Consider the following 231949-nt stretch of genomic DNA (forward strand, 5'->3'; position numbering starts at 1 on the left):
TGCAAGGGATGGTGGGCTGTGCCCCCTGCAACTAAAAAACGGCAACTGGACCTGGAGCTGAGCTGCGCCCTCCACAAGACTGAAAGGACAACGATTTGACTTGGAAAAAAAAATCCTGGAAGTACACACTGTTCCCCAATAAAGTCCTGTTCCCCTTCCCCAATAAAAATCTTTTTTAAAAAATCAACAAATTTAGGAAAGAAAAACATCAACCTGGAACTAGAAATATTTACCTAGCTCTCAGAGACAAATGGATCAAGCAGACAAACAATAAGAGATATAGAAAATCTGAATAATATAATTGACAAGTTCAATATATTCTATATGGAGAATTCTACGGCTAACAAACGATAACGTACTTTTTCTAGTACATGTGAAACATTTCCAAAAAATGACTGTGCTAAGTTACAAAGGAAGCCTTAATGCTACATTTTTAAGGAATTAATATTACAGCCTATGTTCTATGACTGTACTGCAATAACATGAGAAATTTACTAATTAAAGGATAGCTTTTTAAATCCCCAAATATCTGGAAACTAAAAACATACTATTAGTAAACCTTGGGTTAAAAAGTAAGGGAACTTATGGGGGGATCACTTCGTAAATTATATAAATGCCTAACCACTAGACTGTACACCTGAAACTAATATAAAATAATTCTGAATGTCAACTATAATTTAAAAAATATATAGTCATGGAATTTAAAGTACAGTATAAGGAATATAGTCAATGGTATTGTAATAGCTATGTATGGTATCAGATGGGTAGTAGACTTGTTGGGGTTTTCACTTTGTGAGGGCTGTAAATGTCTAATCACTATGTTATTTTGTCCACATGAAACTAGTTTTAAAAAGTAAGGGAAATTATGAAATACCTTAAATAAAAGTTTGTCAAATTTTCTAGGATATAACTAAAGAGATGTAGAATATGAAATACATTCAAAAGAAACAAAAAAGTTTGGAAACTAATGAACAAAGCATTCAACTCAAGAATGAATCAATGATTAGAACTGGAGATCTTAACATACCCTTCAGACCCTGATGCATCATGCAGACAAACCATAAGCTGCAACAGAGAAGATCTGAAGGATATAATTAACAGGCTAAATCTATTAGATATGTGGAGAAGAAATAAGAATAAAAGGAATGATATAATCAATGAACCAGACAAGAAATCAAGAAAGCTCTAACTAGAATGATAGACAAAAAAAAAAAAAAGATGCAAATAGGTAAAATACAGAATGAAAATGGGAAACAGACACAACAGATTAAAAAATAACAACAGTATTTATTATTAATAACCATACAATAATGAATTTATAAACCTAGATGAAATAGATAAATTTCTGGGAAAGTATAAACAGCAGAATGGATCAAGAAGAAATTCAAAACTTGGTGGTAGCTGGTTAGCTCAGTTTGTGAGAGCAGGGTGCTCTTAACACCAAGGTTGCCAGTTCGATCCCCACATGGGCCGCTGTGAGTTGTGCCCTCCACAATTAGATTGAAAGAACTACTTGACTTGGAGCTGATGGGTCCTGAAAAAACACAAATAAATAAAAGAAGTTAAAAACAAAAAGAAATTCAAAACTTGAAAATACATTAAAGAAATTAAAATGTTAATCAGAGACTTCTCTACCCAAAAGTCTCAACCCAGATGATTTTACAGATGTGTTCTACTGACTTTAGTCAAGTTCAAGAATAGCTTCTGTTGAGAAATGGTTTCTTACTACTTCACACAAGTTTTTCAGAAACTAGAGTGTGCAGATAATTATTTTGTAATACACAGTTTGATTAAGTTAACTAGTATTCTACTTAGAATATTGTATATACATATATAAGTGAGATGGATCAATAACTTATTTCATGCATCTTCATTATTCAGCTTTAGAATCAAGATAACTGCTATTGATTGGGTTGTATTGTTATACTCAGAAACATTTTTTAATGTTCTTATTAGTTCTAATTGTGTATATGGTTTTTTTTTGTTTTTTTTATTTTTTTTTTGCATTAATCACTCTTGCAGGGGCAATATGTTATATGAAACTTACTTGGTATATACCTTTTACTTTGTCTAAGTATTTACTTGACAAGTCCCTGAAAACTTCTCCCCTAAAAATGCCTAAACACAAATACCCATTTTTACTATGTAGTACTAGTATATTTTATTATTAAAATCTACTATCAACAAGTGATGCTCAAACAACTGAATATATACATGCTGGGGTGGGGCTGCGGGAGATTATGGGAACTAGGAAAATGATTACCAAAGGGCAAGAGAAGGTTTTCCTGGGTGATGGATATGTTCATTGTCTTGATTGGATTATATACCTATGCCAAAACTCATCAAATTGTGACTTAAGATGTACAATTTATTGTATATCAATTATACCTCAATAAATGTGCTGCAAGTGTGGGGAAGAAAGTCTTTAAAAATATCAAGATCACAAACCATAAGTAAAATTGACTAATCAGATTATACCACAGGACTTTTGTTCAGTAAACAATTTATTGACAGAGTTAATGAAGAAAGTTGAGAAGAGATATTTGCAATGTCTAAAACCAACAAAAGGAAGAGCATTTGAGATTTTGCTCCCTGGCATATGTTATCAGTTTGGCTCAAATAAACTCATAAGAATTCTAAAATAAATAAATAAGTAAATAAGTAAATAAAATTAAACCAATAAAGGACTAATATCTGAAATATATAACAAACTGCTGCAAATCGATATAAAACATGAGAATCCCTATAGGAAAATGAATAGGCAATTCATAAAAGAGAAACAAAATAAAAAATTTTAGAAGACGCTCAAACATATTAGTAATTATAGAAATTCAATGTGATATTTATTTATTTAAACAATCACCGTATTTTTTTTTTAACTTTTATTTATTTAGGTGTTTTTTTCCAGGACCCATCAGCTCCAAGTCAAGTAGTTGTTTCAATCTAGTTGTGGAGGGCGCAGCTCACACTGGCCCAAGTGGGGATCGAACCGGCAACCCTGGTGTTACCAGCATCATGCTCTAACAACTGAGCTAACTGGCAGTCCCTGCTATGTGCTATTTTAAATTCATGGCAAATTTAAAAAAATGGAAACCTGAATGTCAAGTATTGGTGAGGAAGTTGGGATACAGAAATCCCACTACCTTCGAATATATGGTGATGGAAGAACTGACTCTGGGTGATGAACATACAATGGGATTTATAGATGATGTAATACAGAATTGTACACCTGAAATCTATGTAATTTTACTAACAATTGTCACCCCAATAAATTTAATTAAAAAAAAAAAAAAAAAAAAAAAAAAAAAGAAATCCCACTACTTATGGTATAATATTCCAGAGAGTGTGGTTTATTATGCATAAGAACCAAAGGAGACATATACAAGGGTATTTATTTCTATTGCAACATCGCTGTGGTAGCCGGAAACAAGAGGCAATCATTGGAGTGATGAACAAATAAAGCATAGGAATCCACATGATAGAATACCTTGCAGCAGTTAGGAGCAAAGGCCATGGGGTCAAAGAAAGTTTATCTGTTTTGTTGTATTTTTTTAAAAGACGGCAGGTGTTACAGCACATTTGTATGTTAATGGGAATGATCTAGTAGAAAGGAAATTTGATAATATAGGAGGAAGGGGATAACATAAGAGAAAGGCAGGAAGGAATGATCTGAGATGTAGAACTGGAGGGTGAATTGGGGGTACGGGATGGGAATGGGGGAGTGACAGTCGGCTTAAATAGCAGCAAGGACAATTCATTATAACAAGATGGAAGTCAGAGTATATAAGTGAAGATGGAGGAAAATTGGCCAGATTGGTGGTAGAAAGATAAGGATGTTTTCTTTTGATTACTTTTATTTTCACAGTAAAATAAGAACCAAAGTCATCAGATAAGAGTAAGGAAAGATAAAGGGATGCTGGATAACTGTAGCTTTTCTAAATACCGCCTCCTTTCCTTTATTTATTCAGTTAGGGTAGCACCCAATAGAGATGGCCCCTCACTTGTCAGCTTTATCCAGTGTTTATATCCCTATGTTTCTCTAATTATTGAAGAATGGATACCAGCAAACACACCTTGGGATCTAGCTGGGAAAGGGAGAGGTGGGGTTGGTGATAGCTGGAATAAATACAGCTAGTATTCATTGAATTCTTCTTTAAAGGTCCAGCACAACACACTAATTAAGAGCTCTACCTGCCTTTTCTCATTAAATTCAAACAACAACCTTTATAAATAGACAAAACTGTTTTACAAACAGAAACTAAGGAGGGTTTCCTCCTTCAGAAACAGGGTATTTGAACACTAAATTGAGATGGGTAATAAAACGAAAGGCGCCTTAAGATGGTATTTGTTCAGTTATCTGATGGGAATTTGATCAGAAGCAGATGAAGCTCCAGTATCAGTGTGACATAAGAAATCCTCAGCAAAAACCTGAGCGCCTCTTCCTAATCACCTGATCCACTGTCACCAAGCACATAACCTTGGAGAAGTTACAGATTTTCCAGTACCATAAAATGTAGACTGAGGTCCCTTAGCATACATTTTTATGTTAAGTAAAACATTCTGTAAGTTTGAGGAAACACTTGCAAATGAAGTGGTATATGTGTGTATATGCTAAGGTTTCGCTCATGTGATTACTACTGTATTATGATTGTTATGCAAGTGGTCAGGGCAAGGCCAACGCCCTCCGGCAAAGGTAAGCCTCCAGCACAGAGTGGACCCTCGAGGGTGTATATCAATACCGAGCAAGTTTAAAGAATTGTAGCCGGTAGTCTAGGGTCGGAGTGAGAGGCGAAATTTTTCTTCATCAACTGTTCTCGACGTCTTCAGGCTAAAAACTGTGGAGAAAATAATTAGGCTCTCTGGCTAAAATCCGGAATGCCAATTGTGGAGCCTCACTGCCGCGGGTTCCGCACCAGGGGGCGCCCGGCGGATCCGTCCCGAGGCTAGCCGGATTTGGGGCTGCCACTCGCAGAGCACCCGACCGCCTCTGGCCAGGATCCGGGAGCTGGTGGTGGAGATGCCAGGGATTCAGGCCATTCGTGGACTTAGTCTCTAGTGCCCTCTCCATGTCCTCCTTCACCACCCCCTCCTCCTTCCCAGCTCCAGCCCGGGCTTGGAAGGCGCCTGGGAAGGTGTGTGCGCCTGTGGTGGGGATAGTGTGCCCATCTAGGTCCCCAGAAGAGCTTCAGGAATTCCCGCCGCCCCGACGGCGCGGTCAGACTCCTGTGGAAGGGGAGGCAGCTGTTCTCCCAGGCGGCCGTGGGGGGCAGCAGAGGGGACGGCGACAGGTGCGGGAGCCCCTCCCGGGGTGGAAGTGGAAAGGCGGGCTACGGGTCTGTTCCCAGGCTGGAAACCACCCCCGCCCCCCAACCAAATCCCCCGGAGAGACCCGGCCGGCGCCGGGTCTGGAGGAGGAAGCGGCGGGAGACAGTACAATTTCACGCGGCCTTGGGGCTCGGGTTCCTCGGCAGGGTAGATGAGTTATGGGGTTTCGATGGGTTTCCGGGGAAACTGAGGTGAACTGAGCGTGAGGCAAAAATATCCTCCCCCTCAAAAGCAAAGAGAAACGTTCACATTCGGAGAGAAAAATCCCCCAAGTGACCCAACCGGCTAGGGTAGTTGAGTGATTTGGTTAATGGGCGAGGCCAACTTTCAGGGGGCCGGGCTTTGGCGCTCTCTCCCCACCCCCATTACCTTACCCCTTTGGAGTCATTTGGGGGCGTTTGGAATCTTGACCTCCCCTTAGTCCAGCTCCCAAAGAAAAATTCGGGTGAGACCCATCTTGGATCCGCTTGGCCCAGCTGCGGGGCACTGGGCGTGGGGCGTGCTGGCGGCGGGTGGAAGCTCCACCAGTCCCCACGCCAGCCTCGCGCCCGCGGGGGCGCGGCCGTGACTCACCCCCTCCCTCTGCGCTCCCTCAGACACACACCCCTCCCCTGCCATCCCGCCCCGGACTCTGGCTCCAGCTCCGGTTGCAGTTTGCAACCTCGTCCGCCGCAGCTACCAGTTCGCGGGAGGTTCAGGTGGCTCCGCTTCGATGTCTTAGTCCAGGGGCCCCCGGGGCCGGATTCGGCTGGGCTCCGCTCACCCTCCGCTGGAGTCATGAGGGCGAACGGGGCTCTGCAGGTGCTGGGCTTCCTTCTCAGCCTGGCCCGGGGCTCCGAGGTGGGCAACTCACAGGCAGGTAAGCGGCGCGTGAACACAGGCAGGCTCGGAACCTGGGATTCCGAACTGAGTGCGCCGAATCCTGGGGCAGCCGCAGAAGATCGGGTGGCGTGAGCCTGGGGATGCTGACCCCGGATCTGCTGGGATCACCTGGGCAGGGACCGTCTGGCTCGGGTTCTCGGCGTGGGCCCGGGGGGGACGGGATTCCTGGACCACCCCCTCCACCACCACCTCCGCCTAGTGCATCGCCGACCCTCTAATTTGCTCTTTGCGATAGGACTGATGCCGAAAGAGTTCACACTTCTGGGGGGGGCCCTGCAGGGAGGGGAGCTGGGACTTCCATTCTGTAAACGTAAGATGATTGGAGGTGGAGATCTTGGAGAAAGGGGGGTGTCTCAGTTTGCTCCCCAATCCCTTGCCCACCCTCACTCCCCTCCCATCCCCGGGTTTCAGCAACCTCCAATTTTGTTGTTTTGCCGACAGGGTGGAGCTATGGAAGGGTTGGAGGGGGTTGTTGTTCTTTAGTGTTGGAAAAACAAGAGAGGCACCTCCTCTTCCGTGAGTGAGCCTGCCCTGGGGAGGGCTGAGATTAACCAGTGAGCCAAGTCCAGGTGATACCAGGGTGAGAGGCCATGCAGAGTCTGATTGTCCTCTTTCCCTAAAAATCATAAAGCTGGCTGGTCCCAACATGACCAACCTTTCTTTGTCAAGATCCAGAGCAAATCAACTAAAATTTACTGAGCATCTACTATACACAAAGCCCTGGACCTGGAGCTGAGCTGTAGCCTCAAGGATTTCCCGCCCGTGTTTCTCACTGTTTGTCTTTTCTCTCCCCAACGTGAGGGCTAACAGGGCTCCTCTCCCACCCTCTGAACTTCCTGTCCTTCCTGGGGAGTTCTTCCTAGACCCAGCTTCTCTCCTACCACCATTCTGTTTATTGTCTGACTCTGTCTCTAGGAGTCTAGAGGAGTCAGATTGCTTTTCTATTCCTCCTCCCACTCCCATGCCATCTGAGTCCACTCCTTTGGGGTGTCTCTGGACACCTGAGGGGTGTTGATGTTGCTGGCATTGAAGGAATCCTGTTGATCTTCTCCCCTCCCCCTAGATCTCAGCTCTGGGGTTTGGCACAGCCAGGGCCCCTTCCCCAGAGTGGGAGTGGGAGAAACACCTGTGCTTCCCCCACAGTTGCTGGGCCTAAATTTAGACCCTGGGATCTTGAGATGTGAACACTCCCAGCTGGTGGAGTTGGGGGGGGTAGGGAGGGCTGGGGACTAGAGTGGGAGGGACCTAGTAGTGGGACTCTATCATTGTCCCTTTCAGACCCCTGGAATCTTCTACCAGGAACCCTGGCTACCTTCCCTGAGGGAGCCAGGGGGCAGGCTTGGTTGGGTCTCTTTACCCTTTATCTGGATCATGCAGCCTCTGGGCATCCGGCCCTGTCTCAGTCCTTCTATAGCCCCTTTGTCCTGACTGATGGGGGTGGGGGACGTTGGAGTGGAGGCCCGTGCTTGTGGAGGGGCTGCAGATTCTTGCTGTGACCCACCCCAGTACCCTGCCCTAGGAGGGCCTGTGACTCTGCCCCTCCCTGTGCCCCTGCTCCCTGAGTACAACAGGGATTGTTATAATTCCCCTCCCCCTGTCTTCTCCCAAGGTGCCTCTTCAGAGGTGTTCATGCTCTCTTCCCGCTCAGGCCCTTTGCTCCCTGTTTATGTAGTATGGACTTTACCCTCTGGGTGGCAGGGAACTGGGACCTCTAACACTGTCACCTTCCAAGCACAGATTCAAAGTCTGCACAATGGACAGGTGGGATGGATGGGGCCACCTGAAATTCTTCCTAATAAAGAAACCCAGGAACAGAACTAGTATAGATTTCTGGGCCAGCAGCGGAGCTATCTGTGTTTCACGAGTGTATGCACGTCCACACACACAGCCCACTTCCCTGTGCAGAAATCTTGGCTCCTCCCTTATCTGGAGAGAAGGGTTGGCGCCTTGACTTGGAAGAGGGGGTGTCCTGCCAGGAAGGGGGTTGGGGTGGGGCTGTTCCAGAAATGACTAACCTTCCTAGTCTCTTCCATTTCAGCCCAAGGACCCTGGAGTCCCCAGGCTCCCCCGAGAGTTGCCTGCCTACTTACCCTTCTTTGTCTGCCCCCTTCCCTTTGTGGGGAATGATAGGGAATGGAAGCCCTCAAAGTGGTCAGACCAGGGGTGTATTTAGGAGGAGGGGTTGGGACCTCATCAGTCTTCCTTCATTCCCACTCCTGCCTCCCACTAAGCTGCCACCGCCTCAGGGAAGGGTGGTTGGAACAGGTGGTATCTTCCCCACACCCTCCCCACCCTCAGTCTTTCTCTGAGCCAGAGGAAAGAGATAGGGATAGGGCTTCAGGGTCAAGATTTCCCGTAGCCCCTACATCCTCTGTACTTACAAGGTGAAGCAAACCCCCGAGACTGACATTCCTCATGGACCTCAATTCTAGTCTCTACCTAATGTGAGTGAGGATTGCCATGTTGGAAGGCTTTTTAATGACTCTTCAGACAGTGAAACTGAATGGAAAGTTTAGAATGGGGGGAGTTTGCTGCTCTTTTGCTCCAGGCCTCTCTATATTTGCTGCAGAATACTCTAAGCTAGAAAGTGTGTTGGGATAGGGGAAGGGAGTGAGAAGGGAAGCCGGAGTGGGGTAGGCAACCAGCTCCTTATCTTCCAGCTTTAAAGACAAAGCTCACATTGACCCCACCACCACTACCAGAGCTCCCCCCTCTAGTGAGGTCACTTGTCTGTGCCCAAGGCTTGAGGGTGGAGGGGGGTGCTGCTGAGGACTGGGTGTCTGGGGACAGGGTGGGGCAGCCCCCTCCTCCTAGATAGAATCGCCTCATTGTGGGCTGGACTGTGGCCCCAGGCACTGCCCCCTTCCCACCCTCAGTAGACACAATAGGGGCTGTGTGCTAGCCCCAAAGAGATATTTATTCCAGGACCTAGAGAGAGGCTGGCCGGGGGTAGAGAAGTAAGTGCCCTGGTTGGAGGGGGGAGGGGAAGAAGAGAGTAACCAAGCTGTGTCCTTTTCTAACTTCTTTCTAGGGAGGGGTAAAAACCTTACATCTTCCTTAATTAACCCCCTAGTATCTGAAAAAGGCACAGGAGGTCCTGGTGGAAAAAGGAAACCTTTTCACCTTCCTGTTTAGGGGGATTCTAAGAAGAAAAAATTCAGGTTCTCATGCCAGTAAGCCTTCGCGTCTATTTCTAGGATTGAGGGTTGGAGGCAGCTGCCTTCTGATCCTGTTGAATGTTGTTGGAAAGGGGCAACCAAGGGGGTGGTCTTGGGGGACGGGGCTAAAAACTTGTGTTCAACCCTCTACCACTCTTACCTCCACTTTGAACAGTGTGCTCTGGGACTCTGAATGGGCTGAGTGTGACGGGCGATTCTGAGAACCAATATCAGACGCTGTACAAGCTCTACGAGAGGTGTGAGGTGGTAATGGGGAACCTGGAGATCGTGCTCACAGGACACAATGCTGACCTCTCCTTCCTTCAGGTTAGAGTGCCCGACCTTCCTCAACCTGTTCCCCTTTATACTCCCCAGAGACGCCTCCTTCCCTTCCTCAGGACTACACTCTGTGGAAGTCAGCCTTCCTAAGACTCCATAGTCCCTCAGACCCAAACCTGTGTGTTTGTGGGGACAGTGACTGGAATCTGGGACCTACGGTCTGGTCACTATAACCTGGAATACACAGGCTGGCTGTGAGAAGGGGGAAGAGGCATGGTGGTGTTTCGCACCAGGGACTAACATAGACACATGAGGGCTGAGAAGCACTTGGGGAAATGGGTAAGGAACTAAGCAGGGACCTTTCTGGTATGAGGAGTTCTGAGAGGGAAAAGTTAAGAGACTAGAATTCTTTCATCATTCCAGCTGCCTATCTTGCAGAAGGGACAGAGTAGTGTGACACCAGCTCTCCCTACTCCAAAATAGGAATTAGAAAGAATTAGAGAAGTTAGGGATTCCTTAATGCTTTAGGGAGGGAGAGGGGATTGAGACTTTTTGCCCTGTCATCCCTCTCACTGACACCATCTGCTCCATCACAGTGGATCCGAGAAGTGACTGGCTATGTCCTCATTGCCATGAATGAGTTCTCTACACTGCCACTGCCCAACCTCCGAGTGGTGCGGGGGACCCAGGTCTACGATGGGAAGTTTGCCATCTTTGTCATGTTGAATTATAACACCAACTCCAGCCGTGCTCTGCGCCAGCTCCGCTTCACTCAGCTCACTGGTCAGTTCCTGATGACTTCTGGTCTTGCCTGGCAGCCAACGGGCTGGCAGATGCCTCCTTGATGATGACTGCTCACTCTTAAGTGCCCCTTTCAAGGTGCCCACCACTTTGACTCCTGTGATCGAAAGGTTCACTAGTCAAACAATAGAGGGCTTCAGTGGAGAGCTGGTGACCTCTGCTCAAGGGAGAGGGTCCTTTATCCTGATGGCGCTAGAGTTGGAGCTGGATCTGTTACCCATTCCTCTAACTTCAAAATACAGTGTATCTTGATGTGCCTCCTTCCATGGGAATGAGAATCCCACTTCCTCCCCCTCACAACTGCCCGTAAGCTGAAACAATATAGGGGTTAAATACCACCTGGCCACCTACTTCTTGTCCCAGTCAGTTGAAAAACACACAGGTAGGGCGGGGTTAGGGGGGTGTTGAGTCAGGAATCTTCTCTCCTCCTTTCCTTTCCCCTCCCCCACTGGCTAAACCGGATCTGGACAGGTGTCTGAGGAGGAGGCAGGAATTTCTTACTACCTGGCTCCTCCTCTGTCTTTCAAGGCGAGCCTTCGCTGCAGTTTGGATTTAATTGGACATCCGTCTGCCCCATTTCCCCTACTTCTGAGTCTGGTGGGGGGCCTTTGGACTGGTGGGGAGGTTATGGGAAAGGAGGCCTGCTGTCTAGCCCTTAACCTTGTCACTTCTCTTCCCCACCTCAGAGATTCTATCAGGGGGCGTTTATATTGAGAAGAACGATAAACTTTGTCATATGGAAACAATTGACTGGAGGGACATCGTGAGGGACCGAGTTGCCGAGATAGTGGTGAAGGACAATGGCAGGAGCTGTGAGTGGCCACTATCAAGACTGTTCCCCCGCCCCCACCAAACCAGAGTGACTTTCCCTTCATCATTATATCCCTAATCTGAACCCATCTCTCCACTGAACAAATACCTCAGGCCCTAGACCCCAGGAGCCTGCCAGGAGGGAGCAGGTCAATACCCTGGAAGCCAAACCACAGAAGCAGTATGTCAAGAAAAGGGGCCAAAGACTGTGTACTAAGTGGGGAAGCCAGGTCTTTGGACTCCACTTCCATTTCTCTTTCCACTACAACAACCTCCCTTCTTCTTAGAACCTACCTACCCCTGACCGCAATCTGCTGCCTGTCCACTCACACACACATAATCCTACTGGGTTCAGCTTGCCAAGGAGGAACCAAGTTCCTGGGTTGGGCCTGGCGCTGAGCTTGGCATTTGCCCCATACCCTCCCCTTTAGCTGCCCTGTGGGTGGTGTGGAGGTGTGGCTCCACCCTTTGTTGACAGGTTCACTTGAGCCCAGCCCTGCTCTGCAAAGGCAAAGAGGGGCACTGCCCTGGCTCTTTGCTTCCCGGGACTTGGGTGGCTGTGGTGACATCATACCCTGTTGATTCAAGCAAGCCTTTCTTAGCCCTGATGGCCTCTTGTGTTGCTTTCCTTCCTAACCAGGTCCTCCCTGTCACGAGGTCTGCAAGGGGCGATGCTGGGGTCCTGGACCAGAAGACTGCCAGACATGTGAGTTTACGTCCCTCTAAAAACTTCAAACTCGTACACATTTATATCCCTGCCTACCCCAGCCTGTGTCACCACTGGGGGTAGGGATGAGCCTGGAGGACCAGAGGGTGAGCAGTGGCCTCAGAATTCAGTCTTGAGAACTCTGACAGCTGTGCTTTCTCTCCTTCCACAGTGACCAAGACTATCTGTGCCCCTCAGTGTAATGGTCACTGCTTTGGGCCCAATCCCAACCAGTGCTGCCATGATGAGTGTGCAGGGGGCTGCTCAGGCCCGCAGAACACAGACTGCTTTGTACGTACTGTTAGCACCATTTGCCTGGGTTCTGCAAGGAGGACGTGGGCTTTGGGGAGGAAGTAGTTTTATGAGTCTCTTATGTTCCTAGGCCTGCCGACTCTTCAATGACAGTGGAGCCTGTGTACGCCAGTGTCCACAGCCTCTTGTCTACAACAAGCTAACTTTCCAGCTGGAACCCAATCCTCACACCAAGTATCAGTATGGAGGAGTTTGTGTAGCCAGCTGTCCCCGTAAGTGTCTGAAAGGAAGAAACAATGGTAGTGGAACCAGGATTTTAGACAAAATTTTAGATAGAAAGGGATCAAGTTGGGTGGTAAGTAGGAGCCGTAGAGAACAAATGGTCAACCACCCCCAGTGAGTGACTCCTATGCCCTGTCCCCCCATGTACTTCCCTATGACTTCCAATATTACTCTAGTTCTGCTTCTTAGAACAACAAAGAGCAAAGGGCCTCCTAACCCATGGGACAGTACTTAAGGAACCTCAGGTGCAGAGGACAGAGCAAGGTTCACATGGTAGTTGGCAGTGTTTATCCCTCATCTCTAAGGATACCTGCTCTCCTCTATTCCTAGATAACTTTGTGGTGGATCAAACGTCTTGTGTCAGGGCCTGTCCTCCTGACAAGATGGAAGTAGATAAAAATGGACTCAAGATGTGTGAACCTTGTGGGGGGCTATGCCCCAAAGGTACGTAGGAGATGGTAAGGAGTTGAAGAGAAGAGAGATCCTTTCTCTCAGATGACTCAACCCCTCCCAAGCCCCACTGAGCCTTTTTTTTGTTTGCAGCCTGTGAGGGAACAGGCTCTGGGAGCCGCTTCCAGACTGTGGACTCGAGCAACATTGATGGTTTTGTGAACTGCACCAAGATCCTGGGCAACCTGGATTTTCTCATCACTGGCCTCAATGGGTTAGAGATTCTGCTTTGCCTCCCTGATTCCCCAGCCCACCCATCTCCTCACAGTTCATTGTATTCATTCAACCCTTCATATGTGAAGCTGATTAAGAACCCAAATCATACAATCTTAGAGGTCCCAGAGGACTTGGCAGTGCTTCACTCCACCTCCCACCCAGGGCTAGAGTCCTCTCATAGACAGCCCAAAGCAATAGCGTATCATCTAGCTGAATGACAAAGTACAGGAACACTGTGGCCTCCTCCTTCAGGTTTTCTAAAAGTTCTTCCTTAAATTCAGATAAAAATCTGCCAGTTATTTCCCTGAGTTCTGTTCCTTAGAGCGGAGCCACAAAGAAAGAGCAAAGGGACTTTCTAATCTATTGAACAGCGCTTAAAATGTGTGTGTGTATGTGTGTGTGTGTGTGTAATATTAGGGCCACCTGTTTTCTTTTGACAGAATTTTAGATCTACGCTAAAGTTGCAAAAGTGGTATAAAGATTTCCCATACACTTTTTAAAAAAATTTTTTTATTGCGGAACAGGGTGTTTCTTCAGGGCCCATCAGCTCCAAGTCGTTGTCCTTCAATCTAGTTGTGGAGGGCACAGCTCAGTTCTAAGTCCAGTCACCGTTTTCAATCTTTAGTTGCAGGGGGTGCAGCCCACTATCCCATGCGGGAATTGAACCGACAACCTTGTTGTTGAGAGCTCTTGCTCTAACTAACTGAGCCATCCAGCCGGCCCTCTGGAAGCGCAACGGCAGCTCGTTGTCTTCAATCTAGTTGTGGAGGGCACAGCTCACTGGCCCATGCCATGTGGGAATCGAACTGGCAACCCTGTTATTCAGAGCTCTTGCTCTAACCAACTGAGCCATCCGGCCGCCCCTCCCATACACTCTTTCCTTAGATCCCCCAAATGTTACCATTATTCTATATGCTTTATATTTCTCTCTTTTTCTCTCTCTATACACACACAGAAACACACACACACACACACACACATATAATAAGACGCTCTTGTTTTTCTGAACCACTTGAGGGTAAACTTCCAAACATGGTATTCCCTTACCCCTGTTATATTTCAGTGTGTTTTCCTTTAAAACAAGAACATTTAAAAAATATAACCACATTATAATTGTTTGAATCAGGAAATTAGCATTGATACATAATGTTATGTAATCTACAGACCTTATTCAGATTTCACTAATAGTCTTATTGTCCTGAATCACACATTGTATTCAGTTATGTATATTCAGGCTCCTTTAATCTGTAATAGTTCATGACGTTGGCATTATTGATGGGTACAGGTCAGGTAATTGTTAGAATGTTCCTCAGTTTGGGTATGCATGATGTTTCCTGATAGTACTTAGATTCAAGTTACGCATTTTTGTTAGGACTGCTACACATGTGTTCTCAGTGCATCATATCAAGGAGTCATGTGATGATTTGTCCTATCACTGGTGATGATATCTCTGGTCACTTGGTTAAGGTGGTGTCTTGCCAGGTTTTTCTACTGTAAAATTAATATTTCCTCCTTTGGAATTAATTAATTAATTAGCATTAATTAATTAATTGTGGGGAGATTTTTGCCGGAATTAATTTTTATAATGAGAGTTGCCAGGTGATGATTTTCTAATTCCTTTATCCCTTCTGCATTTATTTATTGGTATTCTAGTGTTAGGAAGAGTCTTCCCTTCCTATCTATCAATTTAATCTGTGTGGATACTTGTTTTATTCAATGATTTATGCTATTTTACAATCATTATTTTGGTGTTCAGTTGTCCCTGATCTGATGTGGCGCCTGTGTTCTTTGGGCTTATACACGTCATTCTTTGAGCACTTCCTTACTTTTTTACACAAGATGCTGTAGGCTTATGTTATATTTTTCCTGCCCCAGCCATTTCTCTAAGGAGCTCTTTTTCCTTTTAGTAGAGAATGGTATTTAGAAACTAAGTTCTGAGTCTAGGCATGCTCATTGCTCCTGGGTTATACCCCTGCCTTGTTGACTCGTTTCTACTGTTCTCTCCAGAGACCCCTGGCACAAGATCCCTGCCCTGGACCCTGAGAAGCTCAATGTCTTCCGGACAGTACGGGAGATCACAGGTGAGTGGGAGGAGAAGCTGCCCTTTATGAAAAGACTAGGTCAACCACTGACACAAATTGCGATATAACCACTTGAGAAAATCAGGTCTCAAGCAACAGAAGAGGGAGCAGGAGAACCTGAGAAAGAGGAAGGGGAGAAGGAAGGCTCCCTGTTCATATACCTCTTCAACTCCTCAGGTTACCTGAACATCCAGTCCTGGCCTCCCCACATGCACAACTTCAGTGTCTTTTCCAACCTGACAACCATCGGGGGCAGAAGCCTTTATAAGTGAGTAAGAGGTGTAGAGGTGATAGCATCTCTGGGTAATGAACCCTGTTTCTTAGGCATCCTTGAGCAAAATACAAAGCATTCTCATACAGTAGGCGCAAAGGGCCTGAGAGTTTGATGGGGAAAAGGCAAAGGGAGGGGGAGTCCCTTTCAGTGCGTCTGAGTAACCCAGAACACATTGTTGAATGAAAATGAATCCACTGCATAATTTTCCCTTCATGGTCTCCCCTCTCATCCCATCTCCTTGTCCTCAGCCGGGGCTTCTCATTGTTGATCATGAAGAACTTGAATATAACATCTTTGGGCCTCCGATCCTTGAAGGAAATCAGTGCCGGGCGTATTTACATAAGTGCCAATCGGCAGCTCTGCTACCATCATTCTCTGAACTGGACCAGGCTGCTCCGAGGGCCTTCGGAAGAGAGACTAGACATCAAGCATAACCGGCCCCGCAGAGACTGCGGTGAGGGAAAGGGCCCGCTGGGTGGAGGGAAGAGGGGGAAGAGGGAATCAGAGAGGAAAGGGGTGTAAGGGCTGTTCTGCCCTGGAAGTGGGAGAAGGGATGGGGGATGAAGCCAAGGAGAGGGGTGTTAGGCTGGAAACACTAACAAGGAAGTGTTCAGGAGAGGGCTTGTTGGAGACCCCAGACTCCTCCTGACTCACTTTTTCCTTTCCAGTGGCAGAGGGCAAAGTGTGTGACCCGCTGTGCTCCTCCGGGGGATGCTGGGGCCCAGGTCCTGGTCAGTGCCTGTCCTGTCGAAACTACAGCCGAGGAGGCGTCTGTGTGACCCACTGCAACTTTCTGAATGGGTACAGTGAGGAGAGATGGAGTCAAGAAGGGGTGGAAGGGTAGGGTCCTGGGATGGAACTGTTCAGGTGGCACCTGAAAGCCTTCAGACAACTTTCTGCATATGCTTTGATGGGAATGAGAGAGGAGACCCTGTGGTTGGGGGATCAGGGCATAAAGGTCAGGACTTGGAAATGACTGTCCCTCTTTAATCCCCACTGCAGGGAGCCTCGTGAGTTTGCCCATGAGGCTGAATGCTTCTCCTGCCACCCGGAATGCCAACCCATGGAGGGCACTGCCACATGCAATGGCTCGGTACAGTAGCAGCACCAGGGTCTCTAAGGGAGAGAGGGCAGAGGTGACACTGGAGGATCTAGGGAATGATGTGGCCACATCTTAAGGCCAGCACAGGGAGGCCAGACAATGCTAGGGTTTGTGGATGGAGGATCCTGAATGGCTGGGTTGGTCCTTGCTGGAAGGTATGGAATTAACCTTGGGATTCCATTCTTCCTGACCTTTTCTTTCCCACCCAGGGCTCTGATGCTTGTGCCCAGTGTGCCCATTTTCGAGATGGGCCCCACTGTGTGAGCAGCTGCCCCTACGGAGTCCTCGGTGCCAAAGGCCCCATCTACAAGTTCCCAGACGTTCAGAATGAATGTCGGCCCTGCCATGAGAACTGCACCCAGGGGTCAGTGACGGGATGTTAAGAAGAGCTGATGGGACCAGGGGAAGGGGGAGGAGCATAGAACTAGGGGGAAAGAAGAGGGTGAGGGGAGCAGAAAGAAGAAAGAACTGTGATTTAAGACTCACTCCTGGCTGTGTAGTGAAGGATTGGAGAAAGGGATACTCAGTAACAGCACAAAATTACACCACAATTCTGGGAACCTGGAATAAGGTCAACTTAGGGGAGTTTCATTCAAGGGAGGTGGGGTGGCCGGTTAGCTCGTTGGTTAGAGCGCGGTGCTAATAACACCAAGGTTGCCAGTTCGATCCCTGCATGGGCCTCTGTGAGTTGCGCCCTCCTTAAAAAAAAACAAAAAACAAAACAAAAAAAAACTCATTCAAGGGAGGGACTCAGGAAGAGTTGGTGAGCTAGAGATGGAGGCCATATATTGGGAAATGCTTGGGCTCCAGGATGGGACACCATGGAGGGATCTGAAACAATGTTATAGCTGTTGGAATTGAGTCTCCCATGGGAGCCTGCCAAGCTCCCATTTAAGGAGGTGACTTTCTTCTCTAGGTGTAAGGGACCAGACCTGCAAGACTGCTTAGGCCAAACACGGGCCCTGATCAGGTATGATGGGCTTGGAGACTTAGGAAGCTGGGCATGTTTGGGAGAGGAGCTAAGGAAAGGGCGGTTATCTGCTGAGAAGAGTGGAGTACTGCTTCTGGCCTTCCATGGTACAGTTCAGTATCACTGGACTCAGGGCACAAGAATCCAGACTTCTGGCCTTCCTAAAATTAACTTGCAGTAGCCTCAGGAGCCAGATTTAGGTTAACCCCTTCAGTGCTCAAAGATATATGTATATGTGAATGTTAACTTCTTGCCCCAGATCTGCACCATACCTTGCGTGCAGGTATAGATGACATTTGTAAGAGAGGTGTGGACCCACGATAATGCTGGGCTTCTCTATCCTACAGCAACATCCATCTGGCTATGGCTTTAGCAGTGGTAGTGGGATTGGTAGTGATTTTCATGATCCTGGGCAGCACTATTCTCTATTGGCGTGGGCGTCGGATTCAGAATAAGAGGGCTATGAGGCGCTACTTGGAACGGGGTGAGGTGAGTGTCTAGCTTACTCTTGAAAGGTACCCTATACCATCACTCTTTAAGATCCTCCTTCTTCCCCAGAGATCTGACCCCTTTCTTCAAGGAGAGGTAGTATGATCCACTAGAAAAGACTCTTGCCAGAGGAATGGGAGATGTGCATTCTCCATTAATTTGACACATGACTTTGAAGAAGTTACTTTCCTTCTCTGTGCCTCAGTTTATGCATTCATACAAGATGGCTGTGAGGGGGAAAGGGCTGATGAGTGTGGAAAGTACTTTGAGAAATACAGAGAATTGTATGAAAGTACTCATGGTGATAATATTACCACTTCTCCATCCTTTCCCCCATCAAAGGAAAAACTCAACCCTCTTGATTTCTGATCTCATGAGCACAAACAAACAACTTCCTCCATCCTTGGGGTCTTTTATTCCCCAATATAACTACAATGCTTTATAAGACTAAAGCTAATTCCTCTTCCTGCTCTTGGTATCCACCTATGGGAGGGGAGTTGGAGGGGGACATGGGAGTGGGCTTTCCTGAGCATCTCCTTCCCATCTGTTCCTCAGAGCTTAGAGCCTCTGGATCCCAGTGAGAAGGCTAACAAAGTCTTGGCCAGAATCTTCAAGGAGACAGAGCTGAGGAGGCTTAAAGTGCTTGGCTCAGGCGTCTTTGGAACTGTGCACAAAGTGAGTGGCCCACAGGAAGTCTGGGGAGGTAGAGAAAGGATCTAGGGCAGTGGGGAGAAAGATTTAGAGAAAGGACTATCCTCAGATGAATGACCTCAGGCTGACTGTTGCTTAAAACTTTTCAGGGAGTGTGGATTCCTGAGGGTGAATCAATAAAGATCCCAGTCTGTATTAAAGTCATTGAGGACAAGAGTGGACGGCAAAGTTTTCAAGCTGTGACGGATGTAAGTGAAGGAAGGGTATTCTGTATGCCACTAAGAGAGAGGTCAGTGTTACATACGATTATGCAGAAGCATGGTCCTGTGTTAGCAGATACTATGTTAGCTATGTTGGTGTACTTGAATATTGGGCGATCTGGTTATATGTGAACCTGTTTGTTCCTTGGATAACTTCTCTTGTGTCTCTTAGCATATGCTGGCCATTGGCAGCCTAGACCATGCCCACATTGTACGGCTGCTAGGACTGTGTCCAGGGTCATCTCTGCAGCTCGTCACTCAATACTTGCCTCTGGGTTCCCTGCTGGATCATGTGAGACAACACCGGGGGGCACTGGGGCCACAGCTGCTGCTCAACTGGGGAGTACAAATTGCCAAGGTGAGAGGAGCCTGGAGGAGTCTATGATGGAACTGCCTGGCTGGGGGCCAGCAGGGGGGGGTCGGAAGGTTGAAGTTCTGAGTGGTACCTTTAGGGTTTGGAGTGATTTCAAGGACTGATTCCCCCAACCTTGAGAATACTTCTTTCCCCGATAGGGTATGTACTACCTTGAGGAGCATGGTATGGTGCATAGGAACCTCGCTGCCCGAAATGTGCTGCTCAAGTCACCCAGTCAGGTTCAGGTGGCAGATTTTGGGGTGGCTGACCTGCTGCCCCCTGATGATAAACAGTTACTACACAGTGAGGCCAAGGTAAGGTGATACAAAGGGCTGGTAGGGAGGTGGGGGTGGAGTGAAGCATGGGGATGGGAGCAGTCAGTGGTCTCTTTCAGAGGCAAGCAAATGCAGCATGGTAAGTTCAAGGAGATGCCAGAAATAAAAGTTCAGAGAGCAACAAATAAGAACTTGGGGTTTAGAAATGCTACGAAAACTTGTGGAAATAACTGGTGACACCTTTGTCTTTAATTCTCCAGACTCCAATTAAGTGGATGGCCCTCGAGAGCATTCACTTTGGGAAATACACACACCAGAGTGACGTCTGGAGCTATGGTCAGTCCATCTGAATGCCCTTTATACCATCACTGGCCTTTGGAGTTGCTTTTGGAGACCCCTTTTTTTAGAACCTCCAAGGCCTTCAGATCCTTGTGTCAGAACAAGTTCTGCCTTCCCTTCATCTTCATGCCCATTTCTACTATTTTGCCATCAACTAGTCATATCTTCCTGTACCAGGTGTGACAGTTTGGGAGCTGATGACATTTGGGGCAGAGCCCTATGCAGGGCTGCGATTGGCTGAAGTACCAGACCTGCTGGAGAAGGGGGAGCGGTTGGCACAGCCCCAGATCTGTACTATTGATGTCTACATGGTCATGGTCAAGTGTGAGTTACCTGCTGATGCCAGCCATATTGTGACTTCCCTCCCTACGCCACTGCCCTCTTAATGGTTCTACTTTCTACATCTTACCTCCAGGTTGGATGATTGATGAGAACATTCGCCCAACTTTTAAAGAACTAGCCAATGAGTTCACCAGGATGGCCCGAGACCCCCCACGGTATCTGGTCATAAAGGTGAGTGGGGACTAGGCGGTGTCAAGGATATTTAGAGCAAAGGGGACTTGGCGGGAACCAGGATCTATCTTAACAATCATCTGTCCCTACAGAGAGAGAGTGGACCTGGAATTCCTCTTGGGGCAGAGCCACCTGCTCTGACAAACAAGGAACTGGAAGAAGTAGAGCTGGAGCCAGAACTAGACCTTGACCTGGACTTGGAGGCAGAGGAGGACAACCTGGTGACAACACTAGGCTCCGTCCTCAGCTTGCCAGTTGGAACACTTAATCGGCCACGTGGGGTAAGATACTTTCAAGTTACCCAAGACTTTGTGCACCCTGAGCGTTCTGCACACCTGCACTCTCGTGAACCCCGAAGATGCCCAGATTAACTACTCAAAGGCCCCGTGATAAGATTTCTCCCTTTGTCTAAACCTCTTTCTTACGTTTTTCATCCTAGAGCCAGAACCTTTTAAGTCCATCATCTGGATATATGCCTATGAACCAGAGTAATCTTGGGGAGGCTTGTCAGGTAAGGCCTTTTTAAGGAGCTGCTGAGAGGCTGGGTGACAGAATGTTTTAGGATCGACGGGTAGTGTAGGAGATTTTAGAAACCTTTGAGGTTTAATCAGTGTCCTACAAAAAAGGAGGCATTGAGGGCGGCCGGATGGCTCAGTTGGTTAGAGCGTGAGCTCTGAACAAGGTTGCCGGTTCAATTCCCGCATGGGATGGTGGGCTGCTCCCCCTGCAACTAAGATTGAAAACAGCGACTGGACTTGGAGCTGAGCTGCTAGATTGAAGGACAACGACTTGGAGCTTGATGGATGGGCCCTAGAGAAACACACTGTTCCCCAGTATTCCCCCCCCCCCAAAAAAAAAGGCTTAAAAAAAAAAGGCATTGAACAACCTAATCTCTTTTCTTAGTCTCTGTGTAAATCTCCGTTTATTATTTTCCTTCTTAGGAATCTGCAGGTTGTGCAGGTAGTGAACGGTCCTCCCGTCCAGCCTCTCTGCACCCAATGCCACGGGGACGCCTGGTATCAGAGTCATCGGAGGGCCATGTGACAGGCTCTGAGACCGAGCTCCAGGAGAAGGTGTCAATGTGTAGAAGCCGGAGCCGCAGCCCACGGCCACGCGGAGACAGTGCCTACCATTCCCAGCGCCACAGCTTGCTTCCTCCTGTCACCTCACTCTCCCCACCAGGGTTAGAGGAAGAGGATGTCAATGGTTATGTCATGCCAGATGCACACCTCAAAGGTACCTGACTCCCCCTACTCCCCACTGCCTATTATCGTGGAGTTTTCCGCATAGCTAGCCTCTCTTCTCAACCCCTAGGTACTCCTTCTTCCCGGGAAGGCACCCTTTCTTCTGTGGGTCTCAATTCTGTCCTGGGTACTGAAGAAGAAGATGAAGATGAGGAGTATGAATACATGAACCGGAGGAGAAGGCACAGTCCACCGCGTCCCCCCAGGCCAAGTTCCCTCGAAGAGCTTGGTTATGAGTACATGGATGTGGGGTCAGATCTCAGTGCTTCCTTGGGCAGCACACAGAGTTGCCCGCTCCACCCTGTGCCCATCATGCCCTCTGCTGGCACAACTCCAGACGAGGACTATGAATATATGAATAGGCGACGTGGTGGAGGAGGTCCTGGGGGAGATTATGCAGCCATGGGTGCATGCCCAGCAGCTGAGCAAGGTTATGAAGAGATGAGAGCTTTCCAGGGGTCTGGACACCATGCCCCCCATGTCCATTATGCCCGCCTCAAAACTCTACGTAGTTTAGAAGCCACAGACTCTGCCTTTGACAACCCTGATTATTGGCATAGCAGGCTTTTCCCCAAGGCTAATGCCCAGAGAACATAACCCTTGCTTCCCGAGGTACTCAGGGAACATTTGATGGCAGCTCACGCCTCTAGAGGGTACCCCTCTTCTCCCTAGTCCCTGTCCCTCACAGGTCTCAGTCCCATTTCCTCCCTAGTCCTAGACAATTCCATTCAATTTCTGGAGGCTTTTAAATACTGACACAAAATTTCTTGTGGTATGTAGCCAACTGTGCACTTTCTTCTCTTTGCCATTCCCTGGAAAGGAGAAGGTTTTCCCTATTTTGTGTTCTTTCCCAATCCCTTTCCTCTGCTTTCTCAGGGGAACTCCCTGGAGATATGAAGGATTATTCCCTTATCATATCCCATACCCATACAATTACTCCCATATCATGTTCCGTTCTCTCAGACTCTTAACTTGTGGAGACTGGGCTTCAGAGTGTGCCTTTGTTTCTCATCAGACTCCTAAGGAAAAGGCAAAACCTGGCAGGGGGAAAGTAAAATTTTGGTATAAGACTCTTAACCCCCTAGAAAGAATGGGAAGGTAAAAATCTTGTGAAGAAAAAGCAGATTTCAATGATTACTATTAATTGAGCCTTTACTTTGTGCCAGGCATCTTGCTAAACTTTACCTACATTATCTCACTTAATCCTTACACCCATTCTGTGAGCTAGATATTATCCCATTTTACAAATAAGGAAACTGAGCCTTAAAGAGATAAAGTAAATTAAGTGGCAGGTCCAGGATTCAAAATCTTGCAATCCATGTGCTCTTACTGTAAGGTGTCAAGGAAAACTGATACAAGTCAGAGCCCTTGTAAGGGGCATTGTCTTCTTATTTTTGCACTGAATCAAGTCTAACTCCAACAACCACGGCCTCCTAAACCCAGATTTCTCATCTCAGGAAATGGGGGTGGGCTGGTCAGAAGGAACAATAAGCAGACAGCTTTGTAAACCATAACCTATGTGTGCTGTAAATGATCTCTTACCCAAGAGACAGATCCACAAGGGTCCCAGGAGCCACTTTTAGGAGCTATTCTCACCCAGTAATGGGAAGCTTCCAGTTGGAATAGAAAGAGGACCTCTCTTCAGACTTCTGTCCCATTGGATGGGAAACTGGGGGTATCTGTTATATCACTGAAGTTTTTTGTTTTGTTTTTATACGTGTCTAAATAAATATGCCAAAGTTTTTAAGCTTTCTGTCTGTTAAATGAAGAAAACCTTTAGTGTTAGACCACCCTTTTTCTCTACTCCTCAGCAAACAATAGCTACTTCCCCCCTCCCCCCCTCGCTTTCTCTATTTTCCCATGCAGCTTTCTCCAGCCCTCCACTTTCCTTAAGAGAAGCATAGCGCAGTTCTTTTCATTTAAAGGTTTTACTAGGAATCTACAAGGCGACCAACTGGGAATAACAAAAAAAGTTCGGGAAAGTTTGAAAAAGCCCTATAGATGTGCTCCTTCAAGAAGTGGAATATTGAAACTCCCAGGTTTCAGAACTCTTATTCTCTTAAAAAAGTCGCCGTGAACACTTCGCTTAGGTGCCATCAAAGCTTATTTGTTGGAACAATAGTGCCATCTTCTGTGGGAGTCCGGTCTCTAGATTGAGAGGCTGTAAATAGATAATCCCTTCGGAGTCCGCGGGCCCAGTTAAGTCCCAGCTCCTAGGTTTCTTTCCAAACCCGTTTGGCCCCTCCCGGTTCTCCTAGTATCGGAGGACGACTGGACCGGCAGGGCCGGTCCTGCCAGCCGCTCCAGGGATCCGGGGAAGGGCGCACCCAGCATCCCCGCCCTGAGCGTAGTCACCCCCAATCGCCTGGGCTCCACCCTGCCCCACCGCCTCCAAACCCAATTCCCCGCCGTAGCTCCGCCTCTTCTCCCTCAGCCCGCCCCCCGCCCCTCCTCCATTAAAGGTTCCAGTTCAAGGCTCCTGGTGGACAAGGTTTTTCCGGCAGAGACCACGCTTCTTAAACTCCCAACGGCTCCGCCTTCCTGCTGGAGCCTGACCCTTCCCAGCGTGCCCGGCGATTCCAGCGTGCGAGGCCCTCGGAGGGCAAGGCCCCAGGGCCTGGTTTAGGGGCGCGAAAAGCAGGCTGGGAATTGTAGTTCACGAGTCCACGAGGGCGGCTAGAGGCTGGCTGTGGAAAGGACTCATTGTCCCAGCGTGCCCTGCGCCTCAGCCCGCGCGCTCGCACCTTCTCGCTTTCGCCCTCCCGCCCGCTCCCTTGCTTGCTCGCGCTTTTGCTCGCGCTCTCCTCCTCGCGAATCGAAGGGGCTCTGGCCACAGCCTGTGGCTAGCGAGGGAGACAGAGGCGGCAGCTCGGGGGGACGAGGCTGCAGTGGTGGTGGCGGCGGGAAGATGTCGGGCGAGGACGAGCAGCAGGAGCAAACTATCGCCGAGGACCTGGTCGTGACCAAGTATAAGATGGGGGGCGACATCGCCAACCGTGAGTGCGGCCTCAGGGGTCCGGGGATCTAGGCTGAGAGGGAGAGGCAAGGAGGATGGTACTGGGCGGGCTCTGGAGGGGCTGGAGCGGTGGGGTCAAGCGGAGTGAGCTACTGAGGGCCCCGCGCCGGTCCGCTGAGGGTGGCGTGGTGGGAAGACTCCTGTGTCGCGTCTGGGACCTGAGCGTCCAGGCCTGGGCTGGAGTCTGGAGGTGCGGGCCGGCGACGGGGAAGACCTCAGAGCAGGGTCCCTGGCCGTCGCGGACCCTAGGACGTTAGTAAGGAGGCAAGGCTCGTCCCCTGCCCCTCACCCTTTGGTCCGGATCCCTGCCGCCTCTAATTCTGGCAGCGACGAGGCCACCTCGAAAAGGAAGCACCCAGATGTTGGCGACGGGAGCGCCCCTCTATTTTGTCGCGGCTCTCGGGGCGTCAGGAGTCGAGCCGGCACGTGTTGCCGGGTTCCTCCTGTGCTGATCGCCGGCTGCCTTCTTCCTCCGCTTACCGTCCCTGACACCAGCTTCGCTACCACGTGCTTTACTGAAGTGTTTCGTTCTTAACTTCAACTCTTTCCCTGGTCGGCGCCCCATTCTACGCTTGGGCCAGCTTTGGGACCGTTGGAAGGCACCCGTGGAGCTCCTCACACCCTCTTTGAGATGTATCTGGCTTTTCTTGAAGATACTCGTTACTACCGTCAATCTGTGCAGATAGCCTTTCTTAGCCTTCGTATTCGATCTCGAGTTTGACAACTCTAGAAATGTTTTTGAGGCCCTCACCCCAACTAGACAAACTTGTGAATAGTACCGGAAAGGGGAGGGGGGACCGATTTTAGGATCTCAGAAGTCATCCTTATTAGGACTGCTCTAACTTTCTCAGCAGCTGCCTGCCACTCTAGGCAGATGTCTCACTTTCTATTTTCTCTATTTCCAATTCACCTTTCCAATTTAAAACCCAGTTGAGAGGACAGAAACTGCTTGTCTTTGGGCTTTTAAATGCTTTTGACAGTAAAGCTAGGTATTTAGAATGCCTCTGGTCCAATGGCTGAAAACTTGAGGTTCAGGCTTCCAAAGATTCACCAAAACTTAGATCACAAAAATCAAACCTAAAGTTCAGGATGGGCCATGGAGATGCTTTATAACATAATGGACATTTAGCATGGTACCCCCATTTTTGGCACGTTTTTATATTTGATATTAGTGGTTTGAATCAGAAGAAAACTTTTTTTGCAATTTAGAACTTCTGAGGTACTTGCGATTGCAGATAACAGTTTAGAATTTTGGGGTCACATACCTTTTTATGATCTAAAAGTTGTAAGCCATGAGCCTGCTGAAGCCCAGGGACCTTAGATTAAGTCCCCTTGGCTTATACACTTGTTTGTGAGGAAATAAGTCTACATAAATTGAGTTGCTAACACCTAATTGGGGTGTCTGAGAAGGAAGAAGGTAGCATTTCATAATGCATCAGCTTGGAGTCAGCAATTCTGTGCCTACCTTCCTGTTGTCCCTGACGCCTATAAATTTCTTTTGGTCTGCTTTGCATGTATGTCGGATACCTTGATGAGGACCCCCTTGAAGTTCATAATTCTGTCCTATCACACCGTAGGTATCATGTGTGGAAGGTCTCCCTTGCCCAGGGAGACAGATTGTGTACACCCAGTTATCACATATAAGGAAGGGAAGGGAGTGTTGACTTCTTTATTTTAGGAAAGGAAGGTACAAATTTAGAGATTAAAGGTAGGTACATTCCAAGAGGCAAAACTTGTTTCCTCTTTCAGCCTTAGGGCAGTGGCACTAGAGAATATTAGAAATTCTGGGTCCAACTCTTAGGTATTGCTTGGATTGTAACTTTAGACAGCACATGCAGGACTGACATGGTGGGGTTCTGTCCTTAGGGGTACTTCGGTCTTTGGTGGAAGCATCCTGCTCAGGTGTGTCGGTACTGAGCTTGTGTGAGAAAGGTGATGCCATGATTATGGAAGAGACGGGGAAAATTTTCAAGAAAGAAAAAGAAATGAAGAAAGGTAAAAAATCAGCCCCCCACTAATTTCCCAAGTTTGACTCTTATTTGTTCCTGTTTGTCATAATGATGCAACTCTCACCCCAGCTCTAGTTGAGATATTTGGAAGTTGGGAATGGCAAGTGGGTTACAAGCAGTTTGCTACCCAATCCAAACTTATTAAACTTAGGCAAGACCCTGAAGAAAATCCTTCCATTCTTCTGAGGGGCAACAGGGCTCCGAGAGAGAGCAAGGCAGTAAGGCTGATGATTCTGTCTTTACAGGTATTGCCTTTCCCACCAGCATTTCAGTAAATAACTGTGTATGTCACTTCTCCCCTTTGAAGAGCGACCAGGACTATATTCTCAAGGAAGGTGACTTGGTAAAAATGTAAGCTTAAACTGTTTTAGAGCACTTGTCTTTTTCCTAAGCATTTATATCGTCCCAGTTGCTAATGCTGTACTCTGTTCCTGCTTTGCAGTGACCTTGGGGTCCACGTGGATGGCTTCATCGCTAATGTGGCTCACACTTTTGTGGTTGATGTCGCTCAGGTAGGTAGCCTCCTTTGAACTGTGTTCAACCTGTGAGGGTGCACTGCTGCTTGCTTCTTATCCCCACGCCCTACCACCAAGTGAGTTTTGAGAGAGTCTCTGGAGAAATACAAGGAAAAAGGGTGATTTCTCCTGTTCATTGGCTGACCTTACATAGTGGGCACAGAGATATTAACTGAATAACCAGCTGAGTTAAAGAGCTTTCCAGGAAGACACTGACTGCATTTCTTTATCTACAGGGGACCCAAGTAACAGGGAGGAAAGCAGATGTCATTAAGGCAGCTCACCTTTGTGCTGAAGCTGCCCTACGCCTGGTCAAACCTGGAAATCAGGTAAGCTGTTTAGTCTAGCTCCAAAGTTTGATAGAGCCAAAGCTATACTAGGCATCTACAGCGATTCTATATTGAACTGCCAACTTTGCCCACAGCCCTCTCGTAAAAAATTTTTTTTTAAATCAGCTACCACTTCAGATGGGATTTCTGTAAGAGAAGAGGCAGGAACTAAAGATCTTAATACTAAACAGCAGTTAACCCTGATGTCTGCCATAGACAGTTCCATGCTACGTGTATGAGGATATGTGGACCCTACAGAGATCCTTCCTTTTTCATGTTTTGGTTGTGCGTTTTCCCCCAAAATTTGAGGTAGATAGCTTAAAATAAAACAGATATATTTTAAAATTCAACTTTAAAAGGTTATAAAATAAAAAATAATAGTAAACTGGTAGCAAAGAGGCTCAAAATTAGTTCTGTACCTTGCAAAACAATATTAGGAAGCCCAGGGATCGTAAACTTTTCCTGATTTAATACAATTTAGTGTATTAGACTATCAGTGGAGACATTTCTCTAACACTTAAATTTCCAAAGACTTGTTCAATACTTAAAGTATTGTCTTTTCTTGCTCCTCTGCTGTGCTTTCTTGTTCTTCACACTTTTAGTCAGTTTGTAGTTCATCCCCATTGTCAATTAATTGTATTATTTTCACTTAATCCTCTTACAGTGATACCACTTCATAGAGCTGTTATGTTTGAACAGTGCTGGGCATATAGTGAACACTTGTGTTAACTATTACTATTTTGCATATGGATTATTTTTATTTATAGCTTACTATTGTGTATCTTCACTAAAAGGTAATGTTGTCTAGTGGTTATTACATAGCTATAACATCAGACTTTCTGGGGTCTCACCCTGTTGCCACCTCTTACTATTTAAAAATAACTTCGAGTTCAAATTTCTTCATCTGTAAAATGGAAAAAATAAAATTGTGCCTTATTCTCACAGGGTTGTTGGGATGACTGAGATGATCCACGTAAAGTGATTGTCACTGTACCTAGCACATAGTTTAATAATATTAGCTGTTATTAGTTATTCACTTTTCTTTTTGTCCAAGAACTTTTACCTATAGCTTAGGTAAGGATCAGATTATGTTTACAAGAGGTAAGGAGGGGAAAATAAGAATTTGCTGTCCCTTCTCAACAGGTTAGAATGCCGAGTATAATGGAATAGACACTGAACTTACCATCATTAAAACCTGGATTTATAGCAGGTTCTTTTGGTTAACTGGTTTAACCCTGGGCAAATCATTTAACCTTTCTGAGCCTCAGTTTCTTCATCTTCCAGAATTGTCTAATTAGACCATCTTTGTGAAAGCACTTTGTAAAAGGCTATGCAAATGTAAGGTATGTTTCGGTTGTAGGAATGATAGGCCTATGACATGAAAAAAACAATGAGAATCATTGTACTTGACGGAGGATGTTAGAACGCACCGGTTTTTTATACTTCTTAGTCTCATGGTAGAGAACTTATTAGCTCCTGGATCTCACCTTTTATTTGATCTTATACTTCTAGAACACACAAGTGACAGAAGCCTGGAACAAAGTTGCCCACTCATTTAATTGCACGCCAATAGAAGGTGAGACCTCAGATAACAGGGTTGAGGGTATAAGTATGAGTGACTTAGCAGAATTAAGGTTTTTCCTCCTTTGAGGATCCATCCTGGCTCTAGCATATTTTAAGCCAAAAACCTGTGTCCTGGGTTTCCATAGCCAGGCACCTTTTCTTTCGTTGCCTGCCCTATCAAACTACTTAGGTGAGTGGGTTTGGAAACCTTTTGGAATTCTAGCTGGCTGGTATCATCGGCTCTGCCCTATCTACAGGTATGCTATCACACCAATTGAAGCAGCATGTCATTGATGGAGAGAAGACCATTATCCAGAATCCCACAGACCAGCAGAAGTAGGTGTCAATCGCACCCTTCACCTTGTACCATACCAGACTAGTCATGAGTTTTTTCTTCCGTACTCCCAGCTTAATCTCGTCCACCTTTTGCTCCAAACTCCAGGAACTACTTATTGCTCTTTATGGTTCCCTTTCTATTCTTTTTAGGAAGGACCATGAGAAAGCTGAATTTGAGGTACATGAAGTATATGCTGTGGATGTTCTTGTCAGCTCAGGAGAGGGCAAGGTGAGAAGAGTTTACCAGCGCTGGCAAAGAGGAGTGACTGAGGGTGTGTTCCAAAGCACCAGAACATATGTGACCTAACTTACTCTTTTAGGCCAAGGATGCAGGACAGAGAACCACCATTTACAAACGAGATCCTTCTAAACAGTATGGCCTGAAAATGAAAACTTCACGTGCCTTCTTCAGTGAGGTCGAAAGGCGTTTTGATGCCATGCCATTTACTTTAAGGTATATTGCACTTAACAGAGACAGGACTTGGAACCAGTCTGATTCATAGACCACACACCCAGGAATACTCTTCCCTCCTCCATCCCTCCCTCCTTCTCCTCTCCTGCCTAGACTTGTAGCTCCAGCCTGCATGCACACGTTCTCTTATTCTCCCCATCTCCCTCTCATTGAAAGGAAGGTAAAAGCAGTCCTATGCATGATTTCTGTCTGAGGGTAGGAGCTGTTTAAAAACATGAGCAGTCATTGAAAAATAAAAAAAGGAGAAAGAAAAACGTGACCAAAATGGTGAGACTTGAGAGGAAGTTAAGGACATGTTAATTTGTCCTCGCCTACCCAGAGCATTTGAAGATGAGAAGAAGGCCCGGATGGGTGTGGTGGAGTGCGCCAAACATGAACTGCTGCAACCATTTAATGTTCTCTATGAGAAGGAGGGTGAGTTGTAAAGAGCTTCACTTTGGAGTCCCTGGTTATATGTTCTCCTCCTTCCCTATAACTTACAGAAAAAGAGTATGACCCTGGAACATTTTATCAAAACACTTCTCTCTCCCATAGGTGAATTTGTTGCCCAGTTTAAATTTACAGTTCTGCTTATGCCCAATGGCCCCATGCGGATAACCAGTGGTCCCTTTGAGCCTGACCTTTACAAGTCTGAGATGGAGGTCCAGGATGCAGAACTAAAGGTAAGTGTGGGATGGAACATCGTGAGCACGTGGTACCTGTCCTGGGAGTGAGCACTAAATGTCAGCAAAGTTCTAAAAAGAGCTACAATATTGAGAGTAAGATTGTTTCCTCTACATTCCTCAAAATTTGTTTTCCTTCTTCCTCCTATATTCCAGGCCCTTCTCCAGAGTTCTGCAAGTCGGAAAACCCAGAAAAAGAAAAAAAAGAAGGTATGTTATGATCATCCCTCTTTGGCAGGGTGAACCGGATCCCTCTTTCTTCTACTTTCCTGGGTTGTGGTGGGGTGTAGATTTCTGTATATCCTTATTTATCCTTATTTTCCCCCTTCTCAGCCCTGACCTAGAGAATTAGGATTTTTGTCCTTGGTCCCCCAGACACTACCCCAAGGTGTTGGAAACTGACAAGTCTTCTTTACATGAATATAGGCTTCCAAGACTGCAGAGAATGCTACCAGTGGGGAAACATTAGAAGAGAATGAAGCTGGGGACTGAGGTGGGTCCCGTCTCCCCAGCTTGCTGCTCCTGCCTCATCCCCTTCCCACCACACCCCAGGCTCTGTGAAGTGCAGTTGTCTTCTCCACCCAGGACCACCAGCAGAGCAGGGGTCTCCCTGCACCCCTCCCGGCCCCTCAACCCAACCCCCTTTCAACAACAACCAGCTCCAACTGACTCTGGTCTTGGGAGGCCAGGCTTCCCAGCCACCGAAGACTACTTTAAATTGAAAAGAGAAATTGAATAATAAAATCAGGAGTCAAAATTCATCGTCTTCAAGCCCCTCTTTCTAGCCTTTTTCTACCACTCTCTGCTTGGTCAAGGTTTATGGCCCTACAATAGAACAGGGAGGAGGCTAAAGTAGCCACTACCACTAAAAATTCAGCTGAAATTTTTTTATACACTCCGATGTCAGCATTTTTCCATCTGTTGGGGCTTGTTCCTCTCTTTTACTGCTCTCCCCAAGTATGTTACCTGGCCTCAAAATAGAAACTGTTCTTCAGATTGTTTTTATTCACATGTGGCAGATTCCTTTTCTGATCCAGGCTATCTGGTCAGGCCCCTCCCATTTTTAGGAGCTGGAGCCTGCACTTATCAAGGGATTCTCATCTATGAAATGGATCCTCATTTGTATATCTTTTTAGTCATTTTTGTTCTGCAGGACTCTTCCCCTTTCCCCCCACAAAGCTGTAAAGGAGGAGTCCATTTCAACCTGTCCAATTCTCTGGAGTCAGTGGGGTCTTCCCTTGCTCCATCTTACAAACCTGAGCTGGAACCTCAACTGTGGTTTTGTTCCTGTTTGAAATATTTTGACCTCCTTCCCTTGAAAGAAAGACCAGGAACCAGAGGAGCAGACTGAAGAGAGAACTCCTGGCTTTCTGAAGCTATGGACTTGAATTGGATGAATCGCTAGGGGATTGGAGAGAAAGGTGACGAATTTCAGTACCTCTGGCATGCGGTCCCAGGGAACTAGAGCTCCCACTAACTTATGAGGTTTTTAAACACGTTGAAAATGACATGGTGTTAAAATAAATTTGGATTTGCTCATACTCATGTGCCTTTGCTACTCTTATTTGATGGAGGTGCTGGGGAGTGTCTGTTGAAGTGATGATCACTTGGAGTGTTTTTCTGTTGGTATAGTCTACCTTTAAAACAAGGAATACTTCCCAACCCAAAAAACGTAAATCCTGGATTCTCTGGATTAGAATAGTAAATTTTCTATGTGAGTATGATTTAATTTTCTAAAGTAAAAACATCAACCTTGCTTCTGATAATTTGTTCAGGATTAGCACATTTATGTATACTGCAAAAAAATACTATACAAGTGTTTATCTTGACTTAGAAAGCCAGGAATTCCTTGAGTGTTATGCAATTTTTCAGGGCCAGCCTGAGATGAATAATTTATTGGACTTGAGATTTATTCGATCTTACACGTGAGGCATGCCGATCTGGAGATACTACAGTGAACAAAACACAGGACTCTTCATAAGAGCTTATAGACGAGTGGACAATCAACAGGTGGAATTCTGGGGTACTTGATATAAAATAATTGTGCTAGGGTTTTTATTTTTGTCTTCAAAAACTTGTTATATTCTGATGGTGAAAATACTAGAACTTCTTAAGCACTTGGAACAAGGGCCCAAAATTTTTAAAAACCTTACTTTAATAGTTAAATGGTGACATGTTATTGAATAAATTATAAAGGGAAACCACCACACAGGAGGGATTATAAAAACTATAAAGTATCAAAGTGAATAAGGTGAAGTCAGTGGTTAAGGATTCTTTTCCATTCTTCAGAACTCGTTCATTGTAGCCAAATCTTTGGGTATCTTATTTACCAAGGGCTTCTGACCTATCTGTACCCTGAGACTTTGAAGTTATCTTAACACCAAATACCACCCTTGTCCTAGAGAAGAGCTGATCTTCCCCTCTCCATTGGTTTGATCCTTACCACCAGGTAGGGAGAATCACTGAAGTACCTTTTGAACAAGATGCATTGTGACCAAGATGCATTGTGACACTCTGCCTCAGGTATTGTGGGGAAAGACCATAGTTGGAAAGTTTACAATACTGACAGTTTTGGGTTTTTTTTGTAGTGTGACAGCTTAACTCTCCAACTACATTCTTCCGTGTTCTGGAACCTTAGGACATTCGGAGGTTCCGCGATCGACTCTCCCTGCAGCAATTTAGTTTGGAACATAAGGCAAACCAGTAAAACATTTTTGTGCAGTCTGCACCCATCCATAATAAAATGGAGGGTGTCGCCAAGGAAACTGCAACTCCCATGAAGCAATGAGAGGGAAGACGGAAGTCGCTATGTTTTGCTCGTCTGCCCCTCTAGGTCCCATATTGGAACTAGGTGCTCACGTTTAAATAATACAATGTCCTCATAATAAAACGGGAGGGGGAATTTTGTAACTCAAAAATACTACTTTCAAAGGGAACTAAATCACTTACGCACCTGAGAAGGGCCGGAAGCCATTGCTATTCCCCTTGGGCAGCCCCGCCCCTGGGGTGGGTAGGGCGAGGCAAAGGAAGTGACGACACTGAGTGCTCCCTTAAATGGCGGTAGGCGGGCGCTTAGCGCTCTCTCGGCCTTAGCGTCATCTTCTTGGGTGAGTGTGCGGCTTGTGTGCGGACTTCGGATACAATCCATTAACATCTCGTCTCTGCCCTTGCCATCGTTACGTCAAACTAACTGTAGCCTTTTTCTCTTTACCCGTAGATACCTCCGCGCCATGAGAGCCAAGGTAAGCAGTTCCTGGCAGGGAGCTGAAACTGCAGAAATTGATGGCTGGGGGTGGAGACCCAGGCAAGGGAAGTCCGCCATGATTCCCTGAACCGATGGGTTCTCAAGGGTGCCCAAGACCTAGTGGGAGATGAAGGGTAGTTTGGGGAGAAGCGGAGGTGGTTGGGTACGTGTTGTGTGGAGAGTGGGGAGTGGAAGAGCGCACGCGGGATTCGGTGTTTACTTCGGGGTGTTGGGTTGGGAGGCCAAATTGTTGATGTAATTACTGAGACTGAGCCCTCATGTTTGGTCAAGAACTTGCCTGGTTCTAAATAACGCTCTTCACATTCCCTACCTAATCCTGGTTCTGAAACTAATGACCGTTTGCTTTATTCCTTGCCTCTGGTTATGATCGGTTGCCAGTGGAGGAAGAAGCGAATGCGCAGGTATGTTGAGACTGCTGGCACGGGAGGAGGGAAGTGGAGCGTGCCTTGGGTCAAAACTTGGGAGGAACATTTGGTGAATTAGGTGGAAAATGTTTTGAGCATTGACTTGTCAGAGCCAGGGATTGGACACAAGACAGTAGAAAGTAGTGCATGATCGTTTTATCACCCTGCGTATCGTATGTACGTTTAAGATGGGAGGGAAAGACTGAACCTCGGGATTATGGGCAGGAAGTGTATTCCCGTGTCTGCTTTTCAGGCTGAAGCGCAAAAGAAGAAAGATGAGGCAGAGGTCCAAGTAAACCGCTAGCTTGTACACCGGTGGAAGCCACAGGAGCAGAAATGAGGAAAGCCAGAGTCCAGGGATACTGTAACAAATTGTTGACTGCATGCCTAATATCTAGGACTTCTCAATGGATCTGGAACATACATTGCCGTCTGTTCCCCGCTACCACCTTTTGAGAAACCCACTTTGCTCGTACAAAAACAGTCCTTTGCTCTGGACATGTGACATTCTGGACAAGTTCTGCTCTCAGTTGTGGCTGAATGTAATGTGTACAATAAATCATCTGCTGTTTTAGCTGAAGAAAAAAAGTTGTGTTTTGTGGTTTTTATGGTTCCATTGGCTGGTGGACTTGTATCAGTACAGTCGGCCCTTGTGTTAGGCTACATTGGGGGCGGGAAGGGGGGTTGATTACACCCCTAGCCAACATCCGGTCCCTGTCCCTCGGGAGTTAAAAAGTATGGGTAGCTCATCCTGAAAAGGGTGTAATGGACGTCTGGGGACAGATGTCAGGGCGGTTAGGGGCAAACCATGGTTCCGCTCCTACTCCCCTGTGTTTAGGCCTACGTTAAATTTCACTTTTTGGGTTCTTTACTGTGCTGTTGGGTTGGGTTGCCATGGTGACACGCAAAGCTTGCTGGGACTTCCTGCGACTTGTCGCGCCAGTATTTCGTACACCATAGAGTATAGTTCCGGGTCTGGTGGCTAGAGCGTCGTTTCTTCCGCAGGAAGCGGAAGGGCGATAGAGTGGGCAGCTCTTTGTCGAAGCTAGAGGACCGGCAGGCGGCAGCAGCAACTACGGCGGCGGCGGCAGGTGAGGGAGGCGGGAGACTTAGGTGGAGGCCGCGCCCGGAGGGGAGGAGTCGGGGCCGGCCCAGCGGCTGGGCTCTGCCGGGCTACACAAGGCCCCCCAGGACCGAGCTGGTTGTTCCTCATGCCCCAGGGCTGAGCCCTTTTTCTGACTGACCCCGCTTCCCGAGCAAACGCCTGCTCCGTGACGTCACAGCCCTGCCCATCCCCTCAGCTTGATGTCATCTGGAGTCCCTCTCCCTGTTTCACTTCGTACTCCCTTAGTGTCCTATTCACCTGTCCCATGGTTGAGCTCTGTGGCACTGTACAGAACCTGCCAAGCTAGATTTGCTGTGGGAAACTCCTAGGACTTTTTTCACAAACTCTGGGGTGTTGCGAAGCTTCATAATCACCGCCTCCAAGTCTAATCTGTCATCTCACTGCACTGTCAGTCGCTGTCCTTGCATTGCTCCCTGTTCAGAGTTCCTAACTCCAGCCCGAGGCCGAGCTCTGACCCCCCACATCCTCCTTCAACTTGAGGCAGGGCTCCCCTCACTTTTGTTCGCTCAGAGCTGGTTTTCCAACCCATCCTCCTAGGCTCTCCAAATTCGTTCTGACAACTTCTCCCTTTGACCGGTGAAGTTCAGTTGGAACCCTGAGGAAATGTTGATGTGCCCAGAGCTCTTGCCATTTTGTCAGTCTTTATTGTAGCAACACCCTATAGTTCTCCATTCTTACCCTTTCTCCCGTCCAAATCTCTTTTTTTTTTCCTGTTCAGAACCCAGCAGTGATGTGGAGGTGGAGACCCACAGGAGCCCCGGACTTCACCTGAGCTACCTCAGGTATCGAACAATCCTGGGCGAGTTGGGTGGGGATGAGTATCATATCTGATAATCTGCGTCTGGTGGGACATGCTACTTGGGTTAGGCTTGGATAGTGGGGTTTATTTTTTACCAGGTCATTTCCCTTTTCGTAAAACTTTGTATCATTTACCACTCTTTTCCTGGATTGTTTCTGTTATTCTGGGACTACCTCCCTTTAGAGGAAGAGGACCCCTCTTTTACAGATTCTCTTGTAACTCTGCCCTCTGGATCATTTTAGAGCGATATCTGGAGGCAAAGTCTAGGCAATGGGGTCGATGGTTGGGGGGAGACGAAGGCCAGAGAAATTGGAAAGATTCCCTTATAGTCAAGGGGAAACAATATGAAGTTTTCCTATTTGAACAGCAGGGGGAGCCTGAATACAGCCTGGGAAAGGCTCAGGAGGTCAGACACGTGGTAGCAGGGACTCACGTCCTGTGGGGGGTGGGGTGAGGGGAGGGCTAGAACCAGGGCAGTGGACTGACATTCCAGAGCTCTCTTGGGAAAGATGAGACTTAAAAGCTTTTATAGAGTCTATAAATAAAGAGGATCTTTATAGGGTGAGGAGTGGTGTGGTTAGATGTCAGTGGTATCTTCCCATGGAGGGTTAGGAGGGGATAGAATGGGCGAAGTAAGGTCACTTGTTCCAATGAAATTAACTCCTTCCTCCTGCCTTGACCTTGTCATAAATGGTTTTGTTCTTGGGAGTCTATAAGTGGAGATGTTGTCACCGTAGAACTCTTCCCCTGAAATGGAGGGGAGGGGGCTGACCACACTGGAGTTGATAGTGGTGGTGAGCTGGGAGAGAATACTAAAAAAGTGAGAAGTTTAGGGACTGACCTCAAGCCGGTGACACAAGTCTCTTCACTCAGGATTTCCTGGGTCTAGAGATATGATACGTTACAGAGCCCTCATCTGAAATCCCATGGAAAAGGGGTTAAGGGAAGTTTTGTCACCAGTATCTCATTATCCACAGCCCTAGTAGCTCACCAGCCCACCTTGGCCACGATTCCCAATCTTCTAACCTATTCAGACGCCGACAGCAGTTTTAATTTCACTTCCGCAACTTTAATAAGGTCAGTTCAAAGGGGAAATAAAATCCAATACTATCTCTCCCTGCCCCCTCCTTGGCCTGTCATCATTAGAGAAATGAAGTGGCTTCACCCCAGCTCCCTCCCTTCTCCATCAGCCTGGCAAGTGTGAATCATTCCCACCCAGACCAGGTGCACAAAGGCCTGGGCGGGACTTCTGACAAGTCAGCCAGTCCAGGCAGAATTCTCATCCCTTAGATTCTCCATCGCCAAAGCCATTGCCTCTCTGTCTTGCCTCTCGTCAGACGGCCTACTCTATAGTTAGGAAGAGTGGCCTCTGGAGGACTCCTGTTTGATACAGTTCTCCTCTTTCCTAGTGGTCACCAAGGGTGGCAAGAAAAGGAAGAAAGCCCTGAATTGGGGGGGACCAGGATGCCTGATCGGGACAGCTATGCCAACGGCACTGGGAACAGCGGTGGAGGCCCTGGAAGCGGTGGCAGCGAGGAGGCCAGTGGGACAGGGGCAGGCAGTGGCGGGGCCAGCTCAGATGCCATCTGTAGAGACTTCCTGAGGAATGTATGCAAGCGAGGCAAGCGTTGCCGCTATCGCCATCCAGACATGAGTGAGGTGTCCAACTTGGGGGTAAGCAAAAATGAGTTCATCTTCTGCCATGACTTCCAGAACAAGGAGTGTAGTCGCCCAAACTGCCGATTCATCCATGGCTCCAAGGAGGATGAGGACGGCTATAAGAAGACAGGAGAGCTTCCCCCTCGGCTGAGGCAGAAAGTGGCAGCAGGCCTGGGCCTTTCTCCAGCTGACCTACCAAATGGCAAGGAGGAGGTCCCTATCTGCCGGGACTTTCTCAAGGGTGACTGCCAAAGAGGAGCCAAGTGCAAGTTCCGTCACCTGCAACGAGATTTTGAGTTTGATGCTCGGGGTGGAGGAAGCACTGGTGGTGGGGGCTCAACAGGCCCAGTCCCCCCAGGACGACGTCATGATCTCTATGATATCTACGACCTCCCTGACAGGGGCTTTGAGGACCATGAGCCAGGCCCCAAGCGCCGGCGAGGTGGATGCTGCCCCCCCGATGGTCCCCATTTTGAATCGTATGACTATAGCCTCGCCCCACCCCGAGGGGTGGAGTGCAGACTGCTAGAGGAGGAGAATGCCATGCTCAGGAAGCGGGTAGAGGAGCTAAAGAAGCAGGTCAGCAACCTTCTGGCTACCAATGAGGTACTCCTGGAACAAAATGCCCAGTTCCGGAATCAGGCCAAGGTCATGACCCTGAGCTCCACTGCACCAGCGACTGAGCAGACTCTGGCCCCTACCGTGGGCACTGTTGCCACTTTTAACCATGGCATTGCCCAGACTCACACTACGCTCAGCAGCCAGGCTTTACAGCCTCGCCCCGTGTCTCAGCAAGAACTGGTGGCCCCCGCTGGAGCTCCAGCTGCTCCCCCAACTAATGCTGCACCTCCTGCTGCTCCACCACCCCCACCCCCACACTTGAACCCAGAGATCACGCCACTGTCAGCTGCTCTGGCTCAAACAATTGCCCAGGGAATGGCACCCCCACCTGTCTCCATGGCTCCTGTGGCTGTGTCTGTGGCCCCTGTGGCCCCTGTGGCTGTATCGATGGCCCAACCCCTGGCAGGAATCACAATGAGCCACACCACCACTCCCATGGTGACTTATCCTATCGCTTCCCAGAGCATGCGTATCACAGCCATGCCACACTGATGGGGCGAATGGACACTCCCCTGGTATAGCCTCCCAGGGCTGGGGTCGAGGGGCCCTTACCCATCCCCTCGCCTAGCTCTCCCAGGCCCTGTCTGAAGGGCTCATTCAAGAACTAGGACAAGAGACTCAAGGAGTTTGCCTCCGAGAAGGGTTTGAGCTGGTGGGTTTTCTCTCACCTCCCTTTTATGAGGGTCCTCTTGTCCATCTTCCTTCAAGCCTCACAGAGGGGGCTTGCATAGGAGTGCAGACTGAAGCCAGCAGAGAGGAAGGACTGATTGAGGGGCTGTATGTCCCCTGATGGGAAGTTGGGGACATACCTGGTCTTGTCCTCTTTTCTGCACAGTACAGTTTCAGCACTGGCTTTGGAAGAAAAAAATACCCCACCCAGAGGGAAAGCCAGGAAAGATTGGGAAGTGGGTGACCAGGAAAGAAGGCCTGATAGGAGCCTTCAGACAATTTGGGACCCAGTTGAGTTGGACAATACAGGAACTGCTCCCGGGCCCGTGGGAAGGTGGGGACCACAGTATTCCAGCCCAAAGACTAGGGGAGCATTCGTTACCTTGGCTTGGCCTGGAAATCCATGAGGCAGGGCCCACCACTTTCCAAAGAAATAAAAAAACAATTATTTTTAACAAATGGAGGCAGTGAAAACTTGCTTAGATATCCTGTGTGGAGGATGGGAGCAGTAAATAGATGTCATGCCAAAGTGGGATAAAGACTCCATACTCACGGAGCTTGAATAAGGTTGGACGGAGGCCAGTGAAGAAGGGTAGGGACCCAGAACAAGACCAGATGGGACTTTGGGGAAGGCACTTTGTGGGGTAAAAGCATTGGAGCCACCTAGTCTAGTTTAAAAATAGTCCCATCTGTTCTGGTTTCTATCTGCATGTACTATTCCCAGGTTGCCTTAGTAACCAGGGCTCCTAGGGTCATTTAGGGAGGCAGGTACTAAGGAGGGTGGATGTGGTGGGAAATGGGAATGGGATATGTATTGACAGATCTTTCCCTTATTCAAACAGCAGGGCGGGTGGCGGTTACTCTCTGTTATTGATGGCAGTTAATATCCTTCCTACCCCATCCTTTCCTCAGTTACCAATGCCTTAAGTCCAAGGCTTGGGAGGTGCTGAGAAAGGGACAGTTCTGGGGACATGATTCTCAGGGTTCATCCCTTTTTATTCCCTCTGCTTCCACGTAGGACCACAGAGGTTTTAAACCCAATTAAGAATCAATAAGTCGGAGGGTACCAATAGCCAAGCCTTAGTACCGCCTCAGCTCATGGCTGATATAGGGGAAACAATTGAGGTGTCTAGTCTAAAGGGACAGTGGCTTTGGGGGTAGAGAAAGTGACCCTGGGTTGTTCTCCCCCCAATATATCTCATGCTACCTCCTGTTCTCATGTCCGGTTGATCACTCAGGTTATACCTGGGGTTGGAAGATGGTGGGCTAGATCAAGTCCAGTTGAAAAAAAAGGGTCTAAAGACTAAAAATGGGCAAATAGTGAAATATTGTTTGTGCATTTTTTAGAAACCACACCTTGATAAGCTAACTGTGGATTTTCTGGCACAATTCTGGATTATTAAAAGAGAGAATTTATGAAGATTTAGAGACAAGTGTGATCCTAGATGCCAACATGAATTTGTCCCAGCCAAATGCTGACACACTAACTTTATTTTCTTTTTGCCAAGTATCTCTAACGAGGTAGATTAAGGAGACTGTACAAATTGTATGTCCGTTATTAATCTCCTCTAGCTAAAGACTACCAGAAACACACCTGGATGGGTTCAGTGCTCATTGCAGTGATGGAGAGAGCATGCGGTGGGGGGGACCATGACTATAGTGTCTCAGCAAGAGGGTGTTAGGAGTTACAGGACTTGGACTTGGATTAATTGATTTGGGCGAAGGTTTAAGGAAATGGGGCTTCACTCTGGATTGGGTGCTGTCAGGAAAGCAGGGATAATGTCATGACTGGGTATCTTATCTATAAAAAGGGCAGACTAGAGTGAAGCAAAGCTCTAATTGGTAATGAAGCACCAGTCACTCTTTAGATGGGAGAGGGGGTTTGCTATTTTGTGGTTTGCACACTCACCTTGTTTTGTGCTTAAACCAACTTGTGAAGTGATCTTGTTTTTTACCTCACTTCACCACATTCACTGAGTGCCCTTGTCCTGTGTTGGTGTTTTGTTAGACTGTGTTCAACAGGAGGGCACCATTTCCTACCTGTGAGCCCCGGTCAGCCCCTTAGAACTCCGAAGCCTAGCTCTGTCAGGCCAGTTCCCAGGTGTCAGGAGCTGTTTTCCTCTTTCTCACCTGCTAAGTCATTACAGATAAAAGAATAATTATGGCTCAATTAAGCAGTGGAGTTTGGTGAAATCCAAACTAAACATTTGTGCCTAGTAAATGTTGATTAGCGCACTCATGATAGAGAAATCTCTAGTGATATACCCAAGGGTTATGTTTTATTTAAAACAAAAACCTTTGTATGAAAACATGAACAGCTCTGTTATCAACAGTAACACAAGTACTAAGTAATGTTGAAAGTGTATGTAACTTGGATTGACTAAATTAATCCAAGGGGTCAATATGGATCCATTTGGATTGACCCTCCCCCTAAAAAATTGCTTGAGCCTGTCTAAGGAACAAATGCAGAGATCTACATTAGCAATAATTCACATGAGAACAACATGGGACTCCCAACTGGCTACAACAAATTAAAATCTTAGTCCTTATGCCAATTGATAAATACCGAGAGCCTGCTATGTTCTAGGCACCTTTCTAGGAGCTCCATAAGGGTAGCAGAATCAGAGTCATGCATTGTAAATATAGCAGTTCCTCCATGTCTGTCTGAATGGAACCATTCCTAAAGTATTGTGTGTTCTTCTAAATGTAATTTTTAAAGAGGACCATTGACAAACTAGGAGGTCAGCTGAAAGAAAAATTGACAAGAGAAGACTGAGGAGAGAACCAATAGATGTCTTCAAATATCTGAAGGTCGGCCCAATGGGGAAAAGGCCCTGTCTTGCTGCATAGGAAATAAACAGGGAATTCTAGAATAATAGCTAACATTTACTGAGTACTTAATAGGAGGCAAGGAAGGCACTGTGTGAGGCACTTTACATGCAATAGCTCATTGACATGATGAGTATTATTACTGTACCCATTTTGCAGAGGAGAAAGCAGCTTTAAAGAGAGAAATCAGCTATGGGTCCCACAACTAGTAAGGAATGGAGCCAGGCATCTATTCAGGCAGTCTGACTCCAGACCTGGCATAACAAAGTTCTAATGATAGAGCCATCCAACAATGGGACCACTATTTTGCTGTAACTTGCTAGGAATAATACAAAGGAAATCTCCAGTCCTGTTGCCCTTTCCATCTTGGAGAGTGGGCTGGGACCAGATTACTGCATCAAGCCCTTAGGAGGCAATCGTAGTTTACATATAAAAGCAGATTGCAAATCCAGGGAGTCTCAGTACTCTTGCTCATTTAGACATTTCTTCTAACAAATGGTCATCCTTTTTCCTGTTACCCATTTTACCACCAGGGGGCACCTGGGCAGCAGAATTGTCAGTGGGCAGGGACGCACCCTGTTTACAGGTTCTGGTGCATTGCAGCTGCTGATTGTGTGGCTCCTGGGACCCAGCGGGGAAGAGACATTCCTGAGGATGAGCTTTTTGTGCCCCATGTACTGTCTTCAGTAGGAGGGTCTGATTATCTAGATGGGGTGAAAAGGGGGAGAAGTGTGGAAAGGAACCCCATAGGTCACCCTCTCTATCTCCCAGCCTAAGTACTTGGCAAATTTTAGTGTACAGAGAGGTTACCTTCTAAGGAGGTTCATCCATTTTTCTGCTATAGTTCTGCTTCATCAGTTGGCGAGCAGATCACTCTTACCTCCTCCAAATTCCTTGAGCTCCTTTTCTATCTGCTCACCTCAGAATATGAAGGACTTAGGCAGATAGAAAATTGTTCCTTATACTGTTCTACAAACTGAATGAAGCAGTCTAAATACTGTTAGCCTCAGGAAAGTAGAAAAAGGGAAGTGAGAAAAATTGAAGGTTAAGGGAAAAAGGCTGGGCAGGGATAGATTCTAAGCAGCTTTGATGAAGCACAGCCTGATGAAATCTATGCGCTGCAGAGCCAGATAAAATTTATGAGCTGCAGATGTAGTGTCTTCCCCAACGATCAACCCTAGTTCCCCTGCTGCATCAAACACAGTAATACAATAAGCCCCACAAATACTGCATTAAGAGGTAATCATCTATGACCAAGCTTTCCCTCCTGGGCTTCCAGTTAGTCTAGTTTCTAAGACCTGGGACTACACCTCTAAGTCCCGTTAACTAGTAACAATGGTCATGATCAATGTACCCTGCACTTTTCCCTACACAGTACAACGTATAACTGCATTAGTTCTACATCTGACTGTATCCAAATCTTCCTTCTAATAAGGGCAAATGAGAAACGGAGTTGTCTCATTACTCTTGGTTTCTCATTTTAGTGCCCTAGTAGTTGTCAGGATCAGAAAATTCTTGGAAAATATAATTATTTCTGCTGCAACTGAGCCCCCCTTTCCCCTTTTGGAACCGATTTAGTTTTAATCTGCCCTCTATGATAGAATGGACTAGCTCTTGGAGATTTCTAAATAGAAATAAAGCCTCACTTCCTAGTCACTCTGCTTTTCCCCCCTCTTCCCTGAAGGTTGGGTTATCTCAACTCTAATTATTGTATTCTCCAGTTTTCTCAAGCGTCTGTAGTTACACTGCACAGACAAGATACAGGACTGGGGACAGGACAGGCAGGGTTGGTCATGGAGCACATTCATTCCAAATAGGGTAATTTCCTTTCCTGTTTTAAGGACAGCCAGGAAATTAAAAAATTGAAGGAATGTGCTTAGAATATGAAAACTCGGGAAAACAGACAAATGAACATGTAGGAATCTCAGACCAAATCCTGCCAAACCGAATGGAGTGGAAGGGAATCCTGACCCTCCACAATCCCTTAACTTTGCAATTCTAGCTCCCTCTAAAACCGAGTAATTAGCGATGCAGCTCTGCGTGACGTCATACCACAAGCACTCCAATCCCACGTGGGGGAGTTCCTGGTCCCGCCTCTCCTCTTTAAATGGTACACCTTGCCGTCTTCTCTTTCTGGCCAATCCAATGCTGCTCTTTAGCCTCTTTCCTCCTTTTCCCGCCATCCCAGGCCTCCCTTTTTGGCACTCTGGACCAATCAGGTCCTACCTCTCCGGAGCCCTCTCCCTTCCCGGCGGAAGAGGGGCGGGGTTTCCATCTTTTGACTCCGCCTTGATCTATGCGGCGCGGACCAACCCAAACCGTCAGAAAGAAAGGGCGTGGCTTGAAGTCCCCTCCCCCATTTGGGGGTTTACGGTTTGTGCTGGGGCAGCGGGTCTTAATACTAGGCAACCTGCAGAGCGGGTCTCTGCATCAGACGGGTCCTCCCAGAGGTGGCACCATGGAGCGTTCTCCTGAAGACGGCTCTAGCCCCAGCACCGTGGACCAGCCTTCTGCTCCCTCCGACCCCTCTGACCAGCCCCCCACTGTTCACACAAAGCCGGACCTGAGTTCGGAGAACCAACCTACCGGCCCAGGCGCGGCGGGTGAGGCCCTGGCGGTGCTGACTTCGTTTGGGCGGCGGTTGTTGGTGCTGGTGCCGGTGTACCTGGCTGGGGCAATGGGACTCAGCGTGGGTTTCGTGCTCTTCGGCCTCGCCCTCTACCTGGGCTGGCGCCGGGTCCGCGACGAGAAAGAACGGAGCCTTCGAGTAGCGCGGCTGCTGCTGGACGACGAGGAGCGGCTCACGGCGAAAACACTCTACATGAGCCATCGAGAGCTACCTGCCTGGGTGAGCGACCACTCTCAATCCTCAGTGCAGCACAGCCAACTTCTAGCCCCTCAGTTCTAGGGCTCCTTCATCCCTCTACCTCAAGTCAGCGCCCCACCTTGGTACAATGGGCCACGCCCAGACTTTCCGCTCTCGCCCGGCTAGCCGTTTGTCTTGGGACCGACTCTCCCCTCTCCCCACCTTCCCTCCCCCTGCCTTTCCGCACGCCCAGATCCGGATCCTTCCACAGAATCAGGACTCCTTTCTGTGGGCAAGAGCAGTACTAACTCAGCCCTGGCTCTCCCTCCCAGCCAAGCTCCTCCTCGCTTCTAGTGCCACTTGCGCCTTTGCTGCTCTTGGGAATCCCCGTTCCCGCAGCCGCTCAGAGGGTTCCCTCGTCTCTCCTGCCCTCCTCAAGACTTTTCCCCGCCTTAGTCAAGATCGTTAGGTTCTTGTCCCTTTTCCCGCACTTATCCCTGGGGACCTGCTGGGACCCAGCCCTAGGAGCATTACCCAGCCAAGCCCCCGCACCTGGACCGGCCCTCCGGCCGTCGCCTCCTGCGGCCAGGCAGCCGGGCCGCAGCGCAGCGCTGCTGGAAGAAGGGCGGGGGGGGGGGCGGGGGGGAGGGAAGTGCGACTGCTGCAGTGCCCGCTGCCCACACTCCACCACCCCTGGCCGGCCCCACCCTTTTCCGGACTGTGGGCTGTGCTTGCTTGGTTGGGGCCGGGATCCTTATCTCTATACCTCTCTCCTTTGGTGGGGGGCCGGAAGCCTTCTTTAAGGCCTTGCAGAGCCCGTTACCCGGTCCCTCCCTGCTCCTCCCAGCAGAGGTGCCAGTCTAGCGGGACAATGGCAGGAGAGAGGAACCAAAGTTGGCACTAGGCAGACAGCCATGCTTCGCAGGGCTGGATCTGGAGAGGGGAAAGGGGGAGAAATGGTCCCGGGGGACTTGTAGTCCAGGTAGCAACTGTCTTTGTTCCTCCTACTCCTCAACATGGAAACTAATCCCCCAGAAGCAACTACCAGTCCTCTTGCCTAGTACAAGGGACAGGTGTCCTTTCCCATAAAAAGACTCACACTAATAAAAAGAAAGAAAAAAGAAGGTCAGGGCCTAAATAGTTCTCCTTGCCCCTCCCTGACTCAGGGAGCTGCTTTCCTGTTCATTTTACTGGTATAGAAGCCCCAGCAGAGGAGAGGAGGGAAGGCTACAAAAAGGAACCAGGCCTTCTCCAATCCCAGAATTTCCTCCTCAAACTGTTTTGGCAGGACCTCCCCCTCCAGAAAGAATGTGCCCTTCTCCTCCCTCCTCCTCTCTGCCTCAGCAGCTGTCATTTCACATCCCTGAGCTATCCACAAACCAACTTTGTGTGGCCTACACCCACCAGCTCCCCTAGTCAGAGAGACCTCAGTGCCCCCAAACCTTGTGGAGGAATGAAATCTCAGGACATCTCAGCACCCTCCCCCCTCCCCCGCCCCTGGTTGTGAGGAGGTCCTGTCACATTTATGTTTCCTTCCCTCTGTGGGTACCCCAACCCTCGACTGCAGCATCTTAGTGGGAAACCACAGGTGGCGGGTGGGTGTGCTCATCACTGTTTCTGCCGTCCCCACCTCTAGGTCAGCTTCCCAGATGTGGAAAAGGCTGAATGGCTAAATAAGGTGAGGGTTGTCTTGATTTTTTTCATGAGGGGGATAGGGGGTTCAGTCCTCTTGTGTGACCCTGCCACACTTCAATTCTAGCCCCAGCCTAGTCCCCAGTGCTCTCTTTGGGGAGGAACTTGACTTTCGAGGGAAGATTGGGCTCTCCTATGACTGGCTCTCCTTCCTCCCAGATTGTGGCCCAGGTCTGGCCCTTCCTGGGCCAGTATATGGAGAAGCTGTTGGCTGAAACTGTGGCCCCGGCTGTTCGAGGATCTAACCCCCATCTGCAAACATTTACATTTACACGAGTGGAACTGGGTGAAAAGGTATGTGTGTAAGAGGGAAAGTAATGGAAAGGAGATGGGACAGGGAAGGTGGTGACTGGGGGTGGGGGGCTGAGGTACTCTACCCTTTCCTTTCCCTCTCTCTCAAAAATTCATCTCTCTCCAGCCATTGCGCATCCTAGGAGTCAAAGTTCACCCTGGTCAGAAGAAAGAACAGATCCTGCTGGACCTGAACATCAGGTAACACCACTCACCACTCCCTGCTTCCCCTTCAGCAGGACCCTGGTCACTCTGATTACTGCACTCCTCTGACCCCCAGTGCAGCCTCGTGCTAACCTTTGTTCTCTTCGCCACCAGCTATGTAGGTGATGTACAGATTGATGTGGAAGTGAAGAAATATTTCTGCAAAGCGGGAGTCAAGGGCATGCAGGTGGGCCCCATAATAGGGAGACTTTGCCCTCAGTTTCCTGGGATATGAGGAAGTGGGAGGTTGGAAAAACCAAGGCTGGGGAAGTCTGGGGACATAAAGAGTGCCTTTTCTGAGGAAAGGTTTTGATCTTCTCTTCTTGTCCCAGCTACATGGTGTCTTGAGGGTGATTCTTGAGCCACTCATTGGAAACCTTCCTATCGTGGGGGCTGTGTCAATGTTCTTTATTCGACGCCCGGTAAGGGAAAGTGTTGGGGGGGGGGGATGGGAAAGCAGGGGAAACAGGATAGGGAGGGTGAGTGTAGCCAGTTATGGGGAATGGAGGAGGGAATTGACAAGAAGGCTGAATTCTGGCAACTGTTGGCTGGATGTGACGACGTCACCATATGCTCTGTCCTGATCCCCTGCTCTTTCCTTCCAGACCCTGGATATCAACTGGACAGGGATGACCAACCTGCTGGATATCCCAGGACTCAGGTATCAAGGGTTTACTGAGCACCTGCTAAGTGTTCCAGCCTGGCTTGGGAGTTTAAGGGTTACGAAGCAGTAAAAGATGCAGTGATGCCCTTCAGGAGCCTTGACACTAGCTGGGGAGATAAGACAAATACCCCTGAAAAATACCATGCTGTGATTTGTCTTCTGTGGCGGGAGCGGGCATTTTGGTAGAGAATGAAGAGGGCTAAAGTCTGCTCAGCAGAAGCAAAAAGAGAAGAGCTGGGATGGCAGTGAAGGGGCAGGGCAGTAGGTGGGAAATTAGGGTAGAAGAGTAGCATAAAAAGATTTTTAAGAAAGGACTTCCTTCTCTTGGTTGTGGGAATCCTAGTTGGGGTTGGGGGGATATTGGAAGTTGGGGCCACCGTCACCTCCTTTTCTCCTCTCCCATTCAGCTCACTCTCTGACACCATGATCATGGACTCCATCGCTGCCATCCTGGTGTTGCCCAACCGATTACTGGTGCCCCTTGTGCCTGACCTTCATGATGTGGCCCAGTTACGGTCCCCTCTTCCCAGGGTATGGCCTCGCCCCCGTTAGATGGCTCCTTTTTTCAGAAATCCTGTGCTGAGCCCTTAGTTTCTCACTATCTGATTCCTCTCCTCAGGGCATTATTAGGATTCACCTGCTGGCTGCTCGAGGGCTAAGCTCCAAGGACAAATATGTGAAGGGCCTGATTGAGGGCAAATCAGATCCCTATGCCCTTGTGCGAGTGGGCACCCAGACATTCTGCAGTCGTGTCATCGATGAGGAACTAAACCCCCAGTGGGGAGAGACTTATGAGGTAGGAGAGCTGAGGAGTGGGGCTGTGTGACATGGGGAGGCCTCGGGAGGTTGAGAGAAGGTGCTGCCTAGACAATCCTCACAGCCACAGCCCGTGAAGCTCTTGTCCCCTGTGCCCCTCAGGTGATCGTACACGAGGTGCCAGGTCAGGAGATCGAGGTGGAAGTGTTTGACAAGGACCCAGACAAAGATGACTTTCTGGGCAGGTGAGACTTCGCCTGTTAGGGTTCTAAAGCCCCAGTGCTACCAAGGTCACAAACGTAATTATCATCCTTTTCTGGGCCTGGGAATTGTGTATCGTTTTCCTTCCCAAGTCCCCCACCATGCGCACACACACCCCTCCTTCCACCTCCTGCGTGTAAGGAGAAGGGAATCTGAGATCTGACAGTTACTTCTGGGAGGGTGAATGATGGCCAATGACATGCTACTAATTACAACATTTCCCCTCCCCCCTCTCACTGCCCCCCCCCAGAATGAAGCTGGATGTAGGGAAAGTATTGCAGGCTGGAGTATTGGATGATGTAAGTTGAGAGAAGATGGTGGGGGGTGGTCTCACCCATTCAGCAGACAATAGCTGCTGCATTGTCAGGGATGAGGTTGGGTGGGTGTCTGATCTCTACTACACCTCACTGTCTTCTACTTCTCCCTTCAGTGGTTCCCTCTACAGGGCGGGCAAGGCCAAGTTCACTTAAGGCTAGAATGGCTGTCACTTTTGCCAGATGCAGAAAAACTGGAGCAGGTAACCAACATGAGCAGCAGAAAGCTGGCAGGGGAGATACAGGTTATGTGGAAGTCTAGGGGGCTGCGGGGAGCAAGGTCTGACTGCTGCCACCCCTGCAGGTTCTACAGTGGAATCGAGGCATCTCCTCCCGCCCAGAGCCCCCATCAGCTGCCATTTTAGTTGTCTATCTGGATCGGGCCCAGGATCTTCCTGTGAGTGTGGCTTCTGAGGGCGGGTGAACAGGGAGCCTTGGGTGCAGCATTCCCACACCCTCCCTTGCCCCTACTTGCTTTGCTCTAGAAGCAGCAACATGTAACTCAGGGTTCCAAGGAGGGTATCAGAGCCACCTCAGGGAAAAGATTCTGCTAACAGCCCACCTTCCTTCACTGAAACAAAAACACCCACAATAGTGACTTCTGAATTCTACCCCCCACAGCTGAAGAAGGGGAACAAGGAACCCAACCCCATGGTACAACTGTCAATTCAGGATGTGACCCGAGAGAGCAAGGTGAGGACCAGAATGGGTTGAGAGGTATCATGTGTTTGAGGCGTGGAGGACGGGGGACTGTTCCTGGGAAAAGAAGAGTCCCCAGCAGTCTTCCCTTTGGAAAGCCTATGAAGGCAAGCGCTTTCAGAGGAACAGGAATGGTACTGAGGCATGCCCCTGAATCCTGCACGTCCCTAGGCTGTGTACAGCACCAACAGCCCGGTGTGGGAGGAGGCCTTCCGGTTCTTCCTGCAAGACCCTCAAAGCCAAGAGCTTGATGTACAGGTGAGACCATCACCTGTTCCCCCTCCTGAATACCCTAGCCTGTCTTCCCAGATGTGCACCATTTCTTCTCTCCATGTTCTCCTTTGATCTCTATTTTCGATCCACCTACCTAGACTCTTCCTCCCCCCCCCTACTGTTCACCACGTATCTAGAATCATTTTTTAAAAAAAAACACAAATTTTATTGGAGAATATTGGGGAACAGTGTGTTTCTCCAGGGCCCGTCAGCTCCAAGTCGTTGTCCTTCAATCTAGTTGTGGAGGGCGCAGCTCAGCTCCAAGTCCTGTCACCGTTTTCAATCTTCAGTTGCAGGGAGCACAGCCCACCATCCCATGTGGGAATTGAACCGGCAACCTTGTTGTTGAGAGCTCGCGCTCTAACCAACTGAGCCATCCGGCCGCCCCAAGAATCATTTTTTTATAATTGAGAATTGTACACTTAAAATAAGTGATTTTATGATATGTAAATTGCCTCAAAATTATTTTTTTTTTAAAGAACATACTGAGTACCTATTAGGCACCTAGCATTTTAAAGATCATAGAAAAAGCATTAAACGGTATCTGCCTTCATGAAGCTTATTGGCTAGTTTCATAGATAAGACACACATATATAAAACCATCCAAGAACAATTAAATATTAACCAGCAGGAGTAAAATGCCCACAGTATAGTGCTAAGGATGGCCAGAGAAAGGTACAGAGGCTGGAGTAATGAGGGATTTTGTGAAGGAAGTAGGATTTTATTTACATGGTCCTTGAAGGATAAGTAGGATTTAAACAGGCTGAGAGAAGGAGAATGAGAACTTTCTAGGTAATGGGAGCAGAATGAGCACAGGTGGAAGGGACCATGGGGTGGGCAAAGGACTGTAAACAGATGGCCTGGACTGTAGCAAAAGGTCTGTGATTGGCAGAGAATGAGGCTGGAGCCATGTTATAATTTGCCCAGGATGCCCCACTTTTCCCTAATCTCTTCACGGCATCACCTCCTGTGCCACAGGTGAAGGATGACTCCAGGGCCCTGACGTTAGGGGCGCTGACCCTGCCTCTGGCTCGCCTGCTGACCGCCTCTGAACTCACCCTGGACCAGTGGTTCCAGCTAAGCAGCTCTGGCACAAACTCCAGGCTCTACATGAAACTGGTTATGAGGGTAAGGAGACGGAGGAATTGCTGAGGGTGGGGAAAGGCCTTGTGGGCTCCTTGGTATTAAGAATAAGGAAGGGGAAGCCTCTAAGATAAAATGAGCTCGTATATGTGGAAGTACCTAGCAGGCACAACAAAAAAACGTTTGTAGATCTAACTGGGGAAGAAATGGTGTATGAGGAGGATGTATGTGGAGACAACCCCGCAGAGATGAGCCCAGCTGAGGCAGAGACCTGGTTTCCCCAATCACCGCCCCTGCTCTGCGGCCCCCAGCACCCACATACCTGCCTGCTGGTGGCTAGCTGTGCTTCTTTGATTGGACAATCACACTCCCCTTCCCAGATCTTGTACTTGGATTCATCAGAAGTGCACTTCCCCACCGTGCCTGGTACTCCTGGTGCTGGGGACCTGGACCGTGAGAGCCCCGCGACAGGTAGCAGTGTGGACGCACCCCCCCGACCCTGTCACACCACTCCGGACAGTCACTTTGGGACGGAGGTGAGGCTATATCTGGAAAGGACCTATGGTCTGTTTGCCCACCCTACGTGTGCAAAGCCTGTTTCAGGGCTGGTTCCCACCGGTTCCTTTCTCTTTGACTGCCATCTGCTGCCCCTGTCTGCCCCTCTTGCAGAATGTGCTTCGGATCCATGTATTAGAGGCCCAGGACCTGATTGCTAAAGACCGTTTTTTGGGGGGATTGGTGAAGGGCAAGTCAGACCCCTACGTCAAACTAAAGCTGGCAGGACGAAGCTTCCGGAGTCGTGTGGTTCGGGAAGATCTCAATCCGCGCTGGAACGAGGTTTTTGAGGTCGGAATTGAATGGCTAGGATCCTCCCAGTCCTGCGCCGTCTTCCCCTTAGTTCTGAGAGTGGTTCCAAAAAGCTCTGGAGTTCGGGTGATTGAATGGGGATTCTAGTCATTTAGAGAAGAGACGGAGAGAATCTGCTTTGTCCGCACTATTTTTTCCCACTAGGTGATCGTCACCTCGATTCCAGGCCAAGAGCTGATGATTGAGGTGTTTGACAAGGACCTGGACAAGGACGACTTTCTGGGCAGGTGAGGGGGTTGGGGTCCCGCGGGGGTAACAGGCTGGGTCTCCACAGACCCTGAAAGTCTGGTTCCGGGGGACAGAGACATGGCTCTGATCGTGCACCTCATCTTAATCCTTCTCCCCACAGATGTAAAGTGAGTCTGAGCGCCGTCCTACACAGCGGCTTCCTGGACGAGGTGAGCGTGGAGTCAGAACTCACAAGCCATTCTGATCGTGACCCAAGTCTCATTCTCATAGTCCGTCTGTCCCCACACCCCCAAGTCCTAACCCTGCCCACTACCACAGTGGCTGACCCTGGAGGACGTCCCATCTGGCCGCCTGCACTTGCGTCTGGAGCGTCTGACGCCCCGTCCCAATGCTGCTGAGTTAGAAGAGGTAAGGAAGACGACAGGAGGAAGGAAGGGACCCCAGAGGGGCCAAGATGAGCACTTGTGTCAGCTTGCAAGGTGCACGCCAGGCCTCGGGGTCAGTCCCCACTCCCCAAGCTCCTGCGTGTCCTCCCCCAGGTGCTCCGGGTGAACAGTTTGATCCAGACTCAGAAGAGTGCAGAGCTGGCGGCGGCCCTGCTGTCTGTCTATGTGGAGCGGGCTGAGGGCCTGCCGGTGAGACCTGCTCCCCACGGCCCATAGCTCCCTGGCCCTTCTACCCCCTTGGGTCTGGATGCTCCTGCTGTATTTGGAGCATCCAGATCAAAGTCCTCTCTTTCCCAGGGTGGTGCTGGGGTGGGAAGAATTACCTGTTCAAGGAGGGTGGTGGCTGTTGAGTGATAATGAGGCCATGGCCCCCGGCTGTGGATGTAATTGGTGAGAGGAGGGGGGATCTGCCTACTGTGGTTCAAATTTAAGACAATTTTTGATTAAGTACTAAATAATCAATATTTAACATAATATTCCCTTTCTAGCTCCGAAAAGGTACCAAGCCTCCCAGCCCTTATGCTGTTATCACTGTGGGAGATACTTCTCATAAAACTAAGGTATTAGGAAGTGCTGCAGGGCTGCGCACAGGAGGGGTAAGAGGACTAGAGCAGAGGGTATCACCACTGATCATCACCCCTCTTCTCCACCAGACTGTTTCCCAAACTTCAGCCCCCACCTGGGACGAGAGTGCCTCCTTTCTCATCAGGAAACCAAACACTGAGAGCCTGGAGTTGCAGGTAATGTAAATTCATGCTACAAACATTGTGCAGATTCCCATGACGGGCCAGACACTGAACCCCAGGCACAGGGCATTCGCAGATAAAAGATCTAGTTCTCATCTTTATGGAGCTGACACTCTTTTGGGGAAAAAATAACCAGAGAATACTTCCAAATTGATAACTGCTGAGATAAAAGGCACTGTGGGGGGAAAAAAGAGGGGTTCTATTCTAACTCAGAGTAGGGGGGAAAGTGGCGATATTAAGAAACACATCCTTAGATGATCCCTGAGCTTTAGAGTCAATAGGATCTAACCAAGAAAAAAAAGGGCAGGGAAACGCTTCAGGCTGAGAAAAGAATGGAGGAGAAAGAAGGCAAATTATAGAGAGGAAGGCAGGAACAAGATCATAGGGGCTGTTGAATATTATGCTAAGAATTTGGATTTTATCCTGAAGGCGTAAGGAAACATTTGAAAGAACGAGAGATGACATATCCAGATTTGCACTTTAGGAAGATCATGCTGAGAGCAGGGTAAAGATGGACAACACTGGAGGCAGGCAGACGAGTTAAGAGGCTGTTAGAGTAACTGAAGCGAGCAATGGCAAAGGCCAGATGGTATCTGGTGGGTATTTTGACCTGGAGGGGAAAGAGAAACAAGGAACAGCCTAGATGCTGACTCCTGGGTTTTTAGGATAAGGTGGCTAGACAGATAAAGGTGCCACTGCCACCATAGCAAATGCACAAAACAGAAGTTTTTGAATTTGAGATCTCTGAGGGACATCCAAGGGGAGACAGCCATCCAGGAGGTAGATCTGTGTCCTATTATGGTATTCTTCCCTCTCCCTCTCTTTGAGCATCATGAGTGAGCAACAGGTAGCAACTGTAGTCAAGGGTGTGAACAAGATCTAGTAGGCTGCATGCAGAGCGGAAAGATGGACACGGTGGGCCCCGTAACAATGAAAGGGCCGATGGGGGAAGAAGAGCCTTCGAAGGGCCTGACGTGTAGCCAGGGCAGGGGGACACTCACCATGAAAGAGTGGGTTACGGACACTAGAAGAAAAGTGTTTCAAAAGACAGCAAGTGGCCAAAGGAGAGGTCAAATTAGATGGTTGAAAACTATTCATTAAAAAAAAAGAAAGAAAACTATTCATTGACTTTGAAAACTAGGAGGGCACTGATTTTGCAGCAACTTCAGTGGCATAAATGGACTAGATTTCAGTGGGTTGAAGAGTGAACCAAAAGTGAAGAGTATGGGAGGCAGGGAGGAGAGGTGGTAGGTGACACAGGAGAGCTGACTTCCTCATCTTGTGGGGGAGCGAAGAGATGCCTGCTAAGTTGACAACAGTAAGTAGAAAATTACATTAATAAAAAGCAGTAGAACTTAAAATAATGTAACTGTTAACACTAGCAGAGGTAGAGAGGTAAATGAGCTCAATTCCTCCACTTGCATAGCAGGAATCAGTGGATACTAAAGGTGACAAATCAGGAACTAGAGATACAGGCATATTAGAATTACGTCAGAGCAAAGGAAACATGTGGAGTATGGAAATGGGGGCCAGATGGGCAGAGAACATTTCCTTTAAATTTAATTCCATTTTTACTGCCTTTTCTTCCCCCGTGCAGGTATTACCGGTATAACTTGTGAAAGCTTAGGAAGGAAAGATAGTATAGTCTACTCTGGTTAAGAAAGGAAGGGAAGCGACGGGACCAGCAGCTGTTACCAGGGCTTCCCGGCCCTTCACAAAGGGGAGTCTCTCACCAAAACCCCGAGTCCAGCGTTTGGACCTGGAACACCAGGATGAAATCCTTTGTTGATCACAGTCCTGTTGCTCCACAGGTTCGGGGGGAGGGGACTGGCACATTGGGCTCGCTGTCCCTGCCCGTCTCGGAGCTCCTCGGAGCTGACCGGCTCTGCTTGGATCGCTGGTTTACACTCAACAACGGTCAAGGGCAGTTGCTACTGAGAGCACAGTTGGGGGTGAGTGCCAGGAGGTGTGTGGGGGGTTGGTGGGAACAGACGGCCGTGTCCTCAGCGAGGAAGCGGAGCGGAACCTGCTTGGCTTACAGCTTTCTTGCCTCCTAGATCCTGGTATCCCAGCACTCAGGAGTGGAAGCTCACAGCCACAGCTATAGCTCCTCATCTCTGAGTGAAGAACCAGAGCTCTGGGGGGGCCTCCCTCAGACTACCTCCTCGGCCCCAGAGCTCCGGCAGCGCCTAACACATGGGGACAGGTAAAGGGCTGGGACAGAAAGATGGATACCGGCAGGCAGGAGTACGCGTATAAAGGATGGGCTACAGGTTCCCTAGGCACTACCTCCTCCCAGGCCGATCTCCATCTCTCCACAGTCCCCTTGAGGCTCCGGCTGGGCCTCTGGGCCAGGTGAAACTGACTGTGTGGTATTACAGTGAAGAACGAAAGCTGGTCAGCATCGTTCACAGTTGCCGGTGAGACCCTCTGTCTGATCCTCCAGCTTCTCTCCATCCCTCTCCTTGTTGGCTTATCACCTGCATCTTCCTTCTGTAGGGCCCTTCGCCAGAATGGACGGGACCCTCCTGACCCCTATGTGTCACTGTGGCTACTGCCAGACAAGAACAGGGGCACCAAGAGGAAGACCTCACAGAAGAAGAGGACCCTAAATCCTGAATTCAATGAACGGTCAGTCAGTGGGCAGTCGAGTGGGGAGACGGCAGGCTTGGGAAGGATGCCTGCCCCTAATACCCAGTCCTTCCCCAGGTTTGAGTGGGAATTGCCCCTGGATGAGGCCCTCCGGCGAAAGCTGGATGTCTCTGTGAAGTCTAATTCCTCCTTCATGTCAAGAGAGCGTGAGCTGCTGGGGAAGGTAAGAGGGCGAGGATGCGCAGGCAAAGGTGAGAGTTAGAAGCACTGGTATGAAGGTTGCAATCCCTGTTAGAGAGGTAGCACCCCGGTGACATTACCTTGTAAGTGACCCAATCACCTCTGCACTGGTTTGGGACCAGAAATGCATGATGATGGGACGTGGTCTGTCCACATATCAAAATAACATCTTGCTTCGACTCTCCTCCAACACAGATGCAGTTGGACCTCACTGAGATCGACCTTTCCCAGGGTGCGGCCCAGTGGTGAGTATTGATGGGTCGGGCCTGGGCCTGGATATGAAGTAGGAGAAATCCCAATCATAGGAAGGGAAAAAAAGATGCAAAGTGAGCCGAACCACTGACTGAAGTATAAAAGCCCTTGGATCGTGTCTCATAAGACACAAGCGTGCACTTCCTACCTGAGCGTTCTCCACTTGTTCCCACAGGTATGACCTCACAGATGACAAGGACAAAGGCAGCTCCTAGGAGCTGGGGATGACCAGTCTGCTGTCTCCTTGCCTCTCCTGCTGCTGCATCACCCTGTCAATGGGATGAGCTGAAAGCTAGGGCCTGAGGGCAGAGCCTGCGCCCCTCAGCCCTCTCACCGCCCAGGCCCATGCTGGGGCCTTTGCCTGACCAAAGAGGAGGACCTTATGTTACCCTTTCTTTACTGCACGGCCTTTATCTGGGGTCCTGGGGCAGGGACCACAGCTGGCTATTTCCTGCTCTGCCTGCAAATTCTCTTTCCTCCCAACTCCTCAGGGCCTTCTGTACCTGTGCCTGGCCACTGGCAGTGGCATTAGTTTATGCCAAATACACTTCTGGGAAGATCTTTTTTCTGTAAAGAAAAAAGACAAATAGGGAGGGTAAGCACGTGGGCGGGAAGGTGGACAGGCTAACTACTCAAGCTCTGAGCCTCTTGGACCACTGCATACAGCAAGTATCTGGCAACCCCAGCCCCCATGTCTAGTTCCCACTTTCCTCAAGCCTGTCCTGAAAGTTACACCTGCTATGACTGAGGCCAGCCAGTCTCCTGATTCACTCTGGAAATTGGGAACACTTGGATTCTATCCAAGCCTTCAAGTAGCAGGTTTCAGTCTTGGAGCCTCTAGCTGGTGCTGTGCGGAGGGCCTTGGGCAGTAAGGTCCATTCTCGTCTGGGTGCCTGGCTGTTAACTCACTGACTAGAACTGAATCTGTTTCGCACCAACTCTGCCAATCCACTGTATCTTACATTAAACAGTATAAGCAAACCAGCCATGGCTCTTTTCCTTCAGGACGGGAATCCTGCCTACCCATCAGGTGTTTGTGCCAAGTGTCTAAAGCCTGTATTCAATTCACAAATCATTTCAATTTACTTAGTGGTCAGAACCCACTGTGGCTGCAGCCACAAAGAATGCTGGTTCCACTGAGGATGGTCAAGGGACCTGTGTGAAGTAGCTGCTGCCGAGTTTCTGGTGAGATTCATCCCCAGTCACGGTGATGAAGTCTGTTACCTATGCAACTTGTCTGCTGACCATCATCTCATGGGCTCTCCAGGGAAAGAATTCCCAAACCCAGTGAACCTGGAAGCTCTGTGCCTCAACACAGACTCAGAGTGTCTCAGTGGTATGTTCAGCCATAACCAAAAAGGCTTCGGGCCCACCCAATGGGCAGCTAAATGAGAAGTCTTAGACCCATTCAGATCTGCTCACCTTGAACTCTGCTCCTTTAGGGACCCTTCCTGGAATGCAAGCTGTAGAAGCTGCGTTCCATCTGTTCTACCAACCACACAAAGGAGAGTGAGACAAAGGAAGAGTAAACGACTGAAAATGGTCACTGGAATAGGGGGTGCTTCATCTTCTCTGGAAGAATATAGACTTTAAGATGCTGGCTACTGGGAGGAGAGGAAACGCTCCGGAGAAAGAACTAAACTCAGTTCCACAGGGAGCTGTCGAAATTCACCTTAATAGCAAAAGCTGAATTTAAACACCATACCATCCACTTAACTCAGCTCCTATTTTTTTCTCTCAGTAACTCTGCTGTACTCATTGCTGGTTCTTCTGCCATCTCTACTTCCTTCCCACCAACTTACGAGGATCCCAAGCCTTGTCCATAAGCAAAAGGTTTCAGTTGCCCTCCCCTCTGACCCAGAAATTAAGTGGGGAAAACCCCCAAAACACAGGGCAAAGGAACTATTTCGAGGGACTCTTATTCGGTACTAGGCATGTGGCCCAAGGCTTGCTGTTCTGGTTGGCTTCAGCTAATACAACCAGGGACCTCAGTGTGTGATTTTAAGAAGCACTCTTGACAGAGTTCATCACTTCAACTAATTAACATGTCCAGAAAACTAGAGGACACAGCACAAATTCTCCCATTCCAGAAGGGTCCCTACTCTTTCCCAACCTTTCCAAGTTCAGGATACATAAGGAAGTACTGATCTACATATTAAATACAAGATGAGGTAATTCAATACATTGTTGCATTTATACATATATACAAATATGAAACTAAGGGTTATTAATCACAGGAATTAAACATGTATTTCTGTTATTTCTCAAACAGCTGGCCTTCCACACTGACACATACATGACGCCTAGCTCTTCCAGAGAAAGGTGGATAGAATTGTATATGGGTACACTGTTAAGTGGTGTTTACAAATACTCTCCTCTTGAAACGTGGCTTATTGGCCCAAACAGTGTGCTGTAGTTAACTGGATGTAGCAACAGTTATCTATCCAACAGCCATTTCCCCTCTTCCCTACATACAGAAAACCCCAGAGCATTCCTGGTGGCAGTGTGCCAGCCCCAAGGGATTAATCACGATTCTCTTTGTTGGATACCCACTTTCCCAGCCTCCCCTGCCACTTGGGGTGGCTCTGTGACCCAGCTCTGGTCAACAAGATGTAATCGGAAGTCAGCTGGGGACTGAAGTATCAACTGAAGCAAGTGCTCCTCGCTCCCTTCCTTCTTGCAGCTGTCTTATTTAAGGCCGTGAAGTCACTAGCACAAGGAAAAGCTAACGTGACTACAGGAGTACATATTTTATAAATTAGAATCATGTTAGAACCTGCTTTTTTCACTTAACACATAAGCATTTTTACACTTCATTAAATATTCTTTGGAAATATAATTTATAATCGTGTATAATTCCATAGAATAACTGCACCATTTGACTGATTCTCCCCTGTCCGAAATAGAGGTAGTTCCCAATGTTTTCCCATTCACTGTAGGGACAGAAACAAAAATATTCATACACAGATCAAATGATTTCCTTAGGGTAAGTAGAACTGGTAGGTCAACTTCTATATACTTGAATGACTTTTAATACAGTCCTCCAAACTGCATTCTAAGGAGATTAGATGTATATGAATTTTCTACATTCCTACCAGCATTACACAAAAATGTGTTTTCATATTTTTCTCCTGGATATTTTAATTAAAAAATAATCCTTGCCAACTGATGGGCAAAAGTTTGCCTACTTTTACAGATTTTCCTAAGTTTTCCCTCACTATCAGATTACCATCTGTCATTTCTTGATGCAGTAAGCCCTCTCTCCAGCAGCAATCCCCCCACACACACACACACACAAACACACCTGTCAATTTTTAAATCTTGGGCTGAAATCCAGATAACATTTGTGGAGCATTATACTATGCAGGTACTACTGAAATGTAAAGGTAAGACTGGAACTGGAATTGAAAGGAACTAAAAACCAATCTGACACCAAAAGCAGAGGCAACAAAAGCAAAAATAAACAAGTGGGACTATATCAAACTAAAAAGCTTCTGCACAGCAAAAGAACAAAATGAAAAGGCAACCTACCAACTTGGAGAAAATATTTGCAAATCATACATCTGAGGCTTACTATCCAAAATATATAAAGAACTTACACAACTCAATAGCAAAAACAAACAATCCGATTAAAAAATGGGCAGAAGATCTAAATAGACATTTTTCCAAAGAAGACATACACATGGCCAACAGGTATATGAAAAGATGCCCAACATCACTAATCATGCAAATCAAAACCAAAAGGAGATATCGCCTCACACCTGTGAGAGTGGCTCTTATCAAAAAGACAAGAAATAAATGTTAGCAAGGATGTGGAGAAAAGGGAATCCCTTTTGTGCATTATTAGTGAGAATGTAAATCAGTGCAGCCCCTGTGGACAACAGTAGGGAGATTCCCCAAGAAATTAAAAATAGAACTGCCATATAATCCAGCAATTCCACTTCTGGGTGTTTATCCCAAGAAAATGAAAACACTATAATTTGAAAAGACATCTGCACCCCCATATTCACTGCAGCATTGCTTACAACAGCCAAGACATGGAAGCAACCTAAGTGTTAATCAATGAATGAATAAAGATGTGATATATATACACAAGTACACACACATACAAACACATGTGCGCGCACAAACTGGAATATTATTCAGCCATAAAAAGAAGGAAATCCTGTCATTTGCGACAACACGGGTGGACCTTGAGGGCATTATACTAAATGAAATAAGTCAGATGGGAGAAACACAAAATATCTTATGATCTCACTTACATGTGGAATCTTAAAAAAAAAAAAAAAGGAACTCATGGATACAGAGTACAGATTGGTAGTTGTCAGAGGTGGGAACTGGGGGTGGGCAAAATGGGTGAAAGATGAAAAGGTAAAAACTTCCAGTTATAAAAGAAGTTAAGTCCTGGGGATGTAATGTACAGCATGGTGGCAACACTTAATGATACAGCATTGCGTATTTGAAAAATGCTAAGAGAGTACATCTTAAAAGTTCTCATCTCTCTCTCACACACACACACACAGGTTTTTTGTAACTGCATGCAGCTAAGCCCTATCTGCCTCTAGGATAGGGCAAGGAAGGCGCTAACACATGGAAAACAGTAGCAAGAGAATTAGAGAACAGATCCCTTTTGTTATATCCTGAACTTCTGGATTAAAATAAACCTAAAATCAACACGATCTCTTGACTTCTCAGTTACATAAGCCAATAAATCCTCTTTACTCTTTAGCCAGTTTTAGTCAGATTTTTGCTATTTGCAATTGAAAGATCCCTAAGGGACATTCTCCACAAATCCAATGACCTTCACCTCACTACTCTTTCAACCATTCACTCCCACCACTCATCCTAGTTCCTGTCTTTCTCTATATCCTTATCCTTTGAAATTTTAATCTCAAATGCACTAGTTTCTCCAACTACAACTTTGAGATCTCCCACCATCTCACGTCTTTAATCTCATTAAGACTCTAGACCAGGGGTGTCCAAACTTTTTTCAACGTTTTCCACCAAGGGCCATATGCGGTAAAATACACAAACAGCTGGGCCACTCACTCGAGGTGAAGTACGTATTGCCTCACCTGGTTTATTTAAGTAAACTAAATATATTTTTGGAATTTGCTGCGGGCCAGTTAACAATGGATTGCGGACCGCAGTTGGCCCGCGGGCTGCAGTTTTGACAGCCCTGCTCTAGACTCTTAGTGACTTTCCATATTCTCTCAATCTAATAGGCCACTTCCATACTCACTCCTTCTCTATTTGGCCTGGACCACAAACCCTCTTTTACTCAGATTCTCAACTCTCTCGCTCCCATGTTCATCCATCATCTCTATTCCACAAAACTCCAACCCTTTACCATTCTTCCTGCCTCTTTTCTCTAGTTCAGTCATCCAAGCAGCTGAGGACGGCTGAGGAAGGAAATCACTACCTTGTCTACTGGCACCATCACAAATTCATGAGCTCCCATTGCACCCACCCTCCACATGGCTCAGCAAGCTTGCGGACCACAGAGTCGGCACTCAGTCAATATTAAATGCGTGTTTGTGAAGGGGTCCCCAGTAAGCTGTCTCCTACCTTTCACAGCACCTATTTCAAGCCTTTACTACTTTCTCAAGTCATCTCCTTCAACTTCTTCTCTTAGCAAATCAATCACCTCACTTTCTACTTCAGGGGAAAAATAAGAGTTCACTACATGGGAACTCTCTCAATCTCTTAAACCCCCAACCTACTTTCCTATCGACTTACTAGTATCAGTGTCCATCCTTGACTATTCCCTTTCACCCAGATAGCCATTCATTCTACAGATATTTGAGCGTCTAGTACATGCCAGGCATTGTGCTCTGATGACTGGCTCTGGCAATAGTGTGTTGGGGGGGGGGAGGTGGGCAGAGACATAAAAGACAGAGGCAACAAACTGAGCCAAGAGGACACAGACAACTTTGAAGGCCTGACTGGTACAGAGGTGCGGCTGGTGCAGGCAAGGAGTATTTGAAACTGCTGGCTTTCGTGGGCCAGTGGAAGCATTTAGTCTTTATCCACACACATTGCAGGATTTTAAGTGGGGAGATGACATGCTCAAATGCACATTTTGAAAAGATCACTCCTTTTATTAAAGCTGTGGTTACCTATGTTTGTTAGTTTATGCTGTGTTTTCCAGTGGGCTAAAATATTTTAAATAGATTCCCAGGCCCTAATACAGACCTAGAGTCAGAATCTCTGGGGATAGAGTCTGGAAGTCTGTCTGTTACAAAGTTTGCAGGAGATTCTGAAAAACAGCTACGTCTGAGAACCACTATTTTAGAACATTATAAAATGAATCTAGCATTACTTATCATAACATTTATTTTGTTTATATCCTGCATATTTATATGGGCCTATAAATATGGGACATGGAAAGGGCTTTATAAACTACCTGTGTATCATAAAACATACTCATTACCCTCCCTCTTCTTTTCATTATGGGTCACCACCAGTACCACTTTCTGGTCAAAATGCCAGAGGACTGTAGACATCTTTGCTAACAAATTCTTTCCTATTTGCTTAGGAAATAATGTTCTCTCTACCTAAACTATTATCCATATTAACACATTAGCTAGTGTTTAAAGGGCTAGTGAGGCTATATAGGGTGAACCCACAATTATTCAAGTTATTGAAGATCCATAGTGCTGTGTAATTCCAAAAATTGTTCTCTTAGGTTTTTAATTATCTTTTTCCTAATTGTTTTGAGACTAATAGTAGAATAAATATGCAATTCCTAAGAACATACAAATCACATGCTAGGTGGGGAAGGAAAAGAGAGACAGGCATTGGTCACAGAAAATCCACAAATATGATATATAAATCACCTATGACAGTTAAGACCACATTCTGTCCAGTTTGCATTATTTACAACTAACAGAAGACAAGAATAGTACAGAAAATGAAGGATAGTTCTCCAACCTGTGTTTGCCAAGGGTCCTCATCTTTTCTCCTTGTACTACTTGTCTATAAAGCAGACAACAATACTAGAAAGTCAGATGATGCCACTTCTACTTGGCAAAGTGCCAAATAGAGGGCTACAGCTAGAGGAAAGGGGAAGGAGAAAAAAAAAAATCAGATAAACCACGTTTTCAAAATCAACTTCTGTGGAAGTGATGAAAGACCCAAGAAGGCTAATCTATGATGTGGCCCTTCCCCAAACAGTCTGCTACTCAAACACTTGGGAGAAATACATTCTTTCCTGGTCTCCATTTCTTCATGTCTAGAGACCATTTATGGATGTAAAATGGGGGAAATACCAGCTACCTTGTATGTTGGGAAGATTACAAGGAATCTTAATAACTTACGTACCACTCACTCTGCTCCAGGCCCACTCTGTTTTACAGTACTAACACATCTGGTCCTCCCAACAGCCCTTTGAGGTAGGTACTATTACCCTGATTTTACAGATGGGGGAACTGAGGCACAGAGAGATAACTAAGCTTGCTGGACGTTACCAGCAAATTCCTGACATTACCTGGATTCAAATCTAAGCAGGCTGGTCTGAGCCCACACTCTTTAGCAACCCCTATGCTGCCTCGCAGGGATAATTTAGCCCCTCAGGCAGTACCTGCTTTGTGGAGGCCTCCAGGAACGGTTGCTAACACCTTCCTCACCATGATCCTTGTTTCTTTTATACAACCCACTCCTACTTCACCTATGCCTCACTCTCCTGACCTCGAGCCTGGTTTTCTACTGTTTCATTGCCTGCATGACGAGGTAACCCCAGCCTCCAGTAGGAGATGCACCCCCAGGGCATTTACTGATCCAGCGACTGAAGACGGGCCTGGCCTGGCCTGGCTGGCACAGCGACCTTTGATAAACATCTGGGGGAATGAGCTGTCCAATGATGGGCAGCGCTGTCTCAGAGCAAAGGGCTGGAGATCCTAGCCCTCCTTCCCAAGCAGCTCTGTGAAAACCAGACAGGATGGATGGTGGACGTGCAGTACCAGTACGGAGAAATTCAAATTGAAGAGACTGGGGCAGGTGACCCGGCTTAATTCCAAATCGTAACATTTACTTCAACTATTAGCTCATTTCAAAAAAATGAAAAAACCTTGGAATTACTGTTTCAAGTCACACGGCAACTCAATGAACTCTGTTCGCTACCTAACCGTAAGCGGAAGCTAAAGAGACCGCACCGCTCTCCCGCGGCCAGTAAGTGCCTCCTACTATCTGACCTCCAACTGGCCCGAGGCAACTGCAGCTTCAGCCTTTCTCCTGGTTCTGAGTTCTCTTACCAGGAAAAAGTCCCCCCGGCCACACTAAACGGGGAACTCAGGTCTAAGAAAGGGACATACTCTGGGGGCCCCGCACAGTTTTAGCGTCAGGGGTGGGACTGTAAATTGCTTACTGCCTTTCAGTTCCGGGACAAGAATCGCGCCTGAAAGAGATTGAATCACTAACCGCAGCTACCAGCCGGAAGCCACCGCCCTGGCGTCCTCTTCCTGCCAGAGAAGCGTTTCCCGTGAGCCCGCGGGCGCGCGGGGACTACGACTCCCGGCATGCTCCGAGGCCGCTGGGATTAACCCTTTAGGGCCGGAGGCAGCCCTGTGCCCCGCCTCCGCCCCTTACCTGGATCCTGCAGGGTGAGTTTTGTGGAGCTGAGAACGGGGACTCTCTCCTTTATTTCTTAGGAGTGTGTGTCACTCTGTGTGTGTGTGTGTTGTGTGTGTGTGTGTGTGTGTGTGTGTGTGTGTGTGTATTGTACTCCCAAGAAATGACTAAAATGGGACATTTTGCAGTAATGAGATTCAGACGCGCTTTTTTTCGCCAGTGGGAGACTCAGCATCTACTCTCTGAACCGCAGGGCCTAAATGGAATCACTTCTGTCTTCCTCAAAATGTTACCTAAATCCTCTCCTTTCCCCCAGAACAAAAGTAGCCAGCAACCCCTCCCCTCTCCCTAACGCCCCTCCCCCCCACTTCGACCCTTTCCCTGGCCCCAAACAGGTTTTGTAACCTGGCTCCTGAGACAAGGTTTTTATTATCCCTTTGGTTGGGGTCGAGGGGGTGGGGTGAGTACTCATGGAGCCCATAGGACCCCCACATCCTTTTGGATTGGAGATTTTAGAATGTAGGCCCTTTGTCTCTCAGAGCCTGCCCTTCTCCTCAGGTGCCAGTACCGAGTCCCTGAAGGTTCAGCTGGCACCCTACCTTTGTCTGATTTGAATGACCACGGGCTTGTGGAAAAGGGTTTCTTCTTGCGAGTATGGGTGGTGGGTGTTAAACTGATTGTTGCCCCCCTCCCTCCCGCACCCCTAAAACAACCCCTCACAGGAGACAATGGCTGGGGAGGTGGGGGGTGGTCACATTCCTTATTCTATAACTACATTGTGCACAGTTCCAGTTCCGGGCTGGCAGGGAGGAGGACAGGGGCTGTAAGTATTGGAGATTATTAGGCTGTAGGGACAACTACCCCTGCTCCCCATCCGTGGTCAGAGGGAAGTAGAGGGGCTGCTTGTTTTTGTCACTTTTCACTGCTCCCAGACCCCACTCTAACTATCCCAGTTCACAATGCCCCCCTCCCTGCCTCAACCTTCAAGAGTCTAAAGCTGCTAGAAAAAGGGTCTATTCTGACTCAGAGGGTTGAGGGCCTAGAATGCCTGGATCCCGTTTGCCTCACCCCTATCTCATTGTCACTGGTAAGCATCCTGTCCACCCCACAGGCTAACTCCCCCATTCTGGGCAGTCTCTGGCTTCCTTCCCATGCCCCCAAAGGGGCATTGTTCTGGCCAGCGTTTGGGGCGGCGTAGACAGAAGGGAGAAGACCTTGGGGCAGGAGTCCTGAACCATAGGAGGCTAGGGGAGTGAGGGCAAGCCGGCACATCTCTCCTCTATTTCACCCTCCCCACCGCCAACTGGCTCCCTGCCCCTGCCCCCGCCCCTTGACATCCCAGACTCCCTGGCTATTTAAACAGAGATGGGTGCCCCCATCGGCACACTGTCCTTTGGCCACCGGACATCATGCCTCCCAAGAAGGATGTTCCTGTGAAGAAACCAGCGGGGCCCCCTATCTCCAAGCCTGCTGCCAAGCCAGCCGCAGCAGGGGTCCTTCCAGCCAAGACCAAGGCTGAACCAGTGGCGGCTGTCCCTCCAGCCCCTGAGAAAACCCGGGATCCCCCTATCGATCTCTCCAAAGTGGTGGTGAGTCTCTGGAAAGTAAAGAAATAATTTGCAGGGGGTTACAAGGGTCGGATATAGCCTAGGGGATTAGGAGGCATCTAGTAGGTAGGAATCAGTGGGCACTGGAATGATACTGGAGGTTCCTCTTGGTCTCTTTGGAAATATCCAGGCTTGTGACTCTGCTGTTGTCTTTTTTGTTCTCTTCTCTAACCTATAACACATGTGTGTATGTACACACACACACACACACACACACACACACCCCTGCTGGAGGCAGGGACTAAGATGGGGAACATCTGGGTTCTGAGGACAGTTTCAAGGTGAAGGGAGGGAGCTGCTGCCTGTGCCTGGCTGACTGTTCAACTCTAAAGGCCACATCTCTGAACCCCAGGAGGGGAGGCTGAAGAGGACAGACTTGTTAGACAATCACAGCTGGGGGCCAGGAGTAAATTTAGCCTTTGTTCAGCCCCCAGTTATGTGAGGGATGCAGGGCTCAGGGCAGTAGAGGGAGCGGAACAGGTGGCATGGGATTAACCCTGTTCCCAGGAAACCCTCCCTCCCAACCCCCACTCCTCCTATAATTCCTCCTGTTGGGATTCTCCCAAGGTCCAGAGCTGGGAATGGGCCTGAGGTGGCTGGGCTCCCAGCCTGGTCCTTTGGAGCCCCTCCTCAGAAGTGGCTGGCAGTTGGTTGGGAGGAGTGCTGGAGAGGGATTGAATGAGCCCTGTCATTCCTCCTCACCTGCTCTTTTCTTCCACAGATCGAGTTTAACAAGGACCAGCTGGAGGGTGAGGAGAAGCTGGTCCCCTGAGCCCACTGTCCAGTCCCATCCCCTAGTCAGATCCTCTTTCTATTCCCCTAATTCCAGTCCCGACCTTGAAACCTCCCACACTAGTCCTGTGTGTCCCGTTCTGCCCAGCACTAGCCCCAAGTTTCTGAACCCCCTTTCTGTCTGGGGGTGATGGGAACCCCTGGTCAACTGACCCTTCTTTATACTTCAGAGTTCAAGGAGGCCTTTGAGCTGTTTGACCGAGTAGGGGATGGCAAGATCCTGTACAGCCAGTGTGGGGACGTGATGAGGGCCCTGGGCCAAAACCCCACCAACGCCGAGGTGCTCAAGGTTCTGGGGAACCCCAAGATTGATGGTGAGGGGACCCTTGGAATAATGGGGGGTTTAGTTTGGTGGTGGAATGTTGGTAAGGTGACAAAGGATGCTGGGGTGGGTCTCAGGATTTCAAAAACTGTCAAATCCCGGGGCAGAAAAACATCCTGAATGTTGAACAGGATGAAAGATTTCATGGTAGGGATGAGAGCTGTGTCCTGGGTGACACCACAGTGACCTCCCTCACCTTTCTAACCTCCAGAGCTGAAGTCCCGGCGTGTGGACTTCGAGACTTTCCTGCCCATGCTCCAGGCAGTGGCCAAGAACCGGGACCAAGGCACATATGAGGACTACCTGGAGGGGCTTCGAGTGTTTGACAAAGAGGGGAACGGCAAAGTCATGGGAGCAGAGCTGAGACATGTCCTCACCACCCTGGGTGAGGCAAGGACCAGAACTCCTGTGGAGTGAAGAGGGTGAATCAAAAAGAAGGTTGCCAAATAGGCAGAGCCAGGGAGGGATTACTGGCCTGTAGGTCATGGGCAGGAGACTGAGAAGGTCAGAACCATGGAGGAAGAATCTGAAGGGCTTCCTCCTTCAGAGCCTAAGTGAGGGGGACGAGGATACCTCCCGAAGGGCAGAGGAAAGGGAATGAAGTGGGAGAACTGGATTTGTTTTGGAAGAGATGCGTGTGCTCTGTGTGATATGGTACTTTCTCTTAACCCTCTGGAATTTCATTTCCTTGTCTGTCAAAGGTTTCACCTGGTGCTAATGCAGGTGAGATGGAAAGCAAGTTGCAGGACCACATCCAAGCCATTACAAGGGGAGGATTCCTTTGGGGCTCTGTTGTTATGGACAAATCTCCAGGGTGGGAGAAGAGGAGATGCCACCCTGAAAAGCGTGGCCTGGTTGGTGAGGGAGGGAAGGCAGGGACTAAATTGCTGTGTCTGGGGCTCAGGAGAGAAGATGACCGAAGAGGAGGTGGAGACAGTTCTAGCAGGACATGAGGACAGCAATGGCTGCATCAACTATGAAGGTAAGGGGCCAGAGGAGCAGAAGGGACAGGGGAGAAGGGGAGGCAGGAGACTTGCAGTATGTGGGTGGGGGGCACCCTCGGGCCTGGATTATCTACAGTCAGGTGGATTACCTAAGGGCCTGCTTCTGAAGGCCCTCTTGCCTCCTCTCTCTGCAGCCTTCCTGAAGCACATCCTAAGCGTCTGAGCTTTACAGGTAGGGCCCTCCCACTCTGCCTTGAGAGACAAGTCTCCTTCCCTTCCCTCAGCCAAGGTAGAAAAGCAGGGAAGTGCTTAATCATGTCCTGCTGCGCACGAGCGCCAAAGTTTGGCAACTTTTGTCTTTTTCCACAGATTCAGTGGGGTCGGACACTGGGCCTCCGGCAGGCGGAAGCACGTTCCTACCACTAGGAGGCCACCTATTGTTTCAAAATAAAGAGACGATTCCTTCCTTGGCCTCCGACTGTTGCTTTCTTCAGAGGTCGGGGAGGGAGGGAGGGAAGCTCTCCCCAATCTGGTATCCTCTGATCCTCTCGCTGCTCAGAAGAGCAGATTCCTTGCGCCCCGCCCTACCCCTTGTGCAGTTTCCGTGCCCCAGGTAAGGCTATTCTGGAGGAAAGAACAGCAGTTGGCCCCGCCCACCTTATTACTAATGTAACAATATTATCTGCATAAACCCAGACCAGGAATCCTATTGGCTGGATCCGATGAGGGTGACGTAATTGGGACGTACTAAGACTAGGGTTGGGCCGGGAGTCGGAGCCATTACTGCAGGAAAAGGTCCGGCAGAGCTGAGCAGTCAAGATGGTGGGTTCCAGGGCCTGGGAGGATGAGCGGGGTTTTGGGGCGAAAGGCGGGGAGCCGGGGATAGGGGGTGAGGAGAAGGCAGAGTTGGGGGGAAACGGAACTTGAGGGCCTGGAAGTTGGAGGTGGGATTGGAAAGTCTGGGGTCCTGTCCTGGGAAGCGAGTCGCCGGCATGGAAAAGGAGTGTGAGGTTCAGTTTGTGGGACTGGGATAGACGCTCGGGGAATCTGAGTTCAGATGTTGACTGCTCCCCTCTTCTCTGAGCAGTGTGACTTCACCGAGGACCAGACCGCAGGTAGGTATCAGACCCCTACGGAGGTCACGCTTAGGGAGAGGGGACACCCCCTCTAGCACCTATCCCCTCACCCCAACCTGTCATCTCTTCAGCACCCCCAGGGGAATACTTTCCGGATTCCTTTCTCTCCTGGAGCCTCCATTTTCTTTTCTCACTCTTTCTTCCTCCCTCCCCTTTCACTCTAGATCTGAGCCCCAAGCACTGGGTGAGTTTTAGGTGGTGTGGGTACGTGAAACAGCTTGGTCACCTAATGCTTGCTGTGTGTGGGGTTTGAGGGAGGTGTGTGAAGCTGCTTGTGCACCTCCGTGCCTTAATCAGCCTCTTCTGTCCTCCTGTGACAAGTCCCCTGCCCCCAGCTTGGAACTGTGAATATTGTGAAAAGCAGTGACCTGGTATTTTGTAAAAGTAGGGACAGGGGAGTTTGCTGAGGATGCTCTTTGTAGCTGTTCCCACTGAACCGGAGGGGTGGGAACTGGCAGGCTGGGATGACCCCGGTCCCAGGCTGCTGCTCCCACTTCCTTATAAGGACAGGACCCAGACAGGGCGGTGGCAAATTCCTGCCCTGAGTAGTGTAGTGCGCTGGCTGGGCAGCCTTGCTGCAGGCGGAGGGGGTGTGTAAATGAATGTTACTACTATTCCTCGAGGGGAGGAAGGCGGTCTGTGTGACACCTGAGTTGGGAGGGACGGACACTGGATCCCTCTTAGTGGACTTGAGTTTACAGTGGTCTAAGTATCTGGTTTCCTTAGCACGGTCAAAGTTGAATGGGCAGTGGAAACGTGGAGGGAGGGCCGGGGTTAGCCCCCATGTGCCAAGTGCTGATGTTTATCTGAATCCTCAGAGTTCAAGGAGGCTTTCCAGCTGTTTGACCGAACAGGAGATGGCAAGATCCTGTACAGCCAGTGTGGGGACGTGATGAGGGCCCTGGGCCAGAACCCCACCAACGCCGAGGTGCTCAAAGTCCTGGGGAACCCCAAGAGTGATGGTGAGGGTCCTCAGTGTGGTAGGAGTTGTTTGTTCTTCAGCTACGAGCTTCCCTTTACCTTCTTAGGCCCCAAACTCAAGCAGGTCTTGTCTCAACTAGCAAATCCCATGGATTTCTTCTGCCTGGAGTGGGAGCCTTCTATTCAGTTGTGATCCCTGTCATGCCCTCAATTCTGAGAACTCGGTGTGACTTTCTGTCTGCCTCCTTTATGGCAGAGATGAATGTGAAGGTGTTGGACTTTGAGCACTTCCTGCCCATGCTGCAGACGGTGGCCAAGAACAAGGACCAGGGCACCTATGAGGACTATGTCGAAGGCCTTAGGGTATTTGACAAGGAAGGGAATGGCACTGTCATGGGTGCCGAGATCCGGCATGTTCTCGTCACACTGGGTAAGGCTCTGCCCTTGCTTCTTGAGCTGAGGTGCCACCCTATACCTCACCTGTCACCCAGTTCCCCAAATGCTCTTTCTTTCCTTCTTCAGGTGAGAAGATGACAGAGGAAGAAGTAGAGATGCTGGTGGCAGGGCACGAGGACAGCAATGGTTGTATCAACTACGAAGGTGAGGGACGAATTGGGATGCTGGTGGAGGAAGCAGCCGTACGGGGCAGGTCAAGCACAGCATCTGAGGCTTTTCCTGTCCTTGGACTTGGGCTCCAAAAAGTGCCAGGAGGCAAGGGGCAGGGCCCTGCCTAGCCCAGCCCAGGAGCGGGAGGCTGGGGGGTGTGACAGGAAAGGAAGGGGCAAGGTGGTGTGAAGGGTGGGGAAGGAATGGGACGTCAAATACATGGAATGTCTATGCCCCACCGCCTGACCCCTTCACCCCATGTGTGTGTCTCGTCTTCACCATTAATGTCTCTTCCTTCCTGCAGCGTTTGTGAGGCATATCCTGTCGGGGTGACGGGCCCGTGGGGCGGGTACGGCTCCTCCCAGCCTCCCCTACTCTAGTTGACCTCCCCAGTGTTTTTCTTCCCAACCTTTGCTCTCTGGCCCCTGCCCTTCCCCTACTACCATCTGACTTCCTCCTGGCATGTTTTCTGCATGGAGCTGACTGGGCAGAGGAGGGGTTCCTCAAAGAGGAAGACAGCCTGGGGGTGTGGTACCTCCTCCTAGAATGGGCTCTGAAGTCTTACTTAGAGCCCTGGGTGCTAGTGCCTGGGAACTCGCAGCAGCTCATCCCCATCTTGCTTTAGGGTGATCTTTTGGCCCTGGAGCATTGGTGGTTGGCATGGGGAGTGGGGGGTTGCCTGCCCCATTGTGCTATTGTAGCTGAACAGTCTCTTCCCCTTCCTTCTGCTGGGCAGCTTGGAGGTACCCTAACCCAAAACTCTGTCTTCTCCTGCCAGTGGCTGACAGTAGCTATAGGTGTAGTTGAGAACTTTTCTGCCTCTGCTGTGTTCTTGCTGCTCAGGGTGGGGTGGGGAACTAACAGCTGGTGGGAGGGGAGCTGGGGGCCTAGAGAACTGGTCAGACTCAAGGTGGCTCCTCTGCAAACTGACCCCAAGGTTTGGTTGCTGTGGGCATGTCCCTTTTGCCACCTTCGTGGTCATGAGGTCTCTTGGCCCCTGGTGGACCCTCCCTTGATCCTGCTCCCTAGTTCACCCCTCTGTCCCTTTCACAGAGCTCGTCCGCATGGTGCTGAATGGCTGAAGACATTCCTGGTGTACCCAGCGCCCTGTGCCTTCCCCTGTGTGAGACTGTACGTAGCCCTGAAGGCTTCCTAGCTTCTCTTGTCACAGCACTTTCCCCAGCTTGTCTCTTGATGTTTGCCATTAGCAATCACCAAATAAACTTGCTCTCTGTGCCCTAAATGTGGTTCTGCTTCCTTCCTGATCAGGGTGAACGAGAGAAGGAGAGACAGTCCAGGGTCAGTGGACCTGGGGCTGGGGAAGGGCCTATAGGAGCCACCTTTGCCTCACTGAAATGCTGACCCCATTCATTGGTGCTACAAAGGCCACCCCTGGGGGATGAGGAAAGCCGTAAATCCCTGTAGGACCAAGGCTGGCCACCGTTGTTCCGGCCCACATCAAGCTTCTCCTAGTCCTCTAGCTCCTTAAACACAGCCCGCACCCTCCCAAGCTCTGCAGACCTTTTGTGGGAGAGGCCTGGAGTGTTTATTAGTGCTAAAACCAGGCCATATGAGCACTGCCGCAGCCTATCTCACCCCAGCAGGGCGAGGGGCCAATAATAACAGAAGTAGGTAAGATACTTGCCTTCTCCCTGCCGAATAAGGGAAGAAATGAAGCCACTTCTGAAAAGATTAATATACAAGACCTCCAAGATTGTGAGAGCCTCTGCCCAGCTCCTGCTCCAGTGCAGTCCCGACAGCTGTGCTGCCTTTAGCCCGCCATGGAGAGGACACACCGGTGTCCGTCCGCGGGCACCTCCCCAGCTCAAGTGAATGCCCCTGGGAAGGACTCCAAGAATGCTGCCCCTAGCCCAATCCCCATACCTGCCAGCCCCAGGTCAGAGAACACAAGGCATCCACAAGATAAAACTGAAAGCAAATTAATTTATAAAAAAAAAAAAAAAAAAATTTACAGAAAACTTTTGAACAGAAGAAAGGTGCCAAGACGCAGAGGAAGAGAAACATGGGGACATGAGGAACAAAGGGTCTGGTGGAAAGGACCAGGAATTGGTGGAGAGCCTGGAATCACATCTGCCTGGATAAGAGCTGGTACCAGAGGCACCGGAACTGGGGATCAGCACTGAGCTGCCAGCCCTTGGTTGGGTACTCCTGCCTCCCCTGCCTCCAAATCCCAGGGAATCCCTAGCTACCAGTCAAGGTTTTGATGGTCCTGGTGGGAAAGGAAAGAGGTTAGGGGGGTGATCCACCAAGTCATAAGAAGGAGGTGCTTAAGTGCTTTTTGAAAATTTCAGGTTTTTAAAACTTCCCATCCTCTTCTAGCTGCCCTCTCCATGTCTTCTAGGAGCCCCCTGATAGGACCCAGGGAGGAGAAAGAAGAGCCCCGAATGCCCTGTCCTTTATTACCTCTCACAGGAATCCCAAAAAATGTTTCCCCACCAAATGCACATATGCTGACATCAACTAGGCCGGTGACTTGAAAACCAAATCGACAATCAGAGGGAAAAGGGTCACTGGCTAGCTGGGGTGGCCTAAAACAGCAATACTGAGGAAGCAGAAGGAGATCGGTAGGAATAAACGGGGTGGGGTGGTTGAGGGGGTTCTGAGTTGACTCGCTAACAAGGGGCTAGAGGAACCAGGTTCTGCACCCTATTCTATCCCGAGCTCTTCCCAGAACCTTAATTTCCTTTTCCTAAAATTGTCACCTCCCTCCTCCAAAAAAATGTAAAAGTTGGATTTTTTTAGTGGGTGGAGGGAGCTCCAATGTGGCTTTAAAAAAAAAATGACTTCCTTTAGAAGGGCTTCATTTTTTCATCCATAAAAAATGCAGTAGTTTTGCGGGGGTGTACCCTTAGAAGTGGTTAATTAGAGCCTCGTATAAACACCTTCCCCCAGCCTTTCCTTTGAGGGCAGCTTCCCTGTCCTATCCTCTCCCAGACATGAGCACTTTTAAACAGAAGTCCTCGAATAATCCGATAGAAAAATGCGTGCCCCTGACAGGCACGGTTGGGGCTTTGGAGGGGCATGAGGAGCTTTCCTTACGTAGTGATGAACTCCAGGCTGGGGAAGGGTCCCAGTGGTGGGGGGCAGGGCTGTTCCTGGAACCTTGATCTCCATGGGGGGTGAGGGAGAGATGTCTGGCGGGCTCCTCACTGTGGAGGTGGCACAGGGGTCACTGTGCCTGGGCTCGGGGCTGTGGGGTCTGAAGGCAGAGGGGTGCCTGGGTCTGTGGAGAAAAGGAAGATGAATCAGTGAGGGTGAGCAGGACGGGGCTTCAGACCCAGGCTACCACGGGCAAACAGAACCGGGCACGGCATGCAATGGGTGGGTAGATGAATGAGGTACCCACAATCTACAACCTTCCCCAATACCCTCACCCACCTCACACTGGGAAAACTGATACACACCAGATTACCCTCTTGCCCCCAAGGGAACTCTCTAAATGGGGCATTTGCGTGTGATGGGGACAAGCAAAGGGGAAGGATGCCAATCATCATGCAAACAGGTAGCTGCTTTTCAAGTTTACAGCTGAGATGCTCTGTGCCACAGGACTCCGCCATGACCCACCAGTGAAAGGCCCCGGCATCCCAGAGGTGGCAGCTGCCAGGCTGGGGAATGGTGGGGGACAGCCAAAGAGGCCTTTCCTCCTATATTCTAATTTTGCCAGAGTGCTCAAAAAGGATCATGGGAGCTCTGGTACCCAAGCCCTTCCCCACCTGCCCTCCATCCCTCCATATGGACCCCTCTTCCCTCACCCTTCTCCCCTCCAGGACCCTTCTCACCTGGCAGTGGGCTGGCACTGGGCAGGAGGTTGCCCTGAACAGCTGCCACAATGGCAGGGCTCTGGGCTGCGGCGGATCCGAGCCCCGGCCCGAGAGGCAAGGAAGATGGCATGGTGGTGGTCGCCGGCAGGTTAGGATGTAGAGGGTTCGCCATGGACACAGGCAGGTTAGGTGGGGGGAGAGTGCCCGGGGCGAATGGGAGATGGTGATGATGCCCATGCAGGTTAGGAGGGGGGGGAAGGTTAATACTGATGGAGTCGGCTAGACTACCAAATGGGATGATGGATGGAGCAGGAGGAGGAGGAGGCGGCATGCCAAAAGGCAAACCCAAAGGAGCATTACCCGCCACGCCTGGGTGCCCGCTGCCTGGCACTGCCCCTGGCATCATTGAGGGAGGAGTTTGTTGGTTGGGGAACGGTGAGGGGCCTGGGAACGAAGAGGAAAGATCAAGAAGGTTAGAGGCAGAAAATCTCACTCCAACTCCCTTTCATAGCGAGGATAATCTAGTGACTCCTGGGCACCAGCTTTCCTTTTCCTGGAACTAGAATTAGTGTAAATCCCTGGAACAAAATTCCAAAGATCTGGATTTGGGGAGGGGTCCCTGCTGGCTCAGGGATGTAACAGAGGTGGGCCCATCTGTAGAAACGGAGGCTGATCCTCATCTCTAGGCCTATTGTGTACCCCAGTCAAGGGGGACGGAACATGCACCTGGAGCCCTCTAGGCAGCAAGAGTTCCAGAACCCATCACTTACCATGGGGTCCAGGGGGTGGTACCCCTGGTGGGACTGCCCCAGGCTGCGGGGCTCCGGCTGGTTGCTGCTGCTGTGGCCCTGCGGTTGGCCCTGCCTGCCCAATCTGTTCAGAAGGGCCCAAGCTTCCAGGAGGGGCCCCACTGCCAGCAGGAGCAGGGGCCACAGAGGCTGGAGCCATAGCCAAGCTGTGGACGGTAGGTGGCCCAGCAGCGCCTGTAGGTGGGATAGGCTGGGAGCCTGGGGGCAGGGCTGGCGGTGGCTGCTGCTGCTGCTGGTGCATTTGTTGGAAGTGCTGCTGCCGGGCCCTCATCTCTGCGTACTTCAGCTGCTCCATGTGGAAGGCTTGTCGGTCGGCCAGGAGCTGCTGCCTCTGATACTCCAGCTGCCAGTGCCAATTGAGTACTGTTACCCGTGTTCAGAAGATCCTGACGGCAAATGCCTTGTCCCTGCTTTGTCTCTGACAAACCCAGCCTGTCATTCTGGTGGTTCCCCACATCAAATCCAAATCACGTGCTTGGGCATCTCGTCCTCCCCGCCTTCCCCTCACCCTCTGGTTGCCCACATGGCTTCTCTCTCATTGCAATGGAGTTAATCTGGGGGGTAGCTCTTGCTCATTTCAGCTCCAAAGCTTTGAACTTGTCATTAATTTAAATTGAAAACCCTTCCAGTCCTTGTCATGCTCTTTTCTGCCTTAAACATTGGCTAAAACCTCACCACTCTTAGGAAGCGAACCCAGATCAACTCACTAGCCTCTGAGCTTTTTCCCCTTATTCTATTATCTCCTCAGAACTTATATACTTGATTTGAAATCTCTTACTTTGAATTTGTCATATACTTTAAGCATTAACTGTCTTTGATGTCTCCAATTAAAATATAAGTTCTCTGAGGTCAAGGTCCCCGTCTTCTATTTGTTTTTACACCTTCTCAAAGTGGTCCCCTCTCCTTGTTCATCTCATCCTCTTTCCAAGTTCTCCTCCTAGATCCAAAGCCTCTACCCTCTTATCATCCCTTAAACCCGTTCAATCACTCAACATATATTTATTGACAGTCTACTATGAGCCAACACTGGTCAAGGACCTGGAGATGCAGCAACCAACAACCGACTAGGATCTCTGCCCGATGGAGGAGCTGACATTCTGTGGGACCTTAGTCTCCACGCTTCACCTGTGGGCCACTTGTCTTGAACTGCGTGGGGCCAGCTCCTCCTGCCCTGGCCTGGGCTGCTCCACTCTGCTTTGAAGCCCTGTCCGTCTCACGCTCTCTGCTCTGCTGCTCCCCACTTCCCTGTTGCCCCATCCTCAACTGAGGTACAGCTCAGCATCAAGGTGGGGTCCCTGGACTCCCCTGACCCCCTAGGGGATGTTACTCACTGCTTCTCGCTCCCGGTCCATGATCGTCTCCAGCTCCTCAAAGTGCCGGAGTTTGATCTCCAACTTTTTCATCTGGGTCTCCACCAGCAGGGCCACCAGTGATTTGATCTTCCTCTCCTCAACGGCAGCCAAGTGCTAGGGAAGGAGGGATGGGACAGTGTGTCAGTGGGAGGACCCAGCTGAAGACATTCTGGGGCAGAGAAAGGTAGGGTGGAGGCTGGCAGGTTTTAAGAAAGAACTTGCTGTGGTCACAGCCCAGAGAGTAGCACAGGCTTGATATTTTTAAAAGAACGTGAAGAAAAAGAAAGCATGGCAAAGGGTAAGACAAGGTCAAATAATCAGAGGGTGAAAAACAGGCCCAATGGTAAAAGCTTAGAGCAGCAATGACCAACTCTCCCTCTCAGGATCAAAAGAAAAAAGAAACAGCCAGCATTATTCAAGGGACGAGCAAGGAAGGACTTCCTCCAGGAAGACGAGATCAGAAAGGGGGCGTCTCCTTCCTGGGGTCCTCTGAGTCTCTGGCCCTCACCTTGGCCTTCACGGCAGCAGCAGCCAGGGCCGCGGCGGCAGCAGTGGAGAGGTTGCCCTCACCGATGTCCCGCTCCACCTTGGTCTTCCTTTCCCCCTCTGACTCCACCACTTCCTTCAGCACTTCCTCCTGCCCCTCCTTTGGCTCCTTCTCCTTCTCAGGGTCACCTGGGCCAGGGAACAGGGCTGTTAGTCCTCCAGCCTTCCTTCTCTCCTGGACTTCAACCACCCTGCTGGGAGGCTCACCTATGGGGTCCCCATCGCTCTTCTCTGACTCCTTCTCGCTGTCACCTTCTTTCCCTTTCTCTTCATCCTTTTTGGGAGCCTCACTGGTCTTCTCCTTTGCTTCTTCCTCCAGAGCCCCAACTCCTTCTCGGGGTTCCTGGAGTCCCAAGGAAAGAAAAATAGAGGGTACCAGGGTGGGTGGTTTCTCACACAAAGGGACCAGACTGGGAACTGAATTTACACCTCTTACTTGGGAGGTGATCTGGCTCCAGGAGAAGCCCCCCTCCAAGCCCAGGCCTCTGCCTGAACTGGACGAAGCCAGTTCCCCATTAGCCCGGTGCCACGCCTGCCCCCCACCCTCCCAGCCCAGGTCAATCTCACTGTACCTTGGGCTCCTTCTTCTCCTCTGTGGCCTGGCCCTCCGCTCGCGTCTCGTCAGTCCCACTCTCCTCTGGGCCCATGGGAAGAGGAAATGGGAAACGACTGATACAGAGTCTGTCTCTACAATACTATTCCCATAGCCCCTTCTCCTGGCCGAAATCTTAGTGAGAGGACCAACAGGGAGCCATAGTCCCTAAGGTAAAGTCCTAGGGAAAAAAAGCCACACCCATCTCCCATTCATCTTGTGTTCTGAGGCCAACCTGAGGCAGCGATGGCACAGGGAGGCCTGGTGGCTCTGGTTCTTGGTGGAAGGGGAGAAATCTAGGCACTTGCCAGGCCTTACCAATCCGCTCAGGCTCATCAGAGGTGGTTCCGGCAATGCCACTGCTTTCCAGACCGAAGGCTGGGTCTGCCTTGCCTGTCACTTTGGCTGCTTCTTCCACTTTCCGAACATGGGCCTCCACCAAGGCTGTGGGTACCTCTTCCTTCATTTTGGAGAACTCTTCTGCAAGATCCAGAGGGGATGAGGCTGGGAGTGGGGGGCAGGGAGGCAGTTCTGGCTACCCCAAGTGAAAGCCCATCTCTTCATCTAGACCTGCGCGGAGCTAGACAGGTGCCTGAGCTGATGCCAGCAGAAGACAAGGTCAGTAGGGCAGCCACACTTCAGGGGGTTTCAAGGTCTGAGTAAACTAGCCCTTCAAACACAAAATAAGAAGGCCAGGACCCCTCCACATTACCTAAGGCCGACTTTGCAGCAGCAGAGGCGACTCGAGGATCGACAACAGAAGCCAGGAAGGCAACAGTGCTCATAACAGGGTTGCCTGACTGACTGAAGGGGATGGGCTGGTAGGCCAGGGGGCCCAGAGAGGCCTCTGAGTCCTCCAGGTATGGGTCTTCAATGGGAAGACGAAGGAAATGCAAGATGCACTCGTCCTGCGTGCGGCTTCCCACGTGTTCTGATACTTTGTTCCAGTCATCTTTGTACATTTCCAGTGCCTGGTGGTGGTGGTGGAGACACAACTTTGCTTATTTAGCCACTTTCCTTACAGGTCAACTCCCCCCATTCTACTAAGGGTAGCTGGCTTCAAAGCTCTCTGTGTTGTGGTTATTTGTGCGCTCTGCTGGGTCCAAGGGAACTTCCAAGAAGCACTAACAAAGGGTATGGAGTTAAGGAAATGGCCCAAATCCATGGCCTGGAGCCGTTCCCTGGTGCAGGTGCGACAGGCCCTCTCCACACTGACGAGTGTGTCTGGCACCCTGGCCACTTCTGTTTTCAAAGAACTCTCCTTTCCTTGCCCCAGTTACCTCCAGGAGTAGCAGGGTCTCCTGTTCTGTCCACTCTCGAGTGGCACTGGCCGCAGCTTTGCTCTGCAGGGGAAACACAGGCGGGGTCAGAGAGAGGAGCCTGTGACCCCTGAGAAGTGAAGGCGCTCTAGCCTGAGTCAGCCCACATCGCCATACCTTGGAGGGGACGTTCTTCTTTGTGTACATGTCTGTTCGCAGCCCAAAGTTCTGCATGTCTGTCGGTTTCTCTTTGCCTTTGTCAGGGAAGTTGAGCATTTGTTGTGAAGCAGAGGTCTGCTATTTGTGGAGGGAAAAAAAGAGGTGAGTACAAGTGACCACCAGGAGCCAGGGGCCGACAGAAAGAGAAAACAGACAGAAGGAGCTTCCTTCCCAAAGCCAGGGACACCCCTGGGTGCGACTTCCTCCCTCACTGCTGTAGCTCCTCTGCTCTCATGTCTCTTCTTCCCAGGCAGGGGCCCCCCAATAAAGGGGCAAATAAGAAGCCCAGCGGGGTCTACACCCCACCTACCAGCTCTGGCTTGCCCTTAGCGGTCTCTGGCACCAGGTCATCCAGCTCTTTGCCCTTTCGCCCAGCCTTGGTATCAGCATCAACCTGGCGGCCCTGGGGGACAGAGCTTGGCGTCATGGAGGCTGGGCAGGAAATGACCAGGCCAAGGCCCTAGAGGCCTCGAGACCAAATGCTGGGTGGCCCACAAGCTCTGGGGGACTCATGCCACTGTTCCATGTTCACTTAATGATTCATTAGATCTGTAGTTGGCATGATATCCATTTGTATTCACATATATCTTTACAGATTCTCTTAGGAGCTGGACACTTAGATTCTAATTCTAGATTTAGTACTCAGTGACCTTGGGCAAGCCACATAACTTTTCTCCTCTTAATTTTTGTAATGTATGAAATGGAAGTGGAAAAATGGAAGTGATAATAAATATGAGGCAAAAATGAAAAAATGTTGGAAATATGACAAAGTTAAAAATTTTCATGCAACTTAATTTTAAGCCATTTTTCTCTATCTGTTCCATCCCCTACATTAGCCTGTCTGCTCCTTGAGGACAAGGAGCGTCTCTTCTTCCTCAGCAAGTCCTCGAAGTCTTAGGGACAGAAGCTAAGAGAGGGTGCTAAACACCCGGGGCTGATTCCTGTCGCCCTTTGCATCCCATGGAAAAGGAAAAAGCCTCAAAACACTCCTGAACCATTACCCTAAAAAAACAGAAAAAGAAAAGTCCAAAGAAGCCCAATTTTACCCAACCCCACCCTGTCCCCACAGCCCCTCACCCTACCTGTGGGGTCTTGGGCTGCAGAGGGACCAGCCCTGAGGGCGTGTCCGCCAAGACGTGGAAGTGAGAGGTGGGTGGAGGCCCCATTGGGGTTGGCCGGCTCTCAGCATCCACCTGGTAGTTAATAAGACCCCATTGTTCTAGGAAGGCGTGGACTCTGTGAGGACAGGAGCCGAGACAAGGTCACATGATGGTCAGAAAGGTGCATGAGGAGGAGGGCTGGGGGCAGAGGTGGAGGCCTGAAGCTACCTCTCCCAGGCCCTCTTCTCTCCGCTCATTCTACTCCCTGGGAAATCTCATCTCCTCGCACCACATACATGCCAGTGACGTCCAAGTCTACATCCCCAGCTGGGACCTCTCTCCGCATCCACCCACCTAAATATCTCTTCTTGGACAGTCAGTAAAATCGAACCAGTATCCTTCATCTACAGACGTGCTTTCTCCTTTCTTCCACACTTTAGGAAGTGCCACTGCCATTTCCTCACGTCACTCATACCCTGAACCTGAACTTCACCTTTCTCTAAAGGTGTTTTTCCTGCTCATTCCCCTATGTTCCTTGCTGGCATCTCTACTTCTGCCAAGAGGTACCTGTGGGCAGACATCCCAACATCCCCCCCTCCTCTCAGCTGCCGAGACGCACCTCATGATGGCACAGACATCACCCGCCAGGTTCCTGCGGCAGGCGGTGGAGGTGAGGTACTCTTGGGGGTTCAGCCGGTAAGTGTCAATCATGAAGTTTCGATAAGCCAGGTAGCTTAGAAGAAAGAGATGAACAATGAGGGAGAAAAATACGTTATCTGTTGAGGGCTGAATGGTAGGAAAAACGATAAAGAAAAAAGTGGACCATTCGACTCAATAAACAATATGGGTCTACTATGTACTAGATGCCAGGGGTTCAAACTTTGCTTATTTTCCTTGATGGCATTTTTAGTTAAATGAATTATGTCCTTGGCTGTATTTGGGGATGTTTCATCTAATTTTTAAACAAGGAATCAAAAGGTTAAAAAAGGAGCCCTTATTTCCAAATGTAGATGTTAAAGGGAAGCCCATATCCATGCATCCACTAGTCAGCAGGACATGGTATAAAGGGCATGTTTCAACGGTGGAAAGATCTAAGTTCAAATCCCAGTTCTACCATGATGGCCTTGGGCAAGTTACTTAAATTTTTGAATCTCAGTTCCCTAATCTGTAAAATGGAGTGTCTGTTGAGGATTAAAAAGGGCTGTGAAGATCTAGTGCAATGCCAGGCATGTTGTAGGCACTCAAAAAAGGGTAGTTTTTGTGTGGTGTAGTGTAAAGTTTGAGACCATGAGTCAGACCAATGGATTCAGATCTCGGCTTTACCACTTACTAGCTCTGTGACCTGCAGCAAGCGACTTACCCCCTGTATACCTCCGTTTCCCAGTCAGTAAACTGGAGATGACAATAGGACCTGCCTCTAAAGCTGATGTGAGATTAAACTAGTCAATGTATGTAGGACACGTAGGCTAGCACCTGAGAGATAGTAAACCCTCAAGACAATTATCACCATTTCTTATTTTGTACCAAGAGTGAAAAGTGTAGAACAGGTCTAGTTCCAACCCTGCCAGCAGATCAATCATGTTGAACTCATGTCACCTGGTCACTACATCCTTTTCCCCTGGAGAGAGCAAGGCTTCTTTACACACACTGCTTTGCCCAGGAAAAAGAGGAGGAGAGAAGCATACCAGGCTACAGGGAAAGAAACATGGTGGGAAGGGAACAGGGCTCCAGAGAGGAGCTGAGGAACAGCTGGCAGCAAGCTCGCTGGGTTCTCAGGGGGCCTTGGCTCAGCACTGTCTCACCACCTCATCATGGCACTGATCCTGGGCCATCCCTAACCAGAGAAGATTGCCACGTCTCATCCAAAGCCAAGCAGGTTTGGCCTGAAGCAAAACACTAAAGGAGATGAAGACTGCTGAGCCCCAAGCCCGCACCTTACGTAACACTTCTCGCCACAGAGCCCTCTCTATCCCTTAAGTCATAACCTTGGGTCTTCATTTCTGCTCTCATTTTTCTATCAAAACCTACTCTCAGGGACCAGTCTGGTAAGAGCCACTTACATTTCAGTCAGAGCTATTACTTATGCTAGGGAGATCTGCATTTGGGACACCAGTAATTATGAATTGAAAGGCTTCGTACCCTGTTAAAGGAAATGGAGGGACTAGAGCAGGTACTTGTTTTGTACAGAAGAGCACGCTTACTATCACCGCTGGGTAAATCCTAGAGGGCAAGCCACCGCAGTCACAGTGCTAGGCTGGGCTCACGTCTGGGTAAGCCTCACATGGCGTCTGGCTCATCCAAGGAGCTCAAGAAATGTTTGCTAACCTGGATGTTGCTGGATCAGGAAGACTGAATGGGCACAGGGAGAGAAAGGGACTCATGAACTGAGATGTCCTTACATTTCTGGAGTCTTGGACTTGTTCTTGCCGTTGAAGAACTCGGGGAGAGCCCTCCGCTCGATGGCATGAACACTGCAAGAAAGCCAGACAGGATTCAGAAGGCACTAGTGGAGAGATGGGAGCCCCAAAGAGAGGAAAAGCCTAGAAGGTGGGGAGGGCAAACAGTTGGAGACAGCAGCAAGGAATTAGACACTTGCGGAGAACTTCCTGCCAGGGATCCCCTAAAATTGAAGTGTACCTCGGCCCATCTGGCTGAGGAAGAAATAACTTCTTTGGAGACAGGAGGAGGAACAACACGTGGACCCCAGGAGGCAGGGAGATAAGGACTCAGTGAGAAGTTGGAGCAACGATACCTGTTATAGTCAAACCAGGCCGCGTAGCTGGGAATGATGATGTGGTGGGTCTGTTCAGTCACGTTGTCCTCATGCAGGTCCGGGTTCTTAGTCTGCTCCCCCTTGTTCCCCGTACTGTTCTCATCCTCATCCTACGAGTACGGACGCTGCTGGACACTCAGCATTCTCATTTTGCCCCTAGAAACCCTCTGCTTCTCCCACCCCCCAGGCATGTGGGCACTAAAGATGGGTGTGGGAATGAACAGTTATGGGCCCCAGGACTCAAAAAGGGTCAGTTTGAGCTACAGGTAGAATTATCTAGGGAGCAAAAAGTCTAGGCAGTGCAAAGTTCTGGGAAGAGGGAACTTTATAATCACAAGTCAGAATCACATAGAGAGGGAGGGCCTTTCTAAACTGGCTCCACCTTGCCCGTGGTCTCCATGCTTTCATCCTCCTGTTCATCTGAAAGAGACAGCAAGATAGAAAGCTGGAGCACCCTAAGGGGCCGAGAAGAGCCCTACTTTCTGCAAAGCCTCGGCAGGCTCTGAGAAGGCGGCGGCTGACCTCCCCTCCTTGGGGCTCTGACTGCCTTGCCCGAGGCGCCCCGTCTTACCCAAGTCAGTCATGGTGCCTCCTTTGACTGGGGCTGACTCCGAGTCCTTCTTCGTGTTGACTGCCCGAGGAGAATCATTTTGTCAGACAGGTTTTGCCTAAATTAAGCCCTCACCTCTCCGCTGTTAACAGTTCTAGAGATCTCATTTTCTCCAAAAACTTTCTCCATCTGATCACATAATGTAGTAACTTCCTGCAGTCACAATCATTTTAGGGCTTGAAACTTACTTGCCACTTTTCCCCCTTCCCCAACCAAAAATTGATTTAACTTTTTTCCTATAAAGAAGCATCTTCTACCCTATTTACATTTACACATTTATACATCATCTTGTCTTTGATAGGCCTTTCTCTTCATCTGTGTGTCTGTAAGTTCTTAATGGATTGAGACAGCCTGACCAAATCACTCTGTAGAAGAGTGGTTGGATCTTAAATATTTTCGAAAGCAGAGGACACTCAACTGAACTTATATGAAAGCTCAGGAGAAAACATGGATAGAGAGAAGAGCTGTTCTGACGGATAAGAGGGTGGGAGCCAGAACTCCTCTCTCTCAATGGCCCCCTTTACTCCACTCCTGAAATCCACTCCTGGACATTTGGGGCCACTCTGCAGAATACAGACTGTAAACCAGTACTGGAGAGCAGTGGTCTCCAAAGCAGGCTTCTCACATGCGCAAGATGCTCCACTAGAATACAGGCAGAGAATATCAGAGCTTCTCTTTCTATTTGTTTTCTAATCTTATCCTTTACATTTTCCCATTTTTACGTAATGTTTGCATGTGTTTTTTAATGCTCCTAAAGGAGTGGTATAACAATTCATGTATATAATTTGTGTTCAAATACATTTTACTGACAGGGATGCAAAATCAAAAAGAGTTTAGAGACAACTACTGTCAGGTACAAAGCAGTCCACAACCCAGATATGGATGTGAAGTTAGAGGACTGTCCATGGTGATGACAATAATTTCAATAATCGGCTAAACTGAAGAGAAAGATCTTCTAGACCTGGAGCCGGGCCTGGGAAATCAGCCCACTCAGGGCGTTTGACAGAATAGGGGCAGGACAGGGAGTGGGGAAGAGCCCAGGAGGTAGGCCTGGCCCATACCTGTTTTGGGCAATGTCACCTCTTCTACATTGGGGACCGGTGAGGGCTCATCCATGTCCTTTGTCAGGTCTTCTTGCTCCTCTTCTCTGTGGCCACGCTTGGACTTGGTGTAAGGTGTTGAGGGACTGGAAAGGAACAAGAAAAGAAAACCCAGTCATCCTTGGACAAGGGGTCCCTGGAAGGAGAAGTTCAAGGGAGAGGAAACAAGAGAGAATCCCAAGGGCAGAGCTGAGCAAAACAGAAACCAATCACCTCAGAGTAATGGGAAGTGGCCAAGGCTTTCATCTGGAGATTCAGCTCTCTTTGAGTTTACTAATGGCTGGGACTAGAACTAAGAACTGGACAGCTAAAGAAGACCTCCTCATCCTCCCTCTCAGGACACCAATAGGACAAGGCCAGGTGGTTATGGGAAGGGATTTATTTGCCCTTCCGTCTTTCAGCGTGGAGTGGAGAGAACGGTGAAGCAGTGAAGGTAGGGGCTGGTTAGGGGCTGGCATACCCTTTCTTAGCATTTTTCTTCTTAGCTTCTGGGGTTGGTGAAGGAGATGGGGAGCACTTTCTCTTCTTATAGTTCCCTCCCTTCTTGTCCCGTCGATCTGAATCTGGGCTGTTCACCTGCAGGTTGGAGAATTGGGACAAATGTCAGCCAATAATCTCCAGTGAGACTTGTTCTGAAACTCATGCTAAGGGCTCCAGGAAGAAAGAAGAGGAATTTTCACCTCATCTGTCAATGTCTTGGCTGAAATCTTCTTTCGGCGGGAGACAGGGTTTTTATCATCATTTACTTCGTAGTCTTCCTCATTCATCCATTCATTGAAGGTATCTGTGTCCAGGATCCACTTTGCATGAACCTAAAGGACAAAGGCAGACTATGCTGGAGAGAAGCCTGGAAGCCACAGTTGTGTCTGGGGACCCTTAACAGAAAAGCCCAAGGGCACAGAAACCTCTGTTTCACCTCCAAAGAGTGGTCTGCTTCTGGCATTCTCCTTGGGGCAGGAAGGACAAGAAAAGCTCACCTTCCTAGGTTTCTCAGGAGTTGGAGCATCTTCCACAGATGCTTCAATTTCACTGGCTGGGATCCAGGTGTCATAACTGCCAAGGGAAATTCAGCGGGAAGTAGAATCAGTGAGATGGAGTTGTGGAAAAGGAAAGTGCAAATCTTTTACCTTTTCCATTTACAAAAAGTAAGTGGTTGTTTTTTGGTATGATTATTTTTCTAGTTAACACTGGGATTCTTCTCATTACAAACTAATAAAAATAATTACAAAATATTTCAAAAATAAAAAAAGAATGAAAAGGATCACCCTAACACAACTACATGTGACATTTAGTATATATTTTTTCCCAGTACAATTTTGATTTTACATAACTGCAATAATACTGGGGTTATTTTACATCCTACTTTTTAAATATTAATTTAATATTCATATACAAATTATCCATGTTATTTCTGTAAGTTTAAAGTCAGCACAATAGCCCACTGAGTAGATATACAAATTGGCTGGAATATTTTCCTACTGTTAGACATTTGGATTGTTGCTAATATTTACTTATCAAAAATTATACTGGGATAACCATTTCACACCTCGTCCAGTAAGCCCAAACCTCCCCAAGACAGAGGATTCGCATAATAGGAAGAACAAATTAACAAACCTAAAAATAACCCCAAAAGATAATAAAAAAATTAAATTAAAAACAAAAATAACCCCCAAAATAACTTGCTTTGCTAAATGTTCTAGGGCTTCTCACTCTGGCTCTTGTACTTACACCTGCGCTAGGAGCCCGTCCTCACCTGTCAGGATAGTAGCCCCAGTGCAAAAGAACCTGCTTATCCCTCTTCATGACCGGTCGTACCCATTCCTCTGGGGATAGAGACAGAGCAGGGAGAGATATAAGCTGAAGGGGTACAAAAAAAAATAACCCTGTGTATGATTCCTGTTGCATGCAGCAGGGGACCCGGAAACAGGAATGTAAAGCGGTAGGAGGATTCAGGCTTGAAAGGAGAGGAGCCCAGGCACAGCATGGGAACTGAGCAGCCCTCCACTTCCTAATCCAAGCCATTCACTGCAGTGGCCAGGAAAAGTCAGTTCTCACCTTCTTCCAGGTTCCCTGGGACAGGATACACAACATGGGAGGCGTTGTTCTTATCCTCAGTGACCGTTCCCTGGATGTCATAAGAAGAAGCAGGTAAATATGGTCCCCTCTAAATTACACAGGGGTGTAAATAAACCAAAATAAGATTTAACCACAGACCTGCCTTCCCAATCATATTTTGCCCAGACTGATATTAAAGTTAGTTTGTATTCTCTAAGCATGCACCAGCTGAATAGCAGAGGGAAACAGCTGGGATTGTGCTAATAATGGAGAAAAGGTAAAGAATTAAAAATTGCTACAGATAATCCCTGAATAGATGATCTACACATGGGAAATGTAAAGTTGACCTGTATGTCTCTAGCAATGATCTCTGCTTGTTATTCTAGAGTCCCAAAGAGCAAAGATTTCATTTTTCTGAAATCAGACAATCTCTAGTAGCTCAGTGGAAGTAGATGCCCCCCCCCTCCCATCCTGCCAGGCCAAGGCAGGCTAGGAACAGTGATCCAAACCTGTCAAGACTAGGAAATGGGAGGAGCAGACAGCAAAAGAGTGGCTCAAGGCCTCAAGTCTAGTCATTTTTCAGATAGGTAGAGACACCTCTGCAGTAGAAAATATGGCACCTCAGGTCTGCTTATTGAATGGAAAACATCAGAAAAAGTCATGGAGCTTCCAAAACCTCTCCTGTCTCACCCACTCACCTGGTGTCTCTTGATAATGTCCTTTAATTTTCCTAGCAGTTTGGGTTCAATTTCTGGGCACAGAAAAATGTTTGGTCGAGACAGGCAATTATTCTGTGGGGAGAAGAAACAGAGGGAATGAGATTATGGGAGAGGGTGTTTTGGATTCCTACTGAGGGAAGGAAAATGGATGGCTGAGGTTCATGACTATTACCTGCACCAAGGACTTCTCAATAGTCATGAACATTTCCACGTTGCGGTCCATGCGTGATGGATTCTGGAAGTCGTAACGCCGCCTTGTGAAGAGGTGATAATCTAGTGAGTGGTATAGCTCAGGTCTGGGGATGAGGTTAGGGTATGTGACTTTTTAACACGGGAAATTAGGAGGCAATCCTGCTCACAGCTGGTAACAAAAATCACCAGGGTTTACTGATATCAACTCACTTTGTACTCAGTCCAAAAGACAAAGGAACGCTTGAGATGCTAACCTAAGAATCCCTTTTCCTCTACAACACACACACTGATACACACATTCACACTCACACTCACACTCACTTTGGACACTTATTTTGGCTGTGACTCCAAGCCATTTTTCTGACCCAGCAAGTCAGGCCCACTGATGTAGCAAAGTAAGAGACTCATAAGAATGTCTACCTACGCTCTCCCACCCCAGAACAACCCCAAGGAATGAAAGGGGGAAATTCCCTCTAAACTAAATGTAAGAAGCACAGAGAGAGGGCATCTCACCATCCCTGGTCACTCTTGAATTTGTAGGCAGCTGCAAGTATGTGGCACAGGGCGCCTCCTGCTTTGAAATCTAGGAAACATTTGATCTACAAAATTGAGACAGGGAAGAAGTATATGCCAGTTACATCCAAAATTCTCTTGTTACTTAACAACCCTTTCACAAACCCCGTGCCATTGTATCAGGTGGCCTGGAAGAGGGGAGAGAAAGAAACCAACATTCACAAAGCCCCACCTTGTGCCAAGCACTTACTGGGTTACCTCACTGACCATTACAGAAACCCTACAAGATAGGTATACTAATCCCATCTAAAGATGAAGGAACCGAGACCCAAACAGTTTAACCCAAGATCACAGAGACACTAACTGACAGAGCCAGGATTTGAACACAAGCCTGTGTAAATTCAAATCTCATATCCTTTTAACCATAACACAATAGTTTCATGCACTGACCTGACACTCTGAGATAATCTGTTGTACAAAGTATTACTAAGACACAGGGAGTGGTAAGCTGGGGACTAGACCAAGGCAGTAATGCGCTGACCAAGAATAGAGATGCTAAAAAATTTACCCAAATATCAAAAAATCATGAAATTTACAAAACACTCCCTCCCCAGTTTGGAGGATTCCCCCCTTGCTTTTGCACTCACCGGCAGTTTGGTTAACGGTGCGTTGCTGACATGTTTGCCAAAAACTTCTTCCTGAAATTGTAGCAACTGTACAACCAGGCTAGACAGAGACTTGTTGGTAGGTGGTTCAGCTTGTATATACTGGGGAAAAGAGGGAAAGAAAAGAAAAATAGACCCCAGAAAAACTATCCACCATTTCCCTTATTACTTTCCCAGGAGTTCTGGAAGCATCTGGGGCAGAGAAAATTGTATCTTCTTCCCCCACATGTCAAGTTTCTATAACGAAAATGGTAGAAGGGAGGCCCTCTACGCCCCTCACCAGGAAGTTACAATTCTGCCTCCAGCCCAGGCGACCAGTGTTGGGTGCTGGGGACAAGGGGAGACCTTGGTTGCACCCTGAAATTGGAGTTGCAGGACCCTAACTCTCTAGCCAACAGCACTGAGGGTTGTAAAATCCTGAAGATTCAACAGGCAATGAAAGCAATACCTCTGAGGCGCTAATCAAGACAATAGTATATTTCTTGAGGTAACATTGTGGAAGTCTGAGATTCCCCCTATAATGTGGCCTAATAAGAAAGGTGCACAGAAATGAGGTAGGGAAAACAGACTGAGAGAGTGAGCTTGGGCAAACAGAGAGGGAGCTTGTGCATTCCGCTTCTGCTAGGAACAGGGCACAAATGTCTTTGCAGGTCCTCCTAAGCGGCAAAGACCAGCTACTAGTCAGCCTGGTGGGAAAGAACAAGACAACACCTGTCTTTTGTGAGGAAACCTTAAGTAACCCTGGGCCTTCTTACACATTTCCATATTCTGCTACCCAGCATCCTAGCCTTCTAATTTAAAACTGAGCCAGGACGCTAACTTTCTTTTTGCCTTTTGAACCCTGTTTCCTGAACCTTAATCACAGAGAAGAGTGCTCCTCTCAGTGCAAGGTGTAAAGAGATCCTTGAAGGAAAAGGTAAACGACAAAGCTCAGAGCTTGAAAGATGAACCAGGTCACAGGCTGTCACTCCCCTGAGGGCCAGAGACTAAGCCCCTAGACTGATCTTCCTTCCAAAAGGTCAAAGGTAGAAGCCTGGGAACCAGAGCCTCAAACTGGGGTGTGGACAAGCCACAGACCCAGCAGCTATTTGTCAGGATCCTGACACCCAGAGAGACCTCTGAGAGCTCATAACCAAGATCAGAGGGGCTTTCTCCTAAACCACTCATCACACTTCTGACAGGCTGCAAAGCTGGGCAGGAAGAACTGGGGAGCTGAAGGAAAGCCAGAAAGAGAATCCCTCTCAGGGTAGTGAGAAGGAAGTGAGGCAGACCATCTCCAGAGAAAAACCATATGTTTAGATGTTCCTTTCAACAAGGCCTAACGACAAAGACAACACCAGGAAAAGGTTCGGTAAAAAAGATAGGCAAGGCTTCTTGAACTCTTTGTTCACTACCTGATTATCTCCAGTTAATGGTGTTGGGGGCTAGAGATATAAAGAGTGCCCTACCCTCTGAACCCCAAACCAAGGCAATTCAAGGCCAGGTGGGGGGAGACTGCATTGTGAAACTGAGGAATGGTTTAAGAAGGGGTCGCTGCCAAGGAACTCCTATACCCTGGCTCCCAAAGAGGATTTCTTGTCGCTTGGCTGGAGGTGGGGACGAATGGTAGACAGGTGATCTTAGGGTGGGGGCTTTTTTCAGGCTGATGGAGCAGCCAAGGGCCTGCTCTGTGGCTGTTAACCCTCCTGCTTTCATCATCTCTCTCTGAACGTACACAAAGCACCAGGGAGGCCTCAGCCCTGCTGGTACCTGGCTCCGTGGGGAGCTCTGGCGGGCACCGTGGCGGGCACGCTGACTGGGGGGGATCGACACCGGGTCCACCGCTGGCCATCTCTCCCGGAAAAGCCCGGAAGGCGATAGCTTAGGGAAGGGTGGGCTGCTGGCACCGAGACCGGCCGGGGCAGTGGAGAAAAACAAGGGGCAGAGGGCGCAGCATTTCTCCGGAATCCCAGGCCGGAGGGGGGGCCGGTGAGAGGCTGGAGGAGGGGCGCAGGCCGGAGGGCGCGGTGGGGGCTGCTCCCGAGGCCGCGGAGGAGGGGCTGCGGGCCGCGGACCGCCAGAGGGTGGGCAGGATCCCGGGGCGCTGCGGGGCCGCGGTCCCTTTGTCCCGCCCCCGGTCTCTGCGCAGCCTGCCCGCGTACCTTCTTGTAGTTCTTGCCGAGCCAGAGCCGCACGTTGTCGAACTGGGTCACGGTGTCCGCGGCCTCGTAGTACTTCACGTTGGGGCCGCCGTCCTTCTTCCGCACCGCCATCTTCTCGGGCTCGGGCCCCGCCGCCGCCGCCCGCCCCGCTCAGCTCAGCTCCCGCCTCCTCCACCTCCTCCTCCGCCCGCCTCCCGCCGCCTCCCGCCGCCACGGCAGCCGCCTCCCGCCGCCCTGGCCGGCCCCGGCCCGCGCAGCGCCGCCTGCTGGCCGGCAGGGGGCGGCGGCGGCGGAGCGCCTGGCGCGGGACCGACCCTGGCGGCCTCCCCGGCAGCGGCGGCGGAGGGAGCCTTGGCGAGGTGGCTGCTTCCTGGAGGGGGCGCCCACTCTCCTGAGACCGCTCTTGACCTCACGTGGAATCTTCTTCCTTTTTGCCTCTCTGCCCGGGAAGTGGCAGCTCTATCCTATCCTAATGGGATGCCCATCGCCTGAGGCACCCCCAACTCCAAGTGGTCCTCACCTTGCACATTCCTAACCCCACGGACCTCCTAATCCCAAGGAATCCCCTTTCCCCAAGATGTTTCGTCCTCGTCCTTTCTTCCAACTCCAGGAGTTCCCGGTTTAAACCCTAAGTTTTCCTCACCTTTAATGCCTTGTCCCGGCACTCCTTTTCACTCCTTAACTCGAGGAGTCCCTAGCCGCCACCCTCGGGGCCCAGCCCCTCCCCTCCAAGTGCTTCCTCTGCCGGTCTCGCCATCACCTCCTAAATAGCTTTGCACTCCTCGAGACCCGTCTCTTTTCCTTTGAGTGGCGTAGAGAGAGGTAAGGAGCGGGGGTGGCGGTGGGGGTGTCACAGGATGTTATGTGTGTATTGGTCTGTGGATGTGGGTATGTGGATGAGGCTCGGCTTCCCCGCAATGCCGACTCCTGCTGTAAGTGTGAGAAGAGTGGTTTTGGAAGTCACGGTGGCCGAGTGGTTAAGGCGTTGGACTCGAAATCCAATGGGGTTTCCCCGCACAGGTTCGAATCCTGTTCGTGACGTTAGCTTTTTCCGGGGCCTCCCCGCGCGCCCACCTCAGGAAGCGTGAAGGGAATCCCTGGTTTTCGCACGTGCCTTTCGTGCACTTTCCTTTCTGTCTGGGAAAGAGAAGCCAGAAGATCTCAAGATATCTCACCTTTGGATTTGGGGGGGGGGGGATGAGGGTGATCACGGAAGCTTAATTATGCACAACCTTATGGGCTGCTAGGATGTAAGGTAATTTCAGAATTGTAGCTTTGGCATACATTGTTTCATGCTTTTGGGAGGGAATAGCAAAGGATTTGGTTGAAGAAGAAGGGTTAAGTTTTGTTTGGGAATGTAAATGCCTGTTGTGCTGTAAAAGTCAAAACTGGAGTTTCCAGGAAAAAAGGGCACCTCTGGATTTCATGACCAGAAGTCACGTCTTGTAGGTCTGATTACAAATGAAGACCCAAGAAACAGGGCATTCTCTCATTTGGATTTCCTCGAGGAGATGCACCTCAGGTACAGAGCTAGGGAGAGTAACCTACTGGAACCAACACTGCAGATCGAGCTGGAGCTAGTGTGGGAAGATAATTATCACTTTTTATTGAGTGCTCATTATGTGTCAGGTAGTTAACCAAGCTAGGGAATTAATCCCTTCTCTAACCTGTCACGCTGCTGTACTCACTTCCCCTGGTTCTTCCTACCCACAATTTCTGATTGTGGGGATATCTAGGACACTTGTGGAGGATGTTCTTTTTGTATTTCATTTTTTTGTACAGCAGCATCTCCTCCAAAAAGAATCCCCAAAGGACAGGGGGTTCAAGGGTAATTCATAGCGCTTTCTAAACATTTATACTTTGGAGTTTCCCGCCTTCATACCATTGCTCACGCTGTTCTTTCCAAGATCACCCTCACCACTGTCTCCTGCCCCCCCTCCAGTCCACAGTGTGATCACTTCCCATCTGCACATCCTTGTACCCCTTCTCTTCCAGGCTCCTGGTTACTCCAGCGGGAACCTATCAGGCTACCACCACCGTCCACTAGATCGCATGCAAGTCATCTCCTTTGACACGCCGCTGCAGAAGTTAAAATAAAAACAAATTATATTCTACCTCTTAAGTATGTTCAAGTCTGTCCACTTTCTCAGGAGTGAGTGCAGACTGGACCACTTGCTGGAGCCTTTATGTGGAAAATAGGGGTCATTGTGAGGACTACAGAAGTTAATATGTGCAAAGCTGCACTAAAGCATGCACACTGTGGCCCGAGACCTTAAACTTTTCCATAGCTGCTTTTGCTGTCTCATGACCTGGTCTCTTTTCTCTCACCGCTCTTCCATATTCTCTACATTCCACCCATGGCATTCTTTTAATTCCTAGTATAGTATTTGTTCATGCTGTTCTCTGCCTGCAATAATTTTGCTCATCCTCACCTTCTACTCAGTCTCCACTTAAATGTTGGTTCTTCTGGGAAGCCTTCTCTAACCACCTGTCACTCACCACATCCTACGCCCTAATCTTATTATGTGAAGTCTTTCTTCCCCTGTAGATGTAAATTCTTGGCACATATAACCTCAATAAAAAAAGAATTTTGTTGAGTAAATAGATGTTTTTACAGTATATGTACTTGTTTTAATCTTCACTCAGACTGCACTCTAAGCTTCTTGGGAATTAGGACTGTGTATTTTGTTTGTATGTCCTGTACTAGGTCTTACATATAGATGTGATCAAATATGTACTGTAATAGAATCTTACTAGCTCAGTGCTCAGCTTTCTACCATCCAATTTTGCACATGCTCTCAGATTTAAATATCTGGAGAGCCAAGACCAACAAGGACCAGCAGAGGGCAACCGACAACTATGTTGTGAAGGGAAGAAGGCTCCACAGTTTACAAAATGGAGGATCTGAACTGAGAAGGAGAAAGACAGAGGTTGTTTGGTATTTGGGAGATACTATCTTTTGCTCTCAAATGCTTCCCTTGTAATTTTAGAGGACTAGAGGCCACGGCGTTGAACTTTCATGAACAGTAGATAATTTCCAATTTTCACTATATCCACAGCCCTCCCCAACTCCCCGATTCTTTCATCCTTCCCCTTCCATCCCGACAAATCCTGTCTCTTTCTTTGTGTTGCACCATCAGGCCCACCTCTCTCTCTCACCATTCTTACATATTTATTACGTTCTACCCACTGGTATTCTTCAGTTTCTGATTCAGTATTTGGCCTTGCTCATCTGTCTGCCCTTAAATAACCTTCTCTGTCTAGGCTTGCAATCCCACTCATTTCAACCTCCTAGGGAACCTTCCATAAATAAACCTTCCATAACACATTCAAATTCTACTCCACTGAATCAATCCTTATTTCAGAACAAACAAAACTACACTTTCACTTGACACTTCCAAACCTTTTCTACCTCCTTTCTTGAATAAAATGTATACCCTCTGCCTCCAGCTCCATACTATCTTAATACCCCATGGTAGAAACCTTTGCTGTTTGAAACCATTGATTTCTTAATGGATTTCAGAGACACTGTACTCATTGTTTTTCTCTTAGAACACCTTCTCCATCTCATTTGCTTTCTCCCTCCTCCTGTGGAATTCTACTAAAACTTCATTCTTTTCCCTCTTCCCAAGGAAAAAATCCCAAGCGACTGTTCCAGGCATGGCCTCCCAGCCAAACCATGGTCCTCTATCTCCAACTGTCTATGTCTGCATAGCTGACCTAATGTCACCTAAAACACAAACAAAACTTCTTCCTTTCCCAGAATCGCATTCTCAATCTTTTCCATTTATGCTACTATTCTTAATTCCATCTAGTTTCTAACCTTAAGAAATATCTGACGTTTTTTTCTCCAGTGGCCTTCTAAGTGCCCCAGTTTTGCCAACTTAAATCTCTAAAAACACTGCTTTCTTCATATTATTCCCATGTCCAGGAACTTCAGCGCCCCATCTGATTAAATACATGCTCCAATTATCAATATACCCTGCCTAAATCACCTTTTTTTAAAATCCTTAATTCTTCTCAGTAAGACACCCCAATCTAATCAGGTGATAGCTTAATTCCTTCTTTCATGAAGCTTCTTCTATCTACCTCATAACCAAAGACTAGGTAATCCCACCCTAACCTGATCAAAGCTACAAATTCTCAGATCTTAATCAGAATTGCTTTTATGCAACTAAAAGGCTAATGGGGGAGAAACTAACACACAAGAATTTAATATAATCCCAAATTGTTGACTTGTTCCAAATGTTAAGAGGCTTGGATCTCTGTAGTTTATCTAGTAAAGCAAATCATTAGAGGACTTGAGCTAAAATATCTCAACTGACACTTGTTTCAGGAATGCTGTCATTGTACAAAACATTTTTGGAACTCCTTCACAGCTAGTTTATGAGCCCCATTTAAATGATTCATTACTTCAAAATTACTTTTTTAAAAAGCTGATGCATTAGCCAACTTTATCATTTATCTATTTTCCAGATTTTGTTCTAGATTACTCCTGGAATTCCCCCAGGTCTGATCCTTAGGCTTCTTCCTGTTCTTTCCTTTAATGTTTATATTAATTCCTAGAATTTCTTGATCACCTCTGGGCAGGTAACTCCTAAATCCACATCTTTAACTCTAACTCTTGCTCTTCAGCTCCAGACCCACATTTCCAATTATTGGCTAAGCACCTCTTTATGGAAGTACTTCCAATCCAGTGTTCCCCAAATGAGTTCCTTCACCCCTGAAACCTGCTCATCCTTCCTCCCTATTTAGGCTAATGACATGGTCTTCTCATTCACAGACTAGAAACCTGTCTTTATCTGTGACTCATCTTTGGTTAGTGCCCCTTGTTGAGTGCAGTGGTTAGGAGCTCAGGCTCTGGAATGACTTTCTGGGTTCAAATCCCAGTTCTTTGCTGTATTTTGTCCTTTGTTACTCCACATAGAAAATGGAGATGATAATAGTGCCTTTTTGTAAAGTTGGGAAGACTATTTAATACTTAGAATGGTGTCTGACTCACAGTAAATGCTTAATTTAGCTGTTATCCCCTTTCCTCGCAGCCAGTATCTTGTTCAGAAAGCTCCAGTGATTCCTGAGAAGCCTTCCCTCCTATGTCCCACCAGGTAGGTAGGTGACCCCTTTCCTCCTCGTCCCATTGTACTTAGTCCTTCTCTATTAGTAACATACTGTTTTGTATTCCCCATTATTTGTTCAAGTGCACCTACTAAACTGCAAATTCCTTTAAAGATTTGTTTCTCAATTATTTGTGTATCTCAAATGCCTAGTGCCATTTCTGGTACATGACAGGTAAGCTATAAATGTGGGCTGAGTGAATCTATTCAGTTACTAAGGCCTGTTTTTCTCCCTGGATGTCTCTTGTTCTCTTTCCTGTTCTATTTCAAGCTCTAATCCTCTCTTGCATGAATTACTGCAAAGCTTACTAATGTTGTCACCACTTTTCACTGTCTTCCCACTGCCACTAGAATTATGAGTTGGAAGTCACTCCTCTTCTCAAAAACTTACCTAGAAAATTAAAGTCCAAATTCCCTGCCATGTATTCAAGCTCTTCTAAGAATTGGCCCCAAATTATTTCTAGCTTTATCTTCCATTACTTCCTTCAAAAAAGTGTGCTCCAGATCCCACTAGTCTTTTTATTCATGAACACAGCCTTCATCTCCACTTGTTTTTATTCATGCTGTGATCTTAGCCTAAAACAGAAGTTGCAAACTGGTGGACCTTAGATTTCTTTTTGTAATTGAAACAACATTTAAAAGTTGTGTGATTTAGCATAAATAGGATGTTCAAAGATTCGTGAAAATAAGATTTGGCAATGTTGGGCCCCTGTTCGTATACAGCAGCAACCAACTGGAGCTTTACCACCAACCAGCTGCCCCTTCTCTCAGGGCATGTATTCGTCACCTAGCCAGCTTTAAAAAAACTCTATAAATGCACAATGACCAAGCTAATGGTGGGACAACTGGGCCTATCTCCTGGTGTTACACAACATAAAAAACATCTCTCCGATGATGTCTTCTGTCCCCAGAACTGTTAAACTGGAATCTCTCAGACTCTACATCTAATATCTAGTAAAAATAGGGACTAGAGGAACAAATTAAAGGACACCATGAGAAAGCAGTCAGTCAAATCCAAAAGACCACTCTCCAGGACTACTGGCCCAATCTCTTCAATAAATTAGTGTTACAAAGAAAGGTTGTTCCAGGAATCTGGATTAAAAGAGAAAGAGTTAAGACACATAACCTGGTGTACAATGCATGGTTCCTGGATTGGATCCAGGGTTCAACAAATTAGCTCTGAAAGTACTTTTCTTGGGACAATTGGGGAAGTGAGAATATAGGTTTGTGTTAGATTAAGGATATATTATTAATTTTAAGTGCTAATTTGGGCAATGTATAAGATGTTTTGATTTTTCAAATCTATACACTGAAGTAAGAAATTAAAACCCACCCTCTTCCTTTTCCTGCCCATTTCTCCTGACCCTGGAATGGGTTGGCAAACTTTCTATAAAGGACAAAGTAGCAAATACTTTAGGTTTTGTGGGCCATAGTTCTGTGTCAGTTACTCATCTCTGCTGTTGTAATCTAAAAGCAGCCAGACAACACGTACTTAGCTGTGTTCCAATACAACTTTTTTACAAAAGTAGACAGCACGATGCAAGCTGTAGGTTGCCAACCTCTGACCTAGAATAAATACCACTACTCCTAAAAACGTCTTTCCTGGTGCACATCAGAATCGGTGGCTTTATTTTTCCCCTCTTTACATATTGCTTGTAAATCCACTTGCCATATTTATTATGTCTTCATATACTCATCTCCATTAGGGAGTAAGTCTTTGAAGTTAGGTGCCATTTTGCTACATGAACTCCCCTATCCCCACCCTAGTGAGTTCCTTGCAGAATATTCAATGAATATTGTTTCCAAAAACCAAATCTACCCTAAAAGGAAGATTTGGTACCATTCATGACATTCAAAAGAATGAGCAGCAGGTTCTGAAAGTAATTTTGAAGGAAATTTGGGGGGTGAAGGGGGCAGGAAACACTACTGGTATCACTAGAGTAAATATATTGCCTCTTATGCTGCATATTGTGATGTGCTCATCGTTATTTTACAGTCAGACCTTGTGTGTATGGAAGTAGTAGGCGCAGTTGGCATAGATGCTCTTATGCCCCCTTTTTTAACCCCGCTAGAGTATCTAGAGTACTATTAGATTTACATTAGGTGCATGATAAATGCTCAACAAATTTAAAATATAGTTTTAGGGGAAAAGAGTACGTTCTTTTTCTCAAGACAGGGAGAAGTTGGCAGCAAATAAGGGTTTATCAAGATCTGACCATAGCAGGTAGCCATTCCAGGTTTCCTTCCTCACATTTACTTTGTTGGTTAGGAGGCATTGGAGGGTAGAGGCTTCCCTGCCTGCAGTGGCATCCCAGATTCCAAAGCAAAGATGGGACAAGGGAGAAAGGCGCATGTACATCTTCTGTGGCAAGTGTCCCAGAACCCAGGAGCACGTAGGCAAGATGTGGAATCTGGGGCAAAGGCAGAACACAGTTCCTATCACTGGAAAGTGTTGGCTGCCATAGAACAGGAGGCAGGAGGGAAGGACTTAGGAGGGCACACAGGACAAAGAAGATGTGAGGTGACTACTACTCCCAGGCAGGCATCCTCCTAAAACAGAGGTTAGTTCTAAGACTAGGGTAGGTTACGAAGCAAGGAAAAAGTAAGGGGAATTAAGGTGAGAAAAAGGCCAAAGCAGAGGAGAAACCTTCAGAAGAAGGGGAGTGATACTGAATTAAGAATTTAGAGAACTGAGTGAAAGGTTTATTATTAGTGCAGTCAACACCATGGAACAGCACATGTAACACAACCAGCAACCTGCAGAGACACTAGTGCAAAGGGTGGGGAAGCCGGAACTGAGCTTCCTGGCTCCATCTGAGGGTGATGACAGGGGGTATGGGCCTTGGTAAGGCAGGCAGGGGCAGTGGGGAGTGGAAGAAATGTAGTAACCAGACTAAGTATAGCAGCGTTTTCAAATTCCTGAGTACAATGTCCTGGAGCTAGAACATATGACTGTTCCTTACTCCTTTCAAGCTGTATCCCTCTACTCCAATCCCAGGGGAGCCATGACCCAACTACCCAGACCTATAGCAAGCTGGCCTGGAATAAAACTCCAAAAAGAGAGTTTGGGGCTGTTATATGGCCATCTCTCTTCAACCCCACTCCCACCTGCATATTAAAATAATCACACCCACTATCCCTCCCCTTCTGTTACTCTGCCAGTCACCTTAGGGGTCAAGGAACACCCCAGGTAGCCTGAAATGGAGCTGAAGCCCTTAGGGGGCCTGGGGGAGACAGAGCACAGCCTATACTCACAGACAAAGACACAATTTCTATTCCACCTTGTCTGGTGAAGATAGAATCCAGCTATACATCTCCAAGGAAATGGGGCGAGGGATTTCTTCAAAATTAATACTCGAAATCCAGAATTTTACAATGAGACCCTGGAAGGGCCAGGAGCAAAGTTCGCCAGAGGGCACAGCATCGGTGCTGGACTGTCACATCCATCACTAGAACAGAGGAAGCGCCTCATCTCAGTGGGGTTAAGGACGGTTGGGGCATACCTTATCAGGTCAGCCAAGGACTCCCTCGGCCCTTCCTCTATTAAAGCCAAAGGTTGTGCTGCAAAGGAAAAATATAAAATAGCCCCCATCCCAGTCCCACCCTATCCAGAATCCCCACCATAGGAACAGCAAAAGAAAAGTTTCAAGTTTTGTTAATTTTTTTTCTTTTTCCTTTCTTTAAAAAAAAAAAAAGTAAATAAATTAAATTGCCAACAATGTGTGGCTGGGCTGGAAAAGTGGGGTAGCCATAGCCAGGCCATTCTTTAAAAAAAAAAAAAGTAGGAGGGAGTGAAATATAAACAAGTAACAATGGCCAAAGGAAATTATCAAAATAATGTGTTACAATCACAGGGCTGGAGAGGGGTCTCTGGAACTACTAGGCCTGTGCCACAGAAGCAGTGCCTGCGTGACTTCAGCAAAAACTAGTGAGCTGCTTCTTGCTGAGCATGTTCACCCCAACAGACTAACCGCCTTCCCCCACTCCTGTCATTCCTTAATTACGAGAAAGTGTAGGAAAGAAGAGCTCACTTGGACATTTTCGGCATCCCAACTTGCACGCCTGCAGACCCAGTGGGAGCCCAGGCCTTTAAGGTGGGCTAAACAAGGTCCTGCTTGGCTCAGAGGTCCAGTCTTCCCCTCAGGGCCATCGGTGATGGCCAGTTACTGGCCCTATTGTTTATTTCTAGGGTTTTGGTTCCACCCTTACCATTTCTTCAGGATGTCTGCTCCCCAGAGCTGTCCTCTAAATGATGTTTAGTCAATAGGCCTGCTCAGATTCCCTGGTTTTGGAGGAGGGGAACGACTAGAGATTCCTCACTCCACCCTGATCCTTACAGAAAATGATTATCTTTGTGCTTTCTGAAAATACCTGGAACCAGGAATCCTTGGCAGGAAAACAGATATAGAGGTGGGGACTTTCCCAACCAGAAGGAAAATTTACAGACATCTTAGGGGAAGAAATTAGGCAAAAAGAAGGAATGTAGGTTCCCACCTGAAAGGCTGAGCAAAGTGCCTCAGGGCCCTTCAGTGCCAGAAAAGCAGGGAGATGTGTGGCTCACGTGTAAGCCACAGGGTTAAGGACAGTGGGGAAGACTCAGGGCCCAGCTACTGGAATGATGAGACTTTCCGATTTCCATCTCTTCCTGACAGCCTGCCGAGAGACTATATCTCTTCCACGCCATGTGCGAATATCATGACGAGCCCCGGCTCCTGCACCATATCATCCCCCATATGCTGGTTCTCACAGGCCATCACAACAACAGCCTGCTTGCCGGGGATACGCTTGGCCACGTAGTTCTCATAGTACCGCCGGTTCATCTGTCTTGTCTCTAGTGTGGCCAGACCCTGAGGCCAGCTCCTCTCGTGGGCATTTTCGATCAGCTCGTTGACAATAGAGGCAGGACAGCCACTCTCCACCAGGGAGCGCTTGATTACAGCCTGGAGTACAGCATCTGGGGTGGAGATCATCCCTCCCCAGCGGGTCACTCTTGCTGGCTGCAGGGAATTCACCCACCTGTGTGGAGGGGATTGGAGGTGGTCATTCCAGCTCATCCCCTTTCTCTGCATGGTTTCTTTCCCTAATAGGAACAACCCCCCACTCGGCACTTAGCTTAACCTATCCTCTCCTCCCCCTCCCCTCTCTCCTTCCATCATTGGTTCAGAAACTGCTAATCGTTCTGTAGTTGGTCCCATCTAAGTCACCACGTTACTCACCAGATTAAACCTCACAAGTGTAGGGTCCCTGTTATTTTTCTTAAAAATCCCAATACTTAGCACACACAGTGACTGGCACATACTAAATGCTCAATGAATATTTATTGAATGAAGCAATTATTCCTCTATACTGTGTGCCAGGCACCACTGTTTGTATTGTATATATTGCTTCACCCTTAACAGTTTAGTCTATGAGATGTATAGTGCTCCAGAAGTGAAAGGGTGAAAGGGATCTTAGACTTCACTTGTTTACTTCACTGCATCTTGCTACATTTTTAGTTCACTTTCCTGGATTTGCACATTCTCTTCTCTGGATTGTAAGCTACCTGAAGATAGGGATGACATCTTCTTTTTGGCCCTCCCAGCACTCACAGCCTTTAATACAGGGCTTTGTATATATGGGTACTCACCTAATTCTGGAGAAATTGCATCCTTAGGTAAGCTTTCTCTTCCATCCACCCCAAAGAATAAGAGATCCTATACTGGGGCTGAAGATTATCTTCTCCTCTGCCACTGTCCTTCATCCCAACACCTGAAAAGTGGTGGCCCCAGCCCGGCCCTTTTAATACCCTCCTTTTGCCACTCCCCTGCCCCTCCTCCTTTCGGGGTTCAGTGCCAGGACATGGAGTAACTCCATACCCTGAGTGACACTCACTCTAGGATCTCATTGTATTCAATTGTCTCCTCCAGGTTTTGAAGGTTGGGGTTGACACTGCGGATTGCACGCATATATGCCTTCAGCAGCTGGATGTCTCGCTTCTATTGGAGGGAAAGAGAACCAGGGGTGATGGTTAAGGCAGATGGCAGATGACAGACAAAAGTTATCTGAGAATGAGGGCAATTGAGACATCAGAGGAATAACCAGCCTGTAAGCTTCATGAAGGCAGAGATATGATTGTTTCATTCATAGCTGTAGCTGCAGTGCTTAGTAAACTGCTGTCACAGAGAGGCAATTTGGTAAATGTTCAGTGAATGAATGACATTGAAGAGATAAAGGGAAGGGAGAAGAGCTCCAATCTGATTCCCTACTAGGCCACAGGCAGAATATCCACTCAGCTAGGTGCATAGGCACAGATCTGTATGGTGCTTATCACCCACAGGAAGGCAGTTCATTTGTACATTAGGGACATGTTTTTCCCCACGTTCTTTGGGCCCTACCTGCTCTGCCAGCTGGTGTTTGTGTTCAGCTGAGGTCTTCTCCAGCTCTGCGATGCGTGTCTGCTGCTGCTGTACCACTGAGCGCAGGTGCTTAATGCAGTTGTGGTTTGGCAGCTCATCTTTGGGCATCTCCAGGCTGCCGCCCCGGGTAGGAAAAGAGAACAGAAGCATTCAATGGGACATGTGGACAAAGGCAGAAACTTGCTGAGAGGGCTTTCTCCTACCCCCAATTTCTAATATTAATTAATCTCTAACTTCAGGCCTCCCTCTTATTTATTCTCTTTACTTCCTCCTCCCCAGCTCCCCCCTCACCCCTTTGCTATCTACTTTCTCTGTGCTTCTTTCCCTCTATAAGACAGTGTTTTATCTACCACATGGCTCTCCTTTTCTCCTACAGATTCTGCCTGTGCACTCATTCCTCTGAGAAGCCCTAGATTCACAGCGCTAGCTATCAGCATTGAATCAAATATTTCACACCCCAAAGAAAGAAAAAAATAGGGCAAGAGGAAATATGATAGGGCTGGAAATTAGGGCAGTCAATCTGACAAAGACAAAGTAATACTGGACCGAAAGGGAAGAATAAAGTAAATCAGTCCTTAGTGTTATCACGCAGATTGCTGAATTGCTGTCTCCCTTCTTATATTAAAGCAAGAGCAAAAAAGATCAGAGTTGGAAAAGCAGCATGAATCTGAGATCCTGGGGCAGGAAGCCAGGAAGGCCAAGGACACTCCCTGCCTACATGCACAGGAGACTTGCTCAGCCCGTGAGCAGGGGACCAGAGACAGGGATACAAACGGAGCGGCCCTTAGCCTTGTGGGGCAGAAGAAGGTAAGGATCTTACCCGCAGCCCTGTTCACAGGTCACAGGCCGTTTTGGGTTGTGCTCACAGTCACTGAGGTGAGACATGAGGTTGTCAAGCCGGACAATAGCACTGCAGCCAAATACAGCGTTGTCGCAGGCAATCTGCAGCTTTGACAACATGTTCCGCATGATCCGAGGTACTGGGCGCAGGTGGGCGACCGTCACAACACTACGGTCCACCGGACACGTCTGCTGCTGAGAGAACCACTGGGTGATGCAGGCGTTGCAGAAAGCATGCTCGCAATGCGGTGCCTAGAGGGCGAGCAGGGCAAAAGGGCACAAGGGAATTAGCTGGAGCTAAGAGCCTGGATGTGATAACTGAAAGCCAATCAAATCTTGGAGCAGCTTCCAGGACCAGAGGTCCCCGGGTCACGGCAAAGTATAGCTGCACTATACTTTGGGTAAGGTATTGTGGGGGACAGGTTTCAGATGTGTCCTGTGCTCAAGATTCCAAATGGATTGTGACACAAAACAAACAAGTAAAAAGTTATATAACAATAAGATATAATGTTGCAGGACAATAGGAGAGATGACAGAAGGCAGTCCCTTATCATCTGCCAACTGGATTGCATACACCATAATTACCAAAGAAATCCAGAGGAAGGTGAGAGTCAATCAGGGCAGGTATTTATGGAGAGGACAGAATTAGAAATGGGTCTTAAAGGACAAGGCGGGGGTGGGGGGGACAGAGATTTACTGGCAAAAGGTCAATGTAAGAAAGCAAAACAAAAAAGCCCAGAACTCCTGGTAAAAGGTTAAGAGTTCTCTCTGTGTGAGCCCAAGTTCTTATGAGGGCTGCTTTGCCCTGTGTCCCAAAGGCCAAGCCTACCCCCCAAAACAGGGCTGGTTTTTCATAGAATCACATTCTTTTCAGTTTCATAAAGATCATATTTCAGCCTACTTCCTTGATAACTCAGATAACCTCCAAAGTTAATCCTTCAAAGTGAGAGGATTCCCTGGCCTCTGTGGAGACACGGTCTGGCCTCTGGCACGGGATAAACACAGTAGGCACTCGGAACATGTTGACAAACGAATGGAGTGCCTACTGTATCCCCATCACTTTGCTAGGTTGGACAATAAAAAAAAATACGCCCTCAAGATGCTCTTAAAGCCAAAGACTAAAACATAGACGGCTCTGTAGGAAGTCATTTTCAATATCATTAATCCAACTATCAGTAGATTTTTAGTTTTCACTCAAAGACATTTGATTCTTTCCAAAGTCTTACAAACCCTATCTCCAAAAAAATATTAAATTTGTCTACTTTTCCCCATCTCTACGGCCACTAATCCAGTTCAAGCGATCATCTTTCACCTGTATTACTAAATATGCCTTCTAACTGGTCTCCCTACTTCTATCTTGCCCCTTTAGAATCCATTCTACAGTCAGCAGCCAAAGTGATCATTTAAAAATACCGATCAGATCAGATCACTCCCCTGCTTAAAACTTTACAATGGCTTCCCATTATACTTAAAATAAACCGAAACACGTCCTCAGGACATTCTGCTTGATCTGGCCCTGTGCCTCTGCGCTCTCCTCACCTCACATCACGCTCCCAGCACTGTGCTTAGGCCCTTTTGGCTTCTTTCTGTTCCTTGTCCACAGCCAGCTAATTCCTGCTTCAGGACTTTTGCTTCTGCTGCTTCTCTTTGCCTGAAACGCTCTTCCTCTAAATCTTAGCATGAATGGTCCCTTATCATTCAGATCTCAGGTCAACTGTCACCTCTTTTGTGACCATTCTATCTAAACCTGCCACCCCTGCAGATGTAGACAGAATGTACTACCTTTCATGTAAGAAAGGTAGGTAAACATATATAATATGTATTCATACTTTCTCGTACCTGCCCCTCTACATACTGGAGGATACCAAATAAAGTAATGGGATTCTCTATGGGGGGCTTAGGTGGATTAGGACAAGGATGGACGAGTTCTCACTGTATATCTTTTATACTGTTGATTTCTGAACTATATGAATTTATTACCTATTCAAAAAATAAATATGATGTAGGGAATCAGCATCCCGAGCAGAGGCCTTCTACCCATGGAAACGCGCCTGGTAACCTGGCATCTTGAGGTGTATTCCTCAGAAAGTAAACCCTGGAGGTGGGGGGAGGGGTGGCTTCTAACAGACAATCGCCAACTGCCACTGACCTCTCCACATGTCACTCGCCTCAGATGATAGTGCCAGAAAACAGATAAGGCCCTGCCAGGGTGGAGAGGGAACTGACACACCCCATGACCTCTTGACACTACCAGCATAGCTTGCTCCACACCCAGCCAATCTGCTTCTAATGGCAGCAGGCTGGAAAGGCCTAGACGGGAGAGGTCCAGGGCTAGCTGCTATTGGAATACAGGCTGACTTTCATTCAGCTCAGGCATCTATGCTCCTTTGGATGGTTAAAAACTGGAAAGTGAGAATAAACTCAAAGGATCAAGAGGAGTTAGGATGTAGTCAATTGTATAAGCAGTGAGTGGGAAGGGCCATGAGACTTCATTGACTAGTGTCCTGATTTGGAAAATGGGATTCTCTCTAGTTAGCTGAAGGATGATATTCACAGAGTGCGGGCAATAAGGATCACGCAGGATGATGTCCTAGGAATATAACTGTTAAGAATTCATCTCACTCATTATACTTGCCTGTTAGTCATGAGCTTCTCCTCCTACTTGCCACAGGAACATACAACTGACTGGTCTGGCAAGGCTGACAGAGAAATGACCTACTGAAGGTGGCAGCTTCATATCAAATGCAGAGTACACAGCTGCGTCAAAAATTGGTTTTTCCAATAAATCCCAGGAAGAAAATAGGTCAGTACATACAGTTCCCACTTCCTACTTGTTGGACAGTAGGTAGGCAGGCAGAAGAGAGGCCCATAGGGAGACTGGTTGATTACCCAAAACACTACATCATCAAAACACAGAGAGAACTTAGCAGGAGAGTCCAGAAGTTCAATCATGGGTAGGAAAGCAAAACCTAGTCAGAGCCCCTGCAGAGGAAAGGAAGTTCCCAAGCTACTGTCAAAAGACAGAAACAGACAGATGACCATTTTACAGCAGAAAAATCTCAGAGCAACCTCCGAAGAAAACCTGAAGCAGTGGACTTCTGTGGCATCCACCTCTAGACAGACTCAGGAAGGCCCTATTCCTCCTGTAGTCGCCACCGCTCTTTTGCACCAAACCTCTATAGGGTGTGTATGTGGGCAGGGGGAGCCAGGACACAGTGACTTCCCCTTGATCCCATTATCTGAATATTTTCTATCGCCACTACCACCTACTGCCCCACCAAACCTGCCATCAGACCGACTCACCTGGACTGGCTCCTCCAAGACTCCACTGCAAATAGGACAGATAAGATCTTCGTCAACATCCCCCTGGAAACGGGTTACATCATACCCCATGTCTCATCACTGAAACCCAGATCCTGGAAGGAGTAACAGAGGAAAAGAGGCCAGTTCAGAAGAAGCCTACAAACATGTGCCAACTCAAACTCATTGCCAAGATCTATTCATCTGTCTAACAATTATTTATTGAGAGCCTACTATGTGCCAGTCATTTGGGGGCAAAAAGCTGACTCAAGAAACTTAATTCTAATGGAAGAAGACATTACATAAGCATACATTTAAAATATGACGTGATAAATGCTTTGACAGAGTAAGCATAGGGCATTATGAGGGCAAGAGATATAGATACCTACCCCAGGCTGAAGGGAGAGCGTGATTTTGACAGTTTTCTAGGATTAATTGTCACCAACAAGACAAGCAAGAGTTAGCTAGGTGTTGAAGACGTGGGCAGGACGGGCACTGGGTTTTACGCACATGAAACAGCACAAAGGCCCATAAGTAGGAAAGCATATGACGGCTTCCAGGAACTCTAAGTGGTTTAGAAAAAGGCTGACCTGTAGGGTGCAAGGTAGGAAGTGTCTAGATACAAGGCTGGAGAGGCAAGCAAGGGTCAGGCCCTGAGAAGTCTTGTATAAGGAGTTTGGACTTTTTATCCTGAAGGCTATCGGAAGCCACTGAAAGATTTAAAAGGAATGATTGGATAAAAGGTCCCTTTTAGAATCACTCTGTCAATAAGGATGAGACTGGAGACAGGAAGAGCATGTAGGCCGGAGAGAGATGCTGAGAATCGGAACTTAGGTAGTGGCAATGGGGATGAAGAAGGAGGGAGGTTCAGGAGAGCAAGGACTCAAAGAACAGTGGGGCTGCCATGCCCCTTCTTTGGGCTCCTAGGGGTCAAACCCAAAGAAGAAGTCACTGACGGGTGACTGAACCTCCTGTGTGGGCGGCCAACTGGTGGGCTAATTGGATCAAAGATGGGCACGTGATTCAAGGATAGCCAGTGCACAGACCAGCGGTCAGCTGTGATGTCGTTGGAAAAGATGAGCTGAGTCGATCAAGTTGTTCTAGGGAATTTAGAATCAAGCTGTCCAATGTAAAAAGGTCGGGGAGCGGTGGGATGTAAAGAGGCTTTGATAGGTCAAGTGCAAGCTAAAGTACAGCACTGGATTAAGTCAAAACTGGCTGGATTCTCCCCAGTTCTACTACGCACTAGCTGTGTGACCTTGGGCAGGCTATGTAAACTTCCTAAGCCTAAGTAGTTTTTTTTTTTAATATAAATAGATAAAATGGGTACAAATAATAATAAAAGTGATTTTCATAGAGTCGTCCTCAAAGAAATAATGCATATAAAACATTTAGCAAAGTGCCTGCTGACACACAATAAGTACTCAATACATGATAATAACCATTATTTATGTATACATCTAATTTCTACTACTTGATTAAAAATTCCTTAAGAACAGAAACTCATGTTCTGCATCCAGCGTAGCACCAAGCACAGTTCCCTACAAATCAATAAAATGTTTGATATATTTAAATGTTCCTTTAACTAGGAGCCTCTGGGCAACCAGGATATAGTGGACATCTACTATTTTGCCTACCTTACATCTTATTTTCCTCTGTTTTCCTTTGGAAACCATACCCTGGCTCCTAGTGGACATGTGACCCAACCCAGGACAATGAGAGTGATACCTGGGACTTCTACGGGAGCTCTCAAGAGGAGCTTTTTCCCCTGGGTTGCATAGCTGGTAGGATGTACAACCCACAGTGGCTGGTGACCATTTCTGCCATTAAGGAGGACAGCCTGCTTATAAAATGAAGCCAATAATGAAGAAAGCGGGCTGAGAGATCGAATTCAAATGAGATCATCTGAGGTCCTGGATTCAGTCATGGCTAAAGCCACAATCAGCTTTTGAACATATGTTACATGAGCCAATAAATTCTCTATTATGTTTAGGGTGGTCTGAGCTGGGTTTTTGTCTGTCTCGACTGATAAAAATCCTGATTAATACACAAGCTAATGGATCTAAGAAATCACAAGACTCCCTTTGGAACCACTTATCTTTCTTTACTCATTTTATATAGGAACAATGACACCCTGTGACATTACTACAGTTACCATGACCTCCATCACCATTGCTCTATATACTTGTTTCTCCATCTCTAGGGCCTTTAAAGTTCAGGGCCGTGGGCTTAGTAACAATCCCTCTGAAATTGTCACTGTCAACCACTTTGGCCTAGCTATTGGAAGTGAAAGTAAGAGAGCAGTGGTTCGAAGTGAACAGGAGGTGAAACAGAGACAGGAACTAAAGATAACTCGTCAAAAGCTCGATTTCAAAGGAAGGGAAAGAACTAGCTAGAGAAAGAAAGGAGGTTGAGGAAGTGGGCTGTGTTGGGGGTGTTTTTCTTTTTGATGAGAAAGGCTTGAGCATGTTTATGTACTGAGAGGAAAGCACTAGTGAAGAGGGAAAGATAAAGACAGGAGAGCATCTGGTCACCGAGGTAGCAGTAGGTAGGGAGGTGATCTGGAATTATGTTAAACAGGAAGAGGGACACCTCTAAAGCAGGAAGGAAGGAAGAATGGTGCAAAAAGAAGTCCAGATAGGTTTTTAAAAATCACACCAAGAAAGTTTTAAAAATCAGATAATCAGTTATTAATTTAAATTAACAGTAAAGGTACAGTTAGGTGATTATGGTAATATAAGCCCATTTGATGAATATGTCTTTTAAATGATGTTTACAGGAAATATGCAATAACATGATACAATACGTGTAGATTGAAAAAGTAGGACACTAAATTGAATACAGACCTGTTTACAGATCTGTTTAAAAACATGTGTATTTATAAGTAATCCATACATAAAAAGAGACCAGAAGGAAATATCAAAATGTTAACAGTGGTTTATTTGGGTGTAGGCTAAGGATAATGTTTTTTCCTGCTATTTTTAATTACCAAATATTTTAATGAGTACACATTTTTAAAAAATCATAACTCAAGAAATAGGAAAAAAATTATATTTTTTAATTTAGAAATTACTTGAGGATAAAAAATACAGGAATGCTTTAACTTTTGAAGTACAGGAATAAAAGATGAAAATTTGATCATACCCAGTTTTTCCCATTGACCTGGTGAAGACAGTCTTATTTTTGCTTAACAGTTAGAATGGACCATAAGAGACCATCGGGTTTAATATCCCAGGGTAGGAATCCTCTCAACAGTAACCAACTGTGAGTTACCCTGTGCTGAGACACTCCTGGGAAAGGTCAAGGTAGGGTGCAGCAAGAGCACAGATGAGAAATATCTAGCCCAGCCTCACTTCTCTCATTCCAGAATGCCTATGTCCCTCTAAAACAGGGTACCCAGAGCTCCACATGTGGACTGACCAACATGGACAGAATGAGACGATTACCCCTTTTCTTCTCTACTTCAACTAACGCAACCTAAGACTGGTTAGTGCTGTTCTAGTTGATAGCCACTGCCACTCTCATAGTCCAGAAAAACACACAGGGCTGGGACAAAGGGGAAGGAGAAAGAGAAAAAGTCAAGAAGAGGATATCTGAGATAGCTTCTACATGAGAGCAAAAATATCCCCAAATACCTGTAATTCATCTATTGAACTGTTGACTTTATAAAACCTTCCTCAATTAAATAAACAAATTGTAATTTGGTTTCTCTACAATAGCTGGAAAATTAGTCACAGGAAAAAAAAATCATTGCTGCCTTTAAAATGTACCAGCTATGAAAAGACTGCGAAGATAGACTGTTATGAGAAAAAAACTAAGATACAGAATAGTATATGTAAAGTATGCCACAAGGAGCACAAAATCACTATGTAGTGTCTGTGCTTACGTATGCATGGAACTCTCCAGAAGGATCCAGAGGAAACTGCCAATAGTGGTTGCTGCTGAGGAGGGATAACTAAGGAACAGAGATAGGAGGAAAATTTTAATTTCCTTATTTATCCTTTTGTGCCTTTTAAAAAGATTTTCCGTGTGTGTCTTCACTATTCAAATAAAGAAATAAATCAGCTGCCAGATGGGAGGGGGGTTAGGGGAGTGGGTGAGAAAGGTGAAGGGATTAAGAATTACAAATTGGTAGTTACAAAATAGACTATAGTCCCTGTGCTTTACTTTACATCCCAATAGTCAATGGGATGTAAAGTAAAGCACAGGGACTATAGTCAATAATATGGTAATAACTATGTATAGTGCTAGGTGGGTACTAGACTAGTCAAGGGGATCACTTCTTAAATTATATAAATGTCTAACCACTACGCTGTACACCTGAAATTAATATAAAATAATACTGAATGTCAACTGTAATTGAAAAATTAAAACCGGGGAGAAAAAGGTGAAGGGGAATAAGTGGTCCAAATTTCCAGGTATAAAACAATAAGCCATGAGATGTAATGTACAGAATAGGGAATATAGTCAATAATACAGTGATAGTGTGGTACGATGTCACATGGTTGCTGGACTTATGGTGATCACTTCTTTAGGTATATAAATGTTGAGCTACTACTGTGTATACCTGAAACTAATATAATATTGTGTGTTGGCTATATTTTAATAAAAATCTTTAAAAAAGATAAAGAAATCTGTAATTATTCTAAATTGTGAAAGTATTAAAGTTAAAACAATGAACACGTCCAAAATATTCACTTAATGTGTCATATACTATACATGTCATATATGTCATATAGTATATATGACACATATAACATCATATATTGTAGTAAGGTCTGGAAAAAAATGTACTCTTGCAAGAAAAAGTTGATCAAATTGAATCGCAACAAAAAAAATAGGTACTGTCCCCCAAAACTATATACCCTTTAACCTAGCACTCACACTTCCAGGAACTTAGCCTTAAGAAATAATTACACAAGGGTATAAAAACAATATACTAGATTATTTATCTAAGTATTATTTATAATATAATAGCAAAAATGAAATCAGAAGTACCACAAATATTCAGTAAAATTCTTTTTTTTTTCAGTAAAATTCTTTACATCCATAAAATGGGATAACATATAGCATTAATAGGACTTAGATATATTTCTTATTAATAATTGACTTAAATTACTTAAAGGTATTTATTATTTATATAAGTAAAATAATATATCTATGCATGTTACATATGTTATAGTGCAATTTTTGTTAAAAAGTATATGTATATTTATATTTATGTTTGTACACATTTATATTGGAAAGCATCTAGAAAGATATATACCAAAAATGTGCCAAAAAAATGTACATATTTCAAGAGACGTTATCTATGTATTATTTTTTGAAGTTGAATTGAATTATGGTAGCACTGTGTAGTATGACGTTCGCTCAAAAGATGGCGTTAATCAAATGAATGCTAGTGTCATTCATTGTATTACAATTTCCCCCCCTTTTCCCGTCTCCCCCCCGCCCCCCACACTCCGGTTCAAGACATTGTTTGTCAATCTAGTTGTGTAGGATACAGCTCCCTGGCCCATGCTGGTGTTATGAGCCTTGAGCTCCTCCCGGCTGAGGCAGTTGATCGCCAGTCGTCGGTCGGCCACTCCTAGCTCATGGCAGCTCTCACCAGCTGCCGGCCGCTCACGATGGCTGCTGGCAACTCACACTGGCTGCCGGCCACTCACAGTGGCTGCCAGCCACTCAAGCGGGCCACCGGCCATTCATGGCAGCACACGGTAGCCCATGGTGGCACATGGCAGCACATGGCAGCCCGCTGCAGCTCACCCCGACCTCCAGCTGCTCATGGCAGCCCGGCTCTAGGGAGAGCCGTTGTTCACAATCTTAGCTATAGAGTGTGCAGCTCACTGGCCCATGTGGGAATCAAATCAGTGACCTTGGTGTTAGGAGCATGGAGCTCCAACCACCTGAGCCACCAGGCCGGCCCTGTATTACAATTTTAATACAGTTTTTTCCTGTCTTAAAATGCATATACAGGGGCCTCCACGTGGCTCAGTTGGTTAGAGCGCGCGCTCTGAACAACAAGGTTGCCGGTTCAATTCCCGCATGGGATGGTGGGCTGCGCCCCCTGCAACTAAAGATTGGAAACAGCGACTAGGCTTGGAGCTGAGCTGCGCCCTCCACAACTAGATTGAAGGACAATGACTTGGAGCTGATGAGCCCTGGAGAAACACACTGTTCCCCAATATTCCCCAATAAAATTAAAAAAAACATGCATATGCATTTTTTGACACCCTCTGTATTCAAGAAGCTGTCTCTAAGTACAGACTTTTAATATTTTTAATTTCACTCAGTTTTGCTTTATTGGTTTTTTCCTACTTTTTTAAACAATGATCACATTTTACTTATACAATTAAATAATAATGAAGTCAACATTTATTGAGCATTACTATATGCTAAGCACTATTCTAAACATTTCTTGTATATTAACTCATCTAATTCTCACAAAAACTCTATGAGTTACTCTATGAGATAGGGACTGTCATTATCCGTATTTTACAGATGAGTAACAGATGCACAAAGGTTAAAAAACTTGTCCAATATCATACAGCTAACAAGTGGTTCAGCCAGATTCAAACCCAGGCAGACTGGCTTCAGAGCCCAAGCTTTTTAACCACTGTGCCGAAATGCCTTTCAAACTGAAAAATGCAAGTTACAAAAACATTATGTATCCTATGGTCCCATTTTTATAAAACAATTTAAAAAATGAAAAGTAATATATGTAGTGTACATACATATTTTTAAAAATCGAGTTGATGAGATTATACTTTTGATCTAGGTTATATTATTTCCGCAAGATTGAATTTTTTAAAAATATCGCGCTCTCTCTCTCTCTCCCCCCTTCCCTTCCTCCTTCTCCTTCTCTCTCCCGCTCCCTCCCTCCCTCTCTCTCTTTCCTTCTCCTTCTCTCTCTGCCTCTCACTCTCCCCCCTCTCCCCTCTCTTTAAAAAAAAAAAATATCAGTTATCCTTAGAGCAAGGGGCAAAAATTAAAATAACATTACCATTTTTTCCCTGCTGCTAGGGGGCAATGTAGAAAACTGGCCTAGAGTTTGTACTATGCTTCACAGCACTTTCATTTTAAATCAATGCTAACAATATTGTCATAAGGAGGAATACAGATTCTGAAAACTTATCTTAATGGGGTCTCAGGAGATCCCACATCCCCAAAATAAACAGCAGAGTACTTGCCTCAGTTAGTGCAGAGATGGCCAGAGGATGTGGGAAGCCACCAGGCAGGGTTATAAACTGCAAGGTTCCCACCATAAAGTCAGGGTTTACAAAACTGCAGAGATGCTGGGCGTTGTTCTTTCTAAACTGACCCCACCACCACCACCACCTCCACCACTAATCTTATCTGCTTAGAGAGTCTCCTGTTTTATCTATCCTCCTATAAATGCATCCATTCAGGGGTGCGGCCTCAAAAATTAAGGGGAAATTTAGATTTCTTGTCTGATGGGGGTATTCCCTGTTTGGCACCTATGGGAAACAAATGCTGACATGCCTCTGTACAACCTTGGAAGCCAGCTCCTTGCTCTGTCACCAGGCAGATAGTCAAGCTCACAGGCTAGACTCCTTGACTACTACTACTACTCTCTGGGACTCTCAACACTGCTGTGGGGCTGTCACAGGGACAGGATATCATTCCAAGGGGGATGCCTCACAGGAACTCACTGCTCACTGCCCTGGGGGCAGAAGCCTTAATAAAACTGAAACCACAGAAACCTCAAGAGTCACAGCCAGTGACCACAGCCACTGGAAGCACAGTTTCCTAGATATTCTCCTTGAGTTAGAGAATAGGAAAAGGCCTTGGAAGGTTTCACGCAAGTTGGGGAGTTGAACGAAAGTAGCGCTGAGTTGTTCCTTCAGGCATACAGGCGTCCTGCCAGCCTTCCCGACGTGAACATCCTGAACCCAAACTGAAAAGTGCATCATTCCCCGTCTGCTATTCTGCAGGTCACAACCAAACCAGGTAATTATGTTACTTTCCTTCCTCTCTGTTAACTGGGGTCTCTCTCTCTATTCCTGGTCAGCATTATTATAAAAATGACCCCTTCCTATACCTTTTTAACTTACTGTTGCAGTTGTTTTCTCTGGTCCACACCTAGAGAGCACGAGGAATTTGAAACAGATTGTTTCTAAAAGGACCCTAACATTTATCCCTACTTATTCGGGGTTTCTTGAACCCATGTACAGGTGTGCAAACCATGCACATTCACACATACATCCAAACTCTCACTCGAAGATAAACATTAGAGAAGCCACTCCAACCCATAATTTGTATTTTTAGGGGAATTGGTCATGCTGTCACCAATTCTTGGTAAATGCATAAGGGTAAAACCAGATATCTGTGCTCCCTTCTAATTCTCCTCTCTGCCCAGAATACAACAGATGTGCAAAGGGCTGAGGAGTCTCCAGCCCCAATTACTACAAGTCACCAGTCACACAGGGAGAAGGCCCTGTAACCTGCCCCAGTGTAAGGAAACAGGTGACTCCTAGAACCTCAACCTACTGACTAAATTAGCTGGGGAAGTGTCTCACAAGTGTCCCTAAAACATTTCTTCCTTATCTCCCTGTCTCACAATGAAGGAATAGGTCTGGAAAAAAAGAAAACTGAGTCAAGAATCCAGAAAACTGAGTGCTAGTTCTGCCTCTATTACTGACCAAATGTGTGACCTTGAGCAAGTTACTTAACTTCTCTGGGCCTCAGTTCCTTTACTCCACATGAAATGAGACATCCTGGACTGCATAAGTTCTAAGGTATTCTACAAGTTCCACGATTCTAATATTCAGCATATAAAACAAAAATAGGTATATTAGGGAGTGATTATGTTGTAAAAGGTGTCCTGGCTTTACCACTAACTGACTTTGCTCTCTTTGGGTAACTCTCTTGATTTTTTTAAGTGAAAGGAAGTAGTCTTTTTTTTAAAGATTTTATTGGAGAAGGGAAACAGGACTTTATTGGGGAACAGTGTGTACTTCCGGGACATTTTCCAAGTCAAGTTGTTGTCCTTTCAATCTTAGTTGAGGAGGGCGCAGCTCAGCTCCAGGTCCAGTTGCTGTTGTTAATTGCAGGGGCTCAGCCCACCATCCCTTGTGGGAGTCGAACTGGCAACCTTGTGGTTGAGAGCCCATGCCCCAACCAACTGAGCCATCTGGACACCCGGGAGCTGAGAGGCAGCTCATTGACTTCATTCTAGTTGCAGAGGGTGCAGCTCACTGGCCCATGTGGGAATCAAACCGGCAGCCCCGTTGCCCAGAGCTCGCGCTCTAACCAACTGAACCACCCAACCGCCCCAAAGTAGTCTTTTTTATTTAAGCAGTAGAATCCTTAGAGTGAAGTCACACCCCCTCTTAGAGAATTGAGTTCTTAGGAACTCAGTTTCCTCACCTGTGAGATGAGGGGAAGGGCTACACTGCCTCTGAGGTTCTGTCCAATTCCAGAATGCTGTGATCCATACTGGATTTACTACAGGGGATTTTAAAGTTAGGCTTCTTTAGTACATTTTAATGGATCCACTTTACAAAAGAATCCAGAGGGCACACAGTTCTTCAAGAATTTATCTAACACCTAAAATGAGGCTACCAGGCTTCAAAAGCCAGCAAGGACCTCCTACTTGGTCAGCAGCACCAAGCACTATTTGTGCGATTGTCCCAAATCTCATCTTCACCCTATATACACAGCCCCCTACCAGGAGAGATGTGTAAAAGAAACAGAAAACACAATCCTTGTCCTCCAACTAAAGTGTAGGCGAGGCTTGAGCCCAAGGAGTGAATATACAGCATATCAAATACATAAAAAGACATAAAATTTACTAAGCAATTTACCAACAAGTAAAAGTTAATAGCTAATGTAAGACATAAATATGCAAAGAACAGACTGATGTGGGTTAATCATGGAAAGCTTTTTGCAGCAAAGTATTTTAAGAATCAAGTTTTCAACAGCAGAAGGAACCCAGATTGGCAGAGAAGAGGGTTGAAGCCTGGAATGGGGATTCTGAGTCAAGGCTCTTTACCTTCCAAGTGTTGGGGGGCAGGTTCCCTGTTCACAAGGCTCCAACCCCCTGATGCCTCCACTCAGTGCCACTCAGGAGATGCTCCCAGTAACCCATCTTGTTGGCTATTCTTCAACTGAGTCTTCCTTCCTAGTGACAAACTCCATCGCCAAGGGGATGGATGTGATGTCACAATCAGCACTCTATTAATAGGAACAAGGAAGAAAAAGGTGAGTCAGGGGAGCTACTTCCACTTGGCAGTGAGACTGGACAGACTTGGATCTGGCGGTTGGTTGGGGAAGATGAGACAACTCCATTAAGGTCTACAGGTTTCTGTGCTAGACACACAGGACTCCCATGTAAGGAATGAGATCGTGTGGCTAAGGAATCACACGCATAGTCTAGGAGACTCAAACAGAGCTGAGAGGGGGAGAGAAAGGGACAAGAAGAAAGGTAGACAAGGGGAGCTGTTTGAAGTAGACAAAGATTCTTTTATTCTGTACACACAACTACCAGCAATATCGATGATTCTAAATCTGTGGCTATAAGATGCCTATATCCACGGTACTTCACCTGCACAGTATGATGCTTTCATGTTTCCAAAGTGCTTTCACATTAATTCATGTAAAAAGAATTCTGGTCCTTATCCTCCAATTGGAAAATACTATTTCATAAGGAGAAGATATTCAAGAGGGATCAGGGTTTTTTTAAAAAATGAAAAGGCAGTGAATTGGGAAATTACTCCAGGCTGGACAACTGGGAAGACGAGAGGTAGCAGTAATGATTAGGCTGACTAGACTCTCATTACTAAAAGGATGGAACCATGTAGAGGGAGATAAGCCTTCAGATGAACAGTGCTGAGACATCTATTCAACACTATGCAGGAGAACGGCAACCATTCAAACTCCTTTCCTCACCAACACATGTCTATTGCTAGATTAAGGGCTGTGCTAGGAAGGAATTGGATGATGATTTGTATACATAAAACAGGGACCATTTCATCTTCTGAGTCTGGTACACATACTCATTAGTTTACTATGCTCATCAGCCACATGCTTAGTGTGCTATTTATACACTAATCAGAGAGCAAAGTGCAATGCCTGACACTCTTCCCTGTGGTTGGGGGGCGGGGGTAAATTGATATGTTTCTCCCCCATTCAGAATACAGGGAAAGGTATAATGCTTCTTCCATTTTCACAACACTGTATTTCCCAACAGCCTGGTATATGCCCCCTGTACCTCAATAAATGCTTCCAGGAACCAGTGCTGTTGGCTCTGCTCAGTCTTCTTCTAGTGACAAGTTCCAGACTCAGAAAGCAAATAGTTGCCCATACTGGGAAAAATCAATCCTACTTCGATGCTCCCTTGGCCAGAATAAAACAGTATTTTTCAACCGAGAGGAGGACCAGGAGTCAGGAGACTTGGGTTCTGGTCCCAGCTTTGCCAACTGTATGACTTTTAGCAAGCCATGTAATCCTTCTGTAGTTTTCCATTTCTTCACCTGTCAAATAGGGAAAATGATACCTGCCTTACCTACCTTATATATTGTACCGAAAAATCAAATGACATAATAAATGTGAAAGCACACTGAATACTGTACTGAGGGCCAGAAGGAAATGCTTGAAAGAAGCTTGTTCCTTCTTTTCAATTACTGGGAACCAGGTCCAGCCACAAAGTTAGCTGGACACACAGGGTAGTAACATTATTGCATCACTCAGATTCCCTAACACTAGTCTGTCTACCCCGTTCCTCTATGGGGGAAAACTATCCGCCAAAAACACTATCAGCTTCTTGCCCTATTGTCAGACTCTAAAACCACCTGTATAGGAAGGGATTCGCTACCACTAGCACAGCCCAGTCCCCAAGAACAGTGGTTCAGTGGTCTCATTAACAGCACATTTCCATTAGGTGGAACGAAGTCAGTTTCTGAATGGGGACGATGTCAGTCCCTCAGGCAAAACACCCTCATTCCTCCTCCTTCAGCCCCCTCTCCTCCCATTCCTCAATTTCCCGTGCGTCCTACGTTGCCAAAGGCTTTCCGGTGTGTGAAGCCTGCGAAGAGGGCTTGGCTGCAAACCCAGGGCAGGGATGTAAGGAATGTGAGATTCCTTCATGGAGGGGTGGGAGGGGGAGAGGGGAAAGGAACGGAGGAGCAAGACAAGGCTGCCAAAGACAAGGCATGGGAGACGAGCCAAGCTATGGCGCTTCGAGGGCGGGGGTTCAGGTTCCACCGCCCTTGCCCAGGCTGGCCCCCAGAATGTTCCCTTCTCCTCCCGGCCCATCAATCATTGCCCATTTAAACACCACGTTATTCCCCCAGGTCCCCTCCTCTCTGTCCTCCAGCCAACCCAGGCCCCCTCCCGCACTTAAGGCTCCCCTACTCCAATGAACCTCCCCAACAACCCACCCTCCAGTGACCCCTTCTCACCTTCCAACGCCTCCCTATTGCTGCTCCCTTCCTCCATTTTTCATCTTTACTCCTATCCCTTAATCCTGACCTCCAATATCTCGAACCCCCGCCCCAATCCCCCTGGGACTTCGCCCCCTCCCTTCCCACACCCACTTTTAGGTGGGAACCCGCGCAGGCGCAGTACGCACCGCCTTGGCAGCGGTCTGGACTCTGTACCCCAGCCCGGCTGGAGCTGAGGCCGCAGCGGCCACGGGACAGCCCGGGTGCCGTGTCCCAGCCTTTCCTGGGAGGGGAAGGGTAAGGGAAGGAGAAGGAGGAAGGTTCGGACCACTAGTCGCCGTGTGAGACAGTCCTTTGCCCCGCCCACGGCTGCTACGCAACCCGGCGGAATCTCGTCACCAAACCCCACCTCTTGGTTTTAACTCAAACCTAGACTAGAAGCTACGAGCGGCCAACGAGGAGAGAGGAAGGCTAGCCAGACCTCCGCTCTAGACCGGAAGTCTCTATAGCCATTTGGGAGGGAGAACTCTATGTTCTTCCCAGTGGGAACGTCAGGGGCTGATTCCCGAGGCTGACTCCCCTGGAGGGCGAGACTTCGCTTTGGAGGGGCGCACGTGTGTGGTATCCTAAGGCTGAAGCGGCGTGGTGCGAGATCGTCTCGAGTTGGCTAGCCTGCATTGTGACCCGCCATCTGCCCGGCCTTTCTCATTTCCAGAGCTGTGGTCAGCATCTCGGAGTCTCCCGACCCTATGATTCATAGTCACGAGAGTGGATACTGTCTCAACCTGACGACCACGGGGTGGGGAACGGGGAGTGTCTGATCTGACCGCAAGGCTTTGATCTAGGAAATCCAAGTGTTGCCCTCCTCTCTCCTAGCCGCACTCCTACCGTTATCTACGTTGGTTCTCTGAACACTTGTAGAGTTACCTGAAACACCTAAGGGGAGAAAAGGGAGATAAAATGTTCCTCTCTCTGGGTTGTTGTTTGATTTCCTTAGGATACAACACCGTGGTTGGGGGTGTGGGCGGGAGAGAACCTGAGCTCTGAGGATAGTCAAGGTCCTGGACCCTAAAGCGCTTTAGTAGAAGGTAAGGGATTAATTTAAGCAAGTGAAGGCACTACAATTACATGACCTCTTAGGCTAATCTGAAGCTAATATTTGTTATGGATATTCGCTAAGTAAATGATAATACACATTTATGTGCATTTATTTATATGTAACTGATTTATACACATTACTGAGAAAGCTACCTTTTGTTGACTGACAAGTCTCAAAGGAAACTAAAGGCTCCAGACTCCTTTTCAGTCATGGGGTGGAACCCTGACATCGAGTGAGGTAAGTACATTAGGAACAGATGCCTTTTGAACTGTGAAAGGGACTAAAGTAAATATTGTACTCTGCCCCGTGTCCCATTTCTTCGAAAAGAGTGAGTCTGCCTATTGTCTGTGGTGTGAATGCCACTTTTCCCAGAGACCCTGATCAAGCTAGATAGTGCATTAAAGATGAAGGGCCCCAAATCGGGAATAAAGATGAGGGTTAGAGCAGTGGGAGAAGAGGAAACTCTCCTGTGTGCTAGGCACTGCTTTTTATATAATTTGCTTGTCTGCAAAATGGAATTGAATATTTAAGAACTGTCAGGAAAAGAAGTGAAGCACTAAGGTGGGGTTCAAACTTATGTCCGCCGGATTCCAAAACCCTTGATCCTTTTTCCACTGTGTCACGTCTAGGAGAGAAACAAAATCTTAGATCTTAAGTGCACATTCCATCACGGAAAGGAAAATTGGAACCCGAGGCGCCCCCTGGTGGTGTACCTTTCTCATTGCGGAGCCCATCAACTCCCAGGCTCCTTTAATATCTGAAATACGCCCCCTTCGCGGCTCGCGAAACTCGGGTCCCGATTGGCTGGGCGGGGGCCAGCGGGGCGCGCCAGGGCTGCGTTGATTGGCCGGAAGAGGCCAGAGGGAAACTTCCGGGAATATCGGCACTCCCGCGTTCCATTGAGTGGCATCCGGCGGCAGCGGGGCATGTGGCTCCCCCTGCGGGCGGCTAGTCAGCATACACTGTCCAGCGGTCGGCCTGGGTGGGTGGTGGGCTGCGGGTGGGGGAGGGGATGGACCGAGTCCCGGGTTGTCCGGATGAGGGTTCGAGAAGGTTTGGACAGTAAGATTCCATTCCCTGACTCTGCACCGGGTTCCCTACCCACGTCTCCGTCGGCTCCCCCACCTCGGGGCTTGAGACTAAAAGAGCATCCCGGGAGGGGGCCTTCCAGTCCCGAAGCAGCCTATACAGAGACCCCCAAATTCTGATCTTGAAGTTGGAGGCCCCCGGGGAAGTTCGTTTCTAATCTTTTAGAAGAGTTGGAGGGTTTGAGGCAGCCTGACCCCAGTCAAGTGTCTTAGATAGACCTTGGGAAGTGGAGCTTCGGAAGAAGGCTCCAAGCGTTGAGCGTTCATCCCTTTTTCCCCCTTCTAGGTGGGGTGCTGAGGCTCGGGCAGCATGACGACGGAGACCTTCGTGAAGGATATTAAGCCCGGGCTCAAGAATCTGAACCTTATCTTCATTGTGCTGGAGACAGGTGGCTATGTTGGGGCAGTGGGCCCTCTGCGCGGGTTCTTGAGGTTGGGGGACAGAAGGAGGGAACACCGACTCCGTTTTTAACTTGCTCCGTGGGTGGCAGGGCACACCCCAAGACTTGGCTCACGCGGAATCACTCTCCTAGTAGACCCGAGCCCCTAAAGTTGCAGTGAAGTGTAGGGTAGATGGAACTCTTGGCCAGATTCAAGCCTCCAGTGCCACGCGGGCCTCTTTCTATTCAGGGCCCTCTCCATGGTGCTGGCCCCTCCACTTCCCACTCCCACCCCAAGGTGCCCTAGAGATTTGGCTTTGCCTTCTTTGTACGTCTTGTCCCTCACCCCACGAATATCAAGATCTCATTCTTCTGACCCCCTTCTCCCATTAAAATGTTCCCTCCAGGCCGAGTGACCAAGACAAAGGACGGTCACGAAGTTCGGACCTGCAAAGTGGCAGACAAAACTGGCAGCATCAATATCTCCGTCTGGGATGATGTGGGCAACCTGATCCAGCCAGGGGACATTATCCGGCTGACCAAAGGGTAAGCCAGCTTGTGATGTCTGGCTATCCAAGGGCAGTAATCATCAAGAGAGTGAGATTAACAGTCCCTGTAACTCTTCTGAATCTTGCATTTTGTGCCCCCAAAGGTACGCTTCGGTGTTCAAAGGTTGTCTGACACTGTACACTGGCCGTGGGGGTGACCTTCAGAAGATTGGAGAGTAAGTACTGTCTTGGGGATTGGGATAGAGAAACACCAGGCCAACCGGGGGACGTTTTAAAGTTTGCAAGGAGGCAGCGTAAGGGTGAGCAGTCCATGTGCCTATATCTGGACCTTTCTGAAGCCTCCAGCAGTGGCCCAAAGGATGGGTCTGAGCCTTTAGCCACTTTCTCCCCTTGCAGATTCTGTATGGTTTATTCTGAGGTTCCTAACTTCAGTGAGCCCAACCCAGAGTACAGCGCCCAACAGGCACCCAACAAAACGGTGAGTCCTATGGCCCTGACGTGGGAGAGGGCAGGTCAGGAAAAGAAGCAGGGTAGGGAGCAAGGTCTGAGTGTGTAATCTGTGCCTTCAGGTGCAGAACGACAGCAGCCCCACAGCTCCCCAGCCTACCACCGGACCCCCTGCCGCTTCTCCAGGTAAACCTGTGCCCTTCCATCTGCTGGTCTGCCTAGCTCCTCTCCTCTTCCCAGCCTGGAGCGATGGCACTGCCCTCATCCCTTTTCTAAATCTCTCTTCTCTCAATATATCCCATTCCACCCAATCCCAATTCTTCTCCCAGTTCTTTTACAAGTCCCTGTGGTGAAAAGGTTTGGGGGCCTTTTTCTCACTGCTAGAGCTCTGGGACCCTTTTGCCACTACCACTCAAAGGCAAAAATGAGGACGATTTCTCCACAAAGATAGCACTCCTTCATTCTGGCTGTTTCTCTCTGCTTCTTCTATGGCAGCACGTTTCCCTTTCCACTTGCCCATTTTCACTTATTATATAATTGTAATACATGGTTTTACTTGTATGACCAACATGAAGTCCACACTACAGAGTTTTGGAGCACTAAATAGTTCCTTTTTGGAGTCACCACTCTTCTTGAAATTAAAGGTCCTGCTTCTCGGCCTTGGCCCTCAGGATTACGATTCTTCCATCTCATGTACTTCAAGCCCTTGCTTTTGGTCTCTTGAGGAATTGGGGCCTTACTGCAAATCATCAGGTTTTGATTAGAATCACTCACCAATACCACCTCCTCCGTCCCCTGGCTTCTCCTCAAGAACCTGGTTTTAATGCTCCTTCTTCTTCTGGGTCATCTCCCAACTGACCCTACTGCTCCCTGGGTATTTGGTTCTCTCTGGCCTCGGATTTGTGCTTTAGGTTTCTCCCTGGGACACTAGACTTCAGGCGGCCTCTACTCTTCCTCAGTTTGTGTCTGCATCCCGTTACCATGGTTTTCAGAATTGTTTGTGTCAGAACCACTGGGGATCATGTGTTTTTTGGAGACACCGTGAAATTATATCTAATTCCACCACAAAAATTAGCATCCATGTTTTCAACTGAAAATATGACTATTACATATTTTCAGATCTCCATAACTACATAATTTATAAAAATATTTTAAATAAGGTACATTTAAGCCTGTTTGCTCCTGATATTCATTTGCCAGATGTTTATTCACTCTGTCTTCTTCCAGTTGGTACAACAGGCTTAACAACAAAAAAAAAAACATGTCTGGCATTAAAAACTTAACATTGACTTTCTGTACACTCTCTGAACTTTTTCTGTGAGTTGAGGAAAGGGCATTGTTCTTCAGTTTTGGCTGCAGATATCTTCGTCTGGTGAAGCATCAGGGCTTAACCAGGATATGGTCTGAGAAGCACTAGCCTATGACTCCTACGCCATTTAGGATTCATAGTGCTCTATGTATGTGAGAGGCAGGCCTCTGCCTTCATTTAACAAACTTTTATAGATGAGGAATGCCGAGGAATGCCAAGGAATAAAACACAGCATCTGCCTTTAGGAGCTTGTAGTCTATGAAGGAGAGAGTCACACAGATGATGATTATAAAACACTGTAGTGAGTGCAGTGATAGTGACATGCACAGTTATGGGAGCTCAGGAAGTCATCTCACATACCTGGCTCTATCAAACATTTAAAATATACACACAAATGTTACGTATTATTTTGAGGGTGTGAGAGTATGTATAATATTTTTTTTGCTTATTCTTATTTATATTCTCCAAAATGAACATGTGTCATCGTGATACACACCATACCTTTTTTTTTTTAAAGGTCCTTCTTCTATTATAACACAGAAACTTCAGGCCCTTCTACTTCCCAGGCTTCTCCAGTTTTACAGTCAATTTTGGTAAAGGGGCATTTTGTCAGACGTCCTAGAGCCTAGAACTAAACAGCTAATTCTAGGCCTGACTCCCAATACTACAGAGATGAATAAAAGAGAAAAATACTGTACTAGGGTTCACGTAGCAACTTCGAAAATGACTGTTTGACTTTTCTCTGGGACTCCATTTATACAACCTGCACTCTTTGCACTTGGTTCAGTTGGTATTCACGTTGTGTTTAAAGAAGACTGCACTACTGTCTGGGGCATGGGAGGATGCCTTGGGATGGACCCCTCTCCTACCTTAATTCTCTAATTCTTGTGTTTCTTCCCCTTCTCCCACAACTAGCCTCTGAGAGCCAGAACGGGAATGGACTGAGCACCCCACCAGGTCCTGGTGGTGGCCCGCACCCCCCTCACACTCCCTCCCACCCCCCCAGCACCCGGATTACCCGAAGCCAGCCCAACCATACACCTGCTGGCCCTCCTGGCCCCTCCAACAACCCTGTCAGTAACGGCAAAGAAACCCGAAGGAGCAGCAAGAGATAGCAAGACACTCTTCTCCCTTCCTGCTACCAACCATAACCCAAGTGTCTGCTAGAGAACACAGCCTTCTACTGGGCTGCTGGTTTGGGGGGAACAGGGTAGGTAGCAGTATTTTAGTCACTAAACTTCACTGAAGGGGTGGTGAGCAGTGGCTTTCCCCCCCAAGCCCATCCTCACCCTCCTGTCCAGCTGAAGCTGCCTGTCCCCTGGGATCCTGGGCTCTCTGCCTGCCCTCCTTCCTCTTTAGAAATGGCCATTATGGTCTGTTTCTTGTGCGTGTGTGATGTGGAAGTCTAATTGAATCCCTCCTTCCTAATAAATGTTACCACTTTATCCTGGACTCCTTTGCTTTTGGTGGGAAAATGAAGAGGTTAACAGCTGGGCGTTTGGGAAGGTGGGGTGTTCCTAGAGGGTGGAGGGGACATAGGTTACTGTCTTAGCAAAGCAGGCCTGCCCCTTTAAGGTAGTGTCCCTCCCCTGCCCCCTCCCTGCAGGTGACCCTTGCCCGCTTGTCTGCCTCCCCCCCCAGCCACAGCTGGAACCAAGAAGGCTGTGTCCCCCTTCCTCTCGGCGTCCTTTCTGTCTCCTGCTGTCAGGTAATACCAACCTCTACCCCTGGACCAATCGCCCCAATCAGACTGTGCTCCCCTGATCTTAAACCATGTGGAACATCTGAGGGGAGCCCAGATACTTCTTCTCTCTTCCCACCAGAGCTTCCCCTTTCTTGGTCGTGGATTCTCAGAGTTCTGGCTCTTACACTTCTGGGGTGACGAATTGCTAAAAACAATTTCTCCCCATGCATCTGAGGTGGCCATTTATCTTCCTCTTTACCTTTCTCTCCAGCTTAGGGATACAGCTTAGGGCCCGACTTCCCCAGGGAATGTGGGGATAGGGATGGAGATGAATGAAGCCCAGTGCCAGAAGTAAGGTAGTTGGGGTGAGAGTATATTCAGGGAAAGGTTAAAATGATACCAACTGGGTTAGTATCAAAGAGAAGTGCAGGCTCAGACTCTCCTTAGCTGTGTGGCTTTTCCAGGGGCAGAGGGTGGCCCCTCCCTACTGGGGGCCCCAGCAGAGACTGACCTTTGACCCCCACCCAAGAGACCAGTGAACCATTAACTCCTCTCTCATGTGAGCCTTCCCACACTTGCCCCGCCCCTGACCCCGCCCCAAGGCAGGTGGGCTGGGAAGGGGGGGCTTGTGCATGCCAACCTTCCATCTGACGTGGCCTCCATTCCACCTGGGCACCTGGAGGCTGAGCCTGGCTCCCCTCCCTGACTCAGGAACCTGAGTGTCCACTGCAAGGCCTGACGGGGACGTGAGGTGACGGGGCTTGTAGGCTACCAGTGGGGATGAGGTCCTGGGCATTGAGGGGGGATAGAGAGGTGGGGCAAGGTTGAGGACCGGGGTTTAGAGGACAGGGAAAGGACTGTCAGCTCTAGATCAGATGAAGGGAGCACTGTGGGTGAGGGAAGGTGTTTTAGGAACTGGCAAACGAGGAGACTGCTTCAGCGGGAGGTACTGGGGAGGGAGGATGGGGGCTGCTGCTGGATTTAAGGGGGGAGCTATATGAGTGAGGGATCCCCTCTGGCCCCGGCTGGACAGCAGAGCAGGAGCCCCGACCCTTCCTCCTTGTTCTTCCAGGGCACCATCCTCAGGATGTTCCAGGAGGAATAGAAACTGGAAACAGCCTCTGACCAGTTCCCACCAATAATGGGGCTCCCAATGAGTCATCTGCTGACTGGCCTGTGTATGTGTGTGGCCTTGGGCTGGGGAGGGGGCTCAGCCCCCAACCTGGGCCCCGCTGAGCAGGAGCAGAACCATTACCTGGCTCAGCTGTTCGGCCTGTACGGGGAGAATGGCACGCTGACCGCAGGGGGCCTTGCCAGGCTTCTCCACAGCCTGGGGCTGGGCCGTGTTCAGGGGCTGCGCCTGGGACATCATGGACCTCCGGCTGGTCCGGCTGCATCCCCAGCTGAATACAACTCCACACACAGGTACTAGACCCTTTCCTCCACCCCCAAATCCCACATCCAAGCTGTGTTTAGCTCAGTCTCCAGTTGTCTAAATGACCTGGCTCCAAAAATCAGACTCCTGGGATTACAGATTTTTCAGAACCTGATTCCTTGTATGCCTTCAATCCCATTTGCCTCTATTGCTTTCTAATTCTCTCCTCTTCCAAATCCTGGGCCCTTCATCTCCTTGCTCTTAGTCTCAATGCTCAGTGTCTCCAGCCTGACTTGGTTCCCAGTTTGTAGCATTTTTGGCTGTCCCCCAATTCCTGCTTCCTCTCACCCCCATACCCCCCATACCTATAAACTGATAATTCTCAGATCCTCCCAGGACTAACAGTCCGTGGTTTCTGGGTCCCAGGAACTCCAGCCAGGGACTGACTGGTCTTCCCTTTTCCCCTAAGCTCCCTGGCAGCCTCTCAAGGGGGTTTCTCAGAGAACATGGGCAAGTCTGACTTGCTATCCCATCCATCCGTTCTAGGACACAGGACCCTGAATTGAATGTGGATGTCTGGGCTGAGCTGCCTCTGGGTCCCTCGGGGTGGGGTGACCTGGAGGAGCCAAAGGCCCCAGCACCACCCCATGGGCCAGCCCCCTCGGGCCTGGACCTTTTTCACAGGCTTCTGCTGCTGGACCATTCACTAGCTGACCATCTGAATGAAGATGTGAGTGTGATAAGCGCTTGAGAGGGGGAAGGAGCCATGAGACTTAGATGGCATGAAGTGTTTAGAGTCAGTAATCTGATACAGTTACTTAAAAAAAAGAAAAGTCCAGATATGGTCTTAGGGTACGTTATTCCAATATGAAATGTTCCCTCTAGTCTCAAAGCAGAGAAAACACACCCAGAACTCCAAGACCCACCCAATTTAGGGGTCACACTTGGCAAAGCAGAGAAACCAAAGAAGCAGCCCATGGTAGGCTGTGGGATTGGTTATCTGGAGAGGAGACCTGCAGGGAGCTGATGGCTCTCTTCATCCAGAAAGACAGTGAACTTGTCCCACAACACACCAGCGGGCAGCCAAAGCTAACCAGAAGCAGGCCTGGTGGGAGTGAGTGCCCCATCGCAGGAAGCATTCAAGCCAAGGCTGGATAAACATGTGACAGGGCTGTTGAGAGGAAGGTTGATGGCATTTCAGGTTCTTTTCCCTTCTAAGATTCTGGACTAGAGAGCTCTAGTTGTCTAATCAACTCCATGACCAAATCAATGACATCATCAGGTGCTTGCGAGGGAGGGAGACGGTGGCAACGATCACTAGCGCTCAACCTGCATTGTCTTGAATATTTGCATTGGATTAAATATTCACAATAATTAACACACTGATTATAGATACCTGTCCCTAGTCCCTGATGTACCAGGGACCCTGGGAGAGACCCAGGAGTCTATGCAATGGAAGGGCAGACATTAAAGATCTGAGTCACAGGCCCATGTATGACTCCCAACTCAACTCCCCTAGTGTCTGAATGGCTCCCAGCTGCTGGTCAATTTTGGCCTGAGCCCCGCTGCTCCGCTGACCCCTCGTCAGTTTGCTCTGCTGTGCCCGGCCCTGCTTTATCAGATCGACAGCCGCGTCTGCATCCAGGCCCCGGCCCCAACCCCTGCAGAGGATCTACTATCTGGTCAGTGGGTGAGAGTGGGTGGTGGGGCACCCTGAATCCTGAATAGGGAGTGGGCTCCAAGCCAAGGAAGGGGGTTCGTTGGAGTCCTGCCTCCTTTTGTAGCATATCTGTCTGTGAGCCCCTCCCTCTAGCCCTGGCCTAACTTCAGCCCGATTCTCCCCAGCCCTGGTTCATAGTGCCCTGGCCGTCCTGCTGCTCAGCCTCCCTGCTCCCCTCTCCCTGCTGCTGCTGCGGCTCCTGGGATCTCGGCTATTGCGGCCCCTGCTGGGCTTCCTGGCGGCCCTAGCTGTGGGCACTCTTTGTGGGGACGCACTGCTCCACCTGCTGCCGCATGTACGTGGAGCCCCCTCCTCGTTCCCCTGGCCCCGCTGGTGGACAGCCCCCTCGTACCCGAGGTGGTCCCAGTCACAGGACAACCCCAGGCGCCCCCCCCCCACCCGTCAGCCCGCAAGCTGCCTTCTAGTAGAGTGTATGAGTGAAGGCGTGCCACCTCCCACCCAGGAGGGGGATGTCAGTGGGGTGTTGGGACTCCGGGGTCTGCCCTGACCCCCTCTCTGTCAGGCACAAGAAGGGCAGCACGCCGGACCTAGCTGGCGACCAGAAGAGGATCTGGGTCCAGGGCTGTCAGTGCTTGGCGGCCTCTTCCTGCTCTTCATGCTGGAGAACGTGCTAGGGCTTTTGCGGCGCCGAGGGCTCAGGCCAGTGAGTGACACCTTTTTCTCCTCCTTCTGCCAACACCAGAGTCGTAGCCAAGAACTGGCACATGAGCCAGGAGGTGAGGGGCCGCGCGTGCTCCTGGCACAGCTGTTTGCCTGGCTGCAGGCCCTGACCACTAACAGGGAGTTGGGTCGGGCCCCTCAGCATAAACCCAGGACTTCTGGCTGAACAGCCTCCTCTTCAGAGTTCAAGGCAACAAGAAACAGGGAGGTGCCAACCTGGGAAGAGAGTAGAGGCCAAGAAAACATCCCCTTGTGCCAGAAACAGAACCAGGTGTTGCTTTTCCCAGCTGGTAGCCTGGTCTCTCCTTAGCCTCTGGCACTGCTGCCTCCTCCACCAAGACAGATACCTTCCTATTTCAGAGATGCTGCAGGCAAAAAAGAAAAGATCTCGGAACACCAAACCTGGACCTGGAGGATGGCAGTGGGATGGCACTTCAACCCCTACAGGCAGTGCCAGGTGACCGGAGGGGAAAAGGAAAAGTAGGCTCCCAGCTCCCAGCCTCCCTTGCAGCCACCAACACTGTCCTTGCCCTTCTCTCTGCAGAGGCCGGGGCTCAGGGCTGCACGGAGCAGGACAGCCAGCCTACACCAGCCCCAGTCCCTCCTGGGCACCAAGGCCACAGTCATGGTCACCAGGGTGGTGGTGATGCCGATATAACATGGATGGTCCTCCTGGGAGATGGTCTGCACAACCTCACTGATGGGCTGGCCATAGGTGAGGCGAGGGGACTGAGGGAGGCAGGTCAGAGGCTTCTAGTCATTGGCTGGGGCTAGGAGAGGGCTCCCAGCAAGCGGGGAGATGAGAGCACCAGAGAGAATGTAGACCCTGCCCCGGGAGGAGGAGGGAGAGGGGGAGCTTTTTCTGGACTGCCCACCTCTAATTCTGCCAACCCCAGGTGCTGCCTTTTCTCATGGCTTCTCCAGTGGCCTCAGCACTACCCTAGCGGTCTTCTGTCATGAGCTGCCCCACGAACTGGGTAGGAATGGTGGGAGTGGGGTTGGGGTGGAACTTGGAGGCTGGTGGGGTGACACAGGTGAAGGGCAGCCCTGGCTTACTTCCTCCTACCCTGTCTTCTCTTCCCAACAGGTGACTTTGCAATGCTGCTCCGGGCAGGGCTGTCCTTTCGGCGGCTGCTGCTGCTGAGCCTGGTGTCTGGAGCTCTGGGGCTGGGGGGTGCAGCCCTGGGGGTGGGGCTCAGTTTGGGCCCCGTCCCCCTCACTCCCTGGGTGTTTGGGGTCACTGCTGGGGTCTTCCTCTATGTGGCCCTTGTGGACATGGTGAGAGGTGTGGGGTGCTGCAGAGAAACTGAGGGAAGTGGGGAGGGGGTGTGGAGGAGAGGGAAGCATTAGTCCCTCCACCTCCACCAACGACCATCTGGGAGGGTGCTGTGCTGGCCACAGGCCCGCAGTCTGAGAAACTGGCCTGGAAGCGTTCAGGCGGGGCTGCTGATGCTTCCTGACACTTTTATGGCGTTTAGGGGACAGAGACAATGCCAGGATCCTGACAGTCTTCTTTTCTTTCAGCTACCCGCCCTGTTGCGTCCTCCTGAGCCCCTCTCTATGCTCGAAGTGCTGCTGCAGGGCCTGGGGCTGCTGCTGGGGGGGGGCCTCATGCTCACCATAGCCCTGCTGGAGGAGCAGCTACGGCCCCTGGTCTCTGATGGCTGATGGGGGCCAGTGGAAAGGCGTCCAGCTTGCCCTTCCTTCCCCCCCAACCACAGGAATGGAGGCGGGACACAGGGCCAGTAGGAGCAATAGGATTTTAATAAACAGAACCCATCCCAAAGCCATGACTACGACAGTTGTACTTGCACCAAAACAGCATAGAAAACCAGGATGTGGCAGGAGGGAGGGCTCCAAGCAGGTCGGGGGAGGACAAGAGTCGGGCATGGAGGGTACAGGGTGCATCAATCTTCGGGGAGAGCATTGTGCTTTAGCCCAGGGAGGAGGGGGAGGGGTGGGGCAATGCACCGAGGTCCCCACTTTTTCCTGCTACCCTCAGCACCCTGGGGATACAGGCCTCTGGGCAGATCTGCCCTTTATTGCTGCCCACCAGCATGAAACACCCCCGACCCCAACGCTAGCACCACAGGTGGATCCAAGGCAGGGAGAAGGGAAGGAAAGGGAAAATTGCTTAGAGAAAGATTCAACTAGAATCCAGTGAATTGTGCTCAGTTCTCTTTACTTCCTACAACCGAGTACATGGGTCACAGGGTGGAGGGTGCAACAGGACATGGGACATGCCCCTCAGTGCCCCCAACACACCCCTGCACACAGGATGGTGGTGTCTGCAGCATCACAGGTCATGCAGGGCATGGGGAAGGGGAGGACCACACACACATAGACGCCCACAGCGGGTACCAGACAGAGAACACCCCTGAATATACATAGCTATACACAGGGAACCCCCAGGTCCCCAACCCAACCCTCTCCCCTGTCTTGCCGTCCCCCAGGCAGGAGGAACTGTATTGCTTTGAGAGAGCCACCCTGGGGGCCGCTCTGCCAGGCACCCTCCCCTCCCACCCACCCCCATTTTGGCACATCTGCAAGACACACGGCAGGCAGCGAGAGTAGGTACCCTCCCTCCCAGGCTTCTGTGGCTTGGAGTCGAGGAAGGGGGTAGGAGATTTCATCCTCCATCTTTCCCCTAGCCCTTCCCAAACCCCTACCAAACCCACTCCAGCTGGAACCCACCCCCACCCCCAAACACACACATACAAAGCTGAGCTATCCAGGAATATAGGGAACAAGGAGATTGTCCAGGACGGGAGCAGAGGCAGTGGGACAGAAAGAAAGGACTGGAAGCAGAGACCCCACCCTGGTGTGGGGGTAAGACTGGCACAACAGCTACTTTAGTGCAATTGGAGAGGGTGCCCAGAGTGAGGGATGGAGATGGGAGGGGAAGGCTCTCCCCGACTTCCCTGGGGGCCTAGCAGGAGTGGGGGCGGGCCAAGGGCAGATCCTCTCTGGTCAGCCGCCACCCTCTGCCTCCCACACGCGGTGACAGTGTCCCCCTCACACCTCAGTGGGCGACAGCAGCCTCGGAGTCAGTACCTTCAAGTAATTCATAGAGCAGACCCTCCCCACCCAGCGTCCTCCCGTCTCTGGGATTTGGTCGCTTCTCTAGGGGTTGGGTTGGGAGGTGGGAGTCCTCAAGTCAGACCCTTCCCTCTCTACCTCCCTCTTCCCAGACCACTGGGCTTGGTCCTCAAATATTCCTCACCTCCGCCCTTGCCCAATGTGGGTCAAGGCCATGGAGGCTGGAGCCACCATGACGAGGGGGAAGGGGCTGCTTTGCTCCTTCCCCCTCCTTCTTACAAGGTAGGGTTCAAACTAGGCAGGATGGGGCCCCACACTGGTTTGCCCCAGGAGGAGGGTTTCTGGGCTAGGGTCTGTAAGGCTATTTTCCTTTGCGGTGGGAAGGGGAGGTGGGAATGAACACTGGGTGAGGGAGAGGGTGAAGAATGGCGGAGAGGGATAGAGGAAGGGGCCTCCCTGCTGGAGCACAGTCACGGGAGTCATTCAGACGAAGAAACACGCATGTGCACAAGATCCAGAGTGTGCCTGCTCCCAGCCTTCCAGCCTGGCCCCACCCCACCTCTCAGGGCCCCTTCCAAGACCCCAGAGAAGGTTTTGTGGATACAGCTGTAGAACCGTTCACTCTGGCCCCACGCCCCCTGCATCCCCAGCCTCTTCTCCCCTTCTAGGTCCAGGGAGTAAAAAGGTGCTTGGGTGGGCAGACAGCGGTGGAAACAGTATTGAGTTTTCCTTTGGTTACATATTGAAGGCAAAGGTGAGCTGGACTTACAGTCAAAACGGATAGGGATGAGGAAAGAAGAGGGGCCGTGGCTGGGGCTGGACAGGGAGGCGGGCCCTTCTCAGCCCCTCCACCCCAAGGAACACATGTCTAAGTAGGGTGGCAGTCCCTCAGTCTCATCTCTCCCACCCCCCACAGCACCAAACAAAAGGAGAAGCCCCCTCCCCCAGGGGCCGCTCCCCACCCCAACCTGGGCTGTACATTCAGTGGTTTTCAGCAGTCCTATGGCTCAGGGGGCCCGGGGTGGGGGAGGTGGCCCGTCAGTCTCATCTGAACAGTGGCAGTGACCTGGGTCTGTTGGTCCATCCTGGGACCCACAGTTTGTGCCATTTGTTTTTCTGAAGGATAGTACACAACCCTGCCAAAGCCACCGCCCAATCAGAAACATGTCCCCCAAAAATCAGAAACTAAAAACTGGCTCTTTCCATCTCGCCCTCTGATTCACTAGTCTGTTTCCCTGTCTCCTATGTAGCCCTCGCTGTCTCCTTTGCTGGGACCTGGGGCTGCTCCCAGGTCCTCACTCAAAATAGGCTTTTTCTCAAAAGTGCTTATTACTTGAAGCAAGTGCTTTAGAGCTGCGGTGGGGAGAGGGAGAGGGAAAGAGGGCGGGCGAAGGGAAGGAGAGGTTTCCTCCCCACCCTACCCCCTGAATATTGGGGGGCATTTTGCCTGTTTTACTTCTCCACACCCGTTTAAGTCAAAGAGGTTTTTAAAAAAAATCTTAACATTAAAATAAATATGCAGTGGCCATGAGAATGGTCAAAATGTTTCAAAAAATCCTAGGGGCTGGAGAAGCCGGGGTGGGGTGTGGGAATTCCTTTGGCATAAGGAGAGGAGGCTGCTTGTCCTCCACCCTCCTCACAGCCACATGAGGAGGGACGAAGGAGGCCCCACCACCTGCCCCAGCACTGCTGACGGTGTGCTGAAGAGGCAGCAGGGAGCAGGCAGCCACCAGAAATCTCATCTAGCAAAACACTGGGGCTCCTGACAAATACTCCAATTCTTCCTGTCATCGCCGAACGTGGATAAAGGAGAACACGACTGATACCCCAAGTCTTCTTCTCGGGAGGTCCCAGCTCCCCCGCCCCCCACCACCTAATTCCCAGCACCAAAATGAGAGGGAGGGGTGGAATGGGAAGATTTCAGGAGAGAGAATTGAAGTTAGGGGGCAAGCTCTGCAGAACCAGCAGGGTGAGGGTGGGGGGCTGCAGCCCTTAAGAGAGGTCACATTGATTGTCGTATAGGGGAGGACAGGGTATGGAGGGAGGAGGGCAAGAGGGGCGTTGCAAGGCCCTTTGGCTTTGAAAACAAAAATAAAAACTAAAAAGCTGCACAATCCTTCTCACCAATAATGGTCATTTGGAAGCTTTGAAATGGTTTAGGAACTGAGGGGTGGGGGAAGCAAGACACAGAGAGAGGACAAAAAGGGACCATGATAAAAAGAATGAAGGACTTGGACAAAACCCCCAGGAATCAGGGAACGAGCATGAGGTATGGTTAAGGGTATTTGTGAGGGATGGAGGGGCCCTGGGATGCCTCCCCTCCCCTTAGCCCACCCTTGGCAAGGGTGGCAAGATTTGCAGGGGCCACAACTGAAAAGTGGGCAAGATTGTGAATAAAGCAAGCATGGGTAGGGGCAGAAGACTGAGGGATCCCCCAGGGGAGACCCTCTACTGTGTAAACGAAGCCTGTCCAGTTCTCAGGGGACAATACTGATGGCAGCCAAACTGGGCAAGGATGCACTGTGGGGGTGGAGGGGGCATGACCTCTATTCAAGTTCTGTGTCTTGGCCCCTGGCTGAGGTATTGAGTGTGAGGAAAGGAACACTGGGCTACAGGAGTGGGAGTGGGTCCAACTGTCCAGGAGGCTTAGCTAGGAGATAGATGGACAGGGCATTTGAAGGGACCAGGGCCAAATTCAATGCTACATTTAGAGAAAAAACTGCCCCCTCCTCACTCCGGCCCAGTTTGGCTTTTGGGGTGCCACTTTGAGGAATCTTCTCAGTGCAGCCCCGAGCTCAATCCCATCTCTCCCTGCTGCCGGGAAGGCAGGGACCAAGCCTCAGTATCTGTTGGTTGTTCCTTAGATCAGAGCTTCATCCTCACACTGGAGGGGAAGCCTGGGTCCCTAGTAGTGACGGTGCCTAGTCTGCTCTGCTCCTCCCACCATCTTTGGCTTCAGATCAGGAGTGACTGGGGGCAGTGGGTCCTCTTAGACATAATGGAAGGTGGTGGCAGACGGGGAGCACAAAGGAACTATGGGACTGGGGGGCACAGGAGGAAGAACACAGCTCCTCCCTCCACACACATGCCAACACATGCCTGAAACACATAGGACAGACTAGGGCTGTGGTTTTTGAAATGGGCAGGAAATTAATTTGTTTCTTCCCCTAAAGGATAAAAATGCTTACTTAAAAATTCATGACAAGCCTCAAAGTTAAGGGAGAGGAAAGCCAGGGAGGCAATGGCCAGAGGCTCTGCTCTCCCAAAAGAAGTTAAAAGAAAGAAGCAAGGTTAAAGTGCGTGGTTAGGGGGCCAGGCCAGGAGGGGGAAGGAAGCAGGGAGGGGCAGGCTGTGGGGGCAGAACCAGCCCTTGATTTGCATATGAGGAGCCAGGGGAGAGTGCAGGATTGGGGCCCAGGTACAGTAGTTGCTGCTTCAAGTGTTTTGCATTTGAACTTTAGGGGTGATGGGGTACAGAAGTGGGGGAAAAGCTCCAGGCCCCAGTGCTAAATACCCTCCCCCTTCATCCACTAGCTGCCCCTGAAGGGGGAGGGGAACACCCCCAGAGTGCTCACACAGTACCAGAAATTAAGGCTTCTCACTGCTGCGGGATGGAGGAGCCGGCCGAGCAGGGAGGCAGTGATGGGTATGGAAGAGGGAATCTGCCTGGCAGTAGGGGCAGGGGCAGGGGACACAGAAGGGAGAGTTAGAGGGAAGAGTTGGGGGAGCTGGCAGCAGAAAAAGGGAACTGAGAGATGGGGTAAAAGAGAGGGCGAGCCAGGCATTTAGCAATCATTTTGGGACACTTGGCAGAAGGGGCTGCCCTGGGGGTACCAAGGGCCTGGGGTGCGCCCTGTCAGTCCCAGACCCCTGCCAGGCCAGGATGGTGTGGCAAAGGGGTGAGCAGCTGCTCCCCAGTGCTTTTTTCCCCCTCCGCCCCCCAAACCAGTCGTGTTCTCCTTTAAAGTGCCCTAAATGTATAGACTTTTTCTAAATAAATAGAATAAGATATCAAGCCACCGGCAGGGAGAGGGACACTGAAGGGGGGCTACTCAGAGTAGCAGCCATCTAACCCAATGGCGCCGTGCCGCTCCTGGCTGTAGGGGCAGGAGGCCCCGTGGGGCAGGGCCCCGCAGCCACCCACCGTCTTGGCTGCTGCAATGCCGCAGTTCTTGAGCAGGCTGAAGCTGAAAGGACTGACAGCGTCCTTGGGTGGGAAAGGCTTCATGGTGGAAAGGATCAAGGCCAGGCAGTCTGCCACATCCTTGTTGGGGGCGCAGGCCAGTGCTGGGGTATGACCTGCAGGACAAGGGCGAGAAATGAGGAACGGGATTCGGTATCTCTGGGGCCCCATTCCCTTTCCCACAGGCCCTGAGCTCTCTTATCTGTGGAGGGAACCAAGGCAGGCAAGTACCAAGCATGGCCAGAAGTCAAGGGCCATGAGGACCCAGGGAAGCCAACAGGCAGACTGATGAAGTGTGCGGCAAAGGGCAGAGCATGGGGGACAGAATGCTGAGGGGTACGGAGGGTCTTCCTGATGACCCTGATGGCCCCACCTAGTTCCAGCAGACTCCCCTCAGAGACTCTAGTGTGTTGGTGTTGGGTCCCTGCTCTGAAGAGTCCCCTTGAGAAGAAAATCCAGTTTATAGCAAGTTTAAGAAGTCACCTCCTCAAGCATGTCCCTGACCCCAAACCCTGGAGAGGCGGTGGGCTCCAGGCCCCACCCACCTTCTTCATCCACAGCCAGCACTGTGGCCCCACGACTCAGCAGGGCCTGCACCACAGAAGCTAGACCATTCCGGGCAGCAATGTGGAGTGGCCTTGGAAGAAAGGAAAGAGAGGAAGCAGGAAGTCAATGGGATGCCAAGCTGCCCTTCCACCCCCAGCCAAAGTAACAAGGGCGCTGAACAAAGACTGTGAGCGCCAGAGAGCCCCTGGAACGCAGGTGGCTCTTTCTTCACCCCCCTGCCACCCCCAGCCAGGAGCCCCTGCCCTGGGCACTCACATCTGCAGCGCACTGTTGGTCGCATTGATAAGGCCAAGGTCTTGGGTTTCTGCCAGGATCATGAGGGCACATTTCTCATGGCCCTGAGGGAGAGAAATAGAGAATAGAGACTTGTGAAGTGGAAGCATGACAGGCATAGAGGAGTTGGGCAGGGTGGCAGGGGGACGGGCTAGCTGGTCCTGACTTCTCTTTCAGCCCTCTCTCCCATCAAGGCAGCCCCAGCCTCCTTCATCACGTCCTGCCCTCGCAGCCCTCCTCCACCACTCCAGGCAGTACCTTGCTACAAGCCAAGTGGAGGGCAGTATTCTTGTTCTCATCCAGCACAGTAAGGTCTGCCTTCCCTCGATACAGCAGAAATTCTACAAGACAAAGGGGACAGAGAGGGATTGACGCTTCCTCCCAGAGCAGCAGCCATCTTGGCTCTCCAACCTCCGATGTGCATATATTTTGCATCCCATCTGCTGAAGGTGAAACACCCAAAGACATGCCTCCTGTTTCCAGAACCCCACAGGAAGGGCTGACCCATCTTGCAAAAACCCAAGAGGAGCTCCTCCCTTCCACACACGGCCCCTACACACCCACAGCAGCGGTCTGCCCGTTCTCGGCCGCCGTCATGAGCGCAGTGCGGCCAGTGTGGTCAGTGGCGTTCACCTCGGCCTGATGCTGCAGCAGCATCCGGAGCCCAGAGACATTGTCCGCGAAGGCAGCGGCGTGAAGAGGGGTCCTATGGAGTGGGGTCAGAGCAGTGAGATGGGGAAGGCTCTTCCGCCTGGGCAGAAAGAGGAGGCCAGAGAGGCAACGCAGGCTCCTTCCCACTCACCGTCCTTTGGCATCTCGGCTGTTCACAATCTTGGCACCCAGAGCTCCCAGCAGCATCTCTGTGGTGCTGTCTTGGTTATTAATTCTGGGGGAAGAAGAAGACTCAGCAGGAGGGGCAAGCGCAGTGCACTGCCTGTGCTAGGCACAGGTCACATATCCTTAAGAGGGGCTGAGGCGCAGGAAGGGACTCACACTGCACAGTGCAAAGGAGTGAAGGGGTTTCCTTCCAGGTATGAGAACGGGCTGTGTTCAAGTAACAACTCCAGACAATCTTCATGTCCTGTATGAGCAAGGAAGAGTGGTGATGGGGAGAAATAACAAGGTTCCCTACGTCTGTCCTGTCCACCTCCTGACGCTCCATTCCACTTCCAGATGCGGAGCAAACCAGGTCCCTCCCTCAACCCATTGATCCTTAGTCTGGACACAGTCCCGTGTCCTGGTCTGGAAAGGCCGCAGACACTTACCAGTGTAGGAGGCCCAGTGCATGGGCGAGTATCCGCTGTAATCCACCCCAGTATCCAGGGGGTCTGTAGACAGGGCGGCCTGCAGCAGGGTCCGCAGCACTGCAGTGTGGCCGCAGGCCGAGGCCAGGTGAATGGGTGTGCGGCCCTTGAAGTCCCGGCACAGCACAAATGCGTCGTGGTCCAGCAGGGCAGCCAGGCAGTCCTCACAGCCAGTCACTGCCTGTGGGGGCCACGGGGTGGGGAGGAGGGGTGAAGAGCCACTCCCTTCCCTTTCAATACCCAGTCCCTGGGACTAGCCCAGAAGGCAGAACCACATCGAGGGCTCCACACATAGTCGTTACAGCAATGATTCTAAGTGTTAGGGAACAGCATCTCCTTCCTTCACTCTCTGTGCCAATTAGGAGAGCAAGAGTGACTCCTGGCACTCTGGAGTGGGAGAGGATACAGAGTAAAAAGAAAACTAAGGGATCAATTGGATAGAATCCCGTGGGATGGAGGAGGAGGCAGCTTTAGGACACGCGATGGTGGAAAAAACCAGGGTAATGGCAGCATTATCCAAAGGGACAGGGCTGGCAGGGTATCTTGGGGTCGTCTGGGTAGTGCATATGATTACAAAGCAAGGTAATAAGGGAGATCCTGGAGCAAACACAGTGAAGCCCAGGAAGGCCCTGGGCACAAAATCCTGGCCCACGTGCTAGAGAGTCTGATGTCCTGTGCTCCCATGTCCAGGCCCGGCTGTGAGCAAACCACCCAGCAGCTCACTCACCCCACGGTGGAGGGCGGTGCGGCCCCGGAGGTCAGCAGCATCAGCTGTGGATCCTTTCTCTAGCAGCAGATGTACACAGTCCACGTGGCCATTCATGATGGCCAGCATCAGTGGGGTTCTACAGAGGGGGCAGGACAAAGGGTGAGGGCCGGCAGGGATGGGAAAATGTGCACCCAGCCCGGCCCACACTCACTGTCCGTAGGCATCCATGACATCTGTGATGTCAGCGCGTTCCCCACTGTCAATCAGCAAGTGCAGGGAATCAGTGTGGCCAGAGGCAGCTAGGAGGGAAGGGGGCCTGTGTCAATGCATGGTCGGGGGGAAGAGGCCAGGTCAAGGCCAAATGATTGGAGGGTGGAGATTATGGGAAGACCTGGGGCAGGGGGATTGGGAGCTCCGTATCAGGACAGGAATTTTCCATCCTCCTTATCCCACTTTACTCCCAACTCCAATCCCATTCAGGAGGGATTGGGGACCAGTCTCCAAGGTCTGGTGTGAGAAGGGGAGGAAACAGCCTAAGGGGCGTACGAACCAGCAGCGTGCAGGGGTGTCCACTTGCGCTTGCGCTCCTTGATGAGGGCAGAGGCGCCGTGGGCCGTAAGCACCTCCACACACTCAGTGGAGCCTCGCTCGGTGGCCAGGAAGAGCGCGGTCCGGCCCCTGTGGTCCCTTACATCCAGATTCACCAGCGTCTCAGCCAGTGTCTTCAGGGCTTCACAGTGACCGTTGTAGGCCTGGAGGGGTGCAGGCAACCAACGGATGTAGCTCAGAAGCTCAGAACACTGCCCCACTCTGCTCTTGAGGCCCATGGGGAAACTCTGGGCAGTAGAGTTCCCCACGAGCTCCTCAGGTCCCTCAGGCCCCTAATCTGCACTTTGTCCATCCCTTCTCCAGACCACTGCCCACTTGCCATATCCCCACAAGAAGGCAGAGGCAAGGACAGATTCACAGGTGCGTACACCTTGTGCAGACCTGGGGCAGGTAGCAGCAAGGAAGGCAGGAGGAAAAGGATGGGACTCACAGCTAAGTGCAAAGGGCTGACTGGAATGGTGCTCTCCACATCCTCCAGGCAGTTAAAGGAGATTTCTAAGAGCTGCAATGGACAGGACACCAGGCGCTGAAGTTCTGGAACTCCCGAGATATCATCCCTGCCTCCCACCCCCAGTAATCCCCTGAGCCTCTGATCTAAGAGACCCCATCTGATTCAGTCACCCCTTGGTTCCAGAATCCACAAACATAAAAGTAGACTGTGTACCCTGCCCCTGCCTCCCCCATCCCGGGGCAGATCCCACACGTACCAGTTCGAGGTTCTGTCTGTTGCCATAGGCGGCTGCATAGTGCACAGCTGTGTAGCCCTGCCTGTCCCGCAGGGAGGGGTCTGCACCGTTATCCAGTAAGAACTCCAGACAGCTGGGGGCAGAGGTAGACTGTGAGGTGGGGACAGGCCTAGTCCAGGAGGGCATAGTTCTGGGAGAGGCAAAGGAGAGGGGCAAGAAAGCCCCTCCAGGCCTAGGCGGCCAACACCCAGCCTCTGCTCTAGCGAGGCTAACTCCTGCCCATGAAAGCCCAGCTCCAGAGCCACCCCTCCTCCAGGTCCGCCCTGCACCACTCTGGCTTCAGTGCCCTCCTTTATCCTTTGAACGCTCTCCTCGAGAACCTAGAGCACGAGTACCAGCTATTAACCTGCTGCTGACTGACATTCTCCCCTCATCTCCAGGCACGCGCTCCCCTGCCGCGAAGGCCTTCTCCTCCCAGGCCATCTGTAGAAGTCTACTCATTTCAAACTTGGTCCCAGCATCCTCTCCTCTGTGAGGCCTTCCCCAAGCTTCCCAGTTACTCCCTTGGCACCCTTCGCATAGCTTAGTAGCTGTACTAGTAGTGATAACACCGTGCTTAGCACCACTATGTGTCAAGGACTGTTCTAAGCACTTCATGCGCATTAAATCGTTTCATTCTCATAGTGATTCTATGAGGTAGATACTTATCCCCACTATGGTTGAGGAAATTGGGGCACAGAGAGGTTACGTTACTTGCCAAAAGTCACACACTGATCCTCTTGGATTGTTGAGTACCCTTTTTAAAAAATAAACCTTTTATTTTAGAACAGTCTTAGATTCACAGAAAAATTGTGAAGATTGTACAGAGTTCCCATATACTCCGTGCCCAGTCTCCCGTTATCAACAGCTTACATTAGAACGTATATAAGTGCCCTTTTATTTATCTTTCTCAACAGATTAATGGCTGTCAAAGAGCAGAAATTTGGGGTAATTCATCCTTTATCTTTAGTACCTAGCACAGTGCTTGGTACCTAATAAGTAATCAATTAATGCTTGTGGAATAAATAAATGATTTTGTGTGTTTGGTTTTTCTGATCCTCTCAAGACCATCTGTCCCTTAAAGGGAGGAACTATGTCTCATACTTTTGCCTTTACCCACAATGCTTAGTCCAGGACTAAACTTAAGAGTGTTCCAAACACACTGCTGGCTGACTGACAGCACAGCAGCAGAAGTCTGGTGGTGGGTTTCACAGTGGGTGGGAGAATAAGACGACCAGAGTTAGCACTGCTGGGAAAGCACTTCCCAGGGGTTCTTTTTAGCTACTCACAAGAAGGCCTCCTTCCTGTGGGACTCCTTCAGTGGCTCGTCCTCTTCAGCATCGTGGCTGGAAGATGAGTGGGGTTCCGCTCTGTGGGAGGGAGAGTAAAGAAATCAGGGGGAGGCTCAGGGAGGTGAGTGGGGTTGAGAGGGCCTAAGTGGGAGTCTCACCTCCTGTAGGTGTCGGAGGCGGCGGCGTAGTGGAGGGGAGAGCAGCCTTTACAGTCGGCCTCATTGACACCTGCCCCAGCAGTTACCAGTGTGACAGCACACTGGTAGCTGCCGTTGGCGGCTGCATAGTGCAGGGGGGTCCTGTGGAGAAGTAGAGGGTGGGTAGAAGCATCATGGAAAGATCCAAATGCACCCAGAAGGGCTGCCAAAAGCTGCTTTGTGATATTCTCTTCACTTAATACTCCAACTCCCCAACCCTTGCTCTATCATTTGTCTCTAACCAGACAATTCCCATGTATACGCCTGCACATCAACGCACCTTCCAAATTTGTCTCTTCTCCTCAAGTCAGCTCCACTGCTCAACAGCAAATTAAGACATTCAACATTCCTAAGAGGAAGGAGGACGAGGGTTAAGAGAGTGAGAACCTCAAGGAGAAGCCACAGGTGCAGGGAGGGGCTAAGGAAGGATGGAACTAGACAGTACTTTCTGCTGTGACTGCTCCTATTGTGAGAAGGCGACAGATCTGGGCAGGAAAGGAAGGCCCATCTCTCTTCTGAAGGCCTGGGAGAGAGGGAAGAGAACTCACCCTCCAGAAGCAGCAGCATGAAGACAAGTCCGGCCAAGGTTATCAGGCGTATTGATGTCAAACCCAGCTGAAAGCACATGCTCATTGCTGAGTGAAGATACAATGCTGTACAGCTGACCTGCAGGGCCAGAACAGCCACAGTTCCTATCTGAGGGCACTGAGCAGAGAGGGGAAAGGCCTCTGCTCCCGGGCACACCTGCTCAACCCCCAACCGGCCAGCACATACCTGAGGAAAGAAGCTTACGACAACAGTCAGAGAATCCAAAGAGAACAGCTAAGTGCAGGGGAAACATGTCATGGATGCCGCGCCTGGGGAGAAGTTGGGACTCAGTCCTTGGGTCAAGGAGGGACCAGTTATAGACCTCTTTTTGTGGCCCACCACCAGCCTAAAAGAGCGTGAGCTTCCCTTTGGCAAGCTTCTTTGTGGCTCCATGTTTGATGTGAGCGATGTGTACAGATCTGAGGCAGCCTAGACGTGGGGCTAGGGGCCCTGACTCACCGGGCAGTATCCGCGCCATTGGTCATGAGGGTGCTGATGAGAAGCTCATGTCCATAGCGAGCGGCCACATGCAGTGGAGTGTTCCCAAATTTATCAGCACAATCAATCTCGCTGCCTGAGGGGGATGCACACACACAAACTCAGACAAACCTTAGGCTTCCGACCACTCACGCTAGTTAGCTACCATTTGGGTGCTTACTATGTGCCAGGTGCCAGGCTAAGCATTCTACATGTTATCTTGTTTATAAGCCTTAGGGATGGAGCAGACAGAGCAGGGCCATTTCCACAGGGCCCAGCTCAGGGCTCCAAGTCCCCATCCTGACTGGAAGATGGGATGGGAGGTAGAATAAGGAAGGAAAGGGGTTTCTAGAAATGAGTTCTCTGGGGGAGGAGAAGGGAGCGCAGTCTCCCGAGTCCATACCATTCTGGATGAGAATCTGGGAGCGGGTGAAACGGCCATGGATGGCAGCCATGTGCAGAGGACTTTTCCCTTCTTTGCTCTGTGGAAACATGGCAGGTTTTTTGTTTGTTTTTTGTGAGTGCACAGCACAGAGAATGCCTGGTTCCCCTTACAAAAGACACATCCCTGAGGACAGTGTGGTCATATGGACATCTTCTCAGTCCACTCTCTCCTAGGTCCCTGGCAAGATCAACCCAGGAGGCAAGTGGACAACTCCCCCAGAGAGTTACCCAAAAGGGAAGATATAGTCAGGACCCCCAGGGCCAGGCTCCTCTCCCCACTGGGCTCAGCCTCATCCCCTTCAGGCACCTGGTAGTTGACATCAGCCCCATTATTGACCAACAGCTCCAAGCAGAGCGCGCCATTGGTGGAGACTGCAGCCACATGTAGTGGCGTGAAGCCCTTGTCATTCGGCTGGTTGACATTGGCTCCTGCATTCACCAGCTCAATAGCCACAGCATCCTGGCCCAGGTAGCAGGCGATGTGCAAAGCTGTGTTTCCAAAAGCGTTGGGCTCATCGATCTGGATTTCCAGGGGTGAGGGTAAAGGGGTAAGGGAGGTATCAGTTTAAACAGACAGCCTAAAGAATCCCAGAGATCCAATGACTGCCTCAGCCCCCTCAGGTTCTTGACCCAAAAGACTAAAGGCACTATTACTTAAGGTAAGTATTACTCAGATCCTCATACCACATACTCCATGCCTCCCCAAACCACACCTTCATATCTCCGTAACAGACTCTGACCTCCAACTCCCTGCCCTTCGCTCCCAGCCCCCGTGCTCAGCACCCTGACCTCAGCCCCCATCCGGAGCAGGTACTTCACCACTTCAATCTGGCCACTGGCAGCAGCTGTATGGAGCAGCCCATAGCCCTTGCGGTCCTTGCAGCCAAGGTCTGCTCCCCGTGCCACCAGCAGTTTCAGGACCTCCAAATGCCCTAGGAAGAGACAGGATGCTCTCAAGGAGGGTGAACTCTCAGGCCCTGAGTGCCTCTCTCTGAAGGCTGCAACCCCCTCTCCCTGCCCCCAGGAATCCTAAGTGTCAAATTCCTGCTCTTCCTGTGAATCCTTTCTCACCTAGGAAAGCTGCCCAGTGCAGAGGCTGCCGCTCCTTTTTGTCACAGACATTCAGGCTGGCTCCCTTGTTGAGGAGCAGGTTCACCGTCTGTATCGGGATATGAAAGACACCTGTTCAAAGCCAGGTTCATGCCCTCAATGTACCTAAGAACAGAGAGCCCTCAGCTCTGAAAAGGCCGAGGCAGCCTAATGTCCTTGTTCTTGAGCAGAATAATTTGGAGAACTAGAGGGAACAGAGGAAGCAGGCACTAAGGAGATTCCACACAGATTCGGAAGTTTGAGTCAAAACTCAAGGAGGTCTCTTCACGTGATCTGGTTCTTAAACCCTTTTGAAAAGTCTTTGAAAATGTGTTGAAAGACACGGCTCTCACTTCACAAAAAGGCATATACACTAACATTTCCATACAACTCCAGACAGTTTACCACCCTCTTGAACTCCAAGTCAAGAACTTCAACCCAACCTGCCCATTCATTCCGTGCTCCTACTGAGGCCTGGTGGCCCAGAAGCCAGGGAAGGTGAGTAGGAAGGAGGGGAGGCAAGGCATAGACTGGGCGAGGTCCTCACCTCTAGATGCCCACTATGCACTGCGTGGTGCAGGGCACTGCGCCCGCTCCTGTCAGCCACGTTGAGGCTGCTCAACAGCGGCGCCAGAGCCTCAGCACACTTGGTGGCCCGGTTGGCGGCAGCCACATGCAAAGGTGTCTGCCACAGCTTGTCCCGAGCATTCACATCGGCTGAATGTGCCAGCAGCAGCCCCAGCACCTTCTGTTGAGGGGATAAGAGAGATGACAGAGGGGGAACAGGAGGTAAAACATCAGAAATGGAAGGAAGAACAAGGTCAGCATGGCACATGTGGCCCCATTTCCCCCTCCCCCAACACAGTCTCTTCTCAGTTTTCCAACATATCTAGCCTCTTAATACCTACTTTCCATCTTCTGGATCTTCTTAGAGCTTAAAATCTTCCCACTTTGCTAAGGAAATCATGAATCCCTTCTCTTCCTCAAGGCACCTAGTATCACCCCCCCAACCCAGACCCTGAAAATCTTCACCCCCACACACAGCCACTACCAAACAAATCCATGCACGGAGAGGATCCCAAGCCCTCACTGCTCCTAGGAGAGATACACAATCCTGTGACATTAATGCCCCTAACAGCTTCCTTCAGCCCTTCCATAGGCAACAAGATCATTTCCATTACCTAGGTAAGAACACAGATAATGGCTCCTCTCCAAAAGCCAAGCTAAAATGGCCCCCCTAATCACCACTTACCCCATTTCCACTGGCCTGTCCCACCCCTTCCCTGTTGGCTGGAGCCAGGGAAGTGACCACCTAACCAAGAGGGAGGTCTACCTTCCCCACTCTTCAGGGTTGATGGACTCAACTGATGAGGCATGTTTGACCCCTGTGCTGTCAAATTTCATGCTGTTTGAGGGGCTGGGATGCAACAGATCACTACCCATGTCCCTCCATCACAAGGAAACAAATCTCAGTGCCCAGAGGGGGATCAGACTCCAAGGTAGCCCCCCAAGGGAGGGATGAGTCACTCAGGCCTGGCAGCAGGGCCCCCTGCAGTCTGCCAGCCCACTGTTAAGCTCTCCCCTGACGTCACATTAGCTGGCAACACTCAGCCCCCCCCTTACCAGCCAGTTCTAGGGATAGGAGGGAGGGGCCAAGGGCTGGTGTTCTCCCTAGCCGGAGTAGACCAACTTGCAAGGTAAAGGAATGAGACTCTCCAACCCTTAACCTTCACCTTTAACCACCTCATCATCTTCCGAAGGGTGAAAAGAGGCGGGAGACCTGTACCTCATTTCGGGAGGCAGCAGCACGATGAAGAGGGGTCAGCCACAGTGTGTCCTTAGCGTTGACATTAGCACCTGTGGGGATATAATGTCCTCTTTTGAGGGGAGGTGGAAAGAGGTAGGGAAGGAAGCTGGTAATCAGGCCAGGGAATTGGGATGGAGCTGTATGTAGCCTCGCCTGGACCAAGCACCAGAGAACAATCCTTGGATATGAAAAAAGAGGCTCCTCCCCTCAGGTCCACTCCCTAGGTGCCACACCTTCCAGCTCCCCACTTTCACCTGACATCAGTAGCAACTGGAGGATGGGGACATCGCCTACGTAGGCAGCAGCATGCAGTGGGGTTCGCCTCTCTTGGTCCTGATAGGGTGAAAAAGAGGAGTGGCTGTGGGGGTGAACTACGGAGGACCCCAGCCCAAGTCCTAGAGCCCCAGCCTTCTCCCCACAACCTCTTCCCATTGGTTCTGCAGCCTCCTAAATCCCAATCCTGGGTCACTGCAAGCACCTAGGGAGGGTGGGGTCAGGGGGTCAGGGCCAAGGGGCCTGCGAAGCAGTCTCCTCCTTTCAAGAGGGGAGGGGTCGCTGCAGACACTGTTGATTCAGAAGAGAACACCGTTTCTGGGCATCCTCAGCCTCCCCGATCTGTGCTCCGAGCCTATCTGTTCTCCATCCCTAATGGTAGAGCAGGTGCCCATCCCGGGGTGGAAAGAGCTACGGCCTCATCCAAACGAAGGAGACACGGAGCCGCCCCACTGGTGGAGAGGGGTCCAGAACACCAGGGCCCAGATTACGGGCTCGCCATCCTCCCTGATCTTAACTCACCAGCACATTGATGTTCTCCTTCTGCGAGAGGAGGGAACGCACTTCCTCCACATCTCGGCTAAAGATGGCCTGGACCAAGGGCGGCTGCAGGGAGAACCGGCGATCAGGGAACGAGCCGGAGCGGAACCCAGGAGGGGGGGCGGGGGGACACCAGGTTTGGGGGAGGCATCGCTGGACGGGCTCCGCTCTGGGGTCCTGGCTGCAGGGGGCTCCCGCGGTGTCTCCGCCGGTCGCCAGGACCCCAAGGACACCGGCTCAATTGAGGGGAGCGCGGCATGGGGCGGGGCGGGAGCCGCGGGAGCCCCGGGCTTGGGCCCAGCCTAGGCCGCACATCCCCGGGCTCGCGTGGCGGCGGCGACCGGCCCTGGAGGGAGGAGGCGGGAAAAGGCAGGAGGGCTGACCTGGTCCGTGATGCTGAGGATCCCCATGGCCCGGCCCGGGTTCCGTCCGCATCGAGCTCCCGGCGGCGGCGGCAGCGGCTCCACCGGGGACACCGGGCGGCCCAGGCGGCGGCTGCGGCGGCTGCTGCTGCTGCGGGGAGAGCGCGGCCCCGCCTACCGGGGGGCGGGCGAGCGGGAGCCCGCAGCGCTCCCTGGCGGCCGTCCTGGGCCCGGCCGCAGGGTCCTTGGCGCCGCCCCGGGCCGCGGCGCCCTCCGCCCTGCTCTGGCGGCCGTAGCGGCCCCGGCTCCCGCACCTCGCGCGCTGGTTTCCCGGCTTCCCAGGCCTGCCGCGTTGTGCTCTTCGCTCCTGTCTGACGGCCCCGGGATCTCCCCACAAGTCTCTAGCGGCAACTCGGGCTTTGGCCCTGCCGTGCCTTCCAACCAAATGGCACCAAATGGCTGTCCCGATCTCACCCAGCCCACAATGCCTCCGCAGGAGCTAACTCCTCGGGTCAGCTGTTATACACCCCCAAATCCCCTCAGACTTGGGGAAACGCGCGTGGAGATCTGGGGATTATATATGGCAATAGCCTTAGAGGGAAGGCGCCTATCTCCACTGGCGGTGACATGAGTTGGGTAGGAAGGAAATAGCAAACAGTGCTCAGACTTCATAGAGAAAAACCCAAGGACTTGACTGCTGCAGAAAAATCCCCACAAACAGTCTAAGACAACTGGCAGCTGAAGACCTCCACGGCCAACAGAAGGGGCACTTTTCGACTCCCTAATTACTCTACTGCCAGGTTAAGGTGGTAGGGTGGCGGCTACCTTTTAAAAGGCTCAACGGTTTCTCCCCAGAAAAGGGTGGGGATGCTTCCCCTTCCTCTATTAAGAGCAGCCAATCAGGGAAGATCTGGATGGAGGGCGTCCCAGCCCAGAAAGGGAAAAAGAGGGAAGAAAAGTGGATATTGAAAAATTGGTACCATTTATAAAAGGTGATTCAGAGTCCTGTTCAGAGCTCAGCAACTCAATAAGTGTATTAGGAAGAAGTGTATGTAGCACGTTGGCCCCCTGTCAAGGCATAGCTATAAAAGCCCTCCCTTGCTCTCCAACAATCTATGCCTCCTCGTTGCTTTCAATATCTTGATTCCCTCTGGAAAAACACGCAAGACATTGGTACCAGGGCTATTTCCTGGAGAGAGAAACTGGGAAACAGGGAATGAGGTATGAGAGGGAAATTTACCTATCGCTATATACCTTTAATAATGTTTTGATTTTTTACCGTATTGAAAATAAAATTTGCGATATTACTGAAAATATTACCTCTTCCAGGAAGTCTTCCCTGGTTAACAGGTTCTTTCCCTTTTGTTAGGTCTCCTTGACATACTTAGTTTACACTGTCACAATCACGTTTAAATCGCACCCTTTTGTTCATTTCACCTTATATCTTTGACATATGTACAAGTACCCAGTAGTTCAGAATGGATTTTAAATTCCTTGTCTTTCTTTCAACACAAGACTGCACATTGTTTGTTTTTCTATTTAAAAAGGATTTTGAACTCTGAAAGCCAGGGTATACATGCAATTATTTTTGTAGCTCTAGCAGAGCACTACATGGGAAGAGGCACTTAACAGTTGATGATGAAGAAGAAGAAAGAGAAGGAGGAGAAGCTGAAGAAGTAGAACCCAAAGGTAGTTGGGGATTAGATGGATATGGGTGTTGAGACATGCTGACTTGGCTATTGGGTATGATAGACCGTCCAGGAAGGGCTAAGCTAGGATATGGCCTAGAGGATGGGGAGGAGGGGACTATGTGGCCTCCATTGCCTGAAATAGCTCTTGGTAACCTGAGGAATTGGGAGTCAGGAGTTAAGCTGGAGTCACGTGCCTGGTTCTGGCGTGGGTGTGGAGGTGAACAAGGAAGGTTGCCAGCTGGGTTCTTTGGGCAGCTGGAAGGAGGAGGAAGGGCTAGAAGAGTTATTTTTAATATTATTCAGAGCACAGAAAGAGGATTTCCCAGTAGGGAAAAAAGGGATATGATGTAGGTAACACAGATACTTTCAGGGCTCAGGGAGACGCACAGGGTGGAGGCGAAGGAGGCCAGAGGTGGTGGCAAAGCCCTCTTATGCAGGCAGTCCTTCTGGATTCAGCTACTGAATTCATATTTGGATAAATCTGGGCAGATGCCTACTTGTCCTTAAGACTCAATTTTCATTCTTCTAACAAATGTTGATTAAAAACTCACCGTTGTGTACAGCCTTATACTAATTGGTTTGGAGGTAAATGGTGTCTATTTTCGTGGAGCTTATAACTTAGTAGAACACACACGTACACATGAAACAACTAGAGAATATGGGATATATGCTACTTTACATGGCATTAATGTTAAGGAATGGGTTTAGTCAAGAGGGTCTTCCTGGAGGAGATGTATTTTAAGTTAGTACTTGAAGGAAGTTATTGATGTACAATGATGGGAAAATGGCATGCAATTGGTTGTTTCAAGTACAGGGAATTAACTAGGAAAAATTTAAACGGCAGTAATTAGTTAATCTAATTAGTAGGGGGACAACAAGCAAATTGGCTTGGCAGGCCTATTGTACCTTGGGGATTCTGCAGCAGTTAACTCGGTTAAGGCAGAGTGTTAATGAGGTCACAGTTGAGTCATGTATCCCAGTTAATTTCTGTCTTTTATCTGGCCAGATCCTTCCTCCTCACTCTAAGCAGCTGTCTCACATGTGTAAGCCCTTGGTCAGAGAGAGTGGAGCCAGACAAGAGAGTGAGGTTGGAAAGAATAAATCTGTTCCCCAAGGTCATATGCCCATCCAAGAGAGGCTCCATTTTATCATCTTTGAACTGGAAGGAGGTAGTGTATCTTGGATGGTTGGGGTGGGGGTGCTGAGGGAAAAAGAAGAAATGTTAGGAGAGAAAAAGAAATTAGATCATTCCACCAGTTTGGGGCTTTATACTCCTGTATATGTAAGGATTAAAACACCTTCCTTACAAAATGTTAAATGTAAGCCCGAGTTCAAGGGAGGGCTCCTGCTCCTTGAAATTCAGATAAAATGGGCTCAAACTTTAAATCAATCTATATCCAGTGGAAGGCCCCAAATTAATGCCAATCTCAAGTAGTGGGGGGATTTGGAGGATTTATATCTGTTTCCAGGCCCCTGTTTTGGGCAAGATGTCTCTCTTCCACACCAATTAGACCCAAAAGGCAACACTGTCTTTATTTTATCCCTCCCCCCCTCCTCCCCCCAACACTACTCAGACAAGGCTTCCCTGAATGTGGAAAGCTTGACTGACGATTTAGAAGGAAAGCAGAGGAGGGGCTTGCACTGTAATAGCATAAACATCTTTAAATGTAACAGCAGGCACCAGCATTCTTAAAATGTCCTTCCTCTACTACAACGTGGGAGAATTTTAATGGCTCTTGTACCCACCTAGATCCAGCTCTAATTGCTGATTTCTCTCTCCTCTCTCCATTTTTTCTTTTCTTTTCTTTTTTTGTCCCCACTTTTATCAAGAGCATTCCCTGCCCTCCCCCGCCCCATTATGATGAAAAGCAGTGGGTTCCTGGCCATGGGGTCGCAACCTTCATCAAGCGTACACTTTTCCAGACAATGATGTTTCCGGTTAAAGTAAGTCTGGTTTTTCCCCAACTTTTTTGTATAAATGTTAAAGGAGAAAACTATGTAAAGTCTTAGCCCAGAGCTTGGAACGTTCATTCCTTTTCTCAAAGATGTAAAGCATAGCACTAGGCACTACGGAGTCTACAACGATGAACAGAACTTATAGAACTAATTATATAAACAAGGCAGAATATGATAAAGGCTCTAAGAGAGTTCAGAAGATGAACAGATATCTACTTTTGACACGCCCACAAAGTCGCCTTCGTGTTTCTGTATCCAGTCAGTGATCCCGGAGTAGCCAAACAGTTTAACGCCTGGTGACCTCGCGTCACCGGGCCACGTCTACATCTCAAACACACACTCCATGCCCTTTCTCGCCAGAGGTGTGAAACTACATCTCCCGACAGGCCACGTTGTCCCCTTGCTTCCTCCCTCTCCCAGTCCCGAGCCATGGCAACGGCGTGACGTGGGGATACTGGGAGCTGCCGGAGCAGCGGTCGCAGCTTCAGTTCTAGCTCACCCCGCCGCCCGGTAGGGAGCAGGGCAAGAGGAGCCGTAGCTCCTCGCCACCCCTGCGCTCCGGGGCTCTGAACCGGCCTGTCGGTCGCTTCCTGCCACCCTTCCTCTAGAGTGAGGAGGGCGCAGCGGGTGGCAGAGCCGTGAGGGCCTGGGAGGGTCACGCGCATGGCCTCGGCGGGCGCGCGGCGGCTCCCAGCCGGGACCCGCGCAGCGGCCCAGCGCTGCTGCGGCCTCCGGTTCCACCGGGGCGTGCGCCCGGCCCCGCCCCTGGGCCCTTCGCGACCGACGCGACCAATGAGGTGAGAGGGAGGTGCGGGAGGCCGCGCGGGAGGAAAGGGGGTCGCTCAGGACCCTAAAATTCTGCGGTAGAGGGTTGCAACCCCGGGGTCTAATGTAGAGCTTTGGAAAACACACTTTTAAGTTGTTCGCGAGGGGAAGTCCCCGGGGTGGGTGGCCAACCACTTCTTGCCCCTCGCGGACGTCCTGGCAGCAACGGGCTTGGCGAGGCCCCGGGGACGGTGATGCTTCCTAGCTTTCAGCAGTAGCATAGCCCCCACTCAAAGACAACTGGCGGTTCGCATGCACCCCGCTTTCTCCCGTTTCCTCCCCCGGCACTGTCCTCGGCTGCCCTCGACCTTTCGCACTCGTGACTGCCTGGCCAGGGAGCCTAGCGGGCTGCAGCAGGTGGTAGGGGAAAAGCTTGCCTGGACGACCTTCCTCTGGGATGAGCCCGAGTTCCCCTTCACCTGGGAATAGTTGAACACAAAGAATTGTGACGTTGTCTCTCCTTTCCTTTTGGCCTTAGATTTCTGATTTCCTGCAGCCTCCTCTTGCCCCGGGCTGCCCAAGTCTTGTCGGCTGAGGCTGGCTTACCTCCTAGCCGTTCCTTCATGGGCTTTGCTGCCCCCTTCACCAACAAGAGAAAGGCTTACTCTGAGCGTAGGATCATGGGGTGAGCATCCTCTCCTGGCCAGCATCCCTCCACATTCCCTTCCCCTCATGTCCTGGTTAGAATGTAAGGGTAGCAATAGTGGGCAAGATTCATCCCTCTCCCGGCTATATTACTGATCCTTTATACTGCCCTGCCAGTCTTCCAACCTTAAATTCCCTCTTCTTGGTTGCATGCATGTGCAAAGTGAAACTTGCCTAGAGTTGGACAGTATAGTACCATAAGACAACAGGGTTATTATTTCTCTGCTGACCTGACTTTGTTATGTATTTTGAGTACAATATAAAATAGCTAACACTTATTGAGCACTTGCTGCTGCTAGCAGTTAGGCTACTTAAGTGTTTTACATAGATTTCCTTATTTGATCCTCTCAACAAACCTATGAATCAAGTACTAGTATTACCTCCGATTTGCAGGTGAGAAAATGGAGACACAGGTAATGTACCTAGGACTACACTGTTAGAAAGTTGTAGAGCTGGGATATGAGTCCTTGTATGATTGACAACCTCTGTTCTTCCTAGATAATCCCTCTTGAGATCAAAATAGATAGTAAATTCAAAAGCGTTCTGTAAACTGCAAAACATAAGGTAATATTAACATCATGAAAATGTGCACATTTGTTTTTTGGAAGTCATTCAGTCTAGCTTGTGATAGCTAGTTTCTGAAGGTGCATGGTTAGTGGGCGAAAGTACTAGGGGGAGGGCACCCAGGGCAAGGAGCCTGAACCATGGGGCAGTTCTTTGGCTTCTCTGATTCTTCCCCCCAGGTATTCAATGCAGGAGATGTTCGAGGTGGTGTCTAATGTCCAGGAGTACCGCGAGTTTGTGCCCTGGTGTAAGAAGTCTTTGGTGGTATCCAGCCGCAAAGGTCACCTGAAGGCCCAGTTGGAGGTTGGCTTTCCACCTGTAATGGAACGCTATACCTCTGCTGTTTCCATGGTCAAACCTCACATGGTCAAGGTGAGGCCTGTCTGGAGGGGATGATCAGGAACTTTTTTCTGTGTTCCCTCATTTTTACATTTAAGGGCTATTTTGGCTTTCCTTGTAATGATTTTATCTCCACATGTTAAATACTTCCCTAATATTACAAGGAAAATGGCTTTCAATTCCTTCCTGTAGCCTCCTATGTATAGTAGCCTTCTCTATCTATTTCGTTCCATTGTGTGATGTTTAAATACCTGACTGTCCTATTCTAGGCTGTTTGCACTGATGGCAAGCTCTTCAATCACTTAGAGACCATTTGGCGATTCAGCCCTGGTATTCCTGCCTATCCCCGAACTTGCACTGTGGACTTTTCGGTGAGTTGGAGGCTGTGTGGCACAGGGCTACAACTGGGTGTGAGGCCAGAGCTGAAGTACTGTTGACAGTAATTCTGTATGTATAGCTAGCACTTAGCATTTCCCAAGTCAGTGACAATCCCAGGTCTGACTTTTTTAAAAATCAAACTTGGTACTGGGCTTTTGAGATCTAAGGAATTGGAGGGGCAGGGGAAGAAGACACTGAATAGTATCCCTGCATTTGGCCAGGGACTATCCAACATGGTCTTGAAGAGTTTCTGACTGTCTCTTACCCATTCCCAGATTTCCTTTGAATTTCGTTCTCTGCTGCACTCCAAGCTGGCCACCATGTTTTTTGATGAGGTTGTTAAACAGAATGTCGCTGCCTTTGAACGTCGGGCAGCCACCAAGTTTGGTCCAGAAACAGTCATCCCCCGTGAACTGATGTTCCATGAGGTGCACCAGACTTGAGGCAAAGGATTGTGCCTTAGCTTCTCCTCTACTCTCCCTCCCCACCTAATTCTCTTATTTATTTGGCTCCTGCTCCAATCTGAGAGAAGAGTCTGTGTTCATAATATTTTCTCCCTCTCAATTCTCCAGAAATTAGGCTCTAAGCTGGCTGGAAATGCTGGGGGGAAGTAAAGGCAGGGGGGTATGGAAAGGAAACATGCTTAGGAAATGGGCAGGCTCATCTTGAGAGCCCCATATGCCTGATGCCTACAGCCTCTCACACTGAATTATAATGAAACTGTGTGGTTATCTGAGCCCTGTCAAGGTGCCTTAGTGTCTGACCAGGGGAAGATGACAACTTTTCTCAAGGAATGAATAAATTGAGCTTTTTCCTCTGATAGAGGTATTGATGGTAACTTTTGCTTGCCTGAAATGCCGGAGATGTCGGAGATCTGGCCATAGTTTGAAACCCACGACCATGACTTAGTATTTCCATGCTAGTGGAGCTTGGGGTGAGGAGAAAAAAAGCACTGAACAGAGTTGTACTCTTGGGTTGTACCTTATTCTTCCACTTGGCTTGAGTTTTTATAAAATTTCAATAAATTTTGACAGTGTGAATTTCGCTTTTTTATATTATTTCTTGGGGGAATAATATAGATATAGCAGAGTAGAAGAAAGTCATGGCTTCCTTCCTAGGGGAGTGAAGGTACAAGGAAGCCTCTTGGACATAGTGTCCCTGCTAACTATAGTAGTACATTCTACAAGCCAGGACCTAGTACCCTCTCCCTTGCCTATTAATAGACTTTTTCAGAAGGTCAGTTGCAGCAGGAGTGTCAGGACAGAATAACTGGTCTCCAACCTCCCATATAACCGATGCCCTCAGGACCACCTCTTATTTTAGGGGCCTCCTTAAAGGAAGAATAGGCATTCCATGAAGTACCAGAGCCCTCTAGTGGCTCACACGTTCAGCTGGCAGTCCTACCCGTTTGTCCTTGGTATAGTTTGTTCCTTTTACCCAGTGGGCTGGACCAGTTTCCTTGGATTGGTCACATAAGCAGTTGTGAGATCTCAGCTATAATCCCTGAGTGTTCAATCTTACAACAAAATTAGGAGGGATGGGGACTAAGGGTCAAGGACTTCTAACCTTGAGGGAAGACAGAATTCCCTTTAGAAATCTCACAGGGAGCCTGTCTTCATATTAGGGCAAAGGAATGCTAAGTCTGCCTAAAGATAAAGGGATGCACATGACAACTTATAACCCACTTACATCCAGGATCTTGCCAGCTGGATTTTTTTTTTCCAACTTTTTTTTTTTTTTTCAATTGGGGAAGGGGAACAGTACACACAGGCAGTATACTTCCAGGAGTCTTTTCCAAGTCAAGTTGTTGTCCTTTCAGTCTTAGTTGTGGAGGGTGCCGTTCAGCTTTAAGTTGCTGTCCTTTGTCTTAGTTGTGGAGGGCGCAGCTCAGCTCCAGGTCCAGTTGCCGTTGCTAGTTGAAGGGGGCGCAGCCCACCATCCCTTGCGGGAGTTCGAACCAGCAACCTTTGTGGTTGAGAGGACGCGCTCCAACCAGCTGAGCCATCCGGGAGGCAGCTCAGCTCAAGGTGCCGTGTTCAATCTTGGATGCAGGGGGCGGAGCCCACCATCCCTTGCGGGAGTCAAGGAGTTGAACTGGCAACCTTGTGGTTGAGAGCCCACTGGCCCATGTGGGAATCGAACCAGCAGCCTTTAGAGTTAGGAGCATGGAGCTCCAACCACCTGAGCCACTGGGCCAGCCCCCCATTTTTTTTTTTTTAATTGGGGAACAGTGTTTTCCCAGGACCCATCAGCTCCAAGTCAAGCTGTTGTTTTCAATCTAGTTGTGGAGGGTGCAGCTCACTGGCCCATGTGGGAATCGAACCAGCAACCTTGGTGTTATGTGCACTGTGCTCTAACCACTGAGCCAACTGGCCGCCCCACCAGCCGGATCCTATACCTCATAATACATTCTTCCAGGCCTTATTTAATAGCAGGCTCAAGCATTGTTAATAAAAACATTTATTTTTCATTTTATACAGAACAACCTGAAGTCTGCATCATGACAAGTTACTCAGGGGTTTACAGACAGTGTGTCCATCTCAACAGCGTGGTTCTGGGGATTAGGGATCCACACAAACACAGGCAGGAGTTGTGAGGGAGGAAGGGGGCACAGCAGGAGTGTATTTCAATCCTTTCTTAAAGAAAAGACAACAGAGCATTCTGAGTCACTGGAAACCTGTGCAGATGAGGCTTCTAAAACAAACACTGTACTGTGAGCTCTTAGGGAAGGGGCAGGATAAGGACCTTGATAAATAAAGGGACATTTTCTTTTGGCAGGGGATTAAGGAGGGAGGGTTACTATTTTTAATGCCCCCAGCCCTAGGACCTGTTATCCAAAGGAAACCAGGTCTAATCTTACATCATTTCCCTGCTCAGAAAGAGGTGCTAGTACCCCTGGGACCAGACCATGAAGGTACCATGCTGGTCATTCCCAAGTACCTATTCTATGACCCACAGCACACTAAAACAAAGGGGGGGGGGGGGTCAGAGGGTAGTGGCTTGTATTCTGTGGAAGTGAAAAGTTTAGTTCCTGTTAAGCACTAATAAAGCCAAATGACTAGGAAAGACCACATGTCAGACAGTGGTATATACAACCTGCTGAAAGAGGTCTCTAGTAGGGACCAAGAGGGGATGGGCCAGAGAGTCCTCAGCTTGAGGCGCAGCAGGTGTAGACAATCTCAAAGGAGGTATTAAAGTAGTGGGGAATAGAATACTCCCAGATCTTAATTTTCATGGGGTAATTTTTTAAAAAAAAATAAAAATCAAACACTGGTGCCAGTAACAACAAATGCCATGGCTTTTATGGTCACCTGGTAGCATAAAAAAATGCCAAAGCATGTCCAGCTAACCAACACGTCTTGCTGGGAAGTGTCTGTGCACACTGGAGAGGGCAATGGGGCTTGGTACCGCTGACAATCCAACATGATTCCTATGGAAACAGAAGGGGCAGAGTCCTGGTTTGCTGGCCGACTGAGGACTGGGCAGAGAGGAACCAAAAGCTCCCAAGTGACTGCAGACTTTCTGCAATCAGCTTTGACCCAGGAAAAGAGGAGCCAGATTCACACTCTAGAGATACTGGGGGGGGCCAGATCTAACACACACCACATGCATTAGTCCTGGTCATCCTGCAGTCGATGGGCAACTCATACCAGGCAGGGGAAAAGAAAGGAGCTGGTTAGAGAAGAAGGGGTCACTTTTTATCTTTCAAAGTCTTAATTTATATTTTAACCTCAAACTTATTATCAGTGCCTCGGATACAATTTAATCTTAAGTCTTTAAAAGTCCCCTGAAACAAAACAAAAGTATACTTTTTTTTTTTTTTTTTTAAGCTCCCTCACCTTCTGGTAGTTTCCCCCAGTCTCCATTTTTACCCTGACTTCGAGTCCACAAACTTCATCAGACCGTCTGTGCTCATGGACTTGGGCCTCTCTAGAGGGAAGCCTAGGGCTCGACTCCAGATGAGCTGTGCCAGGACACCCAATGCTCGTGACACCCCAAACAGGACTGTGTAGTAATTCATCTCCGTCATGCCATAGTACTGTAAGCGAAAAGAAAACAACATATTGTTAAAGGCCCAGAGGTCGTGGCACCTACAAATCCAGGGTGACAGAAACCTTAACCCAGTCCATCTTAAATAGAAATGACACTGGGAAAAGTATAGCAATTCGGATTCTGAAAAGAGAGTACTACCCCTTTCCTCCTGTCCCACTCCCCCCACCACAGGCAAAGCAACTTGATCAAAAGGGTAAGGAAAGAGGCAGAAGAGGCCCTGCTCTCACTTGAGAATTGATTTTGTGCATGGCAGAGAGCAGCAGGGTTTGGTTCAAACTAGAGGGAAAACAGGGAAAGGAGGACTCACCTGGAGGAGCACGCCACTGTGTGCATCTACATTGGGCCAAGGATTCTTGGCCTTGCCCTGCTCTAAGAGGACATTGGGCACAATCTTGTACAGCTGAGCAACCAGCTTAAACATGGGGTCATGAGGCAGGTGTTTCAGAGCAAACTCTCGCTGACAGGTATATCGTGGATCAGTCTTCCTTAGCACTGCGTGGCCATAGCCTGGGACAACCTGTAAGGAGTGAGGGGGGAAAAGGCAGTTGTGTTCTCAGGTAGAAACTCTTGTCTTTTCTAAATTCTTCAGGTTAGACAAAAGGAAAACACAAAACTACAAAACTAAAACTCCCCTAATTTAGGGACCTCTTCTCATTCTTTTCTCCTTAATTCTTCCAAATTGCAACTTGGGTCTTGGCTTCTTTCCTAGTTGCTAAGCAGCCCTGCTTACCCGTCCTGAGTTGAGTGTGTTCCAGATGTAGTCTCGTAACTTCTCATCTGACACACCTTTGCCAACTTCCTTCTGTAGTTGTGTCAGCCAAACAAGCACTTCCTATGGGTAAGGTTTGGGGAATAAGAGTGTCAATACATATGCCAGGAGAGAAGACCAAAATCAGAAACAAAAGCATGGCAGTAAGAAAAACATGGAGCAGGGAAAGAAACAGTCTTACCTGATTTGCCAGTCCATGTAGGGGCCCTGCCAGCCCATTCATGGCTGCTGCAAAAGACAGGTAGGGGTCTGAAAGGGCACTGCCCACCAAGTGGCTGGTATGGGCACTTACATTGCCACCTTCATGGTCACTGAGGGGAAATAAGAAAGGAGAATCAATGCCAAGCAAAAGAGGAGAAAAAAGGGGCAGACTATGGAAACACAGATCTTGTTCTCTTATTTGTCACAACTGACCTAGTTATTGGCTCACACCAGCCCATAGCCAGTCCGTTATACATAAGCTCTTGTAAGAGTTGTCCCAATCTCACTACGAGCCTTTATTCACTCATCCACAGAGCTGGAGAGGTTACTGGCTGATGATGCCTGTGTCAAGCTCCCTCACTTCCGATTTAATAAGCAATGGCCAGAAGAGGGAGCTCCTGGAAAGCTAAAGGACAACTTAATGTGAGCAGCTTAGTACCTTTTCCCAGCTAGAAGCACTCTTGTTCTTGGTGTGGTTATGGTAATTTCCCTAGACCTCGTGACCTTCTTTACAAGACCCCTTTCTTGCCCTGTATCATCCCTTATGCTGTGTTTCCATCACCTTGCTGCCTACCACCTGTTCCCAGAAAATGAGGTTGTTAAGGAGCTTTTCTTAAAATTTCTCGCCAATCCAGGCTATGTATGGTTGCTGGGTCTAGCTTACCTGTGGATGGTGAGGTACAAGCGCATGAGCTCAGTAAACTGAGGTTCGGTATAGCCTAACATGTTGGTGAAATTGTGGGACCAGTCCAGCTTAGAGTCAATGGCCCCAATACTGCTGCCCTCACGGTAGAGATTCCGGTAGATCTTTGCTGCAACACAAGGTAGCTTTGCGATCAGATCCATACAGTCTTCATAAATCAACTGAAGGGGATTAGAGGGAAATGGACAAAGAAAAAGATTTTTCAACAAAGAATTAGGCAGGGATACTATTTGTCCTCCATGGATTGGGCTATTTGATGGTTATATACTGGGTGGTTATATATGAACACGACAATAACCATTTAACTGAACAACTATTATGACCTAGGCACTGCACTGAATGATTTACATAATACTATCTCATGTACATTAACACGTTATTCCCAATTTTTTACAATTCTACAAAATATATGACCTCCATTTTACAGATGAAGAAACTGAAGTTCAGAGAATTCAGTTGAAAGTCAAAGTCAGAATTTGAACTCTTGTATGTTTAATCATGATCGTTCCTGCAACATGACTTGGAATTCAAAGTGTTTTAAGACATTAGGTTTTAACAATTAATTCTACTACCATGTTTCCCCGAAAATAAGACCTGGTCTTATATTAATTTTTGCTCCAAAAGATGCATTAGGGTTTATGTTCAGGGGATGTCATCCTAAAAAATCATGCTAGGGCTTATTTTCCAGTTAGGTCTTATTTTCGGGGAAACACGGTATGTTCCTCTTTCAAAGGAAATTCACTATATATGCCAAGGGTCAAACAGCAGCATTCAACTGTTAGTTAATAGCAAAGGCTTCCATTTTTTAAGCACTTACGATAACAGATACTGTGCTAGATTTATGTATTTATTTTCTTACACTAATCCTGTAAGGTAATATATCCGTCATTTTACAAATGTGGATATTAGGGCTTGGCCAGGTTAAGTAACTTACACAAGGTTACCCATTCAGCTAATAAGCATCAATCATCTAGTTTAAACAATTAATGCATGGCCACACTGGTTTCACCTATATTCTTACTTTCCCAAATTATATGGAGCTAATGCCAGACATCATATATTCAACATGTAAATATTTAAGCATGTATCTCTAAACGATCAAGGTCCTTCATAAATAAAATCACAAAACCATTATCCCACTGAAAAAAAAGTAACAAATCCTCAGTATCATTAAATATATACTCAAATTTCCATGATTATACCCCTCCCTCATTTGTTTGATTCAGGACTGAAAATAGCCCACATTGCAATCGTCGGATATGTCTCTGAAGTCTCTTTTAATCAATTTAAGTTCCTTCTTATGCTCTCCTTTTTCAAAATCTGCAATTTATTTGTGGAAAACTGGATCACTTATTCTTTAGAATTTCTCATACATTTTGCAGGGTATGTACCTGTGATGTCATTTAACATGTTCCTCTGTCCACTAATTTCCTATAAACTATAAACTGAGGGTTAGATATAGAAGCTTGACCAATTCAGGTTCTCTCTTTTTTTTTTTTTTAGCAAGACTATCTGATAAATAGTTATGTTAATTTATTAAGAGAAACATATAATATCTAGTTGTCTTTTTGTGATGTTAATAATAGCCTGCTCAACTTTTATGTCTCAGTTTTATCTTCTCAAAGGGATTTTAAGTTGCTTTAGAAAACGGACAGGGTTTCAGTAGATATAAATTTTAAAATAACTTTAAAAAAATCTTCTTTTAACCACAGTTCCACGTACGTAGAAGACATGGAGCAAATACTTGCTGATTGATATTACATAGTGCTATCCTATCAAGCTAACTGGCTAAGTGCTCCTATAAGTAGTCATGAGGTCTCAGTAGTTCTGTTGGAACAAACAGCAAAATTTATAACTAGCCTAAATGAGTTAATCCCTATGAAGTCAAGTATACTCAATTAAACAGTGAATTTTATCAAGGCCACCAGGATTCAGTGAGAATACTGCCAATATTAAAAAGCTACTTGAAGCAAGAAATACTTAGCTAACACTTGCAAATTCTCAGATTACTTAAATGATAATCACCCTACTAACTATACCTCCTTACAGATTTACATACCCCAAGGAAGTAGGTTACAGTGGCACCTCGGTTTTCGAACGTAATCGGTTCCGGAAGACTGTTCGCGTTCTGAAACATTAGGAAACAGCTGACAGCTAGGCCTCAGGATCTTGCACTCAGCAGAAGCTGCGTGACATATTCAACTTCCGAGGCGTGTTCGAAAACCGAAGCATTTACTTCCGGGTTATAGCGTTTGTAAACCGAAATGTTTGTCAACTGAGACGTTAAAAAACCGAGGTACTACTGTACTTCCAGAAGCCTGCATCAAGAACATGCAGTTCTAAGGGACCTGGATTTATTAGCAGAATGCCAAGAACAGGATCGGCAAACTGTGATCTGTGGCAAACTGTTATCTGTGGAGTATATACTAACTTTCAAAATCACTTGCAAATTACAAAAAGGGGATTGTTTCAACTTCTACTGGTGAGAGTGAAGTTTATAAAGCAACAAGTATCAAACTATGTATGACACAGCAGGGGATCCTTAGCCTGCTTTTTGTAGTGGTCAATGCTGTACAGTCAGAAAAACAAACCAAAACAACAACAAAACTGTGGCAGAGAACTCCTGCTTATTCCTTCTTTAATAAGCTAAGACGGAAGTGCTGTTCAGTTACTTGTATCAACTCATTCTTCATCTATAAAGACTTGGAAAAAAGACGTTAAAATATGTCACCATCACAACAGTCAGGAATAAAGGTAACAAAACTGACCATCATCGTCGTGAGCCACCACCTCTATTGTAAGAAAATTCTGACCAAGTAGTCAGCTAACAAGTAATACTAAGAAGACACAGAAAAAAAAGAGAGCTAGTATTAATGGTGAAGGGACCTTAGAGTGAAGCATACTCAAATTTGAATCTTGTCTATACCACTTACTAGCTGCAGGACCTTAGGTAAGCTACTTAATTTCTCTATCCCTCAGTTTTCCCATTCAGTAACAATGGGAATAACAAATAGTATCTATCTCACAGGATTTTCCTGAGGATTAAATAAAAAAATGAACATAAAGCATTTAAGCATAATATTTAGCATGTTTTCAAGAGTTGTTAGGTATTAGGATAAAATGGTCTTATTATAAACAGCTTTAAAACCTACAATGTAACATTTATAGGCCTTATAAAAAGTGACATTATTAGCAAAATTGTCAGCTACCTTGTAAATTTTACTCAGCTCATCAAAGGCTACTCCACAAACAGCTGGTTGCATCACAGTTATCTGATCATGAGTGAAGTTAAGCCAAATAGAAAGAGACCTAACTCTTTCAACTCAAGAGATTACACTATCTAAAGTCATGTGAACTGTTATGGAAGAAACGTTGTCGGCAGATCATCCTCTTGACGTATATGTAAAAAAGGAAAGGTGAACTGGTGATTCTAGTAAAGACTCAGATCACATATAAACTTAACATAAATTTTTAAACAGAAATAACCAGCTGAATGCTGTCATATAATTCTTAAACAGCCCATGGTTAAATTAACCAAGACAGAAAACTGAACTGAAAGAGCATGTCTGACATTTAAGAGAGTCACAAGATATAGAAGCAAAAGAGCACCAAGCTCTACGAAAGCACTAAACTTACTGGTGTTAATTTTTGTGTAGTGTGAATTTATTAGACACATATCCTAAGGCTGACAAATATATCAGTATTGCTTATACTCTCCAAAAGACTGGCAAAGTCCTGAAATACAACATGTTTACCTCAAGACAGCCACCCTCAGATGACATCTCGCAAACTGATGATGGCAGAACAATCAATCAATGGCTGTACATTAAAATGGAGGCAACAGAAAGCAAATGAGAATGAGTTCATTTCAGTGATTTAATACAGGACAGTGTGAAGCAATGCAGCACGTTTAGGTGCCTGAGAAATACAGGGATCTATTGTAAAGTAAAAAGAAGCTGTTTTCTCCCCTCCTCAACAGTCAAGACAACAGCATTGTAAGTAGTAACAGGCACTTTCAGGTGGTCAATTTCTAAAAGATGAATTTTAAAACAGAAGAACTGTAGGTCTTGATTTAACCTTTTGTGTTATGGTGACCCACACAGATAACGATTACTTGAATAGCATTTTAATAAGAAAATGAAAAGCACTATATTCAGCTCATACAAGTTTCTGAACCAGCAGGTGTGTGGCTCTAGAATGTGTATATTCTGCACATTCCAATTCCTTCCTCCTCAGTGCCAACCAGACTAATATCAATTCCAAACTCTCCTTCCCTCCTGCCCCCAACAGCAAACATGGTTCTCTATACACAGTTGGCATCAAATAAATACTGACCAGCCAAATGAAGCAGGATTTGCCAAAATCCCAAGGGGATTTCATCAGCCCAGTAGGCCATGCTATGGCCCACAGACCATTCGGTACCTTGCATCATAGGGAACTCTTTGGGGCCTTCTTGGCGGTTGGCATCGTCTGGTCAAAAATCATTTAGTATTTAGTATACCTGCTTTGCAAAAAGGAACTCTTCTGTTCCTATACTACCTGTCTCTGAATAAGAAATAAAATAAGATATTCTGTAAATCTAACCAGAAAATCTGTACTTCATCCAGTGTTGTATGTCGGGTAGTGGAAAGAGGGTGGAAGAAAATTATACACTATGCATCGGGACGAGGCACAACAGTCTTCTCCTACTACAACCATAGAGTACAAGCTATTACAATCACATTCCATTTTCTGACAATAAAGCTCAGTATCCTGGATCCTACTTTCAGGATACTAACCACCCTTCTGTTCCTGACAGGTCTCTTGAGTGGGCTAGTCCAGCACTGTGGCTGATTAGACTAGTCCTCTTAGACTCTAGAGTTGCCTTGGCTGCCATTCACACCCAACTTGTAAGATTTCCCAAGGTCCTCCTTATTTGAAGAGAAGGTGATGGTGCCCTTTGGGACTAGTGCTGAGATGACTTAGTGAAACCTGCCTCAGGGACCCTGCAGTTAAGTGACATCCTTTTCAATGTTCCAATAGCCCCGTTACAGCAGGGTTATTGAATAATTTCTTTTTTCCATACATCACCCTAACCAAACCAATAACCTTGGTGAGAGAAAGCATGCTCCATTAATCTTTGTGATCCCAATGACTGACAAAAAGCAAGCCTACAATAAAAATTTGTTAAATGACTTTCTGGCATAACTCAGAGAAGCAAATTTTCTCAAGAGTCTACATTCCTTTTTCTTCCTTTGCACTCAAGTCCTTTGAATCCCTATCACACATCGATTGCCACACCAACATTTCCTACCTCCCAGTACTTGGTTCGGTGGACACCTTCTGCATATGCTCGGGCAAAGTTACTTTCACTGTTGAGGGCTGTAATGGCTGCACTGAGCTGAGACATAGGGTGTAGATTGGTGGGAAAGTTGTCCAGCATGGTAACCACATGGGAAGGCAGAGCTGCCCTCTTTGCCCACTCTTTTGAGAGCCAAGATACCTGTGGAAAAGGAGACACTGCTCAAAATAGGAAAGGAAAAAAAGAGAAAGACAGTGACATCTGAGTAGAGAAAAATCCAAGAGAATTCAACCCAATCCACTTATACAGAACTCTGCTCTGATTCCTTCCCCTCACAGCACATCTCTATAAACTACCACCTACAACCAGATCAGGATTAACTGTCTGAGATTAGAGAAAGGTAAAGGACGAGGGGAACGAGAAAGGCTCAAGTCCTTCTGCTTTACCTGTTCTTCTGTTGGGACTTGTCCAGTTACCAGCAGCCAAAATAAGCCCTCCGGCAGCGGCTCTTCTCCACCCTTAGCCTTGGGCAGCAGTTTCTGGCATTCAGGAATACTATAGCCTCGGAAACGGATGCCCTTGAAGGAGAAGAGTAAGAATTACAACTGTGAAATTTATTAGACTGGAAATCACATAACTGATTTCAACATTTCAACAAGTTAGAACTTTTAAAGCTTAAATCTTCACATAACTTACTTCTGCTTTGTATTTTTAGTTTTACTAGTTGATGTATTAAAAAGGTAAATGGATTTTCCAGTTATTCCATACGTACCTATTTTCCACCTTCCAAAATATGAAGGTAGGTGCTTTTTGTTCTCTTTATCCTGGCTGGTCTAAACCACGGTGTTTACAATAGTCAGTAAACACAACAATTATTACTGATTGACATGAAGATCTCTTACCTCCTCAGGATCAAGAACTGATGTTTCATATACCAATCCCTTCATGCCTCTCATGCCACCGTACATCTGAAGAAAAGAATAGGATGTAACTAATAGAATAATTCAGGCTAGAGCCTGTTTGTGCTTTATAGGATCTGGGAGTGATGAAATCTCTGATTTGCAAGACTTCATTTGGGGACGATTTCTGAAGAGTTAACTTACTATAGTATAGAACTTTGCAAGAAGACTGCTAAGGTTGGAAATGAAATTCTTAACTTGATAAATCACTATCTTTATTTGGTGCTTCTGCTACTGTTTCCTTTTCTTACTGAATTTTATTTTTTCTCCTGACCACTCTTACCCCCTCATTCCCACCTACCAAAAGAAACAGAATAGGATCTATTACAGAGGAAGGAGGAAGAGACCAATGGCTAAAAACTGCTGTGGAAATATCATCTGAGCTGCTCAGACTCGCAGGGCTGAAGAAGCAGCCATCCAAAAGCTGTTCTAGAGGGCCCACTAGAGCTGTGGTTTAACTGGACAGTCAGTAAGGCGTCAACTCAAAAACAGACAGCCCTGGTCCCAAAAGTTGAGGGTTTGGGAAAAGGAATAAAAATTTCATTCATCTCTCCCATAGGTGAATTACGTTAGGCTCAACTACTACATTTGTAGAGAAGAATGGTCTGATTTCTAATGAAGACCCTTAAGCATCAACATTTCCTTGTATGGCATGGAATGCTTTTGAATAGTCAGTGAAAAGAACAGTTCTATCGTTAAAGCACATTACAGAGCTGCTGTTTCCAGCCCAAACTCCACAACCCTTACCATGTCCACAGTGATCTGGCCCACCACTGTCTTGCCATGTTGCTGCCTGAAGGTCTTAACTCTGGCCTGCTCTTTAGGTATCAGGTCAGCCAATACATCTTTCAAACTCTAAAAAGAGAAGCAGAGAGGCTAAGTGATGGCCAAGATGTTGATTAGATTTCCTGCAAAGTATGTATATTAATTAAGACTACTTTTTAGAATTTGGCTTTCTCTATCTGCCAGGGAAGACTGGTCAACTTCTCTGTACATATGAGGTTAAAAGAATTAGGCGAAGGAGAGGGGAATAGGGAGTTCTTTTCATGGGTACAGAGTTTCAATTTGGGAAGATGAAAATGTTCTGGAGATGGATGGTGGTGATGGTTGTACAACAATGTGAATATTTTTTTTTTAATTTAAAGATTTTATTGGGGAAGGGGAACAGGACTTTATTGGGGAACAGTGTGTACTTCCAGGACTTTTCCAAGTCAAGTTGTTGTCCTCTCAATCTTAGCTGTGGAGGGTGCCGTTCAGCTTCAGGTCCAGTTCCCTTGTTAGTTGCAGGGGCGCTGGCAGCCCACCATCCCTTGTGAGAGTTGAGGAGTTGAACCGGCAACCTTGTGGTTGAGAGCCCGCGCTCCAACCAACTGAGCCATCTGGCCACCCTGAATATTCTTAATTAATGCCACTGAACTAATACACTTAAAAACGATTAAAATGGTAAATTACATGTGACGTATATTTTACCACAATTAAAAAAAGATTAAGCAAAAATATTTGATATTCCCATCTCACTATACTATTGAGTATTTCTTAAAATAGAAGTAATAATATTTATAACAATAACAATAACAATGGACACCTCCAGGAGATAGGCTAACGAGGCTGGGTGACAGCCAAACTACCCCCCAGCCCCATCTCAGGGTCAAGCTGCCTTAATGATTCTCCCTCCTCTTTGCCCAACCTTACCGTGGAGGAAGCACTGGCATGCCGGGCAGCAAGAACAAGACAGGATGAATTCTGCAAGGAAAACACAGACATTTATGCAGTAGCTACTTCTCCCTCCTATGCATTAGTAAGGACGACAGTGACTCAACCTCTCTCTCTTCATCTTAGCCTGTAAGGACAGTTTGACATAAGAAAACTTTAAAAGGTCCTGAGCAGCTTGGAAGGAGTAACCAAGCTGCAGGCAGCAGGTTTAACTCTGCTTCTTGCATCCAGAACTTCCTTAGCATTCCCTGAAGAGAGACTCCTTCCCACCATCTGGGTTCCAGGGCTGGGCTTTGTTCAGCACAGAGGAAAGGTCAGAAAGGCAGTCGTTACAGAGTACTCAGTCCATCCCAATCTAGCTGTCAATAGTTCTGAGTGGCCCTGAGAAAAGTAAATGAGGAAACTGATCAATTACCGTATTTTGCCGTGTATCATGCACTCTGTGTATAACGCGCACCCATGTTTTTGGCCCAAACTTTCAGGGGGAAAAATCTTTCGTTTTAAATTTTTAATTCAAATTTTTATTGGTTTACATTTAGGTACTTATTTTTTTGTATTATAAAGGAATTTTAGCATTTTTTTTTTTTTTACATATTATGGTACAAGAAATTTTATGTAACAAATATTAATAATTACAAAACACAAGACCAGATACAAGGTACAAGAAATTTTATGTACCGGTAACAAATTTACAATATTTGCATACCATTGAAGGCCGAGAACTCTTCCTCATTGCAAGTTGTCGTAAGTTCGACAAAACCAATTATTGTATTCCAGGGTATTATTTTGCATACAGATAGGGTTATTGATTTCTAGAGTTACACTTTTAACTCATAAATGCAAATAAAAGAATTAAAAACATTTATATAGATATGGAATTAGTACTACCCATGTATAATGCACATCCTTATTTTTCCCTCACAAATTTGGGCAAAAAGGTGCGCATTATACATGGCAAAATACAGTACTTAACCCTGTACTTAATCTCTCCAGCACCTAGTCTTCTGGCAACACTTCAACCTCTCCAGTCAGTCTAGGAGAGCCCACAGGCAGAGGCAGACTTTTACAACACTACTTAAAAAGCTCCTGGTAAAAGCACAGAGAAGACTGAACATCTACAAATAACAACTGACGAAAGACTACTCAACAACAGCAATTGAAACTAGAAAACTGGAACATCTTCAAAAAAGACAACAAGCTAGAGGAGAAAAACTCCTTAAAGGGGGTGAACTAAAGACATTTCAGACAAACAAAAGCTGAGAGTTTATCCCCTATACACCTGCACCCCAAGGAATTTTTAGATACACTTCAGGAAGAAAATTACCCAGAAAGGTCTGGGATTCTACCAAGGTAAGTGTAGCTAGCCCACATTTTGCTATGTTTAGAGATTGTCTTTTCCCCAAAGACAGATTGTTGAGTTGCAACATCAAGTTCAACACCGCTATTGAAAAAGACCAATTATACTACAGTAGCACCCATTTATCCGTGGTTTCACTCATCACAGTTTCAGTTAACCATGGTCCAAAAATATTAAACAGAAAATTCCAGAAATAAACAATGCCTAAGTTTTAAATTGGGTGTTGTTCTTAGCAGCCTGATGAAATGCCCCCGTCCTGCTGCATCCCACTGGGCCATGAATCACCCCTTTCTGCAGTGTATGTATCCACGCTGTACGTGCTCCGACCCATTAGTCACTTAGCAGCCGGCTGTTACTAGACCCACTGTCGAGGTACCAAGGTATCGCAGTGCGTGTTCAAGCCACCGCATTTCACTTAGTAATGGCTCCAGAGCAGAGCATAAGAGTAGTGATACTGGCAATTCAGACATGCCAAACAGAAGCCATAAAGTACATCCTTTAAGTGAAAAGGTGACTACAGTACAATAAAATATTTTGAGACCACAGTCACATAACTTTTATTACAGTACATTGTTATAATGGTTCTATTTTATTATTAGTTATTGTTGTTAATCTCTTACTGTGCCTTATAAATTATACTCATACGAGTAAGTATGTACGTATAGGGGAAAAACATAGTATATATAGGGTTCGGTACTACTGCAGTTTCGGGCATCCACTGGGTGTCTTGAAACACAGCCTCCGCAGATAAGGGGGGACTCCTGTACTATAAAGGGCTTAGACAAGATTAGCTACTCTGCACAAGATTATTTTGATAAAATGAGATAGTGAAAGTTAGCTCGTTTCATCTATGTGTTGCCCACTATGCAACTCACAGGGTTATCTTGTGATAATTAAATTACAATGGATGTGAATGCACTTTGCAAACTAAAAAGATCTCACACACACACCACCCCCACCCACCAGAGAAAGTCTATACCTTTACTCCTTTTGCCAAAAGGCTAGAGATACCTTTTCTAGTAACTATTGCATTGCTGTCTGGTTGCACTGAAAATCATTTTAACCAGTGATACTGTATAAATTCCAAAAACCTACATGCTTAGGGTGAGGGTTCAGTAGGGCCTGAGGATTTTTAGACTTTAAAACCCCTTTCTGTTGGAGCACGCAAAGTTACTTTCACTGTCGAAGGTTGTAATGGTTGCACTGAGCTGAGACATGGGGTGTAGGATTAAAAAGGGAAGAGACCCCTCAGAAGAAGTTTATTTAGAAGAGAATCAATCCAAAGCTAAAGTCAGAGAACATAGGCAAACTCGTACGTCCCTAAAGCAAAGGGAGAACACCTCAACTTATTAACCAGAGCTGTCCTTAACTGCTTTCATTAACTTCCTAATGAGTCTCTAGTTCACTGAGGACCATTTAGGCAAGCAGCAGCACAAAAAGCCCTTTAGCCTCTTCACACTACAACGGACGAATGGGAGCCAGACCCAGCACTAAAGAAATAACTTAGCCTATTCTTACTAGTCACCAAAGAGTGGACAAAGGAAAACACGTAAGTTCAAACTACTGTTCTACAGAGCTAACCGCGTTCAAGCTATTCCATGTGTTGAAAGTAAACTGACATCTTAAGATGCTTAACCATAGAGCTGGGGAGTTCTGTGGGTAGAGCTGGGCCTCCTTGTTGACTCTCTAGTCTGACTTCCTGTTGAACTCTGTGGTGACCTCCCCGGGGGAGGGATGCGAATAAAGGGGAAAGCCATGTGGGGCCCCTTTCTTCTTTCCACATGGGCGGCCAGAGGGCAGTCCGGTGTGTGCTTGCACTCTTTGGTGGTTCCATTTCTTTTCTTTTCCCGAATAAACCATTTTCTTCGGGTGGATTATCTGGAGAATTATTTGGCCAGATGACACATGCTTCATGGTCCCACAGATTCCCTATTATACAGGCCCCATCTCCCAGAGACCGCATCAGCCCTGCAGACCTTTTAACTATGGGTCGCTGTGGTGGTTTGGTTGTCATTTTTAAAGAGGCAATAGGGGAACATATTACCTGAAAGAAGAAAGAAGTTGAAATATCTCCATAATGATAATTTTTCTACCGTTTCCCCGAAAATAAGACCTAGCCAGACAATCAGATCTAATGCGTCTTGTGGAGCAAAAATTAATAGAAGACCCGGTATTATATTATATTATTTATATACTATATTATAGTAAAATAAGACCGAGTCTTATATTAATTTTTGCTCCAAAGGACACATTAGAGCTGATTGTCTGGGTAGGTCTTATTTTCGGGGAAACACGGTACTTATAAACCACCTTTAAGTTTCTATAAGCGGCTGCTTCATTGGCAAAAAGAAGAATTATAAGAATAGTTCAAGGTTAAACCTTTGGGGAAAAAATAAAACACCTATACAAGCTCAACGAACAGAATGACAGTCCAGATCTTAGGATGAAAATCGAAATGAAGGTATCCCTTCCACCAATATGAACATAAAACAAAACAATTCCCTTTGTGAGATAACTGCTAGAATCAATGAGCTGTCCTTTCCTTTTACTTCATTTAAGATTAAAACAGAACAAAATTAAACAAAAATAAAAGAGGAAATCAGAAAGAAAAGGGTGGAAGGTCACTTAACAAGGCTATAAGAATGCAACATCACTTAAGGAATCAGATAGGTCACGACTGTTGATTAGTCATTTCTCAGATCTGTTTATATGAATGCCATTTTAAGTGAATAGTTAGGGAAGAGGAACTTGGAACTAAACTATCACTCCACCTCCACCATCAGCTAAGTCTTAATTTCCTTTGTAGAGAGGGACTTTATCATTTAATGAGAAGCGTCAGGAATAAAGAGAGCTGATCTCACTTGTCTCTAATCTCCATTAGCAACACTTCTTAGCCAGATCTCCAAACTGCAAAGCAAGGGGAATCTGTGGAGAGCTTGGCTATGTAGCTATAAAATACAGCTAGCATATTGTTTGGACTACACTTCTCTGCCCTTTCCTGGCTGTGTGGACCCTAGCCAAGTCATTTAACCTTTCTGTGCCTCAGTTGCTCTGAGGATTAAGTCAGTATTTACAAAGCACTTAAAACCATGTCTGACACATAGCAAGTGCTCTGTATTTGTTATATAAAAAATATATAAAACAAAATAGTATGGCCACTTTCTTACACCCTTCAATGTCAAGTTTAGTCCTATTTTTAGCTAACCCTGCAGCTTAGGAAAAATTTTAAAAATCAGGAAGGTTTTAAAGTCAGCAATTCATTGATATGACCACTCAAAAGGCTAGAACAGGAAAAACTTAAATGAGGACTTTACCTAATGATGTAGAAAACAGCACAGGATTTGGAATTAGGAATGGAAACCTGTGTTCTAGCCCCAGCTCCATTACTAAAGAACAGCAACATTCAAAGCCAAACAACTAACTACTGTTTCCCTTTTCTTCTCTATATTTAGGATAACACTCAAGCTACTCAGCTCAAAGTCTGATTCTAAGGCTCCAATAAGGACACATGTAAAGTACTTGAGAGCCTTGCTATTTAAAATATGACTGCCTAGCCAGCAGCATCAGCATTACTTGGAAACTGTTAGAAATGCACAATCTCGGGTCTCACCTCAGACCTATGGAACCCAAGCCTGCTGTTTAACAAGCTCATTAGGTGATTCATATACCATCAGTCAAGTTTAAGACACACCCATGGTCTAAAGTGTCAAGCAAGGGAGTAGAAGGGTAGAATGGAAAGAGCCTGGGATGAGAGTCTTCAAGGATCAAGTCCTACATGCAGGTCCTGCCACTATCCGGCTGTGTTATTCACCTTAGCTATAAGACCAACTTCTGTGGGGGAGGAAGCAAGTTTCTCCTACTCTCCTAGGTTTTTTCAGCTCATCTAGTAATTACATCTACATGAAACAGATTAACAAGAGAAAATAACCCAATTTAATATATATGTACGCATGGGAACCCCACATACATGAGGTTCAAAGACAGAAAAGGACAATGAGGTACATATGATATTTTGAGCTCAGAGGGGCTTCAGAGGGAAGGAACGATGGTAGTAAAAGGAACAATGTTCAGTAATGAGAAGTTTGCCCTGTCATAAAAAGTCATTTCTGGTAATAATCATTATGGGCAAGGCACCTAATTTAAATTCTTTAAGGAAGAGGTAAAAGTTTCTCATGAGCCTGCAGGGTCTTGATTGTCTCCAGCTCAAAATAATTCACTTGCCAAAGCAGCACATTTTGTGGAGGTCTGTTGCGAACCTCTACACTTTTTTTTTTTTTAAATTGGGGAATACTGGGGAACAGTGTGTTTCTCCAGGACCCATCAGCTCCAAACGGTCCTTCATGCGGGAACTGAACCGGCAACCTTGCTGCTGAGAGCTTGCACTCTAACCAACTGAGCCATCCGGCCGCCGCCCTTCTACACTTTTAAGTCGCACTTTTCACAACTCCAAATTGGCAATAATAAAGCCAATTTCAGGGTAGACAAGTAGACTATATAAAATCATTTGCATGCAAACATCTAGAACGGTGCCTTCTGCACAGCTGAGTTCAGTATTTGTTTCTTAGAACTGTGTTGCCCTATTACCTACCACTTCAAGTGTCACAACTCTTTCCTGGAGTGGGATCCCAGGAGAGAGGCAGTCAAGCCTGAGGAAGGGATGAATAGGTAATTCCTCCCAGCTGTAGAACAGGAAACAAAGCCCCAATTTCCTTTTTAAGGGCCTCCTGACCAAGAGGAAAGGAGTCAAGGACAGGAAACAAATTTAACAGTAATCTCCACCAGCAGAGCAAATGACTTAGACAGGAGATGCTGGAGGACCCAAGGCCACACACCTCATTTCATCTACCCCCTGGCTGTCAAAGCAAGCTGCTGAATAGCTTTGTACAGTACAAACAGGCTACAGGCACTGATGGGACAGGCAGATTACAAACCTCTGAGTCATCCTTTGCACCTCCCAGCTCCTCCCCCAATTTTGGAAGTGTGGCAGCTAACTGGGCTTTTGGCTTCTGGACGCATGCCCTGCGTAGTTTCCCCAACCGGAACAGCAGCTGTCAGGTGAATCAGACACCTCTCTCAATAGGTCAGCGCTTTCTTGGGGAAATGGAGATTGCTGCTCCCAAAGACAGGACCTGACTCACAATGTCTGACAGGCAGGATTCTCTACAGAGTCGGGGTGGGGGTATCATAATCACTAAGAGGTTTTTTCAAACCTGCTGCCATCCTTGCAAGAACTCTCCTAGTGAGTTTGCTGTTACTGACAGAAGTGGGTTGTAGTTCTCAAATGTGCTAGGATGAAAAAAATATAATTAAAAGAATCTCTATCTTAAAGGGCCAAGGGAGGAAAAGAACTAATAGTACATGCAGGAAATTCTGCCAAAGACTTGCGTGTAATACTTAGGGTATTGGCCAAATCACTTACCAAAATTCAATTAAAATGACTCCCTTCTCCCCCAGTTAATGGCAACCATAGAATCCTACTTGGATAAGCACCTATTCTATAATGTGGTTATTTCCTTATTACTCCTTAGCTTATCATCATCATTGATCCACATCAAGGACCCTTGCTCTACAAGGAAAAAGCCAAAATTTTCTTGGATTCTCCACCCCAGGCACATTCAGAACATGTCCTGCCATACATCCAAGTACTCCAAGATTAAAAGCTTGAGCGAGATGCTCCTGATTTTAATAGAGCCCTTGTGCTTCATCAATAAAAGACCAGAGCTTGCCAAGCCAGCAGAACTGGTTCAGTTGATGAAGCAAACATAATACACTAATAACTGCTGGGAAAAATCTTGTGCTACAAAGGCTTCCAATGCAGAAGGAACAACTTGCATTAAGGGAAAAAGAACACACACAGGACAAAGGCTCCTCTCTCCCCAGAACCAGGTCAAAGAACTGAAGCCATTTAATATCTGTTTCACAATGGTAATATTGGAAGTAGGCCTGCACTACTCTGTCAGGCCACTTAATAGCCTGAGCAGAGTAATCAGATTTCATACTTTGACCCCTTTCATACTTACAAGGAATTTCCTTAAAAATTCTACCTGTCATTTCCTAATAGTCTCTTCCCTAAAGGTGTACTGACCATTCAGTGAGGATGACCACAAAAGACACCAATTCAACCTCTGAAAAGAATCAAGAGTCCTAATTTTCCTTAGGAGCCAAGGAAAACCTTACTTTAACAAATATTTGCTGAACACCTACTTATTACGTGCACACTAAGTGTACACTAGTGAATCATGCATATAGGATCTGTCACCTTACTACTTTCTCACAAACTAGAAACTGTTCCCTCACTTCTACAAAAAGTTCTTACGAATTTTAGCTCCTAACACTTTGCTAGAGAGATTTAAAAGAAACTTTTCCTAACATATTTGGAAAAAAGACCTAGAAAGACAAACCCAGAGAAAATATTCTAAGGACTATTGTTTAGAATAGTCACTTCTGAGTTCATTTTTAAAATAATCACTAATTCTGGGAAAAAATGCCCAAACACACCAAGTTTCACATATACATTCAATAAAGTTGCAAACACAAAGGCCTGCATGTGGCTTTACTGGCCCAACAGAAAAGGACCACCAAGCATTGTCAATCAACCATGGTACTTAAAAACAATACAGGTTTCCCCATCCCATCCCACCTTTGCTGAATGAGAATCTGAAGGTAGGATTCACGAATGTGCAGTCTGAACAAACACTCCAGGTGATGATGCCTACTGTGAAAGTAGAAACGTTTTAAAATGATAGCATGTTAAAAGAAATACAGGACCTAGAGAATATGAGCAGTGGAGGGAAGAACTGAAAGTCAGATCCTAAGAAAAGATCTATCGCTAAACTTGCCTCACTACTGTTTTAAATTTCACATCCCACTCCACTCTGTCACATAAAGCAGTGAAACAGCAAAAGGAACTAATGTGTGCCTTTAGAAAGATCCACCAAGGGGTGACCAGTTAGCTCAGTTGGTTAGAGCATGGTGCTAGTAACACCAAGGTTGCTGGTTCGATTCCCGCATGGGCCACAGTGAGCTGTGCCCGCTTTAAAAAACAAAACAAAACAAAACAAAAAACTAACAATATACAATTTCAAGGTTAAAAAAAAAAATCCACCAAGTCTGGTTTCTTGCCTTCTTCCCACTTGGATTCTAAGAGCCAGGAATGTCAGCTTTCCCTTCTCTGATTATCTACTTCACCTTGCTGTCTCCCCACACCCATGCATTCACCTGCTACCAATCTAAAGGCCACCAGGAAGAACAGATGCACTCATCCCACCACTAGCACATGAAGCGTTATTCTCCATTTTTCACCTTTGGCCCATTTAGTAAGCATCAAGGAAGTGCCACTGGGTAGGCTGATAATCAAAGTGAAGGCACAGCGATTTCAGCCCTTGCCTTTAAAAGGCTTTAAGCCTAAGTAACATTTCACAGAACAAAACTGACTTAATTTGGTTGAACCCAATTTCAAACTAGGATTTATATAGTTGTGCAGTGGTAGAGGTCTGCAGTAAAGGAATCATGGGGATTAATTTAAGTGTCTTGAAAAAGTCTAAAAATAATCTAGAAATACTTTTGGATTGATTTACTCAAAGTTACCAAACACCCTACCTAGCTTAGAGGAGCAATTCTCAATGGTAAAGGAATAACTAGGGTTGGTTAAATCACACTGGCGTTAAGAGTCCAGAAGTGAACTGGTGGCCCTACTCCAATTCCCAGCCCAAATCCAAACCCAGATCACCTGTGAAAAGATAGCATTTACATCACAAACCTAAGCCACCAACAGCTAATAATAAAGCCACTGTTTCATATGAAGTCGTTTGGATAAACAAGAAGTCAAATAATCTGAATGCTCTGAATTAGCCTCTCTCTCCATTCAGGTGTTCATTAAATTATCTGATTGTGGGTAGGGTGAAACAATAGAATGACTAACATTTGTGTCTCCTAGCAAGGTTAAAAAAAAAAAAATTCCTTCTCAGAAAAGTGAAACTATATCTGACCTTGAGAATCAAAGTGGTAGAGGTCAGTTCTCCCAGGTCAGAAGACTATTTTTGCCTTCTAAAGCCTACCTTAACAGCAAAAGTAAAATGGAGTACCAATTAAGCTGCAGGCTCTGGAAAGCTCAGGCAGGTACTAACAATGCTGACAAACTAAAAGGTTTCTTGGTCTCCTGGTCATTCTGCTTAGAACTCAGGAAATTTCCAGTCCCGAGTTTGTTGGGCTTGTTAGTTTTAAGGGTCAAAAGCCTTACAATGGTTTCCGATTTACAGGTTTCTGGGATCGTCAGGTCCATCTCTGAGAAGTACACAAAATAAAAATGATACAATTAATCTAGCCTGTTATCCCAAAAACTTTCTGAGCTTCCCCAGAAGTTTAAGAGACAAAATAAATTGTCTTTTTCAAATTCATTGCAGGGTTAGACTATCTGGTCTGGGTTAGCAGCTCTGCAGTGAGCTAATTATGGTGTTCCCTCTTCTGCCAAAACACTATCTAGAACTTGCTTCATTTCCCAAGAGGATTCCTTACCCTGTGGTTCCCTGGCAGCAGGAGAAAAAACAGTCAAGTAAGACAAGTATGTCCCAAATGATCAGCCTCCATCCACCCAGTACAAATCTTACAGGCTTCACCTTATCTGCTAACCATGAAAGCCAAAACTATTCTAAGACTTTTCTTTCCTTCAGGTGCTGGCAGCTTTGATCCATCTGCAGAAAAGTAATAAGTTCTTTGCAAGAGTCAGTACCACTTTTGGGATTGTCCCTGCTTGGATTAGAAGGTTGGTACTCCCTCAGCATAGCAGTTTCTCTTTAAAGGGCCAAGTTATACAGAGACAGAGGTACTAGCAATTTGAAATTCAAAGCACCATTACCTACAACAATACTCCTATGAACCAAAAGGCAACAAAAATCAAGTAAAGGGCCCCCCAAAATGAGCGGAATCTCTCCCGGGTAGATTTAGGAGCAAAAGCAAAACCCGGATGGATCTAGTAGTAGGACTGGTCATGTGACCTTGGGATTACTATCTCCTGCCCAGTATCTTCACTTAATGGCCTGTTTGGAGGCACAATCCTGGTTCTTTCTCCAATGATATGTAACAATCACGCAGGTTTTACAGGGGCGCTCCACACCACCCAAGCCCTCCCATATAAAGAGTAAGTGCAAAAGTCACAAGGACAAAGAGAACCCGACTCCCACTCCTCTAACAGGAACTGCTATAGTTTGGTCACTAAAGGCTTAAATAATTGGGCTGGAGAAATGGAAAACAGGCAGTTCAGAAACTGACAAGACCCTCCCTACAAAACAGAAGGCGAAATGAACCACGGCTCCAGCTCTGGCCCAGGAAGAGTGAACACATCTGTTCATGTTGCCACTCCTCTCACCCCCGACCTTCCTCCAAACAAGCTCTTCTCCTAACTCCAATGGAACACAACACCTGTGTTCTCCACTGGCGGCTCCTTTTTCCAGGGACACGCATCACCCTCCTACACCCTAAACATGCGGGGTGACCGTAGGGTCCGGCCTCCCCACCCGCCCAATACCGCCTGCCGAGGGCAGGCAGCGCTCACTTCTCCCCTAGGGCCGGAAAGCCAGTGCAGCACACAGCCCTAGGAGCTCTATGCAAGACTGGCGGCCAGCCAAGCACAGGGCCCCTTTAAGGCGCGCAGGGGTGCGTACGGGTAGGGGAGGGAGACCCCGGCGCTCGAGGGCCCGCACTCGCCTCAGCCCCACCCTGGGACGGCGCGCTCCCTCCTTCAGTTGCTCACCTTGGCTCCGAAGAGCCGGGCGGCCGCAGTGAGTAAAGCCATGGCGGGCAAACTCAGGGCTCTGAGGGGAGGGAAGGAGGGGAGAAAGCTGCGGCAGGAACGAGAGCCGCCGCCGCTGCACCAGAGGCCGCGCCGACGGGTGGACAAGGTTGAAAGGAGGCGGCCGAGGGAAAGGGTAGACGAACCGGCGGCGGCGCCCAGCCCGAGGTCCTCAGCGAGGCCCCGCCTACTGCCCGGAACCCGCTTTCGCCCCTCTCGGGGGACTCGCCCCGGGCTCGGCCATTGGCCCAGTTTGGAGGGGGGGCGGGACCTGAGCCGTTGACAGCAGTTGTGGCGGGGAAGATTGGACCGCCGGGTTAGGCTAATTCAGGGTGGATCGGGCGGGGGGGTGGGGTGGGAGGAGGCGCGTGTAGGTGGCTAAGTATTTGCCTGAGAACTCAGTTAACTTTCTTAGGCTTTTTCCTTTTCCTTAAGACATTTGGGGTTAGTTTTGAGGTGAATATTTGAAAAAAAAAGCTTCAAGGACTTCAACCTTTGACGGTCCTCGGAAGCCAAACCCTTAATATACTATCAGAGCAACTAATAATTACCCGCTTCTCCTACCCATGTGGCATGCTTTCTTGAATGTCTTTGGTCAATGACTTAATGGCCATAGAGGTGACATCAGACAGGCTATGATGCCAGAGTTAGCCATTTGGTGGAGAGCACTTGAGGTAAGCAGAGGCCATTGCTGTTACAGATTCTAACAGACCGCAATATGTGGAGAAGGAAAGCAAAGGCAGGAGCATGAATATCCACTGCTCTTTGTGGGCTGTCAGTTCTGTGTCTAGTGCCAGGAAATCCAAGTCTTATAAATGCCCTCTTACTATGGAAGTTTCCAGCACAGACCAGAGCCTCTCGGTCCTGGACGTTAGTCTCCCCACTACTCCTGTCACGTAACGCCATATAGCCAGCCCACCCATCTTGCCTTATGGGCAGGAGCTGCAGACCAAACTGTCATCCACAATCAGGCATTAGGCACCCTCCCTTTTTGTCACATCACTCTCTTTACTCCCATAGGGCTTCTGAACCCTTCTCCTACTTGGCTACCTTCTATGCACCCTTATCCTGTGCTCCCCAGAGACCATTAAATGAACCATGGCACTACAGTGATCTGCCACACCACTCTTGACTAACTCCTCTGGGCAGACAAGACCTCGGGACCTTTCCACCTCCCTAAACATCATTGTCATTGACCCAAGGGCAGAGGGGAACTCACTCAAGGACCAGGGTATCTCATCTACAAACCCAAGCCCCAAGTGAACAATCCTCTTGCCTCCTCACATAGCAGTAACAAGTTTCAGAGGTCTCAGTACCATCTAAGTCAGGTTTAGATGGACCTAGTTTATAAAGACCTACTTTATAGCCTGGACTTGGAAAAAGAGGAAGAAAACCACCATTTTCTCTTGTCAAGTTTCCTTGTACCCAGCTTCACACCTACCAACCAATGCTCCTCTGGGTTGGGGATCAGGTAGGTAGGTCTTAGGAAAGAACTTCATAAACAGAAACCAAGCCGTGCCCCAGAGGACCAGTGACCTCAGCTACCTCATCGGTGACTTCAAAGCTCCACTGATCAATATTTGATCCCAATTTAGCAGAGGATTTCCTCTTAACCCTAGAATAGTCTGACCTGGTTTCTTCTCTCTGGTTAATTATCCACAGAGACTAGCCAGCATACCAGAGGACTGAACTCCAGTGCCCCAAGAGACAGGATGCATGCTCAGGGTGAAGATACCAAAGGGACAATTATTGGGTAGCCGTAAGTGTAACCTATTTTGGCGCTCTAGTGATGGAAGAGGGTGGGCAACAGTAGTGCTCTAAGGCCCTTGACACAGTGTCCTGGAGCCTAGAATCAGGACTATATGGATTTGTTTTGAAATTGTTCAGTCCTGACACCCACTGCTGTAAGGCCAGTGGGAAAGCTCAGGGAGAAAAGGGACTTATAAGCTGGCTTAGTCTTTTTTTGAACATGAATGGGACCTGGGGAGGTGGGAAGGAAGTTAAGGGAGAAGGATTGGTATGAATAAAACAGCCACGTGAGCTCTAGGCCTGGATACAACTAAGTGCCTGAGAACTGGAGGGGGCAAAGGAGAGAAGGCTGAGCGCTAAGGTCATCTTGACCTTGAGAGGACCTCTTGAAAATGGATAGAGGCAATGGTGCCCTCTGGTGGCCAAGACTAAGTGGGAGAATGCAACCTAAACTCTTAAAATATCTACATTAGTAAACCAAACTCCTGCGTGTAAGGTGTAATAGGTAACATTTATTGAATACTTACTATTTCTAGATACTGTCTAAATGTGGTACATGCATTATCTTAATTAATCCTAACAACTCTAGGGGATGTAGGTAATATTAATATCTCTACAGAGGAAACCAAGGTTTTAGATAAAGTATCCTGTTCAGGGCAATAGCTTGTAATTGGCATTCCTAAAATTCAGACCTAGGTTGGTTTCACTCCAGAAGCTGTATCTTAACTGTTAAGCCGTATTGTTTATATGGTGATGACAGAATTATCAGCTGCAGCTCAGGAAGGGGACTTTTGGGTCATTGTTAACAATCTCCTGGGCATATCAGCTCAATGTGTTGCTATATTTAATAATATTTTAAAGGATAAGGACCAATAGTCTTACTCATCTGTAAAACCTTTGTACACACATACCTGAAATACATGGTAACTGGTGACTCTTTCAAAATACATAAAGGTAAGGAGACAAACATTAGCACCTAAAATGACCAGGGGGTGTAGAATGGGCTTCTTATACAGAATAATCCGTTTGGAAAAATGGCTGAAAAGAGGATATAGTGCTTTTTCACTATAGATTATTAGAATCAGAGGGCATGCATGCAAACTTGGAGGCAGTTTTCAAACAAATAAAAGTACTACTTTTCACAGCCACTGGGGACTACGTGGAGAATCCACAATAGGGAGCAAGCTATAGCAGACAGACCACTGGCCTAAGGATAAGATGGTCACGAGGGTTGAAGTCTTAGCTCCCCACTGACTAGCAAGGCACAACCGCTTTGAACTTAATTTCTTCATCTGTAAAATGGCAGTAACGTCTATTTCTTAAGAGCTATAAAGATTAAATCAGAGTGTGTATGTGCTTGCTATGTGAGTATTTGACATATGGAGTTGACCCTCAAACAAGAGTTTGAACCACATGGGTCCACTTATATGTGGATTTTTTTCAATTAAATATACAGTCGGCCCCTTGTAGCCCCACACTTCACATCTGCTGATGCAACCAACCACGGATCAAAAACAGTACTTTCTATCTGTGGTTGGGAATCTGTGGATCTGGAGGGCCAACGGTATGCATTGTTCCATGCCATTTTATATACGGGATTGGAGCATCTGCATATTTTGGTATCCACAGGGGGTCTTGGAACCGGTTCCCCACTGATATCAAGGGACAACTGTAGTTAAGTTTTTGGTGAGTCCAGAGTTGTACATGGATTTTCAACACTGTGGGAATTGGTGCCCCTGCCTCCAACATTGTTCAACGGTCAACAGTACTAGTTCCCTTTCCCTTGTTATTCATCCCTGTCCTGTATTTAAAGGAAGCTTGTCCCTGCTCTGAATGCTTTTTAACAGCAAAATAATGCTCTAAAACTTAGTTTTTAAAGGACTAGATTTTCACATAATAAATTTTCCTAATCACACCTGGATCTCACTTAATACCGGCTTTGGGAATGTTTTAAGTTCTAACATTTTACTGATAAATTCATTTAGCAGGCATCTAAAGCTTAAAGTGTAACCAGATATGCAAGATTGAGTACATGCTCTACCAAATACTGGGCTAGAATAATGTTATAATGAGCCTCCAGAAGGGTTTAGATAAATTCATGGATTCCTTGTGGTAACCTGTGATATGAATTAAGAGATATGCAGAGTATATTCTCCTAATTTTCTGAGAATCAAGCCAAAGGCGATAATGTCTGTCCTTCCCTATGTAGGACACATCCCTGTGTACCAATGACAAAGACTTGGGCTGGAGAGTTCTTAGCAGCTGTATTTTCACAAACTAGTGAGGTGCATCACAAGTAATTTGTTACCAACTAACATTAAATTTATTAAAACTTGAGAATAATTTGTTTTGTAAACTAAGTTTCAAGTTCCTTATATGAGTACTCGCACTTAACACTTCTGCTAAGCTTTCTGATGGAAGAGTAAGAAGTGTTTAGACACCAAGCCAGCAATGGACAGAGTCCTGGGTATACTCACGGGTATGAAACACAGGAACATATTAAAATGCATCACAGAAGACAAAGAGGTTAGTAACAGCTGCTCTGGAAAATTGATTTGATAGGATATAGCATTTCTTTTGATTGGTGAGAGAAGAAAATAACATTAGACCCTGAGTGTAGTTGTCAACTAATATCAAGGTACTTGCTCTGAGCTACTTCCTGTGCTGGATTTCATAGAGATTTGTAGTGTAAAAAGGCTTTGTTGAACACATTCTGTGTACAAGGTAATAAGAGGAAAAAAGACTTAAAATAGAAGCTGTATCAGATCAGATTGACTCTGGGGAACGTTAGCTTCTAGATCCAGTTTTGCCACTAAATGCAGAACTTCAGAACCTATGGTTTCTCGGAGCCTCAGTTTCTTCATATGTAAAATGGACAGAGGTGAACTAGATGACCTCCAAGTTCCCTTTAGATTCTAAAATGCTTAATTTAAAGTCTTTGAAATGTTTCTTCAGGTGTTCTCTCCCTGAGGCATTTCTGGGACAGACATGTTCCATTCCAGACTCTGAGACAGCCACATCTCAGGATCAGGGTGTTTAAGATGCTCCTCAAAGGTATGCTTTATGTTTTCATCCCTATGCCCCAGTACAGAATCTCTCCATACAGAAAGTGGGGACAGGCTTATAGTCTAGATTGATAATAGCTAGTGATGGAGATGAAAAAGATATATTTTAGTGTTGCTATTGGCATCAAATCTAAAAGCTTAGGCGATCAAGCAAGGCCTTTCATTAAATAACATTCCTTACCTAATTTCTCCCTATCTGATAAAGCCCTTACTTTTCATTTGAGTTGATCACATCCATTTTTCCCTTTGCTGTATGCTCTTGCTGATCCCTCCATCTGGAAGGGCAGGGAGGGAAGAATAATGCATGTCCATTATTTCCTTCGAGACCAAGCTCCGTCTTACTTTATGTTTCATCAGTATGGATACAAGTTATTTCTAGAATCCTATACTACCATGCACTTACTTATATTCTCTTGCTTATTCATAAAGGGTCGTTCTCTTAATTAAACTTTAAACACATTGTACTGAGTAGGCACTGAATACATGTTTATCTAGTTTGTGAGTGCAGCAGGAATCTCAGATGGCAAGAGAATGAAAGCTGCAGGCTCCTCCTACCTTCATGCCAGACCATCCCCAAAGCTCTTCCTTCCTTTCCCTTTTCTTTCCTGTCTGGAATCCCCTATCTTCAAGCTTAATGTAAGGGCTAATTGTGGGCATGAAAAGACAACACAGTTCATACTTGTAGTTTCATATTTTTTCAGTTCATTTCAGTAAAAACATAATATAAAAGGCATTGCCACCCTCTTCCCCTCCTGGGGGTGATCCATGAAGCCTGTCAGTCTGGGCCGCTCCAATGGTTCATAGCTCATCATGCGATATGTGCAGGGCATGGTCACATAGATCTGCAAACAGCACGTAACAGTTTGAAGGAAAATGCCACTCTCATACTGATATATGCCACTATCAAGAAAATACTCCAAATCAAACTGATACACATACCAACCACCGTTTTTCAGAGCATATGCTTTTAAATGACAAAATATTCCCATTATCCTCTCACCTGTGCCTCAGGTGAGGGAACCACAAATTCTGAAAGCCGACAGAGAATAGAGAGGGACAACCCAACTCCCTAAACCATGGGTAATGGAAGCCAACTCTTGAGCTAATATCAGAGGGCAGAGGGCTGGGGGGGGGGGCACACTAAGGAATGTACCAGTTTCCACAGGACTGTGAGGACAGGAAGTGGGAGCAGCTTACCTGTTCGCTTACTACAAAGTTTGTCTTTAACATTGTCAGCCTCTCGGGAGAAGAATTCAATGAGTTCATCCTCATATTCTTCCACAATGCTCTCACACTGCCAACCCAAGGGAGAAACGAGTGAGAGAGGGCAGCACGAAGCGGCCTCTTGCTTCTGCCTCCGGAGAGGACACAGGTATTCACCCAACTTTCCACTTGAGCTCTCCAATAACTCCCCTAATTTCTAAGAACCAGCTACCCACTTCCATAGCTCACCGCAAACTTGAGGGTGCCGCTGATGTCGGAATCAATTCGGATGCCCTGTAGGTCCAGTTCATTGGATTCTCCATTCCGGCTCACTACACGTACATAGTTCTTGCGGTGGGTGGAAGGATCAATCTGTTCCCCATACTCCTTCATCCGGTCACATACCTCCTCTAGTAGCTCTGTGAGGTGGGCCTCTGAGCGAGCATAAGGCACCTAGAAATGTCCTCAGCCTTGGGTCACACTCTTCTACCTCTGTACATTAATAATTTATATCCTTACTTTTCCTTCCAAATCTAGCTATTCTTAAAAGGTAGATGATAAAAACCCTGCTCTATTTAAAAACAGTATGGTTTATTTGTGTAATTTCAAAGTGCTTTCAAATATATGGTCTTATTTGACCTCAGTATACAAGCCTAAGAAATAAAACAGGTGTCATTAGGCCCAAATTATAAACAGAGACCTCTTTGATTAACCCTAGCCAGCTATGTATTCTTTTCCTTTGAATTCCCTTAATTCTTACGGATGTAAGGTAATGATTTTATTTTTATTTTTTGTATTGAAACTAAAACATGCCCTCAACAAGAGAGGATTAGAAAGGTAGTGTAGGTTTGAGGAAACCAACTATTAAATCATTTCACAAGTATTACAACCTTAACATTTCTTTATTGTTCACCAAGTACAGCTTTGTTATATGTGTGTTCTGTTTTCAATTAAAATAAATTTCCTAAATACAAGGAATAAGACCTTCTGGTTTTTTTTTAATGTTTGTGTATATACTGTATTGCCAGAGTGAAAACCTGAATCACATGGATTAAGGATGTGGAGAAGGGGGTTCCCTGTCTGCGAACAACTTCTACAGCAGAAACAAAATATTAAGGTTTGGAGCCAGGAAGTCAGTGCATAGGGTATAAACCTTCAGCCTTTTCCACATGAGACAGCTCTATCTTTTAGATACCTCTCTGGGTCAGTGTTTTCTTCATTTCTATTAAACCAAGCTCCTTCTTAATTAGTTGAGTTCTCATTCAAAGTCAGAGTGATCTACTTTATTTGGGGGAAACAGTAACAGTTACCTCCACCACTGACTGGCTGCCATCTGGATTGATTCGGAAAGAGCCCATCTGAATGGTCTTCTTGGGATCCACCTGGGCAATTTCCCACTCTAGTTCATCCACCAGAGCCCTGCAAGCTGGTGCAGGGGAAGAGAAGATGGGGGAGGGGAAAGGGGGAGAAAGGAATCAACACAGCGGTTTCCATTCATTCTTATCCAGACTTTGGATCTCATGTCCTCCCAAAGCCCTTTCTTCCCCACCCTCCTTCCTCCCACTTCTCTTTGTGTCTTTACCTCCACAGTGTAGATCCTGGCTCCTCCGAGCCCAGGCAGTTCCCAGCAGGGCCCCCAGAAGCAGGGCCAGCCAACCCCAGCCTTTCATCTTAAACGTAATGGGGTTGCTCCACCTGGGTTTGGATTGGAATAAGGCGTAAGTATGAGGAGCCAGCGCCATTCCCCCAACATATCCCTCATCCCAATGCCTACAGAGGCCTCAATGTGACTCTGGTTTTACTTTCCAGGAAATGGCCGGGACACAAAGGGGCTCCTCTGTTCTGGTGCTTGAGGACCCGGATTGCCCCGGGCGGTGGGTGAGAGCGCGAGCTCAGGATTTAGGACTCAGCCCCCAGACACTACGTCGACAGGTGAGGCCCTAGCTGTTGGTACTTCAGCGTCGGTCGCCCAGAGCTCACGGGGCTATGTGGCAGCTACAGAACGGAGGCTGGCGATTAAGCGAGGACGAAAGGCACAGAGGAGCTACCAGCAAGGAGGCCAGGAGTCAGTGAGGTGGCTGGCCCGCGAAGAGTACGCTCAATAAGTAGGGCCTATGTGGACCCAGCACTGGAGATTACTGCATCCCCACCTCCAGCCTATAACCTATTTCCCGTGCGGACCAGCCCCCTTTCTAAGGACCCCTCCATTGCCTGCGCTCCAGTCCATCCCCGACCCTCAGCGCCACTCGCATCCGTCCCACCTCTGCTCCCAGGGCCGCCGCCTTGGCCCAGGCGCTGGAAGACGGTCGTACTCTCACTTTAGCTCTGGACCTAGCACCTGGCTGGGTGGGGAGCGGGGCTGTCCCGGCTTCTCCAGAGCGCTCCGGAGCTTTTCAGACACGGGGTGCCCCGGCGACCGCCTGACCCAGATCCTCGCACCCTAAGTGGGCGCCTAAACCCGGCTCCGATGCTCTGCGGTGCAAGCCCCACACCAGGGATCGACCCCAAATCCGCTCCTCTAGACTCTCGCGGGAACAGGCAGCATCCGAGCGGCTCCTAGGCAGCGAGGACCCCAATGGCTCGCAGAAGGACCCAGACTTGCGTGGCTTGCAGGTCCACGTGACCATCAGGGGTCAGCCGAAGAATAGGAGTGGCTTGAAGCAAGGACAGATCCTGGCGTGGTGTATGGAGGCGGTCAGGCGAGCGTGTGTGGTCAGTCTAGGTGGGCTAGGTAGAACCTTCAAAAAGAAAGCGCTGCTAGCCAGTAAAAAGCCCTAGTTTCAATACCTAGGAAACTACATCTCCCAAGAAGCACCGCAGCACCACATAGATAATTTGTGAGTAGCTACAGATCTTAAGATATCCTGGGACCTGTAGTTTGTCACCTTCCCCACGCCTCTTTTACAGTTAACGGGGAAACCATACTGTACATCTTAAAAAGAATCTGACTTGGGGGCGGCCGGGTGGCTCAGGTGGTTGGAGCGCTGTGCTAACACCCCAGTTTGCCGGTTGGATTCCCACAGGGGCCAGTGAGCTACGTCCTCCACCAACGGCTTGACTCTGAGTTGGGGAGGGAAGGGGGAAAAAAAACTGCCTGAGGATACTAGGCAGGCACAACAAAGACCTAACATTGTCCAGGAAAGACATAATTATACTCCCCCAATATCCTTAACTTTGGACTCCACAAAGCTTTACCTTCGTTTCTAGGTGGGGATTTGAAAAGCCTTAGGTTTTTCCCAGTTGTGATAGAAAACCAACAAAAAGGAGAGGAAGACTGAAGTCTGAGAACCCCACACTTGCAGGTCTCCAATAAGAGAGATGACAGCCAATATTATTTTTGTTTTATTTTATAAAACATGCAGTTTAAAACAAAATTTTAAAAAACAAGAAAACAAAACTTGGGACAGGCAAGTGGAGTGAATGGAAGACAGATGCTTCTCAGCTGTCAGCAGGAGTGAAGCCAGCAGCCAAGCTTTGTCTAGGACCCAATGGCCCTTTTGGCAATGATGGTGTTGGCAATACTGGTTTGCTAGGGCCACCAAGAATACACACTAGCTCCTCCTGGCATTCCTCAAGCAGTCAGAGACAAGCTAAGTCTTGAGCTACTGCTGTATCCGGTCACAGTCCAGTACTTCAGTCCTTAGCCAACTAGGAACTGGGAGTTTTGGTTGCAGGATCTTCTTTGCCTGGATATTAATCACCCAGGATATTTATTAAGAATACCAATCAATTTTCTATCTGGGTCAATGCTAGACTTTTTCTAGCCCACTGTTTTACAAAGGATGAAAAAAGAATCTGGCTCCTAGACCCTTTGCAACAATTCTGCTGCATTCCAGTTCTATTAATAGCACCATCTATAAACCCTGAGCAGGTCCAATTCTGGAAGTGGACAGGGTATGGCCAACTTGGGAAGCCATCTCCCAATTCTGGGACCACAGAACACTGAAGGGAGAGGCAGTAGTTCTTTGGGAGAGGGTGAGGTCAGAGTGCCAGCACTGAGGAAAAAACGGCTGCATCTGTCAGAAACAAAATTAAGAGCATTGACTCGTAAGATGAGTGGAGAAAAAGCACCTGGGATACTTCTTATGAAGGAAAAATGCAAGAGGAAAGAGCATGGACCTACCCCAAACATTTTAGAATTGGGCAAGAGGAGGTTAGGACTAGCAGTTTCATAACAAAATCTATTTCACTGATTGTTGGGAGGATTAAGTGCTCTGTAAACTGTTGCGTGCTTTACAAATGGAAGGTAAGAGTGGTACTGTTATCATCATCATCATCATCATGGTGGGTATAATCTTCACATATGCAATCAAAACCCACCCAATCCCGTTTCCCTTGTCCCATCCCAAGCCTTACTCTTGGGACTTGTCTGGCCTTCAGGCTCAGGCACCTTCCAGTCCATCTTTCGGCCCTTCTCGTAAAGACCCTTGAGCACTTTGTGGAAGGACTCAGGTTCAGTGCCATTTTTGCTTAGCTCCAGATACTTGCGGTATAGCTGAAGGGCTGTGCGGGCATCTTCAATACTGTCATGGGTCTCCCCTTGAATCTTCAGGTCTGGGGGAAGCAGAGGTGGAATAGTTTGGGACCTAGCAAAGGAAGGTAAAACATGTCCCCTACTCAATCCCCAGCCCTGGATAAACAACAACAAAAACATGACTGCCCTTAAGGAACTAGCCAAACACCATTCCTGGTGCGCAGAAGGGATATTGAAGCTAATTAAATCCATTAGTATCTCTCACCACTACTCCCCTTGGCCCCTGCAACACTTCTGCCTGCTCTTAATGAGCACAAGGGCCTTCAAAGACAGAGCAACTCACCTAGAAAGTACCAAGCAAGGAATCGCAGGGAAATCATTCGTTTTCGGGGCATGTGAAACAGATAGACAGTGTCAAGGACTTGGTCCTTGGGCACCTGGCAGGGATAAAATAATGGGAGGCTGAAGGTAGGAGACCCATAATTTCCCATTCTCCAAAAGCATAATGTATACCCTGAGGGGCCCACACTCAAAAAAAGACTCTTAAAAGAGCCCTGCCCGAACCATGAGGTTGATGACCCGGAAGTCCTTCTGCAAACCATGACCCACAAACTTGACTCCAATGTCTATGAGAAAACGAAGCTTTAAGTAGGTAGACTTGAGAGTTGTGAGGTGCTTAGAGGAAATCTTGGCATCAAGGTCTCCTGGCTTTATCCCTGAGTATTGAGTCAAGTAATCCACCACCTAGGGATAAAGAAAACAAGTCTCCAAGGAAGCAAGGTGCCAAGTCCCCCCAACCACTCTTCCCCGGGTTCTAGAGCACTCTACATAAGCACAGGGTCTGTCTCGCACCTCCCTCTCCTAATACCTGCTCCTGGGTGGAGATGTAGTCATCAATGAACGGAATACCCTCATTCGGTCCCTGGCCCCGAACACAGGTAATCCGCGCTACCGACATCTGGCTTGGTTTGATGGTGGACTTGGTGCCATCACTGCGCAACTCTGCTTCCTCCTACGTGAGAAGAGTTTATAAGGAAGTCAGAGAAATGCTTATGACTCCTAATATCCCCAGAATTCTGTCCCAACATCCACTTTTGGCCTTGGTTACCTCATTAAGGGTGACAAACTCAGCATCCAGGCCTACCAAGTCCCCAACCTGTGGCATCTCATTCAGCATCAGCGGAATAAAGGTAGTATGTGTTTTCCGCTGCTTCCGTGCCAGTGAGGCTTCAGCCAGCAGGACACTTGCCTCAATAGGGTTCTTGACTAGAAGGGAGAATCCGGAAGACAGATGGCTGGGGACAGGGAAGTGACCAGGGGAGAGAAGCCCAGGGTGGCTGACCAGAAACCAGGTCTACACTGTGATCCCTCAATAATCAACACATGTGAATAAAAAGATCATGTTTGATGAACAGAGCAGGTAGATGGAACACGTGAAATCAAGAAATTATCAAGAAATATACTAAGGAAAAAAGTCAACAAAAGGAGAGAATAAGATTTTTACTTTGGACTTTAGCTTAGAAAACCTAGAAAAATGAAGTTACAGAGAAAGTATGGTTTAAAGTCACCAAAATGGGACTTAATAAGGACTTCATCTCCAAAAGAAGAAATCTTGGGGATAAGAATGATGAGACTAAAAATCATAACTTTAGCCATTTTTATCAGACTTTTCCCCCATAACCTCTTTCCCACTATACCCTCCGGATCGCCAGCTTCTAAATTTAAGGCCTTATAAGCAGAAATCTCTGTAATATCCTGGAACTATTAACACTGGTTACAGATCCTAATCTCAACAAGCTATTTCCCAGGTCTCTTTCTGAAGACCAATCTAAACTGCCCACACCATGGGTCCACTCTGTACCACTTACTGTTCAGGTTATATTTGGAATTAAGATTCCTTTTGATGTAATAAAGGATGGCAGGCACTTTCCAATTCATATCAAACTGCACAGCTTCATGCTATAAAAGAAAAAGCACTTAATGGCCCCCTTTTCCTTTTTCCCACGTCAGACAAAAGACAGGACTAGGTGCTGTTTTTATTCTTGAAAACCCATCCCTCCTCCCTCCTGAATCTGCCTGGCATTGTCTAGGGCGCTGAGGATCAGGACGCTAGGAAAAAGGGAGACGAGAGGGGGATGCAACGTGTTATAACCAACCTTATCGACAGGTTCAATGAGAAAGTCATTGAAGAGATACCACTGCTGGTGGGTAACGCCCTATGGAGATACAGAGAAAGGCTGATGCCAAGTGATGGCTGGAATCACTCTGGCTCGGACGTAAGATAAGGACAGACCTGGGATCCCACTGTGGCCACCACCAGGAGTGTCCCAGCCCTGTGTCACCTCACTTACCTCCTTGCGTTGGTGGTAGGTCTCTCCCACTTTGATGTGAGCCACCAGGCTGCCCCCTGTGCGTGAGTCCAGGATGTGCACCACAGTAGCCAGCAGGTCGTACACGTAGACACCATGCTCCTCCTCTGCCCTGGCCGGGCCCCACTGTGAGGGGGGTACCCAGGCTGCTAAGCTAGGTTTAAGGACGGGGAAGGAAGGGGAGTGGGGCTAGAGGACAGGGAGTTTGGGGTATGTGATGGGGGACCAGGGTGGGTTATCTCCACTGTAGCCCATCTGTGACTCCCAATAATGAACTGAGTCACTCTGGAAAAGCCCACGACTGGTAAATATTCAGCCTGATTCCCTTTTCCCTATACAAAGTTCCACCTTCCCCCTGCCCTGCTTCTCCCCTGTCTTCCTCTCCTTTATTCCCCCTCCTCTTCCCAGTTTTCCAACGACCTGCATCTCATCCCCATCAGTCCAATTGCAAACATCCAGTCCTTTGTTCTTGGTCATCTTCATGCGAATGGAGAAAGGAAGCCAGACATTCTTCAACTCCTCAATGGAAGGACACATGAGCATGCCCTCTGGACTCCCTAGTTCCTTCCTATCAGGACGGGAGAATCAGAAATTTGTTCTGAGGAGATCTAGCCAATGATAAAAGAAGCTGCTGGGTAGTTCAATCCTTTGATCACTCCCAAGACAGTACCTACCAATCAGCCAGAGCAAACTCCTTGCTCTTAGAGATTTCCCCACTGTGTTTCTTCATTGCCATCTTGAAGGCAACCTGAACACAACAGAGAAAATACCTGATTCCTCAGGAACATTAATCTTATATGGAGGTCAGAGGAGGGAGAAAACGAAAAAGTACTCCTAAGGCGCTGTTTCCAGCTTGAGTCCTTACCTCAGCCTGCATTCTCCAGAAATCAGCTTCTTTCAAGCTGTTCACTTCACAATTGATGACAAGAATATCTGGCAGATGGCAGATGTTGCGGGTCTGAATCTGAGAGGATAAAACAAGGAATGGCAGGGAGCCGACAGGGAAAGACAACCAGACAGGAACAGTAAACCCTGGCTCTGCATCCTGAAATTGGGGTTCTTCCCACTCTCTATATCCCTGGGTGGCCGTGCTAACCTAGCCAGCTGCAGATGAGAACTATGGCTGAGTCCCCGGCATATCCAGTGCCACAGCCCACTCACCGTGGGCTGGTACTTTTCACAGTTGTCACACCAGGCCTGTGTATTCTGCTCCAGGCAGATGCTTCGCTTTAGCACCTGAGCAAAGTCACAGTTCTTCCCAGTTTTATCTGTGGGTAAACTGGATACTTCACTCCAGGTTCTCCCTCCTACCCACCATTAGCACTTGCCTCCCCCCACCCTGTCCTTGGTGTTACAGGACGTGGGGGAGCCTTCCCAACCCAGCTGCAGGGTATACCACTGTTGCTACCCTCAGGGTAGGAGAGCGTGAAGAGCAGGGTGGATGAGGCTCGCACGGTCTCACTGCCACAGCGGCAGAGGCTGCAGTTCTCCATCTCACAGCTAAACAGCTGCCCAATGACAGAGTCCCCCGATGAGCAAAAGCTGCTAAGAGTGAGGAGGGCGATATATGTGCACAGAGGGAGTTAGGAGACCCTCTAAGTCACAGAGGGGCCTGTTATGGAGGCTTTTACTATTCCTGTCCTGATTCCATACCTGCCTCCAGCACCTCGATAAGCCTGCGGTACTTCCAGCTCCTGCATATCCTGATGCAGTTGAGTGAGAATGAAGCGATTCCACCTCTGAATGAGCCTGGCCAGATTGCCCTTGCCTGAGGCCTCGTCCGAGTCAGCCAGGATCAGACCCAGCGCTGAGGCTTCAGGAATGGTGCGGAATGCCCGAAGAAAATTACTGCCCTGGAATCCAGAAAGCGTGTTGGTGGAAAGGGGTTATTTTCTCTTTTGCGGCTGTTTGCACAGTGATGTCCTGGCCTACTGTCCATCTCCCTTCCCCTTTTATCGTCCCAGGTTTCCAGGCACCGACCTGACAAGGGTCACCTCGGGAGAGGTCCAACATGTGGAAGAGGAAGCCCAGCTCACATGCCAGGCAGAACTCCTTCTGGCAAAGGTGGTTCTGGATTAGGCAGCGAACAGGCTCCAGGAAATAGAGCACCTGGAGGGAAGAGCAGAACTGACGCAGGCAACTGCTACGGGGAGGACGAGAGATGGGAAGGTTAGGCAAGCTGGCGGAGTCCACTGAAGAAGTGGAGCTCGTAGAGAAGACTTGAAGGCTATGGGGCAAGAAAGAATGGAAAAGGAGGCCATGGGAAAGTGGGCTGGGTAGGAGAGAGGGGGAACAAGAGGAGGGAGGAGTTGTGGGGCCAAGAGAAGAAGTCACGGGCACAGCCACCCTTACCTGGATCATGCAGTTACAGTAGGCGTTGGGGATGTGGGGCTCCAGCCCAGCAAACAGGGTCTTATTGTAGTGCTTGAAGTCGAAGTCCTCCAGCCCGAGCTTGGAGTATTTGATGGTCACCTGAGGCAGAAACAGTCTGAGCAAGATGAAGCTATCCTCCGAGCCCTCGAATCTTCACAGTAGCCATAACCTTCCCCAAAACCTCCCTCCTGAGTCCAGGGTGGTAGGTGAAGGCTTCTCGACTGAGTCCTTCAATCCTTTCTCATATAACCCCCTTCCCTGGGAACCTTTCCCCACATCCCACAGGGCTCCTTCCCTGGAATCCCCGAGCACCTTGCGGTATTTCTTAGAGACCATGTGGAGATGTGGCTCCTCTTCTCGCCCTATTGGTGACTCAGTGACCTGGCTGAAGCTGTCAAATTCATTGTCTGACTCCTTGAGTCGGTAAGGAATCTACAATTTTAAAAAAGAGGTAACCTTGTTGGATAGCTTGATTAAGACATCTTTGGTTTTCCCCACCTTTATCCCAACACTGAAACAGTCACCAAGTCCTCAACCTTCTAATTTCATAGGGTTTTCAGCATTCACTGCTTCTTTTTCATTCCCAATACCATCACCCAACCTCATCACAGCTGGACAACTGTGATGGCTTCCACGCTGGGCTCCCGACAGTCACTCTGTCCAGCATACTGCTACCAAACTAACCCTCCCAGAATGTCCCTTTCAGTACATCACTTCTTCCACTGTACACTGGATTGCAACGCTTCCCAATCAGGCCTTTTCCAAGCTTATTCTCTTGCTATTTCCCAATACTATAATAACAGCCAGTCCAGCCAGACTGGTACCGTCATAGTGCCCATCAGGTACCCCTTTTGCAGTTATACCTCTTGAGATCTTTACTAACACTGGTCTCTCACCTTGAATAGGCTCTGCTCTTACTATCTACTTACCCACCTCTCACCTCTCCAGCTCCATATCCACCTCTGTCAGGATGCCTTCCCTGACCACTCTAGCCCAAACAGCTCTGACAATACATGCTTTTAACATTCCTCCAGCATTTAACAACAGAACATAAATAATTTCTGTTATGTGTAGGTCTTATCTTCACCAACCAAATACTCCTTAAGAGCAAGGACCCTATTTTCTATGTCTCTGAATCCTCCCTCATACCTAGCAAAGTACCTTCAATTTAGTAGGCTTTAAAAAAACCTTTATGGACTAAAAACAAAAACTAGTAAAAGAAAAACACAGGAGAAATGCCTGTGGGCTGGTGGGGGGTACTGACCTTCTCCCCTCTGAACGCACCTGATTCCGCAGCCTGGTGCGGGGGTTGGGTGCATAGCCAATGAAGCCCACCTTCTTCATGGTGCGCAGAATCTCTGCATCCACAGGGGGTGCTCTCCTGTAATGCAGTATAGTTCTAGGGCTTGAAGATAGTGGTGACTGCCCATCTAATCCCCAGTCCCCAGGGAGCCAGAAAAAAAGAAAATACTGAAGGCAGACAAAAATCAGGAAAGAAGGAGAATAATGACAGGGCTTGCAGACAATCCTGGTGTCTCAGCCCTTTCCCCCTCTCCCCTTTTGGCCCAGATCTGAGGTACAACCTGGGAGCTGGAGCGGAGTTGGCAGCAGGCCAATCAGAGAGCAGTGTCTCGGTGGTGAGCGGGACAGGGATGAGGGAGAGAGGCAGCAGATCCTGGCTCCAGTCCAGAGGAGGCAGTGAGTCCACCAGACAGGGCAACGCAAACTCAGTCTCCCGGGAGTAGGGGTTGAAGGAAGCCTCAGGGGAATCAGTCCACAGGTGCACACAGCCCTCAGAATCCCCAAAGGCCAGGGCCTGTTTGCTGGCTGATACATCAAACGTCATTAGCAGAGGCCCCACAGGATTCACATGAAAGATGTCTGCTGGGTTGGCCAGGCCTGTGGGCTCACAAAACTGGCATTGCCCTAGGAAGGAGGAGGAAGCCCACTGAGCAATCCCTGGAAGGTGAAAGGGAGCCATCTTTTTATGCCCTTCCTACCCTCTTCCTCTGGTTTCAAAGAAAATGGGCCTAAAATCCATGCCTAGAGATAGAGAGAATATCATCTGATGCCTTCCCATAAGCCACTGGGAGGTCTGCTAATGCAGCAAATGGCAGTTCTAAGGTTGTTTTACCTGCTCCACTTTTATCTTTTTCTGTGTTTTTCATACCGAGGGAGAAAATAAAAGCTTTAATCTCTGACTAAACCTAAGTGAGACCCAGAGACCCCGCTGAAAAGTTACTTTTTCCCCCAACAAAGGAGGTTCCTGGGAGTACAATCCTTCCGGTGCTTAGCTGCCCTTTACTCACTATCCCCTCTTATACCATCTTACATGCCCTTCATACCTGACTGGGAGATGATAGCAAGACGAGAAGTGTATGTAGGGATGAAACGCAAGAAGGCAGGGTCCACGTGTACTTGAAGCGGGGTGATGGCACGCATCATGCGCAGGTCATACACCTTGAGGAAACGGTCACAGGCAAGGCCGGTGAGACGGCTTGAGAAGCCACAGGCGGCCAGCAGGTTGCCATGCACATCAAAGTCCGACAGACTCCCTGAGAAAGCGTCAAACTCATGCTCCAACTTAAAAGTACGAAGGTCTCGCAGGGAAATCTGAAGAAGAGATAACTTGGTTATCTACCAAAGCTGTTATCAGGATGAGAACCTGCCACCTACCTAACTCTGTGAGGCCCCTACAAAAAGAACTACAGCGCTAGGATATGGGCAGTTAAAGCACAGAAAAGGCAAAAAGAGAAGCCAAGAGCTGGAAGGGACCCCACAGAGAACTCCTGTTTACCCTATTTCTTCTAAGGTTCGGAAACATCAGGCTGAAAGATAATCTCACAGTATAACATGGCTGGGTAGGAACTCAATTCAAACCTCTCTTCTCTCCAATTACAGCCCCAGAACGGAGGGAAAGGCTGAGCCCAGTCACACATCTGGTGAAACAGGACCCCGTGGTAGGAGAAAAAATGGTACTTCGCTACCTTGCCAGATGTATGGCCACAGAAGAAGAAGCGGTTTGTCTGTCTCATGATGGTGACTCCAGGTGTCTCAACTGCATACTGGGGAGGAAAGCAGGAGAAACCAGTAAGAATGATTCTTCCCACAAACCAAACGAACAGAAAGGTTGCACATACATCTTTGGCATGTTCCCAGCCCAGGTATTACCCACTGCCGCCGCCACAATAACCACAGACCCTGCTTGGGTCTTTCCTGGCCCAGGCTGGTACCTTCTGAGTCTCCTGGACAGTATTAAGATCAATCTCCAATATGTGGCTGTGCAGCCCACCAACCAGCAGTGTGCTGCCGTCAGTCAGCAGGAGACTGTGCATGTCATCACTCTCGTCCAGCCTGTCGGGGACGGGAAAGGCTAAGGCGCCAGGGTCTCAAAAGCTGCCAATCCTTTAGCCTCCCCAGTCTGCGAGGGACCCTCTTTCCCAGTTCAGAGCTGAGAAGCCACTTACAGGTAATCAAATATAATGAGGCCCCCACGGGCCATATACTTGAGGTTGTTCTTGGTGAGAAAAAGGATACCATTCTCCAGGCTCTGAATCTGCCGAATGTCATCACTGCCATTGACCTGAAAGGATGAGTAGCGCTCCAATGCTGGACCGAAAAATGAAGTGGCGTGACCCTGTAGGGGACAAAAAGATGAGAGACACCCAGAGTGGAGGGGCAGGGCCATCCCAGATACAAGTTAGGGACTAAACGTTGCTCAGCTTTTTTCCATTCTTGCTTCCTGGCCTATCTGGCTAGCAGTGACTAATGCATAAGGCTAGGCACTAATCTTAGTGATAAATACACTGGTAACACCATCTTGTTTGTTAAGTGTTTTACAAGGTACTTTTGTATATTCTACCTCATTTTGTCCTCATAATGACCCTGCTGAATAGGTAATGGCTCAGTTGGTTAGAACAGTGTTCAGAAGGTCAGGGACATGGGTCCAATCCTCCACTAGCCAGCTGGCTTTCTTATACTCCACAGTCAAGTCTTAATCTCTACCAGCACTGTGGAAAACGTGCACTGTGGGGGCACAAGCGGTAATAGAGATAACGTGATGGCTCCTATGACGCCATTCACTCCTGGCTTCTCTCTTACATCATACCCTCTCTTTACGTGCTCCCTTCTGACTACTCTTGAAACATGGCTATTCCCAGCCCACTATCTTCTCACTGTACATGTTTTCCTAGGTAATCTCACCCACTTTCAAGGTTTTAACCATCCATTTTAAAGCTGATGAATCCTAATTTCCTTCCCTAGCCCAGGCCACTGCCTCAAGCTTCAGACTTATTACATCCAAAGACCTGCTAAACATCTCTCCTTAGCTATCCCATGAGAACTTCAAACTCACTACATCCTAAATTAAATCCACCATTTTTACCCCATTTCAATTCTTAACTGTATTCCCGATGGTACCACGATCTACCCAGTGGACCAAGTCACTGGTAGTCAACTTAAATCTTGTTTATTTTACTTCCTAAATATTTTCCAAATCTGTTCTCACGTATACATCTCTGCAGTGCTTTCCTCAGGCCTTCATCATATTTTATGTGAACTACTACAACAGCCTGCACACTGATCTTAAGAGTCCTACCTTGTCCCCCTTAAATCAAACTATCCTGCTATCTCAGTACTCCACCTAAGATGCAAACCAGATCTTGTCATTCTGGATAAAAATGTTTGGTGGCCTGAAGGATCAAGTCCAAGTTCTTTTAACAGAACATATGGCGTTTTCTAGAATGTTCTTCCCCCAGATATCTGCCTGGCTCCCTCCCTCCCTTCTAGATGGATTAGAATGATCATCCTGGCCAGCATCCAGGTTTCTACTCAAATGTGACTTTATCAGAGAGACCCTCCCCGACCAACTATCGAAAATAGCAAACCTCCCACCCTTCATTACCTCAACACCCTTACTCCACTTTTTCTTAAGGATACTAAGCAATACCTAATATATTATAAATGTATTTTTGTTGCCTTTTAAAATGCTTATTCTAAAGCTAGACCCCAGAGCAAAGTCCGGCACCTAGCAGGTGCTCAAAAAACACTGGTTGAATGAAGAAATGTATTCAGCTTCATCTTCCAGTCCAGCAAACCCTAATGATTTGTAGTTCCTGCACTCTGCAAACACTATGCTGTGTAATACACTGGGAAGCTTTGTTTATCTCATTGCTTTTGCCAAGAGAGCATTTTCCTTTTCTTCACCAAACATCTACTCATATCTCAAGACTCAGTTCAGTGTCACTTCCTTCTATAGGTCCTCTGACTCTCCACTATGCTCACCAGCACTCGGTACATATTTTTACACTGGCATTTAGTAGTTTACATCCTAAATTCACAATTATTAAGTCAAGCAACTTCTTTTCTTCTACAGTACAATGAGTTATCTGTTTATATGTCTTTTCCTCATCGTCCTGTAAACTCCTTGAGGCCAAGGATTATGTTTTATTCAGCTTTCTTCCCTGGGCCTAGCATAGCAGTAGGTACTGCCCACTGAAATGAAAGCATTACCAAAAAATTCATTCTTTCTAAAGGAAAAACAAGTCATACCCTATGGAAGGTAAATTAGTAAACCAAAGCTAGCATGTTATTTCTTACAAAATCTTTGGGCTTCCTAATGTATTGGTAGTATGGATACACATTTAAAAAAAAATCAGCATTGATAACTGGTCTCAGAGGGATTAAAATCAGGCAGAGAAGACAGAATGATTCCATGTAAGATATAGAGAAACATGTGTTAAAGATTCTGTAATTATAAAAATGGAAAACAGAGGAGGGGCATTAGAGATTGGATTGAGATGGCTACAGACTAATTGATGGGTACAGTTATCAAGATTAAGCAAGATTAAGCATGGCAAATTGTGGCAGAAGTGGGATGCCTTCTGAAAAAGAACACCTATGTAACTCATCCCTGGATCCCATGACTCCCTCTCTCTCCATTCCCTTCTTCTTGGCTTCACTTAAAGAGACCCAGCTAATTTTCATCACCTCAACTCAGCTCTGGCTCCCTGCAAAGCATCTGGCCTTGGGCTAAAACCAGATAAAACACATCCATCATCTCTTTTCAGCCCTTTACAAAGGGGTACAGTTCTTACCCCATGGCTTCCCACCCACAGCATCTCCTCGTGCAAGTCAAAGTGGGAGACGGAGACAGGCACACCCACTTCAGCCACCACACTGTGCAATTCAGAGTAGACACCTTCCATTATGTGCACTGACTCCTGGACAGGAAGAGCCTCCAAGGCCACTCCCTCTGGGTCCAGCTCCACATTCTGTAGCAGACTTGGGTTCAGGTGCGCATCCAGGACAGGGTCCAGGGCAGAATGCATGGCAGGGGCATACTCTGCCAGTCCAGGGTCCAGACCCTCGAAGTTCATGATGATGATGGCAGCAGATTACACCTGTGCCACAGCCCTTTTAGATGCCTGACCCAACCTTCAGCAGCAGAGCACCAGTGGGCATCCTGGCCTGCAAAGGGAAAGAGGCAGCTGAGTCAGGGGTAGGCCCAGGTACTTGTATTTAGTGCGTTATAGGTTTTAATGGGCAGGAGGAAGATGAGGCAGGCAGTGGATGAAGCAGGAAGGCAGGGGATGGGCCGCTGGGCAGAGACGGGAGAAGGGTTGTCTGTCCTTCCCTTCCTCTTCTCCTCTAGGCCCTCTTTACTCCCCAACACCATACCTAATCCTTGACTTCCCTTTCACTTCCCTTCAGTCCTGTTCACTTGCCTGGTTTACCCCTGAACCATCAGTGGAAGGAGCAGCAACTGAAGGGGTAGGAGTTAGAGAGAGGGGGCTAAACTACTTGTTTCCCAGACTTAGGGATGGGGTTAGGGGGTTGGGAGGTGAGAACAAGAGAAGTCAGTTTCCCAGAATCCTCGGTAATGTTACCCAGGATTCTCTAGGGGAAAATAAGAATGGCCAGTTACCCACAATTGAGGCGGGGGTAGGGGTACGTGATGGAAAGGGCTAGTTACCCAGAATTCCCTGGGGGAGACAGAGACATCAACTACCCAGAATTCTCCCCCGGCGGCGCAGAGGGGAGGGATTAGGGCACGGGTCAGACGTGTTCCTGGGATGCTTACGGGGATTGGGTCATTACCAAGATTTCTCCATGGCGGATATTTTGGAGCGCGTGGAATTACAACGAGTAGGGGGAGAGCAAATGCCGTCAGCTCCGTGGGAAATTCCAGTTTCCCCAATTCTCCCCCGCGCCTCAAGCTCAACCGAACATTACGTTAAAAAGGAGGCGGACTCCTAGTCGCAGCTTCCAATCAGGAAGAGTTTGGGGCTCTCTTAAGCCAATCATGTGGAGCCAAATGCAGACGGCTCCGCGAGAAGACGTATGACGCAGGCCTGGGCAAAAACAAGGGTTACGGCGCGCCGATGGGAACAATCCTAGTCACGTCGTGGTCCTATAAGATGGTGTTAAAAAGTAACCTTTTGACTTTTAAGCCTTCTTTGAACAAAAGTAGAGAACGCCAGTTTGGAAACAGAACTTTCATGCTCCCTATAATTTTAGAAACTAATAGGAGACGCCCAAGGCAAAGCACTGGGAATCGACTGCTGGGTATTCCCAGTATGGTTCAGTCCACCCCCTCTTTTCACGGTGCTCTTGTGAGCTACAACGCCACCTCCGACCCTGTTGCCCCCGAAACTCGCTGGCATTTCCAGAGCTGGGAGAGAAAAAGGGAAGCAGGAGCCAGGCTCCTACCGTGGTCCATCTTCTACGATTCTAAAGGCATCCATCTGAAACTGCCATCTGTGATTGTGACCTTCCCAGAGGCCCCGGTAGCATTCCCAGGGAACAGGACCACTAAAATATCAAATTCCCCTAGCTCTTGGAGCTGGCATTAGTCCTCTTGCCCCGCTGAGGAATTGGGTCATTAAGACATTTGTCTATCCAAATGTCTATCCAGCAAATTAAGACATTTGTCTATCCAAAATGCTTACAAATTTGGTGTCAACAGTTATCTTGAGGGATTTCGGGGGCCGAACTCTGAGCTTTAACTGCTTTGGAATGGATCCAGGTTATGAGATGTCTCCGAGGCACTTCAGCTCAGTTTCTAAAGGCCACATAGAGGGCCTCTTTGGTGGAAGGAATTCCTCACGGAGGATACAGCTTTAAAACATTTCTTTCCCCCAAAGGCTGGTACATAAACCTTCATAAAAGGATCCCAGAATTTAGACTTTCAGGACTCAGCATGGTCCTAGACTCAGTCAGAGGTCACAGACGGAGAAAAAACAACAACTCACAGGACCTCTCAAATTAATCTGACTTCACAGGTCCCTAGATTTAAAATCTCACAAAAAGATGGGTGCTGAAAGACCTAGACAGTTCCTACGCTTTGAGAAATTTCCATATTGAGGTCTCAAATTGAGAACAACTTCATAGACCCATGAGAATTACAGGGCTTGAGATACCCAGAGAATCTGGGCTAAATGAGCTGTTATACTTTATAACGATGCTCTGTGTCTTTTCAGTGTCTCAAATAATGGGACAATTGAGAATGCAGGATTTGAAGCCAGAGTGTCTGCACTGGAATTCTGGCCGCTTAGTAGCACTGTGATTTTGAATAAGTGACTTATCTCCGTGCCTCAGTTTCCTCATCTGTTATAGGGGGATAATAATAGTACCTACCTCATTGGGTTGCTGTGAGAATTAAATTGGTTAATACATGAAAAGTGCTTAGATCAAGTACTTGGCATAAAGTGAGAGTCGGATATATATTAACCATCATTAACTACCTGGGGGAACTTCAACGGGATTTTGAGTCTGGGCATCCAACTGGAAAGGTCTGCTTAGGAGTGTCTTGTGAATGTGATTTGCATAACAGTTGAAGCCCTGCTGACGTCAAGGACTCCCTGCAGCTCCAGGTCAGATCTAGTCCTGGAAGTAGTTCCTGCCATACAATAGTACCACAATTGCCTCACCAACCTTGCTTCCTACCCAACTCCCTAAGCACCAGGAAGTGAAACAAAGCAGTAGAGCCTCAGGCCTCCAGCTCACTCTTGTCCCTCTTATACGGTCTCCCAGGTCTCCACTTCCTCCTCCTTTTCACCTTTCACCTCCTATCCTTTAGGGCTTCCAGCATAGGGACCAGAGGTGGGGAAAGCATAGGACACATTCATTATATAAAAGTGAGGTGAGCTCTCCTACTTCCACCACCACAACCACCACCACCAATTTCCTTATTCTATGTGTATCCGCAGTATGTGGGGAGAGGCAAACCATTTGTCACTCAAACTGAGATAACCTTTCTGATGCTGGAAATGTTTTATCCAAAGGGTGGATTTACCAGAGAGTCATATATGAATCAGAAGTTTCACGGGCAGTTTTGAATAGTTCTAAGGGAAGGGAGGCCTTTGTAAAGGGCTTCTCAGAGGAAAACGTCAACCTCTTGGGGAGGCTTTGGGAGCCATCTGTGTGGTCACCCACGACCTCATTCTGACGTCCAAATTGTCCTGGGACCCTCCACTGGGGTTGGGGCAGTCCCAGATTTGGACCACCCTCCACTCCCACGCCTAATCTCACACTCTCAACTGTTTCACTGGATGTTGCATCAGGGAGGGTGATGAAATCAGTGTCAGTGGATTTTACCCATGGACGCAACAGGCTGAAGAACTGGCCAGGGTCATTGACACTGAGCACCTTCAACTACCAAGGACTCCTGGACTTCTTAGCCATGGTGTAGGAGCTGGAATATCTAAACTGGACTTCTAGCCCTTGCTTACACTGTTGTTCCAAAAGAGCTATCACCTGCAGCCCACAGAGCCCATGAAACTCTGAGCCACTAAATTTGAAGAATCAGAAGGGTCTTAGCAACAGCGTCCTCCTCCAACAGGCCTCCTACTCTCCACAGTGAGGCCTGAAGTAGGGGAACAGTAACACTCGGAATGGCACTTACATGGCTGCCCAGTTCTCAAAATGCCTTCATGTCCATTCTCTTCTGGTGAAAATAACACTGTTCACAATGTTGAAAAAGAATCCCCCTTATTTTTAGATAGAAGGCATCTGGTGGGAACCAAACTTCATTCCAAACTGAGCTTGACATCTTATTGGGAGACAAATGAATGTTTCTGTTTTGGTTTTTCCTCAGGCAGGAAGAGGTGAGGAAATTAGGTTTTGGGCTGGGAGTGGGGGTGTTATAGCTTCAAGAGGCAAAAGATGAGGAAAAGGTTAAACAGGAAGGAACTTGAGACTAGATTCATTTAAATATTTGTTATTCCCGCCCCCACCTCCAACTACAGCCATTTCAATTCCTGGAGAGCATTACACATATGTCCCATCCCAGGCCTCCAGCCACAGCAACCACACAAGTCATTTCCCCTGGGACTGAGGCTACATACCTGGGCTCCCCACGGAGGGGGATGATGCAGGGAGGGGAATCCCACCTGCTGTGAGTCACCTGCTAGTATAAAGGGCGGGTGTTACAATGCAGGGACCTTAAAAAGAGACTCGGAGACAAGGGTAGAAAAACAGGGGAAGCAGCTCAGAACCTCAGCGAACTGAAGGAACCAAACCAGAGACACACAGAACAGAGACAATCAAGCTCAGAGCAAGGGGAAGTGGGCAGAGATTCCACAGGGACTGGTGCAAGGCACAGAGCCAGCCAGATTTGAGAAGCAGGCACCGAGATGCTGGGGAGCAGAGCTGTGCTGCTGCTGCTGCTGCTGCTGCTGCTGCTGTCTGGGACCGCTCAGGGCCGTGCTGTGCCTGAAAGCAGCGACCCTGCCTGGGCTCGGTGCCAGCAGCTCTCACAGAAGCTCTGCACACTGGCCTGGAGTGCACATCCACCAATGGGACATGTGGTGAGTGACAGCCTCTGGGACCAACGAGGAACCTCTCCCAGTTCTCCAAGGCTACAGTGGAAGACTCTGGCCTTGCGTAGAAGCTAGAGGGTTGGGGTTCCTGGGAGAGTCTTAGGCCTGAGGACCCAGGTGGGTTTGAAAATACTTACTTCTTCTGTCTTCCCCACCCCTCCTCCACTCCAGGATCTACCAAGAGAAGGAGATGACGAGACTACAAATGATGTCCCCCATATCCAGTGTGAGGATGGCTGTGATCCCCAAGGACTCAGGGACAATAGTGAGGTACTAAAATGAGGCTGAGCCACAAGAAAGAGGGGAATGGGGACATATCTGGGCACGATGGTGATTTAGTAAAGATTGTATTTGTCCTCGTCAGCTCAGGTGGCTACAATAACACACCATAGACTGGGTAGTTTATAAACAGAAATCTCTCCTAGTTCTGGAGGCTGTAAGAAATAAATTTCTCCAGGTCCACGCCCAAGGAGCTCAGGGTGCTATCATGGTTGGTGAGGGCCCCTGTGCAGGTTGCAGACGTCTCATCATATCCTCACGTGGCAGAAGGGGCTAAAGAGCTCCATGGGTGTCTTGTAAGAGCACTCATCCCATTCATGAGGCTCCACCCTCATGACCTCATCACCTCTCAAAGGCCTCACCTCCTAATACCATCGCACTGGGGGTTAGGATCTCAACAGATACATTTTGTGGGGACACAAATATTCGGACCATAGCCGCGTCTAAGGATCCCAAGAACTGGGTGGGTCTTTGGTGAATGGAGTAGGAAGAGGGTATGTTTTCTTCAACTGCTTTCTTTTCTCCTCAGTCCTGCTTGCAAAGGATCCACCAGGGCCTGGTTTTTTATGAGAAGCTGCTGGACTCAGACATTTTCACAGGGGAGTCCTCTTTACTCCCCGGTGGCCCTGTGAACCAGCTTCACTCCTCCCTACTGGGTCTCAGGCAACTCTTACAGGTATGAACTAGGGGCCTGGGGGATGGCGGCTTGCAGTCTCTCAACAGACTGGGGGGTGAAGGAGCTAGAGCCCTCTCTAATTGTGTCCCGTGTCCTTTCAGCCTGAGGGGCACCCCTGGGAGACCGAGCAGACTCTAAGCCTCAGTCCCAGCCACCCATGGCAGCGCCCCCTTCTCCGCCTCAAGATTCTTCGCAGCCTCAAGGCCTTTGTGGCTGTAGCTGCCCGGGTCTTTGCCCATGGAGCAGCAACCCTGAGCCCCTAAAGCCAACAGCTTAAGGATGCCACCCAGATCTCCATGGCTCAGCAATGCAAAGATGAACCTGTCAGCCAGCTGAGGCACCTGTGAGCCAAGTCAAATCAGTCATTTCATTCTAATGGGACTTGCATTGTTGAAAAATTACCGAAACTGACTGATTTATGATGCTGACCTAGGACATGTTGAGTATTTATTAGATGGAAAAGGAAAATTTGGGATTATTTATCCTCAGCAGCAGTTTGGGGAGGATGATTATTTATTATATTTATACTGAATTATGTACTTTTTTCAATAAACCTATTTATGTGGATATCTGAGTCTAATTTCTAGATTTGGTTTGGAAAAAGAAACAGAATGGAAAAACAGGGACAAGGCATTACAAAATGCATCCTTCTACTTTCTACTCCGCAGGGCTACTGTGGACAGGCTATTTCCTTATGATCCCCTGCTGTAGAGAGTAACTGGCATCTTTTTGGTCTTAATCCCTGTATGGCTAAGCAAGATGAATGGGATTAAAAAGGGCTGAGATGAGGACGCAGGGCCTCTCGCTTGCTCCCAGTGCCTCCTTCCCTGCTTTCTTCACCAAGAGTGTATTTGGCCAAAGACAGAAATCCCGATCACTGAAGGATCAAAAGTCAGAGCCATGTGAGCAGGACGGGCATTCCGGGAAGAAAAAGGTAAATCCCCCAAACTAACACGATTCTCCCTTAAAGCACATCTCCCTTCTGTGGGCCCCTTAAGAAGGGAGTTTGATTACCCAAAGGGATCTAAACTACCTTTGAAAGAAAGAGAAGGGGAAAGGGCTAGTGATGATTTCCCTTCCTTTTCACCATCATCACAAAATCAAAAAGGCATGGGCTTTGGAATCAGACAGATTCAGGTTTATTTCTTTGTTTTGCCACCAACCAGCTACGTGACAATGGGCTAGTTATATAACTACTAGTCCTTCCCAACTCATATATAGCTTACAGCTTCCCTGGAAGAATGTAAGGGTCAGAAAAAGTTGCGCTAAATAGGGAGGTAAGAAGGAGAAACATCACAGGAGGGACATACGGGGGAGGGTGGAAGACAGGCCATGATTTGCTCACCTTGATCCTCCATTGCCTGCTGGTTTCTCCAAGGATATTAGTCTTGTGAGCAAAGAAGTAAAGAAGTTCAGGGAGCAAATGCTTCCAGGTCAGCACAAAGTTTATTAGCCACTTATAATCAGAAGGGTCTCTTTCTGAATAGGATTCTTCCTTAACATACCAGGTAGAAAACATCTACATGTATAGGGCCTCACTTTCATTTACATCTCAAGTTGTACTAGAAGCACATCTTAGGGCAACAGCAGTTGTCCTGGGGTTCCCTGGAAATGGCTAAGGTGTGAGGTTGTTCACTGCCCCATGATAAACCTTCAAGATTCCAAGGTTCCAGGAACTTGATCTTTGCCCAGGTCTATGCCCAAGGAATGGGATACCTCTTTTCAGGTAAACAGTATATTGCACAAAAGCAAAGGAATGATACCTTAATAGAGAAATATCTTAAGAACCAAGGAGTCCTTTCCTCTGTAACAATAGCAAATTTTATCTAATACTATAAGAAGCAATTCCTAAATTCCCAGTAACACCATCCCTGGCTTCTAGGAGTGATTTGTCTCCTAAGCTTTGGGAAAGTGAGACTAGGCAGAATAAGTTATTGTGCAAAGCTTCACAGGCACATGAGGACTATTTCTGGGGGGGAAGGAATGGATTGTGGCCAACTTGGGAGGTGGGGAGGAGACTGGTAAGAGATGTACCTCCTACTCCCTTCCTCAGAGGGGAGCTTCACGTGGTGGCTGAGGCAGAAAGCTCTCAGTCCTTGCAGGAAAAGAGGAAATTCAGGACTTGAGTCAGGAGTGAGGGGAAGAAAGGAAAAGGCTATCCTAGACATGAGGAAACCAGAAGAAAGAAATGGATTCTATCGTGTGTCTATTCCCCAGTGAGGAACAAACCTACTGGGCACCACGTTAGTCTTAACCAGCCATTAAAATGTTGAAATCCTTCCATACTGGAAAGAAGCAACTTCCCTGAATCCTTTACCCCTAAAGGTCCTGGCCTGCTCCCATAAGTTCTACACCTCCCAGCATAACAGGCAGCCTCCAGGATCGTAGTGAGAGCTAAGAACAACATCTATTCTGATTCATTGGTCCCCCTTCCTTACCCATATAATGCTTTTACCTCTCACTCCAAATCACACGGTTAACCCAGCTTAGATGGGCCACATGCCTGATTTCTCATCCTTGGAGAGCAACATCACGATGTGAGGGGTAGGTAAAAGATACAGAAAAAACAGAGGAAACGTAGTTCCTAGTAGTCAGAAGGAATCAAGGGCCCATCTATGTAGAAATGGCTGGGGTAGAAGACGTGAGCCTCATCCACAGTGTTCTGGTCGGCCAACAGTGGGTCTCCATTTGGCATGATTTCTTCAATCTCCGTACTATTTCGGAAGACTGGGAAGTCCAGAGAAAGAAGTCAGTCCCTGATCTTAGGCAAGGAGTTCCCAACCCAGCAAGGAAAGTGAGGAAGGATGGATGGCAGCAGGAGGCCTAGACAGAGCCTGAAGAGGCACTCAGGCGGGGCTGCGGGAGGTGTGTACATTTCCTAATGAAAGGAATCACAAGGAAATGAGCCTCCTCTCCAATGAGGAACTTAGACCTGGGCCCTTTCTGTAATGGGTGAGGGAGGGGAATTGGGAAGGGGACCGTATCCCCCTTTCCCCAGCTCCATCTCATCACTTACTTTCCATTTCCTCAGTGTTCAAGTGTCTCAGATCATGGGGCAGCTCTGGCTCTGGTTCTGGCAACAGCTGTGAAATAGGCTCTAGAATAGGATCCAGTGTCAGTTCTGGTCCCAGGTTTGGCTTTGGCAAGCTTTGTGTGGGCTCCAGCGGTGGCCCCAAATCCAGCCCTGCCTCCATCAGTGGCTCTAACCCCAGCTCTGGCCCTGGTGCCAGCTCCGGGTACAGCCCTGATGACTCCACTTCTGGCTCCAGATTAGGCTCCAGTGGTTGTTGCAGATTAGGCTCCAGTGGTTGTTGAAGCTCATCCACCTGTCTGGAAACCCCAATACAGACAAAGGGGCAGTTGTTTAGGTAAAGTGGGGAATGGTCGAGCAAACAGAGGCTACCTCTCTGGTCTAAGAAGGCAACAGAGCAGAGGGCTTAAGAGCACAGGCTTTGGATTCAGGCTTGCCAGAGTTTGAATCCCATTGTTTACTAGCTGGGTGACCTTAGGCAAGTTACCTAACCTTTCTGAGCCTCAGATTTATCATCTGTAAAATGGGAACAACAACACCTAATAATACTCGAGAGGCAGTAGGATGGTTTAAAGCAGGGTTTTCGAATCTGACAGACTTGGATTATTTAGTAGCCATGTACGTTAGGCACGCCACTTCATTAAACCTGTCTCCTCAGTTGAAAATAGTTAATAACAGTGTCTGCTTCACAGGACTATTATAGATTCAATAACTGACAAAATGAACACAAAGGTTTAGCCCGGTGCCTGGTACATAATAAACTTTCATTAAATGTGGCTGTTAGCATTACCTGCTCAGATGGATTCTCATGAGGATTAAATTTCTAAAAAGTTCTAAAAATATCTAGTACCATGTTTGGCATCAAGATGCCCATTAACATCAGTGATTATGACTGTTATTATCAGGGAACCACAGTGGAGATAACCTGAGGATGGCAGCGGGAAAATAGAGAGGAGAGAGACTAGAAAATAGAGAGGGCTGGAGAGTGTGGGTCAGTAGGAGAAAAGCCAGAGAGACTGGAATTGGGCAGGCTCGGGTCACTATGTCACTATGTCAGCCAACAAGGATTAGAGAGGATGGCCAAAGAGTCCATATCTCACCTGTTAGAGACCACAATGAGCTTATGTTTCAGGTATTTCCTTCGTTCCTGGAGATTATCTGTGGGGGACGTACACAGGAGGTGGGAGGTCAGGGGATTGGACACAGTATAGGTGGTCCTGACAATCATATCTCCTTATTAACTAGCAGTGTCCCATGGACAAATCCCTTACCTTCTCTGGATATTGATTTTCCCGTGTTTGGCAGGAAGGAATTGGATTTGTGGATGCCTGAGAATCTCTGCAATCTCCCAGTAAAGTATGTAAAAGACTCACCTTTGTCCTCATAGTAGCACCCGAAAGCCTCATCCCGGGGGATTCGGGGGTAGAGGAAGCGCAGTGGGTTCTCGGGTATGTTCTCCTCAGTGAGCAGCTGGTAGTGGCGGATGATTTTGGTCAGCGGGAGAGACTGCAGCACCTCCTTGGTGAAGGGCTGCACAGAGCAGATGAGCACCTTATCTGGAAAGTGGACGTAGGAAAAGGCAGGCTCGAGGGAAGAGGCTGAGCCTGGGCACTCCCCACCCTGGCTGCCCAACCCCTGACCTGCCGAGGGATACAGAATAGAGACAGGGAAGTAAGTGAAGGGCAAGCAGAGGGACAGAAAGGAGAGGCTGTAGGAACAGCAGGGCAGAGCAGCTGACCATCATCTTGGTGTTCCACCCAGGAGCAGGTAATGCCCCCTTCCGATGTTTCACTGAAGCGCAGTAGAAAGGTGCCAGAGATGGTCTTCTTCAGCAACCGGCGCTCCTGGCTCCGGCTCACAAAGCCCATGATGCGTCTGGAGGGGAGAAAGCGGCTGTCAGGCGCTCCTGCCCTCCTGGCCCCCTGATCCCTTAGGTAGGGAGACAGTGCCAAGGTTTGGCGCTGGTTCTGCCACTTACAAACTGTCCCGCTATGGTCAAGTTACTTCACTTTACTGACAATATGTACCCCCAAGGTTGGAAGAGGTGTGTGTGTGTGTGAAGATTCTGTGAGCTCACATAGATGAAAAGCATATGGTGAAAGGCAAAGTGCACTATAAATGGGCAGAGTGTGGCAGAAAGAGCATAGGGTTGGGATCAGACAGGCCCTGGTTCAAATCCCAACTCGGCCCCTTGGGTAAGTTCTTTGATTTCCCTGAGCCTTAGTTTCCTCACTTGAAACGAGGGTGGCAACATCCATTGGAGCATGGTTATAAGGATTACATGGCAGAATTCATGAAAGCACCCAGCAGGCTCTGGAACACAGTAGATGCTTAACAAATAATGGCTCCAACTACTGTGTTTCCCCGAAAACAAGACCTAGCCGGACCATCAGCTCTAATGCATCTTTTGGAGCAAAAATTAATATTATATTATATTAAGTATATTATATTATATTATAAAGACCCGGTCTGATATTATAGTAAAATAAGATTGGGTCTTACATTAATTTTTGCTCCAAAAGATCCATTAAAGCTGATTGTCTGGCTAGGTCTTATTTTCGGGGAAAGTCGGTGTTATTGCAAATGTGAGGGGGTGTGACCTTGTACCAGTTTTTGCTCTCTCTCCTTATTTACCACATGAGGGCGCACAGAGTCCACTTTCAAGCCGAGAAGGTGGCTGGGCTGGAGTGGGGTGGGGTGGGAGAGAGAGGCTGACCAAGGCCTTACCCATCCTTCCAGAGATCCTTTAGGTGATCATGTACCAGGTCTAGGATTTTGTCCAGCCATGTCCAGAATGGTAGTTTTCCAGGGGGGCTCTCTCGCTGAAGGAGGAATGGAAAGGCAGAAAGGGATGTGGAGCAGGAACCCCTAATGTACGGAAGAAGTGTTGGGGGAGGGGAGAGTTTTGGACTAGGGGCTGGGATCTAGGTGCCCGGGATGCAGGCAGTTACCTTAGTGAAGTCAGCCCAGGACAACGATGCACTCTCATTCCTACAGTTCTTCCCTGTGGGCAGACAGGTAGCTCAGATGATGGAAGGAGACAAGGCTAGGGGTGCTGGGATGGAAAGGACAGAGGGCTGGGCTGAGAGAAAAGAAGGTCTATACCAAACAGTTTGTCCTTCAGCATGCTCAGCTGGTCCCGGTCGAGGCCTCGGCCAACGTAGGAGAAGAACTGCCAACTGAGAGCAGGGCCCAGCAAGCTCCAGGGGGCTTTGGGGGGGCTGGAGAAGAACTGCTGATTCTGCCAGGGTGAGAGGAGGGCAGGATGGCTCAGAAGCAGCGCCTACACATCAAGCTTCCACACCCCTCCTCACCATCCTTCACCTGTTGGTCCCACCTCTACCTGGGGGTTTGTGCTGAGCAGATTGAACCAGAGAACCGAGGCCCAGGCAATTGAGAGTTGATTCATATTAGAAATAATCACCACAGGAAGGGTGTCCGTCTGGGAAGATAGGAATCACAGAGGAGACGGGGCTGATTTTAGCTTTAGACATCTGGTAGGGGCAAGAGGTAATATCTCACCCTGAGAGAATTCCATTTCATCCCTCCTACGCCTTCTCCCAAATCTGCTTCGTCTCTCCCTGCCCTCCATTTTCACTCACTGTCAGCTCCTGCTTCAGACCCTGGTAGGTGTATTTGACTGTGATGCTGATAATGTGCAGTTCCTCCGTTACGCCCAGCAGTCCCTGGAACAGCCGGAGACAGTGGTGAGAGGGTCGTTTGGTACATTCCTCTTGCTCCCCCAATCCTCTATCCAGGCCTCACCTTATTATTGCCTTTTCCTGAACCACCAGAACGTTGCTCCACCAGAGTCTGTGAATTGGGGGAAAGAGAGAATGCCAGAGGAGGGACCCCAGCGTCCCTGGAACCCATTTTGCCCTCAGGACTTCCCAAGGCCTGGGAACTTCCCCCAGCCTGTTCCAATGGATTAGTAAGCTTAAGCTATTAACCCTTCTTACCAGGTAACCGAAATCCCAAATTAAGCCCTGACTTTGCCCTTTCTCAGGGGTCAAGGTTTTCTGGTTTGAGGTACAAATGTTGAACTTCCGGAAGCTGTTTCAGGAGGAAGAAGATATATGAAGAACAGAAGTAGAGTTATTCTAAAAACTCAGCAGGAAAACGAAAGTTCCACTTCATTTCAGACCTCCCTTCTCCTGCTGCCTGTTCTCCACTAAAATCAACCTCCCCCTCGTTTGTGCCCCCATCAGGGCTGCTACATGTGGTTGCACCAGTCACACAGTACACACGTTTGCAGTGTCCTGGTCAGGTACGTACCCTTGTGATTGAGGAGGATTCCTGAAAATACAAAAAAAAAAAAAGAAAAAAGAAAAAAAATCACTGGGAAGCAAACAGTGGAGAAGTTAGGAATTTGGTCTTTGGGATCAGACAGACCTGGGTTCAAACCCCAATGTGCAGCTCACTAGCTTATGTGGCCTTGCACAAGAGACGTTATCTCTCCAAGCTTGTTTGAATGGTGCATTGATAATATCTAACTTATAAGATTCCTAGACAATTAAATGAGTATTTGGCAAGCTGTATGTCACATAGTAAGTCCTCAACAAAAGGCATGAGTTACCATTTCTATGAGGTAGGAACGGAAGGGGGCAGAGCACAGCCACAGGGCCTTGTTGTGAAGAAGAGGTGTCTATTCTGCCCACCAGCCCATGTCCTGGCCATCCTTTGGTCCCATCCTTCACCTGCCCCAATTTACCTGTCAATGGAGACTTCTGCGGTCAGTGACTCACTGCGTTCCTGGAGTCTCACCAGCAGCCTGGGGAGAAGAGAGGTAGATGAGGGGAAGTGGTCAACCTCAACCTCCTGGATAAGACCAGATGTTTGAAAAAGATAAGGGAAGGGATTAGAAGGTAGGTGGATTGAGGGGAAAAGAGAAGAAATAGCCAAGAGTGGGAAGATCTGTAAAGCCAGGAAATGAATGGTTATCAGGCCTGGAATAAGGAAGCAAGAATGAGTTCTGAAATGCCAACCTTGTTTGGACACTGAACTTGCTCCCAGTCCTCAGGATGAGGGGTCGATGGGGAGTTTGAGGCATACAGGGTTGGGTTTCTACCACAAAGGCTCTGGGAAGAGAGATGTGGAGAGAATATACAGCTCAGCATCTGTAAGAACGGCTCCTCTTGTTCCTTCCCTTTGCCCTCCCTACAAGTCCCTCCCTGGCCTCTAGACCTGTGGAGGAGACGCTGTAGCAACTCTGTAACCTGGGCCTCCCGCAGGTCCACCCCTTTGGTCAGAGGGTCATCCTGATAGCTAACCATGCGACTCAATTCCTTCAGCTCCTTCAAAAGCTGCCGCAGATGAAACAATAGCTTTGCTCCATTTGTGAACCTGAATGATAGAATCCAAGGGAGAGAGAATCCGTGAGTTTCCTGGAACCCCTAAACAGGCTCTAAGAGCTCCCCTTTAACTATGTGGAAGTTAGAAACTGGGACAAAAAAAGAATTCAGGAAGCACTGATTACTCAACCTGACTCATAATCCAAGAAATGAAAATCAAAGCTATTGTCACATATAAAACTGGTAAAAGATTAACATAATAAAGCTAACTTTCATATGAAGCCTGCTATGTACTATTTATTCTAAGTGCTTTACATATATTAATCCATTTAATCCTTTCAACAACCCTATGAGGTAGGTACTGTTATTGTCCCCATTCTACAGATGATAAAACTGAGGCACAGAAAAGTGACTTGCTCAAGGTCATAAAACTAGTAAGGAATGAAGTTGTATGTAATCCCAGGCAGTCTGGCTGCACAATTCACACTTTTGACTTCTCTACTTTACTGTGTCTATAAAAAAATTATAATAATAGGTAATGTGGTGACAGGAAAACAATCATATAATACATTTAAGCAAAGAGATTGGGATAGCAGTTTGAAACTATTTTTCAAAAAGCCTCAAAAAATATGCATAGATTTTTGCAGTATTCCATTTCTAAGATATATCCTAAGGAAATAATCAGACAAACAGACAAAGACAAATATATGAGGAAGTTCAGAGCTTTGTTATTTATAATAGAAAAATTAGAAAAAAATGGTATTAGGTATATAAATTATGGCATATTTACATCATGAAATACTATGCAACCATTAAAAATAATGATATAGGCTCAAATACTTAACATGAAAAATGTACCCAAAAAAGTACAAAAATATTAAGTTTTTAAAAATTACAAGATAGTACAGATATATGATTTGACTTCTGTTTAAAATAGATGTATACTGGGGCAGCCGGATGGTTCAGTTGGTTAGAGCATGAGCTCTGAACAACAGGGATGCTGGTTCAATTCCCACATGGGATGGTGGGCTGTGCCCCTCTGCAACTAAAGCTTGAACACAGCAACTGGACTTGGAGCTGAGCTGTGCCCTCCACAGCTAGATTGAAGGACAACGACTTGGAGCTGATGGGCCCTGGAGAAACACGCTGTTCCCCAATATTCCCCCTCACCAAAAAAATTAAATAAATAAATAAAATTAAATAGATGTATATTTGTGTACACGCACAGGGAAAATCTGGAAAAAGTATGTAAAAGCATCAACAGTGGATACCTCTGCATGATCAGATTATGCAGATCGGTGATTTTTACTTTCTTTTCTCTTTAAAGTTGTCTGAAATTTTTTCAACTGGTACACATTATATTATTAATAATAATTACAAAAAGCAATAAAGCTCTATTAAAAACAATGAAACAAAGAACCAACACAATAACACACCATCACTATGAACAAGGAAAGGTATATACTTCAACCCAGGAATACTACTTCTAGCAACTTACATTACAGAAATAATTAGGAATGTAAATAAAGATGTAGTTATGAGGTTATTTAAATAATTTAAATACTGATCCTGTACCAAAAGCCCTACACACCTGTTTTCAATATACCTGAACAGCTGTGGTATATTTTCAATAGTTCAAATGACAATGAATTTCCTCATGAGAAAAAATTTAAAACAGTAGGTACTTTTCAAGTACGTTGAAGGACACATTCCTTTTTGTTCTACATCACAATAAAATTAACATAAAATAAAAAGTTTACTGGAAAAAATAATAAGAAATTAAAAACTAAATGTCCAAAAATAAGAGTTAATTAAATATGTTATCTCCCTATAGGGAACCATGATGCAGCCATTAAAAGTAACATGGGTAAATATTACAACATACATCTAAGTTTAAGAAAAACAAGCCCACATGTCTCAAAATATGAACAGTGTGATTCAATTTTTGTTTAACAGTATTACAGTAGCTAAATAAGTCTTTTCTCTCTCTCTTTTTCTTTCTTTTTTGCTTTATCTTCATTCCCCCTCAAAACAACTAGAAAATATATTTCTCTGGTGATTAAAAAGGAAGGGTTCTGGGCTTCCTTGGTAGTGAGAATGAAGAGCAGTGTAGCTGCAGTCAGATAAGGGAGCTGGGATCATTCTGGGGAGCAGAGGTTCAGGAGAGCAATTCCTTTAACAGGGCACTGCAACTTACAAAGCACAGGGGGATGGTTAGGACTAGGGCTGAGTGAGCATGAGGGCGGGAAGATGTCTCTCACCACTTTTCTAGCTGGATAAGTTCTAACCCTCCATCCAGGGGGGCTCCAATGCAGGCTTTCTGCTGCTGGACTTTCCACTCTTCCAATTGGGGCAGCAGTAGATCGATTAGGGTGGTTAATCGGCCTAGCAGTGCTTTGGAGGTATCAAGCACCTCCTAGAAAAGACATGAAGTGAGTGCTGAGCCTCTCTCACCACCACTCTCCACAATCCAACTGGGGAAGAAGGGACAAAGAAGCCAAAGCTCAGAGGCCAGGGCTCCCAGACCCCTCATTTTCCCCAGGTCCCTGCTTACACACTCCCTCTGTCCTCTGTCTCCCACCTTTCTCCTTTTGTCCAGTTCATTGAGAGTTTCCTGCAGAAGCTGCTGCTGTCTGGTCTGATGGGGGTCCAAAGAGGGTGTCCTCACTAGATGGCAGGAGCAGAAGTGAGACAAGTGCTCAGATCTAGGGTTCCTTCCCCTTACCTTCCTGACCTGGACCTCAGTCAGAGTCAGGAGGGGGGAATCCTGAAGAGAGAAGAAGGGGAACCAAGCAAAGCACAGACAGCTCCGGGCCATCGAAACCCACTCAATCGGCTAAGGTGGTTTCCCATGCATCTCCTTCAACATTCACTAGCTGTCCCTCAGCCATACCCCCAGCCCAACCTCCACAACACCCTGGCGTTTCTAGTTTTGCATGGCAGCAGGACTGTACTATAGCTAGTGAGGGGTAGCCAAAGGTGATTACTGTTTACTGGGGCTTTTCCCTTCTGCTTTCTTCCACCCTTGGCCTTCCAGTGGGCACCTGTCTTCCTCCTACCCTCAGTGTGCTTCCTACCTGACTTGTGGATATTGTATCGGAAGCAGAAGACATCCTGCTGGTCTTTCAGTTGGCTGATGGATTTCACCAGCTTCTGTAGTGGGGATGAGACGCAGGTGAGGCTGCTTCTGTGGAAGGAAGCAGGCTGAGTTCTGCCCACCCTGACTTGCCACATCTACCAACCTCCATCATAGCCCTTAATTCCAGAATCCGGGATTCAATCTCATGCTGCTGCTGGCTCTCCACAGGTGCTTCAAGAGCTGGCTCGCCTTGCTCCTGAAATAAGAGGCTCTGAGTACATTCAACTCTGACCTTGCATCCCTGAAATCCAGGCCTGAAATTAAACCACAGGCTATGGGGGATCTTATTCTGAGATAAATTTCCTGAGTCCTTTCCATGGTCCGTCTCTACTCCACGAACTTTCAATATCACCACTAAATTGTTCTCACCAACTGAGCCCTCTGAGCCTGGATCAGAATTCTTTTTTCTTCCAGAAGGAGGTTAAAGATCATTGCAGCCAATTGGGTGGGGCCCTGGGGAAAGGCCTGCAGTAGGAACAGAGAAAGAATTGATTGAACTCACCTGCCTTCAATGAACCTTCCCACCAGTGACCCCAGTACTTTCCCCTCTTTCAGGGTCCCTAGCTCTTCCGCTTTTCACCACAGGTCCCCAGACTCTAGCCTCTTCCCAACAGGATCATCTAAACACTGCCCTTCTCTCTGCCAGCGATCCTTTAAGTCCAAACTCTGTCCCCCTTCCCCCTGATCTGCCACTGTCCCTTTGCACCTCTAGGCCCTATTTCATACCCTAAACTGTATTCCACTGCACTCAGCTCCCATTCCTACTTTGTTATACCCAGCTCCTCCAAGTACCTGAATGTCCCGATAGAATTTTCGCAAGTTGTGCTGTAGCAACAAGCACTCAGGGTCCTGGCTGCAGCGGCCACACTCATAGCTCAGTTGATCCAAGAAGTGGAAGAAGAGCATGTTAGCCTTGGAATCATCGTTGCCCATTGCAGCTTCCTGCCTGGGGAACAGGAATGACAAAGATTAGTATCTCTGCAGGGTTGCTACTGTCTTGAGGCCTCCCAACCCCTTCCGGCCCTTGGTGTCTCCAGGATCCCAGGGGCTCTGAAGAATGAAACCACTTTCCTCACCTCCCTCACCCCACTGCCAACTTTCTGAGGGCCTCACCAGTTCTGGTCTTCAATCCATACAGCCAAGTACTGTCGAATATCCACTGGCAGGAGGCTATTTGTATAGAGCTGGTGCAGAAGATCTTGAAATGGGCTGTCGAGATTCTGCAGCTTCTCCCACTGTGCCATTTGGGTTCTGAGTCTGAAGGATTCAGGTTCCCAATTGGAAATTTGACTGGACTAAATCATCCACAGTCTTATGATTGTTTATTACTAAAATTGAACATTTTAAAATTATACAGGTAAGAAAAGATACACACAAAAAAGGGGGGTATCTAGATTGACCCCACTCCCAATCTTGGTCTCTTCCCCTCTTCTCCAGAAGTAACCAAAATTATTAGTTTGGTATATATTCGTCCAGGGTGTACTATTTAAGAGCTCCAATATGTGGGCCTTTTTGTTTTAATTGTAATTTCTAAACATACGCCAAAGTAGAGTGAATAGTACAAGAATCATCCATGTACCCATTATTAATCTTCAACAAACATTAATGATATTGCTATCATTTTTATTTCATCTATCTCTCCCAATAAATTTGCTTGTGTTTGTATCCCTTTATGTTGGAGCATGTAAAAGCCAGTGTGGGTCATAAGTATTTATTTCAGCATCATCCTTGCTGGCCCCAAAGCTTTATTGGGGACTTAGGTACACCCTATAAACTGCTCTCCATGTAGGAAGGAGGAGCTGTATTCTAGAAGATGTTTAAATGCTGTGCAAGGAGTCACTCAATCCCTAAGGTTGTGACACTGTTATGACCTCTGTTGACCTCTGATTCTGCTCATGGATTATCAACTTTGCAAGAGACCCAGAAATTTCACTCAAAACTGTTTCTTGGCTGTCACCAAGTAGGCTGGGCAAAGAATCCTTCTCCCTACCTTGCCCCGCCCACTGCCATCTATCTATTTAGGAAATGAAAACTTATTCTTGTTGCAGCCTGGGCCTAACGGAAAAGAATAAACAGTACATCCGTGGTCTAAAAACAGTCACATGATTTTATTAGAAATCAAAGAAAAATGTCTGGGGTGAGAGAGGTTCTTTTCCACAAGTATGAATAATTATGAGGTGCCTTTCTACCCCTGGTAAGTAGGAACAGGGGAAGGAAAGGATTGGGCAGGGGCTCTTATTTTTCAATTTAACCCTTTTAGTAGGGCTTGATTTTTATAACTATGTACCTGTATTGCTTTTTCTGAAAAATGACGAGGCCCCAGTTCTTAAGGAACTAGTGGGCTGGTATTAAAAGAGTAAGGCAGCAAGTAAATCCTGAGGTTTAAATGTAACAACAAACAAAACCAACATCGAAAGAAACAAATCTGGTCTTCTCAAATGGACTGCAAACACTTGAGGTTAAGGGCTGTAACACGTTCCTCTCCAGTTATCCTCACTCTCTTAGGCACATACTATTTTGTGTTCAAAAAGCTGTTCTGAAATAAACTTCATTTTGTATGTGACCTTAAGCAAATAGTTTCACCTTTCTGTGTCTTATGCTTTTTAACATAACAAAGATAATAAACTGTATCTACCCTTAGACATTGATTTTTTTGTGTTTATGAAGATCAAAAATTACACAGACTAGAGGGTAAATGGCTAAGACACTGAATCAATGTAACAATGCCAAGTTCCGAGTCAGGGGAGTTCTGGGAGGAGGGCATTAGGATTGGGGAGCTAGGCTGGAGTGGAGGGGGGGGTTGATCCAGGATGCAGCAGGCGACGGCTATTTCCTTCGGGGACACAGGTTGACCACTACGGGGCGTAGCTACCCCCGGGGTCTGCCACCCTTCCCAGGGAGGAACTCGCGCCTCCATCCCCAATCCCCGCGCGCCCGCTCAGGGCCACTACCTGGTTAGGGTCTCAGTCCTCGCTCCCTCCAGTGGCTCCGCTCTAGGCTTCGGTTCCCCAGAGGGAGCTACCGCAACAGCGTCTCCCGCCCCGCCCTGGGCTTCGTCCCGCCCCTCGGGCCCGCCCCCTTGTAGCGGGCTTGAGTGGGCTGCTGTTGCCCTTGCCAGCCCCGCACCCCTACGCTGGCCAAGCTCTTCAGGCTGTGAGCTCATTGGTGCCGCCACAACGCCGCCTCTCCGCGGGGCGGGACAAGCAGAGCGGAAGCCACAGCTCCAGCTCCAGCGATTGGTGGGAGCCCTCCTGCGAGCTAACTGCGGAGGGAGGAGTCCAATTCATGGAATAGCTCCGAACTCGAACAGCTGATTTCCGAGAATCCGCCCTACAACCCCAGAACCGAGACTGGCTCAGGACCGTGGAAGCCCTTAAGGCTCCTTCAGAAGAGGTGGGACCGGAATTTCGAAACTTTGAGATAGGAAGGGGAAGGCTGAAGTAATACCAAAATAAAAACTGTTTATTGATGGTACTGTGCTAAGTAAGCCCGTTAGGTTCATTGCATCGTTTATGATTTCCACAAACCACACTGAGGTGACACTCATTATCCCCACTTTAGCATTTTAAAAAACTGAGCCTGGAGAAAGAAGTTACTAGTCAGTGATCACTGAGGCTCTAACAAGTGGAGCCTGGATTCAAACCAAACCCTCTTGACTCCAAACCCCAAACTTCAAAATTCCTGCATTTTACAGCGCTGCCTTCTACAACAAATCAGATATTTAGATTCTGAACACACACATATAGCTTGTCAGAATATTTGATTTATTCATTTAGTGTTTACCACCTTTTATATCCCAAAACTCCCATTCCAGGAATCTATGTTATAGTTCTTGAAGAAGGGCAACACCCAGTAAGGAGTTGAATTTACTTCTTCTGACACCAAAGGGGCAATGGCAGTTGTTTCTGCCATGTCACTCATATTTGAGGTGCTGCCCAAGCCTTCCTCGCTGGTCTCTGGAGGGATGTTTGCTTCTTTCTCATAGTAATAGTGGATCAACTGTTGAACCCCAGCCTTCACTGCAGGTTTAAGGGCATTGCTGACCACTACTCCCACGGGCCCCCCTGACATTCCAGCCATGGTCATCAGAAGGTCATAACCTATATCTATGGCCCCATCTTGGCCTCGTCGCTTGGCCTCTTCCAAGCAGTTCTGAGCAGCATAATACAAAGCTGTGCCCAGGTTGTAGAAGGTCCCCACTCCTGGTAACCACTGGACTATATTGTGCACACTCTGCTCCTGCTCATTTTTGCAGTCCTCCATGGGGAGGGAGCGTCGGGCCCTCTCTGGGCCTTGCTGCTCCTTGGCCAACAGCTGCAAAGCAGAGGCCAGGGCATCCACTGACACTCCCCTCCCTATGCTGCTGCCTTTCTCCAGCCCTTGCAGATGTCGGAGGAGGATCTGTGTAGCATTTACACCCCCCAGGCGGTAAAGCTGAAGCTGTAGGGCCTGTACATCAGCATGGCAGCCAGCTTCCTTCAGTGCAATCATCAGTGGCAGGCCTATCAGGAACTTGGGTAGACGGGCCATGTGGGTATAGCCAGGCAGGGATTTTGGGACTAGGGTCTGGCAGGAAAAGGGGTCTGAGGAAGGTGGCCAGGATTCCAAGGATGAAGGAAGGTGCATCAGGATATTTGTCTGGTTTCCATATGAAATGGCATCCACAGTGTGCAGCAGGAGGTAGCAAAGAAGCAGCTCAATTGGTATCATGATGTGTCTGAGGGCACCCATGTCTGGACCAGAGTACCCTGCAGAGGGGGAAAACCAGAAACATCCATTAGGGATGTAGTCTGACAGGAGCCCAAGACTCAGGGCACACCTCATCCATCACCTTTAGGCTTCTGCTCTTTTTAGGTAAAGGCCTAAGAGACAGGAAATGCAACCCAGTTGTTCCCATTGGCCTTCTCCATCTTCAGGTTACCTGGGACTTCCCCTGCTTTATTTCCACCCATTTATAGGGGGTCCCAAATTGCTACACAGTCCAGTCATTGAGAAGTGAGACTGTGTTGACAGGTTTGGTAGCTGCTCAATCCCGTGCTGCCCACTTCTCTGTCCCATAGGGGAAAGATACTTATTTTCCACAATGATCTGTAAGAGCTGTAATCTCCGCAAATATTTGTCCATTTGTATTGGCTGCTCAAACCTTGTCCCCTTGTCACACACTTGACCTCAAAACCTAAGATCTTGTTCTTTGGCATTTCCCACAGGTCCCACCACGTTCTCACTCTAGCTCACGAGAGAATCTGAGAAACTCAGAATCAGAAGAGATTAGATGTTTATTATTTGCTCTTTTTAAATTTCTCTTTTCAGTTTAAATTTTAAATTAGCAAGCTATAGCGTCTTGTTGGGGTTTTAATACAAGGTAGATGAATGAGAAAAGGTTAAAATACCGCTCATGCTTAGAACATATTACATGTGCAGTATATGATAACTGAAAGAAAGAAAAGGGAAAATGGAATAAGAAACAGGGACTGAGAACTACTAAGTGAAGAGGGGCAAGGCTAACACCAGTTGCATGTGTGTCAGCACTGGGATGAAGTACAGAACGTGCTTCTGACCTAAGTGGTCTCCAACATTTCTAACTCATATCCCCATTCTTGATCATAGTCCTGGGAAAGGAGACTTGTTGCCTAGGTGGCAGTGAATATCTAAAGTGAACCTGGACAAATTCCTGAACCAATTTCCCCATAAAGCACCTCAGGTAACTGTGGAACAATTGATAAATTATATTGTCATCAGCCACAGAAACTGAGACGCTCTTAACTTGGTTTTCTTCAGCTTTTTGCCTAACTCAACATGTTCCCAAGACTCATATCTAGGGGATGTTGACAGTAAAAGCTTTGAATTGTTTCACCAGCAACATGGCTTCTCAGCAAATTCAATTACCATCTGCGCTAATTGTTTGATCAGCCACCCCAGTGGGTGTATTCACCGCCATCAATATACATTCCTCAGGGTGAGTAACTGAGTGTTGGATTTATCCAAGCTCCCCTGCAGGTCCTCCCAGATCCCTCAGAATGACCTTAGTATTGCCTCTAGAGCACCTCCAAAGAGGTGACAATTGAGCTGACTCTTGAAGGTAAAGGCTCCTCATGAAGGAAGGCAGGGTGTTACGTGTGTGTGTGTGTATGTGTGGTTGGAGCCTTCCAAAAGAGGCACTGACATGATTGACCATTTAGAGGCATGAAAAAACCTGATTTTGGAGGATGGAAAGTAGTCCAAGATGAGGATGACGACGGTGTAAGGTAGGTGTGTGGGTGGTGTGGCCGTGAGGCTGCAAAGACTGGCCAAGGTCAGGCACACCACGCAGAGGCTCTGGACTCTGTCCTACAAACAGTGGGGAACCATCAAGTACTCTGGACAGGGGAGTGATATAATCAAAACTATATTTTAGAAAGATAACTCAGGGGACAGCTTGGGTGGACTTAAGAGAAGGAGAGATTGGGGAAAGACTAGCAGGACAGCTGCTGCAGGAGTGTCCGTCAGTGATAACAAGGAAATTGCAGTGAGGCAATCCAGAGTAGTCAAATTCATGGAAACAGAAAGTTACCAGGAGCTGAGGGGAGGAGGAAATAGAGAGTTGTTTAACGGGTATAGAGTTTTAGTTTTGCAAGATGAAACATTTCTTGAAATGGGTTGCCAAACGTGAATATGCTTAACACTACTGAACTGTACACTCTGAAAAGGTTAAGATGGTAAATTTTATGTTACATGTTGTTGTTGTTGTTTGCCACAATTAAAAAACTAAACTACAACAAGGAAGTAAATGTTTTTTTATGTGTAAGAGTTTTTTTTTTTTTTAGAATGAAAAAGAAAAAAATTTTCAGATTGAGTGGACTCAGAGTATACCAGAAAATAGATGAAAAACCACCCCATATTTAATGTACTAGTCTGCCAGAGTTGTCGTAACAAAACACCACAGAATGGATCATTTAAGCAACAGGAATTTTTCTCACAGTCAGGAGACCAGAAGTCCAAAATCAAGATGTTGGCAGGTTTGGTTAGTTCTGAGACCTCTCTCCTTGCCTTGCAGACGGCTGCCTTCTCGCTATACCCTCACATGGCCTTCCTCTGTGCATATGCACTCCTAGGGGCTCTTCCACTTCTTGTAGGACACCAGTTCCATTAGGGTCCCACTTTTATGACCTTATTTAACCTTAATAACCTCCTTAAAGGCCCTCTCTCCAAATACAGTCACAGTGGGGGTTAGGGCTTCAACCTATGAATTTTGAGGGGTACACAATTCATTCCACCTAGTGACATTATCATGTAATACCAAGAATAAAACCTATGAATAATAATTTAAAATATGGAAAGAAAAAATTCAGTTCTTCAGTCACACCATCCACATTTCAAGCGCTCAGTAGCCACATTGGGCGAATGTCCACAATATTGGACAGCACGGATATAGAACATTTCTATCATTTCCCATCAAGTGCAGTGATCTAGAAATCGTGGAAGAAGTTATAAAACCCCTAAGATAGTAATTGACTTCATTTTAATACACCCCCAGGCCCCTCTTCCCTACCTTAATCAGATCATCCTCATTCCAACCACCTGGAATTTCAACAAGGACTGGTAAGATTTTCGTCACCTCTGGTTTTCAACGTGTGGATTAGCATATCTGTGAAAGACCTGCTGGATTGTGCAGTATTCTCACTCTAGAGCCACTGAATCTTTGTTTGAGAAATCTAAACTTATTGTAGTATCCAGAGCCTAATAGAATAAAGCAAGCCTATATGCGATTTAAGGGGTCACATGATTTTATTATGAAGGGGAAAAATTTTTTTTGAGGTGAGAGGATTCTCTTCACCATCATAGATAATGACACGCTGACATAATCATAGCTGAATATTCCATTACATATCTGAGGATTAGAACAAGGGAGTTTGTGATACTTTTTATTTTTTCAATTTTTAAATACTATCTTACGGATATTGGACTGGATGTTTAGTTGGATTTTGAATGCCACAGGTTTGTCAAGAATTCGTGCATATTTGTGTATAACCCCTTTATATAAAGGACAAGCCTTCTGGGAACAGTATCTAAGTCATGGACCTTGAATAAGGCCCACAATGCAGAGGGAGCAGGGTTCATTTCTTTAGAAGTCTTGCCCTGGGAACATGGTTGTTTGTCACTCCTGGGTGATTCACATCTATGCCTCCCGAGCCGCCTCCCTGATCTCTGACAGAGGAGTATTTGCCTCTTTTTCATAGTAATACTGGATCAGCTGCTAAAGCCCAGCCTTCACTACAGGTGTAAGCACAGTGTTCACTAGTAGCCCATGGGTCCCCCCGAGAACCTCAGCATGATCATCAGAATGCCCGCGTCTATGGCACCAACTCTGCCTCATTCCTTGGGTTTATGCAGTAGTTCTGAGCAGCAGAGTACACAGCTCTGCCTGAGTTTGTAGTAGATTCCCACTCCTGGCAACAGATGGACCACATTGTACACATGCTGCTCTTGCTCACACCAATAGTCTAGGGTAGAGAAGGCACATCTTGCTCTCCCTTCATCAAGCTAAACCCCACCTAATAGCTGCAGAACAGGGACCAGAGTCTCCCCTGGGAAGCCCCTCCCTGTGCTACTGTCTGGGTGTCTAGTCGAAGAAAACCAGCATGGCTATTCACATCCCCCAGCTTATAAAGATGAAGCTGCAGGGCCTAGGAAGCAGGCTGGTGGTCACTTGCTCCAGGGAAATCCTCAGGACCAAGTCCTCTACCAAGGCAAGGACTTTGGGAGCAGGGGCTGGCGGAACCAAGAGCCTGCAGAGGGTGGCCGGATCACCAGAGGTGAGGCAAAAGGCACCAAGGTCTTTTTCTGGGCTCCACATGAAATGACAACCATGGGGTGAAAGGGGAAGCAGTAAAGGAGCGGGTCTTGATGGCTCTCAGGTGATGCCTTGTTCAATCCGATGATACAAGCATGGAAGATAACACTCAAACGGTTTCCCTTGGGCTGTGGTCTGAAGGAGCGTAGGGCTCAGTTACAGGACATCTCGCCCATCAACTCCCAGCCTCTGTTCCTTTTAAGTTTGGGACCAGGGAATGGAGAATGGGACTCGATTGCTCTTCTCGGTCTCCCCATTCCAGGTCACCAGGGCCTTCCTCTACTTCACTATCACGCAGTTATGAGGCCCTAAATCACCACATAATCCAGGCAGTACAAAGGGAGACTGCTCTGGAAGAAGCAGACCCATTGTCCAGTTCTGTCCCATGAGGAGGGGAGAGGGTTGCCTTCCCTGATGATCAATAAGGAACATGACCTCTGCAAATGTCTGGTCATTTGTACTGATTGCTCAAACCTTGTCCCCTTGTCACACACTCAGCCTCCAAAGACATTGGCATTTCCTATTATGTCCCTACCACATTCCATCTCTAGCTCACAAAAGCCACAGAGACCCAGAGTTAAGAGATTAGATAAATGTGATTCTGATATAAAAGCAACTTTTTCTCTTTTCAGTTTAAAAATTAAAATCAGAAAGCTACAGCATTCAGTGGAGAATTAGAAAGTAAAGAGTAGATGAATGGGAAAATATTAAAAGACGCTTTATATCTAGTACATAATTAATCCACAATATTTGACAACTGAAATTGGGAGAATAGGGGCTAGACCTTCTAAGAGAGGGGACCAAGCTGACTCCAGTCACATGTCTTTTAGCACTGGGATTAGATGAATAGCATTCATCTGCCCTAAACTGTCCCCAACACTTTTAACTACCCATTGTGCCTAGCTTCACACATAGTCCTATCAGACATTTTAGAAAAGAAACATGGTACCTACGAAGCCTTCCTTATTTTAAATGTCTGAAGTGTTTCTCTATCAAGCCCAGTACACTGTGTATCAGAATGGTTGTGGAATGCCTGACAAAGTATAACTGATCTTCCCAAGACATTTCAGGGTTTTTCATCAGCTGTTTGTCTATTGCTTCTAAATGCTTCCAAGACTCATCCATGCACTTCTGGGTGACACTGATGGCATCTGTTACCGGCTCAGTGGAGGGAAGCTTCTCAGCACATTCAACCATCAGCTCTCCCATTTCATAGAACACCCACCTATGTTCATGCCTACATGCCTCAGGAAGGGTAACTGAGCACTGGACCCATCAAAGACCCCTGCAGGTCCCCCCAGAATGACCTTAATATTGCCAATCCCTTCCTCCTCATTGTGCTTTTTACTCTCATGAATGAGGGTTTCAGTGGTGTCCTTTCCTCCCATTCTAACAAAGCTGAAGCTGCAGGATGTGGGCCTCAGTTGGGCAGCAAACCTTCTCCAGGGCCACCTCCAGGGCTAAGTTGGATAGGTACTCAGGCCGAGGGGCTAAGGAGGTGGCTGTGTGCAAGAGATCCTAGCAGGTCTTGGGATCTGGGAGAGATTCTGGTTGAAGAGTGTGTTTGGAGGACGCCCAGTTTCTGTGCAAGATGGTTGGGAGGTCAGGGCTCTTTTCTGGGCATTTCTTGGAAAGATAGCCAGTGGGGACAGCAAGATACAGCAAAGGAGCAGCACAGACTGGATCATGCCACCATGTTCGGCAGAAACAGTCCTGCTGGAAAAAAGCAGTGCTCAGGTTGGGAAGTGGGGAAAGAAGAGGCACCAAGACTGGTCAGAGCTAGGAAGTGTCTTAGCCCTTGGAACCTTCAATTACCCTGGATATGGCTTCATCCCCACCCTCACAGGCTCTGGGTGATCCTTACCTGCTCCAGAAAGAAACAAGCCAGAGGAACGAGATAGTCCGAACACAGCCTTTACCTTGGTGCTTCCCTCATCAGAATGACTGCTTTCTAGATCTCACCTTCTCTTTTACCTCAGCCAAAAATGTTGACCCCTCTGAAAACAGTGAGGACACAACACTGACAAATATTTATCCACCTCTTCCAGGCTCAGGCTTTGTCCTCCTCACCTTTGCCCCATGCTGACAAGCAGGTCTTCCCCTTTGTGGCTGCTTTTCTTGTCCCTTATCTCTGTCACCCTAAGGATTTCTCTAGACCTAAACTTAGATCAGGAAAAATTCCTGTATCTTCTGGGGAAGCAGAGGTGAAAGGCAGAGATACCAATGATTTCTGGGTAGGAGACCTCAAGCTTTTTTCCAATGAACTCATCAGCTAGAGGAATGGTGTTGCGTCCAGTGCAACACGGGCTGTGAGGGTGTGAGAAGGGACGGCTTGGGTTAAGTTTTTAAGAAACAGAGACTTAATGCAGTTAAATCTCAGAAGGCCAGGGGCCTCACAGTCATGAAAGACTGGAGCCCAGAATTAAGTCGACTGGTGGTTTTTATTGATAAGCATACAAGGGAGTAACAGTGTTTCTGGCATGGTCTGTGAGACTCATTTATCTCGTTATAGAAACAACCCAAACCAATTATGTTTGTCTTCAAACAGCCGAGCAGAAAGTCCTTGAGGTGAGGTATGCGACTCCCTTAAGGGACGTATATCACATATCGAAATTGTTTTAGTGTTCAGCAGAGAGAGCTTAATCTTATCGCTCTGAAGACTTTTCTCCCAATTAGGTGAGAGGGAAAAGCCAGTCAGCAGTGGCTTTTCCCAGGCAGGAGGAAGGGGAGGCAAGGCCCCTTCCCAGATCTTTCTAAGGCAGTTCATCGGGGGCCTCCATGGGGTTCCGCCTGGCTTGAGTTGCCCCCCGCCGCCCCCGTGGGGAATCTTACTCGTCATTGGCTGCAAACCCTCTTTTGGAGACTAAATAGAGAAATATACAGTCCCAGAGATGCAGTCTCATAGACTCTTCTTTCCTTAAGGAAAGACATGGGGGGACAATCGGCTAGGATGTTGTGTGACAACAGAACGGGAAAATAGAACCTACTGGCAAGTCAGACCAAATCAGAGCAACTTTCCCGTTTTTACCTCAATTCCAGTGCAATACCCTGATGAAACACATTTGTTACCGTGATAGTACCTCTTTCTAAGCCCACATCAAAACCATAGGAATTGGGTTCCATCTCCCATCTAGGGGTCTAGATGAGAAATTGCAGTCTGGAAAATAGGGAACGATGGCATATGGTGCCTAAAACTGGTACAAAAGTCCATAAATCATTGTGCCATAAAGGTTCCTTTCTGGTGCTGTAAACTACTTCTGGCAGACAGCCAAAGGGCCCTTGGTTCCTCTCCCTATCTTACTCCTCCCAGTCCCAAGAGGGGCCCCTAATAAGAAATCAGGAAAAAAACAAGTTTCTAGAACAAGAGTAGTAAATCCTCGGAGCTACACTCCAAAAATTGGGAGAACTGGATATAGACGCATCCAGCAGTTGCCTGAAATTCCTGGATCCTAAATCCATGGGGAACCTCAAGACTATTGCTTCTGTACAGCCCAGGAAAGCTTTTGGATCCTTCGGATTCTCCCATTTCTGACTTGAGTTCACCATCCATAGCTGGGCCTCTCCACTTCCAGTTTGTTAGTTGGTGTCATCAACCTCAATATGAAAATGACTTTTTGTTGAAATGCCTTGAATTTCCAACTCTAGTTCCTTGGGAATCACAGGGTAGACAGGCTGTGCAAATACGGTAGAGAAGGAAAGTGTTGGGGAAGTTTGTCTCCAGAACTGAGGAATGACGGAGGGATGAAGAAAAAAGCATGTCCCCCAAGTCAGACTTCTTATCTTTGCTCTGGCCCACATCTTCCACCTATTCCCATCAGTTGTCACTTCTTGGGTGCTGGGTTTTTGGGGGTTTTATTTTAATTAATCGAGTTTATTTTTTAGAGTAGTATTAGGTTTATAGAAAAACTGACCAAAGTATAGATAGTTCCCAAATATTCCTTTTCCGCCAACCCTTCAGTTTTCCCTATTATTAACATCTTACATCAGTGTGGTACATTTGTTACAATTATTTAAAAATTTTATTATTTTTATTATTATGTATTATTATTTACCTAAGTCCATAGTTTATATTAGGGTTTAACTCTTTGCATCATATAGTTCCATGGGTTTTACAAAATGCACATGATGTGTCCATCTTTACAGTGCTGTACGGAATACTTTCACTGCCCTAAAAATTTTGGGTGCTACTTTTAATTGCTATTCCCCATCAGCTTGGTCTCCCCTGAAGTAAGAGCCACAAAAGTAACTTTCATTAGTACCCTAGGCCAACGTACCACATGGCACTCTTCCTCCCTGTGCTGCTGCCATTCCTGACTCCTTGCAGCTGACGGGTGGGATGAGGCTGTCCCGTATCCCACCCAACCTACAGAGCTGGAGCTGCAGAGCCAGGTGTCAATTTGGTCGTCAGCTTGCTCCAGGGCTCCCCTCAGTGTCAGGCCTATTAGATTCTGGGTAGACAGGCCATGTGGATGAAGCCAGGCAGAAACTTCGGGAGCCAGGTTTGTAAGAACCAGGGGTCTGCAGAGGGTGGCTGGGACCCCAATGATGAGAGAAAGAACATCAGGGTTTCACTGGGTTCCAACTGAAGTGGCAGCCATGGCGTGTAACATGTAGCAAGAAAGGATCAGAGTGCTGCTGGAGTGGAGTTAGAAAACAGACTGCTTCATTCATCCATCACCTCCAGGCTTCTGTAATTTTCAGGTTAGGACCCATGAAATGAGGAGGAGATGGAACCCAATTGATACTATTTGGCCTCTCCCATTCCCAAGTTATCAGGAACTTCCTCTGCTCCACTTTCTACTTAAATATGAGAACCCCAGATTGCCACTTAGTGAGATGTGAGCCTTCCTAGTAGGTTGTTCCACTCCCGGTGCTGTCTCAGGGGAGGGAAACAAAGGGAATGGCTTCTTGCCTCTGTGA

At 47.7% G+C, this 231949-nt stretch overlaps 18 protein-coding genes, 3 long non-coding RNA genes and 1 other non-coding gene across 55 annotated transcripts; 13 read left to right on the forward strand and 9 right to left on the reverse strand.

Moving 5' to 3' along the window:
- The first annotated feature begins 5741 nt into the window (after nt 1–5741).
- Nucleotides 5742–23461, forward strand: ERBB3 (erb-b2 receptor tyrosine kinase 3). Of its 3 annotated transcripts, none has more exons than XM_019742440.3 (28): nt 5742–6184; nt 9541–9692; nt 10241–10427; nt 11132–11257; nt 11896–11961; nt 12134–12252; nt 12344–12485; nt 12826–12939; nt 13039–13159; nt 15169–15242; nt 15420–15510; nt 15765–15970; nt 16185–16317; nt 16519–16609; nt 16828–16982; nt 17535–17588; nt 17936–18077; nt 18633–18752; nt 18878–18976; nt 19161–19346; nt 19502–19657; nt 19879–19954; nt 20135–20281; nt 20373–20470; nt 20563–20751; nt 20910–20981; nt 21412–21706; nt 21785–23461. In XM_019742440.3, the coding sequence occupies exons 1-28, from the start codon at nt 6103–6105 to the stop codon at nt 22309–22311; spliced, it is 4020 nt and encodes a 1339-aa protein (XP_019597999.1). In that variant the 5' UTR covers nt 5742–6102; the 3' UTR covers nt 22312–23461. The 3 variants fall into 3 exon arrangements, with proteins under 3 accessions (XP_019597999.1, XP_074181672.1, XP_088656081.1); XM_074325571.2 differs by having other exon boundaries at nt 5971–6184; nt 21806–22445; XM_088799955.1 differs by lacking the exon at nt 5742–6184 and adding an exon at nt 9143–9164.
- Nucleotides 23462–24424: 963 nt separating this feature from the next.
- On the forward strand, nt 24425–32157 carry PA2G4 (proliferation-associated 2G4). The gene is made up of 13 exons (XM_019742442.3): nt 24425–24710; nt 26597–26725; nt 26985–27090; nt 27182–27251; nt 27491–27583; nt 29096–29159; nt 29404–29482; nt 29633–29711; nt 29803–29936; nt 30274–30368; nt 30489–30616; nt 30773–30826; nt 31043–32157. The coding sequence occupies exons 1-13, from the start codon at nt 24623–24625 to the stop codon at nt 31106–31108; spliced, it is 1185 nt and encodes a 394-aa protein (XP_019598001.1). The 5' UTR covers nt 24425–24622; the 3' UTR covers nt 31109–32157.
- A 1561-nt stretch (nt 32158–33718) lies between these two features.
- Nucleotides 33719–34873, forward strand: LOC109452949 (uncharacterized). 2 transcript variants are annotated; one of them, XR_002138214.3, is made up of 3 exons: nt 33719–33858; nt 34260–34282; nt 34539–34873. It is a non-coding gene; the product is annotated as an uncharacterized LOC109452949 (long non-coding RNA). The 2 variants fall into 2 exon arrangements; XR_012493949.2 differs by lacking the exon at nt 33719–33858 and adding an exon at nt 33971–33994.
- A 407-nt stretch (nt 34874–35280) lies between these two features.
- Nucleotides 35281–39619, forward strand: ZC3H10 (zinc finger CCCH-type containing 10). The gene is made up of 3 exons (XM_019742283.3): nt 35281–35376; nt 36130–36193; nt 37620–39619. Exon 3 carries the CDS (start codon nt 37675–37677, stop codon nt 38980–38982), a length of 1308 nt encoding a protein of 435 aa, XP_019597842.1. The 5' UTR covers nt 35281–35376; nt 36130–36193; nt 37620–37674; the 3' UTR covers nt 38983–39619.
- Nucleotides 39542–44713, reverse strand: LOC141570085 (uncharacterized). Of its 2 annotated transcripts, none has more exons than XR_012493948.2 (3): nt 44575–44713; nt 41200–41292; nt 39542–39580 (listed from the first exon to the last, which is right to left on the reverse strand). It is a non-coding gene; the product is annotated as an uncharacterized LOC141570085 (long non-coding RNA). The 2 variants fall into 2 exon arrangements; XR_012493947.2 differs by having other exon boundaries at nt 41200–41289; nt 44575–44711.
- ESYT1 (extended synaptotagmin 1) lies at nt 44169–57347 on the forward strand. Its single transcript, XM_019742279.3, has 31 exons — nt 44169–44836; nt 46431–46472; nt 46646–46780; nt 46905–46978; nt 47096–47168; nt 47314–47403; nt 47587–47642; nt 48053–48176; nt 48265–48441; nt 48564–48646; nt 48913–48961; nt 49093–49179; nt 49281–49373; nt 49598–49669; nt 49847–49933; nt 50927–51076; nt 51412–51567; nt 51701–51877; nt 52043–52125; nt 52248–52296; nt 52406–52495; nt 52627–52722; nt 53022–53093; nt 53187–53273; nt 55091–55231; nt 55337–55485; nt 55601–55699; nt 55779–55910; nt 55989–56094; nt 56307–56356; nt 56539–57347. The coding sequence occupies exons 1-31, from the start codon at nt 44285–44287 to the stop codon at nt 56576–56578; spliced, it is 3471 nt and encodes a 1156-aa protein (XP_019597838.2). The 5' UTR covers nt 44169–44284; the 3' UTR covers nt 56579–57347.
- Nucleotides 57348–64807: 7460 nt separating this feature from the next.
- Nucleotides 64808–69062, forward strand: MYL6B (myosin light chain 6B). Its single transcript, XM_019742297.3, has 8 exons — nt 64808–64963; nt 66295–66520; nt 67260–67287; nt 67501–67644; nt 67864–68037; nt 68557–68634; nt 68791–68828; nt 68966–69062. Exons 2-7 carry the CDS (start codon nt 66341–66343, stop codon nt 68817–68819), a joined length of 633 nt encoding a protein of 210 aa, XP_019597856.1. The 5' UTR covers nt 64808–64963; nt 66295–66340; the 3' UTR covers nt 68820–68828; nt 68966–69062.
- Nucleotides 69063–69375: 313 nt separating this feature from the next.
- Nucleotides 69376–72502, forward strand: MYL6 (myosin light chain 6). 4 transcript variants are annotated; one of them, XM_019742295.3, is made up of 7 exons: nt 69378–69418; nt 69684–69711; nt 70551–70694; nt 70910–71083; nt 71176–71253; nt 71564–71608; nt 72313–72502. In XM_019742295.3, exons 1-6 carry the CDS (start codon nt 69416–69418, stop codon nt 71590–71592), a joined length of 456 nt encoding a protein of 151 aa, XP_019597854.1. In that variant the 5' UTR covers nt 69378–69415; the 3' UTR covers nt 71593–71608; nt 72313–72502. The 4 variants fall into 4 exon arrangements, with proteins under 4 accessions (XP_019597855.1, XP_019597854.1, XP_088656155.1 ...); XM_019742296.3 differs by lacking the exon at nt 71564–71608 and having other exon boundaries at nt 69376–69418; XM_088800029.1 differs by lacking the exon at nt 69684–69711 and having other exon boundaries at nt 69384–69418.
- Nucleotides 72503–73183: 681 nt separating this feature from the next.
- Nucleotides 73184–91917, reverse strand: SMARCC2 (SWI/SNF related BAF chromatin remodeling complex subunit C2). 12 transcript variants are annotated; one of them, XM_019742277.3, is made up of 30 exons: nt 91687–91917; nt 89528–89647; nt 88881–88966; nt 88348–88429; nt 88155–88247; nt 87457–87526; nt 87155–87224; nt 86379–86454; nt 86082–86213; nt 85862–85977; nt 85363–85487; nt 84263–84322; nt 84074–84111; nt 83671–83801; nt 83318–83389; nt 81538–81651; nt 80901–81054; nt 80129–80221; nt 79777–79893; nt 79621–79683; nt 79053–79311; nt 78659–78820; nt 78321–78385; nt 77956–78091; nt 77711–77877; nt 77182–77316; nt 75812–76193; nt 75402–75485; nt 75060–75125; nt 73184–74503 (listed from the first exon to the last, which is right to left on the reverse strand). In XM_019742277.3, the coding sequence occupies exons 1-30, from the start codon at nt 91795–91797 to the stop codon at nt 74427–74429; spliced, it is 3456 nt and encodes a 1151-aa protein (XP_019597836.2). In that variant the 5' UTR covers nt 91798–91917; the 3' UTR covers nt 73184–74426. The 12 variants fall into 12 exon arrangements, with proteins under 12 accessions (XP_019597836.2, XP_019597834.2, XP_088656103.1 ...); XM_019742275.3 differs by having other exon boundaries at nt 79777–79896; XM_088799977.1 differs by lacking the exon at nt 80129–80221.
- A 451-nt stretch (nt 91918–92368) lies between these two features.
- LOC109452948 (uncharacterized) lies at nt 92369–103960 on the forward strand. The gene is made up of 3 exons (XR_002138213.3): nt 92369–92508; nt 96729–96791; nt 103823–103960. It is a non-coding gene; the product is annotated as an uncharacterized LOC109452948 (long non-coding RNA).
- TRNAS-CGA (transfer RNA serine (anticodon CGA)) lies at nt 92646–92727 on the forward strand. The gene has a single exon. It is a non-coding gene; the product is annotated as a tRNA-Ser (tRNA).
- Nucleotides 99475–120133, reverse strand: RNF41 (ring finger protein 41). Of its 4 annotated transcripts, XM_019742288.3 has the most exons (8): nt 119928–120093; nt 117351–117532; nt 111222–111290; nt 107339–107451; nt 104016–104287; nt 103175–103310; nt 102672–102775; nt 99475–101816 (listed from the first exon to the last, which is right to left on the reverse strand). In XM_019742288.3, exons 4-8 carry the CDS (start codon nt 107426–107428, stop codon nt 101465–101467), a joined length of 954 nt encoding a protein of 317 aa, XP_019597847.1. In that variant the 5' UTR covers nt 107429–107451; nt 111222–111290; nt 117351–117532; nt 119928–120093; the 3' UTR covers nt 99475–101464. The 4 variants fall into 4 exon arrangements, with proteins under 4 accessions (XP_019597847.1, XP_019597844.1, XP_019597845.1 ...); XM_019742285.3 differs by lacking the exon at nt 111222–111290 and having other exon boundaries at nt 119928–120095; XM_019742286.3 differs by lacking the exons at nt 111222–111290; nt 119928–120093 and adding an exon at nt 119758–119869.
- A 59-nt stretch (nt 120134–120192) lies between these two features.
- On the forward strand, nt 120193–126279 carry NABP2 (nucleic acid binding protein 2). Of its 4 annotated transcripts, XR_012493946.1 has the most exons (8): nt 121689–121820; nt 122213–122315; nt 122714–122852; nt 122959–123030; nt 123212–123293; nt 123385–123448; nt 125487–125781; nt 126213–126279. XR_012493946.1 is itself a non-coding variant. In XM_019742293.2 (7 exons), exons 2-7 carry the CDS (start codon nt 122237–122239, stop codon nt 125684–125686), a joined length of 636 nt encoding a protein of 211 aa, XP_019597852.2. In that variant the 5' UTR covers nt 120193–120461; nt 122213–122236; the 3' UTR covers nt 125687–126016. The 4 variants fall into 4 exon arrangements, 3 of the variants coding, with proteins under 3 accessions (XP_019597852.2, XP_019597850.2, XP_019597851.2); XM_019742293.2 differs by lacking the exons at nt 121689–121820; nt 126213–126279 and adding an exon at nt 120193–120461 and having other exon boundaries at nt 125487–126016; XM_019742291.2 differs by lacking the exon at nt 126213–126279 and having other exon boundaries at nt 125487–126016.
- SLC39A5 (solute carrier family 39 member 5) lies at nt 126213–131817 on the forward strand. 2 transcript variants are annotated; one of them, XM_019742282.3, is made up of 11 exons: nt 126213–126279; nt 127328–127680; nt 128177–128360; nt 129150–129312; nt 129476–129645; nt 129874–130014; nt 130392–130488; nt 130576–130746; nt 130928–131008; nt 131119–131309; nt 131556–131817. In XM_019742282.3, the coding sequence occupies exons 2-11, from the start codon at nt 127397–127399 to the stop codon at nt 131697–131699; spliced, it is 1626 nt and encodes a 541-aa protein (XP_019597841.2). In that variant the 5' UTR covers nt 126213–126279; nt 127328–127396; the 3' UTR covers nt 131700–131817. The 2 variants fall into 2 exon arrangements, with proteins under 2 accessions (XP_019597841.2, XP_074181669.2); XM_074325568.2 differs by lacking the exon at nt 126213–126279 and adding an exon at nt 126879–127006.
- On the reverse strand, nt 131778–148690 carry ANKRD52 (ankyrin repeat domain 52). Its single transcript, XM_019742280.3, has 28 exons — nt 148531–148690; nt 148130–148213; nt 147589–147667; nt 147314–147384; nt 146075–146275; nt 145510–145597; nt 145228–145370; nt 144746–144958; nt 144398–144476; nt 143977–144091; nt 143704–143786; nt 143478–143595; nt 143210–143278; nt 142891–143031; nt 142730–142810; nt 141423–141534; nt 141146–141217; nt 140657–140858; nt 140318–140405; nt 140125–140242; nt 139359–139578; nt 139087–139174; nt 138896–138979; nt 138654–138799; nt 138352–138434; nt 138076–138158; nt 137799–137890; nt 131778–137369 (listed from the first exon to the last, which is right to left on the reverse strand). The coding sequence occupies exons 1-28, from the start codon at nt 148555–148557 to the stop codon at nt 137119–137121; spliced, it is 3231 nt and encodes a 1076-aa protein (XP_019597839.1). The 5' UTR covers nt 148558–148690; the 3' UTR covers nt 131778–137118.
- A 3879-nt stretch (nt 148691–152569) lies between these two features.
- On the forward strand, nt 152570–155947 carry COQ10A (coenzyme Q10A). 2 transcript variants are annotated; one of them, XM_019742474.3, is made up of 5 exons: nt 152570–152953; nt 153460–153606; nt 154370–154562; nt 154799–154900; nt 155183–155947. In XM_019742474.3, the coding sequence occupies exons 1-5, from the start codon at nt 152820–152822 to the stop codon at nt 155348–155350; spliced, it is 744 nt and encodes a 247-aa protein (XP_019598033.1). In that variant the 5' UTR covers nt 152570–152819; the 3' UTR covers nt 155351–155947. The 2 variants fall into 2 exon arrangements, with proteins under 2 accessions (XP_019598033.1, XP_019598034.1); XM_019742475.3 differs by lacking the exon at nt 153460–153606 and having other exon boundaries at nt 152643–152953.
- Nucleotides 155948–157349: 1402 nt separating this feature from the next.
- On the reverse strand, nt 157350–179914 carry CS (citrate synthase). The gene is made up of 11 exons (XM_019742363.3): nt 179692–179914; nt 168566–168616; nt 167621–167728; nt 166817–166882; nt 166361–166492; nt 165927–166115; nt 160595–160794; nt 159911–160040; nt 159691–159792; nt 159268–159477; nt 157350–158946 (listed from the first exon to the last, which is right to left on the reverse strand). The coding sequence occupies exons 1-11, from the start codon at nt 179731–179733 to the stop codon at nt 158776–158778; spliced, it is 1401 nt and encodes a 466-aa protein (XP_019597922.1). The 5' UTR covers nt 179734–179914; the 3' UTR covers nt 157350–158775.
- Nucleotides 179915–185223: 5309 nt separating this feature from the next.
- On the reverse strand, nt 185224–188275 carry CNPY2 (canopy FGF signaling regulator 2). Its single transcript, XM_019742370.3, has 6 exons — nt 188009–188275; nt 187330–187442; nt 187058–187173; nt 185997–186200; nt 185742–185838; nt 185224–185386 (listed from the first exon to the last, which is right to left on the reverse strand). Exons 2-6 carry the CDS (start codon nt 187415–187417, stop codon nt 185343–185345), a joined length of 549 nt encoding a protein of 182 aa, XP_019597929.1. The 5' UTR covers nt 187418–187442; nt 188009–188275; the 3' UTR covers nt 185224–185342.
- A 798-nt stretch (nt 188276–189073) lies between these two features.
- Nucleotides 189074–202197, reverse strand: PAN2 (poly(A) specific ribonuclease subunit PAN2). Of its 7 annotated transcripts, none has more exons than XM_019742368.3 (26): nt 202062–202197; nt 201059–201431; nt 198431–198600; nt 198197–198317; nt 197951–198028; nt 197309–197576; nt 196547–196889; nt 196248–196344; nt 195276–195395; nt 194943–195062; nt 194571–194699; nt 194244–194443; nt 193999–194132; nt 193752–193858; nt 193456–193554; nt 193265–193338; nt 193011–193158; nt 192573–192716; nt 192378–192437; nt 192090–192180; nt 191330–191487; nt 191090–191233; nt 190786–190965; nt 190565–190658; nt 190104–190301; nt 189074–189763 (listed from the first exon to the last, which is right to left on the reverse strand). In XM_019742368.3, exons 2-26 carry the CDS (start codon nt 201338–201340, stop codon nt 189729–189731), a joined length of 3594 nt encoding a protein of 1197 aa, XP_019597927.1. In that variant the 5' UTR covers nt 201341–201431; nt 202062–202197; the 3' UTR covers nt 189074–189728. The 7 variants fall into 7 exon arrangements, with proteins under 7 accessions (XP_019597927.1, XP_019597925.1, XP_019597926.1 ...); XM_019742366.3 differs by having other exon boundaries at nt 193987–194132; XM_019742367.3 differs by having other exon boundaries at nt 193999–194135.
- A 3262-nt stretch (nt 202198–205459) lies between these two features.
- IL23A (interleukin 23 subunit alpha) lies at nt 205460–207152 on the forward strand. The gene is made up of 4 exons (XM_019742302.3): nt 205460–205771; nt 205955–206053; nt 206592–206738; nt 206840–207152. Exons 1-4 carry the CDS (start codon nt 205598–205600, stop codon nt 206999–207001), a joined length of 582 nt encoding a protein of 193 aa, XP_019597861.3. The 5' UTR covers nt 205460–205597; the 3' UTR covers nt 207002–207152.
- A 1013-nt stretch (nt 207153–208165) lies between these two features.
- STAT2 (signal transducer and activator of transcription 2) lies at nt 208166–221354 on the reverse strand. Of its 2 annotated transcripts, none has more exons than XM_019742425.3 (24): nt 221151–221354; nt 219313–219527; nt 218992–219145; nt 218569–218664; nt 218303–218395; nt 218138–218213; nt 217642–217727; nt 217322–217476; nt 214954–215112; nt 214755–214847; nt 214481–214540; nt 214045–214065; nt 213729–213822; nt 213535–213582; nt 213372–213455; nt 213113–213211; nt 212875–213010; nt 212721–212773; nt 212497–212591; nt 211508–211644; nt 211143–211325; nt 210870–210927; nt 209755–210068; nt 208166–209465 (listed from the first exon to the last, which is right to left on the reverse strand). In XM_019742425.3, the coding sequence occupies exons 2-24, from the start codon at nt 219441–219443 to the stop codon at nt 209323–209325; spliced, it is 2568 nt and encodes an 855-aa protein (XP_019597984.2). In that variant the 5' UTR covers nt 219444–219527; nt 221151–221354; the 3' UTR covers nt 208166–209322. The 2 variants fall into 2 exon arrangements, with proteins under 2 accessions (XP_019597984.2, XP_019597983.2); XM_019742424.3 differs by having other exon boundaries at nt 219313–219456; nt 221151–221308.
- A 588-nt stretch (nt 221355–221942) lies between these two features.
- Nucleotides 221943–229034, reverse strand: APOF (apolipoprotein F). The gene is made up of 2 exons (XM_019742439.2): nt 228894–229034; nt 221943–222947 (listed from the first exon to the last, which is right to left on the reverse strand). Exon 2 carries the CDS (start codon nt 222928–222930, stop codon nt 221989–221991), a length of 942 nt encoding a protein of 313 aa, XP_019597998.2. The 5' UTR covers nt 222931–222947; nt 228894–229034; the 3' UTR covers nt 221943–221988.
- Nucleotides 229035–231949: the final 2915 nt, after the last annotated feature.

Source organism: Rhinolophus sinicus, chromosome 1 (genome assembly GCF_057876585.1).
Source record: "Rhinolophus sinicus isolate RSI-liver-muscle chromosome 1, RSI-T2T, whole genome shotgun sequence".
NCBI lineage: Eukaryota > Metazoa > Chordata > Mammalia > Chiroptera > Rhinolophidae > Rhinolophus > Rhinolophus sinicus.

Excerpts from the sequence above, each read along its gene's own strand:
- ERBB3 (XM_019742440.3), top strand. The coding sequence starts at position 6,103 with ATGAGGGCGAACGGGGCTCTGCAGGTGCTGGGCTTCCTTCTCAGCCTG. Across the intron at positions 6,185-9,540 it reads GGTGGGCAACTCACAGGCAG|TGTGCTCTGGGACTCTGAAT; the intron begins GTAAGCGGCGCG and ends CACTTTGAACAG. Across the intron at positions 10,428-11,131 it reads CCGCTTCACTCAGCTCACTG|AGATTCTATCAGGGGGCGTT; the intron begins GTCAGTTCCTGA and ends TCCCCACCTCAG.
- PA2G4 (XM_019742442.3), top strand. The coding sequence starts at position 24,623 with ATGTCGGGCGAGGACGAGCAGCAGGAGCAAACTATCGCCGAGGACCTG. Across the intron at positions 30,369-30,488 it reads TGTTCTCTATGAGAAGGAGG|GTGAATTTGTTGCCCAGTTT; the intron begins GTGAGTTGTAAA and ends TCTCTCCCATAG. Across the intron at positions 30,827-31,042 it reads AGAAAAAGAAAAAAAAGAAG|GCTTCCAAGACTGCAGAGAA; the intron begins GTATGTTATGAT and ends ACATGAATATAG.
- ZC3H10 (XM_019742283.3), top strand. The coding sequence starts at position 37,675 with ATGCCTGATCGGGACAGCTATGCCAACGGCACTGGGAACAGCGGTGGA.
- ESYT1 (XM_019742279.3), top strand. The coding sequence starts at position 44,285 with ATGCGGCGCGGACCAACCCAAACCGTCAGAAAGAAAGGGCGTGGCTTG. Across the intron at positions 49,180-49,280 it reads ATGCAGAAAAACTGGAGCAG|GTTCTACAGTGGAATCGAGG; the intron begins GTAACCAACATG and ends CCACCCCTGCAG. Across the intron at positions 52,723-53,021 it reads AGCGGGCTGAGGGCCTGCCG|CTCCGAAAAGGTACCAAGCC; the intron begins GTGAGACCTGCT and ends TTCCCTTTCTAG.
- MYL6B (XM_019742297.3), top strand. The coding sequence starts at position 66,341 with ATGCCTCCCAAGAAGGATGTTCCTGTGAAGAAACCAGCGGGGCCCCCT. Across the intron at positions 66,521-67,259 it reads TCGATCTCTCCAAAGTGGTG|ATCGAGTTTAACAAGGACCA; the intron begins GTGAGTCTCTGG and ends TTTCTTCCACAG. Across the intron at positions 68,038-68,556 it reads ACATGTCCTCACCACCCTGG|GAGAGAAGATGACCGAAGAG; the intron begins GTGAGGCAAGGA and ends TCTGGGGCTCAG.
- MYL6 (XM_019742296.3), top strand. Across the intron at positions 69,712-70,550 it reads CACCGAGGACCAGACCGCAG|AGTTCAAGGAGGCTTTCCAG; the intron begins GTAGGTATCAGA and ends CTGAATCCTCAG. Across the intron at positions 70,695-70,909 it reads GGGGAACCCCAAGAGTGATG|AGATGAATGTGAAGGTGTTG; the intron begins GTGAGGGTCCTC and ends CCTTTATGGCAG.
- SMARCC2 (XM_019742271.3), bottom strand. The coding sequence starts at position 91,797 with ATGGCGGTGCGGAAGAAGGACGGCGGCCCCAACGTGAAGTACTACGAG. Across the intron at positions 83,802-84,073 it reads GCATGGAGACCACGGGCAAG|GATGAGGATGAGAACAGTAC; the intron begins GTGGAGCCAGTT and ends CCGTACTCGTAG. Across the intron at positions 83,390-83,670 it reads GCCTGGTTTGACTATAACAG|TGTTCATGCCATCGAGCGGA; the intron begins GTATCGTTGCTC and ends GCTTTCTTGCAG.
- RNF41 (XM_019742289.3), bottom strand. The coding sequence starts at position 107,428 with ATGGGGTATGATGTAACCCGTTTCCAGGGGGATGTTGACGAAGATCTT. Across the intron at positions 102,776-103,174 it reads AACACCAGCTGGCAGAGCAG|AAGCGAGACATCCAGCTGCT; the intron begins GTAGGGCCCAAA and ends TCCCTCCAATAG. Across the intron at positions 101,817-102,671 it reads GAATACAATGAGATCCTAGA|GTGGGTGAATTCCCTGCAGC; the intron begins GTGAGTGTCACT and ends CCCTCCACACAG.
- NABP2 (XM_019742293.2), top strand. The coding sequence starts at position 122,237 with ATGACGACGGAGACCTTCGTGAAGGATATTAAGCCCGGGCTCAAGAAT. Across the intron at positions 123,031-123,211 it reads GACCTTCAGAAGATTGGAGA|ATTCTGTATGGTTTATTCTG; the intron begins GTAAGTACTGTC and ends CTCCCCTTGCAG. Across the intron at positions 123,294-123,384 it reads AACAGGCACCCAACAAAACG|GTGCAGAACGACAGCAGCCC; the intron begins GTGAGTCCTATG and ends CTGTGCCTTCAG.
- SLC39A5 (XM_019742282.3), top strand. The coding sequence starts at position 127,397 with ATGGGGCTCCCAATGAGTCATCTGCTGACTGGCCTGTGTATGTGTGTG. Across the intron at positions 130,747-130,927 it reads CACTGATGGGCTGGCCATAG|GTGCTGCCTTTTCTCATGGC; the intron begins GTGAGGCGAGGG and ends TGCCAACCCCAG. Across the intron at positions 131,310-131,555 it reads ATGTGGCCCTTGTGGACATG|CTACCCGCCCTGTTGCGTCC; the intron begins GTGAGAGGTGTG and ends CTTTTCTTTCAG.
- ANKRD52 (XM_019742280.3), bottom strand. The coding sequence starts at position 148,557 with ATGGGGATCCTCAGCATCACGGACCAG. Across the intron at positions 144,092-144,397 it reads CCAGATTCTCATCCAGAATG|GCAGCGAGATTGATTGTGCT; the intron begins GTATGGACTCGG and ends CATCCCCCTCAG. Across the intron at positions 138,435-138,653 it reads CGGGCAGACCGCTGCTGTGG|AATTTCTGCTGTATCGAGGG; the intron begins GTGTGTAGGGGC and ends TTTGTCTTGTAG.
- COQ10A (XM_019742474.3), top strand. The coding sequence starts at position 152,820 with ATGGCCTCGGCGGGCGCGCGGCGGCTCCCAGCCGGGACCCGCGCAGCG. Across the intron at positions 152,954-153,459 it reads CGACCGACGCGACCAATGAG|ATTTCTGATTTCCTGCAGCC; the intron begins GTGAGAGGGAGG and ends TTTTGGCCTTAG. Across the intron at positions 154,901-155,182 it reads CTTGCACTGTGGACTTTTCG|ATTTCCTTTGAATTTCGTTC; the intron begins GTGAGTTGGAGG and ends ACCCATTCCCAG.
- CS (XM_019742363.3), bottom strand. The coding sequence starts at position 179,733 with ATGGCTTTACTCACTGCGGCCGCCCGGCTCTTCGGAGCCAAG. Across the intron at positions 166,883-167,620 it reads GCCAGATCACTGTGGACATG|ATGTACGGTGGCATGAGAGG; the intron begins GTAAGGGTTGTG and ends TCTTTTCTTCAG. Across the intron at positions 166,493-166,816 it reads CAGTTCTTGATCCTGAGGAG|GGCATCCGTTTCCGAGGCTA; the intron begins GTAAGAGATCTT and ends TTCTCCTTCAAG.
- CNPY2 (XM_019742370.3), bottom strand. The coding sequence starts at position 187,417 with ATGAAAGGCTGGGGTTGGCTGGCCCTGCTTCTGGGGGCCCTGCTGGGA. Across the intron at positions 185,839-185,996 it reads GCGGCACCCTCAAGTTTGCG|TGTGAGAGCATTGTGGAAGA; the intron begins GTGAGCTATGGA and ends TTGGGTTGGCAG. Across the intron at positions 185,387-185,741 it reads ACTTTGTAGTAAGCGAACAG|ATCTATGTGACCATGCCCTG; the intron begins GTAAGCTGCTCC and ends TGCTGTTTGCAG.
- PAN2 (XM_019742364.3), bottom strand. The coding sequence starts at position 201,340 with ATGAACTTCGAGGGTCTGGACCCTGGACTGGCAGAGTATGCCCCTGCC. Across the intron at positions 197,577-197,950 it reads GTGGCCATACATCTGGCAAG|ATTTCCCTGCGAGACCTTCG; the intron begins GTAGCGAAGTAC and ends TCTCTTCTTCAG. Across the intron at positions 190,966-191,089 it reads ACATCTCCACCCAGGAGCAG|GTGGTGGATTACTTGACTCA; the intron begins GTATTAGGAGAG and ends CTTTATCCCTAG.
- IL23A (XM_019742302.3), top strand. The coding sequence starts at position 205,598 with ATGCTGGGGAGCAGAGCTGTGCTGCTGCTGCTGCTGCTGCTGCTGCTG. Across the intron at positions 206,054-206,591 it reads GACTCAGGGACAATAGTGAG|TCCTGCTTGCAAAGGATCCA; the intron begins GTACTAAAATGA and ends TTTTCTCCTCAG. Across the intron at positions 206,739-206,839 it reads GTCTCAGGCAACTCTTACAG|CCTGAGGGGCACCCCTGGGA; the intron begins GTATGAACTAGG and ends GTGTCCTTTCAG.
- STAT2 (XM_019742425.3), bottom strand. The coding sequence starts at position 219,443 with ATGGCACAGTGGGAGAAGCTGCAGAATCTCGACAGCCCATTTCAAGAT. Across the intron at positions 217,728-218,137 it reads ATACAATATCCACAAGTCAG|TGAGGACACCCTCTTTGGAC; the intron begins GTAGGAAGCACA and ends CCTGCCATCTAG. Across the intron at positions 212,774-212,874 it reads GCTGAAGGACAAACTGTTTG|GGAAGAACTGTAGGAATGAG; the intron begins GTATAGACCTTC and ends GTCTGCCCACAG.
- APOF (XM_019742439.2), bottom strand. The coding sequence starts at position 222,930 with ATGGGTGCCCTCAGACACATCATGATACCAATTGAGCTGCTTCTTTGC.